Below are 262,013 nucleotides of genomic sequence, written 5' to 3'. Positions count from 1 at the left end.
CTTTCTTTCATGTTTGAGGCTTTGCTCTAAGGTCTGGTGATCCTTGGTTTTTCCCTCACATTTACGAGTGAAGCACTAAGAATGTGACTAAAAGCTCTGTGTGCGTAAGTGGGGCTTTTTCTGTGGGAAACCCCAAATGTCAGCATCTGTAAGTCTCCTCTCTGGAGCGGTTTGACCTCTCCATTGGAAAGTGGTTCCCCTGGGGCTGGGCCGGGAAGGAAAAAATAGCTGCTGGGTCATCAAAGCAGAGGAGGCCTGGGACCTGTTCTCCAGGGGTGTCCCCAGGGAGGCAGCAAGACCCTGAGAGTCATGGCTGGGAGGGCAAGGGGTCCATAGACAGTACTTCCAAAGGTTGCTGTTCAGCAAGAGAAGTTACGAAGCAGCAGCTGCTGCTGGACCTGACTGTGGATGGGGATTGTGGCCGTCTGAGCAAAAACCTGAGTGGACAGAGGACCAAGGACAAAAGAGGGCCACTCACTCCCACTACCTGATGCCTCACTGTTGTATAAAGCCTTATCACCCTGGTAACGTTTCATGGAGGGGTACCTCAGATAGGTCTGATTTCTTGTTTTGTTTTTGCTTCTCTAGCAGTTTGCAGAACAGGGGCTCAAATTGAGAAATTAGGTTAACCTATAGGAAATAAAGAAAATAGTAAAAAAAAAAGAAAGAAAGAAAGAAAAAGAAAATAGTAGCTTGAGGACTGGGATTCACAGCTGATATGTGTACAGTTGCAGATAAATCAACACCAAGTGTACCACATAATGATGACATAAAATAAATTCCTAGACCCCAAATGCAGGAGTTCTGGATAGGCTTCTGTTGGCTCCGTGGCATCCCTCAGCCTCTCATGGTAAGTCTAACCTGAATCCATCATCGGAGGAAGCTAAAGAATGATTCTACCCTGTACCGTCCCACTCATATATCATCAGGGAATCACCAACCCTAATGGGAAAGTCAGATCAATGCAGCTGAAACTGCTGACATATTTGGAGAGAATTTCAGTCGTTTAGCTTAGGAATCACACATGTGTGTGCACACATGTACACATGCATACACATACGGACTGGCTTCCTAACTCAAGTGGTCGGGGGAGAGATGAGGGAACCATCGGGCTCATTTCCAGCACAATTCCAGAACTCTCCAGACAGGGCCTCAGTGCCTCTGGAGATGTAATCACAATCCCAAAGAGGTGTCAGGTGCAGCTGGGGGCCAGCCCGACTTCTTAGAGTCTGACAGTTTCAGAAAGGCAGGGTGGAGAAGAGAGACGGTGGCAGGGCACGGAGGCACACACGAGAGGGCGGTGATGGGGACTGGACTCCCTCCTGAGCACTGGTGAGAAACAACCCTCCCTCCCTCCCCTCCCCCACTTCCCTGCGAGCCCCAGGGCTGAGGCAACGCGTCACCGTATTTTCAGTGATTCTGCTAAGTTGTGTCTCGGGGAAGTGAAAGACAAATCTCCAGAGGTTTGCGTGTTTGATTCACACCTAACACGGCCGCTGTCTACCGCCAGGGGAAGTACAGCTGTGCAGATTTCTAGCAGCAGCCTGAGACTGGGTCTTCAACTTTATAGCTGTTTTGCCTGTCTTGTTGTTGGGCCTTGGGGAAGAGTGTCCATGATGCAATGCCAGCCCTCCTTGCTAGGGATGACTCAGCACTTTGGGAAAATAGAAACCTGGCCCAGGGGAGAGCACTTAGCTAGGAGTGGCAGTAACCTGTTCATCATACCCGTAGGTGAGACGCTGCTCTCTTAGATGTATGCAGTTGCATTCGAATAATACTTTGTGCTCATCTCAAAGGGCCTTAACCAGAGAGCTTCATTAAAATCTCATGAGAGCCTCATGAAATATACAAAAAACTCCGTGCTTTGTATTTCAAAGAGAGAAACTGAGTCCTGAAAGGCCAGCTGGGTGGCCCATGAGTAACCAGTAACAAAAAGAGCAAGAAATTCATTTCACTCTCATCGCCTCTCTCTTTCTCTCTCCAGATTAATTAATTTAACCAAATTACCCATTTTAAAAATACTGATTTATTACTAGACCTCTAAGTATATACATGCAATCTGATGGATAAAAACCAAGAAGAAAAAATCCAGTTCACAACACGAATGTCTTCGGGGATGATGTTTCTTATCAAAAAGCACTTTTTTTTCACTTTATAAGATGATTTCCGTTGGAAGTCCATTCATGGTGAGCTTCCCTGGTACATTTATTTATTTATTTATATTATTATTATTTTTTAACATTTTTATTGGACTATAATTACTTTACAATGTTGTGTTAGTTTCTACTGTATAACAAAGTGAATCAGCTATACGTATACGTATATCCCCATATCCCCTCCCTCTTGCGTCTCCCTCCCACCCTCGCTATCCCACCCCTTTAGGTGGTCACAAAGCACCGAGCTGATCTCCCTGTGCTATGTGGCTGCTTCCCACTAGCTATTTTACATTTGGTAGAGTATATATGTCCATGCCACTCTCTCACTTCATCCCAGCTTACCACTCCCCCTCCCCCTGTCCTCAAGTCCATTCTATACATTTGCGTCTTTATTCCTGTCCTGCCCCCAGGTTCTTCAGAACCATTTTTTTTTTTTTTAGATTCCATATATATGTGTTAGCATACAGTATTTGTTTTTCTCTTTCTGACTTACTTCACTCTGTATGACAGACTCTAGGTCCATCCACCTCGCTACAAATAACTCAATTTCATTTCTTTTTATGGCTGAGTAATATTCCATTGTATATATGTGCGACATCTTCTTTATCCATTCATCTGTTGATGGACACTTAGGTTGCTTCCACATCGTGGCTATTGTAAATAGTGCTGCAGTGAACATTGTGATACATGTCCCTTTTTGAATTATGGTTTTCTCAGGGTATATGCCCAGTAGTGGGATTGCTGGGTCATATGGTAATTCTATTTTTAGTTTTTTAAGGAACCTCCATATTGTTCTCCATAGTGGCTGTATTAATTTACACTCCCACCAACAGTGCAAAAGGGTTCCCTTTTCTCCACACCCTCTCCAGCATTTATTGTTTGTAGATTTTTTGATGATGGCCATTCTGACTGGTGTGAAGTGATACCTCATTGTAGTTTTGATTTGCATTTCTCTAATGATTCATGATGTTGTGCATTCTTTCATGTGCTTGTTGGCAATCTTTACCTCTTCCTTGGAGAAATGTCTATTTAGGTCTTCTGCCCATTTTTGGATTGGGTTGTTTGTTTTTTTGATATTGAGCTGCATGAGCTGCTTGTAAATTTTGGAGATTAATCCTTTGTCAGTTGCTTCATTTGCAAATATTTTCTTGCATTCTGAGGGTTGTCTTTTCATCTTGTTTATGGTTTCCTTTGCTGTGCAAAAGCTTTTAAGTTTCATTAGGTCCCATTTGTTTATTTTTGTTTTTATTTCCATTTCTCTAGGAGGTGGGTCAAAAAGGATCTTGCTGTGATTTATGTCATAGAGTGTTCTGCCAATAGTTTTCTCTAAGAGTTTGATAGTGTCTGGCCTTACATTTAGGTCTTTAATCCATTTTGAGTTTATTTTTGTGTATGGTGTTGTTAGGGAATGCTCTAATTTCATTCTTTTACATATAGCTGTCCAGTTTTCCCAGCACCACTTATTGAAGAGGCTGTCTTTTCTCCATTGTATATTCTTGCCTCCTTTATCAAAGATAAGGTGACCGTATGTGCATGGGTTTATCTCTGGGCTTTCTATCCTATTCCATTGATCTATATTTCTGTTTTTGTGCCAGTACCATACTGTCTTGATTACAGTAGCTTTGTAGTATAGTCTGAAGTCAGGGAGCCTGATTCCTCCAACTCTGCTTTTCTTTCTTAAGATTGCTTTGGCTATTTGGGGTCTTTTGTGTTTCCATACAAATTGTGAAATTTTTTGTTCTAGTTCTGTGAAAAATGTCAGTGGTAGTTTGATAGGGATTGCATTGAATCTGTAGATTGCTTTGGGTAGTATAGTCATTTTCACAATGTTGATTCTTCCAATCCAAGAACATGCTTTATCTCTCCATCTGTTTGTATCAACTTTAATTTCTTTCATCAGTGTCTTATAGTTTTCTGCATATGGGTCTTTTATCTCCTTAAGTACGTTTATACCTAGGTATTTTATTCTTTTTGTTGCAGTGGTAAATGGGAGTGTTTCCTTAATATCTTTTTCAGATTTTTCATCATTAGTGTACAGGAATGGAAGAGATTTTTGTGCATTAATTTTGTATCTTGCTACTTTACCAAATTCATTGATTAGCTCTAGTAGTTTTCTGGTAGCAAATTTAGGATTCTCTATGTATAGTATCATGTCATCTGCAAGCAGTGACAGTTTTACTTCTTTTCCAATTTGGATTCCTTTTATTTCTTTTTCTCTGATTGCTGTGGCTAAAACTCCCAAAACTATGTTGCATAATAGTAGTGAGAGTGGATATCCTTGTCTTGTTCCTGATCTTAGTGGAGAAGGTTGCAGTTTTTCACCATTGAGAATGATGTTGGCTGTGGGTTTGTCATATATGGCCTTTATTATGTTGAGGTAAGTTCCCTCTATGCCTACTTTCTGGAGAGTTTTTATCATAAATAGGTGTTGAATTTTGTCAAAAGGTTTTTCTGCATCTATTGAGATGATCATATGGTTTTTCTCCTTCAGTTTGTTAATATGGTGTATCACATTGATTGATTTGTGTATACTGAAGAATCCTTGCACTCCTGGGATAAACCCCACTTGATCATGGTGGATGATCCTTTTAATGTGCTCTTGGATTCTGTTTGCTAGTATTTTGTTGAGGATTTTTGCAACTTTGTTCATCAGTGATATTGGCCTGTAGATTTCTTCTTTTGTGACATCTTTGTCTGGTTTTGGTATCAGGGTGATGGTGGCCTCGTAGAATGAGTTTGGGAGTGTTCCTCCCTCTGCTATATTTTGGAAGAGTCTGAGAAGGATGGGTGTTAGCTCTTCTCTAAATGTTTGATAGAATTTGCCTGTGAAGCCATCTGGTCCTGGGCGTTTGTTTGAAGATTTTTAATCACAGTTTCAACTTCAGTGCTTGTGATTGGTCTGTTTATATTTTCTATTTCTTCCTGGTTCAGTTTTGGAAGGTTGTGCTTTTCTAAGACTTTGTCCCATTTCTTCCAGGTTGTCCGTTTTATTGGCATATAGTTGCTTGTAGTAATCTCTCATGATCCTTTGTATTTCTGCAGTGTCAGTTGTTACTTCTCCTTTTTCATTTCTAATTCTATTGATTTGAGTCTTCTCCCTTTTTTTCTTGATGAGTCTGGCTAATGGTTTATCAATTTTGTTTATCTTCTCAAAGAACCAGCTTTTAGTTTTATTGATCTTTGTTATTGTTTCCTTCATTTCTTTTTCATTTATTTCTGATCAGATTTTTATGATTTCTTTCCTTTTACTAACTCTGGGGTTTTTTTGTTCTTCTTTCTTTAATTGCTTTAGATGTAAGGTTAGGTTGTTTGAGATTTTTCTTTTTTCTTGAGGTAGGATTGTATTGCTATAAACTTTCCTCTTAGAACTGCTTTTACTGCATCCCTTAGGTTTTGGATCATCGTGTTTTCATTGTCATTTGTTTCTAGGTAATTTTTATTTCCCCTTTGATTTCTTCAGTGATCTCTTGGGTATTTAGTAGTGTATTGTTTAACCTCCATGTGTTTGTATCTTTTACAGTTTTTCTCCTGTAATTGATATCTAGTCTCATAACGTTGTGGTCAGAAAAGATACTTGATAGGATTCCAGTTTTCTTAAATTTACCAAGGCTTGATTGTGACCCAAGATATGATCTATCCTGGAGAATGTTCCATGAGCACTTGAGAAGAAAGTGTATTCTGTTGTTTTGGGATGGAATGTCCTATAAATATCAATTAAGCCCAACTTGTTTAATGTGTCATTTAAAGCTCGTGTGTCCTTATTTATTTTCATTTTGGATGATCTGTCCATTGGTGAAAGTGAGGTGTTAAAGTCCCCTACGATTATTGTGCTACTGTCGATTTCCCCTTTTATGGTTGTTAGCATTTGCCTTATGTATTGAGGTGCTCCTATGTTGGGTGCATAAATATTTACAACTGTTATATCTTCTTCTTGGATTGATCCCTTGATCATTATGTAGTGTCCTTCTTTGTCTTTTGTAATAATCTTTATTTTAAAGTCTATTTTGTCTGATATGAGAATTGCTACTCCAGCTTTCTTTTGATTTCCATTTGCATGGAATATCTTTTTACATCCCCTCACTTTCAGTCTGTATGTGTCCCGAGGTCTGAAGTGGGTCTCTTGTAGACTGCATATATATGGGTCTTGTTTTTATATCTATTTATCCAGTCTATGTCTTTTGGTTGGAGCATTTAATCCATTTACATTTAAGGTAATTATCAATATGTATGTTCCTATTACCATTTTCTTAATTGTTTTGGGTTTGTTATTGTAGGTCTTTTCCTTCTCTTGTGTTTCTGCCTAGAGAAGTTCCTTTAGGTTTTGTTGTAAAGCTGGTTTGGTGGTGCTGAATTCTCTCAGCTTTCGCTTGTCTGTAAAGCTTTTAATTTCTCCATTGAATCTGAATGAGATCTTTGCTGGGTAGAGTAATCTTGGTTGTAGGTTTTTCTCTTTCATGACTTTAAATATGTCCTGCCACTCCCTTCTGGCTTGCAGAGTTTCTGCTGAAAGATCAGCTGTTAACCTTATGGGGATTCCCTTATATGTTATTTGTTGCTTTTCCCTTGCTGCTTTTAATATTTTTTCTTTGTATTTATTTTTGATAGTTTGATTAATATGTGTCTTGGCGTGTTTCTCCTTGGATTTATCCTGTATGGGACTCTCTGCGCTTCCTGGACTTGATTGACTATTTCCTTTCCCATATTAGGGAAGTTTTCAACTATAATCTCTTCAAATATTTTCTCAGTTCCTTTCTTTTTCTCTTCTTCTTCTGGGACCCCTATAGTTTGAATGTTGGTGTGTTTAATGTTGTCCCAGAGGTCTCTGAGACTGTCCTCAATTCTTTTCATTCTTTTTTTCTTTATTTTGCTCTGTGATAGTTATTTCCACTATTTTATCTTCCAGGTCACTTATCCGTTCTTCTGCCTCAGTTATTCTGCTATTGATTCCTTCTAGAGAATTTTAAATTTCATTTATTTTGTTGTTCATCATTGTTTGTTTGCTCTTTAGTGCTTCTAGGTCCTTGTTAAACGTTTCTTGTATTTTCTCCAGTCTATTTCCAAGATTTTGGATCATCTTTACTATCATTACTCTGAATTCTTTTTCAGGTAGCTGCCTATTTCCTCTTCATTTGTTTGGTCTGGTGGGTTTTTACTTTGCTCCTTCATCTGCTGCGTATTTCTCTGTCTTCTCATTTTGCTTAACTTACTGTGTTTGTGGTCTCCTTTTCTCAGGCTGCAGGTTCGTCGTTCCCATTGTTTTTGGTGTCTGCCCCCAGTGGGTAAAGTTGGTTCAGTGGGTTGTGTAGGCTTCCTGGTGGAGGGGACTGGTGCCTGTGGTCTGGTGGATGAGGCTGGATCTTGTCTTTATGGTGGGCAGGACCATGTCCGGTGGTCTGTTTTGGGGTGTCTGTGAACTTATTATGATTTTAGGCAGCCTCTCTTCTAATGGATGGGGTTGTGTTCCTGTCTTGCTAGTTGTTTGGCATGGGGTGTCCAGCACTGGAGCTTGCTGGTCGTTGAGTGGAGCTGGGTCTTAGCATTGAGACGGAGATCTCTGGGAGAGCTCTCACTGACTGATATCATCACATTGGACCAAGAGAGACCTCCTGGGGCCAGGAGGTCTCTCATGGTCCAATGTCCTGAACTCGGCTCTCCCACCTCAGAGGCTCAGGCCTGACACCAGGCCGGATCACCAAGACTCTGTCAGCCACATGGCTTCTAGTGTTGGAGGGTGTCCTGCAGAGGCAGGGGGTGGCTTTGGCTCACTGCATGTAGGAGGACACTGGCAGCAGAATTTCTGGGAAGTACTCCCTGGTACATTTAAATATTGGCTCATAGATCTTTGCTTGCCAAGAAAAGTATGAAGGCAGGGGGCAATGAAACTTTAAGCTGAAATACCCAGTTGTCAATATGTGCTGAAGAGCAGTTGTAAATTAACAATGATTTCTGAAATGATGGTGTAAGCCAATGAGTATATAGAATCAATTCACAAAAATGCAACTCACATGCAGCTTTGGGGCCATATGTGTTTTTTGAAAGTGAGCCCTGCCCATAGCAGTGTAAACCCAGAGGTATAGAACCCCAGAGAAGATTTATGGAGGCCTGGTGGGCTAAGGCTCAGTGGGACGGAGAGGTCTGCCTTGACAAAGAAGAAACCATAGATCCCTGACAAATGGCCTCACAGAGCTTGGCTACATGGGATTCTGGGACAGCTGCAGTCCTGGGGTGTCGAGAAGAGACACAGGTGGTTAGCAGCTAAAGAGCTGGAGAGCCTTTGGTGGTCCTAAATCCAGATGGAGTTTACTGTCCCCTCCCCCCATGGATCATGGCTGAGATTCAGCAGCAGGGATCTCTTTTGTGCCAAAATTTTGCCTGAATTTCAACCCCCCTAGGAGACAGCGTGCGTTCCTGTGAACATAACAGATCTGTGTTCAAATCTGGGCTCAGCCATGTTCCAGACAAGATTCCTAATCTCTCTAAGCCTTAGATTCTGCATCCAAAAATGGAGAGAGTGAGTAGCTACCTTGCAAAGAGGTAGTAAGCCTGAGAGATGATGTCTGTAAAGGATTTGCATATAATAGGCACTCCAAATTAGCAGCTATTATTTTTATTGGAAGAGAGGCTGAAATCCCATCAAGGGGAAAGAGAAAGGCTGCCATCAGCCAAAGTGTGTTTGGAGGGGGGCGGACTTCAATAAAGAGTGGATGGATAGTCAGCCCTAAGCTCAGGTCTGCATACTCAGAAGCAATTGGACCGGTGCCAGAGGCTGCCTGTATCTGCCCAGCACAGCTTGGAATTTTGCATCAGAAGCAGCAGGGTGCCAGTTAGGTACTCGCATCTGGGACTCTTGAGTCAGGAGCTGGTGATGCAAAGAAATGGGGTGGGGGAGACTCCACTTTGAGGTTAGTGGTGGCCGTGGCATCTGGTTTCCAGGGGCAGCGGAGCCAGCAGGGGGGTTCTGGGGAGTTCCAGCGCTGGCTGTGGAGCGGGCTGAGACGTCTAGCCTTCAGCCGTGGCACCTTGTTGGTGCTCATCAGAGTGGTTATGTGGAGGGATTTTTGGCCACCGAGCCTCCTTTTGTTCTTGTCTGTGTTCGGAGACTCCCTGAAAATTCTGTAGGCTACCCCAAACTCCCTTCAATAATTTTTTTCTCTTTAAGTCAGAGACAGTCCATTTCCATCCTTAGCAACAGAAACTTGACCAGGACATCTTTCTGACCACCTTACTTAAAGTAGGTCCCCCTTTGCTCTCTGTTTCCTTTATTGCTTTCGTCACTGTTCATCATTGTTTTACCAATTTGATGCTTGTTCCTTATTTCTCTTCCCCTTCCGGATGTAAGCTGCCTGAGGGCTTCATCTGCCGTCCTCTGGGGTCCATCCACAGCCAGGCTCCTGGAAGCTGCTTGGCATAGCATCCTGGCTATGCCCACAGACGCCGGGGCCAGCCTGCCTGGGTCTGAACCATGGCAGTGCCACTGTGAGATTTCAGACCTCCGTGTGTCTTGGCTTCCCGTACAGTAAAGCAGGGATAATAACAGTTCCTGTGTACAGTTGTTGTGAGGATTAAATGAGGACACATATGAGAAGAGTGCTCGGCACACAGTGTTCATGGATGAACTTAGGAGAAATCCAAATAAGAAGGCAGCTGCTTTTCAGGATTTGATGATCTCTGTCCCATTGCTTTAACCTTCACTCTCAGTGGAGAACCCCTTTCCTAGGCTTAGGCTGAGTTTATCAGATTGAAATTTGGGGTCCAGAACCAAGGGCCCAGTCTTCGACGTGCTCTCCTCTTTTGAGCATTTCATGCTGCCCCTGTTTTGTTACATAAGCATCCCAAACCTGGGTGTTCAGAGCCTGGGAAGCCAAGCTTCTCTGAAGCACTGAGTCATGGCCCGCCGTCTCCTTCCTCAGAGTCCTCTCACTGTCTTTCCCCAGCCTGCTGGGGCTAGTGGGACGGTCACTGCTTCCAGGAAGAGCTGCTCCTTTTGGGATCCCCAGGCCTTGGATGATACAGGAACATCAAGGGAGAGCCTTTCACCCAGACAGGCTGTGGCAGGGCAGCCAACTAAAACATCACATTCCTGGATGACTGCTTTTCTCCAGAACCAGTGTGTTACTTTTTTTTTTTTTTTTTTTTTTAGTGTGTTACTTTTTCCATGGTCTTGGCTCTTCCGGCACAGAGGGCTGGATGCCACGTGAGCCATCCATTTCTCGGTGTCTGCTGCCAAAGTCCACTGATGGTGCAACCGAGCATGGGGCTATGAGCCCAGATGTTTGCTGCTCTATTTTAAGATTCCTAGTTCTGTCTGTTTCCCAGAAGTTGTCAATTGGTCAGAGGAAAGGGAAAGCGGGGGTGGGAGAAGATGAGGCCCAAGCCACAGGGGCTCATTCCTTCCAGCTGGGTGGAAATTCCCATCCTTCAATGAAGCGAAGCACCGCCCTCCAGCCCCAGACAGAGTGACTCAGAATTCTTCACTGGTCCTGGCCACGACAAAAAAGTCTTGTTCATTTTAATAACAGAAATGAGGAGAGTACCACATTATTTGTGTAAATCTTAGACTTCTCAGAGCCCGGTCACCCACTTCCCCCCCATTTGTTGGGTAAGACAGACCGTGTAACTCCCTGTTTGCAAGTGAGAAAACAGAGGCACAGAGAGGTTGGTCATTGCCCACGGTCACACAGCTGGTTAGTCACGGAACTGGTCACAGAGGCCAGATCTCCTGAGGTTTAAACTATTTTCTGCCATTCAGTAAACAGCCATTTATTATCTTTCCCCATGCCAAGGCGCCTTCCCGTGCTTGTCAGCATGCGTGTGACGGAGAACGTAGCCCGGGGGCTGGTCTATGGTAATTCCCAAGACTTCCTGTTCCTATGGCTTATTGCTTCTCAACCTCACAGGAGAGGACATTCATTCATGCAAATGAACAGTTATTGTGTGCCTGCTGTGTGCAACTACTGTGCTTTTGCAGGTTCACAATTTGCAGAAGAGAAAGTTGCTAAATGCAAAATTACAATAAAATGTAGTAAAGTGCTGTGTTGTTGGCAAACACAGAATGTTTAGGGAACACAATGAAAGGGGTAATTCACTTTGTTGGGGGGCATTCCCTGGCACCCCCGTGGTTAGGACTCCACGCTTTCACTGCTGAGGGCGAAGGTTTAATCCTTGTTCAGGGAACTAAGATCCCACAAGCCGCGCAGCCAATAAACAAACAAACAAACAAACAAACACTTTGTTAGGGGCAATGAGGACAAATCACAGATGAGGTGGTTTTTCCCCCTAACTTAAAAAATTTTTTTTATTGAAGTATAGTTGATTTACAATGTTGTGCTAGTTTCAGGTATACAGCAAAGTGATTCAGTTATATATACATGAAGAATATATATACACTCTTTTTCAGATTTTTTACCATGATAGGTTATTACAAGATATTGACTATAGTTGCCTGTGCTATACAGTAGGCCCTTGTCCCCCAACTTTTAATTGTGAAAAATTTCAAGCATATAGAAGAGCTGAAAGATGATTATAACCACCACCTAGGTTCAACCGTTGCTATCATTTGCCATATTATCTTTCTCTCTCTTGATATATAGACAGGTGGATATAGATACCTAGATATGCAGATATATACACATTTATGTAGGCATATAGCTGAATCATTTAGAAGTCAGTGAGGGATGTCATAACACTCACTCCTAAACATCTCAGCATGCGTCTTCGAAGAATAAGGACATTTGGAGAGGTGAATTTTGAGTTGGGTCTTGTCAGATGAATAGGAGTTTATCAGACAAAAGGGGAAGGTCATTTCAGGTAATGGCAATGACAATGTACGTGAAAGCAAATGAACGGCGTGGAGCATTTGGGGGAAAGGTTATGGAGCATGACCAGAGCTGAAGGGGTTGGGGAGCAGGTAGAAGAGGAGCCTGGAGCAACTGATTGGAACCAGACTGTAGAGGAACGGGAATGTCCTGCTAAGGGTTTCAGTGTGGCCCTGGGGGAGGTGGGAGATACTGGAGGCTTGAAGAGGGTAAGGACACGCTCCAATTTTTCTTTATCTGGCGCCACAGTAGGGAGGATGGGTAGGATGTGAGAAGATGGCTTAGGATGCAAGAAGGTGTACAGTGGTCGTGAGGATGGAGAAGGGAGAGTCCAGAGGTTGGATGAGAGTAGACAGGACTTAGAGGCTGATTGGAAACAGGAGGGATGAAAGTGAGGGATCATTGATGGCAAGTGAGATTTCTCTCAAGAGCAACTGAATGGATGCTTTACTGCCATTCATCAATGCCATTCATCTAGTCACATGATGGTATGTACACCATGTTGAATGAGTTTTGGACAAGTTAAGTATGAAGACACCTAATAAGCAGGTGGAAATATGGGTCTTGAACGCTAGAAGGGGTCAGAGAGATGGGTTTGGGAAGGCAGCAGTGTATAGATAGTGGCTGAAGCAAAAACAACTTACTCTGGTAGAGGCTGAAGTACAAGGAGAGAGGCTGGCCAGGGCACAACCTTGGGCAGCACCTATATGGAAGGACAGACAGAAGACAAGAGGGGCAGCCTCGGAGGTGGGAGACCAGCTAGAGGGAGGCCCGCCCACCCGCCAGGTTCCCAGTGAGCATTAAATGAGCTCATATGTGTGAGATTCCAAACTCCAGGCTAGGGCTGGGTAGTTGTTGGATAAGTGAAAGTACCATTCTTTTTTTTTTTTTTTTTTTTTTGATGTGGACCATTTTTAAAGTCTTTATTGAATTTGTTACAATATTGCTTCTGTAACATGTTTAGGTTTTTTGGCTGCAAGGCATGTGGGATCTTAGCTCTCCCACCAGGGATTGAACCCGCAACCCCTGCATTGGAAGGCAAAGTCTTAACCACTGGACCGCCAGGGAAGTCCCGAAAGTACCATTCTTAGAGTGGATGGCTGTTGTAGGTGATGAGTGCGGCTCCAGGGTCAGAAGCTGCCGGGATTGAAGGGCTGCCTCCTGCTGAACTGAGCCTTGGAAGCTGAAAGCCCTGTTCCTGTTCCCCAGAAGGGAAGACCAGACTGAATTCAAAGAGGAGGAAGGTAAACATTCATCTCTCGAATCCTCTTAGAGCCGGGGACGTGAGGGTTTGGAACCCAGGGCAGGAAAGAGCTTTCTGCAACTCTGGAGGGGGGCGAGGAGGGGACTGTCTACACAGCGAGTGGCTCACTGCATGCGTGCTGGCGTCAGACGACCCGGTATCAAACCAGGGCTCTGCCCTCTTGTCCCTTCTCCAATTAGCCTGTCTATGCCTCGGTTTCCCCATCTGTAAAACCACAATAGTAGGCGTACCTTCCGCAGAGGTTAGCGTGAGGATGAGATGAGAAGAGAAGAACCATAAATGTGGAGCACAGAGAATGCTCGCTTCATGTAGCAATTGTCATCACCATTGCTGGCGCCCGGGGGTTCGGGAAGCCTGGGGATTTGGATCCGACAGGTTCTCCCGTAGCCCACACCGGAGCAGCACATCCACGTGGCGAGCGGAGAGGGAGTGGCTCGCCGGGGCTCAGGCACACAGCCCAGCGCGTGTCTGCCCTGCTCAGATGTCCGGGGCCCATTAGTCAGAGCTCATTTCTTTCTCGGCCAAACATCACGCAGCCTTCCCGCTGCGCTCTTCCCTCTGTCCACCTGGGCCTGTTTCTAGGACATCTGCTATGTCAGGAGCTGATGGCCGGGGAGCTTGTGAAAGGATCACCTGTTCCCATGGCTCCCCCCGCCCCCTTCCCTCCCACCCCACGTCTGTCGGCCCCAGCCTCCCGTGGCTCAGACAGCCGGCCACGTTCCTCCCTTCGCTCGGGGAGCTGCGGGCACAGTGCAAGGAGGCACGTTTCCTCCCAACTTGTTACGGGGGAACAGCTAGGGCTGATGCTTTGTCAAGCCTCCTGCTTTCCTACAAGATTGCTTTTCCTCTGCACCCCTCCTTCAACCCTCCCCACACCCGCCCCTATTCTCTCCCTATTGAAATGGGGGTTCAGAGACTGTGACTCAAAGGAGGGCAGACCCCAAACTCCCAGGAGACGGCCACCCCCTCCTGGAGCTCCGACCTGACATCTCTGCACGTGTGTGAGACGTTCACATGCCGGGGCTTGCTGTGTGAGCAGTCCTCGTGTGTCGTCTGTGGCCTGTGTAAGCACCTACATATCCCTATCTAGGGCAGCGTGGAGAAATGGCCTGAAGTAGCAGCCAGGGGCCAGGGGGAATGCTGCTCAGAGGCAAGAGGACGGCGCATTGAGCAGCCCTGTGTCCGGACCTGCTGGACAGAACTGGGTTTCAATCCTGGCACCTCTGTTCACGGGGTGTGTCACTGCGGGTAGATTACTTACCCACACTGTCGGTTTCTCCATCTGGAAGGCACTGAGCTCAGTGTTGGGTCATGGGGGCCCTGCAAATGGCATGTCCCTTCCTCCAAGACAAGGTCTAGAGCCGGGACAGGTGTTAGCCAGCTGCAAGCAGCTGAAATCTGTTCTTGCTACCAAACACAGCATCTCCCTAGCACCTGCCTCTCTGGAATACCTAGGAGAGGGGAAAAGGCAGCGAGGTGTGCCGGGAGCTCTCCTTACTGAAGATCTTCAGAGAGATGGGACGAAGTGGCACAGTTCCGTGTGTGTTTGGTGCCCTGTTTCCAACTCGAGCTGGGCTCTGGAATGACTGATGTGTGTCAGGCTTTCCCTGGCTTTGTGTCGGTTTGCCTGCACTGGGGGACTCCACCAGCCCCAGTGGGGGCCATGTGAGGGAGGTGCATAATAATAAATTTCATTGCGTAAGGCAGCCTGTCTGTGACCCACTTCCAGAAAGTCATCAGGTTGAAGTTCAGCCAAGAGTGTCTGCGATCCCAAGGAGCCTGGAGAGGCTGAGCTGACAATGGCTCTCCAATGACATCCACCGTGTCCAGTGGGATGCAGTCCTTCTTTCCTCATCCAACATTTCATGACTATCTATATTATGCCCGACACTGAGCTAGGTACAAATTCCAGGTTCCAGGCCACCCTGGGGCCATTTCAGACCCGCCCAGGTGAGCACCTACATCTCAAAGGCAGCTTTCCAACCGAGGAGAGCACACTAAGTGTCTCTAGAACCAGGGATGGACTGGTGTGCTGAGCTTTCCTAAGAAATGAAGGTGGGTGGGCTGGGACTTAAACTGCTACTTGCACAGGTTTCTGTCTCTGAGGGTCTTTCAGCCCCCTGTCCGCCCCCGCCCCCCCGCCCCCCACATGGTTTGAGGGTAAAAATGTTTCAGTTAGGCCATTTACTTCCCAGAGAGCAGGGGGCATTCTCCTTGCCCAGAGCATTGCCTATCAGTGTTCGTGGCTGCCCCGGCCGGTGAATATGGTAGAGGGAGTGAGTTGGTCAGAAGCCCCCTCTCCTCCCCAACCAGGGGGTGGCATCTGTTAGATTCCCCCAGTGCTTGTTTCCTGCCTGGAGTGAGGCACAAGCCGGCAGGCAGTACCTGCCTCACGTCCCAGATCTGGAATCCAAAAGTCTTCACTCCTCAGTCCAGGAAAGAACAGGGAATTGGAAATGTACATTTCAACTTTCAGTCATTTGCAAATCCCAGGCCTCACTTTTTTGCCCCCTCTAATCATTCATTCTACGTGGCTTCTCAGGGCCTTGGAAGATTATTAAATGAGAACAATCCAGATTTTTATAAACTTTGTTTCCAAGACTCAGTGAGTAGAAGTGAGATGCTCTCAGAAAAATGACATTGGTGACAAAAGTGAAAAAGGGGATGGGGAGAGAGGGTGAAAAAGAAGAAGACAGAAACCCAGGGCACTTAGGTAACCCTCCTCTTTTGGAATTGGCAGTTATTAGGGTGAGGGGGGCCTCATTTATTGCCACTGATTTCGTTGATACTTTAGGGAATGAATCAATATGCGAGCACATGCAGGTGAAAGCTGAGGCAGCACGCTGCAGGGGGCACCCCGGACACTGGGAGAATTCAGGATTCAAGGCAGGCAGACAGTCTGGTTGGGGTGTGGGGTAAAGCAGACCATCACGGCCAGGCAGGCAAGCCCACCTGCATGGGGGAGACCACAAAACACCAAGCACAGGGCCTGTGAAGGGCCACGGCCCGCATGCAGCGGAGAAAGCATTAACCCCAGAGGCTCCATCTACCAGCAGGAGGATGAAGAGGAACAAAGGTTTCCGGGGTCCCACACATCCCAAAGGCTTTGGGAACTGGAGCTCTGCCTCCCTTGAAAGCTGCCCCAGGGCTCTTTCCAAGGTGGGAACCAGGATCCTCTATGAGCAAAGAGGGCTCGGGAAGCACAGCTGGGAAGGGAGGCGTGGCAAAGCAGCTGAATTGAGTTTTCCTGAAAAGATAATAAAAGCCCAGATGTTCACCAAGGGATTTTAGCAGAGAAAGGAGCTCTCGGCAGCCACATGCGGGAATTGCATACACAAGAGACAGAAGAAGCGGACAAGTCCAGAGCCAGTGATGAGACACAGCTGAGGGCAAAGACAGAAAGTGGGAAATGTGAATGGCCGCAGAGGGATGGGGTGAGCAAAGAAGAGGGGTCGGGGTCGGGGGGATACAGGAAAGAAAACTACAGAAAACAGAGGATGAGGTGTAACGTCCTTCCCAAGCTTGTGCTTCGTTCTTCTCGTAGTGAGCAAACTCTGAGTTCTAGAAAACACCATACAGCAAACTGGCATGGTGTTATGTTAGCAACACAGGCTCTGGAATTGGACTGAGATCAAAACCCAGCTTGACCACTCACTAGCTGTGTGATCACAGGCAAGTTACTTAACCAGTCTCTGCCAGAGTTTACTCAAATGTAAAATGAGGACAAGATAGCACCCGCCTTATGGGGTAATTGTGAGAACTGAAAGGTAATTCAGGGGAAAATAGCACACAGAACAGAGCATGGCACACAGTTAGTGTTCTTAGCTATTATGATTTGTGTTGAAGCAGAAGCCAGCCTGCCAGCCAACATTTATAGAATACACACCAAACTGGGCATGGTGCTAGGGGCTGAAGATAAAAAGAGGACCAAGGCAATGGTCCCTGCCCTGCAGGAGCTCACAGAGCAAACAGATTGGGAATCAATTGTGAGTTCAGGGTAACATAGGCAGGAACAAGTTCCAGGGATGAGAGAGCACTTGCGCCAGGCCTCAAAAATAAGTAGAAAACAAACTCAGGATTCAACGTGAGTCCTATGGTTCTAGGACTCAGACTAGTGGTTGCCTCTGATGGGGGGTGGGGTGGGGTGGGAGGTTGGTTGGAAGGAGCGTGAAGTTTTCTAGGGTGACAGAAGTATTCCGTAGCTTGATTGGCTCTTGATTAAAATGCCACCCAGCAAGCTGGCATGGTGTATGCCATGGTTACATGGATGTCTACATTTGTCAAAACTCATCGAGCTGTATACTTAAGATCTGTGCATTCATTATATGCAAACTATATCTCAATATATATAAATTAGTTTATTGAAAATATCTTTTAAAATGAGTAGGACTGGGATTGGAGGGTCCTTCAGGCCTAGAGAACCTCATGCTCAGGGCTTGTAGGTGCAGGCAGCATGATGCCTGGGGTAACCTGCAGCTGCTGAGGTTGGCTGGGTGTTAGGGCGTGAGGTGAAGGATGTGAGATCAGTTGGTTAGAGCCTTAGGTGCCATGTAGAGGAGACTAGACATGATCCTACTAGCCATGGGTGCTGCTGAAGAGTTTCAGCCTCTCCCAAGTGGCTGGGACTGCCCTCCTTGGAGCCTAGGGGTCCATTGGTCCAGTTGGGTAGAGAGAAGCAGGCCTCCCATCCCCTCAAAACTCTGCTCAGAGGGAAGGAGGGGAGGGAAGAGGAGAAATCAGAGATGAGTAGCACAGCCATCAAAGTGAGCTGCACCCAATGCCCTAAAGGATAATCAGGGGAAAACAGTCGTTTCTTGCACCCAGGCTGAACTCTGTCAACTTCCCCTGCCCAGGAGGGGAGAATACCCACAGTTCTTGTCATGATGCAGCAGGGAACTGACCCCCAGAGACTGTCTATTTCACATCTGCTGGAGGCGATCTCTCTCTTCTCATGCAGACGTCTTAGGATATGTGCTGCCCCTGCTGTTTTTGTGCTTCTAAACCTAAAAGTGGTATCCAAGTGTGCACACTGCCAGCTTAAGCGCCTCTGCCTGTATGTAAGGAATTCCTAAATCTTTGTGCATCTTTGCTGTACCCCCAAACTACGACAGGCTTTTCCTAGTTGTTTGTCCCACCTGAGGCATGCTTCCTCCCACATGCCCTGCATATTCTGACCTTGCATGGTGCTCAAACCTCTCTCACTCCTGTTTTTTTTTTTTTTTTTTTTTTTAAACACTGCCAATGCTCTCTGATCTCTCCCTTTCCTGGACACTTGTTGCAACACCAGGCAATAATTTCCTATCACCTCTCCCTCTCCCCTCTGGTAGTTCTGTTTCCTCAGCTGGAAGGAAATATAAGGCCATTACAGTCAGAGAAGAGCCTTAAAAGCTGTTGTTTCCCCATCAACTTGGGAACATAGTACATTCTTTTTTTTTTTTTTTTTAATTCTCTTTTTTGGAGTCATGTTTCTTTTATTTATTTATTTATTTATGTTTGCGTTGGGTCTTCGTTGCTGCACGTGGGCTTCTCTAGTTGCGACGAGCGGGGGGCTACTCTTGGTTGAGGTGCGCGGGCTTCTCATTGCGGTAGCTTCTCTTGTTGCGGAGCACGGGCTCTAGGTGCATGGGCTCAGCCGTTGTGGCTCGCGGGCTCCAGAGCACAGGCTCAGTAGCTGTGGTGCAGGGGCTTAGTTGCTCCGTGGCATGTGGGATCTTCCCGGACCAGAGATCGAACCCGTGTCCCCTGCATTGGCAGGCGGATTCTTAACCACTGCACCACCAGGGAAGCCCCATAGTAAATTCTTAATAAATATTTATTAGTAGATTGATGACTGACTTTGGAAGGTCCTGACCACTGTGGGGATCGTCTGTGCCAAAGTCGAGCCAGTATTTTCATTTCCTCTAACTGTTTTCAGCAGACAAAGGTCCTGTCTAGACCTCAGTCTCTGTGGAAAGAGTGGTCCTGGGGGGTCAGAGGGGCTGAAGGAGATGGAAGGCAATGTGGCTAGGATACTGTGGGATGTTGAATCCTGACCCCAGATGACCCAGGCTGCAGAGCTGTGTCCCCATACTCTCCACTAAAGAGAGCACAGCTGCACTGGGAGCGCTGGGCAAAAATGAGATCAGGTTCTGTCAAAGCCAGTACGATTCACAGGCGAGCTCAGCTTGCCGGATTGACAGCAACTGTTGAGTCATTACTGCAATTGCAGACATGAACCGATTTACCTGCTGGGAAGAGAATTTGGGATAAACCGTGAACTTCAAAAAGTTTCTGCCTGGAAACTGAAGAGGTAACCATGGCAACCGGGAGGCAGGTTGAACTCGGAGAGGGCTCTTCATCTTGAGCAGGGAGCTTTGTGCTCTTGGATTTGCCCATCTGCGCACCATGCATCAATTCCTTTGTCTCTTTCGCTTTCTTTGTCAAATGAAAAAGTACTAGCTCAGGAATCTGGAGATTGGGCCCAGGGTTCAGCTGTTTTCAGCTCCAGTGCACTTAACTAAGTGCCTTTAGTACTGCCGTTTTGTTGTCTGCAGAATGGAAATTTAAAAGCTCCTCTGGCCTATTCACAGGGAAGGCAGAAAGGACAGGAAGGTTTGAGGAGGCTTTCTGCCTAATCACTATTATTGTTGTCATGTGGCCACGTCCAGGCTGATTCCAACGTGGTACTACTGAGGGTAAGACCGGGGGTTCAATCCGTCCATAAACTTGCCTTTATTGCTTGGAGAAAAGCTGTCTCAGACACCACCCACGTCCCCATTCGGCAGCTGCATAATAAAAGCATATGCACTGGGGCCAGAGCAGCAGCAGGTGACAAAACAGCCCTCATCCCAGCTGACCAACTCCTCCAGCAGAAGGGCTTGCCAATGCTGCCGGGTGGGCTGCGTCATCGTGTGGACCAAGGGCTGTGCTGAGAAGCAAACGTTCAGAAAGGCATCTTTCCGTTGCCCCCCTCCCAACCCTTGCCCATCGCCCTGCCCCACACCGGTCCAGCCTGGACTTGTGAGAAAAGTAGAACAAGAGCCAAGGTGCGCGAGACGGGGCGCAGGTGGGAAGCGGCATCTAAGATGGTGCTGCCAGTGCGTGAGCTGCTGCCTCGCCTGTCCCTGTGTTCCACTGACCAACCCACTAACCACCCGGGGGGCTGGGGAGGGTTCAGCTCTGGCTTCAGAGAGCATTAGGTTTTGACTAACTGGATCATCTTCTGCAGGCCCTGGCTTAACAAGGGAATCTGCTCTGACAAAAGACCCCCCATATTGTTCTGATTTGGGCCTCTTTTCCTATAGCAGTGCCTCAACGGCTCTCTCACAGGCCTTCCTCCCCTCTTCCCCTCTGTGGTTTTCCCCTTTCCTTCCCTGACCAGCTTTTCTGGGACTTCTCACTGGGCTCTGTCAGGTGGAACCTCTTCGCCTCTGGTTTCCGACCCTTACTTCCAGGCCCTGCTGAGGAATAGCAACTCTTCAATGCCTCTCATGAAATAAACACGTAAACTCCGAGAGTCACAGAAAAAACTTGCTACTTTGCCTTATTGCCTAGCAACCCCTGTAACCCTACTAAGTAAACCTGAGAGCGAAGGTTGACTGAGGGCTGACTACGAGCTGAGCCCTGTCCCAAGCACCTTCCAGGTGTGGCTGCAGGTGCTGTGGTGTGTCTCCCAGATCTGCGTTTGGGACCAGGTCCTCATCCCCCGGGGTGCTGGAGGCTGTAGGCTCACAGCCGTCTCTCGCTGGGAGTTGCCCTTGACAGAGGGAATTGCCTCGTCTAAAATTTGGCCGTCCAATGAATCGTTGATGTGGGATTCAAAGGCCCGGCCCCTTGCTTCACTGCGGGACTGGGTCACCCCACTCCAGAGTATCCCCTGGGACCAGCTTCGGGCATTCGTTCCCTCCCTCTGCCCAACCCTGCTTCCCTCACACCCTCTTAGTTCCCAGAACTCTCCCCAGCAAGTCTCTGCCTCCCAGAAACTGAGTTTCCCGTCTCCTGGGGAATTCAAACTAAGAATTAAATTTCTTTAGTTCTCACAACAACTTTATGAAATAAGCGCATCATGTTTTCGTGTTAGAGACAAGGAAACGGAGGCATGGAAAGGTTGAGAAACTCGCCTAAAGTCTCCCATCAGTAAATGGTGGAGCCCAGATTTGAAACTGAGAAACCTATCCCTAGATGGCACACTCTTAACCTCAAGTGCAGCCTCTTAACAGCAATCCCAAAGGGAAGTGAGGGGCAATGCGGAGGCTCTGACGCCTTTATGGGAAAGTGAGGAGAGAGGCAGGGCATTTATTACCTTTATCTCAGAGATGAGGACGCCGAACTAGCTAGCAACTGCTTAAGGGCAGGATCATTCATTAGTTCCGGAGGTGTTGGGATTCTAATCTGCTGAGGGGCAGTGAAAAAGCATGGTACATTCATATTTGACTTCTGGCAAAACACTTACTGTGTGACTTTGAGCAAGTTATTTAACCCGAGTCTTAGTAAAAAAGTACATAGTAGATGCTCAATAAAGCCAGCCACCACCCCCACCCCTTGTCTGCTATTTCTAACTCTGATCTTGGGCAAGTCTCTCTAACGTTCTGACTCAGTTTCTTCATCTATAAAATGGAGGTGATGATGACAAAGGGCTTACTTAGTTGACCCGTGGCCATTTGGCTAGGAGCACAGTAAATGGAAGTAATCAGTGTAACCATGATGCTCTCCTGCCTGGCTTGCATCCTGTGCTCCGGTCCTGCAGGACCCAACAGACTCAGGCTCAGGCTGTGCTCGACACCATGCGTGCCTCCCCGAGGAGGCACCCCAACACCAATCCTCCTGGCACCGCTGAGTTGGTTCCCTGCTTTTACTAGCGGCAGAAGGTGTTTTTTTTTTCCCCCCTACTACACCTGGGTGTGCGCTTCTCATCTCCGTGTGACTTCTCTGCCGCTTCTCCCTCGGCACGCCGGTGTCCGCCCGGAGGAGGGGGTTAGCCCCGTGAGCACCCCCGCGGTGTGAAGGTTGCACGAGGGTAGCGGCGCATCCCCGGCAGGGCGCCCCGGGCGCCCCGCCCCGTCGAGCTCCAGGCCCCTCCTGCGCCTTCGCCCGCGCTCAGTATCGCTCTCCGATTGGTCGGCGGCGCGCAGCCCCGCCCCGCCCCCTCCAAGGCAATAAAAGCCGCTGCCTCGGCGCAAGCAGTTGAGTAAACCCAATCTTCGCAGACAGGCGCTGGCCGCCGCTGCTCTGCCTCCTCGCGCCCTGCGGTGCCCTCTGGAGCCCGTCACCATCCTCCACACGACGTGCTGCCCTGCACCCGCAGCCATGTGCCGGACCCTGGCCGCCTTCCCCACCACCTGCCTGGAGAGGTAAGAGCAGCTTGTCCAGCTGCCTGGAGGAAGAAGAAGAAGTCCCACCAACCTTAGGGAGTGCAGCGGTGGCAGGCTTGCAGACCTGGGTGGGCTGGAGAATGGGACGCAAGTGACGAGAGGCAGAGGTCAACTTGGTTCCACGTTCTCAGATGCCTCCCTTAGAGTCTTAGAGAAGGATGGGCGACGAGAATGGAGAAGGCAAAGCAAAGGGAAGCAGGGGGACCACTGCTTACTGCCATGCCCCATCCTCTGACAAGTGGCAGTTCTACTCAGGTGACCCAGCTTCAGGAAAACCACGGTGGCATCACCAGGCAGAACTGAGTCTTCCCCGGTTTCTTAAGCACTTGGTTTTCATTCTAAGTCATAGGTCTAGGGGCATGGCCTCCTCTGGCCCTGGAAAGGCAGGGAAGTGTTTTTCAGCAGCCCCCCCAGTGAGGGATGTGCCCGCTTCCCAGGGAGCTACTCACCCACTCCAATCCTTGCTGGAGCTGGGAAAGAAAAAGTAAAGATGAAGGCAGAAATCAGCTTCCACACAGCTCCAGAAATATTTGTGACAAGTGTAAGAGAGTGCTGAACTGCCTTCTGCTAATCAACAGGCACAAAGATGGATCAGTGTGACTTAAGTGGGAAAAAGCCCATGTGTGCTGTACTGTAGACCCAGAAAGTATAAGACCTACCGAGGCACAGCTTAAATATTGCTTTCATTGTTTCTGGGTTCATGATACCGCTGAGAGAGGCAACGTTTAGGCCCTGGGAACAGTTACGGGTTCCCAGGAACCCCAAGGCTGGAATTTGAGTGACACTAACCTGAGCTCTTCTGGGACCTCATCAATCTCTCTGCCCTGGCCGAGCGAATGGAGAATCCTCACAAGCTCGTGCTTTGTCTTCCAGAGCCAAAGAGTTCAAGACACGGCTGGGGATCTTTCTTCACAAGTCAGAACTGGGCTCCGGTACTGGGAGTGTTGGCAAGTTCGAGTGGGACAGTAAACACAGCAAAGAGGGGTAAGTCCTGCTGAACAGCCTAGGGCCCCTAGAGGGAGGGAGCCAGATTTAGGAAAGGAGTCCTGAGAAGGAAAACACCAGGAGAAATTAGGACATGCCAGCGTGGACGTTGGTGACCTCTTCCTAGAGATTGTAATGGAGCTGGTCATAGCTGGTCTGCTTTGGCTGCCTGGCTCATGGGTGACTGGGTGGATGGCTCCAGGCTTCTAATTCCACCAACAAATGAGCATACCCAGGGCCTGAACGTCTAGTTACCAGACTCCCGCACCTGAAGATGTCATTGCACATGCAAGCAGGGCTAGGGCAGGGTCCAAGGCCACTGGAGGGTTTTAAATTAGTGGCTACTTCCACTGACATGCACTTTACCTGGAAGCCCTTTTATACTGACCATCAACTGTGCCAGGTGCTGCGTTAGGCTCTGGGGTTCTGGGTAGACATAATCTCTATTCATAAGACCCTTATTTCCTTGAGAAAGTATACAAAACAAGCTCTGAGAGTCAGGGGAATAGAAAGAATTTTGGACAGCGAAGACACAGTCTGAGATATTTACTGAGGGCCAGAAGGTCCCTGCTTTGGTTTCTGGTTACTGAGCTTGTCCTCTAGAAAACCCAACTATTTCCCTGAATCCCAACCAAGAGTTTGAGGCATCAGCTCCAATAATTATCCAATTATACAATTGCGTGAATTATACAACTTCCATCAGCGTTCTGGCTAGGATTTGTGCTGTGCGGTAGTTTGTTGATTTTTTTTTTAAATTAAAATCCTGCCTTTTTTTTTTTTTTAGCAGAAACTTCTCAGAAGATGTGCTGGGGTGGAGAGAGTCATTTGACTTGCTGCTGAGCAGTAAAAGTGAGTGGGACCCTGTTGTGTGTGTCTGTGGATGGCACATGTGTACCCATGTGCCGTGGAGTCAGCCTGAGGATGCTGAAAGCGTGGGCAAAATAGTAGTAGTAGTAATAATAATAATGATCCCCTAGTGTGCCAGCCTCTATTCAGAATACAAAGGCAGGTCCTTGTTGGAGAAAATTACATCCTAAAAATAGAACCATTAACTACAATTGCTGTCTTTTCTTCTTTTCTTCCCGGCTGGCTGTCCCCGCTGTCTGACCTGTCTCTTCCTCTCTCCCTGCAACCCCAGATGGAGTGGCCGCCTTCCACGCCTTCCTGAAGACAGAGTTCAGCGAGGAGAACCTGGAGTTCTGGCTGGCCTGTGAGGAGTTCAAGAAGCTCCGGTCAGCTACCAAGCTGGCCTCCCGGGCTCACAGGATCTTTGAGGAATTCATCTGCAGTGAAGCCCCCAAAGAGGTCAGAGCCGTGACATATTCCAGGGATCCTGCAGACCCTGCCTGCTCCTTCCCCACTGAGAATTGGGGATGGTGGGGGGCCAGCAAGGAAAGGGCCAAGTTTAGAAATAGAGTGGCCTCATTTGGCACAGGAGGCTGCAGACTATAAAAGCCAGGCTCCGGGCCACCCCTGTCTGCTGTTACCCTCATACTCACCAGTGGGACCGGAGGGGTTGGCAGGTGTTTTTTTGGCTTCTGTCCATATGCACTTCTATAAACTAAGCCCTTTTTAGAGCTCAAAACACTTACACAACTGGGGAGACAGGTCATCATAGGATAACCTGGCTCAGTCCCCTGGCTGACCTGCCTCAGGTCTGTGGTCTGTGAACCTTTTAACCTTCCCCCCACGCCTCCACTGTGTTTGATAGAGAATATGGCGCCACCTTGTGGAGAGAGCGTAGTAATGCCTTGCTTTTGTATCCGTACAATATTATATTTTCTGAGCACTTTTATTTATTCCATGAAGATTTGTTGAGCATCAGTTACATGCAAGGCACTATTATAGACATTGAGGATATGGCAGTGAACAAAAAGTCTCTACCCCAGTGGGAGAAGATGACAATAACCAATTAAGTAAATATTGTCAGGGAATGATCTGTGCTCTGATAAAAACAAAGCAGGATATGGAAGGGAATACCAGAGTACGGGGTGGGAGGATGTGAGGTCTTTCCGATTTATAAAGGGAAGTGAGGGATGGGCTGTTTGATAAGGTGACATGTGAACAGAGACCTGAAAAGGAGGAAAGAACATTCTAACACAGGAAACGGAAAGTGCAAAGACCAGAGCGTGCCTTTTGTGATCACAGACCAGCAAGTGGGCCCATGTGGAGCAGACAGTGAGGGAGAGAGAGTGGGAGATGATGTCACACAGGTGGCAGATGGCCAGGTGCCGGCCCAGGTGGCCGTGTGGGCTCATCGCACACTTGGGCTTTTCCTCTGAGTGACGGGAAACAACAGAGCTGCTAGCAAACTGACTTGGGTTTTAAAAGGCTCGCTCTACTGCTGGGTGGAGAATAGACCCCGGGGTTAGGGGGAGACAAGAGAGACACCAGGTAGCAGGCGCTGGCACTAGTCTAGGAGAGAGGTGATGGTGACTTGAACCCGGGTTGTTAACAGTGGAATGGGTGAAAAGAGGTTGGATTTGTACCCATTCTCAACATATCCTGGGTCATTCTGAGAGACTGGAGGACAGTCACTGGATCAGAGGTGGGGACAGGCCCGGAGTTGAAAAGCCCGTTGATGGTCAACTCTGCAGACCCCCGGTTCCGTGTTCGGAATCCAGTGCGCCTTCCACTGCCCCACGTGCCAGTCCTCCCGCGCCTGCTGGCCTCCTGCCCCTGCCACCCCGTGCCCTGACACCCGCGCACCCACGTACTTGCCGTCCTTCCCACAGGTGAACATAGACCACGAGACCAGGGAGCTGACCAGGACGAACCTGCAGACGCCCACGGCCATGTGCTTCGACGTGGCTCAGGGGAAGACGCGCACCCTGATGGAGAAGGACTCGTACCCGCGCTTCCTGAAGTCCCCAGCTTATCGGGACCTAGCTGCCCAAGCCGCGGCCGCCTCCGCCTCCCTGTCCGAGCCCTCGCATACCTGAGCCTCCGGGCTGAGAGGGGGCCAGCCGGGCAGAGAGGTTGGGTCGCCCATAGCCGAGGCGCCGCCCCCGTGCGGGGGGCGGGTTCTGCAAAGCCAGAGAGGACAGCGAAGGGAAAAAGCCCACCCGGTGACACCCTCTCCTCCAGACACTGCGGGACTGAAATCCGTGCGTGAGAGGGTTCCGCCACTTCTAGGACCTGCGCCCAAGGGCTGAAGAGGACGGTTGTGTGTGACTCTCTGGGGGAAAAGAAAGATGGTGCAAGAGTCAGCATCGGCTCTGGCCACTCTCAGCGGGGCAAGGGATATTCCAGGGTGCTTTGGGAAACTTGTGGATAAAGGGAAACTTGAAAATGAGTGAGGGAAAGACAACCAGGTTAGCCGCTCTGCCTGTCCATCGGGGGACACATCCTGGTTTCCTAATTCCCAGACCGTCCTGGGCGCACGGGGAACCATGGATGTGGAACCTTCCCATCCCGTCCTCTTCACCTGCCTCTGGGCTGCCCGGGGGTTCCCTGGCTTGCATTTCTCAACACTCCTGTGTCCAGCCTGGCAGTCTTGTCAAGGCCAGAGAGCCAAGGTGATGCTTTCCCCAGATGAGATTTTTACCTCAAATACTGGCCTTCCAGCCCCTTTGCAGATCAGTAGAGAGCCCTGAAAAGAGGCCATCTTGCTCACGTGAAATGAACCTTGGTGCCCTTGGTGGCCTCTTGCAGGTGCCCCGACCCTGTGTGTGCAGCAGGGTCCACCTGTGAGCAGGGCCCGCTGAGGACCTCTTGCTGGGATGTGTCCTCTCTTAGCTCCGTGCTGCTGTTGAACGTGGGGCCCATCAGGAGAAGGGCATGGGGCCTCTTGGTGAGCCAGCTCTTTTGCCGGGCAGGGTGGAAGGAGGGAGAAAAGGGTCCTGAGAAACAAATCTCTTGGCAGTTCCAGAAAATCCTCTTTAAATCAAGCTCATCTTTTATTTTTGTGGGTCTGAGAACAGGGAAAAAGCGATCCCCCAGGATGGAAGGGGAGCCTCGTGTTTCTTTCCTGTGGATGTGAGGTACACTCACTGGGGTGTCGGGAGAAATGAGGCAGGAACCTCAATGAACTTGGACAGACCGTAGAAGCTGGGAAGAGCAGGACTGGGGGCAATCAGAACCAGCTTGTCACCTCAGGGCATCACTGAGCACACATTCCGTGGTGGGACTTCTGCCTGGGCCCAGGCTGGGGAGGTGAATTAACCGGGCAGCTCCCTTGTGCCCCAGGAAAATCCACACTGTTCTCTCTGCGCTATGAGCTCCTCCAGGAGACAATTATTTAAGTCTAACATATTGTTGGTTTTGTGACCATGGTCATGGCACATTATTTTTATTGCTGTTGTCGTATTGTTGCTATTGTTATTTATTGTCATTTGAGTTTGCCTCTACTGGAGAATCTCAACAGGAGCTGGCGGCCTGACTCTCTCCCTCTCCACTGGACTCTACCTCTTGAACATGCTGGGAACCTCTTAGCGCCTGTCAGGAACTCCTCCCTGTTTAAATATTTATTTATTGTTGACACCTGGAGCTGGTTTTCTAGATGTGAATGATGTACTCGATCCCCATTTTCCTGTTTCAGCATGTTATTTTATTGTGAAATAAAATAAAACCCAAATATGAGATCCTGTCTCCAAGGGCTGTGTGGTCAGGGGAAGAGGGAGAGGGAAGTGCCGGCGGGAGTCTTGTGGGAGAGCTGGCGTCTGGAGATGCCACAGGATGCATGGGGAGCTTTCGAGTTACGGGCAGAGGCACAAGTCAAAGGCTCAAGTTTGCCTGGTGACCTGTTCGAACGGTGGCCACCAGGATGGGTAACTTCATTCAGCTGGTGACAGCCCAACTTGTGTCAAGCCATTGTGTCGTGTTGATTGGACCTGGCTCAGCTGTCATTTCAGAGCCCATCTCCTCTCTCCACCCTGCCCAGCACAAGCCATTCCCAGTTCTTCAAACAGAGCAAGGGGTGGTTGCCCCTGGCCAAGTAGCCACACATTATCAGTTGGGGGGGACTTCTGTGCCATTTTCACCTTTGCCCATTTCCAATTTGCATTAGTATCCTTTTAAGATGTCGTATAAATTCAGGGAATTAGTATTCCTTATAATTTCATAGACGTCTCTGAGATGAGGTTTGGGAAGCCACTTGATACACGGGACTGTTCCATTCCCGGGGCAGAGGGAATGAGAGGTTTGCGCTGGGCTAGGAAGAATTTTGGGGTAGGCTTGCAAGGATCCAATCTGCTCTCCCTCTGCCGATCACCTACTCGTTCTCCCTAAATTCTTCTCTATGTTGAATTATCTGTTTATATAAAGATAATTGAGTAAAGTGACCAGACTTCAGGTACATCGAGTAGAAAACCCCATGGAAACACATTCTAAGCCCAGATCTAAGAGGCGATTCTATGCGTGATGCCAGGAGGGATTCTGAGGTTAAGGGCCTGGGATGGAAGATGGGAACACACACCGTGGCAGGCCCTGATCTCATTTAGTCCTTACGACAGCTCTGTGAGGTAGGTATGATAACCCTACGATACAGATGAGGAAACCGAAGCTCTTGGGGGCATCGGGAGTTGAGAGGGGAACATGCCCAGGGCAGCTGGCTCGAGAGAGTGGCAGAGATGAGACCGGAACCCAGTGACACCATGGGGGAGAGGGAGTCCAGTCTGTGAGGGATGGTCGAGGGATATGATGGACGAGGGAAGAAGAAAGATGGTACCCAGAGAGGTGGGGAGGTAGGAACCTTGTCCTCTTCTCATTATTTTCCTTCCATCTTTTTGCCTTTTTAACATGCATTTATTGCATCTAGTGCGTTCTATGTGCCTGGCAGAAAACCAAAATAGCCGTACCATCAACTGCAGGTAGCCTCATTTAATGGTGGGTGGGGATTATGGATAAGTTTAGAAAAGGGCACAAATGTGTATTTTCTGAAGCAGTATGGGTGCCAGTAGGAAAACGTGGGTGTAATCGGCGAGTAATGGAGAAATGAACTGGGGTGACGGACATCCAGTGACTGGGGTGGGTGCTGGCAGTCTCCTCAATCCAGCAAGACCATCCTCAAGGCTTGTTCCCCTCCCCTAGCCCTTCTTCTCACATACAGGGTGGTCTTGGAGCCCATGGTGTGGCCTGAAGGTGGTAGATACGCATTAGAGATAAAGAAGAACGACTCTTGGCTGACCTAGACGTCTCCCAGGTGTCAGGCTCAAACCAACACAGGACCTTTACTGTATTGGTTCTCAGAGTGTTTAAGTGATTTCCTGAAAATCACGCAGCCAGCAAGAGGTCTCCAATATCTTTAAACTCACTGGCTCTTGTCCTCCCCCAGAGCACTTCAGGCTTTTGCTTAGCAGGCAAAGCACTTCCTGAGTGGGCTGCTTATGCCTTTCCGGCCTCTCCTCCCAATCCCTCACCTGCCCCTTGAAAACAAATCTTTCACGGTTCCCAGATTCACCCTACTGTTCAAGCCTCCTTGCTTTTGCCTCCTGGACCACCTCCCTGCTGTGTCCCCTACTCTCATCACTCCATCAGCCTGGGGACGCATCTTTCAAAAGCCGGCTCAAGGGTCTTACTGGGGCGCCTTCCCTGAGCCTTTGGGTCTGATCCCTGAAGCCTGTGCTTCGTGTGCCCCCACGGCTGCTCACCCTCATCAGAGCACTTACTTCCCTCCTTTCTGTCTCCCTTTACCAGACGGCAAACTCCTGGGGTTTAGGCATGTCCCCCTCTCCAATTTTCTACACCCAGGGCCTAGCATATACATGTTTAGCAGATGGCTCTTACGTTAATGATTAATTTTAAATCCAGCAGGAGAAACGCTTAGATGACCATTTCCAACTTCCTACCGGACTCCTCTCTCTGGACGTCCCACAGGGTCATCGTATGGAGCCCATTCAAAGCCAAGGTCATCATCGTCCCCCTCAGATATTCACTGCCTTCTGGTCCCCTAATCCTGATAAGGAGAGACGCTGCTTCTCCTCCTGGCTCCCCGAGACGTCTTTATAGTTTTTTTTTAAAAAATAAATTTATTTATATTTTTGGCTGTGTTGGGTCTTTGTTGCTGCACACGGGCTTTCTCTAGCTGCAGGAAGCAGGGCCTACTCTTCATTGCAGTGCGCGGGCTTCTCATTGCGGTGGCTTCTCTTGTTGTGGAGCACGGGCTCTAAGCACGTGGGCTTCAGTTGTTGTGGCACATGGGCTCAGTAGTTGTGGCTCACGGGCTTAGTTGCTCTGCCGCATGTGGGATCTTCCAGGACCAGGGCTCGAACCCATGTCCCCTGCATTGGCAGGCGGATTCTCAACCACTGCGCCACCAGGGAAACCCTCACTGAGATTTCTTAGAGGAACCTTTCATCCTCTTCAACCTAGGCTATAAAAACGACTTCCCACCTGGTGCCCCTCCCCAGTGCTCTCCCCCTCCAGTTCATTTTCCACGCCGTGTCAGTCTTTATCCATAAAGCACAGATCTGAGCACGCCGTGGCTGCATTCAAGCCCTTCAGTGGCTCCCCTTGGACTACGAGAGAAAGTCCAGCTCTTAACGATGACATACGAGGTTCGCGCTGATCTGACCCAAGTCCCTCACCTGACTTCGCCCCTGCCCGGATGGCCCTTACACACATGCTCTCTGCTCGTAATGCCCTCTTTGTCTTTCTTTTAATTAGGGGTTGGGGGCTGAGGAGGAGGATGCCCTCCTCAAAAGGCCTCCTGAAAATCTAGCAAAAACTCACCTCCTCAAGTGAAGCCTTCCTTCCCAGACATCCACTGCCCAGAGTTCATCTCTGCCACTTCCGTGATTCCAGGACACCCTGTCCTAACCTTGATCGCCTCATGTGTGACATGGCACTGTCACTTGCCTCTTCACAGCTCTTTTTCTTTCACTAAGCCACTCTCTTCAAGATGGGGAGCCACGTTATTTGATAAGATGGGGCAGAACAGACCACGGCAGAGTGATACACAGCCCAGCTCGTGGGGTTGGAATGTTGGGGCTGGAACCGGCCCCTTCGCTGTATGACCTTGGGAAGCTACTAAGCCTCTCCAAGGCTTGCTTTGCTCATCTGTGAAGGAGGGCAGTAAGAGTGTACCCCTCGGAGGGCACATGGAATGAAAGAAAAGTGCTTGGCACAGTGCTGATATCCCACGAATATTAACTATTATTATTATCTTGATTCCAGGTACTCAGCACAGGTCCTTGTACACAGTCAATAACTATTCGTTGACTTTTTGAAAAGAATAGAAGAGTCACAATTCAAAGCCAGGATTCCAAGTCTACTTTCCCAAGTATAGTACAGCTGTTTCCACACTGTATTTTATCTGATATGAAGAGCATTCCAGAATTCCAGATGAGGAAATCAAGGACTGAGCCATTCAATCCAGACAGTACTCACTCAACCCAGGCTCGTGTATTTCCGCATCAGCGCTGTTGTTTCCGCGTTGACTGTGGAGGGCTCTGGCCTATTCCCTCACCCTCTGCTGCCTCCCTGTGGCCATGTCAGGTCAGGCTATACAAACTTTTCTCTTGGAATTGGTTAACTTTGCTCTCATTTTAAGTTGGCTCCTTCCTTTGGAATTATATCCAAGAGGTATAACTTTTAGTTTTGTTTATTAATGCAGTTTAATAAAGATGTGAAATTTCAATAGAACTGAAAATTATTAGCATAATTGCTAAGATAGCCCAGGGGGTACGGGGGTTAAAAGTAGATTTCTTTAGCCAACAGGGCTGAAATCACCCTTAAAAACTGAAGCTCTTGGCGTTTATGTAGAGAGAAGGGAGACCTTGTGCACAGTTGGTGGGACGGTAAATTGGTGCAGCCAGGATGGAAAACAGTATGGAGCTTCCTCAAAAAATTAAAAATTGAACTGCCATAGGATCCAGCAATTCTACTTCTTTTGTTTTTTTTATTGTAGCTATATGAGATAACGGATGTTAACTAAACCTATTGTGGTAATCATTTCAGAGTATGTGTGAATCAAGCCGTCATACTATATAACTTAAACTTCTAGAGTGATATATGTCAATTATTTCTCAATAAACCTAGAGGGAATTCCCTGGCGGTCCAGTGGTTAAGACTGCGTGCTTTCACTGCAGGGGCCCAGGTTCGATCCCTGGTCAGGGAACTAAGATCCCACAAGAGAAAGGTGTGCTGGGCATATTAAGTGCTGATCACAAGGTAATTCAGAGTTACTGAATCTTTTAAACTGGCCCAGCTATTCAAATTACTTTATGAGAAGAAGACAGATTTAAAACTTAAGCAACGGGGGCTTCCCTGGTGGCGCAGTGGTTGAGAATCTGCCTGCCAATGCAGGAGACACGGGTTCGGGCCCTGGTCTGGGAAGATCCCATATGCCGCGGAGCAACTGGGCCAGTGAGCCACTATTACTGAGCCTGCGCGTCTGGAGCCTGTGCTCTGCAACAAGAGAGGCCGCGATAGTGAAAGGCCAGCGCACCGCGACGAAGAGTGGCCCCCGCTTGCCACAACTAGAGAAAGCCCTTGCACAGAAACGAAGACCCAACACAGCCAAAAAATAAATAAATAAATAAATTTAAAAAATAATCTGTTTAAAAAAAAAAAAAAAAAGAACACTTAAGCAACGGAGGAGTGATCCTAAGAGTGAGGGATGTAATGTAGTTAGGTGCTAGAGAACGGAGTTTGAGACTTCTTTATTTAGAAAATATTCTCTTGACTCATAATCCCCATCCTGGTATTTTCAACCCTCCTTATTCTACTTATTATTCTCTGTAGGATTTTCCCCATAAAGCATATTACATATAGTTTACTTATTTTGTTTATTGTCTGGCTTCTCCAACAAGAATGAAGGCAGGCATCTTTCTCTGTGTTGTTCAGTGATGTAGGCCAAATCTCTAGAACTAGGGAAGTTACTTAATCACTTTGTGCCTCAGTTTCCTCATCTGTACAATGGGATCAAAAACAGTACCTACCTCAGGGACTTCCCTGGCAGTCCAGCGGTTAAGACTCTGAGCTCCCTATGCCGGGGACCCAGGTTCCATCCCTGTTCAGGGAACTAGATCTCGCATGCTGCAACTAAAGGAGCCCACACGGGGCAACGAAGATCCCGCATGCCGCAACTAAGACCTGGTGCAGCCAAATAAATAAAATAAATAAATGAATAGATATTAAAAAAAAAGTACCTACCTCATAAAGATTAGATTATATGATTTAATATACATATATATAAAGGGCTCAGAAGAGTTCCTAGAGCATACTAAAGAGCTACATAAATGCTTGCTACCATCATCATTCTTCTTCTTCTTATCATTATTATTAGTTCAGGTAGCAAAAGCGGCGTGTGCAGAGACATGGTGGTGGGAAGCAGTGTGAGGTGATGGGGAACTGGATGGTAGTAGTGACGATGCCCATGGGGAATCGGGACAGTCAGGGACCATATCAGGACCTGAAATCATGTTACATATTGCATTTCTCAATTATTTATGATCTATTTCTGCCTACTAAGATGCAAGCTCCAGGAAGACCCCCATGAGGCATTTGTGTGATAAATCACTGTATCCCAAGCATTTAGAATAGTCACTGGCAACATTGTCAGTGCTCAATAAGTATTAATTGAACGAATGATGGGTTAAGGATTTTGAACTTTGTCCTGAACACTATGGTGAGTCAGTGAAGCAGGTAATACTAGATTAGAGGCTGAGAAGCAAGTCATCAGTTTCTTCCAGTAAGCGATAGTAAGGGCTGAGGTCGTCATCCCCTTGCAGATGAAAGTAGGAGACTTGGGATTGGGATGAGAATGAGGAGTGGCATTCAGGAGGCGGTGCCATTCATGGGGATGGAGAGAAAGGAAAGGAGCAGATTTAGGGAGAGACGAGAATCTCTGTTTGGGACATGTTCTAGATTTGCGGGTCTGAAGTTCAGCAGAGAGGCTGGGGCTAGCGAGAGAGAGGCTTGGGAGTCAGTGGGGCGTCAGGGGCCACTGGTGACCAACATGTTACCACATCTTGCTCGCTGTTCATGACCCTCTAGGAAGTTTGTCTCCCGGCAAGACGGGATATTATTTGAGGACAGGAATACTTCCCATTGTAGCCTTCAGTATACAGCGTGCAACTCAGTGCTAGGAAAATGGTCAGGAACAGAACTTCTAGAGCAGAAAGGAATCTTAAAAATCATATTAACATGAGAGAACGAGGCCCAACATTGTTCAACCACTTGCCTGTGGTCACTCAGCAAAACAGCCACAGCTCTGGCTGCAGGACCAGGTCTCAAGACTGCCAGCCTTGTGCCCTTTCCAGGAGGTCACATTGCCCCAGGGCGGTGAGTTGAGGGCACCCAGGTGAGTGAAGGAGCTCGGGCTTTGGGCTGATCTAGCTTCCTGGAGCCTCAGTTTCATCATCATCAGGATTGGTAGGGGTTGACTGGGTCCGAGTCTCTTGTGAAGCAATGAACATAGTGCCGGGCACCCTGTCGGTGCTCAATGAATGTTTCTTTACCACTCATTTCCCTCAGGAAGATAGGGGGTTTGGAACAACGTGGTCAGGCTGGAGCTGGATGCTGTGACCTGAAAGGCTGAAGGCTGAGCAGCACGATCTTGGACATCAAATCAGCCCTCAGCGATCAGTTAAGAGCCACCGAATAAACACATGTATACGTATAACTGAACCCCTTTGCTGTACACCTGAAATTAACACAACATTGGTAATCAACTACACGCCAATATAAAATAAAAGGTTAAAAAGCAAAAGAGCCACCGCTTTCCTCCAGGAGGTTCCAAGGTGCTACTAGCTCAGGCTACCTCTGCCGAGTGTAGGCGTGGTCCGTGACCCCGCCCTCCTCCTTTCACTCCCCTTTCTAGGCTCCGCCCAGCTGGCTGGCTCCTTGACGCTCCAGCCGCAGGAGGAACTGTTTCCGTGCTGGCTACAGTGTTTGAGGGTTAGGTGCTGCCAGAGAAATAACCAAGGAGGAGGCGTCTTACCTGACTTAGAAGGTAAGGTGGGCAGAAGGAGGAGAGCTGGGAAAGCTTGAGAAGTTGTTTTCTTTGAAGGAGTCCTTGGGCTCTGGGGACTGGAGATGACAGTGGGTGTGGAACTGGAGGAGAGGAAGGAGCGCACAGAGCCAGCTGGCCAGCCCCAGGGGGCCCTTCGGGCCTGAGCCCACCAGAGGTTCCCAGGGTTCTCTCACAATCCACACGTTATTTATGCAAGTCATTTCAGTTTATCAGGCGCGTCTTGTCGTGTGGAGAAAATGAAACTGAAAGCAGGGCTCTTCCCTTGCAGTGTTTTTGATGGGTTGTTTTCATTTTCTACTCTATTTTACCTGGGGTTTCTTTTATTACTATTATTATCATTATCGTCATTTTTATTTGCATTTCCTCAAAAGGAGTCCAAGATGTGGTATTCTTAAACGATTGTATTACACTGAAGTTAGCAGTTGGAGGTGGGCTGGAATAAATAAAGGACCAGAGAAGGAAAGAAGTTCGAAGAAACCCTGAGTCTTCCAGGTTTCTTCGAGCTTCTTTCCTTCTCTGGTCCTTTATTTATTCCAGCCCACCTCACACCCACTGTCACCGGAAGTGTTTACACAAACATTGGGTCCAGAGAGTTCATTACCGGGTGATTGTGCTTCCGCTGCACATTTGATTAGACCTCTGAGGTAGGGGCTTTGACACTGTCGGAGGGGTGAGATTGCTGAAAAATGGTTGCTCTGTGAATTTTGCAGCAGATGTAGTTATATAAATCTTCAGGTAACAGTTTGCTGCCATCTGCTATTTGAATTGGGTCTAAATTGCTCAGATCTGATCAAGGGCAGTTGGATTAAACTGACACCCCAGGTTCCCTATTTGTGTAGTGTGTATATGCACATGGGTGGGGAGACTGGGATTTGTTAACTTTTGTTTTCATAAACGGACGTCATTAGCTCTACCATTTATTGAAGGCTTGATATTTCCCCCTCTCTCTACTTCAATGCACTTTATATGGGGGACTGTATTTATTATTGCCCCCATTTGAGGGAACAGAAAATTGAGACTCAATGATCTAAGGTTACACAATTAGGAATAAGAGTCTAGAATTACACGACCAGGGGCTCACACTTAGATCTTGCTGAGTTGGGAGTCCGAGTTCTTAACCATACGCTACACTAGTTTGAACAGGACCGCACGTGTGCAAAGAACCAGGGCTGTGCTGAGCATGTTCAACCAGAAACACAAACTGATGAAAAACACTATTTTCTTATTAAATGAGGGTTCTGGTTTTTTTAAAAGGCCATCTATTTCTAGTAAGAGTATGTTTATATGGCATTGGAAAAAAAATGTATTAATATAGGTTGAGAATCCTAAAAACAATCACAGCCTTTGACTCGGCATTCAGTTCTTTGAAACCTATCCTAAGAAATCCATTATAAGATCTATCATAAGAAAACAAGCTAAAATAAGCTAAATTTGCTCTGACATTATTTAGAATTGTGAAAAAAATAATCATTTTGAAACTCTGTTTTAAAAGTTATTTTAAAAATTTGCTTCATAGTAGAGAACTGAAAAACCTCTCTGATGGCATATTGCATAGCCATTAAAATGTTTTAAAACACTTGTAATAATATAGGACATTATTTATAGTAAGGCATTAAATGAAAGGTGGCAGGATACAAAGTTACTTACAGAGCATGAGCCCAACTATTTTTTAAAAAAATCTATAGAACTATACTAAAATATTAACAAATACCTGTTCTGGGCAGTGGGAGAATAAAGTAATAATTTTCTTGTTTAAAATTTGTATATATTTATGATATTCTATAATAAAAATTTCTATAATAGATGTATTTTGAAAAAGTTGCTAGTAAAATTAATTTCTCGAATTCAAATGTTTTCTTTTTTTTTTACAAATTTATTTATTTTTGGCTGCATTGGGTCTTCATTGCTGCATTCAGGCTTTCTCTAGCTGCTGCGAGCGGGGGCTACTCTTCGTTGCGGTGCGCGGGCTTCTCATTGCGGTGGCTTCTCTTGTTGTGGAGCACAGGCTCCAGGCGCATGGGCTTCAGTAGTTGTGGCACATGGGCTTAGTTGCTCCACGGCACGTGGAATCTTCCCGGAGCAGGGTTCGAACCTGTGTCCCCCTGCATTGGCAGGCAGATTCTTAACCACTGCGCCACCAGGGAAGTCTAAATGTTTTTTCACTATTATAAAATTATAAAGCTCCTCTCTCATTTCCAGGTGGAAAGTCAGAAGACTTCAAGGGTATTGCCCTTCCTGATACTGGTGGTCTGTAGCCAGATAATTCTGATTTACCCTGACAGGATTTTCTAAGAGTTCCACGTCTCTTTGATCAAATCCCAAGGAGATAAGATTTTCATTTTCTTGAAAAAAAGGCAAAAAATTTGTAACCAGTGGTATTTACCATCATGGAGACCAAGAACCATAACAATCCTCAGGAAAGACCCACACCCTCTGCTAATGGGAGGGCTTCAGTGGAAGACAATCATTTGTTGCTTAAAGCTACTAAAAATGAAGACATTAAGCTGGTCCGGCGATTGCTAAAAAAAGGGGCTGATGTCAATTTCCAGGATGAAGAATTTGGCTGGTCACCTTTGCATAATGCAGTACAAAGTGGCAACGAGGACATGGTGGATCTTCTGCTTAATCATGGTGCTGAGACTTGTCTGCGGAAGAGGAATGGGGCCACTCCCTTCATAGTTGCTGGCATCGCTGGAAATGTGAAGGTGCTCAAACTTTTACTTCCGAAAGTAGCAGATGTCAATGAGTGCGATGTTCATGGCTTTACAGCTTTTGTGGAAGCCTCTGTGTATGGTAGAGTTGAAGCCTTAAGGTTCCTGTATAAGAATGGAGCAAAGGTGAATTTGCGTCGAAAGGCAAAGCAGGATCAAGAGAAGATTAGGAAAGGAGGGGCCACTGCTCTCATGCATGCTGCTGAAGAAGGGCATGTAGATGTCGTGAGGATCCTCCTTCATGAGATGGGGGCAGATGTCAATGCCCGAGACAATATGGGCAGAAATGCTTTGACCTATGCTCTTCTGAACTCTGATGGTGAGAAGGTGAAGGCCATTACTCGCCTTCTGCTGGACTGTAAGGTTGATGTCAGTGTGAGGGGGGAAGGAAGGAAGACGCCCCTGATCCTGGCAGTGGAAAAGAAGAACCTGGGTTTGGTGCAGATGCTTCTGGAACAAAAACATATAGAGATGAATGACACAGACATTGAGGGCAAAACAGCACTGCATCTTGCTGTCGAACTCAAGCTGGGGGAAATCGCCAAGTTGCTGTGCCACAAAGGAGCCAGAACAGACTGTGGAGACCTTCTTGCCATAGCAAGGCGCAATTACGACCGTGACCTTGCAAAATTTCTTAGGCAGCATGGAGCCGTAGAAGATTTTCACCCTCCCACTCAAGACTGGAAGCCGCAGAGCTCACGTTGGGGGGAAGCCCTGAAACATCTCCACAGGATATACCGCCCTATGATTGGCAAACTGAAGATCTTTATTGAGGAAGAATATAAAATTGCTGACACTTCTGAAGGGGGCATCTACCTGGGGTTCTATGAAGACCAAGAGGTAGCTGTGAAGCTATTCTATGAAGGCAGCACACATGGACAAAATGAAGTCTCGTTGTTGCAGAGCAACCGAACCAACAGTAATGTGGTGACATTCTATGGCAGTGAGAACTACAGGGGCTCTCTGTATGTGTGCCTCGGCCTGTGTGAACACACACTGGAGGAGCACTTGGCCGACCACAGAGGGGAGGCTGTGCAAAACAAGGAAGATGAGTTTGCTCGAAATGTCCTCTCATCTCTATTTAAGGCTGTTGAGGAACTACACCTGTCTGGATACACTCACCAGGATCTGCAGCCACAAAACGTGTTAATAGGTAAGTCCCCAGTCTTCTCTTAGAAACGTAGGGTCTTTAGTACGAGAGGAAAGGATTTTCCTGGCAGAACAGGGAAGAACTAGGGTCAGTGTGGATTGTTCAGTTTGAGGATTAATGTAACGAATCCATAGTTACAGGGCAACCTCTCCTGCTACCAGGTATAGCCCGTATTCCATGTGGAGGTCGAGGATGCCAATGGAATAGCAGGCTAACCTTATACTGCCCTTGGCAAATACAAATATGAAGGTAGGTCTTGGATGGAGCCAGCTCCAGAAGTTTGAACTCTTAGAGTAGTCTGCAAGTCAGGGAACCTAGAAAGTGTGTTCCTTCAGAGAAGGTGGCAGTTACAGTGAAACTTAATGGCAAAACCGAGGTTACAATTGGGATCCAGGTTAAGATGTGACACAGTGAAACATACTGCAAGCAGGCCGAACAAGTCAGTGTCCACTGTTGCAAACCAAAACCAAAATAAACTAAAGCAACATTCAAGGATACAAGCAGAGCTGAGGGCTTCCTTGGTGGTGCAGTGGTTAAGAATCCGCCTGCCAATGCAGGGGACACGGGTTCGAGCCCTGGTCTGGGAAGATCCCACATGCCGCAGAGCAACTAATCCTGTGCGCCACAACTACTGAGCCCGTGAGCCACAACTACTGCAGCCCATACACCTAGAGCCCGTGCTCCACAACAGGAGAAGCCACCTCAATAAGAAGCCCACACACTGCAATGAAGAGTAGCCCCCGCTCGCCACAACTAGAGAAAGCCTGCACAGCAACGAAGACCCAATGCAGCCAAAGAAACAAACAAAAAAACCAAGCAGAGTAGGGAACAAATGTATGGACCCCAAGGGGGTGAAAGGTGGGGAGGGGCGGTGAGATGAATTGGGAGATTGGGATGGACATATATACACTAATATATATAACATAGATAACTAATAAGAACCTGCAGTATGAAAAATAAATAAATAAAATAAAATTCAAAACTTAAAAAAAAAACAACAAAAAAACCCAAGCAGAGCTGAGTGTGAAGTCCCGGGGGGCAAGGTGGTACAGTAAAAAGAGCCCCGGCTTCAGCCATGTTTAAGGAGCCTTGCAGCCTTGTCCCACCACTTTGTGGTTTTGTAACCTCAAGCAGGTCACTTAATTCTGTGAGCATTGGTTTCCTCACTTGAGACTGATAATACCTCCTTCATAAGGTTGTTATGACGTCTAAGTGTAGTATGTCAAATGGACAAGTCATCTGTCCATTGTAGGTGCCCAACAAAGGCCAGGTACTTGTCTAGAGGGCTAAGCAGAAGCAGATAACTAACCTACAGATATGCACTGACATTTAAGCTTGGTGTAAGGGACCAGGGCAAAAAGAAGATGTGGGTACTGAGAGTCAGAGAAGAGTACTTAAGGTCCTGGAAGAGAGAAATAGGTAGACGTAAGATCTGGTTTTAGTTTGAGGACAGGTGCTTGTGGCACTCCTTCCTGGTTTTAAGCAGCTTCGCTGGGGAGACTGACAAGGGCCAGAAATATGTGCAACTCTACCCAGTAAGGAAGAGTCTTTGAGGTTCAGCCAAAGGTGAGGTCCTTCCCAAGTTTACCTGCTGATCTTGATGCAAAAGGGTCACACATCACGTTCTAAAGAAAAATAATTTGTGCCTACCTATTCTTTGAAATTTCTAGCACCACTTCTTCCATTCTTAAGCTTGAACAGGAAAGAATTGATTATATTTCTGCCTCAAGGTGGCGAACCTAGCACATACTGCAGACTCTTCCCTGTGTTAAATCCCTCAAATGATGGGAAAAGGTTTCTAAATGAATTCATAACCGAGATCAACGTTAAAAAAAGAATTCCTAGAGGACAAAATCCTTGAAGAATCATGGAGAGACTAAACATAGATAGGATGGGATTGAAGAATAACACAGGAGCCCAGGACAAATGCAGGAAGCCACAGGGAAACATTCCTCATGAAAGTAGGAACAGTGTAGAAAAGTGCCACTCCAAAGTGATGGAAGCCAGAAGCAGGAGAGGACCAAGGACCAGCTAGCAGGCAGATTGCTGCGTCAGTCGACACTAGGCAGATCAAACCCTGGGCTTCCCCTCTTCCCCAGGGACCAAGCATCTATGACAGACCTTTCTTCTACAGACAGGGGGACTGCTTGAGACACTGGGTCATTGGTGATATCAAGAGAAACAAAGAGCAGTTAAACATGCAAGATTTCTGCCAAAGCAGCTACTAAGTGGCATGTCCTGCTTCCCCCAGAGCTTCACTGAATAAAACGCAAAGCAGAAGCTCTGACGACTGCTTCCCTCCCTCCGCTATGTTGGGTGGCATTAACAGAAGCAACTCGCAGGACGTCAGGGAGTCTCAACCGCAAAGTAAGACTTACAGTCGAAAATCACTTAGGATTTTTAAGAGGTGCCAATACCGTGAAAGAGATGCATGAAACAGAAGAATTTACACCCAAAGAAACATAGCTAACCAAATGTGTAAGTCTCCATGGCTGTTAAAGAAATTGTCACAAACCTGGTGGCTTAAAACCACAGGAATTTAATCTCCCACAGTTCTGGAGGCCAGAAGTATGAAACCAATTCCAAGGGCACCAAATCAGGTGTCAGCAGGGCCAAATTCCCTCTCTACGCTGTAGTACAGAAACTGGGCGTAAGTATTAACATTTTTTATAGCACTTTAACAATGTCTGTTGAAACTAAAAATAAAAAATTGAGGAGTGTAAAAAAAAAATCAAATGTTAGAAGAGATGTGAGGTATTCCATTAGGTACTTTCAAATTTCAGTAGCAGAAAACTCGACTCCAAGTGGCTTAAATAAGTGAAGGGAGTTTATCACTTCAAATAATTGAAAGTGGTCTGTGGTTTACGATCTGCACCCCATCTGCCCCTTCAACCTCATCACAAGCAACTTTCTGACTCTGTCCCTCCTCCCCAAGTGCACACTTGGGCCTTCCTTCTGCCAGAGTGGAATTCTCCACGCATTCCTATCTGGAATTCTCTCTTCCCTCTCTTCCCCATTCCACTCACCTACCCAAATTCTACTTTCTGATCTTTTCTGTCTAGGCGTCTCTTCCTTTTTTTTTTTTGGCTTCACCATGCGGCATGTGGGATCTTATTTCCTCAACTAGAGATTGAATCCATGCCCCCTGCAGTGGAAGTGTGGAGTCCTAACCACTGAACCGGCAGGGGATTCCCTAGGCGTCTCTTCCTTAAGGAAAACTTCTCCACCCTCCCCGCCCCCCCACCCGCCAGCCATGTAGCTCTTCTTGTGATACACTTTTAGGGCATCCTGCACTTTTGGCTAGCATTTTCAAAATTGCAATTAATTTAATGTTTATCCTCCTTTAGTATCGGTCTCCTTGCCCAGAGACTCTAAACTCTGTAGGGCCAGGACTGTGTTCTCCTTCCTCACCATCATTTTTTCCCCCTCACTAAACATTTGTTGAATGATTTAATGGGTTCCTTTTGGTTAGACTCTGAGTTTCCTCACAACTCTGATGTCTAAGTTCATGATGAAAGGAGTTTGAGAAGCACACAGTTGTACTGGCCATCATCCTACGTGGGGTTACCCAGCCTTCCTCTCAGACTCCTTTAAGCCACCTCTTCGAGGACAAATTACTGACTCACCCACCTTTCATTTCGTTCCTGACCTCTCTCATCCATGCATCCCTCTTTCTGAGGACTTAGTGGCTTCCTTTACGGGAGGAAGATTCTGAAGGGGGCCAGGAGGCAGTGACTCATTCCAAGCACATGGTTTATTCGTGGTAACAGATGACAACGTCTTAGTGGGCAGTAACTAGTGGGCTTGATTTGGTGCATACTTGATGCTTGGTGCTTGGTACTTAAGCACTTGATTTGGTGCTTAAGTATACTTAAGCATACTTAAGGTGGTCTTGGATTTGGACCCTTGTTGTTTAGTTGTTCTTTAGCTATAGGATGTAACCTTAACTCCTGCCAGCAGCTTCTTTACAAATCTGTGCTCTTTGACCCCAGGAGTTGCATGACTGGGGAGCTGGTTATACTTATCCTCATGCTTCCCCACCGCTTGGCTTGGAACAAATAAAATGTAAGTCCTGCTCTTGGCAGATACCGAAGAGATCAAACGACACAGTGCACATGACAGTGTTTTGAGAAGCAAACAACAAAGCAGATATGAGCTTATCATTGTCTTCCTCAGAGACGATAGATTGTACATTGTGTTACAGACTTATTTAAATTAATTACAGCATGGAGAATGAGGATTTTCAATGCATCTCTACAAACTATCCCTTAGATTCCAAGAATGGCGCTTGCCTGGCAGATTTCGATAAAAGCGTCAAGTGGACTGGAGATCCACAGGAAATCGAGAGAGATCTAGAGGTAATTTCTACAAACAATTTACTTTTCCATCTTTCTGCTTCCTTCTTTGTTCATTACCTTACTCCCTGTGGCCAGTTAGAGGATGTTCCTATTTCAACCAGAAGGAAAGACGTCTCAAGGCATTTCCCCGGTACTCATTGCCTTCACTCCCTTGCAGACAGCAGTATTTCCCCAAGTGGGTGTGGGGTTGGCCATCGCCGTGGCCCCTTTCTCTATCTCTTTAGATCTCTCTCTGACCCCACAGGCTGAATAGTAAATACACTGAGCATGCAACAGTTCTTCCAGAATTACCGCCAGGAGATTTTCTCCAAAAGAATTCCACAATTCCTGTAGGAGGTATTTTCTGCCTAAAGACAAAGTAAATGAGATTTCTTTTCCCACTCTATTCAAACACGTGTGCCAAACTCCTAGGAGGGCCAGCGACTGAGGCCCCCTGAAGCACAGCGGAGGGATGGGATCGATCCGCAACTCGAAAGAGACTAAACTTGGCCCCAAAGGTTAAGGTCCTGAAAGAACTGTTTCTCCAGAGAGGAGACAGAACAGAGACATAGCCTCTGCAGACCACAGCTCCCAGATAGATTCTGAGCTTGTCAGGGCAGCTCTTGCCTGGAGTTCTCCAGGGTGCTGAACTTCCAACCCAATAGACAAGAACTCTCCATCCATGCCTGGCCTTTCTGGTTCAGTGGCTCCAGGTCTTAGCTCCTTCCCTGACTGGTGTCCTTCCCAGTGCAGTTTCTATGCTGGCCTCCTTCCTGGTCCTTCTTCCCTGCTGTGCCCTGACTCCTGGGGCCTTCACTCTATTCTGCGGGACCTGGTCTGGCTCCTTTATCTGTGGCCTGACGTAGGCCCGACCCAAAGTCCCAGTTCCCAGCCAGACTCTGAGCATCCCCCTTGTTTAAAACCTTCTCCCTTTGCCCTGTTTATCTTAATTCTATCCGTACTTTGAGGTCTAGCTCAAATTCCTCTTCCTCAAAGCAGTCTGCCCTGACAACTCTGGCCTGGGATTATCTGTTGTTCCTTATAAACCTAAACCTATAAGCTATACTACCTTGAAGAGGTAGTATACTAAACTATACTACCTTGAAGAGTTCTCTATGCGCAAGCCCATGCCTTCTCTCCCTGACCAGGCTGTGGAATCTCCTCGAGATTCTACCCGTTTTCCATTTGCTCATAGCCTGCGCCACACCCTCCAAAGTTCCCCAAATAGAGTGATAATTCATAAGCACTTTTGGCTTGATTTATGGCTTTCGTGTAGGCCCTGGGACTGCTGGTCCTGTACGTGGTCAAGCAGGGAGACATTTCTTTTGAGAGGCTGAAGGATCTAAGACCTGAAGAGTTGATGCAACTTTCTCCAGATGAGGAAACTCGGGACCTCATTCATCACCTGTTCTTCCCTGGGGACAATGTGAAGGACCATCTGAGTGGCCTGCTGGGTCATCCCTTCTTTTGGAGTTGGGCGAGGTAAGGAAAACTGAGTGTATATTACAGGCCTCCAAGACAGAGACAGTGAGTGTATTAGTCAGGGCTCTTTATACATATACAAAATAAGGAAATGCCTCATGCAATATTGGGGCTGAGAAGTTCCACTATTTGCCATCTTCAAGCTGGTGACCCAGGAAAGCCAATGGTGTAATTTCACCTGAATCCAAAGGTGTGGGAACCAGGGGAGCTGAAGATGTAGATTCCAGTAAGGGTCTGAAGGCCTGAGAACTAGGAGAGCTGAGGGCAAGAGAAGAGCCGTGTCCCAGCTGAAGCAGCCAGGCAGAGACGGGCGGATTTCCCCTTTCGTTCTACTCAGGCTCTCCGTAGATTCAATGATGCCCACTCACACTGGGGAGGGCCGTCTGGTTTACCGAGTCCACTGGTTCAAATGCTAATCTCCTCGGAAACATCCTCTCAGACACACCCAGAATAATATTTAATCTGGGCCCTGTGTGGTCAGTGAAATTAACACATAAAATTAACCGTCATGGTGAGGTGGGCAGGAGTCAGGCTGGGAATCAGCAGACCCAGGCTTTTCTCTCAGCTTGGCATTTCCTGGCTGGGTGTCATTGGAGCAGTGACTTAACTTCTCTGGATCTGGTTTTCTCCACTGAAGAATAGAAAAAAGATGAGGGAAAAGAGAGAGAGAGAGAGCTCTCCCCTTATGCAGATTTTAGAGACATGCTTTTACTACTCGTATCGAAAGCCAAAATCTAATAGTTCTGTAAAGAGTGGGAAGGATGGAACAACCGTGATAATTCCGTCATTCTCAGCCGCTACAGGACCCTGAGGGATGTGGGAAATGAATCTGACATCAAAAAGAGAAAGGCTAATGGCAAGGTCTTGAAGCTTTTGCAACCTGGAACATCTGAACTTTCCACAAGTTTTGCCCAGTGGACAACTAAGGTATGAACAGCTCCTATGGTCTGGGAGTTATTCCAGGAGGAAGAATCTGTGTCATGTGTTGTGTTGGTTTTCCTAACTTTTTTATACTATGGGCCTGGTCCAACCAAGTGGTGAGAAAGGGGATTTTCCTTTCCCTCCTCCCAGCCCAGGTCCCTTCTGCCCTTTTGAGTCTCTGCTCCAGGCCAGGCCCTCCTGAGAGACTCATCCAGCCTCCTCTTTAGGATGGCCTTGTCACAGCCCAAGAGCCTTTTTCTTTTCTGTGACTCTTTCTCTCAAGCCTTGTTTTCTGAGCGAGGTCTGACTAATAATTCTATTTCCACTGTGACAAGAGCAGCCGATTAAATAGAGTTTAGCCCAAAGGAGGTCCTGCCCCATGGGGCATTCCCATCCAGGCAGACGGGCTGCTTCTGCTGCCAGTGAACAGCCCAGCCTGAGCACCCATATACACACCTGTTTTCTGTATGAGAGAAGGGAAACTGAAAAAAAAAGAAAAAAAGATGATCTTTCAAATTCCTCCTCTTCCAGAGAAGGTCCACTCAATGTAGTGGAACATAAAAATTAATCACCCTTTCAGTCTAGTCAGTACTATCAGAACTTTCGTTATTATTAATGAGCAGACATCTATCAAGTACCAGTATGTGTTAGGCCCATGCAAGGTCAGAGATATACAAAACAGAGTACAGCATCCATGTGGGGCGGAGAGACCCACAGAATGATGGCTGTGGGATACATGCTGGGTACCCCAGAGACATGGGCAAAGCATTATGGGAAAATCCATAACTCTCAAGTCTTTGAGTGAGACCAGCAGCTTCTGTATCTTAAGCCTGATGTAGGACTCTTGCTTCTTCCAACCCTCTTCATTTTTGCGTCTCATTTTGCTTTCCTTCCCTTGCTTGCCTCTAGACCACATATCACACTCATAATTGCTGGCTTAACGTCTCTCCTTCTTGCTACCCAGTAAGTTCCACCAGGGCAGAGACCATCCGTTGTCTTGTCTGTCATTGTATTCTTGGCATGGAGTAGGTGTGCCATGACTCTTTGCTAAATGAATGTCTATAAAAGTTCAGCTAAAAATTAAACTTGTAGAAACAAAGACATTTGAAACCAGAGCAGATGATAGTAATAGCTAACGATCACATAGTGCTAACTCTGTGGCAGCTGTAGTTCTCAGGACTTTGCATGAGTAACCACAGTTAATCTTTACAACAGCCTCTGAGGCAATTAGCTCCATCTTGCAGGTGGGCAAACTGAGGCACAGACAAGTGATTTGTTTCAAAGGCACAGAATCAGTAAAGGGTGCAGCAGGATTTGAAGCTGGGCACTCTGGCTTAAAGGCCATGTGCTAACCTGTAGCTGATAGAGATTGTCATTTTCTTTTTCTTTATAATGTCTGAGACAGAGAGACAGGACTACAGGCAACAGAAAGGAGAAATCCAACCTCAAGACTGAAGTGCTAATAAAAGTGGTTGCAAAAGTAGAAATAAGAGAAGTATAGAGCACAAAGCACAGAAGAAGCAGGTGATGAAAGCTATTGTTTCCCTTCTTTTCTCACTCTCCACTCAGTGTTAAATGGAGCATTATTTTCAGACCATATAGGAAAGTCGTTCTCTTGAAGGTTAATTATCTGGCCTTTACTTTCTGTTTGAAAGCAGAAGCAAGGTTTGAGAAAATGCAGTGGTGTTGGGTAAATTATCAATCAAAGCCCAAAGGTCCGGAGGCATAAGAAGGAAGGACAGAATTGAAATGAAGAGGAAAGTACAAATAAAGAAAAGTGCTAACTATCACTAGAGAGATAAAGGTTATGGAGGTGATGGGACGTTATCAGTCATCAGAGGTGATGGGACGTTATCAGTCATCAGACGTGATGACACAGGCAGGTTCTAAGGTGCAAAAATGTAATTTTAAAAAGTGCTTCCAGAGAACAAGATACAACAACGAGGAACCTGGGAGACAAGGGGGTTGGAGAAAATTGGGGCTGAACCCAAAGATGCAAGACTCTATCATCCAGAGAAAGGAGCCTCAGTTTTATTTATAAACATGAAAAATAATGGTAGAACTACTTTTTTATCCTCAGATAATTTACGTAAGATTTTATTCTGATTGTACTTCAGATGACAAAAAGGATACCCAATCTACTGTAATAGAAGGTACAGAATTGAAAAGCGAATAGGAAAATAGAGATCCAGAAAAAAAGATAATACAAATGAGACCAAGTATTAAATGTGCCAATTCCCCTAGAGAAACATTTAAAACTGGTTAAAAATAAAAATATAAAAACGTATTTAGTCAGCAAAGTCCTACTGCATAGCACAGGGAACTATATTCAATACCCTCTCATAAACCATAATGGAAAAGAATGTGAAAAAGAATATGTATATATATGTATAACTGAATCACTTTGCTGTACCAGAAATTACAACTTTGTAAATCAACTATACTTCAATGAAAAATTGGGAAATAAAAAAAAAAAAAGGCCACGCACTAAAGCGGCTCACTGCACAATGTTATGATGCCGTCAAGTCCACCAAATCATTTACTTGCCAAGGAAATTGAGGCTCAGAGGTGGAACCCCAAATACTCAGGGCTGGAAAGCCAGAGGTTGGTAGAGCTGGGAAGAGAATTCTGTTCTTTTGTCTCCCAGTTCATTGGTTCTTTCCCTTAAACTTCATTGACATATGTTGAATTTTTTTAAAAAAATTTTCCATTTGTCCAAGTATTTTATTTGCATATTCCATATTTTTTTATTTTTTAAATTATTTATTTTAAAATTTTATTTATTTATTTATTTAATTTCGGCTGTGTTGGGTCTTCGTTTCTGTCCGAGCTTTCTCTAGCTGCGGCGAGCGGGGGCCACTCTTCATCGCGGTGTGCGGGCCTCTCACTATCGCGGCCTCTCTTGTTGCGGAGCACAGGCTCCAGACGCACAGGCTCAGTAGTTGTGGCTCACGGGCCCAGTTGCTCTGCGGCACGTGGGATCTTCCCGGACCAGGGCTCGAACCCGTGCCCCCTGCATTGGCAGGCAGATTCTCAACCACTGCACCACCAGGGAAGCCCCATATGTTGAATTTTGATTGACTTCAAGTCTTATCTTTTTGTTTTCATTTTCAGCTTTGTTGTCCTGTTGATTTTGGTGACTTGCCCATTTTCCTGGGCGTGCAACCAGTTTTCCAGTGTGGACTCCACCTTCTTCACACGGCTGCCTCTCCTCGCACACATACGTGCTCAGCATTTCTCACATGTGCTCCACACATAGTGCCCCCAGGCAGGCTTCTAGTCACCAGTTACTCTTCCTAAGGGACCCTCTGGCTTCATGGTTGTTGCATCTTATTCTCTTACTCCAGACTCTTTCTACCTATCAGAGTCATCTACAAGAGGAAGGCATTATTAATATGAGAGCAGCTGCCCTGGGACACCTAGGGACAAGGAGAAACATGTAACCTTTGGAAACATAATTACAAAAACAAAACAAAAGAAAGAACAACCACACTCACTATGGCAATGGCTGCAACGCCTGGTTTCAGTCAGGACAACCTTCTTGAAGGAGGAGATGTAATCAAGTATGAATTTGGAAGGGTGGCCACAAGGATAGTGCTACTGTATAGTGAGCAAATTTCCTCGTATAGTAGCCAACGATTTCCTAAACCATGTTTTAATGTAGTTAATTTCTATGAAAACAATTCTCTTGGAAAATAGATACATGAATTTAAAGATATTTATAATTCCACATCCAAACACAACTACAGTTAGCATTGTGGTGTACGGTGCTTACTTCCATTCTTTTCTTTGTATTAATTTGCTTTATTAATTAGTGGAAATTTTGACATATGTTCAAATTTGTATTCTGCCTTTTTGTATTAACATTCAGGATTTATTTTGTGTTGCTACCACGTTTTTGTGTAATTTTTTTTTTTAGATTGACCAATTTGTGATGAAAGAAATGAATAAGTTTTATGAAAAAACAGGCAATTTTTATCAGGACACTGTGGGTGACCTGCTGAAGTTCATCCGGAATTTGGGAGAGCACATTCTTGAAGAAAAGAATAAAGAGTTAAGTCATGTATGAGAAGTCATGTATGAGATGAGAATAATTTTAAAATTCCAGCTCTAAATTTATATCTGCTATTTGATGGAAAGAAGAAAATTTATTTTGGTGAAAGTCATTCCTCCTTCTGTTTGGAAAAGGGCCATCACAAGGGTCTTACAGTCAACAGTGGACATGCCCTGCAGGTTCTCCTCTTCCTTTTCGGTTTTTGCTGAGCCCCCTTGAACAGCAGGCTAGCAATTCTTGTGTGAAGAAACACAGGGGACTGCGTGGCTGGGTAAAGCGAATGTAGCATTAGAAGAGTAGCCCCGTGTTAATCCAATTAGCTTTTGCTACCAAAAATCTTAGCTGCAAACTCACAAAACACTTGCAGTTTTCAGGGCTCTTTTGGATTTCAGCACTGTAGATAAGGGATTGTGGGATTGTATTATGTACACTTTATGGATAATAAAACTGAGGTTCATAAAACTTAAGTTGCCAAAGTTTAGTCCATTAGTTGAAGAGTCAGGAGATGAATCTTGCTCTGTCAGATTCCAAAGTCCTCATTTATTCTGCTCTAGAAACCAGGGGAGCAAAAAAGATTTCCAGGGCCATATGCTATAAAGGGGGGATACAGAGTTTGGGGCAAGAATATAAAAATATTTATGTTTCATTTCAGGATGAAGTCAATAATTGGAGAACCTTCCCAGTATTTCCAGGAGAAATTTCCCGATCTGGTCATGCATGTCTATAGGAAACTACAGAACACAGAATACACAAAGCATTTTCCAAAAACTCACAATCTAAATGAGCCTAGGTGTGATGGAGGTGGTGGTGGTGAGCAGGCTGGCCAGCCCTAGTGCCTTTTGAATTCAGGGAAGTACTTTTTTGCTGTGTAATTCTGGGCGAGTCACAACTCTCTGGGCCTCTTGACATTTTTTTTTGTTTTTGGCCACACCACGAAGCATGTGGGATCTTAGTTCCCCCACCAGGGACTGAAGCCATGCCCCCTGTAGTGGAAGCACGGAGTCCTAACCACTGGACCACTAGGGAATTCCCTGGGCCTCTTGACTAACCTGGTTGCTTGTGAGCAATGAATTGGATAGCTGATGTGTCAGTTCCTGGTGCCATGCTCAGCATTCTCCACGTTTACAACAAAAAAAGCATATGCTCAAACTACCCTAGTCCTTTCTAAGGGTAAAGCTTAGTGGCAGGAGCTGGGAGAGCATCCTGCTAAGATTCGTCTTGTCAACTGCACCAAAGGAGTGAGTTCCTAGACCTCTAATGCTTTATGTTTTACATCAATTATCTCATGAAATTCTCCCAACAACCTTGCCAGATAAGATTAATATCCCCTTTTAGGAACTGAAGAGCCTGAGAGACTCAGGGAAATTGAACTCCTTGCCCCAGATTATACAACTTGCACAGAGCGCAGTATAAATGGACGTGGTGTTATTGTTACCTCTCACTCAGCACCTTAGAACTTAATTACTAGCTCAGAGCTCTTCTGCATGAGACCCAAAAGGTCAAAGGGGCTCTGGGTGGCTCATTCATTCATTCAATATTTGTTGAGCGCTAACTAGTATAAGTCTAAGCACCAACTGTATGAAATGCATTCCTTCTAGAATCACCTGTGTTGGTTTTCTATTATGTTAAGGCTGTATTTCTCAACTGTAGGCAATCTTGCCCTTCAGGGGCCATTTGGCAATTAAAATGTCTGTCAAAGCTGAGGGTAGGGGGTTGTACTGGCATCTAGTAGATAGTGGTCAGGGATGCTGCTGAACATTCTATGATATGCACAGGATAGCACCCCCGAAACACAGAATTATCCAGAAGAACAGAATTATCGGTGACACTGAGGTTGAGAAGCTCTGCCTTAGCGGGCTGTGCTACGTTTGAGCTGGCTGGGAGCCCACGACTGCGGACTGTGTGGCTCACCTCACAGAGGAGTGACTCGAGTTTGATGTCTTGCTTTTGGATCTGCAGTGAGACCGTTCCAGGTTCACCCCCTCAGGAAGTCCTCTGAATGCCCTCACTTTCCACACCCCCGTCTGAGTGTCCTCTCTGGCTCCCTGGCACCCGTGGCCACACCAGAGCATTGCTTCTCTCCACCCAGAGCATGCTTCTTCCCCACTGGAATGATATATATATCATTGGCTCCTTCGGGCCAATGATATATATATTTTTTGATGTGTATCATTACAGCCTAGCAAAATGTCTGCCACATGGTAATGACCAATAAATATTCATTGAAAAATGAATGATCCATCTTCATACATGAGTAATAATGCTAGGATACATTTCGAGGGTGTTTTATAATTTATAAATTACACCTGCATATTTTACCTCTTTTAGTTTTCAAAATAATCCTGTAAGATAAGTGTTGTGATCGTCATTTTGCAGATGAGGAAACTAAGGTTAGAGACGTGTTGATTTCCTCTAATGCATGGGAAGTGTCACTGTCTGAATTTGAAAAGATTTTCTGGCATGAAGTCTGATGTTCTTTCCATTTATCCTCACGGCGGTTGTGAAGATGAAGCTTTGTAAGGAGAGGGGCTGGGAGAAAAACCAGTGTCTTAGGTTCTTTCTGAAAAGGAGATGGTCTTGACTTCCCTGGTGGTCCAGTGGTTAAGACTCTGCACTTCCAACGCAGTGGGTGCGGGTTCGATCCCTGGCTGGGGACTAAGATAACACATGCTGTGGGACCAAAAAATTAAAAATAAGTAAGTAAGTAAGTAAATAAATAAAAACGTTCTTTGGGACTTCCCTGGTGGTCCAGCGGTTAAGACTCCACATTTCCAACGCAGGGGGCACGGGTTCGATCCCTGGTTGGGGACTAAGATACCATATGCCACAGGGCGTGGCCAAAAATAAATAAATAAATAAAATTTAAAAAGGAGGTGGTCTAAAAAGGGTGTCACTGAATGAAATTAACAAGTAGTGGAAGAAACAAACTTAAGACTTTTCTTTATGGTTGTAGGAGCAGCAAGGTTGCTTTAAGTTTTAAAAGTAAGATTTGTTTTTCTGATTTGTAGTGAGTACTTGGATATGACAATCAAATGCCCATTTGTAAAGCATATTCAATAAAACTTTGAATTATCTGAATGTCTGATTTTCTCTGAGTGACATTTCTACTTTAGAGAGTAGGGATATCTACAATAGAAAATGCTCAGTGATTAATTCCTGGGTAAGTTTTAAGAAAGGCATCCTGCTCTTTAATAATGGGAAAAGGAGCCTAATTTCAGCCCTCCATTAATTCGGGAACAATACGCACCTTGGGGGTCCTTGCAGAAAAGGAAGGGTCTGATCATTGTACTCTCTACTTTAATCCTCTAAGGGTTTCTGTGGACATGCTGCAAATATTTCTTATTCAGTTGCCATTATCACAAACGTTTAATTGAGCTTGTAGTTCTTGTTAGGTACTGTGTTAGGCAAGGTGATTCTGTGCGTGGGCTTGTCAAGCAGAAGTGCCAGTTACACAGAGACGAGGGGAGCTTGCCTGCCTAGAATGCACTGAACAAGCAACATAGGAGAGAAAATTATGGTGAGAATAATAGTTCCCACCTCTTGAGCACCTACTGCTTTCCAGAGCCTAATGCTTTTATATATGACATCCCATAACAAACATGACAATGCCATAAGATGCAATTATTCCCATTTTACAGAAGAGGCAACTAACGCTCAGAAAGGATTGCTAAGTTGCCCAAGTTCATATGGGTAGTAAGTGGAAGAGCCAGGGTGCAAACCCAGGTCTGCAAGTCCAAAGGATGTGGTTTTTCTGGAGAGCCCAAGATGGAGAGTTCAGGTAGGTTGGATGGTCTTTGTGAGCGTGTGTATCGGGGCTTTCATCCATTCCTTCCTATTAAAGCCTAGGAGGTCAAGGTTACCCATGGCCTTCATAGCAACCAAATCCAATGGTCCTTCTCTGTCTTCATCAACCTCACACCACAGTTGATTCAGCTGACTACTCTTTTGCTCTTGCACCTGTCTTCTTTAGCACCTGCAGCACCACACTTACCTGCTTTTCCTCCCCAGTGGTTGCTCCTCCACAGTGTCCTTTTCCAGCTCCTTCTCTGCTCGACCCCTAAACATTGAGTGCCCCCGAATTAATCCTCAAGCAATTCACTTTTCCTCTTTTCTCCGTGGATGATCTTTTCAAATGCCATGACAAGTATCATCATAAATAGACAGATGATATCCACGTTCTGAAATTTATCCACGTAATTGCCTACAAATTATCAGTCTTGTTTGCTTCTTTTTTTCCCATACGCCCTACATCCAAGCTATTAATAAGTCCAGTTGGTTCTCTCACCAAAATAAATTCTAAATCTGTTCACAACCCTTTGTGTCTGCTGTGCTCAAACTACCGTCATTTCTCATTTGGACTGAAGCATGAGCCTTGTAACTGACTATTGTGTTTTCATCCTCGTGCCCCAACAATCTTTTCTCCACAAAGTGATCTTGAAAAAATATAAATCACGTCAGGTCGCTTCCCAGATTAAAATCCTTCAGTGACTTTCCATGGCAGTTAGGATAAAACCCAGCTGTTCCCACCACACACAGGGCCTTATGTGAGCTGACAGTGTCTATACCGTCGTGCCCATTGCTTTGCTCTCGTACCTTGCAGGCTCAACTCCTCCCACACTGGCCTTATCTCTGTTCCTCAAAAATGCTGAGACCAAGTCGAGGTCAAGATGATGGAATAGGAAGACTTGGGGTTCACTTCTTCCCACAAGTCCCCACATCTCTCCACTTCTCCCCACATCAAGAATACATCAACAAGTGGAACAATTCGCACAGAGCACCTGCTGAACACTAGCCTAGGACCTCAGACACCTAAAAGGACAAGAAAAGATCCCCACATAACTGGGTAGGACAAAGGAGAGAAAGGGAAGAAAAAGAAAAGAGGAAATGGGTTGGGACCTGCACCCGTGGTGGATAGGTGAAGGAGAGGAGAGGAGGAGGCCCGGGGAGTTGCACCCAGGGAGGCCCCCCACCAGTGGCAAAATATGCTGAAATAGAGGGGGAGCTTCAGGGGCTATCAGAAGAAAGTGCAGTGGCCCGTCTGTGGCAGGCAGGACAGAGCAAGACTTGCACAGATGGTCTGGGCCACAGTCCTGCACGCCCCACCCTGAGATGGGTGTCTGCCAATGCTGGCAGGGCCTGGGTGTTGAAGTGTGGGGTTAAGAGAGTGGACCTGGGGAAAGGACTGCTGTTGGTTGCGCGGAGATGGCCTGAAGGGACGGGAGTGAGGACCTCTGCAGTGGGGAATGCTTCTGGAGGAAGAGTGGACTGCCTTGGAAGTGAGGCACCATTGTTGAGTGGCACGCAAAGGGCAGGGCCACCATCGTGGGCCTCTCTCCCCACACACCAGCACCTGCCTCTGCAGGCACTGGGTGGGACTCCCAACAGAGTGAGCGCTCATGCCCCGGTCTGTCACAGCTTCCTGCCAGCCCTTGCCTCCGTGGGCCCTAGAGGGGGATCCCATGGGAGCGAGCGCACACACCCCAGTCACAGCTGCCTTATCCCCCTTCTGCCTGAGCAAGCACGTGCACCCCAGCTGGTAGCCACCTCTTGTCCCTCCCACCTAAGCAAGCAAGTGTGCCCAGTCAGTCGCTGCCTTCACCCCCTCTCATCTGGGTGGGAAGCAGATGCCTCAAGATGGCCCACAATCAGAGGTGGGGCTGAAACCAAAGCTGAGCCCCAGGGGCTGTGCAACTAAGGAAGAGGAACTGAAATCTCTCCATGCAGCTGCACACGCCATGGATTAAACCCCTGCTATCGGCCTGGTATATCCAACGCCTGCAGAAAATCTGAATGGACGAGTGCTCCCACAGCTGAGACCAGTCTAGCTTCAGCAGCTGTGGAATTTAGGGGCAAGTACACATGGGAGTTGGGCCAGGTCAGAGTCTGAGCTGCCCCCACAGTGCTCACAGCAGGTCCAGAGACCTACCTAGAGGTCTTGCAGGGCCTCCTGGGGAGGCAGGGGTTGGCTGTGGCTCACTATGGGGGCAAGGACAGTGATAGTAGAGGCCCCAGGGAATTTTTTTTGTTTTGACTTGTTTTATTGTTGTTGTTTTAATTTTTAAATTTTACTTATTTATTTATTTAATTTTAAAATACATTTTTAATTTTTCTATTTTTATTTTTTGTTTTTTTCTTTGTTTTTGCTCTTTTTTTGTTTTTGTTTTCTGTTTTTTTGTTGTCCTTTTTGTGTGTTTATTTTTGGTTTTCTTTGCTTTTTTTGTTGTTTTTGTCTTTTTTTGTTTTTGTTAGTTTTGTTTTTATTGTTTGTCTTGGTTTTTTTGTTTGTCTATTTGTCTGTTTTCTTTCTCTCTTTTTTTGTTTTTTGGCTGCACTGCGTGGCTTGGAGGGCCTTGTTTTCCTGGCTGGTGGTTGAACTTGAACCCTCGTGGTGGAAGCGCCAAGTCGTGGCCGCTGGACCGACACAGAATTCCTGGCCCCAGGGAATATTACTCAGCATGAGCTCTCCTGGAGGTGTCCGTCTTGGCACCAAGACCCAGCTCCACCCAACAGCCTGCAAGCTCCAGTGCTGGACACCTCAGGCCAAAGAACCAGCAAGACAGGAACACAGTCCCACGCATCAGTAGACAGGTTGCCTAAAGTCATACTAAACTGACAGACACCCCCAAAAACACACCTTGACATGGCCCTGCCCACCAGAGGGACAAGACCCAGCTCCACCCACCAGAGTGCATGCACCAATCCCTCCCACCAGGAAGGATATGCAAGCCCCTGGGCCAAACTCACCCACCAGGGGGCAGACACCAGAAGCAATTGGAACTATGACGCTGCAGCCTGAGGAAAGGAGACCACAAATACAGTAAGTTAGCCAAAATGATATGACAGAGGAATATGTTGCAGACGAAGGAGCAAGGTAAAAACCTACAAGACCAATTAAATGAAGAGGAGATAGGCAATCTACCTGAAAAATAATTCAGAGTAATGATAGTAAAGATGATTCACGATCTCAGAAATAGAATGGAGGCACAGATTGAGAAGATACAAGAAATGTTTAACAAGGACCTAGAAGAACTAAAGAACAAACAGACAGTGATGAACAATACAGTAAATGAAATGAAAAATACACTAGAAGGAATCAATAGCAGAATAACTGAGGCTGAAGAACAGATAAGTGAGTTGGAAGATAGAATGCTGGAAATCACTGCCATGGAACAGAATACAGAAAAAAGATTGAAAAGAAATGAGGATGAGTCTCAGAGACCTCTGGGACAACATTAAACACACCAATATTTGAATTATAGGGATCCCATAAGAAGAGAAAGAAAAAGGGTCTGAGAAGATATTAGAAGAGATCATAGTTGAAAACTTCCTTAACATGGGAAAGGAAATAGTCACCCAAGTCCAGGAAGCACAGAGAGTCCTACACAGGGTAAACCCAAGGAGAAGCACACTGAGACACATAATAATCAAACTAACAAAAATTAAATACAAGAAAAAATATTAAAAGCAGCAAGGGAAAAGCAACAAATAATATAAAAGGGAATCCCCATAAGGTTATCAGCCAGTTTTTCAGCAGAAACCATGCAGGCCACAAGGGAGTGGCATGATATATTTAAAGTGATGAAAGGGAAAAACCTACAACCAAGAATACTTGACCCAGCAAGGATCTCATTCAGATTTGACAGAGAAATCAAAAGCTTTACAGACAAGCAAAAGCTAAGAGAGTTCGGCACCACCAAACCAGCTTTACAACAAATGCTAAAGGAACTTCTCAAGGCAAGAAAAAGACCTACAAAAGCAAACCCAAAATAATTAAGAAATTGGCAAGAGGAACATATATATCGACAATTACCTTAAACGTAAATGGATTAAGTGCTCCAACCAAAGACATAGGCTAGCTGAATGGATACAAAAACAAGACTCGTATATATGCTGTCTACAAGAGACCCACTTCAAACCTAGGGATGCTTACAAACTGAAAGTGAGGGGATGAAAAAACATATTCCATGCAAATGGAAATCAAAAGAAAGCTGGAGTAGCAATACTCATATCAGACAAAATAGACTTTAAAATAAAGACTGTTACAAAAAGCAAGAAAGGACACTACATAATGATAAAGGGATCAATCCAAGAAGAAGACATAACAATTGTAAATATATATGCACCCAACATAGGTGCACCTCAATATATAAGGCAAATGTTAACAGCCATAAAATGGGAAATCAACAGTAACACAATAATAGTGGGGGACTTTAACACCCCACTTACACCAATGGAGAGATCATCCAGACAGAAAATTAATAAGGAAACACAAGCCTTAAATGAAACATTAGACCAGATAGACTTAATTGATATTTATAGGACATTCCATCTGAAGGCAGCAGAATACACTTTCTTCTCAAGTGCACACGGAACATTATCCAAGATAGATCACATCTTGGGTGACAAATCAAGCCTCAGTACATTGAAGAAAATTGAAGTCATATGAAGCATTTTTTTCTGGCCACAATGCTATGAGTTTAGAAATCAATTACAGGAAAAAAACTGTAAAAAAACACAAACACATGTAGGCTAAACAACATGTTACTAAATAATCAATGGATCACTGAAGAAATCAAAGAGGAAATCAAAAAATACCTAGAGACAAATGACAATGAAAACACGACGATCCAAAACCTATGGGATGCCGCAAAAGCAGTTCTAAGAGGGAAGTTTATAGCAATACAATCTTACCTCAAGAATCAAGAAAAAGCTCAAATAAACAACCTGTCCTTACACCTAAAGCAACTAGAGAAAGAAGAACAAACAAACCCCAAAGTTAGTAGAAGGAGAGGAATCATAAAGATCAGAGCAGAAATAAATGAAACAGAGACAAAGAAAACAATAACAAAGATCAATGAAACTAAAAGCTGGTTCTTTGCAAAGATAAATAAAATTGATAAACCTTTAGCCAGACTCATCAAGAAAGAAAAGGGAGAGGATTCAAATCAATAAAATTAGAAATAAAAAAGGAGAAGTTACAATGGACACCATAGAAATACAAAGGATCATAAGAGATTACTTCAAGCAACTATATGCCAATAAAATGGACAACCTAGAAGAAACAGACAAATTCTTAGAAAGATACAACCTTCCAAGACTGAACCAGGAAGAAATAGAAAATATGAGCAGACCAGTCAGAAGTACTGAAATTGAAACTGTGATTAAAAATCTTCCAACAAACAAAAGTCCATGACCAGATGGCTTCACAGGCGAATTCTATCAAACATTTAGAGAAGAGCTAACACCTACCCTTCTGAAACTCTTCTAAAAAACTGCAGAGGAAGGAACACTCCCAAGCTCATTCTACGAGGCTATCCTCACCCTGATACTAAAACCAGAGAAAGATATCACACACACACAAAATTACAGGCCAATATTACTTTGAACATAGATGCAAAAATCCTCAACAAAATACTATCAAACTGAATCCAACAACACATTAAAAGGATCATACACCATGATCAAGTGAGATTTATCCCCAAGATACAAGGATTCTTCAATATACACAAATAAATCAATGTGATACATCACATTAACAAATTGAGGAATAAAAACCATATGATCATCTCAATAGCTGCAGAAAAACCTTTCAACAAAGTTCAACACCCATTTATGATAAAAACTCTCCAGAAGGTGGGCATAGAGGGAACCTATCTCAACATAATAAAGGCCATATACAACAAACCTACAGCTAACATCATAGTCAATGGCAAAAAGGTGAAACATTTCCTCTAAGATCAGGAACAAGACAAGGGTGTCCTCTCTTGCCACTTTTATTCAACATAGTTTTGGAAGTCATAGCCACAGCTATCAGGGAAGAAAAAGAAATGAAAAGGATCCAAATTTGAAAAGAAGTTAAACTGTCACTGTTTGCAGGTGACATGACACTATACATAGAAAATCCTAAAGATGCTACCAAAAAATGACTAGAGCTCATCAATGTATTTGGTAAAGTTGCAGGATACAACATTAATGCACAGAAGTCTCTTGCATTCCTATACACTAACAACGAAAGATCAGAAAAAGAGATTAAGGAAACAATCCCATTTACCATTGCATCAAAAAAGAATAAAATACCTAGAGGAATAAACCTACCTATGGAGGCAAAACACCTGTACTCAGAAAACTATGAAACTCTGATGAAAGAAATCAAAGATTACACAAACAGATGGAGAGATGTACCATGTTCTTGGATGGGAATAATCAATATTGTGAAAATGACTATACTACAGATTCAATGCAATCCCTATCAAATTACAATGGTATTTTTTCACAGAATTAGAACAAAAAAGTTTTACAATTTATATGGAAACACAAAAGACCATGAATAACCAAAGCAATCTTGAAAAAGAAAAATGGAGGTGGAGGAATCAGGTTCCCCGCTTTCAGCCTATACTACAAAGCTACAGTCATCAAAACAGTATGGTACTGGCACAAAAACAGAAATATAGAACAATGGAACGGGATAGAAAGTCCAGCGATAAACCCACGTACTTATGGTCACCTAATGTATGACAAAGGAGGCAAGAATATATAATGGAGAAAAGACAGTCTCTTCAATAAGTGGTGCTGTGAAAACTGGGCATCTACATGTAAAAGAACGAAATTCGAACACACGCTAACATCATACACAAAAATAAACTCAAAATGGATTAAACACCTAAGTGTAAGGTCAGATACTATAAAACTTTTAGAGGAAAACATAGGGAGAACACTCTCTGACATAAATTGCAGCAAGATCTTTTTCAATCCACCTCCTATATTAATGAAAATAAAAACAAAAATAAACAAATGGGACCTAATTAAATTTAAAAGCTTTTGTACAGCAAAGGAAACCATAAACAAAATGAAAAGAAAACATTCAGAATGGGAGAATATATTTGCAAATGAAGCAACTGACAAAGGATTAATCTCCAAAATATACAAACAGCTCATGCAGGTGAATATCAAAAAAAACAAACAACCCAATCAAAAAATGGGTGGAAGATCTAAATAGACATTTCTCCAAAGAAGACATACAGATAGTTAAAAAAGACACAAAAAGATGCTCAACATCACTAATCATTAGAGAAGTGCAAATCAAAACTACAATGAGGTATCACCTCACACTGGTCATAATGGCCATCATCAAAAAATCTACAAACAATAAATACTGGAGAGGGTGTGGAGAAAAGGGAACCCTCCTATGCTATTGGTGGGAATGCAAACTGGTACAGCCACTATGGAGAACAGTATGGAGGTTCCTTAAAAAACTGAAAATTGAGCTACCATATGATCCAGCAATCCCACTCCTGGGCATATATCCCGAAAGGACCATAGTTCGAAAGGATTAATGCACCCCATTGTTCATTGCAGCACTATTCACAATAGCCAGGACATGGAAGAAACCTAAATGTCCATCAACAGAGGGATGGACAAGGAAGATGTGGTACATATATACAATGAAGTATTACTCAGCCATAAAAAGAAATAATGCCATTTGCAGCAACATGGGTAGACCTAGAGATTCTCATACTGAGTGAAATCAGACAGAGAAAGACAAATATAGTATTATGTTGCTTATATGTGGAATCTAAAAAAGGCTACTAATGAACTTACCTACAAAACCGAAATAGAGTTACAGATGTAGAAAATAAACTCCACAGTTACCGAGGGGTAAGGGGGACGGGGAGGGATAAATTGGAAGATTGGAATTGACACATACACACTACTATATATAAAATAGATAACTAATAAGGACCTACCTGTATAGCACAGGGAACTCTACTCAATACTCTGTAATGGCCTATATGGGAAAAGAACCTAAAAAAAGAGTGGATATATGTATTTGTATAACAGATTCACTTTGCTGTACACCTGAAACTAACACAACATTGTAAATCAATTATACCCCAATAAAAATTTAAAAATAAATAACTAAAAGGAAGCCCAATATTAATACAGGATGTGAAAGATAGTATTCTCTTTTGTATTTACTTTAAAATAATATTTTTAAAAGTTGAGGAAGGTATATGATTTGAGACTGGCAAATTGTTTATAACTTTATTATTTTCTCAATTGTTTTATGTTTGAAAATAAATGTCCGTACTTTGATAGGCCTTCCTAATCCAAAGTTGTTCACAGCTGTCATTATTTTTGATGACACCAGAGCACTATCTGAACGTTATCTGAAATTATCAGTTTTTCCACATTAAAAAAAATTTGTACTTCTTCCTCATGATGATGAGAACATAAGCTCCATGACAGCAGTGATGTTGTCTGTCTTCTTCAGCCTTTTATTCCATCTCTGATACCTAGTACAGTGCCTGGAACAAAGCAAATTTCAATACATTTTTACTGAATGGAGAAGTAAATGCTTCTATGAGTGTAATATCTCACTGAGTTATAATTATCTCATTATAAACCTTTCTTTAAAATACAAGCATCTAGAAGGTTAAGATTTTTTTTCTTGTTCATTGTGCTTGGCACTGAATAGGTGGCTTGATAAAATCTGTTGTGTTTGGTTGATCCTCCCGCCCCTAGGGGGCTCTGTTATATTAATATGGGTCTCTCAATGAATGCAGAGGCTCTAAAGCCCAAATAAAATACAATTGAAAGGTGTGATTGCAGGTGTCATGGCGGGAGGTAGGGAAGGACATTAGGATGCTTTCTGGTATCTCTCAAATTATTTCTAGACATCTGCCCATAAGACAAGCAGATTTTAGGTCCCTAACTTCCCCTGGCCTGTGGAACATCCAAGAAGTAATAGAGTCAGGCTCGTGGGCTCACACTCTGTGGTTCCTCCCACAAGCCCAGCTCCCTCTGAAGTTTCAGTTTCCAGATGAAACTTTCTTGGTGTCAGCTTGCACACAGTTAAGGCAACAGCTCTACCCCATGTGCTGTATTCAGTAGTGGGTGGCGTTTATACCTGTTTCCCCAGAGCCTGGTACAGTGCCTGGCACGTTATAGGTGCATAGGAGATGCTTCTTAAATTCACTGGAATTGATTTTTGGAAGGTTCCTGCTGCAGCCTGGGAGAGAGGTAAGTCTTGGAGCTGATTCCAAGGGCAGACTCTTCCCATTCTCCACTCACCTCCACTTTAGGACAGTGGGGTTTCAACATACTTTGTGTAAAGTGCAGCAGAACCTCCCACCAGAGGAGACCTTGGGAAATCCAATTTTCCCTTTTCCTTTCTGTGGGGCTCTCAGGATTGCCAACATGCCCAGCACAGTGCCTGGCATATAGTAGGCACTTAATATCAGTTGCTGCTCTTGTTAATCACCTAGCTCATGACAGGCTTGCAGCAAATGTTTTATCCTCCTTCTCTCTTCTCCTATTACAGGAAACAGAAATATCAAGGGAAAAAAGAGTGAAGTCATGCTTTAATTGCTTTATTGCCTGTTTGCTTAGCTTAAGGACAAGAGAGGCTAATAAGAAATGGAGAGAACTGGGTGGAAAAAACAGGGGGATTGGATTTTCTGAGGCTCTAGAGAAACATTAACAGGATTAGATGTTAATAATATTTATTTTTATTGTTTTTAAAGATTAGTATGTGCCCATCAGTATCTTTAGCCCTAATAGAAGCCTATGGAAATTTAACACAGGAATCCTGAAGTGATTTCATGTCTGCAGAAGGGATGAACCCCAGCAGTAAGAACTATTGACTTAGAGATTTTCATTTTCTTTCACTCTTGAAAATTCTCTCCTCTCCTGGAGTATTAGGTGGGATTTTGTTTTTGTGATTTTGTAAAATTGAGATAATCAAGTAAGATTTTACTTAGTAGCTCTTTTAATAAAGACCAAATGAAAGTGACTTAAGCAAGATAGGTTTGTATTTCTTTCATGGTAAAGCCTCAGTGGCCAGCGGTCCAGGAAGTAGGCAATTTTTCCCCATGAGTCATGGAGAGAACAGTGCTTTGCTATCTTCAGTGATTAAAGCACTGGAAATACTACAGGAAACAAACCAGCCAAAGATCTCTATCCTCGTGGGGAATTAGAGAGGTGGAAGATGGAATTAAGCATTAATAAAGATACAGCACACTAGAAGGTGATAATGACCAGGGATAAAAGTAAGGCAGAGTAAGGGGTTGCAAGTTAGGGAGGATAAGTGAAATTTGAATAGGGTGATCAGAGGAGAGAGCCCTCTGTGCTCATTATCTACCTCTCTCCTTCAGCAGTAAAGTGTATATGGCACCTATCCGTCGTTCTTGAAACTGCATGTATGTTAGAATCTTTTGGGCCCCATCCTAGACCAATCAAGTCAGAACCTTGGTGGGGCCCAGGCCTAAGCTTTAAAAAAAATCTCCTGGAAACGTCAGGCTTCCGATCCAACACATTAGGAGCTTCGAAGTCATCACTCTGTCCTAACAGTAAGTAAAAAGCTGAACTGAAAAATCAACAACTCTTTTTGGATCTGTCAGAGAAATGAAGTCACAGGACAAACTACTACTCCCCAAACTACAGAGACAGAGAGAGGCGAATACAGAGAATCACAACTTCCAGAACAGAAACCCACCTCAGTGAGAACCAGTAAAGGAGCAGGAAAACCTAAACTGTAACTAACAAATTGCTGGAGGCTCAGTGTGGACAAGTCTGAGAGATAAAAACTCCAGGGAGACTGGCTGCTAAAAGGGGTGGTGAGGGCTCACACTTTTGTGAGTTTTACCTCCAGGAGGTAAAAACCAGGCTCTCACAGTAAAGATTAGAGATTAGAGATTAGAGATTAGAGAAAAGATTAGAGAAAAATCCCTTTGGACTTGCCGCAGAGGGAGGAGGGGGGGGAAAGTAACCATTTTGAAATACACCAGAGCATTCTGAAAAAGAAACTATTTTAACAGGCCTAACACACTGGGGTTTTATCAGAGTCTAACCAATGTCCGGGAAGGGAAATAGCCAACTTCAGCTTCCCTTGGTTTCCATGTGGGGAAAGGGAAATACTCAACTGTGGTCCTCTCTAGCCTTCCATGTGGAAGAAGGCAAATACCCAACTCCAGGCCCCTCTGGTCATCTTGTACCACCTAAAGGGGTGAAGAAAAGGAAAACCTAAGAAGCACTTGTAAAGTTGACAGCTCAGCAGCACAGGCTTACTAAAAGCTTAGGACTTAATCATAAGACTATAAGATACTCAACCCTCCTTTCGCACCTCACCACTACCTTACAAAAGACCTATTTACCACATTCCTTTTAATGAGTACATCATGTCTAGCTTTAAACAAAAAGTTACCTGGCATACTAAAAAGCAAAAAATGCAATTTGAAGAGACAGAGCAAGCATCACAACCAGACCCAGATAGGGCAGGGATGGTGGAATCATCAGGCCATGACTCTAAAAACACTATGATTAATATGCTAAGGGCTCTACTGGAGAAAGCAGCCAACATTCAAGATCAGATGAGTAATGTAAGCAGAGAGATGGAATTTCTAGGAAAGGATCAAAATGAAGTGGAAGAGATAAAAACGACTAACAAATGAAAAATGCCTTTGATGGGCTCATTAGTAGACTGGACATGGCTGAGGAAAGAATTTCTGAGCTTGAGGATTTGTCAATAGAAACTTCCAAAACTGAAGGGTAAAGAGAAAAAGACTGGAAAAAAAAAGAACAGAATATCCAAGAATTGTGAGACAACACAGAAGATGTAACATGCAAATAATGGAAAAACCAGAAAAATAAGAAAGGAACAAAATAAATATTTGGAGAAATAATGTCTGAGAATTTCCCAAACCACAGAGCCAGGAAACTAAGAGAACATCCAGAAGAATATCTACCAAAAGACTACACTTAGGCATATCATATTCCAACTGCAGAATATCAAAGAAAAAATCTTGAAAGAAGCCAGAGGAATAAAACACCTTACCTATAAAGGGGCAAAGATAAGATTTATATCTGGCTTCTCCTTAGAAATCATGTAAGCAAGAAGCTAGAAGAGACCTGCCCTCTCTACATGTGCATTAGCTCACCTGTGAAATAAGGCTTACAATTCCTATCCCAGCTGTCACATAGTTAAGCGCTCAATAAAGGGTCACAAATATTTTGAAGTATCGGCTAGGGGCTCCGGGTGTGCATGGAGGAAATCCATGGGCACAGGAGGAAATCTTTTTACCTCCTATTAATAGTAAATATATAACATATAGAAATCCTCCAAACGACTACATATACATCAGGAATTAAATGGACCTGTGGATTCCTGGCCACTCAACCCCCCACAGACCATGTATCTTGTTGGAGGAAGTGCATTCAGAATTTTCTCAGGATTTAGCACTTCCAGTATACCACTCCCGGTCAATCAGTTTCTTCATGTTCTGAGAAGTTAGGGGACAAGGCGGAAAGAGGGGCAGCAACTAATGTCCCTGCCCCCAGCTCTGTTCCTGGCCCCATGGCGTGCACTTGGCCTGCCAGACTTCAAGTTAGTCTCCAGACAGCCCTGTGAGGTAGACCTTATCACCTCTGTTTCACACACAAGGGTGTCGAGATCGGGACTCAGTGACGTTAAGTAATTTGCTGATGATTACAAAGTTACTCAGGAGTGGAGAGAGGATTTAAAACCAGTCTGCTTCAGGGAAAAGCGGGAGCTCTGAAGGAACTCTGTTGGTCAGGGGAGGGCCCATGTTCCTGAGCCTCTGGACAACGCTGGCTGGCCCCTGGTCTTGATCCAGGATGGGGAGTAGTATTTCCACTAAGCTCTTGAATTGGAAGTGACCTTAGGAGCCCCCTAGGGAGCAACGTACTGTTTCCCTGTGCCCTTTAATGAGAGTATGGGAGGCCCACGACTGTGAACATGGACGTCTTTTATTCTGACTAATGATATGCAGTGCTGGTTGAGGTGTAGGGGTGAGGACTGGCCCCCTGAGGTGCTGCACACCAAGAGCCGCCTCTCTTCTGCAGTGACACCTGGATCATTTGGAGGCATTCAAAATGAGGGACACACTTGCTGTAGAAAGAGGGGCGATTTATATCACTCCCAGGCACACAAAACTGAAAAGGCTCCTGAACGTGGAAGGCAGATCTCTCTTGGGCTCTCTTGCTCTGTTTTCCTCTGCCTCTTTCTGTCACCCTTTAGTCTGAATGGGTTACGTGAGCTTCGTTAAAAAACAGAAAGTTCTGAAAGCATAAAGCATTATTGGCGTATAAAAATGTTTCATAAGGAAAATTTGCTATTTCTTCTTTATTGGGCTCGTCACAATTGTATTGGTTACTGATTTGATTTTCTGGTCAACAGCACCATCTACTCTAATGGCCTGTGAGGTTGGCGTAACTGGCTGTAAGGTCAGGGCAGCCACGAGCTGTGTATTCTGTTTTCTCCACTCCATTCCCAGCGCCAGGCACAGTTCGTTTACTCATGCATTCATTGTGTATCTGTGGGGCAACTATTACATGCATTACTGTGCTAGGTGTTGGAGGTATGAAGAACAATAGGAAATGGTCTCTGCCCTATAAAAGTATACAGTCTAGTAGGTGAGGCACATACACGAATAGGTATCTCCAAAAAGGGGGAAAAACATGTTGCAGAAACAGAAGGGTGAGAGAGAGGGGATAACCAGAAGACATCACCACTGTGATGTTTCTTACTGCCCAGTGGAGAAGAAAGGGAAGGGCATTTTAGACAATGGTGTGGCTGGAGGATGAAGTCCATGAGGGGGAGAGGCAAGAAATAAACGTGGAAACCTAGCCCGGGGTCGAGTTGTCAATGGTCTTGTGTCTGCCACTAAGGAGCGGAGGCTTTTTCAACCAGGCAAAGAAAGGCCAACAGCCAGCAAGGTAACAAGACCTCAGTCTCCAACCACAGGGACTGGATTCTCCTAACAACCTAAACGAGCAAGGAAACGGATCCACCCCTAGAGCTTCCAGAAAGGAATGTAGTCCTGCACACCTTGACATTAGCCCAATGAGTCCCAGGTCAGACTTCTCACCTACCGAACTGTAAGACAGTACTTTGATGTTGTTTTAAGCACTTAAGTTTCTGCTCATTCATTATGGTAGCAACAGAAAATGAATACAAGGGACTAGAGTAGACCAGCTTCCTTACCTGGTTCTTCTTTCTTGGCCCTTTCCTTAAAGGTCTGTCTGTGGCCCCTTTGGGTCCATTGTCAGGACGTCTCTTCCTCCATTCTGTCTAAGATGACCCAGGACCCAAACACAATTTCACAGGGAAAGAAATAGCTTAAAGCAAAGACCGCAACTTGTTGGGCTGTGGACCAAGCTCACCCACAGCCAAGTTTTGTTTGACCTGAATGTGTTAGAAAAATTCTAAACATCTTGTTCTTTGTTCTTTTTCCTTTTTCTTCTTTCCCTTTTTTCTCCCTCCCTCCCTCCTTCTTCTCTCCCTCCCTACCTCCTTCTCTTCCTCCTTCCTTTTCTTTCTTTCATTTTTTTTTTTTTTTCAAGTAAGCAGCTCTGGCAGCACTGGGTTGGCCGGCTAGAGCTGACTGTCGCTGACCCTCTGAGCTGTATTCTCCAGCTCATCACAGTCTCTACCATCCCTTGTTATCTCTCAGGGGTTACTTTACTAGCTTACATTACTTGCCTGCATCCTATAGGTGATTGACTTTGGAACACTCACCGAGTTCTGGTGTTAGAACATGCTAGATCTGGGATCTCTGAAGTGACAGCATAAGAAACTGTGGGAAGCAATCAGCAAGACTCAATAAAAGAGCAGAATTTTTTTCTACTCAGAGTGGTCCTCATAAGTGTCGTGAGGCCTTTTAAATAATATGCTTGCGTGTGCTTGCATACCTGTGCATGAATACACCCCTGGGTGAGCGCACAGAGAGAGAGAATTAAGAAACGGGCAAAGATCACAGTTTCGAATGAGTCCACTGAACAATCTTTCTCTTCCTTCAGTGGGACCCACCTATTGCCAGTCTGTAGATTCAGCCTTGCCTCAGTCCACTGCGAGGGTAGGTAGGCAATGACCCTGACCCGGTATTTTACTAGATCGTCGTCCGTCACCTTGTTGCTGGCCTGACATCCTCTCCAGTTCCACGCTCCAACTCTTGTTCCTTTTTGACCAAGCTCATTCCTGGCACCTCAATTCCAGTAATAGGGCTCTTCTCCATCCTTTTCCTGGAATGTTGCCTTAGTTTCTTGCCTGATTTTTAGGAACTGTAATTCTGTCTCATGCCTTCTGCTGCTTCTGTTAATTGAAGTCCTTTTCTGGAGCCCTGGCCCTGTTAGGGGAGGAAGCCTTACTCCCTTCCTCTGGGCCCCCCTTATGCTGAATGCTTGCTTCGCCGGACCTTGTCCGTGCCTGAGAGGCTCCCCATACCTTGCCTACATCCAGACCTCCCCTAGTCATGTCTGCCTTCAGTCTTCCTGGACCTGTCACAGGCACAGCCCCACCCAGATGATTCCACAGTCCCGGGTGTTTGTGAGCCCTGTCCGGACATCTCAACACTTATCATCTTGAGAAAAGTCTAGGAAATAAAGGACATCTGCATAGCAGGAAACTTTGTCTGGAAATTGGAAAGGATTCTCCAATAAGCTTTCTAGTCTCTCGTCGTCCTGCAAACCATGGAATCAATGAGCCAAGTGGAGGGCTTGTTTAGGATATTCTGACTGTCATTTTACTCCCGATTTTCTTCAAAGGGCAGAAAATGGGCCAAGTCACTCTAAAATGATGGCAATAATTTGGTTTTTAGGTCAAACATTTTCCCGAGTCTCTCTATCTATTAATTGGCAAATGGACAGAATTCCAGGGAAGAACTATTCCTTTTGTGTGAAGAGTTGTGTAGATGGTGACCATGCAATGAGAACTGGCCAAAGAATCAGAAGTGGTATGTTCGAGTCCAGACCCTGCCATTTACTACCTAGTGATCTTGGGAAAGTCATTTACCATCTCTGTGTATCAGTTCTTCATCTATTTAAAAATAAATGATTTCAGACATGGTTACTCACAGGGTTGTGAGGATTTGCTGAGACAATGGGTGTGAGTCATCGTCCAAATGAGGGGATCCTAGCAATAAAAGATCCCATCCAAAAAAAACAGTACCTTGCTTCCTAGGGTGTTTAATGCCACCTACATACAGTTCTCCTGGGACTCTTCAACAACCTTGAGTCAGGGATTTGCTCAAGGCCATGCAGCTGCAGAGTGAGACTAGAACCCAGGTGTCCTGACCCTAAGCGTAGGTGTTCTGTTACACACCCACCATGGAAAGACCATCTCTGATAGAACCTCTGGGATCAGTGGGGGCAGAGGTGCTTCTGTTCGTGCTCTCCGCCCACATCTTAGCCACTGCAGTCTGTTCCTGCCAGGTCTGGGCTACCACCCCTTTGATCTTCCCAGGGCAGATGGCTTCAGGGCATTTCATTTCTGACCAGAAAAAGTTCTGTCAGTGGGAGGAGGCCTGAGAGATGATGTGCCTCTGTTGGGGGGTCTGGCTTGATTACTTCTTCTCCTTTTGGGTGCTGGGTAATTTTGGCCTGAAGGAAGGGAGAAGAGTGGCCAGTTATCACAATGGCATTGAGGTAAATGGCATTGTATTCTCTACTGGTTGGTTGCTGTCATCCCCTCTAAGTATGGCGATGGCCAAAGCTCAAACCCTTTGCTTTCAGGACAGGGCCCCCTCATTCTTATTCTCATCTTCTTCCTCAAGAACTTGTAACTGTGAAGCAATGCATTGCCCTTCTGTGCAAAGAGCTCCCAAGTTGCTTGTCTTCCAGGCACCAGCACTGGCAAATAATGCCTGGGCAGCTCCAAGCCCCTGTTGGACTTGCAGCAAGTCTGAGAAGGTGGGATGGCTGGTGAGAAACCAGGCCTGCCATTCATAGAGCCTGCTGTCTATAACCTTGACCTTCAAGTAGCCTTTTGGCACTGTTTCCACGACCCCCTGGGGATTCTCCTATATCCCTAACTTAGCATCAGTCCCACTCTGATGCTTGTACAGAAGTGGATTAGGCTAAATCAGATTTTGACAGTCTCATATCCTTTGCAACCTTATTGCCAATATCCTGGCAAGCAGAAGAATAGCTCTTCTTTCCCATCTTATTCATCTTACCCTGAAGGACTGCAGTATTAGGGAAGCTAGCAATAAAAGATCATCCAGGACACTTCCCCCGACAATAGCATTCTACTGGGAGGTGGGTCAGGGGCTCCAATTTCTTCAAAGTGGCTGTCTTGATGGAGAGGGACACTAACGCACAGAAAAGCCCTTCCTTCGCTACCCTGACTAGACGCCTCTTGAGAAACAGCAAGCTCAAGAGGCTTCTTGGTTCTGTATGCCAAGGGGTGTCAGGATATGGAGCTAGGTCTCAGGGAAGTTTCTCCCCCATCTCCCATCATACACTTGGACAAAGCAACTCTGCACTGAAGAAGAGGAATTCTGTCTCATGCCTACCCTGGGACAGGACACAACTGCATGGCGGAGAGAGCATGTCTTGACTGGGTAAGGATGCTAGATGAAGCTAAAGACAAATACAGAGAAAAAAATGCATCAGCACTCATGGCACAGTCACTCACTGGAGGGTCAGCCCAGGACAGCTTCCAGGGAATGCCTCTAGGGAAGGAGTTGGGAGAGGGAAGGGGAAGCAGTAATGCCCCAGGGACATTCAGGAGGCCTGGTTTATATGCTGCAATTTTTTTTTTTTTGTCCTAGGAGACATTTCATCTGGATGCAGAGGTCATGTTGCCAACCTCATAGACCCAAGGAAGTAAAATAAGGAGATTAATCTGCCAGATGAACACTAGAATCACAAGACTTTAGGGCTGTTTGGATCTTACAGATCACGGGCAATGTTCTATAGTGGCCTCCCCGCCATTAAGCAATGAGTGGACATATACAAACAAGCAGACGGGGCAAGCTGGCATCTCATGCCTTCGAGAGGCAGAGAAGCAGTATCCCCCAACCTAGAAATAGATGCTGATAATTGGGATAGACAGGAAACGCTAGTTGGGAGAGACCATGCAGAAACAGAGGCAGGTTTAGTGCTTGGGAGTGGGATTGACTCCTTGAGGCTGAAGATGGGGAAGAAAAAGGATATAACAAGGACCCCAAAATGCGAAGCTAGGGCCATAGTGTTTATTACAAGGATAAGAAGGTCAGTAGCAGGAGCATCTGGGAAGTAGGAGGTGTGGGACGGAGGTCCTGTTCCAGCCAGTGGGCGCTCTCAGTGGGAGGAAGAAGTAACCAGCGGATGTTACGATTGTCTCATTAAAGGTCATACACCACACCTGGAAATAGGCCGAGGAGCCAGGAGAGATACAGAGAAGCTTAAGGCACGCCCCCCTTCAAGGGGCTCTATCAGGGGCCATAATCAGGAAGACACGATTATTCAAATGGGAGTTGTGCACAGAGCCCCGAAGGATGGCCAGGAGACCCAGTTTTCACCCCATCTCTTGTGAGTGGCAGAGTCACTTCATATTTTGGAGGTGTCGGTCTCCTCATGGTCAGTAAGGAGACTGGCCGAGCCGGCCGTCCAGTCACCCTCTAATTGAGTAGTAGACTTTTGATATCAGTGGGGTTCCAACTCCAACTCACAGTTTTGGACTGGGCTTCCTGCTGCATCCCAGAGTTGAGGTCACAACCACTCAATACCTCTGAGCAAGGTGAATCTTAAGACAGCGTGGTCTCCTGGGGAAGGAAGAAGGGGGCTCATTAAAAACCCTTACAGTGACACGCAACAAGATAAATCTTTGTAAGTAAGCAAGAAAGCCCCTGTTTAACATTCTTTGAATTATAGGATGTTAGTGTTAGAACATTATGTAAATCCAAACCTTGGTATCTGAGATAAGGGGTATGAGTCTGAGAGAGGGGAAGCAAGATGGTCAAGGTCCCTCAGTCCCACACCATGACACTCCAGGCTGAGAACCTAAGTGGCCTGACCCCTTAGCTCAGGACACCCTGCTGCCCTCTTCCAACTTCAGACACCAGGAAAGATTTGGGGATCTACGTCCCTGGAGCTCAGCAGGAGGAAATGAGCCAAAGGCTGGAAGCTCTGGGGCAGGTACTAAGGGACATTTGCTGGCTCCTCTGAGTGAATATCATTTGCCCGCCCTGCCTGCCCTCCTCCCCCTCCTTTTCCTCTTACTACTCCCTTCTTCCCCTACACCTACCGGCATCCTAAATAAGCCCTTGCACCCACAGGGACATTCTGCCCCATATACTAAATAGATTGCTGATTTCCGCCTGCTGATGTGACATTCCACAAGGCTGAGACAAGGATAATGAATAATGTTCATCGACCCTTGGGGTGGCTGCAGCCAAAAAGGTAGGTGATCTGTTTCAAACGAAGGTGAGGACCCTCTTAGAGGGGCAGGACACTCTACAGCCAGCCAGCCTTGCTTCCCCTACCATTCGGGCCAGCCAGAGATGGATTGAGGTCTCAAGGGCCCTTTGCACTCCAAGCAGGGGGTGGGGTGCTTGCTTGTGAGGGCTGGGATGGGGGGGAGGGGTGAGTATCCGGGGAAATGGACACGAGAATGGGGTAGGTTTGAGCTGAAACAACAACGCTCAGCTCCATCACGGGACAGTTAGCTGCTGTTTTTAAGATTCTTGTCCTATCTCCATATTTTGTTCTGATGCTGGTACTGTTCCCAGATTCACAGACCTGTTGTCTTTGGTTCCCCCAAATTTCCACTGCAGAGACATCCAGCCTTGCCCTCATCAGGCACTTCCCTGTGCACCCTCCTCCTCCCTCTCTTTAAAATTCCCTTTTTTTTGCTCAAGTACTGATCTCAGCACAGGTATCAGGAAAGGGGCTGAGTTTAACTGCTCTGTGTTAAGGAAACATATATATGTATATATTTATTTATAAATATATTAGTAATATTAGTAATATATGTATGTTAATACTAAGTGCATAAACATCTCATAATCACACTACCCAGAGATAATTCATTAATACTTTATTTCTAAGTTCCTTCCCATGTTTCATAAAAATTACATACATACATAATGATTTATATATATTTACCACACTAAAATCACACTCTACATCCAGTTTTTTCATCTTCTCACTTAACACTATACAATAGATGCTTTTCAAATGATAGGGTTGAATGGAGACAGTTGGAGCAGGAGGCTTCATCAACAGCAGTAAAGCAGCTTGCCACCTCCATCTACCCCCCACGGAGTCTGTGACCTGCATCCTGGGAGGTACTGCCAAGGAGCAATGCATGGGTGGGGTACCCTTTTGCTAGCACTGATAGCCACAGATAAAGTATGCGTTAATGCTTCTCTGGGGGCCAAGTTAATGAGATGGTCACCCCTCCAGCAAACACCTTCTGTGAAGTCTTACAGCTGGTCCTTCCGGACCTCTCTCTTCCCTCTGTGAGTCTCGTCTGCTAGAGAATGGGGCTGTGGGTCATGGTGGAGCTTACCTCCACTCCAAGGAGGGTACTTGTACACAGGTTTAGGAGAAACTATTTTGTCCTTGAACTTCTGGCCCCTGTGCTCGACGTAAGAGCGGATTGCCTTCCAGGAACAAAACCTGTGAGAAAAATGGCTTCTGGTCACAGGGAGAAACCCACTAGCTGAAAGGGCTGGACCACTGAGCACCGGGGAATGGGGTCAGGACCAGTCTGCACAGAGAGGGGGGTGTCCAACAGAGCGGAGTAGAGCCATTGGCCTCAGAGTGCTGCCTGTCAGAGGCCCTTCATCTGAGGCCTCTTCTTTGTCCAGGCCTGGCTCCAGTGAGGGTCTGGCCTGGGCAGTACGCTGGGACTTCCTTCTGGAACCACCAGTGAATGGAGTCTGTAAAGAATGTGCAGCACTCAGGCCTGGGCGGGGCTAACTGCTGGGGTGCTCGCTTCAGCCTTGGACTAGGAGATGAGATCACTATCTGATCCCACCTGGTGCAGCCAGAGTGTCTGACTGGCCTCCTCTAGGGACTAGATCCTTGGTTTCCATCCTGACCCTTAACTGAGGGCCATGATCCCCTCACCTCATTCCTAACAGCCCCTTCCCTGGAGTAGACCCTGGTTCCTCATGCAGACTCACTGCAACCTGGGAACTCTCACTCCCTAGAAGCCCTGTGACACTCCCCATCTTTTCCTCCCTGGCCTCTAACCCTTTGCTATCCCTCAGCCTGCCCTTGGATGGGACCTCTTGGAGGTCAGTCTTGGCTAAGACTGGATTTATTTTCTATCCTGCTTTGGCTCTGGTGTCTTGAGTTCCACCCTCCCTCCTCCTCACTGAGGGGGTACTCTGTTCATTTACAGTTGGTTTCTCTCATTCCACTTACTGAACTGGGTCTCCCTCTCATTATGAGCCATGCAATGTGCCACAAATGCATTCTTTAGGGTGCTTAAGAGACCAAGAGACCTCGTTTCTAATCCTGGTTTTACTACTTACCAAGTGATCCTAGGCAAGTCCCTTAATCACTCTGAACCGAGGTTTCCTCATCTATAAAATAGGGATAATAATACTTTGCCCCACCCAGCTCACAGTGTTGCTGAGAGGTTCATCTTAGATAATATGCATGGACAGGGTTTGCACAATATGAAACTTTTTATAAGTATACAGGAAGGGAAGTAAAGAACCAGCTGCATGAGGATTAGGGATTCAAAGCCTGCACCGCTATACTCCTCAGTAGGTCTGAGGGAGAGCTGAGCACTGACTCCAGCCGGGAGCAGTGTGTATTTCTCAGGGGCTTCTGAACCTCCAGAAAATTTCAGGATGAGTTTCCATTGAGTCCTGGTTCGGAGAACCAGAATCAAGTCTAGAATTAAGTGCTAGGTAACAACTGGTGTTCAAAAGGCTAAACTGGGGACTTCCCTGGCGGTCCACTGGTTAAGACTGTGCTTCCACTGCAGGGAGCACGGGTTCGATCCCTGGTTGGGGAACTAAGATCCCGCATGCTGCATGGCACTGCCACAAAAATAAATAAATAAAACAAAAGTCTAGACTGATGATCTTGATCTTAGATTTTTATATTTTTTAAAAATTTTACATTAAAATTTTTAAAGTTTTACATTTTAAAAATTTTATAGTTTTAAAACATTTTACATTAAATAATTTATTAGCTATTTTAAACTAAAGGTTGGTTATGGGTAAGCAACCTTTACACTTCTATTTTAATAAAGCAACATTTTCTTTTGTAGGAGAGGGGAATCCCTAAGGGCCAGAATCACATAATAATCTAAATGTCCAAATTAGCCTGGTCTGGGAACATTTCAGCCAGCTGTCCTCTGGTCACTATCACCCAGGGCACTGCCAGTCACTACGTGTATGGTATGAGCTGGAGCTGGAGTAGATCAAAGGAGTCAATAACCGGCTGGGAAGACCTGGGCTAGTCTCTCAGGCCAAACCTTGACAGGTAGGTTTGGAACCAGTGGGCCTCAGGTTGCATCTGTTGTGCAGCCATTTTGTTTGTTTTATTTTTATTATATTTATTTATTTTTTAAATTTTGTTTGTTTTATGTTTGTGTTTTGTCCTTCACAGCTTCCTCACCATGTTTTTGTCTTGAGTTAATTGCCATATTTGCCACTTTAATCTTGGGAGATATGGCATGCAAATCTGACTGTCTAACTCCTTTTGAAAATGGAAATATCTAGCAACTGTGGCCCTAGTGATAATCATGGGATCTGAGCCTAATAGAGCAAAGGTTTTCTGATTACTGCCTCTGTGAAGCTCCTTAAGCCCAAGTACAGTTGTGTTAGTCTTGACAGAATTTCTCCCAAGTAGCTGTGGTCTATCCTCATCCTTAGGTGAGGAACCTACACCTAAGAAAACCTAGGGGAGAGGTGGGAGTTAGGCATCCTGATCTCCAGTCTTACATGGCCTTTTACTCTCTGATTCAGTGTTCAGTGTGAGAATGTGAGGGACAGAGTGGGTGAACAGCATAAGACCATAAGACTACACCATCTGAGTTCCCATGAAACTGGAAACTGAAACAGAGGGCTAGAAGCAGACAGAAAAGTCTCCAGAAAGTCAAATGTGCTTTCCTGACTTCATGGTCCTCAGGTGAAGGGAGATAGTTACCTTTTCCAGAAGTACATAATGACGGGGAAGAGAGCCATGATAGCCCCGTGGAAGATGCTCCGATCTAGGTGGCCCTCTGCAATGGTAGCAAGGATGGCATCCTTCTGGGACTCAGAGATGTTTACCTACCCACAGAGTGGGAGCCTGTCACTGGCAGAGGCTCCAGGGAAGGAAGAAAAACACTTTTGGCCCCCCAGGACTTTCAAGACCACCTCCTCCCCAGAAGGCAGAAGTTTTTCATGGGGCTGCTAGGTAAAGGACATCTGGTTGACCCGGACTTAGGAGGTGCCTTACAATTAGCTTTCAGGGTTCTTGTGGGGGAAATGCTTCTTGGCAAAAGGCCAGAGAGGAGTGGGGTTCCCCCTTACCCTCAGCCTTGGAGGGACCTCTGAATGCAGGTAGAGCTTTAGGATGATGTTAATTTTGGACTTCATTAAGATCACGTCATTCTCGTTGTATGCCCGGTTGACTTGTAGCACATGAGCTGAACTCACCAAACCATTAAATCTAAAAAGAGGTAGTAAAGAGGAAATCAGACTAAATCAATTTAGTCTTTCAAGGAGAAAATGAAAGACTAAATAGGGTGGCTGGCTCAGACCTATTTCTGGCCTAAAAACAAAAGAGCCAGTCCTGGGCCAGGTTGTGACTTCGTTCATTCAATCATAATTCATCCATCGGCAAATACTAACTGAGCACCTACCACATGTCAGATGATATGCTAAGTGCTTCTTCAAGTGTATTTCTTCACCATAAACTCCTTTATTTATCCCATCCTCCCTTCTTTACCCACATCCTGGCCCCTTCATCAGTTGTGCCTCCGACTATTTCAAGGGCTAAGGGCTATCTTGCTCTTTCTTTCCCCTCCTGTGCTGACCCTCTCACAATTACCACCACTTTCTGAAGCAACATATTCCTTTTCTTAAAATTTTTTTATTGTAGTAAGATATGCATAACATAAAATTTACCAGTTTAATCACTGTTAAGTGTAGAGGTCAGTGGCATTAAGTACATCCACATAAATTGTGCAGTCATCATCATCATCCATCTCCAGAACTTTTTCATCTTCCCAAACTAAAACTCCATACCCATTGAACACTAACTCCCATTCCTCCCTTCCCCTAACCCCCAGCAACCACCATTCTACTTTGTCTCCTAGCAACATGTTCATTTACTAACCAAAATATCTGTCAGTTATACCTTATCTTAAATACACAATGTACTTCTCTCAGGCCATTTTAAATCTTAACCATTTAAAATCTTCCTAAGAGTGGAGTACCAAGGGTTTCCCATTAAAAGCCTGTTTTGCATGTCTATTCATATATTTGATCAGCGGACATTTATTATGGTTTTACTCTGTGCAGGCGGCATTCCAGGAGCAGGGATTTGGCACTGAACACAGTAAACAAAGTCCTGCTTTCCAGGAGCTCATAATCAACGAGAGGAAGAAGACATATAAGTGAATAGATGAATAATTCAATACGCAGTAGAGTGCTATGAAGACAACAAAAGAGGATGGGTGATTTGGGAAGGGGGTGGGCACTGAAACTCGAACAATGAGAAAGAAAAAGACAGTCATCTGAAGACTTGAGGGCAGGGGCTTCTTCCCACAGAGAGGGGAGCAAGTGCAAAGGCTCTGAGGCAGGCACCAGCTCATGGGGCACGAGTGGGACAGACTGGAGACCCTCATAGCTAGAGCATGGGGCAAGTGGCGAGTAGCACGAGGTGAGCTCTGAGATGCAGGCAGGGCCTGCTCATGTAGAGCCCTTTAGGCAATGAGAGGAGGTTTGGACTTTATCCCAGCGGTAATGGGAAGCTGCTGGCACACTTTAAGCAGGAGAGGGATATAATGTGGTTTACACTGAGAAAAGGCTGCTCTGGCGGCTGTGCAGAGAACAGTTTGTAGAGAGCAAATGAGAAAGCAGAGATGATGGTGACAGGAATTGGAGCAGTGGCAGAAAGGGTTGTTCACTCTGGTATTTTTTTCTGCTTCTCACTCGCCTGCCCCTTGCACACTTTAAAAAAAAATCTCACTAACCCCTATTCATTCTTCAAAGTTCAGCTTAGGTGACCTGTCTCCTAAGAAACCATTCCTAAGCACTCAGTTGTCTAAATATATTTCCTGGGCTTGACTTGACAACTGTCATCCTACTTCCTAACTTTCATTTGTGTGTTTTGTCTACCATCCCCATTGGTCTGTGGGATCTTGGAGAATAGAGAACATGTCTTAGCTGGTTTTTTATATTTGCAATGCTAAATCCAGTGCCTAAGAAACAATAAACAATCACTAAACATTTGTGGAACTGAGCTAAATCCTTCCTTAGGGTACCATGGAAGATCTCTTAACCAAACACTCCTAACTGGTGTGCGGAGTTACCAGTTGCCCTGCATGTCTGAAGGACACATTGCCTGATATGGATGGCACACCCAGCATACACACTGGTGGTACCTTTTCATGAACTCTCTCACTTTTCTGTAACTAATTGAGGCAAATATTTACTGAGAGTTATTCAGATCTCTTCCCAAATATTTTTGCCTGTTGTTACTTTAATTTGTAATTTATGAAAATTGACAAACTATGAACATGAAAAGAAAAGGAATTTGTTGTTTCTGTGAAAACAAACTTGAATGCTTTGGGATGTTCCAATAAAGGTGAGTTCCTTAAAAAATTGCTACTGAGTTAGATAGGTGTGGCAAGGCAGTTTAAAACATTGTAAAAACAAGTATAAAAATCCAGAAGGATTAAATGGCTTTGCAGTAACTATAGTTTCTCCCTCCACCATAAGGAGAGAAGAAATTAGAAATAGTAGATAGCATTTTAGGTATGGTTTACACAAGAAAAATATGTGGACCTCCAATTAGTGGAATGGTTTTGGCTTTACTTCAAGTTTGACAGGTGTGTGAATGTACGTTAATATGTTTTAACTTAAAAATATCTGTTTAATGTCATGCATACATACACACACACAATTTTTATTATTATAATTCCTTGCTTTAACTAAAGAACTATTGGCTCAGTGGTGTGACATAAGAGGACTTCTATCATATTAATAAATAATAGGAAGAAAATTGCTCCACTTCCTGGGTATAAGTAAGTGCATTTCAATATTGGGAACTGCAGAATACTAAGGAGCTTTTAGGATCCAAAGGAAAAAATGGTGGACATGGATACAGGGACAGCATTCAGTGAGATTTTCAGGTGGAGACTCCTGCCTGGCAGAGCTGAAATCCCTGTATCACTTCCAGGCCACTCCAGTCTTTGCTGGGAGGAACTAAGTATAGAAAGCCATGAGGCGAAAGAGAGATAGGAAACTTACTTTTCCATCTCAGAAAAGAAATATAAATCATTGATGGCAAAGTTGACGATAATAATCCTGTGGCCAAATATCCGGCGCTTCATAAGGATTATGTCTCCATTCTCGTGATCTGCGCTCTGGATGTTGGGATTTGTGATTGGGAGTCCTGATATGTTTGGTGATGTGGAGAAATCTGAGCGAGAAAGAGAAAGGAATTAACATCTAGTTTGATCAAGTCACTCTTAAGCCTGAAGCCTTCCACCTGGGCATGACCAAAATGAAAAAAGGAAACTGTGGACCCACCTTTGGGCTTTTTGAAATAGTGGTTTCCTACCACTGGGTGCAACCTTTCACTTAGATTTGAAACGCTGTTAAAAAGCCTTTTGCTCAGATTAGTATGACAACATACGTACCAAAAAAAAAAAAAAAAAAAAATCAACTGAGTACTGAAAGGTGTTTTCCTGGTGCTTGACTAATAGAAGTAGAATCAACACAGTAGTTAGGTTAATCACTAACATTTCTGCAGAAACAGCATATGTGACTCTCAAAATGGAGTGTGTGGTTCTGATAATGCTTATTCAAGGTTTATCAGGGAAGTAATTTAGAAGTAAACTAGGAAAACAGCGCAAAAATAAAAGCTAAAACAAAAAGTAAAGAAGTTTATTAAAGAAACGGAGTAGGAAAGTGACAGAAATGGGTAAAGAAAAGCATAGAAGCCTCTAGAAGGTTTGGACTGTGTCTCAGAAAAATAAGACACTTATTTTAGAAAGTTTCTTGACTAAATAAGATATATCCAAAGAAATCCATTCATAGGGATTCAGGGCTGAGAACAGTTTGGGGCAGGATCTGACAAGTAGACCTTGGTTAATTGCCTGGTTTAGGAAAACTGTCTAATTCAGCTCCAGAATGGAATAACTGGCATGGGCATGATGCTCCTTATGGTGTAAGTAGGATTCCTTTTGGTGCAGTATTACATATAGCATGGGAGGGTAACTACAACATTCAACAAATACCTACCACCTCTTATATCCCACTGTGTTAGGTCCTAGGGTTACAGCACTGAATGACATAAGGTCCCTCTCTACTACCTTACGCTCTATCTTTATCTCTTAGACTTAAATTTGAAGGGAAAAAAGTCTGGGTAACAGTGGAAGTTGATATGATGGTCAGGCATTTTAGGAAAAGAGCGTGCTAAATCTACCCCCAAAAACCTAGAAGCAGTGGTATACTTGTAAACCGGCTCTGGTAGGGAAGGGAAAACCCAATTTGGATTATTTGCTGATTTCTGTAGTAAATATTCCCACCACGGTTGATTTCAAGCCATCGGTAGTTTATCAACTGGCTCAAAAAATTCCTGAGAGCCTCACAATTGGCTCTCAATTGGGCTAACTTTGTCAGGGTGTTTTTCTTTTTTAAGCAAGATCCAACTATATGCTGGCTACAAGAAAAGCACTTTATTTTTTAAAAAATTATTACTATTATTTTTTGGCCACGCCACGCGGTATGCAGGATCTTGGTTCCCTGACCAGGGATTGAATCTGTGCCCCCTGCAGTGGAAGCATTCAGTCTTAACCACTGGACTGCCAGAGAAGTCCCAAGAAAAGCACTTTAAATGTAAGGCATAAATAGGTTATAAGTAAGGGAATGAAAAAAGGTATTCATGCTAACACTAACAAAAAGAGAGCTGGAGTGGCTGTTTCAGATAAATGTACTATATCTGAAAGTACATTTCAGATAAAAGAATATTCCCCAAGGATAAAGAAGGTCCTTTCATAATGATAAATGGGTCAATTAGTTGAAGGACATGACAATCCTGGAAAAGGTTAATTATAGTAATAGAAAGAAGACCACTGGTCAAGTAGATCTCCCGTTGAGCTGCAGTAGTACATTTGTTGTTGGTTCTCATGCAAAGCTGGGGATGTGGAAAGTCAAAGGAGGGTAAAATTGGACTTCCCACCATTCTGGGGCATAAAGGTTTCAGTTGATTTTATTTAAAAGAAGAAACAAAAGAACTCTTCTTAAATCCTAAATGTTTGGTTGTGAAGCAATTCATAAAAATTACATACAAAAAATTTTGTTTGTTAAAGTGCGAGTTGGAACAACACAAAAGTCATCAAGGGAGATGAGATTTGTTACTATCAATCCCTCCAGGCTTATCTCAGGCACTTTCTCCATCTTATTAACCTCTAGTCCAACTTGCTTGATTGCAGTTCTTAAATTGCACCATCCTCTTTCTTGTTTTAGGATTCTATACAGACCTAGAAGTTGCTCCCCTCCTATTTTGCCTACCTAACTTGCTCATTTCTGAAAACTCAATTTTATGTCATTTTCTGCAAGAAGTCTTCCCTTACCCTCTTCCTTGACTAATTAGGGTCTCTCTGCAGTTATCACTGGGATCACTCGTCACAATTCTATAAAAATAGCAAGAATACTGGCTAACACTTTTATGGCACTTACTATTGTCAAGAACAGTTCTAAGATGCTTTATATGTATTAAGACAATTCTCACAACAACCCTATGCAACAGGCACAATTATTATTTCCATTCTACAGATGAGGCACAAAGTCACTTATGCAGGATCCTCCAGTTAGAAACTGGCAGATTCACATCCAGGCAATTTGGCCCCAACATCTGTGACTCCATTTTCTGTCTTGCCCTCAGAAATGTAGGTCTCATGAGAGCAGATCATATGCTGCATAGTTATTACTGTATCTCCAGCACCTGGCAAAGTGCCTGCCACACACTGTATTCTCGAAAAGTGCCTTGAACAAACAAATGAACGAATGAATGAAGTAGTTGAATAAATCTATACTGTGGAAAAACAACATAAGGAAGTAGTTTTGTAAAATGTGAGATCTCAAAGTGCTTGAGACTGATCATTACCTACATTTTCTGGCTCCTTGAACAGAATGCACTGGGCTCACATCCTTTCTAGGTGGGACTGCTGGACTTGGCTTTGCACCCAGGACCTGGAGTTCTTGCTAGACCCCAGGCTAACACAAGCATTGAAACCAAACAGAACCCTGCGAGGCCTTCCTAGGGACAGACACCGCCCTCCACCCCATGTTCCCTTCCTCTTGTTTGTAGAAAAGCTTTAGCATCCTAGCCTGAGTTCCAAAGAACAAATTTAATCAGAGAAGTGACAAAATGCAGAAACAAAGGAAAAGAATCAAGCAAGATAAAATAATAGTAGTTTATCCATACAACAAAGTCAAGGACTTTTTGTTCTTCTTCAAGGGCTATAGATAATATTCTGGGCCATATCCTTGAGTTGTTTTACAGACACTAAACCCTCCACCAGGTGAAAGAAGTTAACTGCATGCTGCCCACCAGCACGTAGACCCCAGACCAGTTGGAACCAGAAGGTTTATTATGTTGACTCCAATTACCTCACTACCAACCAATCAGAAGAATGTCCATGAGCTGATCAGGTATCCTGCGACCCTCTCCCTCACCTTGCCTTTAAAAATCCTTCCCTGAAAGCCAATGGGAGTTCAGGTCTTTTGAGCATGAGCTGCCCATTCTCCTTGTTTGCTCTATGTTGGATGCCTTGCAATAAAGGCTGTACTTTCCTTCACCACAACCCAGTGTCAGTAGACTGGCTGTACTGCAGGTAGGTGAGAGGGCCCAGGTTTGGTTCCTTAACAGCATGACACAAAGCAGTAAGCTCTGCAGCTTCTTACCTGGGTTAACCCCTGTAGCTAAAATATCAACAGGGAAGAGGAGTAAATAGAGAAGTGACTTACTTTCCTTGTTATTGTGTACTTCCAGGTGAAGATAGTCTTCAAACTCCCGGCGCTTTTGGGGATTAGACATAAATCTGCGGTACTTACAAAATCTCTTGATAAAGCTGATCATCTTCAGCCAGCCTCTCTTCTGGGGTAAGCGGAAGGAGTATGACATATTCATTAGCATAGCCTGCTCTTCACTGAGAGTCTACTATGTGCCAGAAACTTGACATTCATTACATTTAATCCTCACAACATCTCTTTTAAAAAGAATAAATTTTAGCTCCAATTTAAAGGTGAGGAAACTCAGGTCAAAGAACTTGTATAATCTTCCCCAGAATAAGGGGCTGGTAAGTGGAAGATTCTGGCTTCACCCAGGCATGGCTTGGGCCATTGACAATGCTCTTTCTACCATAGTCTTTCTACAGTGAAGATTTGAGATGCCATGATTGGGAGAGAGCGTGTGAGAGCTAAGAACAGAAAGAAACAGAGGACAGAGATAAGTATGACTCACAGGAAGGGAATAATGGCTCAGGCAGATTTTGAAATGTTGAGGAAATAAGGAAATGAGTAAACCATTTCTAAGCATTATAAAAGAAAAATATAATTACATGCACACACTCATACACCACCACCCCCGCCACACACACAGGGACACACAAAAATGCATGTTATGTTTCTTCATCTGTTTCTTAATAGATACCCAGTGATCATTCTCCAGTTTATTTACCCCTTGATAAACTGATACTTAGAGCCAGAAAGATCTAGTTGATCAACTAGTTCAACTGTCTCATTCTATAGAGAGGGAACCTCAGTGTAAGCATGGCTTTAGAGAGCCAGTGGTAAAGCACAAAAACCACTGGATTTAGTATCAGAAGCTTTGAGTCTGGAGCCTAGCTTCACCTTAACTGGGTAATTTGGATCAACTTTCTTAACCTATGTCTCAATGCATGTGGAAGGTAGAAACAACAGCCTTCAGGGTTATGGTGAAGGTTAGTGATAATATATGTAAATCACTATGTGCAGTGCTTGGCACAAAGTAGGCACTAAGTACATGCCGAATCCTTTTTATACTTTCTTAATTAAGAGCAACTGGAAGACCTGAAATTAAAACAAAGCATCCTGATGCGGGGTGCAGTATTCTTTTTATTCTCCCACATCATCATTCATGGTACCCTGACATAGAGCTGATCCATATATGGAGGAAAGGAAAAAGAGAAAGGAGGGAGCAGCATATTTTCATATCTGGGGTATTGTGTCAGTGGGCATAGGCCTTATTTTTTTTCACTATTCTAATATAATTGTTTTTATTTCACCTAGTGCGTATATAATTTTATAATGTTGTGATTATAAAAATACAATTTGGGGATCTGCTGGGTTTAAACAAATTTTTTCTCACGTCTTTTTTTAAAATTGAATGAAAGATTCTTTAAAGTCTATAGTGCTTTACAATTTTCAAAAGTCTCACACACATGATGTCATATAATCCCATAATAACACTCCCCCCCCCCATATTGCCCCTGGTAACCATTAGCTTGTTCTCTATATCTGTGAGTGGCACAGGCATTATTTTCAGAGATACTTTAGCATGATCTTTAGAGTCAGATAGAGCTGGGCTCATATCTTTCTGTTGACCAATTCTACAACACATTGAGCAAGTGATTATTTAAGATGAGCATGTATTTTTTTTCTCAAACCATATGAAGAGACTTTGCTGATAACATTCCTGTCTCCTCTTTCTTTTCTTCTTCTCTCCTCCCATGAGAGAAAGAATGAGTTAGATAATTGATGAGTTTGGAAGAAGGAAATGGGCATGCTTTGCTCTTTAGACTTTTGCATTCTCTCTGGGAGCTGCTTATCTGCAGACACCTATGCTCAGGCCTGCCCTTTGTCATGTTGTAAGGGGTTCACCCAGGTGAGTGGAGGCCTAATTGTTCCTCTATGTCAGTGACTGCACATGGAAGTAAGTAAGGGTGCAGAGAGGATTATCAAACCCACTTGGCTTCATAGCCAATCCATGTCCTCCAAACTAGTTTTCAGCAGTAAAAAAACCCTGACATTTTGATCTCCATGTGACCAGGCCCTGTGCCTATCACTCAATTAGTTCTAATCACAGATAGTGAAGACAGGGATTTCCTTAAATTCTCACTGCAACAATTCCTCTGAGCCTCAGATTCCTCCTTTGTAAATGGGGATTTGAAAGCCTATCCCAAAGAGTAGTTGTTTTAGTGAATAAATAAGCTAACGGTGAAACATTTTGTGTGGTCAACAATGCCGAGGCAGTGGTTTCCTTGTCCACAATATCTTGTCTTCACCAACTTCCTCACTGACCTGGGATTCCTGCAGGTAAGTTGCTGTCTTTGAGGGTTTCCTGGGCGAAGCTAGTGGTATTTCAGTTTCCTTCTCCAGAGGATGAGGTGGAAAGAGATCTTGGTAATCTTTAAACCTGCCAGCAGGAGACCAAGACTATCAAAGAAGGCAAAAACCTGGCACATAAAAGGTAACAATCCAGGAAAAAGTATCACAGCCTTTGGAGGAAGGGAGATTTGGGGAATGGTGCGATACTCAAAAATACTCTTCTTACCATTCCAATCCTTTGCTCATGTCAACCTGTTCTTCCTGATCAATACTGTAGTGTTCCTTGCTCAGGCAGGTGAACAGAAATGTGTGTGTGTGTGTGTGTGTGTGTGTGTGTGTGTGTGTGTGTGCAGGTAGGCAGGTAGGTAAGAGGGTTCAGGATAAGTTTGGCTTTTCTTTTGCAGGGAAGCTCTGGCAATGAACCATGAGTGTGGATTAGAGACCAACGTGGCTTTCAGAAGCCAATGAGCAGCTCCAGGGAAAAACCGCCTTCACCCAGCAACACTCACCACTTTTCTTCCAGAGATTTCATGACATAGCCCTGGAGCATTAACAATGTTGTTGTGCTGACATGATGCATGCGAGAGACTTCTTTGATAATAGGGGCATCACACTGCAGCATTTCTTCTAAAAAATGCAAGAGAGAGAAGAAAATTCATCATTTTCTTGTGTACCATTTCTGAGTTAACTGGGGGTGTTTTTCATCTTAGGGCCTTACAGTTCCTTATTCTCAATCTGCCTAGACTCAGCTCTCCACAATTTGTTTGAAAATTTCAAAAGCACATTTGCAATGTTATGTGTAAGCATACTTGTAGAGCAAATACTTTCCTGGTTTAGTTCCATTCGAATTTCAAAGATAAGTGCTTAAGGGGAAAGAAATGTTTAAAGGACTTCATTTCTGCAGTTAGTTTGAAGTTTTCAGTTTAGGAAGAGAGCAGAAGAATAAAGGATTCAAGTTAAATGGCTGAGGCAGAAGGAAATCCAAGATTACCAGTAGGTCTTCTAAGGGCAATATGATCCTTCAGGTGTTCAAAGACTACAGTGTTCATTAATGAGACTTAAAAACTTATCGAGGACAGGATCTGCATACTCTTCTTTCACTTCTAGCTCATTCAAAATGATGCACAGGAGGGGCTTCCCTGGTGGCGCAGTGGTTGAGAATCTGCCTGCCAATGCAGGGGACACGGGTTCGAGCCCTGGTCTGGGAAGATCCCACATGCCGTGGAGCAACTGGGCCCGTGAGCCACAATTACTGAGCCTGCGCGACTGGAGCCTGTGCTCCGCAACAAGAGGCCGCGATAGTGAGAGGCCCGCGCACCACGATGAAGAGTGGCCCCCACTTGCCGCAAATAGAGAAAGCCCTCGCACAGAAACGAAGACCCAACACAGCCATAAATTAAAAAAAAAAAAAAAAATGATGCACAGGACTTGATATCCTGAGACTCAACAAATAAATACTACTTACAAGTAAAGACTTGTCAATTTTACCTCTTTTTCTACTTTCATAAAGTTTATAACCTTATCTTGGTTTACCACAAGCAAAACAAACACACACACAACCTATCTATTCATCTGTGTCAAAATAGGAGGCTTTATCTTCATTGTTTTGCAATAAGTTTTGTTTACCTCCAGGATGGGATCATGCTCACCCCCTTTTGTTTTCCTCTAGAATTATAGATCAGTGTTTTACTTGCAACTTCTTCTGGACAAGATGAATTTACATGGGTCAGATTTACCCTCCCGCCTTAGGCAAGAAAATAAGACAAAACCTATCAAACATTTTCAGGGAGACAGTTCTCCTTTTCGGTACTTTTCAGTACTCTTTACAACCCATAGATGGTGGACACTCCAGCTTTGCATGCTGCTAACTCTTGCTTTTGTATTTAACTCCAGTCTACGTGATCTGAGCATCAAATGACTTGAGTTTGAATTCAAGTTCCACCAACTGGACGTGTTAGTTAACCTCTCTGTGTTTTACCTTCCTCATTAGTAAAATGGAGTTGTTTATCCCTACCTTTTAAGGATTAAATAAAATCCTATTTTCAGGATTGAATAAAGTTAAATGAGAGGATGTATTTCACATATTAAGTGCAAGTGTCTTGCACTTGGCTTCTTTTACTAGTAGTATTATATTTTGGATTTATTATTGTAGTATTATTTTAGTTTTTCTACAACAGTTTTCTTAATTATTATAAAAAACTAAATACTAACACATGTTGAGAATTTAAATAAAACTCCTGCTTCAGGATTATTAGCACATTCTGATTTTAACCAACCAGCCATTCTGTCTTTTCAACATTATACTTCAGAATGGTTACATATGAAAGAACAAGAAGACATACAGGTTTTTTAAACCATGCTTCTTTCTTTCAATTCTCCTTTTTTTCTTTAAGAAAAAGAATGATAAATTTGATTTTTTTTCTTTTTTGATATACTGTATGTTATCAGTTATGTGTGGAATCTAAAAAATAAAATGAATGAATATAACAAAACATAAACAGACTCACAGATGTAGAGAACAAACTAGTGGTTACCAGTGGGGAGAGGGAGGGGGGGTGGGGCAAGATAGGAGTAGGGGATGAAGAGATATGAACTAGGCATAAAATAAACAAGATACAAGGATATATTGTATAGCACAGGGAATATACCCTATATCTTATACTAAGTTTAAATAGAGTATAATCTATAAAAATACAGAATCACTATGTTCTGCATCTGAAACTAATATAATGTTTATTAACGATACTTCAGTTTTAAAAAAAGGATTTATTAATCTTCTCTGCTTTCACTGTCCCTCTTGATATTTGTCTCAATACTGCCCCATGTGGACGCTGCTTTCTTCTGCTCTCTCAGGGAGAGAGCAGGCTCTTTCCTAAACCCTTCTCCTAAGATTCCAAAGGGGAAGGAAACATTATCAGGAGAGGAGAATGCATACCAGGAGAGTTTTTGCCGTGGAAGAAAGTCTTGATCATGTCTTCAAAGAGAGACTTGTAAATCTTTTCATTTGTCTCAACGCTGATCTTCTTTATGGCTACCAGGAATTGCAATGGGCTTTCAGCCTTCCGTTTTCTGAGGAACTCCCTGAAGAACTCTAAGTGCTGTGTATTTAGGAGGACTTCTGTCAAGTTTCTGGAAGACAAGAAAGCATCATTGGTGGAGAGAAAGGGATGGTGACTCTGAATTCTGCTCCAGTTAGGGAATGGGAAATGGCACCTCCCAGGCTGTGAAGCCTTTAACCGTGATTGAAGAGTGGGGTGAATGAATTGGTTACTCTACTTATTTCCTTGAAGATTAACTTCTATGTACCCATCGTAAGCTTGGTGTAATCATTTGACAACTCCAGTGGAAGAAGAAAAGAGGTATTTTAAAGGGGACAATTTTTTTTTCCTAAGGAAACCTTCTTTTTACATTATGGATTCATTGGCAGTCATTTCAGTGAAGCAGAGCATGAGTGATCAGCAGTTATTGATCAGTATTTCTAAATTTCCATTGCTGATTTCTTCTTTCACTGTTCTTTACATACAGGTGTCCCTAATGTTTCAACTCAATCCTCTTTACTTTTGCCTTATGATTTTTTCCTGCTGGGTAATCTCTGCATTCTCTGTGGTTTCAGTTTTCATTCATAGGAGGAAGTGGTTTCAATTTTCATTGATACGGTGAAACTGTATCTCTAGTTTCTGTGAGCTCCACTTCAAACTTTCAGCTGCCCATTGAACCTCATCATTATGTCACTGTCATTGTTTAAACCTCTCTATACAAATGCACAAGTTGTCCAAATTGTTCTTCCTCCATTACATACCTATCTCATTAAGAATGATGTTAGCTATAGGTTTTTTATACATGCCCCTTTTAAGGATGAAATGATTCCCTTCTAATTTTATTGAGAATATTTATCATAACTTGGTGCTGGATTTTGTAAAATGCTTTTAATTCATCAATTGAGATAATCATGTGAAGTTATCCCCCTTATTTTATTAATATGGCACATTGTATTAATTTATTTTCAGATGTTTAAATCAACCTTGCATTCCTGGAATAAATCCCACTTGGTCATGCTATATAATCCTTTTTATATGTGGTTGAATTTGGTTTGCTAATATTTTGTTGAGAATTTTTATATCTAGGTTTGAGAGGGATATTGGTCTGTAGTTTTCTTATGATAACTTTGGCTTTGAGATCAGGATAATACTTGCTGGCCTCATAAAACAAGTTAGCAAGTGTTCCTTTTTCCTCTATTTCCTCAAAGAGTTCATAGACTATTGGTATTATTTACCCTTTAAATATTTCATACGTTTCTCCAGTGAAGCCATCTGTATCTAGATTTTTATCTGTGAGATTTTAAATTATGAATTCAGTTTCTTCTCTTGCTTTAGAGATTTACTCACATTTTCTAATTCTTGAGTCAATTTCAGAAATTTGGATATTTCTAGAAATTTCTCTATTTCATCTAATTGTCTAAGTTACTCCTTGCATTTTCTTATAAACTTGTTCATTTCTGTAGGGTCAGTCGTCCTCTCTTTTGATCCAGATTTTGGAGATCTGTGTCATCTCACTTTTCCCCCTTTGTCAGCATAGCTAATGGTTTATCAATTTTGTTGATCTTTACAAAAACCTACTTGTGCCTGGATTTTCTCTATTTTTTCTCTTTATTTTATTGATTTCCATCTAATATTTATTATTTACTTCCTTCTACTTCTCTTGAGTTTAGTTTGAAAGTATCATCTCACCACCTTTAATCTCCATTTTTTCTTTTTTATTGAAGTATAGTTGATTTACAATATTATATTAGTTTCAGGTGTACAACATAGTGATTCAATATTTTTATAGATTATACTCCATAAAATTAAAAAAGTTATTAAAAAATAATAGCTATATTTCTCTGTGATGTCCAATATATCCTTGTTGCTTTTTTATTTTATACATAGTAGTTTGTATCTCTTAATCCCCTAACCCTATCATGTCCCTTCCCCCTTCCCTCTCTCCACTGATAACCACTAGTTGGATCTCTACATCTGTGAGTCTGTTTCCGTTTTGTTATATTCATTCATTTGCTTTATTTTTTAGATTCTACATATAAGTGAGAATGTAGAGTATTTGTTTTGTTTGTCTGACTTATATCACTAAGCATAATACCCTCTAGGTACAGCATGTTGTTGCAAATGGCAGAATTTCATTCTTTTTTAGGGCTGAGTAACATTCCACTCTATATGTATTTACCACAAATTCTTTATCCATTCATCTGTTAATGGACACTTAAAAATGCTTGATATAATTTCTAGCCTCTTAAATTTGTTGAGACTTCCTTTGTGGCCTAGCATGTGATCTATCCTGGAGAACATTTCAGGTGCACTTGAAAAGAATGTGTATTCTGTTGTTTTTGGATGAAATGTCCTGTTGATACCTGTAAAGTCCAATGGCCTAATGTATCATTTAAGACCACTATTTCCTTATTGATTTTATGTCAGATGATCTGTTCATTGATGTAAGTCGGGTGTTCAAATTCCCTATTATTTTTTAAAATTAATTAATTAATTTGGCTGTGTCAGGTCTTAGTTGCAGCCCATGGGATCTTCATTGCAGCACGCGGGATATTTCATTGCAGTGAGCGGGGTCTTTGTTGTGGCACGCAGGCTTCTCTCTAGTTGTGGTGCATGGGCTCCACAGCACTCAGCCTCAGTAGTTGCGGCATGCGGTCTCTCTAGTTGTTGCGTGTGGGCTCCAGAGTGTGCGGGCTCAATAGTTGTGGCACGTGGGCCTAGTTGCCCTGCAGTATGTGGGATCTGATTTCCCTGACCAGGGCTCGAACCTGCGTCCCCTGCATTGGAAGGCAGATTCTTAACCACTGTGCCACCAGGGAAGTCCCCCCTATTATTATTGTATTGTTGTCAATTTTTTCCTTTATGTCTGTTAATATTTGCTTTATATATTGAGCTATTCCTATATTAGGTGCATATATGTTAAAGAGTGTTATATCTTCTTCTTGTATTCATTCCTTTATCGTTATATAATGCCCTTCTTTGTCTTGGGTATAGGCGTTAAAAAAAAATTCTATTTTGTCTGATGTGAATATTGCTACTCCCACTTTCTTGTTGTTTCCATTTGCATGAAATATTTATTTTTTCCATCCTCTCACTTTTAGTCTGTGTGTGTCTTTAGCTCTGAAATGTGTCTCTTGTAAGCAGCATTTATATGGATCTTTTTTTTCTCCAATCGGCCACACCATGTCTTTCAATAGAAGCATTTAGTCCATTGATATTTAAAGTGACTATTGATAGGTATATATTTATTGCCATTTTATTACTTATTTTCTGGTTGTTTTTGTAGCTCTTCTCTGTTCTTTTCTTCTTTTAGTTTCTTCCCTTGTGGTTTGATGTTTTTCTTTAGTGGTATGCTTGTGTTCCTCTCTCTACTTTTTGTGTATCTATTTTAGGTTTTTGATTTGTTGTTACCATGGGATTCATATATGTTTCCTTAGAACTATTTCTACTTTTAGACAGGTAGTCCTTTAAGTTCAAACACATTCTAAAAGATCTACATCTTTTACTCTCCCACATTTTATATTTTTACTGTCATAATTTACATCTTTATGTGTGTCCCTTACTGATATTGTAGTTCTAGTTGATTTTACAAATTTTTGTCTATTAATATTTGTACTAGCTTATTTAAGTGGTTGATCATCAGCCTTTCCTATATAGCTGCCTTTACTAAAAGGATTTTTCCTTTTCTCTAGATACTTACTTCTTGTTATAGCCTTTTCTTTTCCACTTAGTGAGATGCTTTAATGTTTCTTTTAGGGCAGGTTTAGTATAAACAAACTCTTTCAGTTTTTAGTATTAATGAACTCTTTTACTTTTGTCTGAAAAGTCCTTTATCTCTCCTTCAATTCTAAATGTTAATCTTGCTGGTAGAGTATCCTAGGTTGCAGGGTTTTCCCTTTCAGCACTTTGAATATGTCATGCTACTCCCTTCTGTCCTGCAAAATTTCTGCAGAAAAATAGGCTGATAGCCTTAATGGGGTTCCCTTGTATATGACTGTTTGTTTTTCTCTTGCTGCCTTTAGAATTCTCTTTATCTTTAACTTTTTCCATTTTAAGTATGATTTGTCTTGGTATGGGTCTGTTTGGGTTTATCTTGTTTGGGACCCTCTGTGCTTCCTGCACCTGAATATCTGTTTCCTTCCTCAGGTTTGGGAATTTTAGAGCCATGATTTCATCAAATACATTTTTGACCCCCTTCTCTCTCTCTTCTCCTTCTGTGACCCCTATAATGCAAATGTTGGTACAGTTGATTGTGTCTCAGAGTTCCCTTAACTGTTCTTATTTTTAAAAATTTATTTTTCTTTTTGCTCTTCTGATTGGGTGATTTCTGTTATTCTATCCTCCAGATCACTTATGAGTTCTTCTGTACCACCTAGTTTGCTGTTCATTCCTTATAGTGTGTTTATTTCAGTTATTGTATTCTTCAGTTCTGACTAGGTCTTTATATTTTCTAGTTCCTTGTTAAAATGATCACTGTGTTCATCTATTGTTTTCCCTAATTTACTTAGCATTCTGTTACTAATGCTTTGAACTCTATCTGGTAAATTATTTATTTCTGTATGATTAGTTGTTTTTTCAGGGGGTTTGTTTTGCTCTTTCAATTGAAACAGATTCCTCTATCTTCTCATTTTGCTTAGCTTTCTCTCTCTCTACAAAATTAGGTGAAACAGTTACCTATTAGAGTCTTGAAGGGCTGTCCTTGTTTGGGAGTGTCCCTATACAGTCTGCATGTGCCCAGTGGCTTTGGTGGGAGCACTGGATCTGATGTGAACATAATTTATGTCTTTCTTCAGGGTTTGTTGGGAACTATCACTTTGGTATGAGGTGGGGCTAGAGATGAAAGGGCTAGGTCCAGAACCAGGTGTGAGCCAGGGCTGCTACTATGCTCAGTGGCCACCACCACCCTGTCAGGAGCAGAGGTGAGTTCCACGTTGCTGGAGCAGAAGTCCTGATGGTCAGGTCTGAATCGGGTCCACTCCCTTTAAGTGTGTGCTGTCCTTCCTCCCAGCACTGGTATCTTTTTTTTTTTTTTTTTTTTTTTTTTTTTTTTTTTATAGCTACTTTATTTATTTATTTATTTATTTTTCGCTGTGTTGGGTCTTCGGTTCGTGCGAGGGCCCTCTCTAGTTACGGCAAGTGGGGGCCACTCTTCATCGCGGTGCGGGGACCGCTCCTCATCGCGGTGCGCGGGCCTTTCACCATCGTGGCCCCTCCCGTTGGGGGGCACAGGCTCCAGACGCGCAGGCTCAGTAGTTGTGGCTCACGGGCCCAGCCGCTCCGCGGCATGTGGGATCTTCCCAGACCAGGGCCCGAACCCGTGTCCCCTGCATTAGCAGGCAGATTCTCAACCACTGCGCCACCAGGGAAGCCCCCAGCACTGGTATCTTTATTTAGAGGAAATCAATACTGGAGAAAGACAGGCTGATGCAGGCACTTGGGTGGGCTGTGGCAGGCACTTGGGTGGGCTGTGGCAATCTGGCTTCCATCCGAGACCAGACAGCTTCTGATGCACTGCCTGTGTAAGTGCCAGTAATGGCTGCCCTTGTCCTGCCCAGCCATTTCTCCGAGTCTGAGCTGCCTGTGTGGCAAACAGCCGAACTCTCTCCTCGGTCATGGCAGCCCTTGCCCCAGTGTGGAATTGTGTTTTGAAGCAAGTGAGACCAGTGCAGTCACTCAGCTCAGGCTGGGGTGTGTGCCCAGGCAGTTGTGGGAAATCAGCCAGCAACCTGTACAGTTTCAATTCACCCTCTCTGCCCTGTTTTGGGAGTAAGCAAACATGGGCATGTTCCTCACCAGCAGAGTCCAGGCTCCCCAAAGCCCTCCTGTTAGTCTCACTGGCCCTCCAACCAGCCAAGGGGACTTGTCTTCCCAGGGTCAGAGCCCAGGGCTGGGGTGCCCAATATGCGGCTTGAACTGGGAGGATCTCCACCTGTGTAATCCCCTCCCTCTTCTGAGTCTCCTCCCAGGGCCTGTGCTTCTCTTGCCTTCCTACTCAATTCTGTGTGGATCTTTCTTACAGCTTTAGTTGTACAGGGGTCTTTCTGCCAGTGTCCAGTTAGTTTTCAGTGAGGATTGTTCCACATGTAGGTGTATTTCTGATGTGTTCATAAGGGAAGGTGAGTTTTGCATCCTCCTACTCTGCCATCTTGATCTCTCTCCTACTCTCCATTGCTTCTGATGTGAATTAAATTTTAAGCTGGTTGTAGTTCGTTGAATGATGTCATTTTTTATCTTGCACCATTTTTTTTCTGTTTATCTTTCAACAGTTTGACTATGATGCGTCTAGGTGTGGATGGATCTCTTTGAATTTATCCTACATGGAGTTCATTAAGCTTCTTGTATGTCCTGATTAGGGGGTTTTATTCAAATTTGGGAAGTATTTAACTATTAGATATTAAAATTTTTTTTCTGCCTTTTTATCTCTCTTTCCTCTCTTGCTGTGGCTCCCATTATTTGTATGTTGGGGTGCTTGATGGTGTCTCCCAGGTCTCTGAGATTCTGTTTATGCTCATGTTTCCTTATTCTTTTTTTCATCAGAGTGGATAATGTCTGTGGACCTATTTTCAAGCTCACTGATTCTTCTGCCAAATCAAATCTGCTGTTGATTTGTTCTAGTGATTTTTTTTTCCATTTCAGTTGTTGTAGTTTTCAACTGCAGATATTTATTTGGTTCTATTTTATTATTTCTATCTTATTGATATTTTCTATTTGATTAGTCATTGTCATTATATTTTCCTTTAGTTCTTTAAACATGTTTTCTTTTAGTTCACTGAACATATTGCTTGGAAGTCTTTCTTATTCCAATATCTGAATCACCTCAGGCACATTTTCTATTGACTGCTTTTTTCCCTCTGTGTATAAGCCATACTTTCCTGTGGGGCTTTTTTTTTTTTTTTTTTTGAGGGATGGGGTATGTCTCATAATTATTTTAAATAAAATTTTTCGAGTTTACAGAGTTCTGAAATTTTTTGATAGGTTTGTTTAGTTTTATCATTGATTTTGTGGGGAGACAATTTGTGAAGTTCTTACTCCACCATTCCAGAAGTTTATCTCTTCCTTGTCAGTGTTTTTAAAAGCTGTAACTTCTTTTCCACTTCTATTGTCACTGTTTACTTCAGGTCTTTAATATCACTTGTCCAAACAACAGCAACAAACTTCCAAATATTCTGCCTTCAATCTTCAAGTCTTTGACCCTTTATACTATCATTGCTATTTCTGCCACAGTAATATTTTAAAAATACATATAATAGGTATCTCTGTTACCCCTGTCCAACAAACCCCAGTGAATCCTTATTGCCATTTAATAAATACAAATTCTTTAATAATTCGCTCAAGACTTTCTTTCAGTTATTTAGTCTCAATCTAGCTTTCTAATCTTATGTTTTATGTCCCTTCACCCTATGCATTCTGTGCTTTAATACCACTGGTATTTTCAAGTCTTTGAATATTATTTTCATATTTATGAGTTTATATCTTTGTGTGATTTCTTCAGCTTAGAAAATACCCACAAAATACTCCCATTGCTTTGTAATTAAATTTCTACATGCAGCTCAGGGCCCCTTCTGATATTGTAATTTTCCTAATCCTCACTTAAGACTTCCTTCTCTTTCCACTATGCTCTCATAGTAATTTTCCAATACTTTATCCTAATATTTTAAGGTTACTATTGTATTTTACTTAGTTATGTATTAGAGTAACGACAAGGACTGTGTCTTAGTTTTTGTATCATTAGTAACTACAGAGTGTCTGGGACATAGTATATGATCAAAAACTGTATATTACATTAAATGAGGGCTAGGAACAAGGATTAAGAGATTTGCAACTGTGGTATCCCTGAGCCATTCTGTTGTGGTCTTAAGTGAAGGCATGAAATTGGACTACATGACCTTGTATATTCTCTCTAGAATGTAATGATCTTGTGAATATATGATTTAGAAAAGACTTCTGTGATACTCATGCTCAACTAAATTGGAAAATAGGTATTTCTGTAGACATAGTGGAGAGTGGTGAATAATATAAATTGGAACAGCAAAAGGAATAAATGATTGAATTTCAGGGAATAATTTCAGTTCCTTAAAGGGATAAATGATTGCCCTTCAGGGAATAATTTTAGTTCCTTGAAGGAGAGGAAGTTCCATCTAGAGTATTTAGAAGAGACAGAGGACTTATAACACTCAATGAATGTTATCAGTAAATGAAAGCATACTTCTGGAAGCTTTATCTATGCACAATATTCTGCCAGTGACATTGACTTCCAAACTGGTATGTGCTAATATATCTCTATCATCTATAAGAGGACTTTTTATATAGCCAGAGTCATTAAAAGATAATACTGAATTAAAAAAATAAGTGGCTGAATGAATGACATGGATTATAAGAAAAATATAGTCAAGTCGAAAAGGTGGAAATAAATAAAAAATAAAGAGCAGTAAAAAATAGTGCATGGTAATTCTTGGTGCTGTATTTTGGGGGTTTAGTATTTCAGAGGAGATGGAAGTCATAGCAGATATAAAATTGAAGAACTTTTTATGTAGAGTTGGAACTTGTGCTAAGGTAAGTGGAAAGAAAGGTGGTGAGTGGGCACTCCTGAAGGAAGGGGCCACAGAATTGTTGTCTAGCCATGGGAACTTACCAGTGGCTGACTCTAAGACTGATTATAAGGGGGAGAGACAAGAAGTAAGGAGCCAGTAAGGAGACTACTACAGCAGTATGCAATCCAGAAAAACACAAATGGCAAGGACATATGTACAAGGATGTTTCTTGGGGTAACATTTGTAGCAATGAAAAGTTAAAGATAATATAAATGTCCATTATAAATATATAGTTAAATAAACCATGCAACATCCATACTGTGGAAGAAGGTAGACCTATTCATACTGACATGAAAGGATAGCTATGATAGTTTATTAAGTTTTAAAAAGTTAAAAAAAATGAAAATTAACAAAGTAAAAAGTTATTGTATAATATATATTGCATGGTGCCAATTTTAGAAAATAAGTAATGATTTAAAACACAAAGTGTGCCTGTGCATGTACGTATGATTAAGGAGAGCTTGTGCCTGGATGTGTTGCTGTGGCCAGATCCTATGTCTTACCTGGGTCTTATCAAAGGCTTCCTTACATTAGTCCTTTTAAAGAATGACATTCTCCTATGTGAGGGAGAAGTCTTCCTTGGTTCTCTGACAATTTCTACTGCAAAATCTAAAAAAAATTACAAAATTGGGGAACACCATGTTATAAAGAACCTTGCAGACATTAAGAAGGGACAAAGTAGTTAGGACATTTATCATACACTGAGTGCATGTAGAAAAACCACAGTCCCCATAACTGCTGCCATCTCAGGCCATTAGTGTGAGAAGAGACTTACGGATGATTTCTACCCTTAACACTAATATCAGTCCAGACGGTGTTTCTAAGTCTTCTGGCCATTAGACACAGAGCCTACCTTCCTCAGAAGACTGCTGAGACCAAGCAGTCCTTCTCGTTTGAACTCCAAATGTCATCCCTCCCTCAGTCAGCCATGTTTTACTAGACCGTACTCCGTATGACATTCAGTCTCCCTTGGCAAGTCTGCTGTCCCATCCTAAACCCTTCCACTTGCCCTCTGGAACTCCTAGTTTGTAATCAGCAAACACTCACAAATTCTTGACCTCTTTATTAAGAGTTAGTTCCCTCCATCTTCTTGCTTTAACTGAAACATTCTCTTATCTGAGGACACTCCTTCAACCGGAAGCTTCTCAAGTGGTATTCTATCACACCATACAGAATTTAACATGGGTGTCTGGCTCTCTATTGTCATTTAGAAACCATTATTTCAAAAATACATGAAAACATTACTATTGAAGAATAGTAGATTCCAAGGATCTCAGTATTAGAAGAGCCCTTTGAGGTTAATATTGTAGAAGAATATATAGACTATCAACTCATTATGGGCAGGGATGATATTACTCATCCTACCACCCCAAATTAGGACATGGCATAGTTTATCCTCTAAAATATTTATTAAATAGAATGTACCTCACAGGAAATTTTTGTGTGGTTTGGTAACGCGTTTAATGACAACATACAAAAATGACTGAAAACAATAGAAAAATATACTCAATCTAAATAAATCCAATTGAATCCAAACAGTGGAAAATTAGATATAAAAAAAACAAAGCAAAACAAAACAAAAAATAAACAAAAAAAACCCAAACATCTCCCAATACAAAATACCTAGAAATTTCTGCATAAACACACACACACACTTTTAAACTCATAAGTGTGTAAGAAATTAAGACAAAACAAAAATAAAAACATAGAGATTAGAAAAAAGAGAATGTTAAAAACCAGAAACATAAGCTGATACCAATGATTTAGTTGTCTTAGAGGCATTTGCAGTGCTAAAGCCACAGTAGGACAGAAGACAAGGCCATAGACCTTTAGAAAATGGGCAAAAAACCTTTTAGTATTGCTTTTACTCTTGGGGCATTTGATAACTATGACAATTTCTACTGAGAAATTTAGCAAAGCTTTGGCAGACTTTCAGGGCAGAAGGGGACAAAAAACTGCAAAACAGCAAAGGAGAGGAGACTCTGTTAAACACCCCAGGATTTCAATTGGGACCCCAAGGAGTAAGGGAGACCAGAAATAGCTCATCCATCAAAAGGAATGAAAGCTAGCTTTGAACCAACTCAGTCCCTAAGTGGATTAAGGTTATTAGTTCAGTGTATGCCCAAAGTAAAATAAAATCCTCTCTAGAGTAAAATAACATCACCCAGAGAGAGCCTCAAATCATCTCTACAAATTTGTACCAAAAATGTTCACAAATAAAGCAGAAATAATAAGCTACTTAAAAAAATTTGACCAAAAACCAAGGGGAGAAAATATGACATTTGACATATAGACACATATGGATATATCCAATAGACATAGGAAATCCAAATACAGACTTTAAAATTACTATTATCAATATACTTGAAGGAATTAAAAGAGAAGAAAAATATCAGTGTAGACTGAACATCACAAAAAAGAAAAAAATGAAAATTCTAAAAATAAAAAGTTTAATGATGAAAATTTAGAAAATTAAGAAAAATAGTTTGGGAATTCCCTTGGCACAGTGGTTAAGAACCCGCCTGCCAATGCATGGGACACGGGTTTGTTCCCTGGTCTGGGAAGATCCCACATGCCACAGAGCAACTAAGCCCATGCGCCACGACTACTGAGCCTACATGCTAGAGCCTGCGAACAACAACTACTGAAGCCCTCGAGCCTAGAGCTCATGCTCTGCAACAAGAGAAGCAACTGCAATGAGAAGCCCACACACTGCAATGGGGAGTAGCTCCCACGTGCCACAACTAGAGAAAGCCCGTGCACAGCAACGAACACCCAATGCAGCCAAATAAATAAATAAATAAGTTAATTAATTAATTAATTAAAAAATAAAAGAATAAAAGGTTTAATGAGAAACTACACTGCTGAAGTGAGAATTGTTGAATTAAGAGTTAGATCAAAATAAAATATCCAGATTGAAACATATAGAAAAAAATATGAAAAATACAGAGAATAGCATATAAGACATATGATTAAAATGTCAAAAATATATGTAGTAAGATTATTAGAAGGAGGGAAGAGATCAAATATTTGAAGAGATAATAACTGAAATTAAAACTGACAAACGACATCAAGTTGGAACCGCAAAAAGTCCTAAAGCCACAAATAGCATAAATACTTAGGCACATCACAGTAAAATTGCACAAAGGCAAAGGCAAAGACAAAGACAAATAAGGGGGTGGGAAAAAAGAAACACTTCCTTCTACTAACTAATGTGAGTGAAGACTGAAGGCTGACTCCTCCAGCTGAACTAAGAAAGCCGAGAGACAATGGAATAATAGCTTCAAAGTGCTGAAAGAAAATAACTACAAGAATTCTACATCCAGAGACTATGTTCTTCAAAAATAAAATAAAAATAAAGACTTTTTTATTAACACTAAAGGAAATAAAAAAGGGTGTTCATTAGGCAGAAAAAATAATAAGTCTGGATGGCAGCTTAGAGGAGCAGAAAGCAATGAAAAAGAGAAAAATAGTAAATATGTGAGTAAGCCTAAGTTAATATTGATTTATAAAATAATAACACATATGCAGTAGAAGTACTAATTTGCATTAAACTTTAATGTAACAAGGATGCATTTTGAAATCATAGAGTAGCCACTAGAAGAAGAAGAAAACATGTAAAAGTAACATACAAACAGAAAGAACATAGAATTATTAACAATAACAACAGAAATAACCCAAGCCCTTAGAATCTAAAAGAAAGCCAAAAGCAGAGAAAAAGGAACAAACAGCAGAAGGAACAAGTAGAAAATGGTAAGGCAGCATTTAAAACTTAAAATAGGAGAAATTACAGTAAATGTAACTGGACTAACTACTTCAATTAAAATGCAACTGTCAAATTGGACTTAACAAAAGTAAACAAATACAAAAAAACGATTCTGCTTAAAAGAGGCTCACCTTAAATATAAACAAGAAGGTATTAAAAAGTAAAAGAATGGAAAATGATGTAACAAGCAAACACTAGCCAGAAATAAAGGTGATAACTACAAAAAAATCAAAGTAGACCATAAAGTATGGAGCATTACCAGAGATAATTACTCCACCAGGAAGCTATAACAACTCCAAAATTTGCTTACATCTAGTGGTATAGCCTCAAATAACAAGAAGGAAAAATTGAAAGTCTTTTTCCACGTTCTCAACAACACTTGTTATTTCTTGTAAACTCTGAACAGCAAAGGAAGCCATCAACAAAATGAAAAAGCAATCTACTGAATGGGAGAAAATATTTGCAAATCATATATCTAATAAGGGGCTAATATCTACAATATATAAAGAACTCATACAACTCAACAGCAAAAAAACCCACAAGCAACCTGATTAAAGAATGGGCAGAAGATCTGAATAGAAATTTTCCAAAAAAGACATACGTATGGACAACAGGTACATGAAAAGATGCTTAACATTATTAATCCTCAAGGAAATGTGAATCAAAAGCCACAATATCATCTCACACCTGTTAGAATGGCTACTAACCAAAAGACAAGAGATAACAAGTGTTGGTAAGGATTTGGAGAGAAGAAAACTTTTGTGCACTGTTGGTGGAAATGTAAGTTGGTGCAGCCACTATAGAAAACAGAACTGTATGGAGGTTTCTCAAAAAATTAAAAATAGAACTACCACATGATCCAGCAATTCCACTCTAAATATTGACCCAAAGAAAATGAAACCCTAACTCAAAGAGGTATATGCACTCCCATGTTCATTGTAGCATTTCACAGCATTACTTACAATAGTTAAGATATGGAAACAACCTAAGGGTCCATTGATGGATAAGGAACATGTAAGATAGATATATATATGGACAATGGAATGTTACTCAGCCATAAAGAAGAATGAAATAATTCCATTTGCAGCAACATGGATGGACCTTAATACTTATATTAAGTGAAGTGAGTCAGACAGAGAAAGACAAATATCATATACTGCCCTCAGCTGGAAGAGAAGGTGCTTCACTCAGGGAAATGCCTCTTCCACAGGAAGCAGCGGGACCAGCCAACATAAGCTTGGCATACGCTACGAGAAGATGTATGAGAATGATGCTGAGGGTGCTGGATCAAAGGGGATAAAATATAAAGTTGGTTAAGGGAGAGTTGATCAATATGGGCACATGCTTCCAGGATTTAGGGTTTCAGAGCCTGGCAAGGATCTGGGAGTTAGTACAATGTTGCTAGGCTGGTTCTTAGAAGTTTGGGTAAAACAATGGCCCACACTAGTAGACACTCCAGTGGCCAAATAAACGGCTCAGGAAGACATCAAAAGACTCATAGAACTGAGCATGCTACAGAGGATAAATTACATAATGTCCCCAAATCCAGCAGCCAACAATGTTCCACAGAGGTCCCAGAGAGCAATCCTTTTACTAAAGAAAAGAAAAAAGCACTGTTGAGAGCAAACTAGCATCACTGAGAAGCTTAATGGTGACTTTCCGTGATGAAAAAAATAGCCATTTTGAGTTGCTGTCTTGGCATTTTGCAGTATGACAATCCTGCCCACACCCAGAGTCTGGATTCTTTAAATAAGGATCGGAGCTTAAAATAAGATAGATAAGATATAATAATAAGATAAAATAATCCTTATTCCTTAAATAAGGATCGGAGCTTAGGTTTCCTGCCTTGCTTTTCCTGAGGCGCCTTTTTAAGTGACCGCTTGGAGTTGAGCCAAGAAAAATTAGCGACTGCAGCTCCAACCTCCTTGCCCTGCTTGCTCTCTCTCTGCCTGATCATATGTGACTTGGGACAGTACTACCTTTCCGCTGTCTCACTGTGCCCCCATTTGGGGACTTGTAAGAAATTAACCAGTAAGTAGTAAACTTTACTTCCTTTGTGTAAGTGTATTGAACCTGCATCTTCAATCTAAACAGCTCTGGGGTTTTCACTTCCCCAAAGTGGGAGCTTGGGTGTCCAGGGAGCTGCCTGCCAACCTCATGTGCGTGGCTTGTGCCTTGTCATTCAGCAGGTCATATCCTTAACACACTGTCTCTGGGTTTTCCAGCACAATTGGTGACAAGAATGGGACGGTGGACATAGTTTGAACTCTCATAGCATGGCTTTTAGCTACAACTGGCTGACTAACTTCCTCTTCCAGCTGCCCAGTCTCTGGGAGGGAACCACTGCTGGCTGGCGGTCTGCGGCGACGCTTTGTGCTGCTGGGTATGCTGTTGCTGGGTGTTACTGCGGATCCCCACCCTAAATTGTTGGTGCTGTGAAAGATCAGACTCCCCATTAGACTGGGTATGGGGTCTGGAAGTGATTGGCTATATTATATGTGAAAGTCCTGGCACTGAGGCAAGATGAGCTAACTGGGATGGTAGGTCTCTGCTTCTTTCCCTCAGGCAAGGACCAGGGTATGGGCTAGCAGGTCCTGGAAGGCCAGGAGAGTTCCCCTAGATTAGCGCTGGAAGGGGAGACTGGCTGCTGGACCCTACTGCATCAGTAGTTGAGACTAGGGTCTTGAGCTTGGAGAGCCTGCTCTAACCCCTGACAGAGGAAACTCTACCAGGGGCATCATGGCACCCCAGGTGGGCAAACACTGGTGAAGCAAGTGCCTCCTATGTTGCTGCCTTCCTTGCTGCTGTCCCAAATCGTCCCTTGGCCCCGTGGGATATCAGGAATCCCACCCCTCGTGTGGTGCAGCGAAACAGATTTTGGCTAAACATGGGACCCCCAAGTACATGGTACCAGTGCCTCGCATGTCCCCAGAAGAGGTCAAAAACTACCAGATGCTTGTAAGACCCCCTGCTCAAATGGCTTCGGCCTTACTGAGTGAAGCGGTATATCAACATGCCTAATCACTGGTGCTTGGTGCTTGGGAGATTTCCTAATACATTAGCTAACATTGCTGATGTTATTGGGAGGAGGTGAACCCCGATCCCTTGGAGGATGATTGGGACATCCTAGTAGGGGAGGTGGCAGCATAGGAGTTGGGGAAGAGATAACCTCCTCCCCAGGTGTTCCCCATCACTATCCATTGTACCAAATTGTCCAACAACAACAAAAGTGAAAGAGAAAGAGACACCTAACTATAGTGTGATAGAAATGCAAAATTCTCTGTACCAAGTCTAAAGATTGAAAATACTTTAAATTTCCATGTTAATTCTTTGCACATGGCATTTATGTCTTTATTATAAAATATGTTATCATATGCAAGTGGCTTAAATATTGAGCCTTTCAAAATAAAAAAAATTTCTTCCATTTTTAGTGTTTGAGAAAAATGCATTTCTGTGGAGAAAGATTTCCTTTTGAGTTTTGTAAAAAGCCATGTCAATAGCAGCCAGCCCTGCTTTGTGGGAGAATGCCATCACCCCTCAGAACACTGCAACCCTGGCAGTGGAACCCAGGATCCTGTACCCTGACTTCCTGCTCTAAGGTCCTGGAGGTTCCCCTTAGTTTGTCCCTTCTCTAGAGGACAATCACCCACATACTTTATCCAATGGGACACACACAACAAACATTTTATGGCACTCATTGACACTGGAGCCCAAGTTACAGTGCTTCCCAGGCACCCCTCCAAGCATAAATGAGGGGTACCCTTTAAATTACAAGGCATAACAGGAGGGGTAGTGGACAGCATTCAACTTCCATTGAACGTCGCAATTGGAATGCTTTATTAAAAACATTTTAGTGGTGGTGGCCCCTTTGGTCCTACCCTTTCCTGTGACAGGTGTGGATCCCTTGATGTGTCACCACACCATTTGGAAATAACCAAAATTCCTGGCCTTCTTGGTGGGAACTGCACTTTGGGAGCCTGTAAGACAGCCACACCTGATTAAGACGGTAAATGCTACCTAATACAGTTTACAGCATAGGACTGAGGGATTGCAGCCCATAATTCAAGATTTATCAAAGGAAGGAGTCATTAAATACACCATTTCTCCGTTCAATTTCCCCATTTGGCTGGCATTAAAACCCCCTACTAATGAGTGACAACTTACTACCTTACTACCGAAATATAAACATTCAGGTGCCTCCATGAAGGCTCCTATTTCCAACAATGTCCCGTTAACTAAGGACATCCAAAGGGCTCTAGATTCACTTTGCCATGAATCTAGCTAATATGTCCTATTCAATACTGACTGCAGTTTGCTTTCATTTTTGAAGGCACCCAATATACCGTTGACCGGTGTATTGGGCTATATTAACAACCTGGCTATTGCCCACAATTTGCCAGCAAGACCCGGACACCCTTACAGTGTCCTCTTTCTCATCTGGCACTATGTTGATGACATCCTAATCTGGTGCCCCTCGGAGGATGTGGTGCATGAGACCCTAACACATACAACATGGAGGTGGGGCTACTGCCCCACATAAAGTTCAAGAGCAAGCCACAGATGTGAAATTTCTGGGCATTAATTGGTCCTCTAAAGGATGGGACATTCTGTTTGCAGTTAAACGTCAATTGTTTACAATTCAGCCTCACACAACCTGTCTTAGGCCCCTTCATTTAGGCCACTGTCATTTTAATCTCAACACATACCACGCTTGTCCATCATTCTTAGACCCATTTATGCAGTCACATGGAAATCCACATTTTACTGGAGACAAGCTTAACAACAAGCTTTATAGATGGCACAAAGGTCAATTCATCAAGGCCTCCCCCTGATTCCCCTGGCTCCTCCTTTTGGGTTGAGGCACTGACCACCACGGACTATGCATTCCACACCCTGTGGAGTAAACACAGCTCTTCCTGGTTGCCTAAGGGCTTCTGGACCAGATGGCTGCTCTCCACAGCCACCCCTTACACCCCCATAGAGCATCTAACTCTGGCTGCTTACTGGGCTTTGTTAGAAACAGAGGCCCTCACGGGAATGGAGAACCTGTTCTCCTACGTGCCCGTTGTTCCTATTATGCTGTGGATAAGGGACGTCTCCCAACAGCAGCTCCGCACTACCATATCCACCTCCTTGTTAAATGAAAATGGTACCTGACAGGATTGGCAGGTCTTTCCAAATACAGGAGGATGTGGCTTCCCCACTCCTCAAACCCCTGCCCACAGACCTTGAAGAACCAGTGATGGCGCCCGTCGCTAGGCCTCTGGTGACCTGGGGTAGCCCCTGGGAAAAGCTGACGGAACAAGAAAAGGAGACCAGACCGTGTACTTCACGCACGGCAGCACCACCATCGTACGTGGTGGAGCCCGTTGGAGATGGCAGTGTCCCATCCTGCCAGTGGCGCCACGCTTATCGAAGACAGCAGGTTGGGGTCAGCTCAGCTTCCTGAGCTTGTGGTGGTACAGATGGCCGTGCAGAATGCCACTGCCCGTGACAAGCCTCTTGTGCATATTTCTACTGACTCACAAGCACTTGCTAACTAGCTAGTGGTTTGTTAAGGCCAATGGTAGTGGGACGATTTTTACATTCAAGGCTGTCTCATTTGGAGTCCCCTAATTTGGAGGGATGTTGCCCAGGCACCAGTCACAATTAAGGTTACACATGTTTCAGCAGACATAAATGCTACCACTCCAGAGGCTGTCTTTAACCTCAAGGCTGGGACCCTTGTCCAAATACAGGTCACCTCCTGTTCGGGGCTCTCAACCACCAACTCTTCACCCACAAGTCCATCGGCTCCACTCACCAGCAAAACCCCACACAGCACCAACCCCTACCCTTCCACCATGTTGGCCTTTCCTAGTCAACACTTCTTAACTCCTTATTCTCTGGCTGAGTGGTCCCATATCTCTTCAAGTCATGAGGGAGCTGCTGCCCACAGTGACCAGGCCTGCTGCATCGGTGTTCCTCTTACGGCAGCCCTTGAAAAACGCATGGTTTGAAATTGCAAATTGTGCTTCAAACCAAACATTGGAAACTGCCTCGCCATACTGCAGCTCCGTAAGGGGGCCACCCCTTTCAGCCACTGGCAAGTTGATTTCATAAGGCTGCTGCCTCCATCTGCAGGCACTACCTGCTTCACCATTACATGTGTGGATATTTACACAGGCCTACTGCTTGCTCCACCCACCAGGAACATCTCTGCTGAGCAGGTAATCTCTTTCTTTCCTAGGTATTTGTTTCTAAGTGTCCCCATTTGGCCCTCCTGACATCACTGACTCAGATCAAGGATCTATCTCATTTTACTGCCCACATAACAGGCTCTCCAACAGGACATCCAAGGGAACTTTCGTCTTCCATACTGGCCAAAGGCCTCTGGCATTATTGAATGCCACAGTGGTCTTCTAAAATCCTTGCTCCTTAAGTTACAGGGTGGTATAAGGACGCCTAAATGAACTTTCTTGCTGCCAGGGCCACTTACCACTCTCAACTCTAGGCGATGTTGCTTATGATTGTTAACATGGGGAATCTGATGCCTTCATCATATAGGACAATATTATTTACATTTTTCCCAACAATTTGGAGTCCCCTTAAAGATTTAAAATGTTGATCATCTCGCCTTACAACATTCATTGGCAATCTGCTCAGGGAAGCTGGTCAGCTATGACCCCCTGGCCCATGAGAACACAGACCACTATGCTGCTGCTGGGCCACGCTTAATGCTTGATATGCAAATTCCAGCTGAAATTCCAAATGTATAGTGGCTTTGGTGGGTGGCTCATTTTTCCTAACCATATCTCCCTACAGGAAGTGGAAATAATTGCCCCTGGGCCCACTGAATTAAACGGTGTGGATCTCAAAAAGGGGGAAAATGGCACTCAGCTTTGTTGATAGCAGCAACATTAGATGATGGCAACATGACGATACAATTACAAGACTTGGTCCACCCCACTTTTGAGAAGGCCCCCAACAAGCTGACCCACAAGGCCTTATAGAAAATGTTCACATAGGGCAGTCAGTGGGCAGGCACGAAACTACAAAATACAAATCCTTGGTGCTGTTGGCCTTATTCTGTACCTTTTGTGCCATCTGAGTCAGGGGGCTTCTCCTTGAACCTGGAGAGGTGACACTACAGAGGTGCTGGAACCGCACAGCACTCGCAGCAATTGCACCCAGGATAGGGGGACGGCAAGTATTGAAGGTCAGTCCTGGAGGGGCTACATCCGAGATGCCACCAGGTATGGATACCAGCTGGGTGATTCCCTCCCTCTATCTTAAATGGGACCAAGGGCACAAATGTTTCAAGGCCGCCAGCCCTGCCCAAACAGTCACCAACATCCTGACGTTTGGGCACTGGCCATTACACTGCCCAAATTTTAACCCTGATTGGCGGATGGCCTTATGCACTTCAGACCCATCTCTGGCAATACAGGGCCAAACATTAGATTGTCAGGAGCATATAACAAAAAATTTTTTTAAACCAAGGTTACACGTGTGCCTCCAACTGTATTATTTATGGATGGAGACCTCCTACACCTCGAAGGAGAGCACTGCCCAATCATCTGCGAGGAGCACCCTTGAGAACCCCCCAAAATTTCCTGAGAATTTGTAATACCAGTAGACACTCCTGACAGTGCAAGCAAACCTTAATCAGGGAGTCCTAAACCCATGCGACCCTGTGAGGCCCCTTGGCCCCTCAGTTCTCCTCCTGGGTGGCTACCTGGGAGAGCCATGCGCTCTGGGAGGGCCCCCTCCACTTGCGACAATGCTGGAGATGACTGTGCCCCAACCCACAACGCTGCAGGACATGATTTCGTCCCGAATGCCACCTCCACCACCTCCCACTATAGCAGAGCGGACACCCAGGAAGACAGGTGGCTGATGATGGTGAGCGTGCCCCAGGACCCAGGACTTGGTTGCTGAACTGCATGCTTGTTTATCTAAATTCCCTGCTGACAACCCCCTTGAGTGACTTTATGCAGAGTTAACTGTGTGTTTACCGCAGGGCCTCCTTGCTGACTGCAATGCTTGCTGCTCTAGTGTGAGGCAGTACTGACTGCCAGGCTGCTCTCTGCTTTTGGAGAGTCTTTGAGCTTCGGAAGACCAAGGTATGTGTTGAGTCTCATCACCTTATGGGGCCCCTTTAAACACTTCACTTGGTTGCTTGCCCTCACCCCACCAATTAGACTGGTCCTATGGGGGGTCGTGAGTTTAATTTTTATTGGGAGGACTCCTCCTCGGTTGTGGATGCCGCCACCACCATAGCAGCCCCCAACAATACCCTCCAGGACCACAGCCACAGGGTCACCTCTTTACCCCTGTGCCACCCTGAAAGGACCCTTTCCCATCATCACCACTCAGGGCTCCACAATCCTCCCTGTGAAACCCTCCAGTAGTCTTAATATTTTAATATAATGGGCAGACACCAGGGATCATTTTGGGGGCCATTGTCATTGCTGGGCATGTTACTGGGCTCAACAAAGGCTGTTGCCAGAGTTAGTGGCCTAGCCGGCTGACTCACTGGCCCTGCCCGCATTTGCCCCACGGATCCCTGCAGCTTGCCCGGCTGATCTCTGTGGTGCTCAGTTGCTCTCACACAGGACACTTTGCAATACAGCATATAGAGCCTGGCAGAAGGCCCCACATGTCCTCTATAATCCTCCATATCTGCCCAGACACCAAGACTGCACAGATGAATATGCCTACACCTCGTCCCAAGGAGCAGGACTCCCATGGTCTTGGGGCTCAAGGCCCAGCTGCCCAGGAGAAGCCCAGCTTACTTTGTGTTCCCTGGCGTGCACTCTGGGTCCGGTGCCCTAGGGCTGTCATATGTAAGTGGTTTTCCACCTACACATTTCTCCTTCCCTCAACTTCCAACGTGTTTGCCTCCTTGCTGGCCCCCAGGAGTCCTGTCTGTTCATACCAACGTAGTTTAGTCTCCCCGGGACTACCCTCACAAATCATGGAGCAGGAACCGCAGTCTGACTTTCTACCCCTTCACGTCAAAAGTGAGTGGTTATTGTAATAGCTGATTCACTTTGTTATAAAGCAGAAACTAATACACCATTGTGAAGCAATTATATTTCAATAAAGATGTTTAAAAAAAAAAAAAGTGAGTGGTATTCATCCCCATTAAGTTGGGAGTAGGTCTGCTACTATCCCTCCCAAGAACTGGGTTAGGCAACACCACTATAGAGATGCAACAACAAATCATTAAGGCAAACACCAACCTGTCAGCCACCCTGGCCAAGCACAATGGGCTGCTATACCAAAGCCCAGCCTTAATGCAACGACAACGTGATTCTTTGGCGCAGATGGTTCTGGATGACCATTTACCTACTGGCCAAGGAAGGAGGTATAGGTGATGCAAAGGGTACCACTTGCTGTATGTACGTTAATAATTCCACACCAGGGGGCTTCCCTGGTGGCGCAGTGGTTGAGAATCTGCCTGCTAATGCAGGGGACACGGGTTCGAGCCCTGGTCTGGAAAGATCCCATATGCCGCGGAGCAACTAGGCCCGTGTGCCACAACTACTGAGCCTGCGCGTCTGGAGCCTGTGCTCCGCAACAAAAGAGGCCATGATAGTGAGAGGCCCGTGCACCGCGATGAAGAGTGGCCCCCGCTTGCCGCAACTAGAGAAAGCCCTCGCACAGAAACGAAGACCCAACACAGCCAAAAATAAATAAATAAATAAATAAATAAATAAATAAATAAATAAATAAATAAATGAATTCCACACTAATTCAGACAAATTTACAAAAGACGGCCCAACAGGTACAAATATTCCATAATCCCATCCAAGTTTTCAATCAAATACCTACCTTAACCTTATCCAGTGGTTTTGATTTATTTTCTTGGATGGACCCCAACAAATGGAGGGAATGGTTATGGACAGGATTTCAAATTATCACTTGCCTATTGATATTGTTGATTGGCATTTTTGTTTTGCTCAAATGTTTCATCCATTGGGTGACCAAAACCATGCCAGTGGCTTTTAATATCTCCATCACTCAAAACAGTACCCATGATTTTCCCTAAAGAGTAATGCCTAGGCATCACAGGGTCAATTGTGATGAGAAAACAGTCATTTTGAGTTGCTGCCTCGACACTGTGCAGTATGACAACCCCCCTTACACTCAGAATCTGGACATTTAAATAAGGACCTGAGCTTAGGTTTCCTGTCCCAAGTTCCTGCCTTGCTTTCCCCAGGCAACCTTTAAAAGTGACCACTTGGAGTTGGGCCCGAGAAAAATTAGTGACTGCCACCCCCAACCTCCTTGTAAGTAATAGGTATTTGTTACCCTGCTTGCTCTCTCTCCTGTTTGCTTGTGACCTGGCACAGAGGACTGCCCTTCCCTTGGCTCACTGTGCCCCCATTTTGGGACTTGTGAGTAATAAACCTGTAAGTAATAAACTTTACTTCCTTTATGTGAGTGTATTGATCCTGCATCTTTAGTCAAAATGACTCTGGGGTTTTCACTTCACCAAAGTGGGAGTTTGGATGTCCAGGGAGCTGCCTGCTACCCCGTGTGGGTGGCTTGTGCCTTCTCATTCAGCAGGTTGTAATGTGCATATTCTTAACACACCAGCTCCAAGTTTTCCAACACACTTGCTTCTGTAGGTCACAGATGACTATTACCAAATTGAGTTCTCTAATAGCAACGGGGATAGAATCCCAAAATCAAAGAGGTTGAGGCACTTTACTATCAGAAGTAAGGAAGGTGCTATTATTATAGTAGGCAATAAAGTGAGAGTGGCAGCTAGGAGGACCTGACCCTCAGGTGTGCGTATGGTTAATAGAACATGCTGTTCCTACAGGTTAAATAGATGGGCAGTCAACAAAATTACTGCTTAATATATACAACTAAAAGACACCGAGGATGAATTAGGGACTGAGAGCAGTTGTACCAGAAAAAGTCAAATCCCTTGCCCAGTTTCTAGACCTGAGTCAATTTTCAGACTTGAAATCCACTGACTTAAAAAAGTTCTCCATGAAGACCCTATGGCACTAAGGAAAGTGTATGCTAATGACACCCCACAGTCCCTCTCCAAAGGCATCTTTGGCCATTTACTCCATTAGCTGTGCACCTGTGGAAGGGAAAGATCCAGTCATTTCAAGGACTATTGGACACAGGGTGCCAGTTAGCACTATTATCTGGATCCCCAGAATGCCATCATTGATCCAACTAGAGAAGGTGTTTATGAGGGTTAGGTAATAAATGGAATCCTGGCCCAGGTCCAGCTCACAGTTGGTCCACTGGGTCCACAGATCCACCCAGTAGTCATTTCTCCAATCCCTAAATATATATTTGGAATTACTTGGTAGTTGACAGGATTGTCACATTATTTTCTTAGCCTGAGGAATAAGAGTTATCATGGCAAGAAAGATCAAGTGGAAGTCTCTGAAACTCTCCCCCACCCCTTAGTAAAGATGTTAAAAACAATGATCTTATCCTGAGGATAATGGCAGAGACTAGTGCCACCCGTAAGAGACTGAAGTGATGGCATCATATCCCACACAATTAAGTTCTAAAACCATTAGTAAGGGTACAACAGGGAGGTGTCAGCACCAAAAGGTAGAAAGAGTCACAATGGCCCTGTGGGAAGTCAGATCTCAAACAGGGTCAGGAGGACTTCCCCACGGAAGCACTGCCCTACACTGGGTGCTGAAACCCAACCTCAATGATGAGGGTATCCACATGAAGGGAAATTTGGATTGGAGAACTCCAAACTTAAGCAGGATTAGTATGGCATCCACATAAAGGGTGGCCCAGCATGGGGACTCCCCGTGGGGTGAGAAGGGCATCCATGTTAGGGGACAGGGGAACAGGCCAGCATAGAGTGTTGGAACTTGAGCAGAATGAGGAAGATAATCCCATCAGGTGTGGAGGATAGGATGTCAGAACCTGAGCAGGTTGAAGATGTCCATGTTAAAAGGTCACTACCGGGGCTTCCCTGGTGGCGCAGTGATTGGGAGTCTGCCTGCCAATGCAGGGGACACGGGTTCGAGCTGTGGTCTGGGGGGATCCCGCATGCCGCGGAGCAACTAGGCCCGTGAGCCACAACTACTGAGCCTGCGCGTCTGGAGCCTGTGCTCCGCAACAAGAGAGGCCGCGATAGTGAGAGGCCCGTGCACCGCGACGAAGAGTGGCCCCCGCTTGCCGCAACTGGAGAGGGCCCTCGCACAGAAATGAAGACCCAACACAGCCAAAAATAAATAAATAAATAAATAAAAATTTTTAAAAAATTAAAAAAAAAGAATTTCCAAAATGTTAAAAAAAAAAAAAAAATGGTCACTACCTTGTAGGAGGTGGCAGAGTTCAAGCAAGATGAGAAGGGAGTCTACACAGGGAATGGGTGCAGCCTGTGTAGAAAGTCAGTGCCTAAAAAGGATAAGGAAGACATTCTTATGGAAAGATAGCCAGGTATCTTATGGAAAGATAGCCAGGTGGGGAGTCAGAGCCCCAATGGCATGAGGAGGGTGGCCACATGTAACAGCATCTTGGCACAGGTAATCAGAGAGAGCAGAGTGAGAAAAGTTTCCCCATAAAGGAGCATCCTGAAAGTGGTGTAGAAATTAAAGCAAGGTGAGGAGGGTGCCCATGCATGGAGGTGGCCTGGTATAAGGTGTTGGAGCCCAAGTAAGTGTAGGAGAGCACCGGAGAAGGAAATGGGGTGACAGTGGAGTTAGGAGATTACTTACATAGAGAGGGTTAATCAAATAAGTAATTAAATATAGGACAATGGAAGTCAGGTTTCACATTGTCAGAGAAGAGAGGTAAAAATATGGAAAAGGAGAAAAGTAGAATGAGCCCAGTGGTGTTGGATTGAATTGGTGTGATCTCATGGTTATATATATATATGGTTATATATATATATGTATATATGGTTATGGTTATATGTGTGTGTGTGTCTGTGTACACATACACACAGACACACATGCACATGCATGTATGTTCTCTAGCTCTGTCTATTGAGAAAACCTGATTGCAGTGACACCACAATAGCAAAAAGTTAACCTTAATTCCTGGATCTTGACTTCAAAATACCAATCTCTGAGAAAAGAAACCATGGTCTTTGGAGAAATGGCTGATTCTAGGGCTTGAGCAGGGAGAGTACATCTCATAGAAGAAAGCAAGAACATGATCAAGAGACATGTCAAAAGGAAACAGAAGCTAGCTTTGAAGGGACTGCCAGTGACCAAATTGGGGACAATTTGAGCATCAGAATAAATAATTGTAGTAATGGATTAAACCCATTGAATAAAATCAGTAAACACTGAGCCCATACAGATATCTATCTATCTATCTATCTATCTATCGAATAAATTGAAAATGTGATGAAAAATGAGATATTTACATAATTCCAAAGTAACCGGCCCCCACAATATTTATTCATTACAAAGGGAAAAGATTAAATTCACAGTGGACAGCCCTGGGAGGCACTACCTTAACTAAGTGATCAAACGAAACATCACCAGTAATGAAAAAGGCAAAATTATGTACCACCTGCTATACTGAAATGGACTGCATGAAATTTCTAAATAACTGAATGCATACTCCAAGTTTAATCATGAAGAAACATCAGATAAACACAAACTCAGGGACATCTATAAAAATCAGCTTGCAATCTTCAAAAGTGTCAAAGATATAAAAGTCAAAGAAAATCTGAGGAACTCTTCATACTAAAGGATACTAAAGAGACATTTGGTGAAACTTGAATACAGCCTGAAAATTAAATGGTAGTAATGTATCAGAGTTAATTCCCTGATTCTTTGAACCAGAGGCATAGGCTCTGTGACTGAGAACTAGAAATATAGAATGCTTGTCCTCCCTCCGCACCTCACTATCACAATACTAAAGGCCTATTTACAACAGTTTGTTTTACCCAATACATCATATCTGGCTATCAAGAAAAAAATTACAAGTTATAACAAAAGAAAAAAAACCTCACAATTTGAAGACAAGAGGAAGCAGAAGAACCAGACATGGCAGGGATGTTGGAAATAAAAGAACAAAAATTTAAAACAACTATAACTAATATGCTGAGAGCTCTAATAAATAGAGAGCGTGCAAGAAGAGATGAGCATATAAGCAGAGAGGTGGAAATCCTAAGAAAGGACCAAAAAGAAATACTAGAGATAAAAAACACTAACAGAAATTAAGAATGCCTTTGATGGGCTCATTAGAAAGCTGAAAACAGCTGAGCAAAGAATCTTTGAGCTTGAGGATATCTCAATAGAAAACTCCAAAACTGAAAGACAAAGAACACAAAGACAAAAAACAACAACAACAACAACAACAAAAAAAACAGAACAAAATATCCAAGGACTGTGGAACAACTTCACACAAGGTATAACTTATGTTTAATGGGAATACAAGAAGAAGAAGACTGAAAGAAACAGAAGAAATATTTGAAACAATAATGATTGAGAATCCCTCCTGTCAAATAATGTCAGACACCAACACACAGATCAGGAAGCTCAGAGAACACCAAGCAAAATATATGCCAAAAAACTACACCCAGGCATATCATTTTTCAAACTACAGAAAGGCAAAGATTTTTAAAAATCCTGAAAGAAACCAGGGGAAAAAACATCCTAATTATAGAGGAATAAACATAAGAATTATTGGGTTGGCCAAAAAGTGCCTTCGGTTTTTAAGTAAAAATAAAAGACACATTCTTCATTTTCACCAAGAACTTTATTGAACAAAATATTCACATTTTTGTTCCACTACCTTCTGCCATTTTTCAGGCAACTTCATAATTTCATCTTCCCCAAACTTTTTATCTTTTTGACCAAAGAATTGCCTTTTGCAGTCTTCCAAGGAATTGCAATTTTTTTCCATTAAGAGAATTTTGTAAAGACCGAAATAAATGGAAATCCGAAGGTGCAATGTCTGGTGAATACGTCAGATGAATCAGAACTTCCCAGCCAAGCTGTAACAGTTTTTGCCTGGTAATCAGAGAAACATGCAGTCTTGCGTTATCCTGATGGAAGATTATGCGTTTTCTGTTGACTAATTCCAGACGCTTTTCGTCGAGTGCTGCTTTCAGTTGGTCTAACTGGGAGCAGTACTTTTTGGAATTAATCATTTGGTTTTCTGGAAGGAGCTCATGATAGAGGACTCCCTTCCAGTCCCCTATACACAACATCACCTTCTTTGGATGAAGACTGGCCTTTGGTGTAGTTGGTGGTTCATTTCTCTTGCCCCACAATCTCTTCCATTCCACGTTATTGTACAGTATCCACTTTTCATTACCTGTCACAACTTGTTTTAAAAACGGAACATTTTCATTATGTTTAAGTAGAGAATTGCATGCAGAAATGCGGTCAAGGAGGTTTTTCTCACTTAACTTATGTGGAACCCAAACATCAAAGCGATTAACATAACCAAGCTGGTGCAATGATTTTTAACGCTTGATTTGGATATTTTGAGTATGTTGGCTATCTTCTGTGTGGTATAACGTTGATTTGTTCTCAGTTAGTGTCTCTATTTGATTGCTATCAACTTCAACTGGTCTACCCGACCGTGGAGCATCATCCAGTGAGAAATCTCCAGCATGAAACTTTGCAAACCACTTTTGACACGTTTGATCAGTCACAGCACCTTCTCCATACACTGTACAATTTTTTTTTGCTTTTCGGTTGCGTTTTTACCTTTCTTGAAATAATAAAGCTAAATATGCTGAAAATGTTGCTTTTAAAATTCCATCTTCAATATTAAAACGGCTACACAAAAATTCATCAATATTGATGTCTTTTTTAAAATGCACTCTGATATGACAGCTGTCATATACAATCTAACAAAATTGTTTTGAATGAAGTTAAAGACATCTTTGTGCTACTAGAGCCACCTTATGGGCAAAACACTGAATGAATCCTTTGGCCAACCCAATACATCTGACTTCTCAGAAACCATGCAGGCAAGAGAGTGGAGCGACATATTTAAAGTTTTGAGAAAAACAACAACAACAACCCACCAATCTAGAATTCTGTATCCTGTAAAATTATCCTTCAAAAGTAAAGAGAAATAAAGAATTTCTCAGACAAACCAAAAACGAGGAAATTTGTTGCCAGTAGATTAGCCTTGCAAAAAACGTTAAAAGAAACTCATTAGAAAGAAGAAAGTAATATAGATAAGAAATTCAGATCACATAAAGAAAGGGAGAGCATCAAAGAAGGAATAATGCAGATAAAAACGGTTTTTCTTTTCCTTAATTGACCTAATAGATAACAGTTTGTTCAAAATAATAATAGCAATAATGTATTCAATTATATATATGCCTAGGTGGGCCAAATATATATGAAAGACAGCAATGATATCAGGGACTGAAGGAAGGAATTAGATTGTTTTGTTATTATAAAGTACTCACACTACCTGTGAGTGGTATAGTGTTATTTAAAAGTGGACTTACATTAGTTGTAAATGTATATTGCAAACTCTAGGGCAACTACTAAAAAAGTAAAAAAAAAAAAAGTATAACCAATATGCTAAGAAAGGAGAGGAAATGTAATAATATAAGATGCTTAATTAAAATCACAAAAGGCAGAAAAACAGTGGAAGAAAAAAATAATAACAAAGAACAAGGGCAAGAAATAGAAAACAGTAACAAATATGGTAGATATTGAACCAACTATATCAATAATCACTTTGAATGTTAACAGTCTAAATGCATCAAGTAAGAACAGAGATTGTCAGGGTGGGTCAAGACACAAGATACGACTATATATTAGCCACAAGATACCAGCTTTACAAATAAAAACTCATAGATTCTAAGTAAATGGATAGAGAAAGTACACCAAGCTAATACTAATCAGAAGAAAGCAAGAGTATTAATTTTATACAGAACAGCCTTCAGAGAAAGGAATGTTATCAGGGATGAAGAAGAGTATTACATAATGATAAAGGGGTCAATTCTCTAAGAAGATATAACAATTTTTAACATATATGTGCATAATGGAGTGTCAAATTATGTGACCAGAACAAGAGCTCTAGGTGTGATAAAACTGCAAGGAGAAATATGTAAATCCACTTTCATAGTTGGAGACTTCAACACCCCTCTATGATAAATAGGCAGATCCAGCAGACAGAATATCAATAAGCACCTAGCTGAACTCAACAACACCATCAATCAAATAGATCAATCAACTAGGTAGTTACAATCTACTTTACCAAACAACAGCAGAATACACATTTCACTCAAGCTCACATAAGACATTCACCAACACAGACCACATTCTGGGCCATAAGCATACTTTAAAATTTTTAAATGAATAGAAATTATACATCTGCTGTCAGACTATAATGCAATTAAACTAGAAATCAATAACAGAAAGATAGTTGGAAAATCTCAAAACACATGGAGACTTAAAAATATACATCTAATAACACGTGGGTCAAAGAAGAAATCTTACAAATATTTTAAACTAAATAAAAATTAAAAATTATCAAAATTTGGGAGATGCAGTAAAAGCAGTACTTAGAGGGAAATTTAGAGCATTGAATGCATATATTAGAATAAAAGAAAAATCATCTAAATCAATCATCTAAGTTTCCATCTTAGGAAACCCAAAATAGAAGAGCAATTAAAATCCAAAGTAAGCAGAATAAAAGAAATAATAGAACTTAGAGCAGAAATCAATGAAATTGTAAGCAGGAAATCAATGGAGAAAATCAATGAAACCAAAACCTGGCTTTTTGAAAAGATCAATAATATCAATAAGTCTCTAGCTAGACTAAGAAAAACAGAGAGAGGACACAGATTAGTAATATCAGAAATGAAAGCAAGAATATCACTACAGATACCACGGATATTAAAAGGGTAAGAAAAGAATACTCAGAACAATTCTATCTCACAAATTTGATAACATAGATGAAATGGATCAAGTCCTTGAAAGACACAGTTTGCCAAAAATCATACAAGAAGAAATAGATGATCTGAATATATATGTATTTGAAGTATGAAGACCTTTGTATTGTATCATAAAGCCCATCAATAAACAACCACTATGAAAGAGGCACCAAACAGCCAAGAAGACAGAGTGACTTAGCCAGTTGATATCAGCAAGTCTCTGCCATAATCCACCCTAGCACTGGCACAATGAACTCATGAACAGAGCATGTAGGTTGCAGGGATGGAGGCTGCGTATGGACCCAGTAGCATGAGCCCCACACTCACCAAGGCTGACTTAGCTACCAATGCGGCCAAACGTTCAACTTGCCAGCAACAAAGACAAATGCTAAACTCACATATTTCAACGTTGCTTGTAGAAAACCAACTACCCACTTGGTAACAAGTTGATGACATTGGACATTTTTACTCCAGAGGTGGCAGCTGTTCATCTGGACTGGAATTGACATGTATTTCTAACTTCAAGGCTTCAGTCAGCATTGATGTTTGGGGGCTTAAAGTGTTTGATCTCCTGAATAGGATCCCACATAACATTGCCTCTGATCAAGGGATACACTTACAGTAAAGGGGGTCGGCAATGGGCATATGGTAATGGGGTTCACTAGTTTTGTCACCTGTGAGAGCTGCTAGCCTTGTAGAATAACCATTTATTTGAAGGTCTAGCTGTGAAACCAGCTTGGAGATGATACCTTGGGACACGTCCTCCAGGATAAACTGAAGAACGTTACATGGTGCTGTGGCCCCGGTAAGTTGAATATTGAGTATGAGAATCAAGGGATGAAAGTAGAAGAGATCCATTTATCATCAGTAACAGTGATTTACTTAGGGAAAATTTTAATCCTTACAACTTTAGGTTCTGTGGGTCTAGACCAGCACTGTCCAATAGAAATATAATGTGCACCATGTATATACAATTTAAAAATTTCTAGTAGTCAAATTTAAAAAGCTAAAAGGAAGAGAGTGAAATTAATTTTAGTCATATATTTTATTTAACCTATTGGTACCAGCTACACATCAAGAGCTCAATGGCCACATGGGGCTAGTGGCTCCTGTGTAGGACAGAACCAGCCTAGAGGTCCTGGTTCCCAGAGTGGGAATGCTTCTACTAGGGACACAGTAGGAGCTCAATCACTTCAAGTTTCTTATGCCAAGAGGCTAGCAGACAAGCAAAGGAGTCACCACACTGGCAGGGCAATTGACTATAATCATTAGGGTCATCAGTTATGCAGCAGCGGCAGGGGAGCTTTCATTTGGCACTCTTGGTACTCCCTTGTCCAATTTTAATGATAAATTAACAAGTGAGCAGTCACAGCCTGAGAAGTCATGATAACCAGGGGCTCATGTTCTCAGGGATGAAAGTCTATGTTATCTTGCCAAGTTAACCCCCCAAGACCAGCAGAGCCACTAGCTGAGCATAAAAGGAATCTATCATGGGTAGCAAAGCAGGGAGAAGTATTTGTTGTGATCTCCAGACAAGCTGTAGTAAAGTTTGTCAGCCTTTCTTGTATACGTTCCCTAGGAAAAGAAACCAATCAGACTCCTGGAAGAACTGTTCCAAGATGGGTAAAATTTCCTTATAAAGCAAGTGGACAGTACTGAGTTCTGTGGGCATGACTTAGCTCCTTTCTTTAGGAGCAAAGCACTCATTCCCCCAGCTGCCTGGAGTCATTGGCTGCTGACACTCACAGCTCAGGTCCCCTCTGGAAGTGGTCTTGGCCAAAGGGCACTGCCCAGCCTGAGGTTATGTCCTCCCAAAGGCAGCCACATTTGAGTCAATGAGAAGATACAAAAGTTTCTTGCCTCAGTGAGGGACAACTCTGAAGGCCCATCCCAGCTTTACAGCTTCCTATAGGATCTGCTGACATTTATCATAACTACCTCACAGTTCAGCATCTACAACTGCCCAGTTCTGCTTTCCTCACTCCCTATGGCTGTTATTTCTAAGACACGCCCCAACAAACCTCCTTCCACAAATCTCTGACTCCAGGAATCTTGGCAGAAGACAAATCTGCATTATTTAAAACCCCAGAGTGATGAGTAGGTAAGAAGGTAGGAATTAACGATTTCATCCTCATCCTCCTTCATTTATAATTGCATCTGATTTTCATGATGCCCTTCTTTGGCTTTGTAGGAGAGAATAAAGACATGGTCATTCTCTGCTGACCATCCTTCTTTTGGCTTATGCCTCTTGAGTTTGGAGATTCTCTCTTACCTGGTTGTCTCAAATCTATCCCTGAGTTTAAACACTTACCTCTTTGAGGTGATTTTTCACAATATATTTTGTAGTCATCACTGATCTTCTCTATGGCCACCTTTGGATACTTACAGCAGAGTTCCTCAAAGGACATTTTCTCTATGTCTATCAAGTAGGGAAAACACAGGAATGGAATCTAGTTGCCCACTCTGATTTCAAAGATTCATGTACTGTTTTTGAAGGCATTGCCTTTAAAATGTTATTTTAGTAGGACAATAGTGTTTTAATGGAATGTTTACACAGGGACACAAGTTTCCTCGGCCAAATTAGAAATAAGAAAACACAGCCTCCCCTGTCCTCCAGAATGGGGGCTTCTGCCCTTCTTGGAGACACCTGACCCATGGAGATTTTCTGCCTAAGGTATACTCGGGTAACTGATATGACTTTGAAAGAAGCACTTATTGTTAACGCATACACAAGAAGTAATTCATCCAAATGAATATTGACCCCTTCAAACCCCGTCTATTATAGGGAGGAGCTGCAAAGGCATTTCACATATTCTGCTACTGCGTCAAAGAATTTGATGCACTTATGGATAGCAGATGGCAAATAACATGCTAAGACCTTTTTCTCTTTCTTGGCTCTGTCTTTGGGAATTATTTTCAGAATTGACAACTCGTATATATAACTGAATATCATACATAGTTGTGAATCATTGTCCTTTGAGAGTGAATTATTTTTTCTAGGGGTAGCTATACATCGTTTCTAGGCATGCCTGGTGAATTGAGAGGGAAAGCCTTTTTGTATCCAAAATGAGATGGGGCAGTAAGACTGAGGCAGCAAGAGAAGTTTTAATGAGGTATTGGGCAATGGCAGAATAGCAGCGCCTTGCCTACCAAGGTCAAAACACTCATTTGTGTTGTGAGTTCTGGGGTTTAGAGTAAGTCTAATCACACACAGCTCCCCTGGAACTCTCCAGGGCAGTCCAGTACTTTTTGAGGTTATACTGGTGGAGTCTAGAAGGAATATGGGGTGTGGCCCTGTGAATGTCATTTGTCCCTATGCCAGCATTGTCATTGCCATCATTACCATCTCTCACCAGGGGAATCTGTGGTGGTAAGAGCAGTGGATTATTGCTGTAAAGAATCCAGGTTTCTAGTCCTGCCTCAATCCCTCCCTTGTGGAGAAACCTTGAGCAAGTCTTCTTACCACGCTGAGGCTCAGTTTCTCCACATGAAAGATGAGAGTATTCTAGCTCTGATGCTCAGTGAGTTTATGGGATTGTCTGAGTGGAGGCATCAGCCTACCTGGGAGTCAGGGCCCCAGCTTGGACAAATGCACAGGAGGCCTTTTATCGGGTTAGACTTGCATTTCAAAAAAGCACTGGTGGAGAAAGTAATGGGGTGTGCTGGGGGGAGGGAGGGGGCATCTCCATGGAGGTGATTCCCACTCTTCCTGACCACCCCTGGCATTCCATGGCTACCAAGGGAATGTCCCTTGCCCAGTATGTATGTGGTCAAATTTACCCGCCATCCATTCTTTCACTGTACTCTTGATCCCTAGGAGAGGATTTGGAATGTTTGGGATTTAGAGAAAAGGTGAAATCCTGAGGTAAAACAGAGGGCCTGTTCATGCTAGATTTAAATAACTCATGCCCAAACGTGCTCTGAGGAACAAGCATCCGAAGTATCCTGTTTTGTATACAGAGTGCACATCAAAGTTTTAAGAGCTGAGGGTTACATTTTTAGTGTAATCTAACAAGTACTGCGTATTGAGGACCTGCTTGCTTTGCAAATGGATTACCTTCAGTGCTTTCAATGGTGCCATCATCCCCATTCTATAGATGAGGAAAGGAGGCTCAGGGAGATAAAGTGACTTGCCAAGTAAGCTCACAGAGCAAGGAAGTGGTGGAAATGAATATTCAAAGCTTTTGCTTACTAATATGTATCCATATTTTTCAAAGTGAAGGTCATGACTCAATTGTATGCCAAAAAATAGAGTCATCACCAGCTTTTACAATATAAAATGGAATAAAATAGAGAGTATGAGAGTGTATCATCTTAAGTAATAAGGGCAGGTATTGCTTTGTGAAATTTTTTTTTATATATACGCTCACATCTATACACAGGTATATGTTCTCTGGATCATGAAGTCAAATGTATTTATTGTGCATTGAAGTTTGAGAAATATTGCAGTACTCTGACTGCCTCAGCATTGATAATTAAAGCTGTTTGTTCAATCTGAATAATAATGGCTACTCTTACTGTTGCCAAATGTTGTGCTAATGACTTTCATAGATGATCTTGGGTCATCTTCACAACAAACCTATTATTCCCATCTTACAGATGAGAGAACTGGGGCTTCAAGAGAGGTTAGATACATTGCTCAGGTCCTCACAGCTGCTAGTAGAGCTAGGATGTAACCCAGATCTCTGGGACAGGAGAGCCTGTGCTCCTAACCACTTCTTTCCACTGCCTGGGTAACTGGTGTGTTATGTTGGGAGGAAGGTGGCCGTTAAAAATATATTCAAGGAAATGTTTTGGACCTGATTCTGGGGGAGATGTGCTGAGGTGGAACGTGCTTTTCAGATGCATGAAATGAAGTAGTCAGTGTAACTGTGGTTTTGCTTGGTGGGCAGGAGTCTGGCCAAACTTGAGAGCTCTGGCTCCCTTCAGATCCAGTGGGGGCCTCGGCAGTCAGTCAGTCTGGATCCAAATCCTGGCTCTGCCGCTTCCTGTGTGATCTTGAGAATGTAATTTATCCTCTCTGTGCCTCAGTTACTCTGTACCTACTTCATACATTATTTTGAAGATCAAATGAGGTCATCTTTGCATTGCACAGTGCCGACACATAGTAAATACTCACTAAATGTTAAATACTAATATTTCCCAGTGGCTTACGTGTAAGATAAAAAAATTATGGGACTGACCTTACCTGCCAGAAACACTGGAGTCGTCCTCTCTAGCCGGAGAGACCCGCCTTGTTTCAAGTCATCAGTAGCTATCTTTTGCCACTGCATAGATTCCATTTCTTCCATGTTAGCCAAACCCTGGCTTAACTCCAGAGATTCCTCAAATCTATTATAAAGAAGAATGGTCTCTTCTTTGCTTATAGATTCTCTTTGATGCCACCTGGTTCTGGTGAGCCTGCTCTGAGTCTAAGAGAAGGGGATGGGGGCAGACAGCATTTGCTACAGGAACTAGACCAGAAGCAAGATTTTTACACCAGTCCTTCTGTGCCTCCCTGGCACATGGAGTCTGATTATTTACAATTTGTTAAGAACTATTGCTCTTTTACACACACACACACGCACACACATGCACACATGCACACACACACACACACCCATCCCTCTTCAAATCACACTCATCTTCTATAAGGGAGAAATTCTATATGAATGTGACTTCTTCAAAGTCAGCTTATGAACTTGAATCTTTTTCCTTGAGAGGATTATCTTTAGAACATCAGGGACCATGTCAATCCCCAGATGTCATAGGAAAAATCAAAATTTCATTTACTTTAACAAACAGCACTTTTAAAAGAGCAGTTACTGCCTTTTCTTTCCTCAACCTCATGATTCCTCCCCAACTCAAAGTCCCTCTTACTGTAAAAATGAGAAACCAGTAGTCCTCTTCATCCAGGAATTCAGCATACAAAGGGCTAAGCATCTGAAACCCAAACACAACATAAGCATTATGAGGAGATGCTTGCTGTATCTCTCCTGTTAGTATTCATGTGGGAGAAGAGTAGGCTGCAGGTTCTGGATTCTCTAATTTGGAGATATAATGGAACAACAAACATTAGCCATGACCACCCAGGAGGTATTCCTTTGCCTCTATGAATATGTCAACTCCCACCGCAGCCTCTCTGAATCTCAGAGAACAATAATCAATATTTACTTAAGAAGGGATATAACAAATCATTTACTGAAGGACAATTATTTGACATCTACATACTTCTTTGTTCCTTTGCAAAGTACTATCTCATGTGATTTTTAAAATGATCCTGGAAACCAAGCATCTCCTTTTGGTATGTCTACTCTTAATATCTCCCACTTGAAGAACTTACCCACATGAATATTTCATTAGTTTAAAACAAACAAACAAACAACCAAAAAAATCCCCTACAAGTCAGTGCTTAGCTAAGTTTGTTTATCTGTACTCACTTTTATTCTTTTTTTTTTTTTTTTTAAATCTTCCTGGACCAGGGCTCAAACCCTTGTCCCCTGCATTGGCAGGTAGATTCTTTTTTGTCTGTAATTTATTTATTTTTTATTTATTTTATTTTTGGCTCCACTGGGTCTTTGTTTTTGCGCACGGGCTTTTCTCTAGTTGCGGCGAGCGGGGGCTACTCTTTGCTGTGGTGCATGGACTTCTCATTGCAGTGGCTTCTCTTGTTGTGGAGCATGGGCTCTAGGTGCACGGGCTTCAGTAGTTGTGGCTCATGGGCTCTAGAGCACAGACTCAGTAGTTGTGGCGCACAGGCTTTGTTTCTCTGTGGCATGTGGGATATTCCCCAACCTGGGTTCGAACCCGTGTCCCCTGCATTGGCAGGCAGATTCTTAACCACTGCACCACCAGGGAAGCCCTATTCATTTATTTATCTGACAAATATTTCCTGAGTGCCTCCCATGTGCCTGGCACTGTGCACATGACTGGAAATATACAGATCAATATGCTACAAGACTGATTCTCAAGGAGCTCACCTTCTAGCATGATGAACAGCAGTATGACTTATGCTATGATAGAGGTGAGAACAAAGTTCTTTGGGAACATAGTGGAGGAAAAATTATCTATGTTTTGAGTTCAGGAAATCCAGGAAAAATTCATAAAGGCAAGGAGATTTAAGCCAGAATTTATGCCTTGCAGGATAAGTAGGAGCTCACCATGTGGACATGGAGTAAAGGGCATTCCAGGCAGTGGGAAGAACTTAAGAAAAGACACAGAGAAGGGATGTATGTATGTATGTAAGTATGAGAATGATGAGTACTCCGGCATGACTGAGGTGTAGCATTCCTGCAAAGAGCTCAGGGATGGGGCAGTGGCAAGGGATGAGGCAGGGGAGGTTGGTTGGTACCATACATGAGGGACTTGAATGCTTTGGTAAGTAGTCTGGACATTATTTTGCAGGCAATAAGTTGCCAATAATAATTTTAAAGGATTGTAAGATTGTCTCCACAAACTGCCCAAGTCATGCTGCTAAAAGTGAGTTTAAGAGTATGAGTTAGTAACTTTATCAGATCTCCTAGACTCCTGGGGGTAACCAAAGTGAAGTATATTCCTGAAAGAATTCAACTCAGTGATTGAATAATAGCAATATAAAATGTAATATAGTGTTATTGACTAATGGATAAACTCTAAGTATCTACACTAAATATGAAAAATAGACTTGTGAAATGACTATCCTATTAATGCCTATTCTGTTTTCAAAGATTTATGAGTGGTGACGGCAGCATCATGGCATTATGAGACACTCTCTTTACCTCTCTCCTTCAATTTACAACCAGTAAAACATCCATAATTCAACAAATATTTCTCTGCCCAACACATCAGGATGCTGAAGGGTTCCACACATCTGTACATCTAAAGATGTACAGATCTTTAGAGCTGGGGGTGTGGGTGGACTGGCAGAGGCACCCACATCCCCAGCTCTTACCCCATTTTCTCCCCTCCTTCCCAGTCGCTAAGCCCATGATCCAGGTTCTCCCAGACACAGTGGAGGTGCCCAACATCCCAGTGCCTCAGGGGGTGATGCCCATGACAGCAATGGCACTGGCAGCAGCAAGGCATTAGCAACCTCAGAGTCACAAGCAGCAACCATGAGGGCACCAGTGACAACTCTAGCAGAAGTGGTGGAGGATGAAAAGTGCCAATTCTCAAATACAGCTAGAGGCTGCTCAGATAAAGGAAAACAAAAACTTGTGCTATAGCACCACCTACTAAAAAACAAAAGAAAAGCCTCTAATTACTAACTTTTTGAATTGTTAGAATCAAGTTGAAAAGTTTTACCTAAAGAAAAAAGTTGCTTGGTGCTTCAAATGCACTGGCAGAGGAACAACTCATCAAGCACGATGAAAAACACAATGACATGGTGTCACAAAAAGAAAACGACAATTCTCCAGAAACCAAACTTAAAGTCATGAAATATTGCCATTTAACTGATAGAGAATTCAAAATAGCTGTCATGGAGAAGCTCAGTGAGCTGCAACAAGACTTAGAAAAGCAGTTCAATGAGTTCAGGAATAAAATTAATAAACAGAAGGAATACTTTACCAAAGAGGTTGAAACTCTAAAAAAGAACCAATCAAAAATTCGAGACCTGAAGAACTCAGTAAATGAGGTGAAGAATACATTAGGAGGCACTGGAAATAGAGCCAACCAGATGGAAAAGAGAACTAGCAAGGTCGAAGACAGAAATCTAGAAATGATACAGGGAGAAGAGGAAAGAGAACTAAGATCTAGAAGGAGAAAAAGATGAAGGGGAAGCAGAAAAAGGAGAAAAGCAGGAGCAGAAGCAGAAGAAGAAGAAGAAGAAGAAGAAGAAGAAGAAGAAGAAGAAGAAGAAGAAGAAGAAGAAGAAGGAGGAGGAGGAGGAGGAGGAGGGGGAGAAGAGGAAGAGGAAGAAGGAGAAGGAGAAGGAGAAGGAGGATGAGAAGAAGAAGTAGAAGAAGAAGAAGAAGAAGAAGAAGAAGAAGAAGAAGAAGAAGAAGAAGAAGAAGAAGGAAAAGAAGAAGAAGAAGAAGGGGAAGAAAAAGAAGAAGAAGGGGAAGAAAAAGAAGAGGAGGAAGGAGAAGGAGAAGAGGAAGAAGAAAGTCTACAAGAATTATCTGATCCATTAGAAAGGGCAGCATAAGGATAATGGGTATCCCAGAAGGAGAAAAGAGGGAGAAGGGAGCAGAGAGTTTATTTAAAGAAATAATACAAACCTGGGAAAAGAGCTGGGTATACAAGTCCATGAAATTAAGAGAACACCTGATTACCTCAACACAAAAAGACTTTCTCCAAGACACACTAGAGGGAAGAGATATGGGGATATATGTATATGTATAGCTGATTCACTTTGTAATAAAGCAGAAACTAACACATCATTGTAAAGCAATTTATACTCCAATAAAGATGTTAAAAAAACCAAAAACCAAAAACCAACCTCAATGACAAAGAATTTTAAAGGCAGCCAGGGTAAAAATGGATGGTAACCTACAGAGGAACCCCCATCAGGTGACCAGCAGATTTCTCAGCAGAAAATCTGTAGGCCAGGAGAGAGTGTAATGACATATTCAAAATATTGAAAGCTTAAAAACTGCCAGCCAAAAATACTCTATACAGCAGAGTTATCCTTCAGATATGAAGGAAAATAAGGGATTTCCCAGACAAACAAAAACTGATTTCATCACCACGAGAACTGCCTTACAAGAAATGTTGAAAGGAGCTCTTCTACCTGAAACGAAAAGGCAAAAGTACAAAAAACTTTGTGTGAGGTGATAAATAGACAGAATCAGAAAATTGCAACTCTATATCATAATATGTTGTTAAACACAATTATAGCATAAAGGTCAAAGGGAAAAATCAGTAAAAATAACTATAGCTACTTCAGTTTGGTAATAAACTCAACATAAAAAGGGATCATTTGAGACAACAAAAACATAAAAAGGGAAGAGGAAAAGGACAGAACCCTTATAAGCAAGATAGGATGCTATCAGCAGAAAAAAGACTATATCATCTATGAGACGTTTTATACAAACCTCATGGTGACCACAAAACATTATTTTAGAGCAGAGACATGAAACAAAAAAAAAAAAAAAAAGAGAGAGAAAACTGAGGAAAACATCATAGAAAACCACCAAACTAAAAGAGCAGACAGAAAAACACAGAAAAAGAAACAATGGAGATACAGAGCAATAAGAAAAAAAAAGATAAAAGGCAGTACTAAGTCTTTAATTATCAATAATCACCCTAAATGTAAATGGATTGAATTCACTAATCAAAAGACCCAGAGTGGTTGAACAGATTAAAAAACAAGCCCCAACTATATGCTGCTTCCAGGAGACTCATCTTAGCTCTAAAGACAAACACAGGCTCAAAGTGAAGGGATGGAAGATGATACTCCAAGCAAATGGCAGCCAAAAGAAAGCAGATGTAGTTATACTCATATCAGACAAAATAGACTTCAAGCCAAAACGGGTAACAAGAGAAAAAGATGGACACTGTATAATGATAAAGGGGACAATTCACCAAGAGGACATAACAATGATTATATATGCACCTAAAATAAGAGCACTAAAATATATAAAGCAATCATTACCAGACACAAAGGGAGAAATTGACAGCAACACAGTAACAGTAGGGGACTTTAATACCCCACTTACATCAGTAGATAAGTCACCCAGACAGAAAGTCAACCAGGAAACAATGGCCTTAAATGAAACATTGAACAGATGGATTTGATAGATTTGTACAGAATATTCCATTCAAATGAGCAGAATACACATTCTTCTCAAGGGCATGTGGAACATTCTCAATCATAGACCATATGTTGAAACACAAAACAAGTCTATAAATTTAAGAAGATTGAAATCATAGCAAGCATCTTTTCCAACACAACGGTATAAAATTAGAAATCAACTACAAGAAGAAAGCTGGAAAAATCACAAATGTGTGCAGACTAAACAGCATGCTACTGAACAACTATTGAGTCAATGAAGAAATCAAAGGAGAAATTTAAAAAACCTGAAGACAAGTGAAAATGAAAGTATGACATACCAAAATCTATAGGATGTAGCAAAAGTGGTACTAAGAGGGTAGTTTATAGTAATATAGGCCTACCTCAAGAAACAAGAAAAATCTCAAATAAACAATATAATTTTGTACATAAAGAAACTAGAAAAAGAAGAACAAACAGAACCTGAAGTCAGTTGAAGGAAGGAAATAAAATATTTATGATTCTATCTAACAACTAATGAATAAATGATCAAGTTGATTTCATAAAAAACAATGCTTAATAGAGCATTTTCCATTAGAAGAAATAATCAGACATGAAGCAAAATGATAGGAATAAATAATAAATAAAACAATATCTAAAAACCCCATGATTGCTTTTTAAAATTTGACCTATTTTTATTTTTTATTTTTCTATAACTCTTTTTTGTTAGAATGTATTAGAGTTTCCTTCAGAATTGAGTTTGTCCATCACTTGGTAAACCTTCTTGGCCTCTCCTCAGAACAGTGTGTAAAGAGCTGGATAGTAAATATTTTAGTCTGTGTGGGCCACAGTCCAAACGGTCTCTGTTGCAATGATTCAACTGTGTAGTTATAGCACATGACAACATGTAAACAAATGGGCAAAGCTGTGTTGCAATAAAACTTTATTTATGGACACTGAAATTTGAATTTCATATAATACCCATGTGGCATGTTGCATTCTTCTTTTGATATTTTTCTACCATTTAAAAAATGTAAAACCACTGTTAGCTCACTGGCTATGCAAATACAGGAGGTAAGCTGGATTTGGCTCCCGGACTGAAGTTTGCTGAATCTGCAGTAGACTGAGGGAATCTGGACGCTGGCTCCACACTTGTCAGGAAACAGCAGTGGGACCTTAGACCCTGCTCTATCATCTGTAAAAACAGAGGGGAGGCTGAGGGAAACTCGAGGTCGTCGTCCTATTCTAAGGTTCGATGGTTCTGATTAAGGGTTATAAGAGGATGAACATTTGTGTACTACTACTTGCCAAACACCATACACACAGTGTCTTTCTTTGAGGGAGCCATTATAATCCCCATTGTACTGATGAGGAGACAAGGATCAAAGGGGCCCAGCAGCCTTCTACCTAAGATCAAACGATGTGAAAGTGGAGAAACTAGAATTCAAATTCACTGCTGTCTGCTCTCCTCACTAAAACTCAGTGTCCTTCGTATCTTTAATCTTACTTTCCCTCTTTCAAAAAGAAACTTTTTTATTGTTGTAAAATATATATAGCATGAATTTGCCATTTTAACCATTTTTAAGTGTACAATTCAGTGGCATTAATTACATGAATCATTATGCAACCATCACCACGGTCTATTTCCAAAACTTTTTATCACTCCAAATGGAAACTCTGTACTAATTAGGCAACAACTCCCCATTTTCCTTCCTCCCAGCCCCTGGTAACTATGAATCTATTTTCCATTAGATTTTATTTAATTAAGGAAATTTTAGTTTAATTTCTTGTCATCCTACCTGGTCTCCTGCCAGTGTCTATGAAACTGCATACCCCAGACATATTCAGCACCATCTCTCAATCTTCCCCTCTTTGGACAGAACCAAGAGCAGACTTTAAGGCTGATGTTCTGTCTTCCAGGTTCACACCCTTTTCTCTCTAGTTATTTACCTTTTACAGTATAGTATCCTCAACATAAGTATTAACTTATTGAATTCAAAAATATAATAACAAAATATGATTTTGTCCCAATTCTCATTTTACATCTGAGGACAAAGAGACATACAGAAACTAAAGAATTTTGACTTCAAGTTTGTTCAAGACCACTTAGCCAAATGGTGACAGAGCCAGGACTTAAAACCTTTTTCCTCTATTCCACGTGGACTCTGTTTCCACATCAGTGAGTCAGAAGTCAGGATATAGACATTAGCTGGCATGCTATCAGCATTCAACAAAAGCTGATTGTATAATTGGAGGATGGTTGAACAGATGGATGAAAATCAGAGTTCTCGCCGAGACAGGTGTCTCAGACCAGAAAAGATTGTGACAAAGCCCAAAGAAGGGTCATCTCCAACTAGGACTAATTGATTCAACAAATGTTTGTTGACATTTGACTCTCTATTAGCCCTATCGAGAACTAAACACTGCATTGCCAGTAGTTTTCTAGATGCTGTGGAGACAGTAATGACGAATCAGACAAAAACTTCTGCCCTCATAAGGAGAAGGAAAATAAGCAAATTAAGTTAAATATATATGTATTTATATATACATATATATAACACAATATATATAACATACATAACATATATATAGTGTATTTATTTGAAATATAGTACAAGTATATTATATGTGTATGTGATAGGTGTACATTGTATACACAAATGCATACATGTGCATTGTAAGGATTCTACGTGTATTATACATGCATGCACACAAAGTGTGTGTATCTATGTATGTATGTAAGGAAGGATGGATGCATGGATCCAGATCGTGATAAGTGCTAAGGAGAAAAGTAAAATGGAGATAGGGTTGAAGTTTTATATAAAGTGGGCAGGGAAGGCCTCACTGAGATGACTTGAGTAAAGACCTGAGGGAGTGGGGGACTCAGCCGTGCAGGCATCTGCACGTTACATACAGCAGGAGCAGCACAACCGAGCTAGGGGTGTGTCTGGCTTGGCCAATGTGATGAGCACAGAGGCAGAGGAAGATGAAGCCAGAGAGGAGAGGCAGAGGACAGATAGTGTAGACCTTGTTGGTTTTAGCAAGGGCTTTGGCTTTTACTGGAGACAGCCATCACTTTTCAAGGTCCTCACTGACTTTCTTTTACTTACTTTCAGTTAAATTACACAGTTTATGTTCTGGCAGAATCACTGTGGCCACACTGGAAATGAACCTGCTGAGGGCCAAAAGCAGACCCAGAGGCATCAGGTAGGAGGCCACTGTAGTGATCCAGGCGAGTTTGGACAGGGCTTGGATGAGAGTGGTTGTAACGGGTGAGGGGAGGAATACCAGACTCTGGATACATTTTTAAGGTTGAACCAACTGGATTCACTGGTAGACTAGACGTGAGTGTGAGACAAAGAGGAGAGTCATAGATGATATCAAGATCTTTAATCTTAGAAACTGTGATAGTCCAGCATTATCGATAACACAAATACCTTCAATATCTTTGCTGAAGACCAAAGGCCTAGAGAGAGAGCTTTGCTGTGTGGATTTGCTGTTCCAGAAAGCACAGCCTAGCTAAGCCTTTAGCCCCAAATGCCTCTACAAAGGGTGGGGAAGGGAGGGGAGGGAGGACGGCTATGGAGCTTCTACTACTCAAGAACTGTGCAAACAGCTTTGGCTGTGGACCCACTGGACTGATCTCATCCCTACACATCCCAGATGTGCAACCCTGGATAATTGAAGTGCATTAGAAATTGTGCTGGACGTAGAGCCAAGGACTCCTGGATTCTGACCCTGATTCCTCCGCTAGCCTGCTGCGTGCCTTTGGGCTAATCCACACACCCTCTCTAAGTCTCATTTTCCTCAGTTGTACAATAGTGGCAATAATACTACCCTGTCTGTTGCTTGGAGGTGCTAAGAAGCCCAAAGGAGGTAATGAGTGTGCTTATCAGGTAAATATGTTATAATGTGCCAAATAGCTTTTTGTTTATAGCCATTGCCCTCCAGATCCACTCTCTACCCTTCTTCACCCTGCTTGTGCCTGGGGAAATTAACCTGTATGGACACATCAACACACTCCCTTGACCTCTCATTGGATATATCCGGAGCTGGTAGGAAAAGGGAAACAAAAGGTGGAGAGTGAGCTTGGACTACCTATTCCCCCCGATCCTTCCAGACGTCCCTCTACTGACAATCACAGCTCCTGCCAAGTGCTCCACTCTCCACAGCTCTTTATCTCCTGGTTCTGGTAACTGCTCCCACTCTTCCACTCTTCAGACCTAAGAGTGGTGAAGGTGGCCCACCCTTACTGGCCCTGGGGTATTGCACGGGGTATCCACTGTGGTTTCCCTACCCTCCTTTGTAAGTAGTGCCTTTTTATTAAGCTCTCATCTGTTACCCAATTTGGCTCCACCATTTGTTATCTGCCAAGATCTTGACTTACAATCATCAAACTATTACTTCCTGTGAGTCACCAGGATAGTCCCGTGCTTTTATCTAATGTTTGGGGATAAGAATAAACCCTCCCACTTGGCCATTTCCGTGATGGCTAGTCTAGGAAAGGGAGACCCTGTATTTCAGTACATGAGGTTTAGAAAAGAGTTCTTAAAACTTCCCTCAATAGAACAGTTCGAGGTTCACAGTTTTGGGAGACTCTGTATAAGGGGGAAATGAAGACTACTCCTCCGCCTTCATCCTACTTTGGAGTTTTGGCTGCTTCTTGGGAATTTATATAACTTGTTCCTAAGAGATCAACCAACCAGCTCTTCAATATGTAAAGGGTTGTGTGGGTACTTATATCATTAAGTTAGCCAGGATAGAGGACCAGATAGGATTTTTGGTCAGTCAGAAGACCTAATCTTCCAGATACCAACCCATTTCTGTGAGGTATGGCCTACCTTGCAGATCTCCTTCTGGGCTCTGGGAATCCAGGGGTTCACATCCCCAGACGGCAGCAGCTCCTTCAGGCCTTTGATGGTTTGGGATTTTAGTGGTAGGCGTAGATAAATCTGTTCATTCAGGTAGAGCTCACAGATCCGGTTGCCCAGCATGTGCCGAAAGATGGCTTTCCCAGTCTTCCTGTTACTCATCAGGACACTGAGGAAATGGTGCAGGTCCTGCCAGAGGTCCAGGAGTTGGACCTCCACTTTCAAATTTTGCTTCTTCAGGTGGTCCCGGAAGGGACTCCCTGCACAGGCATCAGCACACAAGGCCCAGTGGGTGTACCCCAAGGAGAGGTTTTGCTTCACGGCCTTCTTGATTGTCATGTGGGGGGAGTAATTGATGATGGGGGTGACAGTCCTCAGGTGGGCAGAGAATGATGTCTCAATAAGGCCCTCCATGTGGAGGTGGCTCTTGGCTTTGTTCTTCACGTTGGACTTCTTGGCACAGAGAATATCCTTTTCCTGGGAACCAATGATTCTCTCCTTTGAAGAGGTCTCTTTAAGGGAAGGCATTTGTATAACCAACTTGCCTTGAGGAAACAGCTGCTGGGGGAGCAAAGTGTTGGTATCTGGATTGGTATTCATTTCCAGAGACCAAGAGCCATGGTCTATCAAGTGCCACATCTTCCTCTTGGCCCTCCTGCTCGAGTACCGCTTCTGGGGGTGGTGGCCCTTCTTGACGCTCATACTCAGAGGGAGCCCTCCTACGTGGGTATAGCAGATACTGTACAGGCGAGTCTCGTATTCTTGCATTAGAGCCTGGCAGGATTCCTCCTTGGCCATGATCGTCTTAGCGTGGGTGTAAAAGTTAGGGAGCCAATAGCTCTGGAGTTTGAACAGAGCCACTTTTTGCATGTGGCTCAGGATCTCCCTCCTGGTCGTTGACTGGTTGGGATGCCAGATAGAAAGGTTCAGAAGGGCCTCTGGAAAGAAAGATACAGGATGAAAATGATGTGGGATGGTGAAGTTTTTGAATTTTTCCAAACGTTTTTGTGTATAGCCTTTCATTCATTCCTCACGCAATCCTGGGGTGTAGACAGGTCAGATATATAGTGAACACATTTTTAGGGTTTGTTCAGCACACAGTGACCCCTTACTCTGATTACCTTCCTTCTTCCCCAGAGAAATAACCATTTTGTGGGATTCCTCAAGTTACTTTTTAGACTACTGAAAGTTATTGTAAAGAAAAGCAAGAGGTACACGAAAACATGTTCAAGAACAGGAAACATGCACCTCTGAATGAGATTTCTCAAAGTTAGATCTGACTGAAGGAAAGAGTTTGGACTGGACAAATTGAAAAAATCCCAACTAGCCCTGGTTTTAATGTCATCAGTTCTCAATTATCTATTTGAATAAAGAGGAGTGTGACTAAGCCCAAACAGTGAATCTTCTGGAACACGTTTGTATTTGGGTTAGGAACGCCTTCTCACTTAATAAATGAATACATTGGAATGAATCTGATGTTCTAGAGAAGGGGTTGGCAAATGTTTTTCTGTAAAGAGCCAGATAGTAAATATTTTAGGCTTTGTGAGCCATATATAGTCTCTGTTGCACAGTCTTCTTCTTTAAGCCTTTAAAAATACAAAAACACTCTTAGCTCATAGGCCACATGTACTGCATTTGGCCTGTGGACTGTAGTTTGTTCTCAAGAATCCCAATTGAAAAATAAAACAAAAAAAAACAACAAAAAACAAAACAAAACAAAACATGCCATGCAGGCTTAGAAGTGCAGGAGCTGTTCAATTACCCTGTCCCAATTCCCCTTCATTCTTGCCAGCCATCCTTCACTGACAAGTACTATCTCAGGAACAGGCACATACCAGCTTCAGACAACTGGTCTCTCTCAAGCCCTTCCCTGTTTAGGGTTGGGGTTCCCACTGATATCCCTGATGGAGAGGGTAGCAGTCTGCAAGGCAAGAGACTGAGGACTATCAGACACTGGATTCATTTTTTCTTATATCTCCCACGGATTTCACTTCAGATATGCTTTATAATTCTTACCGATGTTCATATTGCAGAGAGTCACCACCCGCGAGCTTTCCTGCAGATGGGTGGCCTTCAGCATGAAGAGGAGGGACAGGTAGTGGTCTCTCACTTCCAGGTCCATCTCATTTATGCTCAGAATCTTCTCAGCAAGAATCCAGAAATCCACCAGCTCTTCACCTACGGGTCGGACAGGATAGGATAGGCACCGAGCTGCACCCCAATCTTGCCCCTCAGTGGCTGCATCTGCATGTGACCTCTGATCCCCCGACCCCCACCCACCAGCTTGCTCTAGTGCCTCCAACATACCTTCAGCCACTCCTTTGGCTTAAGGCATCATCTCCAGAAACGTCCTAATGCAGGAACTGATGGGAGGCACGGAAAAAAGGGACTTAACGGATAGGAGTCTTTCATGAGTTTTTTTTGGTTGTTAGAAAAACTGTCAGTTTAGGGAAAACCACGAGACTCTGGGAATAAATCATTAGACATTTAGGTTTTGTCCAAAAAATAAAGATCAGGGGTAAAAGAACATTTCCTAGATCATGGCCCAGAGCAGCCTGCAGAAGGACACTGGAGCCAAAAGGTGCCAAAGACTACATTCCCTGTTTCACAACTTTGCCAGGCTGAAGTCTGAGTGACAAACTGTAAGACAGTCGATCTAGTTCTTCCCTGCCTGATCCCTGGAGATCCAGAATTTCACCTTTAAACTAGGATTTGTTCCCCCCTGAAATTTAATGATGCTGAACTGGAATGTCAGCCAGTGCTCACTGCCAGCCTCCTAGACTCACCAACTACTGGACCCAATAGAACAGAAAGCAGGATACCCCAACCTTTTGCTACAGGGATTTACTTATGGACTTGTTCCTTCTCTGTCTCCCCACTGTCATGGCAGCTTTGGGAAGCAGGGACTTTATGGCTCTTGTTCACCTTTCTATCCCCACCTGCAAGCACAGTGGCTGCCATACAGTGGTTCTCAGTAAACATTGTTAAATGAATGAATGAATGAAAGGGACTCTGATTGCTTTTGCCCTAACCTGCACGATGGACCCCAGTTTTCAGAGACTTTTACCCAAACTGCATTATAATATATTTTTTATATTCACCACAGACATACAGAACTGTTAGCAGTGCTCCAGAGGATCCTGGAAGCTGTTAAAAACTTGCAAAGGCCCCAGGAACAACTCCAAGAACCCACCTGCACTGCCCTTGAGGTAGGTACAGAAGCGCCACATCCCTCTGACCCCGCCAAGGCATTTCTGGAGTAGCCACTGGTCTGCCTTTTTCCATCTCATCATCTTGGCTGTCAGGAAAAGTCCATGGTGAGAAACTGAGAATGAGCTCTTCCCCCGGTCCCTCTCTCAGCCTTGCACATGACCAGACCCCCATTAGCTCAGTGTGAGTGAGGAAAAATGGTGACTGGTGAGATGAGTTGGGTCCTGATTATGTGGTGCTTTTGAAGCTAGACACCAGACCCTCTAGTGACATTCATCACGTGACATGGGATGGACATAGAAGTATGTGTACAATCCACAGATCAAAGTTACCCTCCAACGAAGTCCCCTTGCCTTCTATGGTCCCCCCCTGACAGCAATGTTCCCAATACATATCAATATATTGAAGGAGGGAGGTGAGTATAATGGGCGATTTGTTACAACATTTTACTCGGTGGGATCTCCCGAATCTTAACGTTCCCTGGGTTCCTTTTTCCTTTGGCTAGTTGAGCTGAGAATCAAGTTGTCAAATCAACCCTAGATGGAAATCTTATTCATTCATTCTTTCAACAAATATTTATTATATGCCTACTAAGTGCCAAGTACCATTCTAGGTGTTCAGGATACATCCACAAAGAGAACAAAAATCCCTGCCCTCAAGGAGCTTGTACTCTAGCAGAGGAGACAGACAATATACAATAAGTATAGTAAATACAATCTCTAGTGAGAATGAAAGTTATAAGCATTAGAGGAAAAAATGAAAAAGGAAAAGAGGATGTAGGGAGAGCTAGGGCAGGGGTTGGATGAGTGAGCTGTGGGCCATCAGGGTAGCCTTCAATGAGGAGGTGAGAGCTGCCCAGAGACTTGAGGTGAAGGGAGGTGCATGTGAATACATGGAGGAGGAGCGTTCCAGGCAGAGTGAACAGCCAGTGCAGAGCCTCGAAATGGGAATGTGTCCCTATGTCTGAGGAACTGCAGGGAGGCCAATCTGGCTGGAATGGAGTGAGCAAGAGAGAAGCAGGAGATGAGGTCGGAAAGGTAATGGAGCCAGATCTCCAGGACCTGGGAAGGCATTTTAGGGGCGCTGGATGTCACACTGAGATGGGAGCCATTGGTGGTGGTGGTGGGGATGGTCAGCGAGCAGAGGAGTGACATGATCTAACGGAAGTTTTAAAGAGCTCACCCTGGCTGCTGGGAGCAGGCGAACAAGAGCAGCAGTGAGGAGACTGATTCAGAGATGATTTCAATAGCCAGGTGAGAAATGATGGTGGCTTAGGCCAGGTGACAACAATGAAGGTGGTGCTACCTTTGATTCTGAACATATTGTAGGCAATTTGGCCATCATTAACTCATTTCTGGCTGCAGTGAGACAAACAGCCCAGCCCATCAGACTCCTGCTTGTTGCTCTTGGTTCTGATTTTTCAGCCTATGATTTCGCCACAACACAGCCTGAGCCAACCGTACATCTACGGCTGTGAAGGCAGCCTGTATTTGTATCTTACTGTAGGGCTGACAGGCACAGGATGTGTGCAACCTAGCTGCCCAGGTTTCTCCCCACACACACCCGCGTGCTTACCTCCTTCTGGGGACTTAACGAAAGTGAGGAACTCCTGACAGAGAATGTAATGGAAACATAAGTCGGTTTTACAGAAGAAAGGTAACCGGTATTTTTCCAACCAGGTCAATAATCCTTTGTACTTTGCAACCTAGAGTCCAAACAAATAAGGAACAGAAAAGAGAAATGGAGCTGAATTGTTAAGAAATGCAGCTTAGCAAGGGGCAATAAATAACCTCATGTTTGTAGTATTTGGCCCAGAGGAGAAGTGTGTTGATTAAAAATAGTCTCTAAGGGAGGCGGAGACTGGGGTTGAGGCTCACAAAGGGCTGATTGGTAGGAAAGGAAAGGCTTGTTTTTTCATCAGAAAAATCTCTCTCATTCCTGGGTGAGGTCGTTTAAGAAAAGATCAAAGTAAAAAAAAAAAAAATCTAAGTTTTGCTTGAGAGAAGAGAAGCAGGAGAGATTTTGGTCTGTTGTGTCAAGTCATAACTCTACTCAGCTTGCTTCTTTGTAAGCACACTTACAATTTCTCACAAGCGCCCAACCCATATCACCTACACAACGTGTACAAAAACACACAAACACTCACGCATAACATCATTTAGAATACGGGACGGATCCCTGAAGGATGTAACTACCAGAGAAAGGAAAAGAAAATAAAATTTTAAGTCTTGGGGTTCTCCTAAGAAAACTAATATAAGAATCGAGTGGAGTGTCTTTCTCAGCTCTCCAGATCCCAGAGAAAAATAAAACCTTGTTGTGAGCATGGCTGAGTGATCTTTCTGATGCCACATGTCACAGGTAGGGCATGAGGAAGCCATTGATGAGTCCAAGGTCTACAGAGTGGAAAAGGAGAACAGGAAGGGGGGAAAAAGAGAAGAGAAAGACAGTGGACAAGGACAAGGAAAAAACATATAAAGAGAAAAAAAATTGGGAGAAAGATATGCCTCATGGTCAAGTAGTAACTAGGAACTGTTGAGTGTCATCTTGATTTGAGCTACACCTTACAATGCAAATAATTACCATGTGGCCCATGGGATGCACTGCCTATCCCACACCCATGGCAAGCATCGCCAATCAATTCTCAGACTCTTTCTGGCTTCGGTGTGGCTCAGAGTTCTTCTCAACACAGTGCTCCAAGCATCTACTACCAAAGGACCACAGTGGACACGAGAAGTTAATCCCTTTTGCTAACCATGGACTAAAATATAGAGGAAAGAACTCACCAGCAGTTGCTTGCCCAAGTGGTAAAAATGCAAAAAAGGAGAAATGTCTACCTGGCTTGATGCTGTTTGTCCTACTTACCTTCTTTATAGTTTCTTCCATAGTCACCCTCAGGAGCTCCTGTCCCTCCCCGTCTTCCAATCCACACATCAAATTCAGCTACCTCTTCCCCCATCCCAAACCATACACCATTCAAGAATCATACTCACCAAGTCATGGGGTATTTCTGGCCACAAGCTCCACTGTGAATTTTCAAGAGTGTAAAATGGTGTCTGACCAAAGACCTGCAAAAGAAAGGTAAGAAACAGCCAAAGGGGTCTAGAGTTTCTCTTCATGAAAATGTCACAGTTCATCTGCAGCCACAGGCGAAGAGAGGTTCCATTGCTTTCCTATTTCAAGGGACATTAATTCTTAACTTTATTCTACTGAATCAACTTGCTTTGTGCAGAACAACCAAGAAAGATTAAATTGCAAGATTCATTTATCTTTTGGCTCCATCCTGTCCCGACCTGGGAGTTATCTTGCCGATGTGCAAAGGCCAAAGCTCATGACATTAAAAGGTATTTATTTTGTATATTGCATTATTCATTTCTACAGGACTTAGAAAGAGCAAAGACTTAAAGCCTTTCATAAAGAGAAATACCTTTGGATTTGCCTAAATTCTTTAACTGGAGAAAGTAGAGAGAACAGAGGATGTGAGGATTAAAGGTACAAATTACTTAGGGGGGCATTAAGAGTGTCCAAAATTGATAGAAAATTCTAGGCTCCTGTCCTCTTTTGTCAGGGAGAAGGGTCTGTGACATAGGCAGCTTTGAGATTAATGTGAAAGGGCTTCTATGTTTACAGGTAGCTATGCTTAGCCGTCACACCGTAGGCATCAAAATGTCTCAAAGTGCCCCTAAAGTATTTGTGATAAACCAGAGGGGCTAAAGTGAACTCTCAGCACATCACGTCATTCTGACCATCTCCCCGAGACTGGCAGCCCCAAACTTTTGTCAGTCTGCAGCCTCCTCCTTCTCTTCCCTTTGTCCTTGGCTGTATTGATGGAAGGTGATGGTGTTGCCTGCACTTCACAAATATCGGTCTATGAAGGAGACTCAATCCTTAGTGACCCCTCCCTGCTCTGTACTCAGTGTTGGACAAGACACGCCCTGCCTGGCATGTGAAGTTACCTTTATGTGATGTGCGGTGGAACTGTGAAATCATGAGATTTTGTGGGAGTAGTGTGTGGGAGCATTTTCACCATGTGACATTTGTGCCATTCAGGGCAGGAGGCTGATGTGGAAAACACGCTGGGCCTGGAGCCACAGGACCTGGTCAACTCTAGGACTGCCCCAGATTTGTCAAGTGATCTTAGGCAAGTCATTTAACTTCTGAGACCCATCTGTAAGGAAGGAGTGATGTTGACCTTACAGGGTGATTATGGAAATTAAATGGTAGAAATTTGTAAATTGACAGCAGCATTCAACATGAAATACCACTGTCTTCCTAAATAGACCACAGCTACCTAAATGGCCAGGACATTCTCAGGATTCTACTTCCCACATTACATTCGCCATTTCTATGACATTATTGTGGACTGCATAATTAAGTTGACAAGCTGATTAGCTAAAATGCCTTAAGGTTACTTCTGAAAGCTTTCGTTAAGATAGTGGCAGATGCTGGAGTATGAGTGAGGATCACCCCCAACCACCTGCTCTTCAAGGCCTTTTCCTCCTTCCCTTTTTTACCATGTCGCTGGCACCGCCATCCACCCAGGCACCCAAGCCTGCTACCCTGATCCCTCTCTTCTTGTTACCACCTCTGTCTGACATTCAAAGTGATAGGTCCTGCATTTCACTTTGTGAAAAATCTCTCCTATTTATCCGTCCTCTTCATCATTTTGCCTTTAGACTCTCATCACCTCTTACCTAGACTCTTGAAACAATCTCCTGAGTAATTTCCCTGCCTCCACTGTGGCCCCCTGACAGCCCTATCCATGGCCAGACTTCTGCAGAAATAATTTTCCTACATGAAAGTCTGATCATGTCACTCCTTTACCTAAACCTCTGATGATTTTCTATCACCCGCAGAATGATGTCCAAACTCCTAAGCTCGGCCTCCCTGCTCTCGGAGGCCTGGCTCTGCAGCCTCATCTCCTGCTATGTCTGCCGCTTACAACTTTTTCATCAGCCTTATTGAGTTACTTAGAGTTTCCCCCAAGGTTCCATAGGAATGTATTCAATGGTGCCTTTACTTACTCTGTTCTGTCCCTAAGGCCTCTGCTTCTCTTGATACTCAACCCCCCAGTCTTTTCCTCTCGCTTCTTTATCCACCTTCCCTCCCCATCTTCGTCCCCAGCCAATTGTCAAATAACTAGTCTTCTTTCCAGGCTTGGTTTGTGTGACCTCTTCACTGGCACCTTTCTGACACTTCCAGGTAGGAGTGGCCTCTTCCTCCAGTGTACCCCACTACCTCTTAGAGACTTCAATCATGTCATCCACAACCCTTTGTGCACTCACCTTAAATATTGGTCTCTCACATTAGACTGGAATTCCTTGAAGACACAGATGGTATCATTAACATCTGTGTCCCCAGGACTAAGCCCAGTGTCTAGCACAAAGTGGCCACCCAATAGGTGTTTGTGGAATAATAGTGTTTTTTCCTAGTTTTGTGAAATTTCACGTTTTAACAGGTAGCATCCATGGAAAAGTGTGCACTGAGATGAGCAAATATTTATAAGGCACCAGCATTCAGATGTAACCAAATATTTAAACCAACAAAGAAGCAGGATTAGTGTAAGTTTGGGTTTAAGAATATTTTGATGTTTGAGGTTTGTTTTAGTTGCATAGATTGAGAACATATATAGATTTGGTTCCAGTTAACAACTCAGCAATTGCTATCTGCAAAACACCGGGTGAGGGGAGTAGAGCAGAGTGAATAATCCATGGTCCTTGTCCTGCAGGAATTCACAACTTCACAGTCCAGTGGGGGAGATACACACATGTAACACAAGAGAGTTGCAAAGTGCCAAGGGGCACAGAGGCAGGGAGAAATAAGTTCCTATTGGGAGGGCCTAGGAACTCCTTAAGCAGAGCAGGATTTAACTAGAGATCTGAAAAATGGTTAAGAGTTTGGTGGGTGAAACTATGGAAACTAAGAACACAGCCAAGGAGAAGCGTAGAGGTGGGAGAATGCCAGGTGTGCTTCGTAAGCGTAGAGCGGCCATCACTGCAGCGCTGGGTACCAGCAAAGGATGTGATGAGAGATAATTGTGGACAGGCAAAGGCGATCAAGGAGACTAGGCATTTAGGATTCCATTATATCAGTAATGGGAACTCCTGGAGATTTTAGAGGATTTTCTACTTCATATTTATTTGCTCAAATTGAAATAGTTTTGATTCAGTAAGAAGTTTATTTTTTAAAAAATGTTGGAGAGGGTGTGGAAAATAGGGAACCCTCTTGCACTGTTGGTGGGAATGTAAACTGATACAGCCATTATGAGGAACAGTATGGAGGTTCCTTAAAAAACTAAAAATGGAATTACCATATGACCCAGCAATCCCACTACTGGGCATATACCCAGAGAAAAGCATAATTCAAAAAGACACATGCACCCCAATGTTCATTGCAGCACTATTTACAATAGTCAGGTCATGGAAGCAACCTAAATGCCCATCGACAGACAAATGCATAAAGAAGAAGTGGTACATATATACAATGGAATATTACTCAGCCATAAAAAGGAACGAAATTTGGTCATTTGTAGAGACGTGGATGGATCTAGAGACTGTCATAGAGAGTAAAGTAAGTCAAAAAGAGAAAAACAAATATCGTATATTAACGCATATATGTGCAATCTAGAAAAATGGTACAGAGGAACCTGTTTGCAGGGCAGAAATAGAGACACAGATGTAGAGAACAAACATATGGACGCCAAGGGGGAAAAGCGATAGGGGGGTGGTGGAGGTGGTGGGATGAATTGGGAGATTGGGATTGATATGTATACACTAATATGTATAAAATGGATAACTAATAAGAACCTGCTGTATAAAAAATAAATAAAATAAAAATTAAAAAAAAAGGCACTCAGCTCAGTAAGAGTCACTATTCAGCTGTTGATGAAACATTTGGATTTTAGTCTGAGAATGCTTACCGGGAGAGAAAGAAATGTGTTGAAAAAATCAGCAAAGACTTCATCCTCTAGCAGAATTATAAGATTTGTAGAACCAATTATCTCTATATGGGGAGAAAAAAAAACTCTCATAAGCAGGATTGCATTTAGGATGGGAAAATTAAGCAATGGAATAGGTCATTTCACAAGGGTAAATCTCAGCATGACGGTGGCTTTTAGGGTCATCTAACTCAATTTCTCCCCTCTCCAGGACCCTCGTCTGCAACATCGCTCTGCTTAAACACTCCCAGCTGTGGGGAGCTCCCCGCCTCACAGGACTGCCCATTCCATTTATGAAGAGAGAAAATAGTTTCGTAAGATCTTTCCTACCATGAACTGCCTTCCTTTACCTTCTTTCCGTTTGTTGAAACTCTGCCCTCTGAAGCTTGACTGAATTCATCTAAGTCCTCTTTTAATGGACAAAGATCCCATATTTATAAAGTCATTACAACCTTCTGCCTACCTCCACCCCTTCTGGCTAGTCACTAAGCATTTCTTCAATAATTCATCAAATGGCCTCCTTTCCGTCTGGTTCTCTTCTTGGCTGTAGGGGCACCCACAACTCAAGCATTCCACATCCTTCCCAGGGAGGAGATAAGACAACAATTGCCTATGCTCTGTGTTATATTAGCATGGCCGGAAATGGGGTTAGCTTTTCTCACGTTACACTATTAACTCCACCATCTTTAATTTATGCAGTCACTTTTCAGAAACCAAGTCAAATTTCATCTTGTAGGTTTGGGCCCTACATTAAAGCCCCAAAAGAGGTTTTTTGAATATATTGGAAATGCAACATATTTATTATTTCTCTCAAGCTTGATCATTGTGCTGCCCAAGTTAATCTAAGGAAATAAGTGTTGACTGTCTCAAAGCCAAGCATAGAGACCACAGGTAGACTAGCTGGTCTCTCTAAGTTTACTCTAATTCACTGTCTCTGCTTTTTAGTGTATAATGTCAACTCTTGAATAGTAATTTAATTGTTCTATCAATGGCCCAGCATTTTCCCATCATACCTAAAGTGTATAATGAAAGACTTATAGGGCTTCCCTGGTGGCACAGTGGTTAAGAATCTGCCTGTCAATGCAGGGGACATGGGTTTGAGTCCTGGTCCGGGAAGATGCCACATACCGTGGAACAACTAAGCCTGTGCACCACAACTGCTGAGCCTGTGCTCTAGAGCCTGTGAGCCACAACTACTGAGGCTGCATGCCACAACTAATGAAGCCTGTGCGCCTAGAGCCCGTGCTCTGCAACAAGACAGGCCATTGTATTGAGAAGCCCACTCACCGCAACAAAGAGTAGCCCCTGCTTGCCACAACTAGGGAAAGCCCGCGCAGCAACAAAGACCCAACACACCCCAAAATAAATAAATAAATAAATAAATTTATTTTAAAAAACCCAAAGTACTTATAAAATAAGAAACCTAAATATTATACACTAGTCCTATCTCTCAGTCCAGCTAAATGTCTGGTGAGAAGAGTATGTGCCACTCCTCTAGGGTGAAGTTATAATAACATAGGAAAACTAAACAATCCCTTGCATTACTTTTCCTAATGACACTTTGGTGGTTATTGTCTTCTTATAATAGAAATAGAAATAGAAACCCAGACAATCGAACACTACTATAACAGAACTGATGCCAGTTCCAGCCCTCTGCTCCATAGATGTCTTTTTTTTCGGTACCTAGTGTTGTAAATATTTATGTGTTCTTTTCTGTCTTCCTCCTCAGCCCTCTGCTCATCTTTTTATGAGAATTCCCTGATTCTTTTTTTAAACATCTTTATTGGAGTATAATTGCTTTACAATGGTGTGTCAGTTTCTGCTTTATAACAAAGTGAATCAGTTATACATGTACATATGTCCCCATATCTCTTCCCTCTTGCATCTCCCTCCCTCCCACCCTCCCTATCCCACCCCTCTAGGTCGTCACAAAGCACCGAACTAATCTCCCTGTGCTATGCAGCTGCTTCCCACTAGCTATTTATTTTACATTTGGTAGTGTATATATGTCCATGCCACTCTCTCACTTCGTCCCAGCTTACCCTTCCCCCTCCCCGTATCCTCAAGTCCATTCTCTAGTAGGTCTGCATCTTTATTCCTGTCTTGCCCCTAGGTTCTTCATGACCATATTTTTTTCTTTTCTTTTTTTAGATTCCATATATATGTGTTAGCATACGGTATTTGTTTTTCTCTTTCTGACTGACTTCACTCTGTATGACAGTCTCTAGATCCAACCACATCTCAGCAAATGACCCAGTTTTGTTCCTTTTTATGGTTGAGTAATATTCCATTGTATATATGTACCACAACTTCTTTATCCATTCGTCTGTCGATGGGCATTTAGGTTGCTTTCATGACCTGGCTTTTGTAAATAGTGCTGCAATGAACATTGGGGTGCATGTGTCTTTTTGAATTATGCTTTTCTCTGGGTATATGCCCAGTAGTGGGATTGCTGGGTCATAAGGCAGTTCTATTTTTAGTTTTTAAGGAACCTCCATACTGTTCTCCATAGTGGCTCTATCAATTTACATTCCCACCAACAGTGCAAGAGGGTTCTGTTTTCTCCACAGCCTCTCCAGCATTTATTGTGTCTAGATTTTTTGATGATGGCCATTCTGACTGGTGTGAGATGATATCTCATTGTAGTTTTGATTTGCATTTCTCTAATGATTAATGATGTTGAGCATTCTTTCATGTGCTTGTTGGCAATCTTTATATCTTCTTTGGAGAAATGTCTATTTAGGTCTTCTGCCCATTTTTGGATTGGTTTGTTTGTTTTTTTGATATTGAGCTGCATGAGCTGCTTGTAAATTTTGGAGATTAATCCTTTGTCAGTTGCTTCATTTGCAAATATTTTCTCCCATTCTGAAGGTTGTCTTTTCATCTTCTTTATGGTTTCCTTTGCTGTGCAAAAGATTTTAAGTTTCATTAGGTCCCATTTGTTTATTTTTGTTTTTATTTCCATTTCTCTAGGAGGTGGGTCAAAAAGGATCTTGCTGTGATTTATGTCATAGAGTGTTCTGCCTATGTTTTCCTCTAAGACTTTGATAGTGTCTGGCCTTACATTTAGGTCTTTAATCCATTTTGAGTTTATTTTTGTATACGGTGTTAGGGAGTGTTCCAATTTCATTCTTTTACATGTAGCTATCCAGTTTCCCCAGCACCACTTATTGAACAGGCTGTCTTTTCTCCACTGTATACTCTTGCCTCCTTTATCAAAGATAAGTTAACCATATGTGCATGGGTTTATCTCTGGGCTTTCTATCCTGTTCCATTGATATATAGTTCTGTTTTTGTGCCAGTACCATACTGTCTTGATTATTGTAGCTTTGTAGTATAGTCTGAAGTCAGGGAGCCTGATTCCTCCAGCTCCGTTTTTCTTCTCAAGATTGCTTTGGCTATTCGGGGTCTTTTGTGTTTCCATACAAATTGTGAAATTTTTTGTTCTAGTTCTGTGAAAAATGCCAGTGGTAGTTTGACAGGGATTGCATTGAATCTGTAGATTGCTTTGGGTAGTCATTTTCACAATGTTGATTCTTCCAATCCAAGAACATGGTATATCTCTCCATCTATCTGTATCATCTTTAATTTCTTTCATCAGTGTCTTATAATTTTCTGCATACAGGTCTTTTGTCTCCTTAGGTAGGTTTATTCCTAGATATTTTATTCTTTTTGTTGCAATGGTAAATGGGAGTGTTTTCTTAATTTCACTTTCAGATTTTTCATCATTAGTGTATAGGAATATAAGAGATTTCTGTGCATTAGTTTTGTATTCTGCTACTTTACCAAATTCATTGATTAGCTCTAGTAGTTTTCTGATAACATCTTTAGGATTCTCTATGTATAATATCATGTCATCTGCAAACAGTGACAGCTTTACTTCTTCTTTTCTGATTTGGATTCCTTTTATTTCTTTTTCTTCACTGATTGCTGTGGCTAAAACCTCCAAAACTATGTTGAAAAATAGTGGTGAGAGTGGGCAACCTTGTCTTGTTCCTGATCTTAGTGGAAATGGTTTCAATTTTTCACCATTGAGGACGATGTTGGCTGTTGGTTTGTCATATACGGCCTTTATTATGTTGAAGAAAGTTCCCTCTATGCCTACTTTCTGGAGGGTTTTTATCATAAATGGGTGTTGAATTTTGTCGAAAGCTTTGTCTGCATCTGATCATATGGTTTTTCTCCTTCAATTTGTTAATATGGTGTATCACATTGATTGATTTGCATATATTGAAGAATCCTTGGATTCCTGGGATAAATCCCACTTGATCATGGTGTATGATCCTTTTAAAGTGCCATTGGATTCTGTTTGCTAGTATTTTGCTGAGCATTTTTGCATCTATGTTCATCAGCGTTATTGGCCTGTAGTTTTCTTTCTTTGTGACATCTTTGTCTGGTTTTGGTATCAGGGTGATGTTGGCCTCATAGGATGAGTTTGGGAGTGTTCTTCCCTCTGCTATATTTTGGAAGAGTTTGAGAAGGATGGGTGTTAGCTCTTCTCTAAATGTTTGATAGAATTCGCCTGTGAAGCCATCTGGTCCTGGGCTTTTGTTTGTTGGAAGAATTTTAGTCACAGTTTCAATTTCAGTGTTTGTGATTGGTCTGTTCATATTTTCTATTGCTTCCTGGTTCAGTCTCGGAAGGTTGTGCATTTCTAAGAATTTGTCCATTTCTTCCAGTTTGCCCATTTTATTGCAACATAGTTGCTTGTAGTAATCTCTCATGATCCTTTGTATTTCTGCAGTGTCAGTTGTTACTTCTCCTTTTTCATTTCTAATTCTATTGATTTGAGTCTTCTCCATTTTTTTCTTGATGAGTCTGGCTAATGGTTTATCAATTTTGTTCATCTTCTCAAAGAAGCAGCTTTTAGTTTTATTGATCTTTGCTATTGTTTCCTTCATTTCTTTTTCATTTATTTCTGATCTGATCTTTATGATTTCTTTCCTTCTGCTATCTTTGGGGGTTTTTTTGTTCTTCTTTCTCTAATTGCTTTAGGTGTAAGGTTAGGTTATTTGAGGTGTTTCTTGTTTCTTAAGGTAGGATTGTATTGCTATAAACTTCCCTCTTAGAACTGCTTTTGCTGCCTCCCATAGGTTTTGGGTCGTCATGTTTTCATTGTCATTTGTTTCTAGGTATTTTTTGATTTCTTCTTTGATTTCTTCAGTGATCTCTTGGTTATTAAGTAGTGTATTGCTTAGCTTCCATGTGTTTGTATTTTTTACAGATTTTTTCCTGTAATTGATATCTAGTCTCATAGCACTGTGGTCGGAAAAGATACTTGATACGATTTCAATTTTCTTAAATTTACCAAGGCTTGATTTGTGACCCAAGATATGATCTATCCTGGAGAATGTTCCATGAGCACTTGAGAAGAATGTGTATTCTGTTGTTTTTGGATGGAGTGTCCTATAAATATCAATTAAGTCCATCTTGTTTAATGTATCATTTAAAGCTTGTGTTTCCTTATTTGTTTTCATTTTGGATGATCTGTCCATTGGTGAAAGTGGGGTGTTAAAGTCCCCTACTATGATTGTGTTACTGTTGATTTCCCCTTTTATGGCTGTTAGTATTTCCCTTATGTATTTGGGTGCTCCTATGTTGGGTGCATAAACATTTACAATTGTTATATCTTCTTCTTGGATTGATCCCTTGATCATTATGTAGTGTCCTTCTTTGTCTCTTGTAATAGTCTTTGTTTTAAAGTCTATTTTGTCTGATATGAGAATTGCTACTCCAGCTTTCTTTTGATTTCCATTTGCACGGAATATCTTTTTCCATTCCCTCCCTTTCAGTCTGTATATGTCCCTAGGTCTGAAGTGGGTCTCTTGTAGACGGCATATATATGGGTCTTGTTTTTGTTTCCATTCAGCCAGTCTATGTCTTTTGGTGGGAGCATTTAATCCATTTACATTTAAGGTAATTATCAATATGTATGTTCCTATTACCATTTTCTTAATTGTTTTGGGTTTGTTATTGTAGGTCTTTTCTTTTTCTTGTGTTTCCTGCCTAGAGAAGTTCCTTTAACGTTTGTTGTAAAGCTGGTTTGGTGGTGCTGAATTCTCTTAGCTTTTGCTTGTCTGTAAAGGTTTTAATTTCTCCATCAAATCTGAATGAGATCCTTGCTGGGTAGAGTAATCTTTGTTGTAGGTTTTTCCCCTTCATCACTTTAAATATGTCCTGCCACTCCCTTCTGGCTTGCAGAGTTTCTGCTGAAAGATTAGCTGTTAACCTTATGGGGATTCCCTTGTGTGTTATTTGTTGTTATTCCCTTGCTGATTTTAATATTTTTTCTTTGTATTTAATTTTTCATTGTTTGATTTATATGTGTCTTGACGTGTTTCTCCTTGGATTTATCCTCCTATGGGACTCTCTGTGCTCCCTGGACCTGATTCACTATTTCCTTTCCCATATTAGCGAAATTTTCAACTATAATGTCTTCAAATATTTTCTCAGTCCCTTTCTTTTTCTCTTTTTCTTCTGGGACCCCTATAATTCGAATGGTGGTGTGTTTAATGTTGTCCCAGAGGTCTCTGAGGCTGTCCTTAATTCTTCTCATTCTTTTTTCTTTATTCTGCTCTGCCGTAGTTATTTCCATTATTTTATCTTCCAGGTCACTTATCCGTTCTTCTGCCTCAGTTATTCTGCTATTGATTCCTTCTAGAAAATTTTTAATTTCATTTATTGTGGTGTTCATCACTGTTTGTTTGTGCTTTAGTCCTTCTAGGTCCTTGTTAAACGTTTCTTGTATTTCCTCCAATCTATTTCCAAGATTTTGGATCATCTTTACTATCATTATTCTGAATTCTTTTTCAGGTAGACTGCCTATTTCCTCTTCATTTGTTAGGTCTGGTGGGTTTTTACCTTGCTCCTTCATCTGCTGTGTGTTTCTCTGTCTTCTCATTTTGCTTAACTTACTGTGTTTGGGGTCTCCTTTTCACAGGCTGCAGGTTCGTAGTTCCCATTGTTTTTCGTGTCTGTCCCCAGTGGCTAAGGTTGGTTCAGTAGGTTGTGTAAGCTTCCTGGTGGAGGAGACTAGTGTCTGTGTTCTGGTGGATGAGGCTGGATCTTGTCTTTCTGGTGGGCAGGTCCACGTCTGATGGTGTATTTTGGGGTGTCTGTGGCCTTATTATGATTTTAGGCAGCCTCTCTGCTAATGGATGGGGTTGTGTTCCTGTCTTGCTAGTTGTTTGGCATAGGGTGTCCAGCACTGTAGCTTGCTGGTCGTTGAGTGGAGCTGTATCTTGTCATTGAGATGGAGATCTCTGGGAGATTTTCACCATTTGATATTACATGGAGCTGGGAGGTCTCTTGTGGACCAGTGTCCTGAACTTGGCTCTCCCACCTCAGAGGCACAGCCCTGATGCCTGGCTGGAGCACCAAGAGCCTGTCATCCACACGGCTCAGAATAAAAGGGAGAAAGAAAAGAAAGAAAGAAGATAAAATAAAATAAAGTAAAATAAAATAAAATAAAGTTATTAAAATAAAAATAAAATTATTAAGAAAATTTTTTTGAAAAGTAATAAAAACAGCAACTACAGCAAAAATGGACAGACAGAATCCTAGGACAAATGGTAAAATCAAAGCTATACAGACAAAATCACACACAGAAGCATACACATACACACTCACAAAAAGAGGAAAAGGGGAAAAAATAATATATCTTGCTCCCAAAGTCCACCTCCTCAATTTGGGATGATTTGTTGTCTATTCAGGTATTCCACAGATGCAGGGTACATCAAGTTGTTTGTGGAGCTTTAATCCGCTGCTTCTGAGGCTACTGGGAGAAATTTCCCTTTCTCTTCTTTGTTCGCACAGCTCCTGGGGTTCAGCTTTGGATTTAGCCCCGCCTCTGCGTGTAGGTTGCCTGAGGGCGTCTGTTCCTGCCCAGACAGGACGGGGTTAAAGGAGCAGCTGCTTTGGGGGCTCTGGCTCACTCAGACCAGGTGGAGGGAGCGGTACGGATGCGGGGCGAGCCTGCGGCGGCAGAGGCCGGCGTGACGTTGCAGCAGCCTGAGGCGCCGTGTGTTCTCCCGGGGAAGTTGTCCCTGGTTCACGGGACCCTGGCAGTGGCGGGCTGCACAGGCTCCCGGGAGGGGCGGTGTGGAGAGTGACCTGTGCTCGCACACAGGCTTCTTGGTGGTGGCAGCAGCAGCCTTAGTGTCTCATGCCCGTCTCTGGGGTCCGCGCTGATAGCCGCGGCTCATGCCAGTCTCTGGAGCTCCTTTAAGCAGCGCTCTGAATCCCCTCTCCTCGCGCACCAGGAAACACAGAGGCAAGAAAAAGTCTCTTGCCTCTTCGGCAGCTCCAGACTTTTTCCCGGACTCCCTCCCGGCTAGCTGTGGCGCACTAGCCCCCTTCAGGCTGTGTTCACGCCGCCAGCCCCAGTCCTCTCCCTGCGATCCGACCGAAGCCCGAGCCTCAGCTCCCAGCCCCGCCTGCCCCGGCGGGTGAGCAGACAAGCCTCTCGGGCTGGTGAGTGCTGCTTGGCGCTGAGCCTCTGTGCGGGAATCTCTCCATTTTTCCCTCTGCGCCCCTGTTGCTGCACTCTCCTCCGCGGCTCCGAAGCTTCCCCCCTCCACCACCCGCAGTCTCCACCCGCAAAGGGGCTTCCTAGTGTGTGGAAACCTTTCCTCCTTCACAGCTCCCTCCCACTGGTGCAGGTCCCGTCCCTATTCTTTTGTCTCTGTTTTTCCTTTTTTCTTTTGCCCTACCCAGGTATGTGGGGAGTTTCTTGCCTTTTGGGAGGTCTGAGGTCTTCTGCCAGCGTTCAGTCGGTGTTCTGTAGGAGCTGTTCCACATGTAGATGTATTTCTGATGTATTTGTGGGGAGGAAGCTGATCTCCACGGCCTACTCTTCCGCCATCTTGAAGCTCCTCCCCGAGAATTCCCTGATTTAATTAATCTATTCCACATGGATAATTTCAAAATCTATGTTCTCAGTCCAGACTTCATTCTTTGGCTCTAGTTTTAAACATCCAGTGAGCTATGGAACATTTCCACATGAACACCCATCAACCACTTTCATCTCAATGTTTTCAAAGCTGAACTGATAATTTTCCTTCCCAACCTGCTCCTTTTCCTGTTTTCCCAGTCTCAGTTACTGGAACCACCTTCCGATTGTCTAAACCAGAAACTTGAAAATCTTCTTTTATTCCTCTTGCTCTGTTTCTCTCTCTCTCTCTTTTAATACTCCCCTATGCAGTGGAGGGGCAAGTGGTTTCTCCTTTTACATATCTATGGAATCTACTCTCGCATCTCCATCCATATAGTCATTCTCTTATTTTAGGTCCGTATCATCTCTCATCTAGACTATTGCATCTCTTTCTTCAAATGTTCTCCCTGTTTCTAGTCACTGCCACCATATTGTTGTTAAAACCCTTCAGAGACTCTTTAATGTCCTACAAGGTAAAGGCTAAATTTCTTAGTACAGTATGTGAGGCTTCACCCAATCAAGCTTTTGGGTTCTTTCCGACCTGCCATCACTCCACAACATGCTGCCTCCTGTCGACCGGCCGAGACATTGTTCTTTCCCGCACATGCCATGCATTCTCACATCCAACCTCCGTATCTTTGTTCCCACATTCCCATCCCCTGAAATGTTCTCTCAGCTCTGGTCTGCTTTGCAAATTATTAGTTATCTGTCAAGAACTGGTTTACATTAATCTCCCTGGTGAGCCAAGAATGGTAGAATCTACACAATAGTAAAATTGATCACTGCTCCTCCCCACCTCACATGGTCATGTTCAACTTCCATCACAACAATTAGCAAGTCACTGTTTTCACTCATTGATGCATCTGTCTTCCTCAACAGACTGAGCTCCATGAGAGGACGGACTTTTGTCTTTTCATCTTTCTTCCTCTAGACACTAAGAGTGTTTGCACAGTGTCTAAGTTCTGTAAATTTTGAATGAATTGTTCTTTCAAGAAAAGATCTTCAATCGTTTGGACTTTTGTTCATTTGTTGTTAGTCATAAATCCTGGCATGGATTTGCTGAATAAGGTTATTGAGACGATCTGAGTGCAGGAAAGCGAGGTTTTGGATAAATTTCTCAATCGATTGTTTTCTATAGTCACACATACTGTTGGTGACAAGGGGATTGACTGTGACAGTGCTTGGCATTAACAATACAGTCTTCATGGGATATAGGAACAAGGATCTCCATATCCTCCACTTCCCTGTCCTATTTCTCCATTCTTGTTTTTCTATTCTCACCTGTTTTGCCTTCAAACCATATAATAATCTGAGCAGGCTTTCAACATTCGTTCCACACAATAGTGATACTGATGTGGTAACAGAGAAATTGTTGGATAACCCCAAACCTCATGCCAGCCTTCTCCCTGGAGGAGGTATGATATACAATGGCCCAATATGCATTTTAATTCTTCCCTCTTAGTTATCCCGCCTTGTTGCCTTAGCTGTCTTATGAATGGGACCCTTTCTGATCCTAAAAGATGTGGTGGCATAAAGTGGGTGAAGGGGAGAAGAGAGAAGAAAAACAATGGACATGAATAACATAAAATCTACATGTGGTGTCCCTGAATGACTCATTCCTGTTAACAACCACGATGGTGAGTGGTTTGCCTTATTTGGGGGGCTCAAAGCCGCAGAGACATCCCTCTCAGAGACTCACCAGCATTGCTCATGTTGCTTTGCTCTTCCTGCCACTGTGATTGATTAGGAGCAGAATTAGTCCCCAGTCAACAGAACCCTGCTCCTTATGAATGCACAATGACACCTTCTCCTAGGGGTTCCAGATTCTATACCTCTGGTAGAGACCTCAATCTGAAAATGAGTCTTTATGTTACCTGATCTTCTGGATTCCCTTAACCATACAGACTCTTCCCATACTTACGGCTTTAGTCCATACTATTTGGTGTGGTTCAACAGTTTCTTTATAATTGTTGTCTAATTCTAGATCCTGAGTTTAAGTTCTGTCTTTTTAACTTGATTTTATGCTTCGAGGGAGTAGGAATCGGTTCATTCATTTCTCATGTGTCTTTTGGATCCAATATCCTTCTAGAAATTTAACAGGTACACAGTGAATGTTTAATGACTTGACTTGTCTCTCAGAGAAGCTGGAAAATTCAACCTAATATCCATGCTGTTTTCTACCTCTTCTCTTCCTTCCTAGATAGTTTCCTCTGGTTGGCTGTGGGTTACTATCCATTGGCTTTGAAAAAAGATTGAATAAACATTAGCTGAATGCCTTCCATGAGGAAGAATTAGACTAGGTGTTTATACTTGATTCTCATTCAATTCTCAGCCATGCAAAATAGGGATTATCATCACCTCCTTTTCAATGAAAGCTAATAAGTGCAACACTGAGATTGAACTCTGCCTATTTGATTCAAGAGCCCATGCCATTTCAAATGTGCCAGTAAATCAAACCTCCCTTTCACATGAAAAACATATTTTAATGGGCTTAGAAATAACTCTCTTGGACTTTCTCACGATGATGTATTTTTCTGTATAATTTCTCCTGCCACTTCTTGTGTGTATCCTTATATGTTTAATTAGACTTTCTTTCCCACAAATGTTATAAAGGAAGACATAAACAATATCTATATGGAAAGGAGCTACTTAGAAAAAGGTACCCCACATATCTAAGAATTTTACCATAAAACTGAGAAAAAGTCATTTAATATTTTCATCAAATCATAGCACACAAAAGAACTGCAGATTTTCTGTGACCAATTTTGACCAGAAATGTTCTAATCCTGATCAATCCCTCATTCATCTAGACCAATCACTCCAGAAAATAGAGGCAAGCAAGAGGAAATATGGGAAAGAAGTTATAATTCTTTCATTTTAATTTTTCTTAGGATGGTATAATGATTTTCTATTGTAAACTAGGCCAGGCTTACTTCTGGGGTCATGAGCAGCTCAAAGAAAAGAGCAGAACACTTTTTATCCACATACAAAGAGTCTTAGAAATGAAGAACAATAATAACCGATGAGAAAGGAGGCAGAAGTAATTTCTAGCAAGGTCTAAAACATTTGTTGCAAGTTGGAAATTTGGAACTCAGCATGAGTTTACTCACAGAGAACAGCTTGCTGTAAGACAAGTGTTCAGAAGATTTTAACGTGGAAATTAACTTTTGTTACTCATTTTTTATTGCCTTCAAATGGGTTTGAAGACTAAGTTCTTGTTCACTTGAAGGAGAGGCAAATGATTTTGGGTAGTCCTGGGTCTGGGTCTGATTGGCCACATTTAGATCCCTCCTTACACTGTCCTAGGATACCTGTAAATCAGCCCAAAGAGGATCCTGAACACCGAGTGGGTCAGGAGCAAGTGCATTTATTAGCGTTTTGTGTAGCTTTGTTTTGGTCACTCAGTCTCTGACCGTCCTTCTTATTTGGGGTGAAAAATTGTGTGAGTCTTGGAGGGACTGTCTCCTGCCAGAGGGGCCAGACAATCCCTCTCCTGTCCTGGCCGCAAGGACACGGGCACCTGTCCTAGACTCAGCAGTCAGATCCTCCATCCAGAACTCTTCATCTTCAAGGGGTGACTCAAAGCAGTTATACTCCAATAAACAATAATAATTATAATAATTTTAAAAAGCAAAAGAAAAAAGCTCAGGGGCAATGGGAGATTATGCATGGTGGTGCTTATTACAGCAAAGGCTCATTGGTGATGGTGCCAGCAGTAGTGGCCCAGTGGAGATGTCCACAAAGGCTGAAAGAAGATGCTGTAGTTGAAAATTACCTTTGATTGCAATGGGAGGTGGTGCTAACCACCAAAGTATATGTGGATATAATAGCAGCGATGGTATATGGATATCAGAATGATCCAACCCACAGATTCTTTGTGGTGGCTATTGATCATAGGGTCCCTTGGAAACAATGTGTGGCAGACTCACTAAGATTCTACTTGAGAGCATAAGCTACATGGTGGCAGGAATTTTGTACTCTTTTTTTAAATGATGCATCCCAAATATCTAGAGCAGTTTCTGTCACGTGGAAGTGCTCAATAAATATTTGAGTGAATGAATTAATATGAATACGAATCAAAAATGAGATGTCATGTAGCATTCCAGGCCCCTCACCAAATTTTCAGTCCTGAGTCAGACCTAGAAGCTCTTAAATGAAAAGAAAGCATTTTGCCCCTTAGGAAGAACCTTGCGATATTTTTGCAAGTATTTCCTGGGAGTCTCTTCCTAACTTTTGCCAAAGAGATCTGCTGCCATTTCCAGGGTAAGTGTGCACTGGAGTAACGGAGATGCCCAGAGCTTTGGGAAATCATTGCACACTGGATCTGCTCCAACACACAACTGGTAAGTGGTAGAGCTGAGACGTGAACTTAGGTATAATTTTTAAAAAAACAATATAGTTTATATTTGCCTGATAATAATAATCATCTGGGGCACTTGTAAAATATACAATACCCTTGAGCCTCACCCAGGCTCTTCTAAGCTAGAGTTGTCAGAGCATGGACATGGTAATGTATGTGTTTGTTTGTTTTGTTTTGTTTTATTATTTATTTATTTATTTTTGGCCGTGTTGTGTCTTTGTTGCTGCGCGCGGGCTTTCTCTTTTTGTGGCTAGCGGGGGCTACTCCTCCTTGCGGTGCGCAGGCTTATCGTTGCTGTGGCTTCTCTTGTTGCAGAGCATGGGCTCTAGACATGCGGGCTCAGTAGTTGTAGCTCGCAGGCTCTAGAGCACAGGCTCAGTGGTTGTGGCTCACGGGCTTAGTTGTTCCGTGGCATGTGGGATCTTCCCGGACCAGGGCTTGAACCTGTGTCTCCTGCACTGGCAGGCGGATTCTTAACAACTGCGCCACAAGGGAAGCCCAATGGATGTGTTTAGCAAGCACCCCAGGTGATTCTTATCATCACACAAGTACGGGAGACATCCGGCACCCTTTCACTTTGGAAACTAGAAGGTCTTGAAAGGATCAGGGATCTAACCATCATGTAATTCAAGCCTCTATCCAGCATTGTTGGCTTTTAGTCCTTGCTATTATTGGGGTGACAACACTCCATTTGGTTGCTAATAGCCCCAGTAATCAGCCTCTTTGAGCTGCAGGGAAGATAGTGGGGCAGTGATTAGGAGTAGAGGGTGGCTTCACATAACTTCATTGAAGACAAGTGTAAAAGCATAGTGTCTTATCATAAATGGGTGTTGAACTTTGTCGAAAGCTTTTTCTGCATCTATTGAGATAATCATATGGTTTTTCTCCTTCAATTTGTTAATATGGTTTATCACATTGATTTGCATATATTGAAGAATCCTTCCATTCCTGGGATAAACCCCACTTGATCATGGTGTATGATCCTTTTAATGTGCTCTTGGATTCTGTTTGCTAATATTTTGCTGAGCATTTTTGCATCTATGTTCATCAGTGATATTGGCCTGTAGTTTTCTTTCTTTGTGACATCCTTGTCTGGTTTTGGTATCAGGGTGATGGTGGCCTCATAGAGTGAGTTTGGGAATGTTCCTCCCGCTGCTATATTTTGGAAGAGTTTGAGAAGGATAGGTGTTAGCTCTGCTCTAAATGCTTGATAGAATTTGCCTGTGAAGCCATCTGGTCCTGGGCTTTTGTTTGTTGGAAGATTTTTAACCACAGTCTCAATTTCAGTGCTTGTGATTGGTCTGTTTATATTTTCTATTTCTTCCTGGTTCAGTCTCCGAAGGTTGTGCTTTTCTAAGAATTTGTCCATTTCTTCCAGTTTGCCCATTTTATTGCAACATAGTTGCTTGTAGTAATCTCTCATGATCCTTTGTATTTCTGCAGTGTCAGTTGTTACTTCTCCTTTTTCATTTCTAATTCTATTGATTTGAGTCTTCTCCCTTTCTTTCTTGATGAGTCTGGCTAATGGTTTATCAATTTTGTTTATCTTCTCAAAGTACCAGCTTTTAGTTTCATTAATCTTTGGTGTTGTTTCTTTCATTTCTTTTTCATTTATTTCTGATCTGATCTTTATGATCTCTTTCCTTCTGCTAACCCTGGGGTTTTTTTTGTTCTTCTTTCTCTAATTGCTTTAGCTGTAAGGTTAGGTGGAAATACAAACAAAAATAAACAAATTGGACCTAATGAAACTTAAAAGCTTATGCACAGCAAAGGAAACCATAAACAAGACCAAAAGACAACCCTCAGAATGGGAGAAAATACTTGCAAATGAAGCAACTGACAAAGGATTAATCTCCAAAATTTACAAGCTGCTCATGCAGCTCGATATCAAAAAAACAAACAACCCAATCCAAAAATGTGCAGAAGACCTAAATAGACACTTCTCCAAAGAAGATATACAGATTGCCAACAAACACATGAAAGGATGCTCAACATCACTAATCATTAGAGAAATGCAAATCAAAACTACAATGAGGTATCACCTCACACCTGTCAGAATGGCCATCAATAAAAAATCTACAAACAATAAATGCTGGAGAGGGTGTGGAGAAAAGGGAACCCTCTTGCACTCTTGGTGGGAATGTAAATTGATACAGCCACTATGGAGAACAGTATGGAGGTCCCTTAAAAAACTAAAAATAGAACTACCATATGACCCAGCAATCCCACTACTGGGCATATACCCTGAGAAAACCATAATTCAAAAAGATTCAGGTAGCACAATGTTCATTGCAGCTCTATTTTCAATAGCCAGGGCATGGAAGCAACCTAAGTGCCCTTCGACAGATGAATGGATAAAGAAGATGTGGCACATATATACAATGGAATATTACTCAGCCATAAAAAGAAAAGAAATTGAGTTATTTGTAGTGAGGTGGATGGACCTAGAGTCTGTCATACAGAGTGAAGTAAGTCAGGAAGAGAAAAGCAAATACCATATGTTAACACATATATATGGAATCTAAAAAAAAAAAGGTTCTGAAGAACCTAGGGGCAGGACAGGAATAAAGATGCAGATGTAGAGAATGGACTTGAGGACACGGGGAGCGGGAAGGGTAAGCTGGGATGAAGTAAGAGAATGGCATGGACATATATGCACTACCAAATGTAAAATAGCTAGTTAGTGGGAAGCAGCCACATAGCACAGGGAGATCAGCTCAGTGCTTTGTGACCACCAAGAGGGGTGGGATAGGGAGGGTGGGAGGGAGATGCAAGAGGGAGGAGGTATGGGGATATATGTATATGTATAACTGATTCACTTTGTTATGAAGCAGAAACTAACACACCATTGTAAAGCAATTATACTCCAATAAAGATGTTAAAAACATAAAAATAGAAATAAAAGCATAGTGTCTTAAGGAATGTGGGTATATATCAGTGCTGTATAGACCACTCTTCTAGGAAGAGAACTAAAAGAATTTCCTTTGCCCAGGTTATGATCTCTCTTTTCCAAAGGAAGTGATAATCTAACGAATAAAATGTGATTATTAAACTATTCAGAGCTTCACCCTGAATTGTCTTAAGATGTGTGCATGTGTGTGTGTTACACTGATTAATGAATGAGGTAATTTATGATTGAAGAAACATGGTAGGCTACAAACTCATCTTGGAACACATGAAACATCAAGACACACATGCAAATATATTGTACTTTTAAAAAAATGTGTGCTATTTTGTGTATGTTGTTTTTTGTACAATAAAATGCTTAAATTTTGTTTTGCATTTAAAAATCTGACATTAAATTTACAAGAGCCTTTTTAAGTTCTTAGGAGAAACTTCTTTGTTAGGTTTGTAAATCTGCCTTGTTAGGTATGTAAAGTATTTTTTAAAATCATATTTTCAGCTCATAATATGAAATGCCTAAGGAATTTTAGTTAACAAAATATGGAAGTGGTATCTGTTTAGGAAAATTTGATTTATCAAATGTATGATTTTATTGAAAAAAGAGGAAAAAGTGAAAGCAATTTAAAATAAAATTACATTTAAAAGTAATTCTATATGCCAAGTTTAAAAGTTTAACAATTAGTTTATAAATGTGTGCCATAATATATTGAATATTGATTATAACACAAGCAATTGCAAGCATTTTGTTGTTGGCACCGCGCTCCATTGGAAGAGCCCATTAATAATCTTCTACCTTTCACCTGAAATGCAAATTAATGAGCTTTCCATAAAACAATTTGTGTGGCTCTTCCTTAGCCACCCTTCCTAGGGGGCAGGAACTCAAGAGTTTTCTCTGGTACCATCGGACCATGAAATCCCATCACTGGAACTGCACTGCTGGGCTTATGAGTACAGGAACGTATGACCTCAGAGTGCCTGCCCTGAACTCCTCTAACAAACTCCTGCGTATCCCTCAAAACCCAAATCAGAATTAAATTGACATTTCATCCATGTTACACCTGTACTAGATGCTTTATTTACTCATTCACCAACTATTCATTGTATGCCTATGTGATGAGCTAAATGAGCATTTTGATGACTTTTATAGAGTTGCTAAAAAACAGCCATTTTAGCTCAAGTGTTTTGACTCTGCTGTGTTTTTGAGACACACAAACATATATATCTATATATTTATGTATATACAGCTATCTTTATCTATATATCTATATCTATATACGGATATATAGATATACATATAGATATATAGATATACATATATAGATAAAGATACATACATATATACTCTATATATCTATGTATAGATAAAGATCTATACATATATACTCTATATCTATTAGCTGCATTTTATGCTTATTCATGTCCACACATCTAAGTTTAATAGGAAACAAACAGACCTTCATTATGCTTACTAGATGCTTGGAAAACACTTGCTTATGTATTTTTCTACCTTCCTCTTCATCCTTCCCTCATTTCTTTTAAAATTGATACCTCAGCACAAGTGGAGAGCAAGGGCCCTTTCCTAGCTCATGCAAAGATGGTGCCCTCTGGTGGATGGTGGTAAAGATTACACCTTTGTCTCCAGAATTCTGTTTGGGCTTTTTAGTTTTCTTTTTTTCCCAGATTTCTCTTCAGTTGAGTTTACATTCCAGCGTCATTAGGATTACTGTCAGAGTGCTCATACTACTGTGATATGAGGAATGCAGAAAGTTCCTTATCACCCAAACAGCAGCCCTGCCCATTCCACCATGATATCAGGCCTCAGTAATAATCCTTTGTGGCTTTGAAGGTCCCTGCTACTATTTATTATTTTACCTCAAAGGTACACATTGTGAGACATAATAATATTTTGAGGCATTAATTTACTACAAGAGATGAGCTCATCAGTATCTGATCTCAAAAGTACTCAGAAACAAGACAGATCTGTCAAAAAGTGGCTTAGGTATCTCTTCAACTTTTACATTTGTAGAGAGAAAATACCTTAAAATAGTAATATTTTGTCCTTTCTTTTCTGCCCTTGTATATAACTTTTCTCCCTATAGTGAAAGACATTGACTCAAGATGAGGTCAGACTGTAATACCAAAAAAAAAAAAAATTCAATTTTGAGGTTAAAAAAAATTGAAAATATGCTTTTAATATGAAGAAAAGGAGGCCTGAATGAAGTAGAAAACAGAGTTTTGTCAAATCACTAGGAACGAATATAGAGGAAAACCAGACTCCCTGCCACCCCAAACTCAAGGCACTAGAGGAGTTTGAATGAGGCCACAGGAAGGAGGAGCTGCAAGGCTGGGCAAGGCCTGAAAAGATACCTAAGGTTGTGGGTAAGAAACAAGGGGACGGGACCCAGAGGTGACAACCAGGAACAGAGTAGAACCTCCAGCGGAAAGTGCAGAGCTCCACGGTCACCAGGAGCAAGGAGAAGCACAGAAGCTGAACTAATGTCTGGGGACTATTTTATTTCCACCCCGGGGACCATGGCTCCTGTCCTGTGGACAGCATCATTACCTGATCATCCCACTGGTGCAAGGTGTAAGCCTCCCATGGAGAGCTGCCCGCTGCTCACACACTGGGCGTTCAGCACATGCCTGCCAGCCTGCATCCTGAGACACGGCTGAGCCCCCTGTAAATAACACTGGGAAGTACCTCCCTCCTTTGCAATCGTCAGAATGCTCACAAGTTCCCAAAACCAGAGAGTAGAGGCTCTTAACAGCCAGACAACAATTTACCCCTGCTACACCTTAACTTTTGAACAAGAAAATTAACAAGGAAGAATAGCGCCAGAACCAAAGGAAAAGGGTTACATCTTGTTTTCCTAGGAACTAGAAGCAAGGGGGAAACTAGAAGGATAATGGCTCTCTAGAATCCTTGTCCCAGCCTCACTCTGTTCTAAGCATAAATATTTTAGCCGTGACCGCAAGTAGGGAAGCTTAGATTCTCCACATCCTGGGGACAGCAGGGAGAAAAGCAGAACGGGTGGCATAAAGACATTCTTTTGCAAGTCCCCAATACTTTAACTCTACTCGCACAGAATTCCATTCCCTTTGACTCGCAGCTATAGCATTATGTGACATGGCTAAATGTCTACCTCCATTAAGCCACTTTGTTAAGACTTTTGAGTTTTAGGTTATCATCTATAAGTCTACCTCATAGAATAGTAGTGAGGATTAAAAAGAAAAATATGCAGAATAAACAAGCCATTGGATTTTTTTATTGGAGTATGATTGCTTTACAATGTTGTGTTAGTTTCTGCTGTGCAGTGAAGAATATCAGATATATATATATATCCCTTCCCTTTTGGACCTCCCTCCCCTCCCATCCCACCCATCTAGGTCATCACAAAGCACTGAGCTGATCTCCCTGTCCTGTACAGTAGTTCCCACTAGCTAGCTATTTTACACATGGCTTTGGGGGCGGGGTCTAGGTGGGGGTGGGGTTTAGGCGGGGGCGGGGTCTAGACTGAGGACATGCGCAGCTGGAAACGGCAGCATGGTGGGAGGGGGCCTCGGAGCGCCGAGTCTGGAGGTAAAGACCTGGGTGGGGGTGTGGGTGTGGAGCTTAGGCTCAGCGTGGCTGGAGGGAGCCTTGGAGGGTAGAGGATTAGGCCTGGGACCTCAGCAGACTCCCTGCAGCCCAGTTGGGCAGGGGAAACACTGGCCGCATTCCCTTCTGATCTTCCGATCTCCTGAGGGTCTCTCCCCATCCTCATTGATCCTCTCACTGTGGGTGTGCCCCTCCTGAGCCTGGGAACCCCTCCCCTCGCCCAGCCGCCCCTCAGGGGCACTGCTCGCATCCAGCATCTACTTTCCCTCCCCACCTCCCACCCTCCCACACCCTCAGGAGCCATGCAGCCAGAAGGGGCCTCGGAGGGCAGAGGATCAGGCCTGGGACCTCAGCAGGCTCCCTGGGGCCTAAGTGGACAGGGGAAATGCTGGCCGCGTTCCCTTCCAATCCTCCGATCTTCCGAGGATCTCTCCCCATCCCTCTTGACAACCTCACCTTGGTTGGTCTCTCTGGGTGTGGGACCCTCCCCTCCCCCAGTCACCCCTCAGGGGCACTGGTCCCATCCCACCTCCACTTCTCCTCCCCACTCCCTCTCCTAAACATCCTACTGGGTGGCCTGGGGTTTCCTCCTGTCCTGTCCCCTTAAGTGTCAGTGGTCCCCCACCAGTGCCTGGTAGATGCCCTAGTTGTAAGGAGGGGCAAACTCCGTGTCCTCCTAGTCTGCCATCTTGACTCAGCCCTAAGCCACTGGATTTTATTTTATATGACAACCAGAAAAGATTGGGTGCAGGTGAGTCTTATTTGGAAATTTGTTGAGGTGTGTACACAGCAATGGGTTGATCTACCCAGGTAGAAGAATATGACAGACACTACACTTGGCGAGAAGGGGCTGGAGAAATTCTGGAAGCAGACAAACACTTTTGAGCCCTCACTATGTGCAGGTTGCTGCTCTGTTCTTCTAGACCCTGAAGAGGAAATTGCCTTTAAGGATTGTGGTGATGGTATCACAATATATTTATGCCCAAACTCATCAAAATGTATAACTTATGTCCAATTTTTTTATATATTAAGTACACCTCAACAGAGCTGAATAAAAAAAGTATCTGACTTTCTGTTTGATAAACCATAAAGTAATCAAAAGAAAGACCTCAATAACAGTTCTCTGAGTTCTAGATGGTCAAAATAACAGTTCACATTTAGTATGAGTATTGAAGCGATCCAAAAAGAAAAAGGATGAGGAGGTGGTTATTATGATGGGTAAAATATTATGCTGCACCAAAGACTGTAAATCATTATAATTACTAAATGTCAGTGACTCGTGGTAGGTACTCTATGTGGTGGGTGAGGGACATTTATAAAAACCCAAAGGCACATTATAGTGCATTTATTTTCACTTTCTACTGGGTTGGGGTGGTGGGTGAGGAATGCAGAGAGGAGCAGGGCAAGCAGATTGCTTTGGCTGGAGCTGAGGCGAGTCGAGGGGAGATGGGGGAAATACTAGGGGAGTTGAAAGTGAAGGTCCTAGTAACATGCCTCCTGGGTTCGTTTGCCTTTTCTCTGCTCACTGCTTAGCAAACAAGACTGAAAGAAGCCAAAAGAGGAGAGAGCTGTATGCCCCTCCCAGCGGAGTGAGCTACCTCGGTGGCACCTCTGAAGGAAAGACACTTGGTCTCCCTCTCTGACAGCTCCTCGTCCCACAACTTCTCCTCCAGTTGTTCCAGAATGTGCAGGTGAGAGGAACCCTTCCGGGCTCACCCGGTTCAGACATCAGCAAATGTAACAATACCACAAAAAGGAGACGCCGTAGATCCAGATCATCAAAATGACAAGGGAAGCCACATGCCAGCAGAAGAAGATGGTGACAAATAAAATATCATTTTTGTCATCATCCATCCATTTATGGCCAGAGATTGGTTTGTACAGCATAAAGCCTATCTGGATGAGCCAAGAGCCTATAATCATATATAAAAAGGCCTTCATCACCCAGAGCTGCCGCACGTTGGGAGCCCACAGCTCTGCGATCACCACCAGCAGCAGCAGGAACAAGGCCTGGCTGAGCAGGACGTGACACCGCAGCTCCACTCCTTCTGAGTCCTGCAAGTGAGACACCATCAGGGGCAGAATCAGAAACATGCCCAGGGCTTGGGCGCCTTGTTCCAGGGCAGGAGACCTCTGGGGCAGCAGGTTCTGGCTCACCACATCTACACACCCACTCAGGAAGAAGGTCGTGTAGAGAGTGAGATGCTGCCACTGTTTGTGGTACAAAAAGTTTCTCTGGTGATATATCTTGCTGATCAGTACAAACTGCCCTTGAATGTTATGCAGTTCTTGGGCTACTAAAATGAAGGAGCTCAATATCTTCGCCAGTCCCACATAGTATATTTGCTGCAGCCTCGCCCATCTTCCTTTGCTCCAGCGACGGCGTGGCAGATACTGGACGGGGTAGTTGCATATCAAGGCCCTGGAGACGAGTCGTGCGTGATAAAGTCCATAGAAGAAGAGAGACAGTCCTGGGTACAGATGACCCTCAAAGCCTCCCATGAGACTGAAGGTAGGTCTGAGCACTGGCAGAGGCAAGAGGCTCTGGAGTGGCCACGTCAGGCTCTAGAGTGTGGAGGGGGGTTCTTGACGTCTACTTATATTCTCTATTCAGCTCATTGCATCCACATACAGAAGGAAAAGGGTTTTGGAGAAAACCCAAGCTTACGGTGGAGTGGGTGTCATGGTTTCCGTTCTGGTCTTCTGCTCTGGTTCATTGATAGCTAACCAACCATTGCCAGATGAAGAAATAAGCATATTCACCAGCACAATCCTTGAGCGTCTCTCTTTCTCAGAGACAATGCCATAGGCCCTCCATTGCCTCTCCTCCCCCTTCTCCCCATTTCTACCTTCCTTACTTCCCTCCCAAATTCACAGAACACAAGCAAGTACTCAGAGACAGCAAGGAGAACACACAATATAGGTTAAATCCCTTAAGATTCCTCACATATAACCTCATAGAAATACTAGGTACAAATATGCTCTTCCGGGTATAAATAGTCTTAAGAGCCACAAATAAACATACACAGCCCAATTACTCTGATGTTATTTGATCATGGCCAGAAAAATATTCACTCCTGACAATCTCTTCCCCTCATCTCCAGATAGAACTGAAATGCCTCCATCTGAGGTTCCTTCCTTTGAGTTTCAGTGTTTTTCCAACTTATGCAGGCAAATAGGTTCCACTCAGAGATACCGATTTGAAATCTCTTGGGGTAGTGTCTTGCAATAAGCACTTCAGTAAACATTCCCAGGGAATTTTCTTATGCACACTAAATTTTGAGAATCACTGAGTAAAATGTAGGTACTGGTATCAAAGAAGATCCTATTCAGCTAGTAACCTTCATGTGAATTAAACATCAAATATTTTCTCTCATGCAAAAAGCATTTATTTACAGTGTGATGGTCATGTTACGCTTCATGACTGTCAAGTACAGGAAATGTCTCTAATTAATTATGTTTTATATTGATCCTACAGATTTCCATATTGGTTTATTTGTCTTTTGTTGCTACTATGAATGGATCTTACATTTTATTATATTATTTTTACTGATATGAGACTATAATTTTATATTGCTCTTTATATTAATCATCTTGTTGCATTTATATACTGTTCTTACTAATTTTCAAATGATTTTAATTATGTCCTTTTAGATATATTTTTGTCTTTTCTAATTGCCTTTTCTCAATGAAATGTCCTGATAGAAATCTATTGTCATTTTGATTATGAAAGCTTCCCTTGGAAATTCCCTGGCGGCCCAGTGGTTAGTACTCTGTGCTTTCACTGACAAGGGTGCTGATTCAATCCCTGGTAGGGGAACTAAGATCCCGCAAGCCGCTCGCACCGTGTGGCGTGGCCGAAAAGAAAAAAAAAAGAAAGAAAAAGAAAGCTTCCCTCTTCTGGGAAGTGTCCCCTCAAACCATCTGGGTCAAGTGGGAGCTGTCATCTTTTATTCAATTCTGCTTTCCTAGTCATAGATCAGCCAAGGGATGGACACCTGACCCAGCTAAGCCAATCTCAGCCCTTCACCAGATTTTTTTTTATATTTTCATATCTTTTATTCCTAATGGTTGATTATGTGTATTTTCTTTTTTTAATATTTATTTATTTATTTATTTATTTATTTTTGGCTGCTTTGGGTCTTCATTTCTGTGCGAGGGCTTTCTCTAGTTGTGGCAAGCGGGGGCCACTCTTCATCGCTGTGCGCGGGCCTCTCACTATCGCGGCCTCTCTTGTTGCGGAGCACAGGCTCCAGGCATGCAGCCTCAGTAGTTGTGGCTCACGGGCCTAGTTGCTCCGCGGCATGTGGGATCTTCCCAGACCAGGGCTTGAACCCGTGTCCCCTGCATTGGCAGGCAGATTCTCAACCTCTGCGCCACCAGGGAAGCCCCACCAGATTTTTTTAAACCAAAGGAAACAGCTCTCAGCTCTTCTGTTCACTATAGAACCAAGTGGTGTATTAGGGTTATATTTCCTTCTCCATGGATGCGTCTTGTACTGGGTATTTGTCATTGTGTAACTAATTAACATAAACTGGTGGCTTAAAACAACATACATTTATTCTCAGCTTCTGTGGGTCAGGATGCAGGCATAGCTTTACTGGGTCCTCTGCTCAGAGTCTCACAAAGTGCAGTCAAGGTGTCTGCCAGGATATGTTTCATTCTGTAGCTCAGGGTTCTCTTGGAAGCTGATATGGTTGTGGCAGAATTTGGTTCCTTGTAGTTGTAGGACTGAGGTCCCCATTTGCTTGCTAGCTGTCATTTTACACCTAACAGATTGACAAAAATTAGCCTGACAATAGTCTGACGATGTGAAAGAAATAGAATAATTAATACATTCTGAGGGGGGATGTAAGTTAATACAACCACTTTGGAAAAGAATTTGGCATTATATGACTTTATATAGTAAAGTTGAAGATATACATCCTTACTTGTATATACTATACAACAACTCTCAGGAATGTCCACAATAGCACTGTTTAAAACTGACAGAGAGAGAGAGACAAATACTCAAAATGTCCTTCACTATTTAAATGCATAGATACATTTATCAAATACTCATAAAATAAAATATCATAGGGGAGTGAAAATGATAATTACAGCTACATTCAACAACAACATTGTGACAGTTTCATGTGTCAACTTGACTGGGCATATGGTGCCCAGATTAAACATTATTTCTGGATGTGTCTGTGAGATTAGCTTTTGAATGGGTGGATTTAGTAAAGTAGATGGCCCACCCCAATGTAAGTGGACCTTATCTAATCCGATGAGGGTCTGAATAGAACAAAAGACAGAGGAAGGAGGAATTTGCCCCTTTTTTTTCCTGCCTGTCTACTGAGCTGGGACATGAGTCTTCTGCTCTTGCACTGGGATCTACATCAATCACTCCCCTGGTTCTCAGGTCTTTAGACTCAGATTGGAATTATATCACCGGCTTTCCTGGCTCTCCAGATTGGAGAGAGCATATGATGGGACTTCTCTTCCTCCGTAATTGTATGAGCCATTTCCTCAAAATAAATCTCTATCTATCTATCTATCTATCTATCATCTCCTATTGGTTTTTTTTCTCTGGAGAACCCTGACTAAGACAAACATGGAATCTCAAAAATGTAATTTTGGATGAGAAAACAATGTCACAAAATATACATAATTTTGTGGATGATTCTACATACATAAAGTTCAAAAACATTCACAACTGAAAAATGTGAACACATATGTGGAACTATAAACAAAATTCAGGAAAAATGGTTACCTCTGAGAGGGAAAGGATAGGATAGATTTGAGAGGGATACACAGGACATTGAAAATAATGGCAGTGTTTTTTCTGTTCTTACAGTGGGTAATGAGCACGGGAGTGTTGTATCCCAATGTTTACCTGCATTCTATAAATGTTATTTCGTATCTACTCAATATTAATTTTCTTTTAAGAAATAAGAAGACTAAGTAGAAGTGTTGTGCAGGTGAGTGAGACTTGATGCCTAGCAAGTCTACTTTTGGGTGAGAAGGTGGGAAGACAGCTGTTTGCAAAGGGGCTATCCCAAATGCCAAAATGAGTTTTTCTCTAGGCCATCAACACTTCTATGCGTCATCCTACAATACAACTGACTTTTTTTACTCAGTCATGTATCATGATGGAGACAGAACCATTTTGTCATATAGAGGTGCTGCTTACTCCTTTTAATGTCATATTCTTTATCCAGTTCCTTATTGATGAAAATGTTGGTCTATCTGTTTTTTAAAAACAAATAATTCTGAAAAAATATTCTTCTTTAGGGTAGATAACCATAAATGACATTTCTGAGTTATAGACTAGTATTCCCTTTTTCAGTTTTAATAGATAGTGATAAATGTCCCATCAAAGTGGTGGTACCAATTTTCACTCAACCTCACAGCCCATTAATCAACAAGTTCTCTAGATTCTCCTTCCTAAGTAACTTTTCTGGTCAGTTCCTTCCACTCCATCCCCACTCACCACCGTTGTTCAGCCATCACCAACCCTGCATTGTTGCAATATCTCTTAACCAGGATCCAATCCACTGGCTAATCTGAATTCTCTAGTGGCATCCCCTTGACTTGTGGTTAAAATCCATGTCCTTAGAATGAGCTTCAAGGCCCCTCGTGTTTTGCCCTGGCCTCATTTCCAGTCCCTTCCCACATGTACCATTCTCTCCAGGCATATCAGGAGCTTCCAGCTCGGTCTGAAATGGGCTTCCTATTACACATTTTTTCTCTATCAGAGAAACTCTGCCTTTCCTTCAAGGCTTAGCTCAAGCACTGCCTCCTCTCAACTGGGAAGGATACCTCTCCATGCAACTTCTAGTCATCTCTATCGGTACACTTGTCACCCTGTTTCACCACTCGTTATTTACTGGGAAGTCTTTGAAGTAGGAAACCATGTCCTGTCTTGTCTCTTTAGAATCTAGCCCTATGCCTGGAGGTGCTCAATGGATGTTTGATGGATGAATGAATACATAAACGCATGAGCTCCACCATAAAATGCTTATGATATAGTTATAAAGACAGAACAGATACATACAAACGATGCAAGGTCACTAATGCTAAGAGTGAAATACCAAATGAGTGGAACAAATGACCAGAGCTATGCAATTAGAAGGGAGAATTCACCCCAGCTGTTGAAGTCAGGGCAAATTGGATCATTCCCAAAGAACAGCTGGAGAGACTAACATATGTGTGTTCCAAGTTTATCTTGACTCCTTTCTCCTTAATTAAACATAGAAGAGGCCGAATGAAAGGGTGTGGATGACTAGGCATAATTATAACTTCCCAGAGACATAGACCCCTTTTGCGTAAACCAGTGTTTTTCAACCTTTTTTTCATTTTTCTCCTCCCTAAGGAAACTTTTCAACATATGTTCCCTTACGACATTCCCCCCCACCACCGCATGAAAATTTAATAACGAAATATACTATCTGTTTTATGTCCTATGGCCCTTTGGAAAGCCACACACCATTGTAATATCTAAAATCACAAATTTTTACTTCCTTGGGGGTCATAATGCCCCCTTTGAGAGCACATGGGGTAAACCAAAGGCAGAGTGTGATCCCAGCAAAGAGCTTGGTGATGCAGCACAGAGCTCATCTTCAAAAACACTGGTCTTCAAAAAATGTTTTTTAGCAATAGGCAGTGAGGGTTCTTTAGTGAGAGGTAGACTAGGTGGCCTCAGAGACACTTCCAACTTCTACATATGGAGCTGTCAGAACCCAGAGATCTCAGGGGGAATGTCCTGGTATTTAATTAGAAAACTAATTTCATTTGGAAACTAATTAAAGTAATTAGGAAATTCATGTTCTATTAGAGGGACTTGAATGAAAATTGCTTTCCTCTTACTCTTCTCCAGTCAATAACTGGGGTGACAACTATAGGAGAGAGGGAAGTGTTATCTAAAAGGATGAAAGGGATAAGCATATCTCTGGTTTAGGGACTTGTAGCCAAAAATAGATGAAATGCAAATCAGGAGACTCAGCTTGCCCAAATGTGGTGGAAGCAAGGAGCTCCCTTCTATTCAGCCAGACATATCACCGATGGGGTATCCAACTAGGACGGGGAAGGAGCAGCTGCCAAACTCACTAGCTGATGTTCTGTGACCTGCAAGCAAGGCCTCCACCTGAGGCAACACTCCTGGTACTATGGTAGACACTTGCCCACTCACTGGCTTACCCTCAGGGACAGGGTCCGATGGGCAAAGGTCTCAACAGTAAAGTATGCATCTTGCTACACATCAGAATCATCTCAGGAGAGCTTTTCTAAAATACAGAGTACTAAGTTTTGTATGACCCTACTAAATAAAGTCTCTGAGTTGGGGCCCAGGAATCTGCATTTTGAATCATACCCCCCTCTCCCACCACTGGTGATCCCAATGCAAGGCCATCTTTTACCTGATGTTTGGAGACCATTACATTAGACTGGAAAACACCACCCTGGTCATCAGGTCACACCTGGAAGCTATCTTCCTGCCCTCACTGACCCACAGACTCACACAGGAGTGTGGGGCAACATCTTTATAAAAGCAGAATCCAAAAGGATTTACCAAGAAAGGCTGGCATGCAGAAGGAAAGGGAGGGCGGGGGAGGGAGGTGGCTAAGAGGGGGATGGAGAGGGAAGGGAGAAGGAAGGGAGGGTGGAGGAGAGAAAGAGAGATGGAGAAGGCTGAGGGAGAACATGGAGAGCTCCGCAGAAAGAAGACAAAGAGGGTGAATGCAGCCCAGACCCTGGTAAGGAGAGGTGAGGAAAGGAGGAAACAAGGGAGCCAGAAGCCTGTGCTTTCTCTCTCACGGTGGGAGAGAAGTAAAAAGTCCTCCTTGTCCAGGCCCAGGAGATATTACCAGTTGGTGATTAAGAAAATGTGTTTCTGACCAATTGCTAGGTGGGTGTTCTAAGACAAGGTATTTACCTTCTCTAACATTCATTCTCCTCACAGGTAAATGTGGAATTGTAATCGTAAGGATTCCATGAATAGTGCATTTTAAAGCAGGTTATAAATATAAAGCACTTTAAGTTGTTTATCTTAGGGCTGGATGAGACCATTGGGTCTATTTCCTCCAAATCCCTCTTTTCACAGAAAAACCGAAGCCCAGAGACAAGTGACCCACAGGGTGTCACATGGTGAGCGGTGAGTTAGTAACAAAGTATATGCTGAGATACTCAGTCACCAGCTGTCAAGAAGTACGAGAGAACTCCAGCCCAACATCAGGCAAAAGGGGAGGTAAGTGGGCGAAGGCTGTGAGCCCTCTTTCCCAGTCAGCTCCCTCGGCTGGCGGCCCCAGGCCACAGGAGGGCACAGCACTCTGGCCAGCCCACGAGCTGGATCTTGGTCTGTCCCCCCCTGCCCACCCCCTCAGCGGTCTTGTCAAGAGGAGAGGCCAAAGGAGGCATCCCCAGAATTGGGGGACTAGGAGAGTCAGCCTCAAACACGCAGAATTGTCCCTGCAGAAGCACCCCACCCTAAGAGGTACTGGGCACCACACTCATGTCCACCATTAAAATGCTCCCTTGAATGTACCCTCAAGACTGGAATGCAGCTGGAAAAGGCTAGAATAAAATCAGTTATTTTGAGGCTGGGCTTCGTGGTAGAAGGATGTGTTGGCTGAAGGGGAGTGGCTGGTCAATATGGAGCCAGAAACACATATAGTTAGAAGCAAGAATTTATCTGTCTTCATCCAGTGCTAACCAAGGAGAAAGACTGTACTGGGGAGGAAATAAGTATTACAGAAATGAAATCCCTTTGGAGAAAGGACAACTTGTCAAGGTTTTCCTTTACCTGCTTTATTTTCCCCACAAGTACATTTAGTTATCTATGTTCTGAGTCAATGTTCTGAGCTAAGCTATCCCTTGCTACTTTGATCTCAGGCGAGGGGCAGGGAGGGGGGCGGAGCGTGGATGGGTGGGGGGGGGCGGGGAGCATCTCATAAGCAGGCACAAGTAATTCAGTCACTGGAGAGACATATCCTTTAATGTTAATGAATACACGGCCCTTCTGGTTTATAAGCATCGGTCAGTCCTTCAGAACCTAAACAGACTGATAAACGTGAGTTTCTGGATCTGTAAAGATGAGGTCTTGGTCCTACTCAGGATTTATCCTGCCTTGCTGCGAGCCCCAAGCCCTGCCCCACCCTACTTGCCACCATCTCAGCTACAACAATACTCTAATACTACCCAGATCACACACTTACATTTAGGGGAAACACCCCAGAAACACCAGTGCCTTAACCCATTTCACTTCAACAAATGTGTATTAACCAGCTATAATCAGCCAGACACTATACTACAAGCTGCTGTTACAAAGATGAATAAGACATGGCACCTGCCTTCCAGGAACTCAGAGGCCGTACCTTGGCACTGCAAGTGTGGTCCATAGGCCACCAGTGTCAGCTTCACCGCGGAGCTTGTTAGAAATGTGGATTCCCAGGCCCTATGCCAGACCTACTGATTCTGAATCTGTATTTCGCTAAGATCTCCAGGTGATTTGTGTGCATATAAAGTTTGAGAAGCGCTGATCTAGTAGAAAAGATTCAACTAAAGCCATCTTGAATTAAACGTTATGACGATGAAGTAAACTAAGTATGGTGGGAACATCGAGAAGGATTTGGTTAATTCTGAGGGAGAAGTAGCCATTTGCACTGAAACTGAACTGGCCAACAAGTTGGGGCTGGGGGCAACTGAGAGTAGGTAGGAGCATTCACCTGTGGAAAAGGGCATGAACAAAGTTGTGAATGTGCATGGTGTATGGGTGATGGGGGGGTGGTGAGGGTGAGGGTAGGCCATGTGCAGAGCCAGACTGGGACAGACTGGAAGAAAGGTCTTTCAAGGGCTCCTAAATCTCACCCCAGGATGGATGGCTGCCCAGCCTATAGGTGCTGTGTTCTCTGCACTGCCCTTGTTACCGGCCCTCCATGCTAGGATCTGACCAGTGCGTGGACAGGGAGAGGCCTCTTCCCAACTTCTGGCCCTCAGTGACCCCTTGGGATGAGGGGCTGATGTTTGCAGACAGCACAGGGTGCCGAGTCTCAGATCTCATGCCAGGACACCTGGTCCCTGGCAGCAACTCTGCAGAACGACCTTGGTAGGAAGTGGACGCACAGATTCCCGTGGATCCCGTGGATTACCGGCAGCCCAAACAGCCTCCGAGGAGAGGGCCTCCCGCTTATTCAGCTTGTCAGCGAAGCTGACTCTGGAGAAAGTTGAGAAAGTAATGACATGTTATGGAAGGCGATTGAGTCAGAGTCTGGAGGCTGGGTTCCAGTTGCGACCTGGACTCTAGCTGTATGACCATCAGGAGGTCTCTGGGTCTCAACTGCAAAATGAAGAAGATGGACAAGGTGATTCCCAGGTCCTTTCCAGCCCCGATAGTCTGTGATTCTGGAACCTTCCAGTTTTAGAAAGGTCTGCCATGTTCCCCTTTTTCAGACTACTTGGATTCTTGTGGAATTTACTGCTGAGTGGCAAAATAAAACATCCTGAGGACAAGATCTTCATCCAACTAACAAGGGCATCTGCATTATATTGTCCATCGAGGTTATATTTAGAGGGCTACATAGATAGATAGATAGATAACACATAGACAGATTGGTAGTTAGATAAATTATGAAACAGACATTAAACCTCTACCATGGGTTGTGTTTGGCAACTGAGTTGAGCACCAAAAATGCAGAACCTTTCAATCTGGCCAAAATGTTGTCGTATGTATTTGGAGAAATATGACACATGTTAGCAAAGAAGAAAGCACTATGTAATTCCATAATAAAGTGTTCTGTTAATGATAATTGTTAACATTTTACAGTGCCAAACACTTTATAGGAATTTCCTCATTTTTCTCCCTCAAATCTATAAGGTAATAAATCATGTAATATGTTTTTGCCTGTAAATAATAGAAAACCCTGATGATGCTGGCGTAAGCATTAAGAAATTTATTCTCTCACTTAACAAGGACTCCAGAGGTAGTGTAGCTCTAGAGCTGGATAACACAGTGACTGAATGAAATTATCAAGGGTTCAGTTCATTTCTAGTTTTTCTCTCTGCCATTCTCATTGTCCTTCTCCTCAGATTAGCGACCATCACCGTTTCAAGATGCTGCCACACTTACAGATGCCGTATCCTCACAGAATGTCCAGAGGCAGAAAAGACAGCTCTATCATATACATAAAATATTCCTTTATGACGGGGGAGCACGTTACCAGAAGAACCAGTGCAGGCTTCCCCTCACATGTCCCTGCCTGGGCTTGCATTTCATGCCCACACCTAAACCCACCACCAACAAGGGAATCAACGCGGGGCTCAGCCTGCTTTACTATTGTTTTACTCCTTGCCTGTGGTGGGCACGCAGGCCCACCCTCCTCTGAGAGGGAGGGGAGCTGGTGAAAAGAAAAGGAGGGAGTTCTCTATAGGAAGAAAGAAAGGCAAGTGGTTTTAAGGCAAAAAAAGAAACAATCTCATTTTACAGTAGAAGAAATGGAAGTTTCGAGAATTAAGTAACTTGTTCAAAGGCAGGCAACCTGCAAGCAGCCGAGTTGGGATTCAAAACAGAGCCCATACCCTGACACATTCCAAATCAGGTCAAAGTCACCTGCCCCCTGCAGCCTCCACTGCATTCCTGACCTCAGCCTCCAGGCAGTTACTCACTCTGGGGTCAGAGGCTTCTTGCCCCATCAAGGTCACAATACACAGATGTTATTTGCTCACCCAGCCTTCTCCAGGGCAAGGACTAGATCTCATCCATCTATTTATTTCTCTTTTATCCCCACCCTCTAACACCATGCTTAGTTTCTTTTTCTTTTTTTTAATTAATTAATTTATTTATTTATTTTTGGCTGCATTGGGTCTTCATTGCTGCGTGTGGATTTTCTCCAATCGTGGCGAGCAGGGGCTACTCTTCATTGTGGTGCGCGGGCTTCTCATTACAGTAGCTTCTCTTGTTGTGGAGCACGGGCTCTAGGCACACGGGCTCTGTAGTTGTGGCACGGGGGCTCAGTAGCTATGACTCGCGGGCTATAGAGTGGAGGCTCAGTAGTTGTGTCGCACGGGCTTAGTAGCTCCGTGGCATGTGGGATCTTCCCGGCCCAGAGCACGAACCCATGTCCCCTGCATTGGCAGGTGGATTCTTAACCACTGTGCCACCAGGGAAGCCCCTTAGTTGCTTTTAAAATAAACCTCCATCTACTTTCCTATGAGACTGAATTTTCCTCCTCAGTATAAAACATATCTCTTTTCTTTTGCCTCTTCCTCAGCCTTACCACTGCCCAGAACTCAGTAGTAATACCAGCATACATTTAGAATAAGTAAAGGCTCAGACTTTGGACCCTGACAAGCCAGAGTTTCAATTCTGGCTCTGCCACTTACTAGCCATGTGACTTAAGGCTCATGACTGAACCTCTCTAGGCCTCAGTCTCCTTACCCATAAAATGAGGATGTTTACCACACGAGGTTATAGTAAGAATTGAATGAGATAGAGTTTAGCACAGCCCTCAGTAAACGGGAGTTATCGTTCTGAATTAGTATAATACAAATGAAAACTTACGTTATCACAGTTTGTGGCGCTTTCTCTACATTATCTGGCCTGACCCTGATAATAGCCGTCTTAGCGGAAGGATGCTGCCTCCCTGAGATGTTGAGGAGACCATGCCTGAGAGAGGTGAAGAGCCTTGTCTCTTTCAGATTCTTCTATTACATTCTATGGTACACTCTTGGGGTGCTACTCCCCCATTATGTGCGTCAGCTCACCCTCCTTGTTGTGGATTACCTCTTATGGGTTAGATTGTGTCCATCTCTCACCCCCAAATTCATATGTTGAAGTCCTAACCTCCAGCACCTCAGAATGTGATGTTATTTGGAAATAGGAGTATTGTGGATGTAATTGTATGAGTCAAGATGAGGTCACACTGAAGTAGGGTGGGCCCCTAATCCAATGTGACTGGTGTCCTTACAAGAAAAGAGGAAATCTGGACACAGGTACACACACAGGGAGAACACCTTGAAATGAAGGCAGAGGTTGGGATGATGTTTCTACAACGTGAGGAACACCAAAGATTGTCAGTCAACCACCAGAAGCCTCAGAAGGAACCAACCCTGCTGACCCCTTTATGCAGAAATCCGTGTTTCAGTTCCCCCAGTGTCTGAGCCCAAGTCCGTACTGTTGGCATGAAAACCCCAGCTAGTAGGGCTTCTATCTGGGTCCAACACCCCTGCCACCGCATGCCCCAGGATCAGCTCATTAGCCCGGTGTCTAGCTCTGCGTTACAGTTTATAAATATAAAGTTTATCACCTGGGGATTTGGGGTTTCTTCTTTAGAGCTTGGATAAAAATTAATAATCTTGTTCTGCTACTTCTTATTTATTTTATCTAGCATATCTTTTCAATGGAAGTGGGATGTGGGGATTAAACCCTTCTGCTATGTTGCCAAAAAATGGAAGTTCTTGGACTAGCTGTTCAAGAAAAGCTAATTCATTTATGCAAATGAATTACTTTTTAGTGACGATAAAACCTGTTTATTTGCCATCAAGTTGTCTAGGAAACTGGAATTAAATTCAGCATTTATTTTCAGTTTTTAAAATAATTTTAGACATGAATATTGCTAAAATATGTTGAAACTTCTCTGCTACTTTTAATAAGGGATGGTGAAAACAATTTAAGTTTTTATTTTTTATGGCTCAGTTAGTTATCTTGTTGTGCCATCATATAGGAAGGAACACCATGAGGTAGGGGGTGGGATACAGAGGGAGCGCTGTGATTAGCTAAACTTAACCCCAAACTGGTAAAATCGTTTAAGTTTTGTTTTGCTTGTCAGAGTTCTTTCTCTTAGGCTACCAGCTAGTTCTTCTCTGCTGCCAATATGTCAATTTTCTCTTCAATTAATATACTATTTCTAATTTATGACCTAGTAAATGAATCAGGAAGATACACTTATTAACATTGCACATAAAAGAAGAGCCAACTGGCGCTGAGTGAGGTTTCCAGGTGCCTCTCTGCGTGATTGCCACTGCTTGAACTTTAGCACGTTGATTCCAGCTAAAGTGTTTAAGGGTGCTCTTTTCTCTTGGACCTTCTCTGTATTCTGGATACTTGAGATTTCCTATCTATAATCCTCTAGAAGTGAGTGAAGTATAACTATGGATATTATTCTCAGAGATTCCACTCTTTAACACCTAACTCCATGCGTAAAAGTGTGGATTTGAGCACTCTTTCATTTTTCCTTTCTGTGTTCCCTCCCTCTCCCAGCTAATATTGCCCTGTCCCCTTCTCTCTAAGCATTCATCCAGCGGCATATTGTCATGAAATAAAATTGGCCTCTGAATTTGGACCACTCCGTCGAATTCCTGATTTTTCTTAGGACGTAAACTTGGAAAGTCATATGGCTGCTCTGAACCTCAATCATCTAATTAAAAAGAGTGATAATTCTTCTTAGATGTGAAAACTGAAGGTGGTAATGCTGTGAAAGCATTTTCTAAAAGTATTGTCATTCACCAGAGTAACCTCTCACATATCCTTGCTAACAATTATTGAGAATTATTCTGCGACAGACACTGAATTAGGCTTCATAGATTTTTCTCATTTAATCTTCACCAAAAAATCCTAATTTATGCTACAATAATGCTAATTTTATCCTCATTTTGAGAAAGAGGAAACTGATGCTTTGAAAGGTTAATTAACTGAAGTTCATGCAGGTAGTAAATGTTAGAGTTAAGGTTTAAGGTCAGGCAGGAGGATTCCAGACCCCAAATCTGAGTCTCCATACAATGGCAAAATTCAGATATCTTGGCTGGTGGGGATCAGGGAAAGAGGAGGGGTGAATTAGTGGAGCAGATTAGCAAAGGCCCCTCAGACCACAGCCCCACCGGTGGCTGTCTCTCCATCATTCTCCATTCAGGCCCAGGGCAGCCCTGGCCCCGCATTCCCACGCCAGCTTTCAGAGTCCCACTTCAAGAATAATTCAAACTCCGTTCCAGGTAGAGGTCGGACCACCTCCCTCACAGGCCATGCTGAATCTCTGTGGATTCCTGTATGTAGCTGGCGTTGCAACTTTTCCGTGGTGAAGTGGGGCAAGCAAGGCCCTAACACCCATGGAAACACATCTGTGTCTCCATCATGCCAGCCAGCACTTGATGATCTAAGAGAAAGCTATAGTTCTATAGAGTTCTATATAGCTCCAAGCTGCTGATGGAGCCCAAAGTCACTTGTTTACAAGCACTTTCTTTGCCTGCTCTTTCCCTCTGGCTATGCACCTGCCTAATCTCTCTATGTGAAAAGCCCCAGGATCAAAAAGGATATTGAGTCATTACCTAATAATCTAACAATCTAAAGAATTCAGCAATGACTGCAATCTCCTGTAAGAGCTTTCCTTATAACTTGGACCATGTGAACAAAATAAGATTACCAAAGAGGGGACTATAATCTGGGGCTAAGTGAGGTTTAACTAGGTGGAACTGTCACGTTCTGGCCAAAAAGTACTGGCGCTTCTCTCCTGTGGTTCTCCATTTACCCCATCATTTATTGACTCCTCACAACTGGATGGCATTTAAACATAAACTAATGGCATAACCCTTCTTATGCAACACACTCTGTGGGTAGCAGATCCTTATGATAAGCATCACCCTATTTGACAGATAAAGTAATTGAGGTTTAAGGACTTGTCAGAGGTCACATAGGCAGGAGGTGAAAGACTGGGATTCAAAGCCAGGTCCAGCTGGGACCAAAGCCTGGTGCTTGCCCCTGGACCACACTGCCTCTTGGACTGACCCTCACCACTCATTCATTCCCTGGGTAACTGGACTGTGCCAAACATGCCTGGTCAGAGTGTCAATACCATACGTGACAAGATGAATAATCCTACCTCTAAAATACCCAGCCGGCTTGCAGTTTGCTCGCCCTGATTCATGGAAATGAAGAAGCATTGTTAAAGCATGTATTAGGCCCCTGCCTGAGAAACCAGAGCCCGCTGCTGACAGGCAGCTGACAGTAGTGCCTGGCTTTCTGCAGAAACAGGCTGTTTTAAAGCCAGCATCAAATGCACTCCTTCAGGAGGACCCCTTCTTCCCACCCCTCCTTAGATCCCTGGTGAATTTCTATTCCCCATTAATCTTTATCCCAAGAATTGTATTCCCAGGATGGCCCTAACTCAGGGAGGAAACTGAAGGTTGGATTAGCATAAAAATATGTGCTTTTCATTAGATTGTAGGCAGGCAGCATGCGTTGTAACCTGCCCAACTTCAACACTTGGAATAGAAGCATAGCTCACAGTCTGAGAAATACAATCAGTGCTAGATTCCCACTATGCCCCTGACTGCTCAGGATCTCTGGCTCCCTACTGGTTCATCAGACCCAAAATAAATGCCACAGTCTGGCATTCAAGGTCTTCAGTCTGCTGTCTCCAGGTCTCCCTCGTCAACCTGGGCTGCTCCGCCCAAAGCTCCCTGGCTTGGCAGGCAGCTCCCCCACAGCTCCTCCCCATCACGGCGCCTTGGCTTACGCCTGAAACACCCTCTCATCTCCATCCTCCCCCTCTAACCCCATCATTTCTTTTAAGACTGACAAGGCTCCAGGAAGCTCTTCCTGACCAGCCCCTATGTCTACATTTGTTTCCATTAGCCCTTACTCAGTAGACCTCCCATGGGTCATCAAGCCCTTCTTTGGCCAACATTTTTTGAGCCCTTTCTGTGTGCTAGGCCCTGGGATAAGTGCTTTGCATATCATCCTCTTGCTCTGCTCCCCTTTACAGGAAACCTCCTCAAAGAAGTTGTTTATACTCGCGTCTCAACTCCTGTCCCCTCGTGCTCTTTTGAACCAACTTCAAACAGACCCTTGTCCCCACCTCTCTGCTGAAATTGTTCTTTTCAAGGTCACTGATGATTTCTATGCTGCTAAATCCAATGATTACTTTCCAATCCTCTTCCTCGTTGATCTTTCAACAGGATTTGTAGCAAGCATCGGACTCTATCATACCCTCTTATGTTGAGTAAGTTTTACTTAAGAGAAGTTAGATAATACGCCCCCCAAAATTGTCTATTTCTTCCTATTTGACCTTACGAAATAAAGGCTGAATATAAATACACACACACACACCCCTACAATTACTATAATTGTTTCAGCTGCAACTGTAATCTGATATGTGGTGTGACTACTCAAATAATGGATCTCGATGCTAACAATGTCTTTGTTTCCCCAAATGATAACTTTGGATTAAATTCTGAACAAAGCAAAGTACAATGTGCCTTTGATTTAAATGATTAAATAATAAGCATATATTGCCATACTAAAAAGAATATTTTGTAAAGTGGAAAGAGAGTCGAGGTTAACATAATTCAAATAATTATAATTTTTTTCACTTAAGTGAATGCCTGACAAGGTATTCAAAGTTGTGTGGGACATGAGATCGTTCTCTTTGTGTGATACTTGTCCCGCACATTGCAGGATATCGAATAGCCCTGACTCCTGCCTATGAAATGCCAGTAGCACCCACAGTCATTGTAAAAGCCAACAGTGCCCCTTAAGATTTCCACAGTGATCCTTCAGAGGTGACACCATGTGGGGAGACAATTCTCCTGCCTTTCTGAACAGTTCATGAGCAGAGATGCCGACTGGCTTTATTCCGGACTGTCTTTTCAAGGATCTTTGTGTAGCAAACAGCTTTGGAACATACAGATAGTGTCCATCTCAGAGCAAAGGATAGGCATGCCTATTGCCTGTTACAAAAGCTTCAGGCTCCCTCAGCCTGGGGTTCCTTTCCTGTCATGCAACCCACTGTGTGTATGCAGGCACTTCTGGCCCTCTCCACATTGCCTTAGGGAACTGAGACTCAGGGAACAGGGCAGGGAAAGGCGGCTACTCTGGCTACTGCTATTGCTGAGAGTAATAATGTCTTTTGTCTGTGACCCCAGGAACTCATGTTTTCTGCCAGCATCCATGAGGCTGGGGTAAGCTGACCTCAAATAAGGTCAAACTCAGATCCTTCACAGTTTCTGACAATCACTCCACTGAAAATCAGTAGAACTCTATGCTAACTCCTATTTCTGTATACTAGTCCTGACCTCTTCCTGAACTCCAGACACTTATAACCAATTGCCATCAACACTTGAACGTCCAACAGGCATCTCAAACTTAAAGTGCCCCCCAATACACTCCTTATCTTTCCCCCAAATCCTTTTCTTCCTGAAGCCTTTGTCATCTCAACAGAGTGCAAATTCACCTTTTCTTGCCTCAGGCTGAAAATCTTGGTGTTGGGGTTTGGGGAGGTGCTTTCCTTTCTCTTATACCACACATCTCATCAGTCTCTTAGTCCTCCTGACGCTACCTTCAAAAACCATACAAACTCTGACCACTTCTCACCGTCTTCACCTCTCTCACCCTGGTCCACACCACCATCAGCTGCCATCTGGATAACTGCCATCTTCTTAACTGGTCCCTTCCCCAGACAATGAATGACTCACTAGCTCATGTCACTTCTTTTAAGTCTCTGCTCAAATGTCACCATTATCACACAAGTTTTCATGTATGACCGTATTTAAAATAGCAACCCCTTGCAGGCCTGGTGAATCCTATTCCCTTTCTCTGCTTTATTTTTCTCTCTAGACTTTATTAGCATCTAATATATACATACATTACTTGCATATCTTTTATGATCTATCTCCTCCTGTTAAAATGTAATTGTCTGTTGAATGGGTGAATCAATCGATATAATCTTCACAGCACACCCCTGGAATTCCAAAAGTAAAATTTGCAATAGTTGCTAGAACTGAACTGCTCATAACCTGTGTGGAGGGAGAGGATTAAATGCCATGAAACAACTGACAAACAAAACCTGAAACCACGAAGCCTAGGGTCAGATCCTAGTTATATCGTTGGCTAGCTCTGTACTACTGGGTAAGATAATAACATTGACCTACAGTTATTTCTTTTGTCAAACAAGCACATTCCCTGCTGATCCCTTGGGTTGCGGTGATTGTCAAACTTAGTAAGATATCCCCCAAAGCTCTGTAAACTGTAAAGGACCGTGAGGATTTGTTTTATGCTGTTTATCTTTAAAACATACCACACTTTTCATGCCCATTGTCACAGTTACAGCCTGTATGATCTTGATCGGCAAGCATTCCTGTGCTTTGTTGTATACCTGGATTGTCTCAAGCAGTTCTGTCTGTACTAAATGCCTTTGCCCCACCCTTGCCATTTGCCCTGGCCCAGATCCCCTGCTACAAAGACTCCAGGTCCTAAGATGGAATGTCTTTCCCATCCCCTATACTACTTTGGAATGGTACTGTCAGGCTTTTCAGGGTGTGACTGTTATTAAAGGTGTTACAGCTCCTTAGCAGCCCCTAGGTTGCAGGTATTGGGCCTATTCACCTTTGTGACTCCCCGACTCCTAACACAGTGTGGTTATAGCACAGCGTCTACTTGGCTGAATGAGCTCAACATGTCAGGGAGCAAGCTGGAAGCAATTTATGATTTCTCACTGACATTCTCTGTAAAGAAATCGCCACTTTCCAATCTCTTGTCAACCTCAGCTTCTTACATGGGCTGCGTGAAGGACAAAAGCCAGCAGCGTGACTCCAAGTCTTCCCTTTGAAAGTCTTGCGTAGAGGCTCCAGCACCTGCCCTTGGAATGACAACAGGATTTCCCATCAACGGTTCTATTACTAACTATTGAGGCCTCTGCCGAAACTTAGAGACAAAAGAGTGAGTTACAGGGAAGATCTTATATCAAGCATTTGTTGAATCGAATACCAAAAATGGAAAATGACAAGACATAGCTCCAAATGAGGTGTATTACACTTGAGACGAGTCCAGAAGACCTACTCTGCTAGGAACGGAGCAGCTGATGAATTCTTAAGCTCCTTTCTGGAAATGTCTTCAAACAGAAGACTGGGAAAGCAGTGAAGGAAATGTCTTTGAAAGAAGAGCTCTTTGGTGATGTGGATGTGACAAGACACTTGGAAAAGATGCTCATGCCATCGTGCAGTTTGTAACAAGATGGGAACAGTTCAATCCTGGACACGAGGGCCCTTTGATGACAGGGAGGAACTACCTCTGCTGGGGACTGCCTGTGGCAATCCTAAACCTCCTCAGTTAAACATCAATATTGACCTGCCGATCCCTCCCTTTTTTGCCCCCAAATTCCATATCCCAGTAGAAATTCCTGGGAATCTGCTTCTCACCAGCTTAGGGACTGGAATGGAGGGGAGAAACAGAAACAGGCATGAGCGACACTAACTACCATTATTGAAGCACAAACAATAATCTACACACTTGCCTATTATAAGCCATTTAATCTTTACAATTATTCTGAGGAGTATACAGAACTAGCCCCATGGTTGAAACCGAGGCTCAGGTTGCTGAAGACATTTTCCCATGAAAACACAGCTAGAAGAAACAGGGGAGATACAATTTGCTATTCCCAGAACCTTCCCTGGACGGCCCTGCTGGCGCTCACCCTGTGTGCTCCACCTGAAAGACCACTGCTCATATCTACTGGTCCAGATCCCAATCTTCTTAAAGGGGCAGCTCCCATCTAACTACCTGCGTACAGCAGTCTTGATTCCTTCCAAGGTGGAAGCAACGGCTCCTTCTTCCATCAGATGGAACATTGTACCTTCTATCCGACATGTCACAGTGCCCCCCCACCATCGCCCCCAACGTGGCCATTTGTGTACATCATATTTCCTCTACTAGAAGGAAAAATCCTTGTGGGCCGTGACAGTGTCTTACTCACCTTGGTATTACCCAAAGCATATAATAAAAGCATTAGAGCAAGTTTCTTGCTCATAGTAGGTATTCAACACATGTTTGTTGAATGAGGAACACAGAGGCATTGTAATACATGAAATCTCAGGTATTCTGGTACCAGAGCCCCTTGATTTCAGCTCAGATGAACAAGATCTGAGGGTTCGCTGTCATCAAAAGCAAACGCTGGCCCAATTCCAGAGGGCATCTACCCCTTCCTGGCTTCTGCTTCAAAGTTTCCCCTAAGTCCCAGTCGCAGCCCTCTTGATCTTTCCCTGTTTGCTCATTAAAGTTAATTTGGGACATGAAAAGATCCAGGACTGAATATTTCATTCAGGCCAGGTCTTCTTCATACAGCAACTGCAGACAAAACGTACAAAGAGGGCAGAGGTTATCAGTACGAGGCCAGTGCATGTAGCACCTGTTTAAGACCTGGACCCTCTGTTCGTGGATATAGATGTTCAGTCAGCTTTGGGATGCTGAGAATAGCAGGAGAAGTAGATTATGTCTCTTCATAGAGATGTCATGAGTCTTCAAGAAGTTCCACAGCTCTCCTTGTGGGAGGGATTAAGAAAATGCCCATTTGTGTGAAAATGGTCTTATTTTGGGTCCTGGGTATGGACGAAGATCATTGTTAAGAATATCAGTTATTGGGACTTCCCTGGCTGTCCAGTGGTTACGACTCTACACTTCCCTTGCAAGGGGGCACAGGTTTGATCTCTGGTTGGGGAACTAAGATCCCCCATACCGCACGGGGCAGCCAAAGAAACAAGAAGAAAAGGAATATCAGTTATCACCTTCTGAGCTCTTACACTGTGCCGAGGATCGTGCTGAGTGTTTCCACGTGGATTACCTCTTCCAATCCTCCCAGTCATCCTCCGAGTGGTATTATAATTGACCTTGTATTTCTTATGAGGAAAGCATGGCCTAGAGAAGTTAAGTTACTGGACTGAGATCTTACAGCTATCGGACGACAGGGAAGGTGACAAAGCTGAGATTCCAGCCATGGCAGAATAGGCCCAGGATCTGGACTACCAACCACCACATCCTATTGTTTCTTAGGATGTCTCAAAATGTATTTTTTAGCAGGCAGAAAAGATACTAACCAATAACTGCTGCCTTAGATGGTGCTGCTCTGAAGAGTCAGGTAAGGCCTTGGTTTTTGTTAAATTTCACATATAAAATTCATTTATTTGAGGAATGAAAGAAAAGAGGTTGTCGTATAAGCAATTGGTGCCATGAGAACCCAAGGACATCTTTGCCTATGTGACATGCCTATATGGCATGTCAAGGTTCTAGGATTCAAAGAGATGGTCTGTAAAGTTTTACGAAGCTGGAGCCAGAGGGGTGAGCAAAGTGGACGAATACAGAAGCACAGTAAAGTATCGCCAGTCTCAAGTTCCTATTGCCTTCGATTCTAACAGACATATCTTTGTTTTAGAAGAAATTTTAATTCTAGTAAATGTAAGTTACTCAGTCCTATGGAAATATTTTTAAAAGCGGAACTGGGGTCAGGACTAAAATAAGAAACAATGCAAGCATAAAATAAAATTCTACTAACAAGTCCAAATATATCAATGATCACGATAAATGTAAGTATCTTAAATTCCCCTGTCAAAGTAATAGAGTTTCAGAACAGGTTAAAATACAAAGTCAAGCTATATGCTGATTATAAGACATATGCTTAAACAACTGGGCACAGAAAGGCTGAAAACATAGGCATTAAAGCACAGCAAAGGAAACCATAAACAAGACCAAAAGACAGCCCTCAGAATGGGAGAACATATTTGCAAATGAAGCAACTGACAAAGGATTAATCTCCAAAGTTTACAAGCAGCTCATGCAGCTCAATAACAAAAAAACAAACAACCCAATCCAAAAATGGACAGAAGACCTAAATAGACATTTCTCCAAAGAAGATATACAGATTGCCAACAAACACATGAAAGAATGCTCAACATCATTAATAATTAGAGAAATGCAAATCAAAACTACAATGAGATATCATCTCACACCGGTCAGAATGGCCATCCTCAAAAAATCTAGAAAAAATAAATGCTGGAGAGGGTGTGGAGAAAAGGGAACCCTCTTGCACTGTTGGTGGGAATGTAAATTGATACAGCCACTATGGAGAACAGTATGGAGGTTCCTTAAAAAACTAAAAATAGAACTATCATACGACCCAGCAATCCCACTACTGGGCGTATACCCTGAGAAAACCATAATTCAAAAAGAGTCATGTACCAAAATGTTCATTGCAGCTCTATTTACAATAGCCAGGACATGGAAGCAACCTAAGTGTCCATCATCGGATGAATGGTTAAAGAAGATGTGGCACATATATACAGTGGAATATTACTCATCCATAAAAAGAAACGAAATTGAGTTATTTGTAGTGAGGTAGATGGAGTTAGAGTCTGTCATACAGAGTGAAGTAAGTCAGAAAGAGAAAAACAAATACAGTATGCTAACACATATATATGGAATCGAAGGGGGAAAAAATGTTCATGAAGAACCTAGTGGCAAGACGGGAATAAAGACACAGACCTACTAGAGAATGGATATGGGGAGGGGGAAGGGTAAGCTGTGACAAAGTGAGAGAGTGGCATGGACATATATACACTACCAAACGTAAAATAGATAGCTAGTGGGAAGCAGCCGCATAGCACAGGGAGATCAGCTCGGTGCTTTGTGAACACCTAGAGGGGTGGGATAGGGAGGGTGGGACGGAGGGAGATGCAAGAGGAAAGAGGTATGGGAACATATGTATATGTATAACAGATTCACTTTGTTGTAAAGCAGAAACTAACACACCATTGTAAAGCAATTATACTCCAATAAAGATGTTAAAAAATAATAATAATAAATAAAATACTTTTGAAGAATGAAAGAAAAAAGACTAGAAAAATAATAAAAGAAAATAGATGTTATAATACTAACATCAGACAAAAGAACACTAAAGATGAGAATCACTAACATTAAAAGGGACAAATATATTTTGTCCTTTCTGTTACCTTCAACTCACAAAGAAGATATAACAATTATCAATTTTAATGCGTTAACACTGCGGCCTTTATATGCGTAAAATAAAAACTGATAGAAATAAAAAGAGAAATGTTTTCCAGATAACTTTTTGGTTAAATAAAAAATAAATAAAGTAATAATAAAAATATAAATGGAAAAATTATTCAGAAGTGAATGACAGTGAAAGCACTCTATGTATCAAAACCTATGGGATGCAGCGAGAGTGGACTCAGCTAAAAAAGTAGTCACCTTGCCATTTCCTGAGCCTTCAGGCTCTTTACACTAGCACTGCACCATTTGCTACAATGGCCACTGTCCACATGTGGCTAGTTAAATTTCAATCTATTACAATGAAAAATTCCCTTCCCTAGTTGCACTGACCACATTTCAAGTGCTCAATAGCCACAAGTGGCTAGAAGTTATCATAGTGGACAGCACAGATTTTAGGAACTTCTCATCCTTGCAGAATGTTCTGCTTGGCAGTGCTTCTCTAGAGTTCGCCAGGGAAGTTCCAGTATGTCAACTTTGCTGACTGTAGGCCGCCATTGAGCCCAGGTTTCAATTGGCCAAACTAGCCAACTATCGATATTTATACCATTCCCAGATGCTCAAGCCACGTATTAAACCTAGAATCTCAGGAGATTCAACTCCTATTGATAAACGAGGCTCAGTCAACTCTTCAATTTCATTCTACATAGTCAAACACCTTTAGAATTCATTCACATCCACGTTCCCCGTACTCTTGCCAATACCGATTGGTGAGGTCTTGTAACCCTTTTGGTGGGTCGATTCCCTCTCTCACCTCAGGCCAGGTCTTGTACCCCCTTGTCTGGGCTGTGTTGGGATCTACTCTTGTCAGGGACATGGAGGTATTAAGAGTGGTGGGAATAGGTCCTACAAAGACTGGCATCCCCTGGCGACGGGACCCTCCTGGGTGCAGTCACTGAAAGGTGTTTATGCAGAGGAAGACTTTTTCTCTCAAGTGGGAAGATGGGTTTCCTCCATCAGAAAGAGAGGTCCTATGGAATTGGGGAGTTCAAACCTCTCAGCCTCCCCTGTTTCCCCATTCCAGATCTCAAGGTCCCATGCCTTCCCCCACAGTTGCCCTTGTCTTAGCATTAGAGACTGGTGGGGCAGGCCTTTAATTGGCCCTGCCACTCTACAACACATCCAGTACAGCCCTGGGTTCTTAGCCATGTTGGCCCTGCAACGATAAGAACTGAAGGATTCCTTTCAAGTTGGTATAAAGGCTTTTGAAAGTACTTGACGCTAGAACCTTCCCTGAGTTTCTGGCAGTTTTCTAAGACATATCCAGGGATGATTCTGACCAACCTTGAACCTCCCCCAGGAACACCTCCTGTCATTGAACTATTCTAATCTGCACTCGACTCATCATTCAGCATGACATTCTCTAATTAGTGTGTAATTTGTATATTTCCTGTGCGTGTCTGAGTCTACTACACCTTTAACTATATCATAACTTTGTGAGGGCAAGATTATCTCACAACATTTAGTAAATTCATATGTACTGAATTCCTGAAGGCATTCTGGCTCATCCTGGCATTTCCTGCCAGAGAAGTGGCAGTGGCTGTGCTGGGGCCCGTCGAGAACGTGGGGTGGGGGGGGGGGGGAGACAGGTCTGAGGGGGAGTCTCGTGTGGAGCAGCCAGGACGTGAAGGACCTCCGTGGGCTCCTGTGGTCAAGCTGAGTTTTCCTCAGGAAACTCTTTCAAGGCACTCGGTGTCCACAGACTCTGGAGCTGTCTGCCAGCTCTGCTAATCATTCACCACCTTTGGCTTCCTTCTTGGCGACTGGTGGGCCGTGTCTGGTTTGTGACGGGTGATTCCTATCTTCAAAGTCTTGGTCAGGATGTTCCTATTTTAATGAACAACATGCAGCCTTGATGCCTGGCCAAGGTGGGGGCCTGAGCAACCCAGACGGGACCTGAAGTGGGGCTCCTTGTCCCCATGCATGCCACTTGCAACCTCACATTTCTGTGGGCTCAGTGCTGCTGTCCTCTCTCCCCCACTGGCCACTGGCAATCAGCTGCCGGAAATGGCCAAGAAGTGGAGAGAAATATGGTGGTCAGGAGATGACTGGTGTCTGCTTGTCCCTCAGTGTCCACTCTGTCCCTTAGATCTACAGCGCTGAGGTGCTGCAGATATCATTACGAGCGACCTGAAACAGCCTTTATTGACACCTGCAGTCCAATCTAGGTAGAACTGGGCTACTCAGAAACGTGTACTGGCTCTTTGCTGATGGTGAATACTCAGCAGAGCAAAGGCCTTTGCTGCACAGAGGGCCACTTGTGCTCACAGCAGCTCAACAACTCCCCAGAGCACTGGCAAGAACCAAAGAGAATACTGGAGATTTCTTCTCCCTGGTTCACTCATCACAGTGTCATGTGTATGGGTTCCCTTTGTACCTCCTCTCCCTGAGCATTTAGCTTTTTGAAGTTTTCTAGGTGTTTTGATCACTAGTTAAAAAGGAAATACTGTGGGGTTCCACAATCACTCCCTTCTATGCAACAACCCCATGCCTCCCTCCCTGCTTCTCTCTCTCCCTGCTTCTCTCTCTCCCTCCCTCTTCTTTTCCTTTCTCTGCTCCCCAACCCCTCAACCTCCATCCTTAGACAACACAGATGACAAAGCTCTTTCTCTTTTTTCGTAGAGAAACCGAAGCTCTGCTCTTTAGGGGGAAATGGCGACCGGATTCATGGTCTCTCTATTTCCAGTCGTTCTTTTTCCCCATTTCACCACCCTGCTTTCTTAAAAGGTAGGATTCTACAGAAAAATATTTACATTGGTTATCATCAGGTTTAGAATTGCAGGTGCTTATTTTTTCTCTCATTTTTTGCTTACAGATTTTTCCAAATTTTTCTCTAAAGGCTCCATATTAGTTTTGCTTTAGCTCTGGTAAACTAGCTGCTATAACAAACAATGTGAAAAATTTCCATGGCTTAATCAAAAAACGTTTGTTTCTTGACCACATGTAATCTAAAATGAGTGTTCCTGAACAATGTACAGGCCTCCTAAAAGGAGTAATCCAGGAAATCTTTCCTTTTCATCTTGCAGCTCCTCCATCCCCAACAACATATGGCTTTTAAGTAAGCTGTGATATTCTGTATAAATCCAGAGGAAAGGAAAATAGCATGGAAGAGTATTCGAGACAGGATTTTATGGATGTGACCGGAATGTAATATATGTCACTTCCATTCACACTCCATTGGCCAGAACACAGTTGCCAGGCTGCATCCATCTGCAAGGCAGGTGGAAATTGTAGTTTATCAGCATACAAAGGAAAAGGAAATGAATATGGTGAATTGCTGGCCAATCTATGCCACACTTGCATAAGAAAAAGAAAAGAAAGTTGAAGTTAACATGAAATAAGGAAGGTCAGCCCTTCCGTAAAGCAATCTTAAGCTCTCTCTCCCACAGCATTTTCACTCTGAAATCCCCACTCTCTCACAGTCAAGAAAATGACCTTCATCCTCAAGGGCACGGACAGATTGGACTTTCTGATATTAAAGAGGTATAGAAAACGGAGAAGCTGAGGGCTGAGACTGAGGGTTCACAGGCAGTGCTGTGACCTGGGTGCAAACTCTCCTCCTCCCCACTAGGGGCGCTGTCAGCATATGAGTGCTGCCTCTCTGCCCCACTGCATTGCTTATACGGGAAGGACAGATGATTATGCAGAAGACTGTGAGGTCAGCATCATTCATGTTGAATAATGGCCTTCCTCTCCTCTAAGCACACCTATCCCTCCCTCCCAGAGAAACTTTGGTTCTACGTACCTCTTACAATAAATCCAGAACCACTGGTGTTCCCAGGGCATGTCTCACATTCCCTGTACCTTGTTCTTCACCACCCCCTTTACATGTAGACTCTTGCCTTGAATACAGTCCTGCAAATGCAACTGAAAGTCACCTAGTGCCTAGAACTCTTTCTACCTATGTATGGTTTATTTATTTATTTATTTATTTATTTATTTATTTATTTATTTTTGGACTCTAATCCTAGGTTTATTCAACACAATTCTTTTCTCTACACAACAAAGTACAAACACAATATTATCTAAAATGCTACAAAGTTACAAAACTGAAAACAGAAAATGTATAGTACCAACTGTACAATAAAAGCCAAAAAAGCCATGTACACATTGCCAAGGTAACCTGCACGACCACCATGAACACCAACACAAGGGAGGGTGGGGGGGTGGGAGGGGATGACCCGACAGAGCTGGCTCTCAACTTACCAGTTTCAGAGAGAAAGGGAGATGTGTGTGTGTGCGTGTGTGTGTGTGTGTGTGGCGCACACACATGAGTACACGTGAAAAGAACCATTTCGGGTATTTGGCCCTAGAGGTCAGAAGAAGACTCAAGCAGGGGAGCAGGGCCAAGCTAACAGGAACGGCAGTTGCGTAAAAGCACACCCTTTCCTGTGGGACCCCGCAGGCCAGCAGGTTAGGGCACGAGCAGGCCACCAGATCGGCCCCAGGTCATCTGTGGAATGGGAAAACATGCTCCCAGGCTGGGGCTGTACCACCTCCTGGAGCCCCCTGCTCATCCCTGCTGGCTTTGCCACTAAACTGACTCTCAGGAACTAGAAATGTGGAAGCTTTCTAGCCAGAAAACTGGAGGGCATCTTTATAAGCGTGACCCCCCAAACCAACAACACTCCTGCAGCCGGAACTCTGCCGCCAGGAGAAATGTAGCAATTACTGCCTTCACCTCCGAAGCCTGCCCCTGAGTGAGGGATTTCTTCCCTACCGATCCTCCTTCGGCTAAAAAAGTGACAAAAGTGAGTTGGTTGGAATACAAGTCACAGGGCAGAGCTTCGGTGGCCCTGCTTATAGTGAGGAGTTGGAGCTGGAGCGGCTCCTGTGGCGCCGGCGCACGGGGGACCTGCGCCGAGGGGAACGCGACCTCCTCCTCATCCGTGGGGGTGACCTGCGCCACATGGGAGGCAGTGGCAGCATTCTCCTGGGAGGGCTGAATCTCCTGAAGGGGTGGCCGAGGCCAGGGGGCCAGCACAGCGGTGGCAGTGATCTCCTGGCCATCGATGTGTCCTCCGTCCACGTGCCTCAGCGCCTTCTCGGCTTCATCTGGATTCTCAGACTCCACATTTGCGTAGCCTTTAGACAGAGGCGGGCGCATCCTTTCTACAGGCACGTCAATCATTTTAATTTTCCCATAGGTGGAGAATATCTCCATGATATGACCCTTGGTCACATTCCTGGCGAGCCTTCCAATGTGCACTTTGGTGGGTTTAGGGGAAGCGCTCCGCCTTTTCCTTTCCTTTTCATCTCTTCTGGGTGGTTTGGATTTGGAGCCGGAACGCCGCCTGTTGTCCTGCCTGCGCCGAGAAGGACTCGGAGAGCCAGGGGAGCTGCCAGAGCTGGAGCTGCGGGATGTGCTGGAACTTCCCGAGCGGCTCGATGCTGAAGATGAGCTGGAGCCGCTGCTGGAGCCCGTGCTGGTGCTCGAGCCCGAGCTGGCGGTCGAGCTGGACCGAGACCTGGTGCTGCTGCTACCACTGGAAGCGCTGCGCCTCTTTGGAGTTTCATCCCTGCCACGATCCTTCTCGCTGGACGCCTTGGTGGCCCCCTTATCTTTAGAGCGATCCTTGGACTTCTCATCAGAGCGGTCTTTGCGTTTGGTAGGAGAAGGAGCCCCAGTGCTGGACTTTTTATTATTTTCTCTGACTCCTAGCAAGCTCTTCTTTTTCACTCCTGATAAATCCATTCTCCCCTTCTGAGGTGTTCAAAGCAGCAACGGCGGCCTCACTTATCTGAACGCTCACTTCTAACTTGAGTCTGAGAAACGATCCCTAATCAATTGCAATTTACGCCAAAGTGCAGTATCTTCCCGCAGCCGCCGCGACCTCCTCCCGCTCTTCTCAACCTCTGAGGCCCACGCTGCTCGGGCATCAGGATTAAGGAGTGGGAGGGCCCTCTGTATGTTTTAGACACGCAGCAGATGATAATTAGAGAATAAAGTTGATGAGCTAATTCATACTCAATACATATGCAGATATGTTGAATATGTAATATTCAACAACATATCTTCATATTAATAAGAAATGACACCCTGACGTCCCAAAATTAATCTCAAAAGCTAGTTTTGCAGGTTCATCTACTGTCCAGCGGAGAGAGATTTAGGGGCAGGTGAGGGGCTTTCTAGGTGCTCCCCCAAATCTGTCTGTTACAGAAAAATGAAGAGGTTGGATAGACGCTCAGTATGTATAATGTGAGCACACTTCCCAGTGTTTACAAGGTTTCATGCTTTCAGTATATAACCAAACATACAAGTAAGGGATCTTAAACGATGTGCAAAGGTTTATGAGGAACCCAGGCCTTTTCTGGATAATCTTCGTGTTTGTGCACCTGTCCACCTCTCCTCTAAGCACTGGACAGGAGCAGGAGAAAGCAGGCCATGGGAGTGAGAGACAAGTGTAACCAGAAGCATCTCAAAGGCCCAAACAGACCTCAGGAGTGCACACATTCTCACAGGTGCACGTTGGGAAATATTTACCTTCCTCCTTTGGCAGAAGTCAGTTAGTTCCCCATGTACTAGGATGGAAGGGAACAATGAGAACCAGCTCACCAGAAGTGTAGGCTCCTGTCCACAACTTTCCATTCTGCCTGGGAGCAGTGGCCAGAGGGAGATGATAAAAGTAGGTAGAAGTTAGCTCTGTATATACAGCCCAAAACTTGAGGAGCCCTCAAGGGAGAAGGGGGGTGGAGACCTCCTGAGTTTTGTTCTTCTCTCCTTTGTTAGACAGATGGATTCTGCCTTGTCCTGTTTCTCATATTGTTTTTGGTGGGGAGGTTTTGCCTCACCAACTAAAAGCTAGGCTGCTTAAGAGCAGGGACTTTGTGGGACTTCCCTGGCGGTCCAGTGGTTAAGACTCTGCACTTCCACTGCAGGGGGCATGGGTTCGATCCCTGGTCGGGGAACTCCTGCATGCCACAGGACATGGCCAGAGAAAAAAAGGGAGCGGAGACTTTGTCATATCCTAGCTACCTAATTTGCTCTGCAAGTTCCAGAAGAATATAATGTTGTCCTCTACACAGTTGATGCTTAACAAAGTCTCCTTTGCTTCTAGCGCCTTCCTTTCCTGTCTCTCCTCAGTGTAATGTCTGATTGCCCTGTGAACTCTCAGGGAGGCATCAACGGTCTAAAGTCTGAATTATCTAAGCAGCGGGTCCACTCTCTTTCTGGTCTCTGTGTAAAAACCTGCCGCTGACTTTGAAAGCGTTTCTCTGTATATCGTTGCTTAATATCCCTACGTAAGGTGCGCCCTCTTGGTTTTCCAGAAATCTCCATAACTGAGACTCCAACAGGTTAATTTGCCCAAAGACTCATGGCTGGTCGGGGACAGGACAGGGATTTAAGCTGGTAGGTTTGAAAGCCAAGCCCCTGCTTCTGTCATCTGGCTTCCACTGACTTCTCTGCAGAGAAAGGGGTGATTAATCAGACAACAAAGTGGGTAAAAAGTGGGCAGCAAGGAGACCCAGTGTGCATGAGTAGAACAGTGAAAATATCCCCCATCCTCCTAAACAGTATGTATACATCACGCTTTCTGTCTCTATCCCCAGGCTCCCCAGGGTGTGGAGAGGTTAACAAGCCTCCACGTTCCCGGCTGGGGCTTACCTTTCTGGGTACAGGTCAGAGTGTTTCGAATCCTTCTTGTTTCTCCTGTTACACTTAGTTACTTGGCTCTTTCCCATTATTTTTCTTCTGGGATGCCACTTTTTTATCGCCGTTTTTTAATACAGTCATGGAAAATGATGAAGTAACTCAGAAAACACTTCCTCCTTGCTCTTAGCAAGTTATTTGTGCTCCAGTTCTAAACTGCTAGACAAATCTCTGATAATTAATGAATTTCTACCAACATAATACCTCGTAAAACATATCTTTTGGGTAACATACCTGCATTTATAGAAACATATTTAAATTAAATGCACTCCCAATCCAAAAAAAAAAAAAAATTGTCCCCATAATTTTAATGGAATTCAGCAAACCCATTCTAAAATATATCTGGGAAAGACATTTACAGAAGAACCCAGGTCTTTTTCTTTTTTTTTTCCCAGAAGAAAAAATGAGGAATAAATTGCTTAACCAATTTTCATAATACATTATACATATTCAATAATTAAAACTGTGGTGTAGGAGCAAGCAAGTATCATATGCCCATAAATTAACATAGTATGATGTAATAGAGACTCCAGAAACAGAAACATGCAGTGTGAGAACTAAACACATGTTAAGTAAGACATAACACCATAAAACTCCTGGAAGAGCGCATAGGCAAAACATTCTCTGACATAAATCGTACCAAGGTTTTCTTAGGTCAGTCCCCCAAGGCAATAGAAATAAAAACAAAAATAAACAAATGGGACCTCATCAAACTTACAAGCTTTTGCACAGCAAAGGAAACCATAAAAAAAGAAAAAATGAGAAGACAACTTACAGAATGGGAGAAAATATTTGCAAATGATGTAACATCATTTGCAGGATGGGAGAGAGAGAAGGAGGGAGAGAGAGAAGCAGGGAGAGAGAGAAGGAAGGAGAGAGAGAAGGAGTGAGAGAGAGAAGGAGGGAGAGAATGAAGGAGGGAGAGAGAGAAGGAGGGAGAGAATGAAGGAGGGAGACAGAGAAGGAGGGAGAGAGAGAAGGAGGGAGAGACTGAAGGAGGGAGAGAGAGAAGCAGGGAGAGAGAGAAGGAGGAAGAGAGAGAAGGAGGGAGAGAGAGAAGGAGAGAGGGAAGCATGGGGTTATTGCCTAGAAGGGAGGGATTGTGGAACCCCACAGTATTTCCTTTTTAACTAGTGATCAAAACACCTAGAAAACTTCAAAAAGCTAAATGCTCAGGGAGAGGAGGTACAAAGGGAAGCCATACACATGACACTGTGATGAGTGAACCAGGGAGGAGAAATCTCCAGTATTCTCTTTGGTTCTTGCCAGTGCTCTGGGGAGTTGTTGAGCTGCTGTGAGCACAAGTGGCCCTCTGTGCAGCAAAGGCCTTTGCTCTGCTGAGTATTCACCATCAGCAAAGAGCCAGTACACGTTTCTGAGTAGCCCAGTTCTACCTACATTGGACTGCAGGTGTCAAAAAAGCCTGTTTTAGGTCGCTCCTAATGATATCTGCAGCACCTCAGAGCTGTAGATCTAAGGGACAGAGTGGACACCGAGGGACAAGCAAACACCAGTCATCTCCTGACCACCATATTTCTCTCCACTTCTTGGCCATTTCCGGCAGCTGATTGCCAGTGGCCAGAGGGGGAGAGAGGACAGCAGCACTGAGCCCACAGCAATGTGAGGTTGCAAGTGGCATGCATGGGGACAAGGAGCCCCACTTCAGGTCCCGTCCGGGTTGCTCAGGACACACCTTGGCCAGGCACCAAGGCTGCATGTTGTTCATTAAAATAGGAACATCCTGACCAAGACTTTGAAGATAGGAATCACCCATCCCAAACCAGACATGGCTCACCAGTCGCCAAGAAGGAAGCCAAAAGTGGTGAATGATTAGCAGAGCTGGCAGACAGCTCCAGAGTCTGTGGACACCGAGTGCCTTGAAAGAGTTTCCTGAGGAAAACTCAGCTTGACCACAGGAGCCCATGGAGGTCCTTCACATCCTGGCTGCTCCACACAAGACTCCCCCTCAGACCTGTCTCCCCTACCCACCACCCAATGTTCTCGAGGGGCCCCAGCACAGCCACTGCCACTTGTCTGGCAGGAAATGCCAGGATGAGCCAGAATGCCTTCAGGAATTCAGTACATATGAATTTACTAAAAGTTGTGAGATAATCTTGCCCTCACAAAGCTTACGATATAGTTAAAGGTGTAGTAGACTGAGACACGCACAGGAAATACACAAATTACACACTAATTAGAGAATGTCCTGCTGAATGATGAGTCGAGTGCAGATTAGAATAGTTCAATGACAGGAGGTGTTCCTGGGGGAGGTTCAAGGTTGGTCAGAATCATCCCTGGATATGTCTTAGAAAACTGCCAGAAACTCAGGGAAGGTTCTAGTGTCAAGTACTTTCAAAAGCCTTTATACCAACTTGAAAGGAATCCCTCAGTTCTTATCGTTGCAGGGCCAACATGGCTAAGAACCCAGGGCTGTACTGGATGTGTTGTAGAGTGGCAGGGCCAATTAAAGGCCTGCCCCACCAGTCTCTAATGCTAAGACAAGGGCACCTGTGGGGGAAGGCATGGGACCTTGAGATCTGGAATGGGGAAACAGGGGAGGCTGAGAGGTTTGAACTCCCCAATTCCATAGGACCTCTCTTTCTGATGGAGGAAACCCGTCTTCCCACTTGAGAGAAAAAGTCTTCCTCTGCATAAACACCTTTCAGTGACTGCACCCAGGAGGGTCCCATCACCAAGGGATGCCAGTAGGACCTATTCCCACCACTCTTAATACCTCCATGTCCCTAACAAGAGTAGATCCCAACACAGCCCAGACAAGGGGGTACAAGACCTGGCCTGAGGTGAGAGAGGGAATCGACCCACCAAAAGGGTTACAAGACCTCACCAACCGGTATTGGCAAGAGTACAGGGAACGTGGATGTGAATGAATTCTAAAGGTGTTTGACTATGTAGAATGAAATTGAAGAGTTGATTGAGCCTCCTTTATCAATATGAGTTGACTCTCCTGAGATTCTAGGTTTAATACGTGGCTTGAGCATCTGGGAATGGTATAAATATCGATAGTTGGCTAGTTTGGCCAATTGAAACCTGGGCTCAATGGCGGCCTACAGTCAGCAAAGTTGACATACTGGAACTTCCCTGGCGAACTCTAGAGAAGCACTGCCAAGCAGAACATTCTGCAAGGATGAGAAGTTCCTAAAATCTGTGCTGTCCACTATGATAACTTCTAGCCACTTGTGGCTATTGAGCACTTGAAATGTGGTCAGTGCAACTAGGGAAGGGAATTTTTCATTGTAACAGATTGAAATTTAACTAGCCACATGTGGACAGTGGCCATTGTAGCAAATGGTGCAGTGCTAGTGTAAAGAGCCTGAAGGCTCAGGAAATGGCAAGGTGACTTCTTTTTTAGCTGAGTCCACTCTCGCTGCATCCCATAGGTTTTGATACATAGAGCGCTTTCACTGTCATTCGCTTCTGAATAATTTTTCCATTTATATTTTCATTATTACTTTATTTATTTTTTATTTAACCAAAAAGTTATCTGGAAAACATTGCTCTTTTTATTTCTATCAGTTTTTATTTTACGCATATAAAGGCCGCAGTGTTAACGCATTAAAATTGATAATTGTTATATCTTCTTTGTGAGTTGAAGGTAACAGAAAGGACAAAATATATTTGTCCCTTTTAATGTTAGTGATTCTCATCTTTAGTGTTCTTTTGTCTGATGTTAGTATTATAACATCTATTTTCTTTTATTATTTTTCTAGTCTACTTTTTTTTTTCATTCTTCAAAAGTATTTTATTTATTATTATTATTTTTTAACATCTTTATTGGAGTATAATTGCTTTACAATGGTGTGTTAGTTTCTGCTTTACAACAAAGTGAATCAATTATACATATACATATGTTCCCATATCTCTTTCCTCTTGCATCTCCCTCCCTCCCACCCTCCCTATCTCACCCCTCTAGGTGTTCACAAAGCACCGAGCTGATCTCCCTGTGCTATGCGGCTGCTTCCCACTAGCTATCTATTTTACGTTTGGTAGTGTATATATGTCCATGCCACTCTCTCACTTTGTCACAGCTTACCCTTCCCCCTCCCCATATCCATTCTCTAGTAGGTCTGTGTCTTTATTCCCGTCTTGCCACTAGGTTCTTCATGAACATTTTTTCCCCCTTCGATTCCATATATATGTGTTAGCATACTGTATTTGTTTTTCTCTTTCTGACTTACTTCACTCTGTATGACAGACTCTAACTCCATCTACCTCACTACAAATAACTCAATTTCGTTTCTTTTTATGGCTGAGTAATATTCCACTGTATATATGTGCCACATCTTCTTTAACCATTCATCCGATGATGGACACTTAGGTTGCTTCCATGTCCTGGCTATTGTAAATAGAGCTGCAATGAACATTTTGGTCCATGACTCTTTTTGAATTATGGTTTTCTCAGGGTATACGCCCAGTAGTGGGATTGCTGGGTCGTATGATAGTTCTATTTTTAGTTTTTTAAGGAACCTCCATACTGTTCTCCATAGTGGCTGTATCAATTTACATTCCCACCAACAGTGCAAGAGGGTTCCCTTTTCTCCACACCCTCTCCAGCATTTATTGTTTCTAGATTTTTTGAGGATGGCCATTCTGACCGGTGTGAGATGATATCTCATTGTAGTTTTGATTTGCATTTCTCTAATTATTAATGATGTTGAGCATTCTTTCATGTGTTTGTTGGCAATCTGTATATCTTCTTTGGAGAAATGTCTATTTAAGTCTTCTGTCCATTTTTGGATTGGGTTGTTTGTTTTTTTGTTATTGAGCTGCATGAGCTGCTTGTATATTTTGGAGATTAATCCTTTGTCAGTTGCTTCATTTGCAAATATGTTCTCCCATTCTGAGGGCTGTCTTTTGGTCTTGTTTATGGTTTCCTTTGCTGTGCTTTAATGCCTATGTTTTCAGCCTTTCTGTGCCCCGTTGTTTAAGCATATGTCTTATAATCAGCATATAGCTTGACTTTGTATTTTAACCTGTTCTGAAACTCTATTACTTTGACAGGGGAATTTAAGATACTTACATTTATCGTGATCATTGATATATTTGGACTTGTTAGTAGAATTTTATTTTATGCTTGCATTGTTTCTTATTTTAGTCCTGACCCCAGTTCCGCTTTTAAAAATATTTCCATAGGACTGAGTAACTTACATTTACTAGAATTAAAATTTCTTCTAAAACAAAGATATGTCTGTTAGAATCGAAGGCGATAGGAACTTGAGACTGGCGATACTTTACTGTGCTTCTGTATTCGTCCACTTTGCTCACCCCTCTGGCTCCAGCTTCGTAAAACTTTACAGACCATCTCTTTGAATCCTAGAACCTTGACATGCCATATAGGCATGTCACATAGGCAAAGATGTCCTTGGGTTCTCATGGCACCAATTGCTTATGCGACAACCTCTGTTCTTTCATTCCTCAAATAAATGAATTTTATATGTGAAATTTAACAAAAACCAAGGCCTTACGCGACTCTTCAGAGCAGCACCATCTAAGGCAGCAGTTATTGGTTAGTATCTTTTCTGCCTGCTAAAAAATACATTTTGAGACATCCTAAGAAACAATAGGATGTGGTGGTTGGTAGTCCAGATCCTGGGCCTATTCTGCCATGGCTGGAATCTCAGCTTTGTCACCTTCCCTGTCGTCCGATAGCTGTAAGATCTCAGTCCAGTAACTTAACTTCTCTAGGCCATGCTTTCCTCATAAGAAATACAAGGTCAATTATAATACCACTCGGAGGATGACTGGGAGGATTGGAAGAGGTAATCCACGTGGAAACACTCAGCACGATCCTCGGCACAGTGTAAAAGCTCAGAAGGTGATAACTGATATTCCTTTTCTTCTTGTTTCTTTGGCTGCCCCGTGCGGTATGGGGGATCTTAGTTCCCCAACCAGAGATCAAACCTGTGCCCCCTTGCAAGGGAAGTGTAGAGTCGTAACCACTGGACAGCCAGGGAAGTCCCAATAACTGATATTCTTAACAATGATCTTCGTCCATTCCCAGGACCCAAAATAAGACCATTTTCACACAAATGGGCATTTTCTTAATCCCTCCCACAAGGAGAGCTGTGGAACTTCTTGAAGACTCATGACATCTCTATGAAGAGACATAATCTACTTCTCCTGCTATTCTCAGCATCCCAAAGCTGACTGAAGATCTATATCCACGAACAGAGGGTCCAGGTTTTAAACAGGTGCTACATGCACTGGCCTCGTACTGATAACCTCTGCCCTCTTTGTACGTTTTGTCTGCAGTTGCTGTATGAAGAAGACCTGGCCTGAATGAAATATTCAGTCCTGGATCTTTTCATGTCCCAAATTAACTTTAATGAGCAAACAGGGAAAGATCAAGAGGCTGCGACTGGGACTTAGGGGAAACTTTGAAGCAGAAGCCAGGAAGGGGTAGATGCCCTCTGGAATTGGGCCAGCGTTTGCTTTTGATGACAGCGAACCCTCAGATCTTGTTCATCTGAGCTGAAATCAAGGGGCTCTGGTACCAGAATACCTGAGATTTCATGTATTACAATGCCTCTGTGTTCCTCATTCAACAAACATGTGTTGAATACCTACTATGAGCAAGAAACTTGCTCTAATGCTTTTATTATATGCTTTGGGTAATACCAAGGTGAATAAGACACTGTCACGGCCCACAAGGATTTTTCCTTCTAGTAGAGGAAATATGATGTACACAAATGGCCACGTTGGGGGTGGTGGGGGGGCACTGTGACATGTCGGATAGAAGGTACAATGTTCCATCTGATGGAAGAAGGAGCCGTTGCTTCCACCTTGGAAGGAACCAAGACTGCCGTATGCAGGCAGTTAGATGGGAGCTGCCCCTTTAAGAAGAGTGGGATCTGGACCAGTAGAGATGAGCAGTGGTCTTTCAGGTGGAGCACACAGGGTGAGCGCCAGCAGGGCCGTCCAGGGAAGGTTCTGGGAATAGCAAATTGTACCTCCCCTGTTTCTTCTAGCTGTGTTTTCATGGGAAAATGTCTTCAGCAACCTGAGCCTCGGTTTCAACCATGGGGCTAGTTCTGTATACTCCTCAGAATAATTGTAAAGATTAAATGGCTTATAATAGGCAAGTGTGTAGATCATTGTTTGTGCTTCAATAATGGTAGTTAGTGTCGCTCATGCCTGTTTCTGTTTCTCCCCTCCATTCCAGTCCCTAAGCTGGTGAGAAGCAGATTCCCAGGAATTTCTACTGGGATATGGAATTTGGGGGCAAAAAAGGGAGGGATCGGCAGGTCAATATTGATGTTTAACTGAGGAGGTTTAGGATTGCCACAGGCAGTCCCCAGCAGAGGTAGTTCCTCCCTGTCATCAAAGGGCCCTCGTGTCCAGGATTGAACTGTTCCCATCTTGTTACAAACTGCACGATGGCATGAGCATCTTTTCCAAGTGTCTTGTCACATCCACATCACCAAAGAGCTCTTCTTTCAAAGACATTTCCTTCACTGCTTTCCCAGTCTTCTGTTTGAAGACATTTCCAGAAAGGAGCTTAAGAATTCATCAGCTGCTCCGTTCCTAGCAGAGTAGGTCTTCTGGACTCGTCTCAAGTGTAATACACCTCATTTGGAGCTATGTCTTGTCATTTTCCATTTTTGGTATTCGATTCAACAAATGCTTGATATAAGATCTTCCCTGTAACTCACTCGTTTGTCTCTAAGTTTCGGCAGAAGCCTCAATGGTTAGTAATAGAACCGTTGATGGGAAATCCTGTTGTCATTCCAAGGGCAGGTGCTGGAGCCTCTACGCAAGACTTTCAAAGGGAAGACTTGGAGTCACGCTGCTGGCTTTTGTCCTTCACGCAGCCCATGTAAGAAGCTGAGGTTGACAAGAGATTGGAAAGTGGCGATTTCTTTACAGAGAATGTCAGTGAGAAATCATAAATTGTTTAAAGCTTGCTCCCTGACATGTCGAGCTCATTCAGCCAAGTAGAGGCTGTGCTATGACCACACTGTGTTAGGAGTCGGGGAGTCACAAAGGTGAATAGGCCCAATACCTGCAACCTAGGGGCTGCTAAGGAGCAGTAACACCTTTAATAACAGTCACACCCTGAAAAGCCTGACAGTACCATTCCAAAGTAGTATAGGGGATGGGAAAGACATTCCATCTTAGGACCTGGAGTCTTTGTAGCAGGGGATCTGGGCCAGGACAAATGGCAAGGGTGGGGCAAAGGCATTTAGTACAGACAGAACTGCTTGAGACAATCCAGGTATACAACAAAGCACAAGAATGCTTGCCGATCAAGATCATACAGGCTGTAACTGTGACAATGGGAATGAAAACGGTGGTATGTTTTAAAGATAAACAGCATAAAACAAATCCTCACGGTCCTTTACAGTTTACAGAGCTTTGGGGGATATCTTACTAAGTTTGACAATCACCGCAACCCACGGGATCAGCAGGGAATGTGCTTGTTTGACAAAAGAAATAACTGTAGGTCAATGTTATTATCTTACCCAGTAGTACAGAGCTAGCCAACGATATAACTAGGATCTGACCCTAGGCTTCGTGGTTTCAGGTTTTGTTTGTCAGTTGTTTCATGGCATTTAATCCTCTCCCTCCACACAGGTTATGAGCAGTTCAGTTCTAGCAACTATTGCAAATTTTACTTTTGGAATTCCAGGGGTGTGCTGTGAAGATTATATCGATTGATTCACCCATTCAACAGACAATTACATTTTAACAGGAGGAGATAGATCATAAAAGATATGCAAGCAATGTATGTATATATTAGATGCTAATAAAGTCTAGAGGGAAAAATAAAGCAGAGAAAGGGAATAGGATTCACCAGGCCTGCCAGGGGTTGCTATTTTAAATAGGGTCATACATGAAAACTTGTGTGATAATGGTGACATTTGAGCAGAGACTTAAAAGAAGTGACATGAGCTAGTGAGTCATGCACTGTCTGGGGAAGGGACCAGTTAAGACAATGGCAGTTATCCCGATGGCAGCTGATGGTGGTGTGGACCAGGGTGAGAGAGGTGAAGACGGTGAGAAGTGGTCAGAGTTTGTATGGTTTTTGAAGGTAGCGTCAGGAGGACTAAGAGACTGATGAGATGTGTGGTATAAGAGAAAGGAAAGCACCTCCCCAAACCCCAACACCAAGATTTTCAGCCTGAGGCAAGAAAAGGTGAATTTGCACTCTGTTGAGATGACAAAGGCTTCAGGAAGAAAAGGATTTGGGGGAAAGATAAGGAGTGTATTGGGGGGCACTTTAAGTTTGAGATGCCTGTTGGACGTTCAAGTGTTGATGGCAATTGGTTATAAGTGTCTGGAGTTCAGGAAGAGGTCAGGACTAGTATACAGAAATAGGAGTTAGCATAGAGTTCTACTGATTTTCAGTGGAGTGATTGTCAGAAACTGTGAAGGATCTGAGTTTGACCTTATTTGAGGTCAGCTTACCCCAGCCTCATGGATGCTGGCAGAAAACATGAGTTCCTGGGGTCACAGACAAAAGACATTATTACTCTCAGCAATAGCAGTAGCCAGAGTAGCCGCCTTTCCCTGCCCTGTTCCCTGAGTCTCAGTTCCCTAAGGCAATGTGGAGAGGGCCAGAAGTGCCTGCATACACACAGTGGGTTGCATGACAGGAAAGGAACCCCAGGCTGAGGGAGCCTGAAGCTTTTGTAACAGGCAATAGGCATGCCTATCCTTTGCTCTGAGATGGACACTATCTGTATGTTCCAAAGCTGTTTGCTACACAAAGATCCTTGAAAAGACAGTCCGGAATAAAGCCAGTCGGCATCTCTGCTCATGAACTGTTCAGAAAGGCAGGAGAATTGTCTCCCCACATGGTGTCACCTCTGAAGGATCACTGTGGAAATCTTAAGGGGCACTGTTGGCTTTTACAATGACTGTGGGTGCTACTGGCATTTCATAGGCAGGAGTCAGGGCTATTCGATATCCTGCAATGTGCGGGACAAGTATCACACAAAGAGAACGATCTCATGTCCCACACAACTTTGAATACCTTGTCAGGCATTCACTTAAGTGAAAAAAATTATAATTATTTGAATTATGTTAACCTCGACTCTCTTTCCACTTTACAAAATATTCTTTTTAGTATGGCAATATATGCTTATTATTTAATCATTTAAATCAAAGGCACATTGTACTTTGCTTTGTTCAGAATTTAATCCAAAGTTATCATTTGGGGAAACAAAGACATTGTTAGCATCGAGATCCATTATTTGAGTAGTCACACCACATATCAGATTACAGTTGCAGCTGAAACAATTATAGTAATTGTAGGGGTGTGTGTGTGTGTATTTATATTCAGCCTTTATTTCGTAAGGTCAAATAGGAAGAAATAGACAATTTTGGGGGGCGTATTATCTAACTTCTCTTAAGTAAAACTTACTCAACATAAGAGGGTATGATAGAGTCCGATGCTTGCTACAAATCCTGTTGAAAGATCAACGAGGAAGAGGATTGGAAAGTAATCATTGGATTTAGCAGCATAGAAATCATCAGTGACCTTGAAAAGAACAATTTCAGCAGAGAGGTGGGGACAAGGGTCTGTTTGAAGTTGGTTCAAAAGAGCACGAGGGGACAGGAGTTGAGACGCGAGTATAAACAACTTCTTTGAGGAGGTTTCCTGTAAAGGGGAGCAGAGCAAGAGGATGATATGCAAAGCACTTATCCCAGGGCCTAGCACACAGAAAGGGCTCAAAAAATGTTGGCCAAAGAAGGGCTTGATGACCCATGGGAGGTCTACTGAGTAAGGGCTAATGGAAACAAATGTAGACATAGGGGCTGGTCAGGAAGAGCTTCCTGGAGCCTTGTCAGTCTTAAAAGAAATGATGGGGTTAGAGGGGGAGGATGGAGATGAGAGGGTGTTTCAGGCGTAAGCCAAGGCGCCGTGATGGGGAGGAGCTGTGGGGGAGCTGCCTGCCAAGCCAGGGAGCTTTGGGCGGAGCAGCCCAGGTTGACGAGGGAGACCTGGAGACAGCAGACTGAAGACCTTGAATGCCAGACTGTGGCATTTATTTTGGGTCTGATGAACCAGTAGGGAGCCAGAGATCCTGAGCAGTCAGGGGCATAGTGGGAATCTAGCACTGATTGTATTTCTCAGACTGTGAGCTATGCTTCTATTCCAAGTGTTGAAGTTGGGCAGGTTACAACGCATGCTGCCTGCCTACAATCTAATGAAAAGCACATATTTTTATGCTAATCCAACCTTCAGTTTCCTCCCTGAGTTAGGGCCATCCTGGGAATACAGTTCTTGGGATAAAGATTAATGGGGAATAGAAACTTACCAGGGATCTAAGGAGGGGTGGGAAGAAGGGGTCCTCCTGAAGGAGTGCATTTGATGCTGGCTTTAAAACAGCCTGTTTCTGCAGAAAGCCAGGCACTACTGTCAGCTGCCTGTTAGCAGCGGGCTCTGGTTTCTCAGGCAGGGGCCTAATACATGCTTTAACAATGCCTCTTCATTTCCACGAATCAGGGCGAGCAAACTGCAAGCCGGCTGGGTATTTTAGAGGTAGGATTATTCATCTTGTCACGTATGGTATTGACATTCTGACCAGGCATGTTTGGCACAGTCCAGTTACCCAGGGAATGAATGAGTGGTGAGGGTCAGTCCAAGAGGCAGTGTGGTCCAGGGGCAAGCACCAGGCTTTGGTCCCAGCTGGACCTGGCTTTGAATCCCAGTCTTTCACCTCCTGCCTATGTGACCTCTGACAAGTCCTTAAACCTCAATTACTTTATCTGTCAAATAGGGTGATGCTTATCATAAGGATCTGCTACCCACAGAGTGTGTTGCATAAGAAGGGTTATGCCATTAGTTTATGTTTAAATGCCATCCAGTTGTGAGGAGTCAATAAATGATGGGGTAAATGGAGAACCACAGGAGAGAAGCGCCAGTACTTTTTGGCCAGAACGTGACAGTTCCACCTAGTTAAACCTCACTTAGCCCCAGATTATAGTCCCCTCTTTGGTAATCCTATTTTGTTCACATGGTCCAAGTTATAAGGAAAGCTCTTACAGGAGATTGCAGTCATTGCTGAATTCTTTAGATTGTTAGATTATTAGGTAATGACTCAATATCCTTTTTGATCCTGGGGCTTTTCACATAGAGAGATTAGGCAGGTGCATAGCCAGAGGGAAAGAGCAGGCAAAGAAAGTGCTTGTAAACAAGTGACTTTGGGCTCCATCAGCAGCTTGGAGCTATATAGAACTCTATAGAACTATAGCTTTCTCTTAGATCATCAAGTGCTGGCTGGCATGATGGAGACACAGATGTGTTTCCATGGGTGTTAGGGCCTTGCTTGCCCCACTTCACCATGGAAAAGTTGCAACGCCAGCTACATACAGGAATCCATAGAGATTCAGCATGGCATGTGAGGGAGGTGGTCCGACCTCTACCTGGAACGGAGTTTGAATTATTCTTGAAGTGGGACTCTGAAAGCTGGCGTGGGAATGCGGGGCCAGGGCTGCCCTGGGCCTGAATGGAGAATGATGGAGAGACAGCCACCGGTGGGGCTGTGGTCTGAGGGGCCTTTGCTAATCTGCTCCACTAATTCACCCCTCCTCTTTCCCTGATCCCCACCAGCCAAGATATCTGAATTTTGCCATTGTATGGAGACTCAGATTTGGGGTCTGGAATCCTCCTGCCTGAGCTTAAACCTTAACTCTAACATATACTACCTGCATGAACTTCAGTTAATTAACCTTTCGAAGCATCAGTTTCCTCTTTCTCAAAATGAGGATAAAATTAGCATTATTGTAGCATAAATTAGGATTTTTTGGTGAAGATTAAATGAGAAAAATCTATGAAGCCTAATTCAGTGTCTGTCGCAGAATAATTGTCAATAATTGTTAGCAAGGATATGTGAGAGGTTACTCTGGTGAATGACAATACTTTTAGAAAATGCTTTCACAGCATTACCACCTTCAGTTTTCACATCTAAGAAGAATTATCACTCTTTTTAATTAGATGATTGAGGTTCAGAGCAGCCATATGACTTTCCAAGTTTACGTCCTAAGAAAAATCAGGAATTCGACGGAGTGGTCCAAATTCAGAGGCCAATTTTATTTCATGACAATATGCCGCTGGATGAATGCTTAGAGAGAAGGGGACAGGGCAATATTAGCTGGGAGAGGGAGGGAACACAGAACGGAAAAATGAAAGAGTGCTCAAATCCACACTTTTACGCATGGAGTTAGGTGTTAAAGAGTGGAATCTCTGAGAATAATATCCATAGTTATACTTCACTCACTTCTGGAAGATTATAGATAGGAAACCTCAAGTATCCAGAATACAGAGAAGGTCCAAGAGAAAAGAGCACCCTTAAACACTTTAGCTGGAATCAACGTGCTAAAGTTCAAGCAGTGGCAATCACGCAGAGAGGCACCTGGAAACCTCACTCAGCGCCAGTTCGCTCTGCTTTTATGTGCAATGTTAATAAGTGTATCTTCCTGATTCATTTACTAGGTCATAAATTAGAAATGGTATATTAATTGAAGAGAAAATTGACATACTGACCGCAGAGAAGAACTAGCTGGTAGCCTAAGAGAAAAAACTCTGACAAGCAAAACAAAACTTAAACGATTTTACCAGTTTGGGGTTAAGTGCAGATAATCACAGCGCTCCCTCTGTAACCCACCCCCTACCTCATGGTGTTCCTTCCTATATGATGGCACAAGATAACTAACTGAGCCATAAAAGATAAAAACTTAAATTGTTTTCACCTTCCCTAATTAAAGGTAGCAGAGAAGTTTCAACATATTTTAGCAATATTCATGTCTAAAATTATTTTAAAAACTGAAAATAAATGCCGAATTTGATTCGTTTCCTAGACAACTTGATGGCAAATAAACAGGTTTTATCGTCACTAAAAAGTAATTCATGTGTATAAATGAATTAGAAAATGAGCTTTTCTTGAATAGCTAGTCCAAGGACTTAAATTTTTACTTCAGTGTGACCTCATCTTAACTCATTCAATTACATCTACAATACTCCTATATCCAAATAACATCACATTCTGAGGTGCTGGAGGTTAGGACTTCAACATATGAATTTGGGGGTGAGAGATGGACACAATCTAACCCATAAGAGGTAATCCACAACAAGGAGGGTGAGCTGATGCACATAATGGGGGAGTAGCACCCCAAGAGTGTACCATAGAATGTAATAGAAGAATCTGAAAGAGACAAGGCTCTTCACCTCTCTCAGGCATGGTCTCCTCAACATCTCAGGGAGGCAGCATCCTTCCGCTAAGACGGCTGTTATCAGGGTAAGGCCAGATAATGTAAAGAAAGCGCCACAAACTGTGATAACGTGAGTTTTCATTTTTATTATACTAATTCAGAACGATAACTCCCGTTTACTGAGGGCTGTGCTAAACTCTATCTCATTCAATTCTTACTATAACCTCGTGTGGTAAACATCCTCATTTTATGGGTAAGGAGACTGAGGCTTAGAGAGGTTCAGTCATGAGCCTTAAGTCACATGGCTAGTAAGTGGCAGAGCCAGAATTGAAACTTTGGCTTGTCAGGGTCCAAAGTCTGAGCCTTTACTTATTCTAAATGTTTGCTTGTATTATTACTGAGTTCTGGGCAGTGGTAAGGCTGAGGAAGAGGCAAAAGAAAAGAGATATGTTTTATACTGAGGAGGAAAATTCAGTCTCATAGGAGAGTAGATGGAGGTTTATTTTAAAAGCAACTAAGGGACTTCCCTGGTAGCGCAGTGGTTAAGAATCCACCTGCCAATGCAGGGGACATGGGTTCGTGCTCTGGGCCGGGAAGATCCCACATGCCACGGAGCTACTAAGCCCGTGCGCCACAACTACTGAGCCCCCACTCTATAGCCCGCGAGTCATAGCTACTGAGCCCCCATTCCACAACTACTGAGCCCGTGTGCCTAGAGCCCGTGCTCCACAACAAGAGAAGCTACCGCAATGAGAAGCCCGCGCATCGCAATGAAGAGTAGCCCCTGCTCGCCATGATTGGAGAAAATCCACACGCAGTAACGAAGACCCAATGCAGCCAAAAATAAATTAATTAATTAATTTAAAAAAAAAAAGGAAACTAAGCATGATGTTAGAGGGTGGGGATAAAAGAGAAATAAATAGATGGATGAGATCTAGTCCTTGCCCTGGAGAAGGCTGGGTGAGCAAATAACATCTGTGTATTGTGACCTTGATGGGGCAAGAAGCCTCTGACCCCAGAGTGAGTAACTGCCTGGAGGCTGAGGTCAGGAATGCAGGGGAGGCTGCAGGGGGCAGGTGACTTTGACCTGATTTGGAATGTGTCAGGGTATGGGCTCTGTTTTGAATCCCAACTCTGCTGCTTGCAGGTTGCCTGCCTTTGAACAAGTTACTTAATTTTTGAAACTTCTATTTCTTCTACTGTAAAATGAGATTTTTTCTTTTTTTGCCTTAAAACCACTTCCCTTTCTTTCTTCCTATAGAACACCCCCTCCTTTTCTTTTCACCAGCTCCCCTCCCTCTCAGAGGAAGGTGGGCCTTCGTGCCCACCGCAGGCAAGCAGTAAAACAATAGTAAAGCAGGCTGAGCCCCGCGGTGATTCCCTTGCTGGTGGTGGGTTTAGGGGTGGGCATGAAATGCAAGCCCAGGCAGGGAGATGTGAGGGGAAGCCTGCACTGGTTCTTCTGGTAACGTGCTCCCCCGTCATAAAGGAATATTTTATGTATATGATAGAGCTGTCTTTTCTGCCTCTGGACATTCTGTGAGGATACGGCATCTGTAAGTGTGGAAGCATCTTGAAACGGTGTTGGTCGCTAATCTGAGGAGAAGGCCAATGAGAATGGCAGAGAGAAAAACCAGAAATGAACTGGACCCTTGATGATTTCATTCAGTCACTGTGTTATCCAGCTCTGGAGCTACACTACCTCTGGAGTTCTTGTTAAGTGAGAGAATAAATTTCTTAATGCTTAAGCCAGCATCATCAGGGTTTTCTATTATTTACAGGCAAAAACATATTACATGATTTATTACCTTATAGATTTGAGGGAGATAAATGAGGAAATTCCTATAAAGTGTTTGGCACTGTAAAATGTTAACAATTATTATTAACAGAACACTTTATTATGGAATTATATAGTACTTTCTTCTTTGCTAATATGTGTCATATTTCTCCAAATACATATGACCACATTTTGGCCAGAATCAAAGGTTCTGCATTTTTGGTACTCAATTCAGTTGCCAAACACAACCCATGGCAGAGGTTTAATGTCAGTTTCATAATTTATCTATCTACCAATCTGTCTATGTGTTATCTATCTATCTATCTATTTATCTATCTATCTAGTCCTCTAAATATAACCTCGATGGACAATATAATGCAGATGCCCTTGTTAGTTGGATGGAGATCCTGTCCTCAGGATGTTTTATTTTGCCACTCAGCAGTAAATTCCACAAGAATCCAAGTAGTCTGAAAAAGGGGAACATGGCAGACCTTTCTAAAACTGGAAGGTTCCAGAATCACAGACTATCGGGGCTGGAAAGGACCTGGGAATCACCTTGTCCATCTTCTTCATTTTGCAGTTGAGACCCAGAGACCTCCTGATGGTCATACAGCTAGAGTCCAGGTCGCGACTGGAACCCAGCCTCCAGACTCTGACTCAATCCCCTTCCGTAACATGTCATTACTTTCTCAACTTTCTCCAGAGTCAGCTTCGCTGACAAGCTGAATAAGCGGGAGGCCCTCTCCTCGGAGGCTGTTTGGGCTGCCGGTAATCCACGGGATCCACGGGAATCTGTGCGTCCACTTCCTACCAAGGTCGTTCTGCAGAGTTGCTGCCAGGGACCAGGTGTCCTGGCATGAGATCTGAGACTCGGCACCCTGTGCTGTCTGCAAACATCAGCCCCTCATCCCAAGGGGTCACTGAGGGCCAGAAGTTGGGAAGAGGCCTCTCCCTGTCCACGCACTGGTCAGATCCTAGCATGGAGGGCCGGTAACAAGGGCAGTGCAGAGAACACAGCACCTATAGGCTGGGCAGCCATCCATCCTGGGGTGAGATTTAGGAGCCCTTGAAAGACCTTTCTTCCAGTCTGTCCCAGTCTGGCTCTGCACATGGCCTACCCTCACCCTCACCACCCCCCCATCACCCATACACCATGCACATTCACAACTTTGTTCATGCCCTTTTCCACAGGTGAATGCTCCTACCTACTCTCAGTTGCCCCCAGCCCCAACTTGTTGGCCAGTTCAGTTTCAGTGCAAATGGCTACTTCTCCCTCAGAATTAACCAAATCCTTCTCGATGTTCCCACCATACTTAGTTTACTTCATCGTCATAACGTTTAATTCAAGATGGCTTTAGTTGAATCTTTTCTACTAGATCAGCGCTTCTCAAACTTTATATGCACACAAATCACCTGGAGATCTTAGCGAAATACAGATTCAGAATCAGTAGGTCTGGCATAGGGCCTGGGAATCCACATTTCTAACAAGCTCCGCGGTGAAGCTGACACTGGTGGCCTATGGACCACACTTGCAGTGCCAAGGTACTGCCTCTGAGTTCCTGGAAGGCAGGTGCCATGTCTTATTCATCTTTGTAACAGCAGCTTGTAGTATAGTGTCTGGCTGATTATAGCTGGTTAATACACATTTGTTGAAGTGAAATGGGTTAAGGCACTGGTGTTTCTGGGGTGTTTCCCTTAAATGTAAGTGTGTGATCTGGGTAGTATTAGAGTATTGTTGTAGCTGAGATGGTGGCAAGTAGGGTGGGGCAGGGCTTGGGGCTCGCAGCAAGGCAGGATAAATCCTGAGTAGGACCAAGACCTCATCTTTACAGATCCAGAAACTCACGTTTATCAGTCTGTTTAGGTTCTGAAGGACTGACCGATGCTTATAAACCAGAAGGGCCGTGTATTCATTAACATTAAAGGATATGTCTCTCCAGTGACTGAATTACTTGTGCCTGCTTATGAGATGCTCCCCGCCCCCCCCACCCATCCACACTCCGCCCCCCTCCCTGCCCCTCGCCTGAGATCAAAGTAGCAAGGGATAGCTTAGCTCAGAACATTGACTCAGAACATAGATAACTAAATGTACTTGTGGGGAAAAGAAAGCAGGTAAAGGAAAACCTTGACAAGTTGTCCCTTCTCCAAAGGGATTTCATTTCTGTAATACTTATTTCCTCCCCAGTACAGTCTTTCTCCTTGGTTAGCACTGGATGAAGACAGATAAATTCTTGCTTCTAACTATAAGTGTTTCTGGCTCCATATTGACCAGCCACTCCCCTTCAGCCAACACATCCTTCTACCACGAAGCCCAGCCTCAAAATAACTGATTTTATTCTAGCCTTTTCCAGCTGCATTCCAGTCTTGAGGGTACATTCAAGGGAGCATTTTAATGGTGGACATGAGTGTGGTGCCCAGTACCTCTTAGGGTGGGGTGCTTCTGCAGGGACAATTCTGCGTGTTTGAGGCTGACTCTCCTCGTCCCCCAATTCTGGGGATGCCTCCTTTGGCCTCTCCTCTTGACAAGACCGCTGAGGGTGTGGGCAGGGGGGGACAGACCAAGATCCAGCTCGTGGGCTGGCCAGAGTGCTGTGCCCTCCTGTGGCCTGGGGCCGCCAGCCGAGGGGGCTGACTGGGAAAGAGGGCTCACAGCCTTTGCCCACTTACCTCCCCTTTTGCCTGATGTTGGGCTGGAGTTCTCTCGTACTTCTTGACAGCTGGTGACTGAGTATCTCAGCATATACTTTGTTACTAACTGACCGCTCACCATGTGACACCCTGTGGGTCACTTGTCTTTGGGCTTCGGTTTTTCTGTGAAAAGAGGGATTTGGAGGAAATAGACCCAATGGTCTCATCCAGCCCTAAGATAAACAACTTAAAGTGCTTTATATTTATAACCTGCTTTAAAATGCACTATTCATGGAATCCTTACGATTACAATTCCACATTTACCTGTGAGGAGAATGAATGTTAGAGAAGGTAAATACCTTGTCTTAGAACACCCACCTAGCAATTGGCCAGAAACACATTTTCTTAATCACCAACTGGTAATATCTCCTGGGCCTGGACAAGGAGGACTTTTTACTTCTCTCCCACCGTGAGAGAGAAAGCACAGGCTTCTGGCTCCCTTGTTTCCTCCTTTCCTCACCTCTCCTTACCAGGGTCTGGGCTGCATTCACCCTCTTTGTCTTCTTTCTGCGGAGCTCTCCATGTTCTCCCTCAGCCTTCTCCATCTCTCTTTCTCTCCTCCACCCTCCCTTCCTTCTCCCTTCCCTCTCCATCCCCCTCTTAGCCACCTCCCTCCCCCGCCCTCCCTTTCCTCCTGCATGCCAGCCTTTCTTGGTAAATCCTTTTGGATTCTGCTTTTATAAAGATGTTGCCCCACACTCCTGTGTGAGTCTGTGGGTCAGTGAGGGCAGGAAGATAGCTTCCAGGTGTGACCTGATGACCAGGGTGGTGTTTTCCAGTCTAATGTAATGGTCTCCAAACATCAGGTAAAAGATGGCCTTGCATTGGGATCACCAGTGGTGGGAGAGGGGGGTATGATTCAAAATGCAGATTCCTGGGCCCCAACTCAGAGACTTTATTTAGTAGGGTCATACAAAACTTAGTACTCTGTATTTTAGAAAAGCTCTCCTGAGATGATTCTGATGTGTAGCAAGATGCATACTTTACTGTTGAGACCTTTGCCCATCAGACCCTGTCCCTGAGGGTAAGCCAGTGAGTGGGCAAGTGTCTACCATAGTACCAGGAGTGTTGCCTCAGGTGGAGGCCTTGCTTGCAGGTCACAGAACATCAGTTAGTGAGTTTGGCAGCTGCTCCTTCCCCGTCCTAGTTGGATACCCCATCGGTGATATGTCTGGCTGAATAGAAGGGAGCTCCTTGCTTCCACCACATTTGGGCAAGCTGAGTCTCCTGATTTGCATTTCATCTATTTTTGGCTACAAGTCCCTAAACCAGAGATATGCTTATCCCTTTCATCCTTTTAGATAACACTTCCCTCTCTCCTATAGTTGTCACCCCAGTTATTGACTGGAGAAGAGTAAGAGGAAAGCAATTTTCATTCAAGTCCCTCTAATAGAACATGAATTTCCTAATTACTTTAATTAGTTTCCAAATGAAATTAGTTTTCTAATTAAATACCAGGACATTCCCCCTGAGATCTCTGGGTTCTGACAGCTCCATATGTAGAAGTTGGAAGTGTCTCTGAGGCCACCTAGTCTACCTCTCACTAAAGAACCCTCACTGCCTATTGCTAAAAAACATTTTTTGAAGACCAGTGTTTTTGAAGATGAGCTCTGTGCTGCATCACCAAGCTCTTTGCTGGGATCACACTCTGCCTTTGGTTTACCCCATGTGCTCTCAAAGGGGGCATTATGACCCCCAAGGAAGTAAAAATTTGTGATTTTAGATATTACAATGGTGTGTGGCTTTCCAAAGGGCCATAGGACATAAAACAGATAGTATATTTCGTTATTAAATTTTCATGCGGTGGTGGGGGGGAATGTCATAAGGGAACATATGTTGAAAAGTTTCCTTAGGGAGGAGAAAAATGAAAAAAAGGTTGAAAAACACTGGTTTACGCAAAAGGGGTCTATGTCTCTGGGAAGTTATAATTATGCCTAGTCATCCACACCCTTTCATTCGACCTCTTCTATGTTTAATTAAGGAGAAAGGAATCAAGATAAACTTGGAACACACATATGTTAGTCTCTCCAGCTGTTCTTTGGGAATGATCCAATTTGCCCTGACTTCAACAGCTGGGGTGAATTCTCCCTTCTAATTGCACAGCTCTGGTCATTTGTTCCACTCATTTGGTATTTCACTCTTAGCATTAGTGACCTTGCATCGTTTGTATGTATCTGTTCTGTCTTTATAACTATATCATAAGCATTTTATGGTGGAGCTCATGCGTTTATGTATTCATTCATCCATCAAACATCCATTGAGCACCTCCAGGCATAGGGCTGGATTCTAAAGAGACAAGACAGGACATGGTTTCCTACTTCAAAGACTTCCCAGTAAATAACGAGTGGTGAAACAGGGTGACAAGTGTACCGATAGAGATGACTAGAAGTTGCATGGAGAGGTATCCTTCCCAGTTGAGAGGAGGCAGTGCTTGAGCTAAGCCTTGAAGGAAAGGCAGAGTTTCTCTGATAGAGAAAAAATGTGTAATAGGAAGCCCATTTCAGACCGAGCTGGAAGCTCCTGATATGCCTGGAGAGAATGGTACATGTGGGAAGGGACTGGAAATGAGGCCAGGGCAAAACACGAGGGGCCTTGAAGCTCATTCTAAGGACATGGATTTTAACCACAAGTCAAGGGGATGCCACTAGAGAATTCAGATTAGCCAGTGGATTGGAACCTGGTTAAGAGCTATTGCAACAATGCAGGGTTGGTGATGGCTGAACAACGGTGGTGAGTGGGGATGGAGTGGAAGGAACTGACCAGAAAAGTTACTTAGGAAGGAGAATCTAGAGAACTTGTTGATTAATGGGCTGTGAGGTTGAGTGAAAATTGGTACCACCACTTTGATGGGACATTTATCACTATCTATTAAAACTGAAAAAGGGAATACTAGTCTATAACTCAGAAATGTCATTTATGGTTATCTACCCTAAAGAAGAATATTTTCTCAGAATTATTTGTTTTTAAAAAACAGATAGACCAACATTTTCATCAATAAGGAACTGGATAAAGAATATGACATTAAAAGGAGTAAGCAGCACCTCTATATGACAAAATGGTTCTGTCTCCATCAGGATACATGACTGAGTGAAAAAAAGTCAGTTGTATTGTAGGATGACGCATAGAAGTGTTGATGGCCTAGAGAAAAACTCATTTTGGCATATGGGATAGCCCCTTTGCAAACAGCTGTCTTCCCACCTTCTCACCCAAAAGTAGACTTGCTAGGCATCAAGTCTCACTCACCTACACAACACTTCTACTTAGTCTTCTTATTTCTTAAAAGAAAATTAATATTGAGTAGATACGAAATAACATTTATAGAATGCAGGTAAACATTGGGATACAACACTCCCGTGCTCATTACCCACTGTAAGAACAGAAAAAACACTGCCATTATTTTCAATGTCCTGTGTATCCCTCTCAAATCTATCCTATCCTTTCCCTCTCAGAGGTAACCATTTTTCCTGAATTTTGTTTATAGTTCCACATATGTGTTCACATTTTTCAGTTGTGAATGTTTTTGAACTTTATGTATGTAGAATCATCCACAAAATTATGTATATTTTGTGACATTGTTTTCTCATCCAAAATTACATTTTTGAGATTCCATGTTTGTCTTAGTCAGGGTTCTCCAGAGAAAAAAAACCAATAGGAGATGATAGATAGATAGATAGATAGATAGATAGATAGATAGATACATAGATACATAGATAGATAGATAGATAGATAGATAGATAGATAGATAGAGATTTATTTTGAGGAAATGGCTCATACAATTATGGAGGAAGAGAAGTCCCATCATATGCTCTCTCCAATCTGGAGAGCCAGGAAAGCCGGTGATATAATTCCAATCTGGGTCTAAAGACCTGAGAACCAGGGGAGCGATTGATGTAGATCCCAGTGCAAGAGCAGAAGACCCATGTCCCAGCTCAGTAGACAGGCAGGGAAAAAAAGGGGCAAATTCCTCCTTCCTCTGTCTTTTGTTCTATTCAGACCCACAGCGGATTAGATAAGGTCCACCTACATCGGGGTGGGCCATCTACTTTACTAAATCACCCATTCAAAGGCTAATCTCACAGACACATCCAGAAATAATGTTTAATCTGGGCACCATATGCCCAGTCAAGTTGACACATAAAACTGTCACAATGTTGTTGTTGAATGTAGCTGTAATTATCATTTTCACTCCCCTATGATATTTTATTTTATGAGTATTTGATAAATGTATCTATGCATTTAAATAGTGAAGGACATTTTGAGTATTTGTCTCTCTCTCTCTGTCAGTTTTAAACAGTGCTATTGTGGACATTCCTGAGAGTTGTTGTACAGTATATACAAGTAAGGATGTATATCTTCAACTTTACTATATAAAGTCATATAATGCCAAATTCTTTTCCAAAGTGGTTGTATTAACTTACATCCCCCCTCAGAATGTATTAATTATTCTATTTCTTTCACATCGTCAGACTATTGTCAGGCTAATTTTTGTCAGTCTGTTAGGTGTAAAATGACAGCTAGCAAGCAAATGGGGACCTCAGTCCTACAACTACAAGGAACCAAATTCTGCCACAACCATATCAGCTTCCAAGAGAACCCTGAGCTACAGAATGAAACATATCCTGGCAGACACCTTGACTGCACTTTGTGAGACTCTGAGCAGAGGACCCAGTAAAGCTATGCCTGCATCCTGACCCACAGAAGCTGAGAATAAATGTATGTTGTTTTAAGCCACCAGTTTATGTTAATTAGTTACACAATGACAAATACCCAGTACAAGACGCATCCATGGAGAAGGAAATACAACCCTAATACACCACTTGGTTCTATAGTGAACAGAAGAGCTGAGAGCTGTTTCCTTTGGTTTAAAAAAATCTGGTGGGGCTTCCCTGGTGGCGCAGTGGTTGAGAATCTGCCTGCCAATGCAGGGGACACGGGTTCAAGCCCTGATCTGGGAAGATCCCACATGCCGCGGAGCAACTAGGCCCGTGAGCCACAACTACTGAGGCTGCATGCCTGGAGCCTGTGCTCCGCAACAAGAGAGGCCGCGATAGTGAGAGGCCCGCGCACCGCGATGAAGAGTGGCCCCCGCTTGCCACAACTAGAGAAAGCCCTCGCACAGAAATGAAGACCCAAAGCAGCCAAAAATAAATAAATAAATAAATAAATAAATAAATAAATAAATAAATACTAAAAAAAGAAAATACACATAATCAACCATTAGGAATAAAAGATATGAAAATATAAAAAAAAATCTGGTGAAGGGCTGAGATTGGCTTAGCTGGGTCAGGTGTCCATCCCTTGGCTGATCTATGACTAGGAAAGCAGAATTGAATAAAAGATGACAGCTCCCACTTGACCCAGATGGTTTGAGGGGACACTTCCCAGAAGAGGGAAGCTTTCTTTTTCTTTCTTTTTTTTTTCTTTTCGGCCACGCCACACGGTGCGAGCGGCTTGCGGGATCTTAGTTCCCCTACCAGGGATTGAATCAGCACCCTTGTCAGTGAAAGCGCAGAGTACTAACCACTGGGCCGCCAGGGAATTTCCAAGGGAAGCTTTCATAATCAAAATGACAATAGATTTCTATCAGGACATTTCATTGAGAAAAGGCAATTAGAAAAGACAAAAATATATCTAAAAGGACATAATTAAAATCATTTGAAAATTAGTAAGAACAGTATATAAATGCAACAAGATGATTAATATAAAGAGCAATATAAAATTATAGTCTCATATCAGTAAAAATAATATAATAAAATGTAAGATCCATTCATAGTAGCAACAAAAGACAAATAAACCAATATGGAAATCTGTAGGATCAATATAAAACATAATTAATTAGAGACATTTCCTGTACTTGACAGTCATGAAGCGTAACATGACCATCACACTGTAAATAAATGCTTTTTGCATGAGAGAAAATATTTGATGTTTAATTCACATGAAGGTTACTAGCTGAATAGGATCTTCTTTGATACCAGTACCTACATTTTACTCAGTGATTCTCAAAATTTAGTGTGCATAAGAAAATTCCCTGGGAATGTTTACTGAAGTGCTTATTGCAAGACACTACCCCAAGAGATTTCAAATCGGTATCTCTGAGTGGAACCTATTTGCCTGCATAAGTTGGAAAAACACTGAAACTCAAAGGAAGGAACCTCAGATGGAGGCATTTCAGTTCTATCTGGAGATGAGGGGAAGAGATTGTCAGGAGTGAATATTTTTCTGGCCATGATCAAATAACATCAGAGTAATTGGGCTGTGTATGTTTATTTGTGGCTCTTAAGACTATTTATACCCGGAAGAGCATATTTGTACCTAGTATTTCTATGAGGTTATATGTGAGGAATCTTAAGGGATTTAACCTATATTGTGTGTTCTCCTTGCTGTCTCTGAGTACTTGCTTGTGTTCTGTGAATTTGGGAGGGAAGTAAGGAAGGTAGAAATGGGGAGAAGGGGGAGGAGAGGCAATGGAGGGCCTATGGCATTGTCTCTGAGAAAGAGAGACGCTCAAGGATTGTGCTGGTGAATATGCTTATTTCTTCATCTGGCAATGGTTGGTTAGCTATCAATGAACCAGAGCACAAGACCAGAACGGAAACCATGACACCCACTCCACCGTAAGCTTGGGTTTTCTCCAAAACCCTTTTCCTTCTGTATGTGGATGCAATGAGCTGAATAGAGAATATAAGTAGACGTCAAGAACCCCCCTCCACACTCTAGAGCCTGACGTGGCCACTCCAGAGCCTCTTGCCTCTGCCAGTGCTCAGACCTACCTTCAGTCTCATGGGAGGCTTTGAGGGTCATCTGTACCCAGGACTGTCTCTCTTCTTCTATGGACTTTATCACGCACGACTCGTCTCCAGGGCCTTGATATGCAACTACCCCGTCCAGTATCTGCCACGCCGTCGCTGGAGCAAAGGAAGATGGGCGAGGCTGCAGCAAATATACTATGTGGGACTGGCGAAGATATTGAGCTCCTTCATTTTAGTAGCCCAAGAACTGCATAACATTCAAGGGCAGTTTGTACTGATCAGCAAGATATATCACCAGAGAAACTTTTTGTACCACAAACAGTGGCAACATCTCACTCTCTACACGACCTTCTTCCTGAGTGGGTGTGTAGATGTGGTGAGCCAGAACCTGCTGCCCCAGAGGTCTCCTGCCCTGGAACAAGGCGCCCAAGCCCTGGGCATGTTTCTGATTCTGCCCCTGATGGTGTCTCACTTGCAGGACTCAGAAGGAGTGGAGCTGCGGTGTCATGTCCTGCTCATCCAGGCCTTGTTCCTGCTGCTGCTCGTGGTGATCGCAGAGCTGTGGGCTCCCAACATGCGGCAGCTCTGGGTGATGAAGGTCTTTTTATATATGATTATAGGCTCTTGGCTCATCCAGATAGGCTTTATGCTGTACAAACCAATCTCTGGCCATAAATGGATGGATGATGACAAAAATGATATTTTATTTGTCACCATCTTCTTCTGCTGGCATGTGGCTTCCCTTGTCATTTTGATGATCTGGATCTATGGTGTCTCCTTTTTGTGGTATTGTTACATTTGCTGATGTCTGAACCAGGTGAGCCCGGAAGGGTTCCTCTCACCTGCACATTCTGGAACAACTGGAGGAGAAGTTGTGGGGTGAGGAACTGTCAGAGAGGGAGACCAAGTGTCTTTCCTTCAGAGGTGCCACCGAGGCAGCTCACTCCGCTGGGAGGGGCATACAGCTCTCTCCTCTTTTGGCTTCTTTCAGTCTTGTTTGCTAAGCAGTGAGCAGAGAAAAGGCAAATGAACCCAGGAGGCATGTTACTAGGACCTTCACTTTCAACTCCCCAAGTATTTCCCCCATCTCCCCTCGACTCGCCTCAGCTCCAGCCAAAGCAATCTGCTTGCCCTGCTCCTCTCTGCATTCCTCACCCACCACCCCAACCCAGTAGAAAGTGAAAATAAATGCACTATAATGTGCCTTTGGGTTTTTATAAATGTCCCTCACCCACCACATAGAGTACCTACCACGAGTCACTGACATTTAGTAATTATAATGATTTACAGTCTTTCGTGCAGCATAATATTTTACCCATCATAATAACCACCTCCTCATCCTTTTTCTTTCTGGATCACTTCAATACTCATACTAAATCTGAACTGTTAATTTGACCATCTAGAACTCAGAGAACTGTTATTGAGGTCTTTCTTTTGATTACTTTATGGTTTATCAAACAGAAAGTCAGATACTTTTTTTATTCAGCTTTGTTGAGGTGTACTTAATATATAAAAAAATTGGACATAAGTTATACATTTTGATGAGTTTGGGCATAAATATATTGTGATACCATCACCACAATCCATAAAGGCAATTTCCTCTTCAGGGTCTAGAAGAACAGAGCAGCAACCTGCACATAGTGAGGGCTCAAAAGTGTTTGTCTGCTTCCAGAATTTCTCCAGCCCCTTCTTGCCAAGTGTAGTTTCTGTCAGATTCTTCTACCTGGGTAGATCAACCCATTGCTGTGTACACACCTCAACGAATTTCCAAATAAGACTCACCTGCACCCAATCTTTTCTGGTTCTCATATAAAATAAAATCCAATGGCTTAGAGCTAAGTCAAGATGGCAGACTAGGAGGACACGGAGTTTGCCCCTCCTCACAACTAGGGCATCTACCAGGCACTGGTGGGGGACCACTGACACTTAAGGGGACAGGAGGAAACCCCAAGCCACCCGGTAGGATGTCTAGGGGAGGGAGTGGGGAGGAGAAGTGGAGGTGGGATGGGACCGGTGCCCCTGAGGGGTGACTGTGGGAGGGGTGGGTTTCCCACACCCAGAGGGGCCCACTCATGGTGAGGTTGTCATGAGGGATGGGGAGAGATCTTCAGGAGATCGGAGGGTTGGAAGTGAATGCGGCCAGCTTTTCCCCCTGTCCACTTGGGCCCCAGGGAGCCTGTTGAGGTCCCAGGCCTGATCCTCTGCCCTCCGAGGCCCCTTCTGGCTGCATGGCTCCTGAGGGTGTGGGAGGGTGGGAGGAGGGGAGGGAAAGTAGATGCTGGATGCGAGCAGTGCCCCTGAGGGGCGGCTGGGCGAGGGGAGGGGTTCCCACGCTCAGGAGGGGCCCACCCACAGTGAGAGGATCAATGAGGATGGGGAGAGACCCTCAGGAGATCGGAAGATCAGAAGGGAATGTGGCCAGTGTTTCCCCTGCCCAATTGGGCTGCAGGGAGTCTGCTGAGGTCTCAGGCCTAATCCTCTACCCTCCAAGGCTCCCTCTAGCCACGCTGAGCCTAAGCTCCACACCCACACCCCCACCCAGGTCTTTACCTCCAGACTCGGCGCTCCGAGGCCCCCTCCCACCATGCTGCCGTTTCCAGCTGCGCATGTCCTCAGTCTAGACCCCGCCCCCGCCTAAACCCCACCCCCACCTAGACCCCGCCCCCAAAGCCATGTGTAAAATACATAGCTAGTGGGAACATGCTGTATAGCACAGGGAGATCAGCTCAGTGCTCTGTGATGACCTAGATGGGTGGGATGGGAGGGGAGGGAGGTCCAAAAGGGAAGCGATATATATATATATATATATCTGATATTCCTCATTGTACAGCAGAAACTAACACAATATTGTAAAGCAATTATACTCCAATAAAAAATCCAATGGCTTGTTTATTCTGCATATTTTTCTTTTTAATCCTCACTACTATTCTATGAGGTAGACTTATAGATGATAACCTAAAACTCAAAAGTCTTAACAAAGTGGCTTAATGGAGGTAGACATTTAGCCATGTCACATAATGCTATAGCTGCGAGTCAAAGGGAATGGAATTCTGTGCGGGTAGAGTTAAAGTATTGGGGACTTGCAAAAGAATGTCTTTATGCCACCCGTTCTGCTTTTCTTCCTGCTGTCTCCAGGATGTGGAGAATCTAAGCTTCCCTACTTGCTGTCACGGCTAAAATATTTATGCTTAGAACAGAGTGAGGCTGGGACAAGGATTCTAGAGAGCCATTATCCTTCTAGTTTCCCCCTTATTTCTAGTTCCTAGGAAAACAAGATGTAACCCTTTTCCTTTGGTTCTGGCGCTATTCTTCCTTGTTTATTTTCTTGTTCAAAAGTTAAGGTGTAGCAGGCGTAAATTGTTGTCTGGCTGTTAAGAGCCTCTACTCTCTGGTTTTGGGGACCTGTGAGCATTCTGACGATTGCAAAGGAGAGAGGTACTTCCCAGTGTTATTTACAGGGGGCTCAGCCGTGTCTCAGGATGCAGGCTGGCATGCATGTGCTGAACGCCCAGTGTGTGAGCAGCGGGCAGCTCTCCATGGGAGGCTTACACCTTGCACCAGTGGGATGATCAGGTAATGATGCTGTCCACAGGACAGGAGCCATGGTCCCCGGGGTGGAAATAAATTAGTCCCCAGACATTAGTTCAGCTTCTGTGCTTCTCCTTGCTCCTGGTGACCGTGGAACTCTGCACTTTCCATTGGAGGTTCTACTCTGTTCCTGGTTGTCACCTCTGGGTCCCATCCCCTTGTTTCTTACCCACAACCTTGGGTATCTTTTCAGGCCTTGCCCAGCCTTGCAGCTCCTCCTTCCTGTGGCCTCGTTCAACTCCTCTAGTGCCTTGAGTTTGGGATGGCAGGGAGTCTGGTTTTCCTCTATATTCGTTCCTAGTGATTTGACAAAACTCTGTTTTCTACTTTATTCAGGCCTCTTTTTCTTCATATTAAAAGCATATTTTCGATTTTTTTTTAACCTCAAAATTGAATTTTTTTTTTTTTTTTTTGGTATTACAATCTGACCTCATCTTGAGGCAATGTCTTTCACTAATAGGGAGAAAAGTTATATACAAGGGCAGAAAAGAAAGGACAAAATATTACTATTTTAAGGTATTTTCTCTCTACAAAATAAAAGTTGAAGAGATACCTAAGCCACTTTTTGACAGATCTGTCTTGCTTGAGTACTTTTGAGATCAGATACTGATGAGCTCATCTCTTGTAGTAAATTAATGCCTCAAAATATTATTATGTCTCACAATGTGTATCTTTGAGGTAAAATAATAAATAGTAGCAGGGACCTTCAAAGCCACAAAGGATTATTACTGAGGCCTGATATCATGGTGGAATGGGCAGGGCTGCTGTTTAGGTGATAAGGAACTTTCTGCATTCCTCATATCACAGTAGGTATGAGCACTCTGACAGTAATCCTAATGACGCTGGAATGTAAAATCAACTGAAGAGAAATCTGGGAAAAAAAGAAAACTAAAAAGCCCAAACAGAATTCTGGAGACAAAGGTGTAATCTTTACCACCATCCACCAGAGGGCACCATCTTTGCATGAGCTAGGAAAGGGCCCTTGCTCTCCATTTGTGCTGAGGTATCAATTTTAAAAGAAATGAGTGAAGGATGAAGAGGAAGGTAGAAAAATACATAAGCAAGTGTTTTCTAAGCATCTAGTAAGCATAATGAAGGTCTGTTTGTTTCCTATTAAACTTAGATGTGTGGACATGAATAAGCGTAAAATGCAGCTAATAGGTATAGAGTATATATGTATAGATCTATATACATAGATACATAGATGGATATATAGATATATAGATAGATATAGAGATACAGATAGCTGTATATACATAAATATATAGATATATATGTTTGTGTGTCTCAAAAACACAGCAGTGTCAAAACGCTTGAGCTAAAATGGCTGTTTTTTAGCAACTCTATAAAAGTCATCAAAATGCTCATTTAGCTCATCACATAGGCATACAGTAAATAGTTGGTGAATGAGTAAATAAAACATCTAGTACAGGTGTAACATGGATGAAATGTCGATTTAATTCTGATCTGGGTTTTGAGGGATACGCAGGAGTTTGTTAGAGGAGTTCAGGGCAGGCACTCTGAGGTCATACGTTCCTGTACTCATAAGCCCAGCAGTGCAGTTCCAGTGATGGGATTTCATGGCCCGATGGTACCAGAGAAAACTCTTGAGTTCCTGCCCCCTAGGAAGGGTGGCTAAGGAAGAGCCACACAAATTGTTTTATGGAAAGCTTGTTAATTTGCATTTCAGGTGAAAGGTAGAAGATTATTAATGGGCTCTTCCAATGGAGCACGGTGCCAACAACAAAATGCTTGCAACTGCTTGTGTTATAATCAATATTCAATATATTATGGTACACATTTATAAACTAATTTTTAAGCTTTTAAACTTGGCATATAGAATTACTTTTAAATGTAATTTTATTTTAAATTGCTTTCACTTTTTCCTCATTTTTCAGTAAAATCATACATTTGATAAATCAAATTTTCCTAAACAGATACCACTTCCATATTTTGTTAACTAAAATTCCTTAGGCATTTCATATTATGAGCTGAAAATATGATTTTAAACAATGCTTCACATACCTAACAAGGCAGATTTACAAACCTAACAAACAAGTTTCTCCTAAGAACTTAAAAAGGCTCTTGTAAATTTAATGTCAGATTTTAAAATGCAAAACAAAATTTAAGCATTTTATTGTATAAGAAACAACATACACAAAATAGCACACATTTTTTAAAAGTACAATATATTTGCATGTGTGTCTTGATGTTTCATGTGTTCCAAGATGAGTTTGTAGCCTACAATGTTTCTTCAATCATCAATTACCTCATTCATTAATCAGTGTAACACACACATGCACACATCTTAAGACAATTCAGGGTGAAGCTCTGAATAATTTAATAATCACATTTTATTCCTTAGATTATCACTTCCTTTGGAAAAGAGAGATCATAACCTGGGCAAAGGAAATTCTTTTAGTTCTCTTCCTAGACGAGTGGCCTATACAGCACTGGTATATACCCACATTCCTTAAGACACTATTCTTTTAGAGTGGTCTTCAATGAAGATATGTGAAACCAGCTTCTCCTCCTAATCACTGCCCCACTATCTTCCCCGAAGCTCAAAGAGGCTGACTACTGGAGCTATTAGCAACCAAATGGAGTGTTGTCACCCCAATAATAGCAAGGACTAAAAGCCAAAAACGCTAGCTACAGGTTTGAATTACATGATGGTTAGATCCCTGACCTTTCAAGACCTTCTAGTTCCCAAAGTGAAAGGGTCCCAGATGTCTCCCGAAATTGTGTGATGATAAGAATCACCTGGGGTGCTTGGTTAACACATACCTTACCAGGTCCCTGCTCTGACAACTCTAGCTTAGAAGAGCCTGGGGGAGGCTCAAGCGTATTGTATATTTTACAAGTGCCCCAGATGATTATTATTATATATATAAATATATTTATATATAATAATATATATTGTTATTTAAAATATATTGTTATTTTAAAAAATTATACCTAACTTCACATCTCAGCTTTACCACTTACCAGTTGTGTGTTGGAGCAGATCTAGTGTGCAATGATTTCCCAAAGCTCTGGGCATCTCCGTTACTCCAGTGCACACTTACCCTGGAAATGGCAGCAGATCTCTTGAGCAAAAGTTAGGAAGAGACTCCCAGGAAATACTTGCAAAAATATCGCAAGGTTCTTCCTAAGGGGCAAAATGTTTTCTTTTCATTTAAGAGCTTCTAGGTCTGACTCAGGACTGAAAATTTGATGAGGGGCCTGGAATGCTACATGACGGCTCATTTTTGGTTCATATTCATATTAATTCATTCACTCAAATATTTATTGAGCACTTCCACGTGACAGAAACTGCTCTAGATGTTTGGGATGCATCATTTAAAAAAAGAGTACAAAATTCCTGCCACCATGTAGCTTATGTTCTCAAGTAGAATCTTAGTGAGTCGGCCACACATTGTTTCCAAGGGACCCTATGATCAATAGCCACCACAAAGAATCTGTGTGTTGGATCATTCTGATATCCATACACCATCGCTGCTATTATATCCACATATACTTTGGTGGTTAGCACCACCTCCCATTGCAATCAAAGGTAATTTTCAACTACAGCATCTTCTTTCAGCCTTTGTGGACATCTCCACTGGGCCACTACTGCTGGCACCATCACCAATGAGCCTTTGCTGTAATAAGCACCACCATGCATAATCTCCCATTGCCCCTGAGCTTTTTTCTTTTGCTATTTAAAATTATTATAATTATTATTGTTTATTGGAGTATAACTGCTTTGAGTCACCCCTTGAAGATGAAGAGTTCTGGATGGAGGATCTGACTGCTGAGTCTAGGACAGGTGCCCGTGTCCTTGTGGCCAGGACAGGAGAGGGACCGTCTGGCCCCTCTGGCAGGAGACAGTCCCTCCAAGACTCACACAATTTTTCACCCCAAATAAGAAGGACGGTCAGAGACTGAGTGACCAAAACAAAGTTACACAAAACGTTAATAAATGCACTTGCCCCTGACCCACTCGGTGTTCAGGATCCTCTTTGGGCTGATTTACAGGTATCCTAGGACAGTGTAAGGAGGGATCTAAATGTGGCCAATCAGACCCAGACCCGGGACTACCCAAAATCATTTGCCTCTCCTTCAAGTGAACAAGAACTTAGTCTTCAAACCCATTTGAAGGCAATAAAAAATGAGTAACAAAAGTTAATTTCCACGTTAAAATCTTCTGAACACTTGTCTTACAGCAAGCTGTTCTCTGTGAGTAAACTCAAGCTGAGTTCCAAATTTCCAACTTGCAAAAAATGTTTTAGACCTTGCTAGAAATTACTTCTGCCTCCTTTCTCATCGGTTATTATTGTTCTTCATCTCTAATAAGACTCTTTCTATGTGGATAAAAAGTGTTCTGCTCTTTTCTTTGAGCTGCTCATGACCCCAGAAGTAGGCCTGGCCCAGTTTACAATAGAAAACCATTATACCATCCTGAGAAAAATTAAAATGAAAGAATTATAACTTCTTTCCCGTATTGCCTCTTGCTTGCCTCTATTTTTCTGGAGTGATTGGTTTAGATGAATGAGGGATTGATCAGGATTAGAACATTTCTGGTCAAAATTGGTCACAGAAAATCTGCAGTTCTTTTGTGTGCTATGATTTGATGAAAATATTAAATGACTTTGTCTCAGTCTTATGGTAAAATTCCTAGATATGTGGGGTACCTTTTACTAAGTAGCTCCTTTCCATATAGATATTGTTTATGTCTTCCTTTATAACATCTGTGGGAAAGTCTAATTAAACATATAAGGATACACACAAGAAGTGGCAGGAGACATTATACAGAAAAATACACCATTGTGAGAAAGTCCAAGAGAGTTATTTCTAAGCCCATTAAAATATGTTTTTCATGTGAAAGGGAGGTTTCATTTACTGGCACATTTGAAATAACATGGGTTCTTGAATCAAATACGCAGAGTCCAATCTCAGTGTTGCACTTATTAGCTTTCATTGAAAAGGAGGTGATGATAATCCCTATTTTGCATGGCTGAGAATTGAATGAGAATCAAGTATAAACACCTAGTCTAATTCTTCCTCATGGAAGGCATTCAGCTAATGTTTATTCAATCTTTTTTCAAAGCCAGTGGATAGTAACCCACAGCCAACCAGAGGAAACTCTTTGGGAAGGAAGAGAAGGGGTGGAAAACAGCATGGATATTAGGTTGAATTTTCCAGCTTCTCTGAGAGACAAGTCAAGTCATTAAACATTCACTGTGTACCTGTTAAATTTCTAGCAGGATATTGGATCCAAAAGACACATGAGAAATGAATGAACAGATTCCTACTCCCTGGAAGCATAAAATCAAGTTAAAAAGACAGAACTTAAACTCAGGATCTAGACAACAATTATAAAGAAACTGTCAAACCACACCAAATAGTATGGACTAAAGCCCTAAGTATGGGAAGAGTCTGTATGGTTAAGAGAATCCAGAAGATCAGGTAACATAAAGACTTATTTTCAGATTGAGGTCTCTACAAGAAGTATAGAATCTGGAACCCCTAAGAGAAGGTGTCATTGTGCATTCATAAGGAGCAGGGTTCTGTTGACTGGGGTCTAATTCTGCTCCTAATCAATCGCACTGGCAGGAAGAGCAAGGCAACATGAGCAATGCTGGTGAGTCTCTGAGAGGGATGTCTCTGCGGCTTTGAGCCCCCCAAATAAGGCAAACCTTTACTCATCTTCGTGGTCGTTAACAGGAATGAGTCATTCAGGGACACCACATGTAGATTTTATGTTATTCATACCAGTTGTTTTTCTTCTCTTTTCTCCCCTTAACCAACCTTATGCCACCACATCTTTTAGGATCAGATAGAGTCCCATTCATAAGACAACTAAGGCAACTAGGAGGGATAACTAAGAGGGAAGAATTAAAATGCATATTGGGCCATTGTGTGTCATACCGCCTCCAGGGAGAAGGCTAGCATGAGGTTTGGGGTTATCCAACAATTCCTTTGTTAGCACATCAGTATCACTATTGTGTGGAACGAATGTTGAAACCCTGCTCAGATTATAATGAAGTTTGAAGGCAAAACAGGTGAGAATGGAAAAACAAGAATGGAGAAATAGGACAGGGAAGTGGAGGATGTGGAGAGCCTTGTTGCTATATCTCGTGAAGACTAGTGTTAATACCAAGCACTGTCACAGTCAAGCCCCTTGTCACCAAGAGTATGTGTGACTATAGAAAACAATCGATTGAGAAATTTATCCAAAACCTTGCTTTCCTGCACTCAGATCGTCTCAATAATGTTATTCAGCAAATCCATGCCAGGATTTATGAATAACAACAAATGAACAAAAGTCCAAACGATTGAAGATGTTTTCTGAAAGAACAATTCATTCAACATTGACAGAACTTAGACACTGTGCAAACACTCTTAGTGTCTAGAGGAAGAAAGATGAAAAGACAAAAGTCCCTCCTCTCATGGAGCTCAGTCTGTTGAGGAAGACAGTTGAGGAATACTCCTCCACTGCATAGGGGAGTATTGAGAGAAAGAGAGAGAGAAAGAGAGCAACAAGAATCAAAGATGATTTTCAAGTTTCTGGTGTAGACAATTGGATGGTGGTTCCAGTAACTGAGACTGGGAAAACAGGAAAAGGAGAAGGTTGGGAAGGAAAATGATCAGATCAGCTTTGAAAACGTTGAGATGAAAGTGCTTGACGGGTGTCCATGTGGAGATGTCCCATAGCTCATTGGATATTTAAAACTAGAGCCAAAGAAAGAAGTCTGGACTGAGAACATAGATTTTGAAAATATCCATGTGGAATAGATTAATTAAATCAGGGAATTCTCATTAAAAGATGAGCAGAGGGCTGAGGAGGAGGCAGATAGAAAAAAACACATCAATCTTTACAACACTAGGTAGCAAAAGAAAAAGACATCTATGGAGCAGAGGACAAGAACGGGCATCAGTTGTGTTACAATCGTGTTTGATTGTCTGGGTTTCTATTTCTATTTCTATTATTAGGAGACAACAACCACCAAAGTGTCATTAGGAAAAGTAATGAAAGAGAGTGTTTAGTTTTCTTATGTTATTACAACTTCACCCTAGTGGAGTGGCATGTACTTTTCTCACCAGACATTTAGCTGGCTGAGAGATAGGACTAGCGTATAATATTTAAGTTTCTCATTTTATGAGTGTTGTTTTTTTAATATATAAATTTATTTATTTATTTTTGGCTGTGTTGGGTCTTCGTTGCTGTGTGCGGGCTTTGTCTAGTTGCGGCGAGCAGGGGCTACTCTTTGTTGCAGTATGTGGGCTTCTCAATACAGTGGCTTGTCTTGTTGTGGAGCACGGGCTCTAGGCGCGCAGCCTTCAGTAGTTGCGGTGCGCGGGTTCAGTAATTGTGGCTCGTGGGCTCTAGAGCACAGGCTCAGTGGTTGTGGCTCACAGGCTTAGTTACTCCGCAGCATGTGGCATCTTCCTGGATCAGGGCTCGAACCAGTGTCCCCTGCATTGGCAGGTGGATTCTTAACCACTGTGCCACCAGGGAAGCCCTATAAGTCTTTCATTATACACTTTAGGCATGATGGAAAAATGCTGGGCCATTGATAGAACAATTAACTTACTATTTACCAGTTGACATTATACACTAAAAAGCAGAGACAGTGAATTAGAATAAACTTAGAGAGGCCACCTAGTCCACCTGTGGTCTCTATGCTTGGCTTTGAGACAGTCAACACTTATTTCCTTAGATTAACTTGGGAAGCACAATGATCAAGCTTGAGAGAAATAATAAACATGTTGCATTACCAATATATTCAAAAAACCTCTTTTTGGGGTTTTACTGTTGGGCCCAAACCGACAAGTTGAAATTTGACTTGATTTCTGAAAAGTGACTGCACAAATTAAAGATGGTGAAAGCTAACCCCATTTCTGGCCATGCTAATATAACATAGAACATGGGTAATAGTTGTCTTATGCTCCTCGCTGGGAAGGATGTGGAATGCTTGAGTTGTGGGTGCCCCTTCAGCCAATGAGAAGGGAACCAGACAGAAAGGAGGCCATGTGATGAATTATTGAAGAAATGCTTAGTGACTAGCCAGAAGGGGTGGAGGTAGGCAGAAGGTTGTAATGACTTTGTAAATATGGGCTCTTTGTCCATTAAAAGAGGACTTAGAAGAATTCAGTCAAGCTTCAGAGGGCAGAGTTTCAACAAATGGAAAGAAGGTAAAGGAAGGCAGTTCACAGTAGGAAAGACCTTATGAAACTATTTTCTCTCTTCATAAATGGAATGGGCAGTCCTGTGAGGTGGGGAGCTCCCCATAGCTGGGAGTGTTTAAGCAGAGTGATGTTGCAGACGAGGGTCCTGGAGAGGGGAGAAATTGAGTTAGATGACCCTAAAAGCCATCATCAGGCTGAGATTTACCCCTGTGAAATGATCCATTCAATTGCTTCATTTTCCCATCCTCAAAGCAATCCTGCTTATGAGAGATTTTTTTTCTCCCCATATAGATATAATTGGTTCTACAAATCTTATAATTCTTCTAGAGGATGAAATCTTTGCTGATTTTTTCAACACATTTCTTTCTCTCCTAGTAAGCATTCTCAGACTTAAATCCAAATGTTTCATCAACAGCTGAATAATGAATCTTACTGAGCTGAGTGCCTTTTTAAAATTTTTATATTATTTATTTTTTATACAACAGGTTCTTATTAGTTATCCATTTTATACATATTAGTCTATATATGTCAATCCCAATCTCCCAATTCATCCCACCACCACCACCACCCCCCGCCACTTTCCCCCCTTGGTGTCTATATGCTTGTTCTCTACATCTGTGCCTCTGTTTCTGTCCTGCAAACAGGTTCATCTGTACCATTTTTCTAGGTTCCATATATATGCATTAATATATGATATTTGTTTTTCTTTTTCTGACTTACTTCACTCTGTATGACAGTCTCTAGATTCATCCACGTCTCTACAAATGACCCAAAATTTTGTTCCTTTTTATGACTGAGTAATATTCCATTGTATATATGTGTCATATCTTCTTTATCCATTCATCTGTCGATGGGCATTTAGGTTGCTTCCATGACCTGGCTATTGTAAATAGTGCTACAATGAACACTGGTGTGCATGTGTCTTTTTGAATTATGGTTTCCTCTGGGTATATGCCCAGTAGTGGGATTGCTGGGTTATAGGGTAATTCTATTTTTTAGTTTTTTAAGGAACCTCCATACTGTTCCTTATAATGGCTGTAACAGTTTACATTCCCACCAACAGTGCAAGAGGGTTCCCTTTTCTCCACACCCTCTCCAGCATTTTTTTAAAAATTAACTTCTTACCAAATCAAAACTATTTCAATTTGAGCAAATAAATATGAAGTAGAAAATCCTCTAAAATCTCCAGGAGTTCCAATTATTGATATAATGATATCCTAAATCCCCAGCCTCCTTGATCTCCTTTGCCTGTCCAGAGTTATCTTTCATCACACACTTTGCTGGTACCCAGCGCTGCAGTGATGGCCGCTCTACACTTGCAAAGCACACCTGGCATTCTCCCACCTCTACGCTTCTCCTTGGCTGTGTTCTTAACTTCCATAGTTTCACCCACCAATCTCTTAACCATTTTTCAGATCTCTAGTTAAATTCTGCTCTGCTTAAGGAGTTTCTAGGTCCTCCCAATAGGAACTTATTTCTCCCTGCCTCTGTGCCCCTTGGCACTTTGCAACTCTCTTGTGTTATATGTGTGTATCTCCCCCACTGGACTGTGAAGTTGTGAATTCCTCCAGGAAAAGGACCATGGATTATTCACTCTGCTCTACTCCCTTCACCCGGTGTTTGGCAGATAGCAATTGCTGAGTTGTTAACTGGAACCAAATCTATATATGTTCTCAATCTATGCAACTAAAACAAACCTCAAACATCAAAATATTCTTAAACCCAAACCTACACTAATCCTACTTCTTTTTTGGTTTAAGTATTTGGTTACATCTGAATGCTGGTGCCTTATAAATAGTTGCTCATCTCAGTGCACCCTTTTCCATGGATGCTACCTGTTAAAACGTGAAATTTCACAAAACTAGGAAAAAACACTATTATTCCACAAACACCTATTGGGTGGCCACTTTGTGCTAGACACTGGGCTTAGTCCTGGGGACACAGATATTAATGATACCATCTGTGTCTTCAAGGAATTCCAGTCTAATGTGAGAGACCAATATTTAAGGTGAGTGCACAAAGGGTTGTGGATGACATGATTGAAGTCTCTAGGAGGTAGTGGAGTACATTGGAGGAAGAGGCCACTCCTACCTGGAAGAGTCAGAAAGGTGCCAGTGAAGAGGTCACACAAACCAAGCCTGGAAAGAAGACTAGTTATTTGACAATTGGCTGGGGACGAAGATGGGGAGGGAAGGGTGGATAAAGAAGCAAGAGGAAAAGACTGGGGGGTTGAGTATCAAGAGAAGCAGAGCCTTTAGGGACAGAACAGAGTAAGTAAAGGCACCATGGAATACAGTCCTATGGCACCTTGGGGGAAACTCTAAGTAACTCAGTAAGGCTGAGGAAAAAGTTGTGACCGGCAGACATAGCAGGAGATGAGGCTGCAGAGCCAGGCCTCCGAGAGCAGGGAGGCCGAGCTTAGGAGTTTGGACATCATTCTGCGGGCAATAGAAAATCATCAGAGGTTTAGGTAAAGGAGTGACATGATCAGACTTTCATCCAGGAAAATTATTTCTGCAGAAGTCTGGCCATGGATAGGGCTGTCAGTGGGCCACAGTAGAGGCAGGGAAACTAGTCAGGAGGTTATTTCAAGAGTCTAGGTGAGAGGTGATGAGAGTCTAAAGGCAAAATGATGAAGAGGATGGATAAGTAGGAGAGATTTTTCACAAAGTGAAATGCAGGACCTATCACTTTGAATGTCAGACAGAGGTGGTAACAAGAAGAGAGGGATCAGGGTAGCAGGCTTCGGTGCCTGGGTGGATGGCGGTGAAAGTGACATGGTAAAAAAGTGAAGGAGGAAAAGGCCTCGAAGAGCAGGTGGTTGGGGGTGATCCTCACTCATACTCCAGCATCTGCCACTGTCTTAACGAAAGGTTTCAGAAGTAACCTTAAGGCATTTTAGCTAATCAGCTTGTCAACTTAATTATGCACCCCACAATAATGTTATAGAAATGGCGAATGTAATGTGGGAAGTAGAATCCTGAGAAAGTCCTGGCCATTTAAGTAGCTGTGGTCTATTTAGGAAGACAGTGGTATTTCATGTTGAATGCTGCTGTCAATTTACAAATTTCTACCATTTAATTTCCATAATCACCCTGTAAGGTCAACATCACTCCCTCCTTACACATGGGTCTCAGAAGTTAAATGACTTGTCTAAGATCACTTGGCAAATCTGGGGCAGTCCTAGAGTTGACCAGGTCCTGTGGCTCCAGGCCCGGCATGTTTTCCACATCAGCCTCCTGCCCTCAATGGCACAAATGTCACATGGTGAAAATGCTCCCACGCACTACTCCCACAAAATCTCATGATTTCACAGTCCCTCCGCACATCCCATAAAGGTAACTTCACATGCCAGGCAGGGCGTGTCTTGTCCAACACTGAGTGCAGAGCAGGGAGGGGTCACGAAGGATTGAGTCTCCTTCATAGACCGATATTTGTGAAGTGCAGGCAACACCATCACCTTCCATTGATACAGCCAAGAACAAAGGGAAGGGAAGGAGGGGGCCGCAGAATGACAAAAGTTTGGGGCTTCCAGTCTCGGGGAGATGGTCAGAATGACGTGATGTGCTGAGAGTTCACTTTAGCCCCTCTGGTTTATCACAAATACTTTGGGGACACTTTGAGACATTTTGATGCCTACGGTCAGACTTCTAAGCATAGCTACCTGTAAACATAGAAGCCCTTTCACATTAATCTCAAAGCTGCCTAGGTCACAGACCCTTCTCCCTGACAAAAGAGGACAGTAGCCTAGAATTTTCTATCAATTTTGGACACTCTTAATGCCCCCCTAAGTAATTTGTACCTTTAATCCTCACGTCCTCTGTTCTCTCTACTTTCTCCAGTTAAAGAATTTAGGCAAATCCAAAGGTATTTCTCTTCATGAAAAGGCTTTAAGCCTTTGCTCTAACTTTCTAAGTCCTGTAGAAATGAATAATGCAATACACTAAATAAATACCTTTTAATGTCATGAGCTTTGGCCTTTGCACACAGGCAAGATAACGCCCAGGCCGGGTCAGGATGGAGCCAAAGATAAATGAATCTTGCAATTTAATCTTTCTTGGTTGTTTTGCACAAAGCAAGTTGATTCAGTGGAATAAAGTTAAGAATTAATGTCCCTTGAAATAGAAAAGCAATGGAACCTCTCTTCGCCTGTGGCTGCAGATGAACTGTGACATTTTCATGAAGAGAAACTCTAGACCCCTTTGGCTGTTTCTTACCTTTCTTTTGCAGGTCTTTGGTCAGACACCATTTTACACTCTCGAAAATTCATAGTGGAGCTTGTGGCCAGAAATACCCCATGACTTGGTGAGTATGATTCTTGAATGGTGTATAGTTTGGGATGGGGGAAGAGGCAGCTGAATTTGATGTGTGGATTGGGAGAGGGAGAGGGACAGGAGCTCCTGAGGGTGACTATGGAAGAAACTATAAAGAAGGTAAGTAGGACAAACAGCATCAAGCCAGGTAGACATTTCTCCTTTTTTGCATTTTTACCACTTGGGCAAGCAACTGCTGGTGAGTTCTTTCCTCTATATTTTAGTCCATGGTTAGCAAAAGGGATTAACCTCTCGTGTCCACTGTGGTCCTTTGGTAGTAGATGCTTGGAGCACTGTGTTGAGAGAACTCTGAGGCCACACCGAAGCCAGAAGGAGTCTGAGACTTGATTGGCGATGCTTGCCATGGGTGTGGGATAGGCAGTGCATCCCATGGGCCACATAGCAATTATTTGCATAGTAAGGTGTAGCTCAAATCAAGATGACACTCGACAGTTCCTAGTTACTACTTGACCATGAGGCATATCTTTCTCCCAATCTTTTTTTCTCTTTATATGTTTTTTCCTTGTCCTTGTCCACTGTCTTTCTCTTCTCCTTTTCCCCCCTTCCTGTTCTCCTTTTCCACTCTGTAGACCTTGGACTCATCAATGGCTTCCTCGTGCCCTACCTGTGACATGTGGCATTAGAAAGATCACTCAGCCATGCTCACAACAAGGTTTTATTTTGCTCTGGGATCTGGAGAGCTGAGAAAGACACTCCACTCGATTCTTATATTTGGCTTTCTTAGGAGAACCCCGAGACTTAAAATTTTTATTTTCTTTTCCTTTCTCTGGTAGGTAGATCCTTCAGGAATCCATCCCGTATTCTAAATGATGTTATGTGTGAGTGTTTGTGTGTTTTTGTACACGTTGTGCTGGTGATATGGGTTGGGAGCTTGTGAGAAATTGTAAGTGTGCTTACAAAGAAGCAAGTTGAGTAGAGTTATGACTTGACACAACAGACTAACATCTCTCCTGCTTCTCTTCTCTCAAGCAAAACTTAGATTTTTTTTTTTTACTTTGACCTTTTCTTAAACAACCTCACCCAGGAATAAGAAAGATTTTTCTGATGAAAAAACAAGCCTTTCCTTTCCTACCAATCAGTCCTTTGAGAACCTCAACCCCAGTCTCTGCTTCCCTTAGATACTATTTTTCATCAACACACCTCTCCTCTGGGCCAAATACTACAAGCATGAGGTTATTTATTGCCCCTTGCTAAGCTGCATTTCTTAGCAATTCAGTTCCATTTCTCTTTTCTGTTCCTTATTTGTTTGGACTCTAGATTGCAAAGTACAATGGATTAGTGACCTGGTTGGAAAAATACCGGTTACCTTTCTTCTGTAAAACCGACTTGTGTTTCCATTACATTCTCTGTCAGGAGTTCCTCACTTTCGTTAAGTCCCCAGAAGGAGGTAAGCACGCGGGTGTGTGTGGGGAGAAACCTGGGCAGCTAGGTTGCACACATCCTGTGCCTGTCAGCCCTACAGTAAGGTACAAATACGGGCTGCCTTCACAGCCTTAGACGTACGGTTGGCTCAGGCTGTGTTGTGGCGAAATCATAGGCTGAAAAATCAGAACCAAGAGCAACAAGCAGGAGTCTGATGGGCTGGGCTGTTTGTCTCACTGCAGCCAGAAATGAGAGAGTTAATGATGGCCAAATTGCCTACAATATGTTCAGAATCAAAGGTAGCACCACCTTCATTGTTGTCACCTGGCCTAAGCCACCATCATTTCTCACCTGGCTATTGAAATCATCTCTGAATCAGTCTCCTCACTGCTGCTCTTGTTCGCCTGCTCCCAGCAGCCAGGGTGAGCTTTTTAAAACTTCCGTTAGTTCATGTCACTCCTCTGCTCGCTGACCCTCCCCACCACCACCACCAATGGCTCCCATCTCAGTGTGGAATCCAGCCCCTAAAATGCCTTCCCAGGTCCTGGAGACCTGGCTCCATTGCCTTTCCGACCTCATCTTCTGCTTCTCTCTTGCTCACTCCATTCCAGCCAGATTGGCCTCCCTGCAGTTCCTCAGACATAGGGACATATTCCCATTTCGAGGCTCTGCACTGGCTGTTCACTCTGCCTGGAACGCTCCTCCTCCATGTATTCACATGCACCTCCCTTCACCTCAAGTCTCTGGGCAGCTCTCACCTCCTCATTGAAGGCTACCCTGACAGCCCACTGCCCACTCATCCAACCCCTGCCCTAGCTCTCTCTACATCCTCCTTTCCTGTTTCATTTTTTCCTGTAATACTTATAACTTTCATTCTCACTAGAGAATGTATTTATTATGCTTATTGTTTATTGTCTGTCTCTTCTGCTAGAGTATAAGCTCCTTGAGGGCGGGGATTTTTGTTCTCTTTATGGATGTATCCTGAACACCTAGAATGGTACTTGGCACTTAGTAGGCATATAATAAATATTTGTAGAAAGAATGAATGAATAAGATTTCCATCTAGGGTTGATTTGACAACTTGATTCTCAGCTCAAGTAGCCAAATGAAAAAGGAACCCAGGGAACGTTAAGATTCGGGAGATCCCACTGAGTAAAATGTTGTAACAGATCGCCCATTACACTCACCTACCTCCTTCAATATATTGATATGTATTGGGAACATTGCTGTCAGGGGGGGACCATAGAAGGCAAGGGGCCTTCGTTGGAGGGTAACATTGATCTGTGGATTGTACACATACTTCTATGTCCATCCCATGTCACGTGATGAATGTCACTACAGGGTCTGGTGCCTACCTTCAAAAGCACCGCATAATCAGGGCCCAACTCATCTCACCGGTCACCATTTTTCCTCACTCACACTGAGCTAATGGGGGTCTGGCCATGTGCAAGGCTGAGAGAGGGACCGGGGGAAGAGCTCATTCTCAGTTTCTCACCATGGACTTTTCCTGATAGCCAAGATGATGAGATGGAAAAAGGCAGACCAGTGGCTACTCCAGAAATGCCTTGGCGGGGTCAGAGGGATGTGGCGCTTCTGTACCTACCTCAAGGGCAGTGCAGGTGGGTTCTTGGGGTTGTTCCTTGGGCCTTTGCAAGTTTTTAACAGCTTCCAGGATCCTCCGGAGCACTGCTAACAGTTCTGTATGTCTGTGGTGAATATAAAAAATATATTATAATGCAGTTTGGGTAAAAGTCTTAAATCTGGGGTCCATCGTGCAGGTTATGGCAAAAGCAATCAGAGTCCCTTCCATTCATTCATTCATTTAACAATGTTTACTGAGCACCACTGTACGGCAGCCACTGTGCTTGCAGGTGGGGATAGAAAGGTGAACAAGAGCCATAAAGTCCCTGCTTCCCAAAGCTGCCATGACAGTGGGGAGACAGACAAGGAACAAGTCCATAAGTAAATCCCTGTAGCAAAAGGTTGGGGTGTCCTGCTTTCTGTTCTATTGGGTCCAGTAGTTGGTGAGTCTAGGAGGCTGGCAGTGAGCACTGGCTGACATTCCAGTTCAGCATCATTAAATTTCATGGAGGAACAAATCCTAGTTTAAAGGTGAAATTCTGGATCTCCAGGGATCAGGCAGGGAAGAACTAGACCGACTGTCTTACAGTTTGTCACTCAGACTTCAGCCTGGCAAAGTTGTGAAGCAGGAAATGTAGTCTTTGGCACCTTTTGGCTCCAGTGTCCTCCTGCAGGCTGCTCTGGGCCATGATCTAGGAAATGTTCTTTTACCCCTGATCTTTATTTTTTGGACAAAACCTAAATGTCTAATGATTTATTCCCAGAGTCTCGTGGTTTTCCCTAAACTGACAGTTTTTCTAACAACCAAAAAAAACTCATGAAAGACTCCTATCCGTTAAGTCCCTTTTTTCCGTGCCTCCCATCATTTCCTGCATTAGGACGTTTCTGGAGATGATGCCTTAAGCCAAAGGAGTGGCTGAAGGTGATGTTGGAGGCACTAGAGCAAGCTGGTGGGTGGGGGTCGGGGGATCAGAGGTCACATGCAGATGCAGCCTCTGAGGGGCAAGACTGGGGTGCAGCTCGGTGCCTATCCTATCCTGTCCGACCTGTAGGTGAAGAGCTGGTGGATTTCTGGATTCTTGCTGAGAAGATTCTGAGCATAAATGAGATGGACCTGGAAATGAGAGACCACTACCTGTCCCTCCTCTTCATGCTGAAGGCCACCCATCTGCAGGAAAGCTCATGGGTGGTGACTCTCTGCTATATGAACATCGGTAAGAATTATAAAGCATATCTGAAGTGAAATCCCTGGGAGATATAAGAAAAAATGAATCCAGTGTCTGATAGTCCTCAGTCTCTTGCCTTGCAGACTGCTTCCCTCTCCATCAGTGATATCAGTGGGAACCCCAACCCTAAACAGGGAAGGGCTTGAGAGAGACCAGCTGTCTGAAGCTGGTATGTGCCTGTTCCTGAGATAGTACTTGTCAGTGAAGAATGGCTGGCAAGAATGAAGGGGAACTGGGACAGGGTAATAGAATAGCTCCTGCAATTCTAAGCCTGCATGGCATGTTTTGTTTTGTTTTTTGTTGTTGTTTTGTTTTATTTTTTTTTTATTTTTATTTTTTAAACTACTTGCTTTAGCTCTTTTTTTTTTTTTTTTAATTAATTTATTTATTTATGGCTGTGTTGGGTCTTCGTTTCTGTGCGAGGGCTTTCTCCAGCTGTGGCAAGTGGGGGCCACTCTTCATCGCGGTGCGCGGACCTCTCACTATCGCGGCCTCTCTTGTTGCGGAGCACAGGCTCCAGACGCGCAGGCTCAGCAATTGTGGCTCACGGGCCTAGTTGCTCCGCGGCATGTGGGATCTTCCCAGACCAGGGCTCGAACCCGTGTCGCCTGCATTAGCAGGCAGATTCTCAACCACTGCGCCACCAGGGAAGCCCCTGTTTTATTTTTCAATTGGGATTCTTGAGAACAAACTACAGTCCACAGGCCAAATGCAGTACATGTGGCCTATGAGCTAAGAGTGTTTTTGTATTTTTAAAGGCTTAAAGAAGAAGAAGACTGTGCAACAGAGACTATATATGGCTTACAAAGCATAAAATACTTACTACTGGCTCTTTACAGAAAAAAGTTTGCCAACCCCTTCTCTAGAACATCAGATTCATTCCAATGTATTTATTTATTAACTGAGAAGGCGTTCCTAACCCAAATACAAATGTGTTCCAGAAGATTCACTGTTTGGGCTTAGTCACACTCCTCTTTATTCATATAGATAACTGAGAATTGATGACACTAAAATCAGGGCTAGTTGGGATTTTTTCAATTTGTCCAGTCCAAACTCTTTCCTTCAGTCAGATCTAACTTTGAGAAATCCCATTCAGAGGTACATGTTTCCTGTTCTCGAACATGTTTTCGTGTACCTCTTGCTTTTCTTTACAATAACTTTCAGTAGTCTAAAAAGTAACTTGAGGAATCCCACAAAATGGTTATTTCTCTGGGGAAGAAGGAAGGTAATCAGAGTAAGGGGTCACTGTGTGCTGAACAAACCCTAAAAACATGTTCACTATATATCTGACCTTTCTACACCCCAGGATTGCGTGAGGAATGAATGAAAGGCTATACACAAAAACATTTGGAAAAATTCAAAAACCTCACCATCCCACATCATTTTCATCCTGTATCTTTCTTTCCAGAGGCCCTTCTGAACCTTTCTATCTGGCATCCCAACCAGTCAACCACCAGGAGGGAAATCCTGAGCCACATGCAAAAAGTGGCTCTGTTCAAACTCCAGAGCTATTGGCTCCCTAACTTTTACACCCACGCTAAGACGATCATGACCAAGCAGGAATCGTGCCAGGCTCTGATGCAGGAATACGAGACTCGCCTGTACAGTATCTGCTATACCCACGTAGGAGGGCTCCCTCTGAGTATGAGCATCAAGAAGGGCCACCACCCCCAGAAGCGGTACTCGAGCAGGAGGGCCAAGAGGAAGATGTGGCACTTGATAGACCATGGCTCTTGGTCTCTGGAAATGAATACCAATCCAGATACCAACACTTTGCTCCCCCAGGAGCTGTTTCCTCAAGGCAAGTTGGTTATACAAATGCCTTCCCTTAAAGAGACCTCTTCAAAGGAGAGAATCATTGGTTCCCAGGAAAAGGATATTCTTTGTGCCAAGAAGTCCAACGTGCAGAACAAAGCCAAGAGCCACCTCCACATGGAGGGCCTTATTGAGACATCATTCTCTACCCACCTGAGGACTGTCACCCCCATCATCAATTACTCCCCCCACATGATAATCAAGAAGTCCGTGAAGCAAAACCTCTCCTTCGGGTACACCCACTGGGCCTTGTGTGCTGATGCCTGTGCAGGGACTCCCTTCTGGGACCACCTGAAGAAGCAAAATTTGAAAGTGGAGGTCCAACTCCTGGACCTCTGGCAGGACCTGCACCATTTCCTCAGTGTCCTGATGAGTAACAGGAAGACTGGGAAAGCCATTTTCGTCACATTCTGGGAAACTGGATCTGTAAGCTCTACCTGAATGAGCAGATTGGTCTACGCCTACCACTAAAATCCCAAACCATCAAAGGCCTGAAGGAGCTGCTGCCATCTGGGGATGTGAACCTCTGGATTCCCAGATCCCAGAAGGAGATCTGCAATGTAGGCCATGCCTCACAGAAATGGGTTGGTATCTGGAAGATTAGGTCAAGACTCACCAAAAATCCTATCTGGTTATCTATCCTGACTAACTTAATGATATAAGTACCCACACAACCCTTTCCATATTGAAGAGTTGGTTGATCACTTAGGAACAAGTTATATAAATTCCCAAGAAGCAGCCAAAACTCCAAAGTAGGATGGAGGCGGAGGAGTGGTCTTCAATTCCCCCTTATACTGAGTCTCCCAAAACTGTGAACCTCGGACTGTTCTATTGAGGGAAATTTTAAGAACTCTTTTCTAAACCTCATGTACTGAAATACAGGGTCTCCCTTTCCTAGACTAGCCATCACGGAAATGGCCAAGTGGGAGGGTTTATTCTTATCCCCAAACATTAGATAAAAGCACGGGACTATCCTGGAGACTCACAGGAAGTAATAGTTTGATGATTGTAAGTCAAGATCTTGGCAGAAAACAAATGGTGGAGCCAAATTGGGTAACAGATGAGAGCTTAATAAAAAGGCACTACTTACAAAGGAGGGTAGGGAAACCACAGTGGATACCCCGTGCAATACCCCAGGGCCAGTAAGGGTGGGCCACCTTCACCACTCTTAGGCCTGAAGAGTGGAAGAGAGGGAGCAGTTACCAGAACCAGGAGATAAAGAGCTTTGTAGAGTGGAGCACTTGGCAGGAGCTGTGATTGTCAGTAGAGGGACGTCTGGAAGGATCAGGGGGAATAGGTATTCCAAGCTCACTCTCGACATTTTGTTTCCCTTTTCCTACCAGCTCCGGATATATCCAATGAGAGATCAAGGGAGTGTGTTGATGTGTCCATACAGGTTAATTTCCCCAGGCACAAGCAGGGTGAAGAAGGGTAGAGAGTGGATCTGGAGGGCAATGGCTATAAACAAAAAGCTATTTGGTGCATTATAACATATTTACCTGATAAGCACACTCATTACCTCCTTTGGGCTTCTTAGCACCTCCAAGCAGCAGACAGGGTAGTATTATTGACACTACTGTACAAATGAGGAAAATGAGACTTAGAGAGGGTGTGTGGATTAGCCCAAAGGCATGCAGCAGGCTAGAGGAGGAATCAGGGTTAGAACTCAGGAGTCCTTGGCTCTAAATCCAGCGCAATTTCTAATGCACCTTAATTATCCAGGGTTGCACATCTGGGCAGTGTAGGGATGAGATTAGTCCAGTGTGTCCACAGCCAAAGCTGTTTGCACAGTTCTTGAGTAGTAGAAGCTCCAGAGCAGTCCTCCCTCCCCTCTCCTCCCCTCCCCACCCTTTGTAGAGGCATTTGGGGCTAAAGGCTTAGATAGGCTGTGCTTTCTGGATCAGCAAATCCACACAGCAAAGCTCTCTCTCTAGGCCTTTGGTCTTCAGCAAAGATATTGAAGGTATTTGTGTTATCGATAATGCTGGACTATCACAGTTTCTAAGATTAAAAATCTTGATATCGTCTATGACTCTCCTCTTTGTCTCACACTCACGTCTAGTCTACCAGTGAATCCAGTTGGTTCAACCTTAAAAATATATCCAGAGTCTGGTATTCTTCCCCTCACCTGTTACAACCACTCTCATCCAAGCCCTGTCCAAACTCGCCTGGATCACTACAGTGGCCTCCTACCTGATGCCTCTGGGTCTGCTTTTGGCCCTCAGCAGGTTCATTTCCAGTGTGGCCACAGTGATTCTGCCAGAACATAAACTGTGTAATTTAACTGAAAGTAAGTAAAAGAAAGTCAGTGAGGACCTTGAAAAGAGATGGCTGTCTCCAGTAAAAGCCAAAGCCTTTGCTAAAACCAACAAGGTCTACACTATCTGTCCTCTGCCTCTCCTCTCTGGCTTCATCTTCCTCTGCCTCTGTGCTCATCACATTGGCTAAGCCAGACACACCCCTAGCTCGGTTGTGCTGCTCCTGCTGTATGTAACGTGCAGATGCCTGCACGGCTGAGTCCCCCACTCCCTCAGGTCTTTACTCAAGTCATCTCAGTGAGGCCTTCCCTGCCCACTTTATATAAAACTTCAACCCTATCTCCATTTTACTTTTCTCCTGAGCACTTATCACGATCTGGATCAACGCATCCATCCTTCCATACGTACATACATAGATACACACACTTTGTGTGCATGCATGTATAATACATGTATAATCCTTACAATGCACATGTGTGCATTTGTGTATACAATGTACATCTATCACATACACATATAATATACTTGTACTATATTTCAAATAAATACACTATATATATGTTATGTATGTTATATATATTGTGTTATATATATGTATATATAAATACATATATATTTAACTTAATTTGCTTATTTTCCTTCTCCTTATGAGGGCAGAAGTTTTTGTCTGATTCGTCACTACTGTCTCCACAGCATCTAGAAAACTACTGGCAGTGTAGTGTTTAGTTCTCAATAGGGCTGATAGACAGTCAAATGTCAACAGACATTTGTTGAATCAATTAGTACTAGTTGGAGATGACCCTTCTTTGGGCTTTGCCACAATCTTTTCTGGTCTGAGACACCTGTTTCGGTGAGAACTCTGATTTTCATCCACCTGTTCAACCATCCTCCAATTATACAATCAGCTTTTGTTGAATGCTGATAGCATGCCAGCTAATATGTCTACATCCTGACTTCTGACTCACTGATGTGGAAACAGAGTCCACATGGAATAGAGGAAATTCCTCTAGAATTTGTCCTAATTTTAGAGAATTGGGACAAAATCATATTTTGTTATTATATTTGTGAATTCAATAAGTTTATACTTATGTTGAGGATACTATACTGTAAAAGGTAAATAAGTAGAGAGAAAAGGGTTTGAACCTGGAAGACAGAGCATCAGCCTTAAAGTCTGCTCTTGCTTCTAACCAAAGAGGGGAAGATTGAGAGATGGTGCTGAAGATGTCTGGGGTATGCAGTTTCATAGACACTAGCAGGAGACCAAGTAGGATGAGAAGAAAGTAAACTAAAATGTCCTTAATTAAATAAAATCTAATGGAAAATAGATTCATAGTTACCAGAGGCTGGGGGAAAGGAAAATGGGGAGTTGTTTCTTAATTAGTACAGAGTTTCCATTTGGGGTGATAAAAAGTTTTGGAAATAGATGGTGGTGATTGTTGCATAATGACGCATGTAATTAACACCATTGAATTGTACACTTAAAAATGGTTAAAATGGCAAATTCATGCTATATATATTTTACAACAATAAAAAGTTTCTTTTTGAAAGAAAGTAAAAGATACAAAGGATATTGAGTTTTAGTGAGGAGAGCAGACAACAGTGAATTTGAATTCTAGCTTCTCCACTTTCAAATCCTTTGATCTTAGGCAGAAGGCTGCCAGGCCCCTTTGATCCTTGTCTCCTCATCAGTACAATGGAGATCATAATGGCTCCCTCAAAGAAAGACACTGTGTGTATGGTGTCTGGCAAGTGGTAGTACACAAATGTTCACCTCTTATGACCCTTAATCAGAACCATAGAACCTTAGAATAGGACGAAGCCCTCGAGGTTACCTCAGCCTCCTCTCTCATTGTACAGATGATAGAGCAGGGTCTAAGGTCCCACTGCTGTTTCCTGACAAGTGTGGAACCAGTGTCCAGATTCCCCCAGTCTACTGCAGAGTCAGCAAACTTCAGTCTGGGAGCCAAATCCAGCTTACCTCCTGTATTTGAATAACCAGTGAGCTAAGAGTGGTTTTACATTTTTTAAATGGTAGAAAAATATCAAAAGAAGAATGCATCATGCCACATGGGTATTATATGAAATTCAAATTTCAGTGTCCATAAATAAAGTTTTATTGCAACACAGCTATGCCTGTTTGTTTACATGTCATCATGTGCTCTAACTACACAGTTGAATCATTGCAACAGAGACCGTTTGGTCTGTGGCCCACACAGACTAAAATATTTACTATCTAGCTCTTTACACACTGTTCTGAGGAGAGGCCAAGAAGGTTTACCAAGTGATGGACAAACACAATTCTGAAGGAAACTCTAATACATTCTAACAAAAAAGAATTGGAGAAAAATAAAATATAGGGACTTCCCTGGTGGCACAGTGGTTAAGAATCTGCCTGCCAATGCAGGGGACATGGGTTTGATCCCTGGTCCAGGAAGATCTCACCTACCATGGACCAACTAAGCCTGTGTGCCACAACTACTGAGCCTGAGGTCTAGAGCCCACGGGCGACGACTACTGAGACTGTGTGCCACAACTACTGAAGCCTGCGTGCCTTAGAGCCCATGCTCCACAACAAGAGAAGCCACTGCAATGAGAAGCCTGTGCACCACAACGAAGAGTAGCCCCCGCTCGCCACAACTAGGGAAAGCCCACACCCAGCAATGAAGACCCAATGCAGCCATAAATAAATAAATAAATAAATAAATAAATTTATTAAGAAAAAGAGAAAAAAGAAAAATAGGTCAAATTTTAAAAAGCAATCATGGGATTTTAGATACTGTTTTATTTATTATTTATTCCTATCATTTTGCTTCATGTCTGATTATTTCTTCTAATGGAAAATGCTCTATTAAGCATTGTTTCTTAAGAAATCAATTTGATCGTTTATTCACTAGTTATTAGATAGAATCATAAATCTTTTATTTCCTTCCTTCAACTGACTTCGGGTTCTGTTTGTTCTTCTTTTTCTAGTTTCTTTATGTACAAAATTATATTGTTTATTTGAGTTGTTTCTTGAGGTGGGCCTATATTGCTATAAACTACCCTCTTTGTACCACTTTCGCTACAACCTATAGATTTTGGTATGTCATATTTTCATTTTCACTTGTCTTCAGGTTTTTAAAATTTCTCCTTTGATTTCTTCATTGACTCAATAGTTGTTCAGTAGCCTGTTGTTTAGCCTCCACACATTTGTGATTTTTCCAACTTTCTTCTTGTAGTTGATTTCTAGTTTTATACTGTTGTGTTGGAAAAGATACTTGATATAATTTCAATCTTCTTAAATTCATGGAGACTTGTTTTGTGTTTCAACATATGGTCTATGATTGAGAATGTTCCATGTGCCCTTGAGAAGAATGTGTACTCTACTCATTTGAATGGAATATTCTGTACAAATCTATCAAATCCATCTGGTTCAATGTTTCATTTAAGGCCATTATTTCCTAGTTGAGTTTCTGTCTGGGTGATCTATGTACTGATGTAAGTGGGGTATTAAAGTCCCCTACTATTACTGTCTTGCTGTCAATTTCTCCCTTTGGGTCTATTAATGATCGCTTTATATATCTTAATGCTTCTATTTTAGGTGCATATATAATCATTGTTATGTCCTCTTGATGAATTGTCCCCTTTATCATTATACAGTGTCCATGTTTGTCTCTTGTTACCCCTTTTGGCTTGAAGTCTATTTTGTCTGATATGAGTACAACTACATCTGCTTTCTTTTGGCTGCCATTTGCTTGGAGTATCATCTTCCATCCCTTCACTTTGAGCCTGTGTTTGTCTTTAGGGCTGAGATGAGTCTCCTGGAAGCAGCATATAGTTGGGTCTTGTTAATCTGTTCAGCCACTGGGTCTTTTGACTAATGAATTCAATCCATTTACATTTAGGGTGATTATTGATAAATAAAGACTTAGTACTGTCTTTTATCTTTTTTTTGCTTGTTGCTCTGTATCTCCATTGTTTCTTTATCTGTGTTTTTCTGTCTGCCCTTTTAGTTTGGTGGTTTTCTATGATGTTTTTCTCAGTTTTCTCTCTCTTTTTTTTTTGTTTCATGTCTCTGCTCTAAACTAATATTTTGTGGTTAACATGAGGTTTGTATAAAACGTCTCATAGATGATATAGTCTTTTTTCTGCTGATAGCATCCTATCTTTACTTGCTTATAAGGGTTCTGTCCTTTTCCTCTTCCCTTTTTACGTTTTTGTTGTCTCAAATAATCCCTTTTTATGTTGAGTTTATTACCAAACTGAAGTAGCTATAGTTATTTTTACTGATCTTTCCCTTTGACCTTTATGCTATAATTGTGTTTAACAACATATTATGATACAGAGTTGTAATTTTCTGATTCTGTCTATTTATCACCTCACTCAAAGTTTTTTGTACTTTTACCTTTTCATTTCAGGTAGAAGAGCTCCTTTCAACATTTCTTGTAAGGCAGCTCTCGTGGTGATGAAATCAGTGTTTGTTTGTCTGGGAAATCCCTTATTTTCCTTTATATCTGAAGGATAACTCTGCTGTAAAGAGTATTTTTGGCTGGCAGCTTCTAAGCTTTCAATATTTTGAATATGTCATTACACTTTCTCCTGGCCTGTAGAGTTTCTACTGAGAAATCTGCTGGTCACATGATGGGGGTTCCTCTGTAGGTTACCATCCATTTTTCCCCTGGCTGCCTTTAAAATTCTTTGTCATTGAGGTTGTTTTCTGTTTTGGGGGGTTTTTTAAACATTTTTATTGGAGTATAATTGCTTTACAATGGTGTGTTAGTTTCTGCTTTATTACACAGTAAATCAGCTATGCATATACATATATCCACATATTTCTTCCCTCTAGTGTGTCTTGGAGAAAGTCTTTTTGTGTTGAGGTAATTAGGTGTTCTCTTAACTTCATGGACTTGTATATCCAGCTCTTTTCCCAGGTTTGTATTATTTCTTTAAATAAACTCTCTGCTCCCTTCTCCCTCTTTTCTCCTTCTGGGATACCCATTATCCTTATGCTGCCCTTTCTAATGTATCAGATAATTCTTGTAGACTTTCTTCTTCCTCTTCTCCTTCTCCTTCCTCCTCTTCTTTTTCTTCCCCTTCTTCTTCTTTTTCTTCTCCTTCTTCTTCTTCTGCTTCTTCCCCTTCTTTTTCTTCTTCTAGATCTTAGTTCTCCCTTTCTCCCTGTATCATTTCTAGATTTCTGTCTTCGACCTTGTTAATTCTCTTTTCCATATGGTTGGCTCTATTTCCAGTGCCTCCTAATGTATTCTTCACCTCATTTATTGAGTTCTTCAGGTCCTGAATTTTTGATTGGTTCTTTTTTAAAGTTTCAACCTCTTTGGTAAAGTATTCCTTCTCTTTATTAATTTTATTCCCGAACTCACTGAACTGCTCTTCTAAGTCTTGTTGTAGCTCACTGAGTTTCTCCATGACAGCTATTTTGAATTCTCTATCAGTTAAATGGCAATATTTCATGACTTTAAGTTTGGTTTCTGGAGAATTGTCGTTTTCTTTTTGTGATACCGCGTCATTGTGTTTTTCATCGTGCTTGATGAGTTGTTCCTCTGCCAGTGCATTTGAAGTACCAAGCATCTTTCTTCTTTAGGTAAAGCTTTTTAACTTGATTCTAACCATTCAAAAAGTTAGTAATTAGAGGCTTTTCTTTTGTTTTTTTTGTTTGATTTGTTTTTTTTGTTTTTTTTTTTTATAAATTTATTTATTTATTTTTGGCTGCGTTGGGTGTTCATTGCTGAGCGGGGGCTATTCATTGCGGTGGCTTCTCATTGCGGAGCACAGGCTCTAGGCGTGTGGGCTGGGTAGTTGCGGCACACGGGCTTAGTTGCTCCGTGGCATGTGGGATCTTCCCAGACCAGGGCTCGAACCCGTGTCCCCTGCACTGGCAGACGGACTCCCAGCCACTGCGCCACCAGGGAAGCCCTCTTTTGTTTTTTAGTAGGTGGTGCTATAGCACAAGTTTTTGTCTTCTTTTACCTGAGCAGCCTCTGGCTGTATTTGAGAATTGGCACTTTTCATCCTCCACCACCTCTGCTAGAGTTGTCACTGGTGCCCTCACGGTTGCTGCTTGTGACTCTGAGGTTGCTGATGCCTTGCTGCTGCCAGTGCCATTGCTGTCACGGGCATCACCACCTGAGGCACTGGGATGTTGGGCGCCTCCACTGTGTCTGGAAGAACCTGGATCATGGGCTTAGCGACTGGGAAGGAGGGGAGAAAATGGGGTAAGAGCTGGGGGTGAAGGTGCCTCTGCCAGTCCACTGATCTTTAGATGTACAGATAGATGTGTGGAACCCCTCAGCATCCTGATGTGTTGGGCAGAGGAATATTTATTTAATTATGGATGTTTTACTGGTTGTAAATTGAAGGAGAGAGGCAAAGAGAGCATCTCATGATGCCATGATGTTGTCATCACCATTCATAAATCTTTGAAAACAGAATAGACATTAATAGAATAGTCATTTCACAAGTCTATTTTTCATATTTAATATAGATATTTAGAGCTTATCCATTAGTCAATAACACTATATTACATTATGTATTGCTATTATTCAATCACTGAGTTGAATTCTTTCAGGAATATACTTCACTCTGGTTCCCCTAGGAGTCTAGGAGATCTGAGAAAGTTACGGATTCATACTCTTAAACTCACTTCTGGCAGCATGACTTGGGCAGTTTGTGGAGACAATCTGACATACCTTTAAAATTATTATTGGCAGTGCTTCCCTGGTGGCGCAGTGGTTGAGAATCTGCCTGCCAATGCAGGGGACACGGGTTCGAGCCCTGGTCTGGGAAGATCCCACATGCCGCGGAGCAACTGGGCCCGTGAGCCACAATTACTGAGCCTGCGCGTCTGGAGCCTGTACTCCACAACAAGAGAGGCCACGATAGTGAGAGGCCCGCGCACCGCGATGAAGAGAGGGCCCCGCTTGCCACAACTAGAGAAAGCCCTCGCACAGAAACGAAGACCCAACACAGCCATAAATTAAAAAAAAAAAATTATTGGCAGCTTATTGCCTGCAAAATAATGTCCAGACTATTTACCGAAGCATTCAAGTCCCTTATATATGGTCCCAACCAACCTCCCCTGCCTCATCCCTTGCCACTGCCCCATCCCTGAGCTCTTTGCAGGAATGCTACGCCTCAGTCATGCTGGAGTACTCATCATACTCATACATACATCCCTTCTCTGTGTCTTTTCTTAAATTCTTCCCACTGCCTGGAATGCCCTTTACTCCACGTCCACATGGTGAGCGCCTACTTATCCTGCAAAGCATAAATTCTGGTTTAAATCTCCTTGCCTTTATGAATTTTTCCTGGATTTCCTGAACTCAAAACATAGATAATTTTTCCTCCACTATGTTCCCAAAGAACTTTGTTCTCACCTCTATCATAGCATAAGTCATACCGCTGTTCATCCTGCTAGAAGGTGAGCTCCTTGAGAACCAGTCTTGTAGCATATTGATCTGCATATTTCCAGTCATGTGCACAGTGCCAGGCACATGGGAGGCACTCAGGAAATATTTGTCAAATAAATAAATGAATAGGGCTTCCCTGGTGGTGCAGTGGTTAAGAATCTCCCTGCCAATGCAGGAGACATGGGTCCGAGCACAGGTCGGGGAAGATCCCACATGCCGCGGAGAAACTAAGCCCGTGCGCCACAACTACTGAAGCCCGCATGCCTAGAACCTGTGCTCCGCAACAAGAGAAGCCACTGCAATGAGAAGCCCATGCACCGCAACAAAGAATAACCCCCGCTCGCTGCAACTAGAGAAAAGCCCACGCGCAGCAACGAAGACCCAATGCAGCCAAAAATAAAATAAATAAAGAATAAATAAATTAGAAACAAAAAAGAATCCGCCTGCCAAGGCATGGGACACAGGTTTGAGCCCTGGTCCAGGAAGATTAAAAAAAAAAAAAGAAGAAGAAGAAGAAAAGTGAGTACAGATAAACTTGGCTAAGCACTGACTTGTAGGAGAATTTTTTTGGTTGTTTGCTTGTTTGTTTTAAACAAATGAAATATTCATATGGGTAAGTTCTTCAAGTGGGAGATATTAAGAGTAGACATACCAAAAGGAGATGCATGGTTTCCAGGATTATTTTAAAAATCAAATGAGATAGTACTTTGCAAAGGAACAGAGAAGTATGCAGATGTCAAATAATTGTCCTTCAGTAAGTGATTTGTGATATCTCTTCTTAAGTAAATATTGATTACTGTTCTCTGAGATTCAGAGAGAGGCTGAGGTGGGAGTTGTCATACTCACAGAGGCAAAGGAACCTCCTGGTTGGTCATGGCTAATGTTGGTTGTTCCATTATGTCTCCAAATTAGAGAATCCAGAATCTGCAGCCTACTCTTCTCCCACATGAATACTAGCAGGAGAGATACAGCAAGCATCTCCTCAAAACGCTTATGTTGTGTTTAGATTTCAGATGCTTAGCCGCTGGTATGCTGAATTACTGGAGGAAGAGGACTACTGGTTTCTCATTTTTACAGTAGGAGGGACTTTGAGTTGGGGAGGAATCATGAGGTTGAGGAAAGAAAAGGGAGTAACTGCTCTTTTAGGAGTGCTGTAAGTTAAAGTAAAATAAATTTTGTTTTTTCCTTTTGACAACTGGGGGTTGACATGGTCCCTGATATTCTAAAGGTAATCCTCTCAAGGAAAAAGATTCAAGCGCATAAGCTGAATTTGAAGAAGCCACATTCATATAGAATTTCTCCCTCATAGAAAATGAGTTTGATTTGAAGAGGGATGGGTGTGTGTGTGTGCATGTGTGCATGTGTATGCGTGCGTGTGTGTGTGTGTGTGTAAAGGAACAATAGTTCTTAACAAATTGAAAATAATCAGACTCCATGTGAGAGGGAGGCACAGAAGGACTGGTGTAAAAATCTTGCCTCTGGTCTAGTTCCTGTAGCAAATGCTGTCTGCCCCCATCCCCTTCTCTTAGACTCAGAGCAGGCTCACCAGAACCAGGTGGCATCAAAGAGAATCTATAAGCAAAGAAGCGACCATTCTTCCTTATAAGAGATTTGAGGAATCTCTGGAGTTAAGCCAGGGTTTGGCTAACATGGAAGAAATGGAATCTATGCAGTGGCAAAAGATAGCTACTGAGGATTTGAAGAAAGGCAGGTCTCTCTGGCTAGAAAGGAAGTCTCCAGTGTCTCTGGCAACTAAGGTCAGTCATCATAATTTTTTATCTTACACATAAGCCACTGGGAAATATTAGTAGTTAACATTTAGTGAGTATTTACTATGTGTCGGCACTGTGCAATGCAAAGATGACCTCATTTGATCTTCAAAATAATGTATGAGGTAAGTACAGAGTAACTGAGGCACAGAGAGGATAAAGCACATTCCCAAGGTCACACAGGAAGTGGCAGAGCCAGGATCTGAATCCAGTCTGACTGACTGCCGAGGCCCCCACTGGATCTGAAGGGAGCCAGAGCTCTCAAGTTTGGCCAGACTCCTGCCCACCAAGCAAAACCACAGTTACACTGACTACTTCATTTCATGCATCTGAAAAGCACGTTCCACCTCAGCACATCTCCCCCAGAATCAGGTCCAAAACATTTCCTTGAATATATTTTTAATATATTTTAACGAATATATTTTTCCTTTATATATTTTAACTTCCTCCCAACATAACACACCAGTCACCCAGGCAGTGGAAAGAAGTGGTTAGGAGCACAGGCTCTCCTGTCCCAGAGATCTGGGTTACATCCTAGCTCTACTAGCAGCTGTGTGAACCTGAGCAATGTATCTAACCTCTCTTGAAGCCCCAGTTCTCTCATCTGTAAGATGGGAATAATAGGCTTGTTGTGAAGATGACCTAAGATCATCTATGAAAGTCATTAGCACAACATTTGGCAACAGTAAGAGTAGCCATTATTATTCAGATTGAACAAACAGCTTTAATTATCAATGCTGAGGCAGTCAGAGTACTGCAATATTTCTCAAACTTCAATGCACAATAAATACATTTGACTTCATGATCCAGAGAACATATACCTGTGTATAGATGTGAGCGTATATATAAAAAAAAAATTTCACAAAGCAATACCTGCCCTTATTACATAAGATGATACACTCTCATACTCTCTATTTTATTCCATTTTATTTTGTAAAAGCTGGTGATGACTCTATTTTTTGGCATACAATTGAGTCATGACCTTCACTTTGAAAAATATGGATACATATTAGTAAGCAAAAGCTTTGAATATTCATTTCCACCACTTCCTTGCTCTGTGAGCTTACTTGGCAAGTCACTTTATCTCCCTGAGCCTCCTTTCCTCATCTATAGAATGGGGATGATGGCACCATTGAAAGCATTGAAGGTAATCCATTTGCACAGCAAGCAGGTCCTCAATAAGTAGTATTTGTTAGATTACACTAAAAATGTAACCCTCAACTCTTAAAACTTTGATGTGCACTCTGTATACAAAACAGGATGCTTCGGATGCTTGTTCCTCAGAGCACGTTTGGGCATGAGTTATTTAAATCTAGCATGAACAGGCCCTCTGTTTTACCTCAGGATTTCACCTTTTCTCTAAATCCCAAACATTCCAAATCCTCTCCTAGGGATCAAGAGTACAGTGAAAGAATGGATGGCGGGTAAATTTGACCACATACATACTGGGCAAGGGACATTCCCTTGGTAGCCATGGAATGCCAGGGGTGGTCAGGAAGAGTGGGAATCACCTCCATGGAGATGCCCCCTCCCTCCCCCCAGCACACCCCATTACTTTCTCCACCAGTGCTTTTTTGAAATGCAAGTCTAACCCGATAAAAGGCCTCCTGTGCATTTGTCCAAGCTGGGGCCCTGACTCCCAGGTAGGCTGATGCCTCCACTCAGACAATCCCATAAACTCACTGAGCATCAGAGCTAGAATACTCTCATCTTTCCTGTGGAGAAACTGAGCCTCAGCGTGGTAAGAAGACTTGCTCAAGGTTTCTCCACAAGGGAGGGATTGAGGCAGGACTAGAAACCTGGATTCTTTACAGCAATAATCCACTGCTCTTACCACTACAGATTCCCCTGGTGAGAGATGGTAATGATGGCAATGACAATGCTGGCATAGGAACAAATGACATTCACAGGGCCACACCCCGTATTCCTTCTAGACTCCATCAGTATAACCTCAAAAAGTACTGGACTGCCCTGGAGAGTTCCAGGGGAGCTGTGTGTGATTAGACTTACTCTAAACCCCAGAACTCACAACACAAATGAGTGTTTTGACCTTGGTAGGCAAGGCGCTGCTATTCTGCCATTGCCTAATACGTCATTAAAACTTCTCTTGCTGCCTCAGTCTTACTGTCCCATCTCATTTTGGATACAAAAAGGCTTTCCCTCTCAATTCACCAGGCATGCCTAGAAACGATGTATAGCTACCCCTAGAAAAAATAATTCACTCTCAAGGGACAATGATTCACAACTATTTATGATATTCAGATATATGAATTGTCTAATTTTGAAAGTAATTCCCAAAGACAGAGCCAAGAAAGAGAAAAAGGTCCTAGCATGTTATTTGCCATCTACTATCCATATGTGCATCAAATTCTTTGACACAGTAGCAGAATATGTGAAATGCATTCGCAGCTCCTCCCTATAATAGACGGGGTTTGAAGGGGTCAGTATTCATTTGGATGAATTACTTCTTGTGTATGTGTTAACAATAAGTGCCTCTTTCAAGTCATATCAGTTACCCGAGTATACCTTAGGTAGAAAATCTCCATGGGTCAGGTGTCCCCAAGAAGGGCAGAAGCCCCCCATTCTGGAGGACAGGGGAGGCTGTGTAATCTTACTTCTAATTTGGCCTAGGAAACTTGTGTCCCTGTGTAAACATTTCATTAAAACACTATTGTCCTACTAAAATAACATTTTAAAGGCAATACCTTCAAAAACAGTACATGAATCTTTGAAACCAGAGTGGGCAACTAGATTCCATTCCTGTTTTTCCCTACTTGATAGACATAGAGAAAATGTCCTTTGAGGAACTCTGCTGTAAGTATCCAAAGGTGGCCATAGAGAAGATCAGTGATGACTACAAAATATATTGTGAAAAATCACCTCAAAGAGGTAAGTGTTTAAACTCAGGGATAGATTTGAGACAACCAGGTAAGAGAGAATCTCCAAACTCAAGAGGCATAAGCCAAAAGAAGAATGGTCAGCAGAGAATGATCTTGTTTATATTTTCTCCTACAAAGCCAAAGAAGGGCATCATGAAAATCAGATGCAATTATAAATGAAGGAGGATGAGGATGAAATCGTTAATTCCTACCTTCTTACCTACTCATCACTCTGGGGTTTTAAATAATGCAGATTTGTCTTCTGCCAAGATTCCTGGAGTCAGAGATTTGTGGAAGGAGGTTTGTTGGGGCGTGTCTTAGAAATAACAGCCATAGGGAGTGAGGAAAGCAGAACTGGGCAGTTGTAGATGCTGAACTGTGAGGTAGTTATGATAAATGTCAGCAGATCCTATAGGAAGCTCTAAAGCTAGGATGGGCCTTCAGAGTTGTCCCTCACTGAGGCAAGAAACTTTTGTATCTTCTCATTGACTCAAATGTGGCTGCCTTTGGGAGGACATAACCTCAGGCTGGGCAGTGCCCTTTGGCCAAGACCACTTCCAGAGGGGACCTGAGCTGTGAGTGTCAGCAGCCAATGACTCCAGGCAGCTGGGGGAATGAGTGCTTTGCTCCTAAAGAAAGGAGCTAAGCCATGCCTGCAGAACTCAGTACTGTCCACTTGGTTTGTAAGGAAATTTTACCCATCTTGGAACAGTTCTTCCAGGAGTCTGATTGGTTTCTTTTCCTAGGCAACTTATACAAGAAAGGCTGACAAACTTTACTACAGCTTGTCTTGAGATCACAACAAATACTTCTCCCTGCTTTGCTACCCATGATAGATTCCTTTTATGCTCAGCTAGTGGCTCTGCTGGTCTTGAGGGGCTAACTTGGCAAGATAACATAGACTTTCATCCCTGAGAACATGAGCCCCTGGTTATCATGACTTCTCAGGCTGTGACTGCTCACTTGTTAATTTATCATTAAAATTGGACAAGGGAATACTAAGAGTGCCAAATGAAAGCTCCCCTGCCACTGCTGCATAACTGATGACCCTAATGATTATAGTCAATTGCCCTGTCAGTGTGGTGACTCCTTTGCTTGTCTGCTAGCCTCTTGGCATAAGAAACTTGAAGTGATTGAGCTCCTACTGTGTCCCTAGTAGAAGCATTCCCACTCTGGGAACCAGGACCTCTAGGCTGGTTCTGTCCTACACAGGAGCCACTAGCCCCATGTGGCCATTGAGCTCTTCGTGTGTAGCTGGTACCAATAAGTTAAATAAAATATATGACTAAAATTAATTTCACTCTTTTCCTTTTAACTTTTTAAATTTGACTACTAGAAATTTTTAAATTGTATACATGGTGCACATTATATTTCTATTGGACAGTGCTGGTCTAGACCCACAGAACCTAAAGTTGTAAGGATTAAAATTTTCCCTCAGTAAATCACTGATTCTGATGGTAAATGGATCTCTTCTACTTTCATCCCTTGATTCTCATATTCAATATTCAACTTACTGGGGCCACAGCACCATATAATGTTCTTTATTTTATCCTGGAGGACGTGTCCCAAGGTATCATCTCCAAGCTGGTTTCACAGCAAGACCTTCAAAAAAAAGGTTGTTACTCTACCAGGCTAGCAGCTCTCACAGGTGACAAAACTAGTGGACCCCATTACCATATGCCCATTGCCAACTCCCTTTACTGTAAGTGTATCCCTTGATCAAAGGCAATGTTATGTGGGATCCTATTCAGGAGATCAAACACTTGTAAGCCCCCAAACATCAATGCTGACTGAAGCCTTGAAGTTAGAAATACATGTCAGTTCCAGTCCAGATGAAAAGTTGCCCCCTCTGGCGTAAAAATGTCCAGTGTCATCAACTTGTTACCAAGTGGGTAGTTGGATTTCTACAAGGGATGTTGAAATATGTGAGTTCAGCATTTGTCTTTGTTGCTGGCAAGTTGAACATTTGGCCGCATTGGTAGCTAAGTCAGCCTTGGTGAATGTGGGGCTCGTGCTACTGGGTCCATACGCAGCCTCCAACCCTGCAACCTACATGCTCTGTTCATGAGCTCATTGTGCCAGTGCTAGGGTGGATTATGACAGAGACTTGATGATATCAACTGGCTAAGTCACTCTGTCTTCTTGGCTGTTTGGTGCCTCCTTGATAGTGGTTGTTTATTGATGGGCTTTACAATACAATACAAGATCTTCATACTTCAAATACATATATATTCAGAGTATCTATTTCTTCTTATATGAAAAAAACAGAGCTGGAGGAATCAGGCTCCCTTAATTCAGACTGTACTACAAAGCTGCAGTAATCAATACTGTATGGTACTGGCACAAAAACAGAAATATAGATCAACAGAACAGGATAGAAAGCCCAGAGATAAATCCATGCTCATATGGTTACCTTATCTTTGATAAAGGAGGCAAGAATATACCATGGAGAAAAGACAGCCCCTTCAATAATTGGTGCTGGGAAAACTGGACCGCTATATGAAAAAGAATGAAATTAGAACACTCCCTAACACCATACACAAAAATAAACTCAAAATGAATTAAAGACCTAAATGTAAGGCCAGACACTATAAAACTCTTAGAGGAAAACATGGGAAGAACACTCTTTCACATAACT

General features: G+C 43.2%; 6 protein-coding genes and 1 pseudogene across 6 annotated transcripts; 4 read left to right on the top strand and 3 right to left on the bottom strand.

The window, feature by feature from the left end:
* Positions 1 to 22,423: 22,423 nt before the first annotated feature.
* On the top strand, positions 22,424 to 28,104 carry RGS16 (regulator of G protein signaling 16). The gene is made up of 5 exons (XM_059903969.1): positions 22,424 to 22,564; positions 23,459 to 23,569; positions 24,354 to 24,418; positions 24,708 to 24,874; positions 26,305 to 28,104. Exons 1-5 carry the CDS (start codon positions 22,521 to 22,523, stop codon positions 26,509 to 26,511), a joined length of 594 nt encoding a protein of 197 aa, XP_059759952.1. The 5' UTR covers positions 22,424 to 22,520; the 3' UTR covers positions 26,512 to 28,104.
* A 7,257-nt stretch (positions 28,105 to 35,361) lies between these two features.
* On the top strand, positions 35,362 to 53,184 carry RNASEL (ribonuclease L). Its single transcript, XM_059937585.1, has 7 exons — positions 35,362 to 35,465; positions 37,686 to 39,350; positions 43,620 to 43,705; positions 44,961 to 45,166; positions 45,961 to 46,093; positions 50,007 to 50,140; positions 50,794 to 53,184. Exons 2-7 carry the CDS (start codon positions 37,874 to 37,876, stop codon positions 50,972 to 50,974), a joined length of 2,217 nt encoding a protein of 738 aa, XP_059793568.1. The 5' UTR covers positions 35,362 to 35,465; positions 37,686 to 37,873; the 3' UTR covers positions 50,975 to 53,184.
* A 17,314-nt stretch (positions 53,185 to 70,498) lies between these two features.
* LOC132370883 (regulator of G-protein signaling protein-like) lies at positions 70,499 to 155,993 on the bottom strand. Its single transcript, XM_059931848.1, is given in 21 exon segments — positions 70,499 to 70,535; positions 71,450 to 71,516; positions 72,590 to 72,682; positions 74,431 to 74,540; positions 77,034 to 77,158; positions 77,402 to 77,540; positions 80,348 to 80,519; positions 84,074 to 84,203; positions 86,387 to 86,501; positions 86,923 to 87,040; positions 89,349 to 89,542; positions 98,546 to 98,651; positions 121,974 to 122,081; positions 124,851 to 125,073; positions 125,522 to 125,584; positions 135,176 to 136,143; positions 137,222 to 137,383; positions 139,991 to 140,120; positions 141,406 to 141,480; positions 145,332 to 145,414; positions 155,981 to 155,993. Coding segments are annotated over 21 exon segments (3,231 nt in total).
* A 10,878-nt stretch (positions 155,994 to 166,871) lies between these two features.
* LOC132353071 (transmembrane epididymal protein 1-like) lies at positions 166,872 to 167,645 on the bottom strand. The gene has a single exon (XM_059903958.1). The coding sequence runs from the start codon at positions 167,643 to 167,645 to the stop codon at positions 166,872 to 166,874; it is 774 nt and encodes a 257-aa protein (XP_059759941.1).
* A 27,028-nt stretch (positions 167,646 to 194,673) lies between these two features.
* Positions 194,674 to 195,759, bottom strand: LOC132353065 (RNA-binding protein with serine-rich domain 1-like; annotated as a pseudogene).
* A 27,254-nt stretch (positions 195,760 to 223,013) lies between these two features.
* Positions 223,014 to 223,787, top strand: LOC132370835 (transmembrane epididymal protein 1-like). Its single transcript, XM_059931710.1, has one exon. The coding sequence runs from the start codon at positions 223,014 to 223,016 to the stop codon at positions 223,785 to 223,787; it is 774 nt and encodes a 257-aa protein (XP_059787693.1).
* Positions 223,788 to 232,183: 8,396 nt separating this feature from the next.
* On the top strand, positions 232,184 to 260,531 carry LOC132370792 (regulator of G-protein signaling protein-like). Its single transcript, XM_059931572.1, is given in 12 exon segments — positions 232,184 to 232,196; positions 235,037 to 235,119; positions 238,976 to 239,050; positions 240,337 to 240,466; positions 241,956 to 242,060; positions 243,075 to 243,236; positions 244,657 to 245,457; positions 245,460 to 245,623; positions 255,741 to 255,803; positions 256,257 to 256,488; positions 259,284 to 259,385; positions 260,482 to 260,531. Coding segments are annotated over 12 exon segments (1,980 nt in total).
* The last annotated feature ends 1,482 nt before the right edge of the window (positions 260,532 to 262,013 follow it).

Source organism: Balaenoptera ricei, chromosome 1 (assembly GCF_028023285.1).
Source record: "Balaenoptera ricei isolate mBalRic1 chromosome 1, mBalRic1.hap2, whole genome shotgun sequence".
NCBI lineage: Eukaryota > Metazoa > Chordata > Mammalia > Artiodactyla > Balaenopteridae > Balaenoptera > Balaenoptera ricei.
This window is presented reverse-complemented; position numbering and strand designations above follow the sequence as displayed.

What these genes read in the sequence shown, in the direction of transcription:
- RGS16 (XM_059903969.1), top strand. Translation starts at nt 22,521, where the DNA reads ATGTGCCGGACCCTGGCCGCCTTCCCCACCACCTGCCTGGAGAG. An exon ending in CCCACCACCTGCCTGGAGAG is followed by an intron (nt 22,565 to 23,458) that starts GTAAGAGCAGCT and finishes TTTGTCTTCCAG; the next exon opens with AGCCAAAGAGTTCAAGACAC. An exon ending in CTTGCTGCTGAGCAGTAAAA is followed by an intron (nt 24,419 to 24,707) that starts GTGAGTGGGACC and finishes CTGCAACCCCAG; the next exon opens with ATGGAGTGGCCGCCTTCCAC.
- RNASEL (XM_059937585.1), top strand. Translation starts at nt 37,874, where the DNA reads ATGGAGACCAAGAACCATAACAATCCTCAGGAAAGACCCACACCCTCT. An exon ending in AAATCGAGAGAGATCTAGAG is followed by an intron (nt 43,706 to 44,960) that starts GTAATTTCTACA and finishes GCTTTCGTGTAG; the next exon opens with GCCCTGGGACTGCTGGTCCT. An exon ending in TTGCCCAGTGGACAACTAAG is followed by an intron (nt 46,094 to 50,006) that starts GTATGAACAGCT and finishes TTTTTTTTTTAG; the next exon opens with ATTGACCAATTTGTGATGAA.
- LOC132353071 (XM_059903958.1), bottom strand. Translation starts at nt 167,645, where the DNA reads ATGGGAGGCTTTGAGGGTCATCTGTACCCAGGACTGTCTCTCTTCTTC.
- LOC132370835 (XM_059931710.1), top strand. Translation starts at nt 223,014, where the DNA reads ATGGGAGGCTTTGAGGGTCATCTGTACCCAGGACTGTCTCTCTTCTTC.